The sequence below is a fragment of the Podarcis liolepis genome, assembly GCF_965112155.1.
Source record: "Podarcis liolepis genome assembly, chromosome: 6".
Classification (NCBI taxonomy): domain Eukaryota; kingdom Metazoa; phylum Chordata; class Lepidosauria; order Squamata; family Lacertidae; genus Podarcis; species Podarcis liolepis.
The window spans coordinates 7843912-8117490 of NC_139559.1; the positions used below are offsets into that span (position 1 = coordinate 7843912).

At 47.1% G+C, this 273579-nt stretch overlaps 6 protein-coding genes and 4 long non-coding RNA genes across 14 annotated transcripts; 8 read left to right on the plus strand and 2 right to left on the minus strand.

The window, feature by feature from the left end:
• The first annotated feature begins 532 nt into the window (after nt 1-532).
• PCMTD2 (protein-L-isoaspartate (D-aspartate) O-methyltransferase domain containing 2) lies at nt 533-22242 on the plus strand. Of its 2 annotated transcripts, none has more exons than XM_083507677.1 (6): nt 533-727; nt 10500-10836; nt 14822-14924; nt 16752-16923; nt 17118-17241; nt 18928-22242. In XM_083507677.1, exons 2-6 carry the CDS (start codon nt 10530-10532, stop codon nt 19311-19313), a joined length of 1092 nt encoding a protein of 363 aa, XP_083363803.1. In that variant the 5' UTR covers nt 533-727; nt 10500-10529; the 3' UTR covers nt 19314-22242. The 2 variants fall into 2 exon arrangements, with proteins under 2 accessions (XP_083363803.1, XP_083363804.1); XM_083507678.1 differs by lacking the exon at nt 533-727 and adding an exon at nt 1394-1533.
• A 3173-nt stretch (nt 22243-25415) lies between these two features.
• On the plus strand, nt 25416-113332 carry LOC310708691 (peroxidasin homolog). 4 transcript variants are annotated; one of them, XM_083507333.1, is made up of 25 exons: nt 25416-25714; nt 28204-28437; nt 44011-44082; nt 52422-52493; nt 55220-55291; nt 59718-59789; nt 60950-61021; nt 61899-62068; nt 64321-64438; nt 65736-65905; nt 67962-68234; nt 69614-69730; nt 71140-71298; nt 77574-77686; nt 80538-80694; nt 81750-81858; nt 83371-83528; nt 84523-86026; nt 88028-88162; nt 90405-90613; nt 101223-101337; nt 102895-102988; nt 103687-103806; nt 104967-107921; nt 111581-113332. In XM_083507333.1, exons 2-23 carry the CDS (start codon nt 28271-28273, stop codon nt 103783-103785), a joined length of 4227 nt encoding a protein of 1408 aa, XP_083363459.1. In that variant the 5' UTR covers nt 25416-25714; nt 28204-28270; the 3' UTR covers nt 103786-103806; nt 104967-107921; nt 111581-113332. The 4 variants fall into 4 exon arrangements, with proteins under 4 accessions (XP_083363459.1, XP_083363458.1, XP_083363460.1 ...); XM_083507332.1 differs by lacking the exons at nt 25416-25714; nt 111581-113332 and having other exon boundaries at nt 28104-28437; nt 104967-107956; XM_083507334.1 differs by lacking the exons at nt 25416-25714; nt 28204-28437; nt 44011-44082 and adding an exon at nt 49910-50112.
• Nucleotides 62650-165287, minus strand: LOC310708962. The gene is made up of 3 exons (XR_014527263.1): nt 165148-165287; nt 63352-63828; nt 62650-63205 (listed from the first exon to the last, which is right to left on the minus strand). It is a non-coding gene; the product is annotated as an uncharacterized lncRNA (long non-coding RNA).
• LOC310709847 lies at nt 108561-110268 on the plus strand. The gene is made up of 2 exons (XR_014527688.1): nt 108561-109227; nt 109758-110268. It is a non-coding gene; the product is annotated as an uncharacterized lncRNA (long non-coding RNA).
• Nucleotides 115974-161222, plus strand: SRMS (src-related kinase lacking C-terminal regulatory tyrosine and N-terminal myristylation sites). Its single transcript, XM_083507561.1, has 8 exons — nt 115974-116549; nt 133295-133416; nt 139754-139920; nt 143554-143695; nt 144819-144974; nt 152422-152603; nt 155333-155489; nt 160660-161222. The coding sequence occupies exons 1-8, from the start codon at nt 116194-116196 to the stop codon at nt 160851-160853; spliced, it is 1476 nt and encodes a 491-aa protein (XP_083363687.1). The 5' UTR covers nt 115974-116193; the 3' UTR covers nt 160854-161222.
• A 5072-nt stretch (nt 165288-170359) lies between the features above and the next one.
• On the plus strand, nt 170360-187797 carry PTK6 (protein tyrosine kinase 6). The gene is made up of 9 exons (XM_083507560.1): nt 170360-170784; nt 172246-172509; nt 176097-176218; nt 177934-178097; nt 179714-179867; nt 180872-181033; nt 182420-182601; nt 183802-183955; nt 185005-187797. Exons 1-9 carry the CDS (start codon nt 170693-170695, stop codon nt 185190-185192), a joined length of 1482 nt encoding a protein of 493 aa, XP_083363686.1. The 5' UTR covers nt 170360-170692; the 3' UTR covers nt 185193-187797.
• Nucleotides 187798-221516: 33719 nt separating this feature from the next.
• LOC310709794 (uncharacterized protein) lies at nt 221517-226920 on the plus strand (the record flags this gene model as incomplete). The annotated part of the gene is made up of 4 exons (XM_083509834.1): nt 221517-223392; nt 225717-225834; nt 226001-226080; nt 226674-226920. Exons 1-4 carry the CDS (start codon nt 223382-223384, stop codon nt 226918-226920), a joined length of 456 nt encoding a protein of 151 aa, XP_083365960.1. The 5' UTR covers nt 221517-223381.
• A 366-nt stretch (nt 226921-227286) lies between these two features.
• Nucleotides 227287-228262, plus strand: LOC310709873. Its single transcript, XR_014527696.1, has 3 exons — nt 227287-227341; nt 227524-227596; nt 227881-228262. It is a non-coding gene; the product is annotated as an uncharacterized lncRNA (long non-coding RNA).
• Nucleotides 228263-229901: 1639 nt separating this feature from the next.
• LOC310708960 lies at nt 229902-231230 on the plus strand. Its single transcript, XR_014527261.1, has 2 exons — nt 229902-230835; nt 230883-231230. It is a non-coding gene; the product is annotated as an uncharacterized lncRNA (long non-coding RNA).
• On the minus strand, nt 230983-243930 carry PPDPF (pancreatic progenitor cell differentiation and proliferation factor). The gene is made up of 5 exons (XM_083507818.1): nt 243557-243930; nt 237706-237796; nt 234813-234887; nt 233240-233336; nt 230983-231431 (listed from the first exon to the last, which is right to left on the minus strand). The coding sequence occupies exons 2-5, from the start codon at nt 237758-237760 to the stop codon at nt 231317-231319; spliced, it is 342 nt and encodes a 113-aa protein (XP_083363944.1). The 5' UTR covers nt 237761-237796; nt 243557-243930; the 3' UTR covers nt 230983-231316.
• Between the last annotated feature and the right edge of the window lie 29649 nt (nt 243931-273579).

A 273579-nucleotide genomic window follows, 5' to 3' on the forward strand; every position in this document is an offset into this window, starting at 1 on the left:
CAGCCACAACTGGACCTAACGATCAGGGGTCCCTTTACCTTTTACTTTTTAAAAAAATCAAATAATATTTTAAAACACCTAATAATAATTTTTTTAACCCAATGATAAATTATATATTTTTTAAAAAGACACACCAAATAAATATTTTTTAAAAACCTAATAATAAAATAAGTATTTTAAAAAACCTAGTAATGCAGTTTTTTTTAAAAAAACAACAACACCTTAATAATAGCTAATAACACACAATTTTAAAGACCTACAAACAAACGAACAAAAACCAATTAAATACATGGTAAGTAATATAAGGGCAGATAACATTTTAGAAAGGCGGGTGGCCTAAAAGTCCTCCCCACCCCCATTAACCCTTCCATGGGAGCCTAGGCCGCCGTCCTTCGTCATCACCAGCCGCCTTCCGTCGCCCGCGCCGCCCCCCTCTCCCCCGCACCCAGTGGTACTTCCCTCCCCTTTCCCAAAGGCCGCGGCGGGCGTCCCCTCCATCCACAAATGGACCCTTCCCCTCCCACCTCCCCGTCCGCCGCGTCGCGCGTCGCTCCGTCTGCCCGCCCCGTGCCGTTGGCGCCTGCGCAGTGGTGCCGCTGCCCTGAGGGGGGCTGTATCTCCAGCTGGGCGACTGTTTACAGCTGCGGGGGGGCGGGAGACTCGGCGTGCGGAGGAAGCGAGCGGAGGCCTGAAGGGGCGGCGGCGGTAGCTGGCGCTGGAGGAGCAGGTAATCTTGAGGGGGCAATGAGACCCCTCCCCCCTTCCTTCCTTTCTGTCAGTCAGTCTTGGGGGGGGCTCCAGGTCATAATAGGACCCCCCCCCAATCCCGTGACAATGGCCGCCTCACCCCGCCTGGCAGAAAAGGCCCCGGTCCTTTCTCTCCCCCCCCCCCAGATTGTTTACCACAACAGCCAATGGGGTGCTTGCCCCGCCCCCCGCCCATGTTGGGGGGTCTCCTCCTCTCCTGTCTCCATGGTGGTGCAGGGCCCAGAAAGGGCTTCCTTCTTAGGGGGGGGAGAGAGGCACTTTGTTATGGGGTGACACACGTCCTCCTCCCCCCACCCCCACCCCCAGTCACACACCCCCACCCCAGACTCCAAGGTCATGGTAGGGGGCTTTGGGGTGACCTAAGGGGGTGTGCTGGGCTGGGGTGGGGGGGTCTCCTCCTCTGGAAGTGTCAAGAAAGACTATCAGGCTTTGAAAGGGCTGGTACCTCTGGGTCAAGTACAGCTGCCTCACCCAAATTAAACTTAAGTGGTTTTAATTGGGTTTTGAATCAGCGTGCAATTAACTGTTGCCGTTTCTTTCCCCCGGTTTTGTCGTGCTCGCTTGACTTAGCGGGTCCTGCAAAGTGCTGTTCTGCATAATGCTTTATCTTTCTTTTTTTTAATAGGGTAGGGTTAGGTTTCATGGCACCGAGAAGAGGGAGGGCAGCCTGAAGAAAGTTTGGGAAGCCACTGGTATAAACCAAGGCTGCGATGCCTATGCCTGCTAACCTTAAGTGTAATCACAACTGGACACAGTGGGGTTTATGTAAGGCTGCCGCTCAGTATGTCTCCTTCCCCACCTGCCCCACGGAGCTGGAGCTAGCTGGTGGTTTGGCCTCTTTACTTTGAATGGTCCCTATTCTGCCATTGCCTAGAATCATAGAATCATAGAGTTGGAAGAGACCACAAGGGCCATCGAGTCCAACCCCCTGCCAAGCAGGAAATACCATCAGAGCACTACTGACATATGGTTGTCAAGCCTCTGCTTAAAGACCTCCAAAGTAGGAGACTCCACCACACTCCTTGGCAGCAAATTCCACTGTCGAACAGCTCTTACTGTCAGGAAGTTCTTCGTAATCTTTAGGTGGAATCTTCTTTCTTGTAGTTTGGATCCATTGCTCCGTGTCCGCTTCTCTGGAGCAGCAGAAAACAAGCTTTCTCCCTCCTCTATGTGACATCCTTTTATATATTTGAACATGGCTATCATATCACCCCTTAACCTCCTCTTCTCCAGGCTAAACATGCCCAGCTCCCTTAGCCGTTCCTCATAAGGCATCGTTTCCAGACCTTTGACCATTTTGGTTGCCCTCCTCTGGACACGTTCCAGTTTGTCAGTGTCCTTCTTGAACTGTGGTGCCCAGAACTGGACACAGTACTCCAGGTGAGGTCTGACCAGAGCAGAATACAGTGGCACTATTACTTCCCTTGATCTAGATGCTATACTCCTATTGATGCAGCCCAGACTTGCATTGGCTTTTTTAGCTGCCACGTCACACTGTTGGCTACACTGTTGGAGCCTACAGCTCCTCACATATCCACTTTTACTCCAGCTTGCTTCTGGTGTTGCTGTAATCAGTTTTTTAAAATTTATTTTAAGGCACCTTGTGAGGACTTGCCGTAAAAGACAGGGTGCTATTAAGACAGCAACAGCACAATCCTAACCATGTCTACTCAGAAGTAAGTTCTACTGAATTTAGTAGGGCTTACTCATTACTCCCTGATAAGTGAGGTGAGTGTTCCAGCCAAAATGACAGCACTTGAGAATTTCTCTGCTTTGGTTCACTTTCTCCCTTCTCCAAGTAATTAGAATAAAGGCTATAAAATCCCACCCCACACATCTTGCTTACCCGCCATGGGACTGGGGTCTTTCTACTCCTTCTCTCTCTCCCCCCCCCCCCCCACCTTGAGGCTAGAACTCCATAACTTCTTTCCCTCTCACTATACTTTTAAAAATCTCTCTTCCCCCATACACTGGGCCTGGCAGCCCTTTTTCCCTCTTTCCCCACTTTTCTTACAATAAAAATACCCCATAACTTCCTTTCCTCCCTTATCAACCCCACCTCCACCATAAAGTACCTGATTCTTCCCAGCTTGGTAATGGGACAAGCCAGCTCTTTATCTCTCTCTTATAATGAGACCCCATAATGTGTATCTTTCTAGCCCAACTTCCAAGATAATGGGCATAAGCCAGCAGTTCTTTTTCACTACTGTCTACACAAACTTGTGGGTCACCCTCTCATAGTTTTCACTCTGCCACTGCAGTGCCTGGAGACAGGCAGTCAAGTCATGTATCAGTAGCGATGACCAGAGGAGAAATGACTACTGGGAAGAACAGAGAAAAGAAAAGGCGTGGTGCAGTTGCTGCAGCACAACTAGATGCGTTCATCTGCCCCAGCTGCAACAAAACATGTCTCTCTTATATTGGTCTCTGCAGTTACAGCAGGCACTGCAACCTTCCAATAGCCTCAGAGGAATATGCCTGTCTCTCAAGACAGAAGGATACCAACCAAATTACTTTCTCCAGAGTAATGGGTACATTTTTAAAATTTTGCTGTTGTCATCCATGGCTTTGTGATAATTCTCCTCCCAACCCCAAGCCTCTCCAATCTCTAATGGAAGCTAAGCATTAATATTAATAATAGCAATTAAATTTATAAGCCACCCTTCATTCAAAGATTACAAGGCAGTATACAGCATAAAAATACAAAATGAAATCACAAAATGCATATAACAACAACCAATAACCCCCACCCACAACATTTAAAAGACCATAGATTGCTTAATCAGCCAAAGGCCTAGTTATAGAGTTGCTACATAACACAAATTAGAGCTCAATACACTCTGCAGCCACCTGGCTCCTGGCACTTTTCTGATCTCTGCTGCAGAAGGGGAAAAGCCTACAGGTAAGGACAACCAATGGAAGGTGTGAAAGCCAGTGGATCTTATTCACCTTCCCCAAGTCTCTCACTAGTGCCTGCAAACTCCTCCTCTCCTGGGCATCCTGCCAAGGACAAGCTATGCTGGTTCAAAATGTATTGCTCTGGGGAGTCCATTGGGGTGAGTGTTCTGCTGAGAGGCAGTTTTCTCCTGGGACTGTGACCCAAAGTCACCCCCTGGACCACAACAACTGTTTGCATTCAGGCAAATTCTCCTATCTGTGTTTTTCAATGCTGAGTAAGGTTACCACTCCCACAAAAGTTCCTCTGAAACTCTATACATTTAAATGGTTTCTCCCCTATGTAGGTTCTTTGCTTATGAAGCTCTTTCCACATACAGCACACTTAAATGGTTTCCTCCTGAATGTGTCCTTGGTAAACCCTCTCTTGTGAGAATGGGTTACCATAATATTAGTTCTTTGTATTTCCAGCCCAAGCCTCCAGAGCAATGGGTGCAGTCCCTCAATCTTTCTCACTACTTCTCCCTAGCCTTATGACAGTGGGATGATGCAGCCAGCCCCCCTACTCCTTTTGATAATAAGACCACCTAATGTTACCACACCATCTCAGGGGCATTCGGGTCGAAAACAGGGATGGCCCTCTAGCTATTATTACTCTCCCATTTCTCATCAGCACAACCCAGTATAACCACTGTTCAGAGACAATGGGAGTTGTAGTGCAGCTCATCTTGAAAGCCATAGGTTTCCCACCCCGCTCTAAAATTTCACTCCTCCTCCCCCCCCCACCTGCTTCTGACACTGCAGATGAAGTTCTTTTACAATAAAGGACTGATTGAACCTGCCCCGAAGATACTTGATAGAGAAATGCTTACTATGGCATTGAAATCTGGGGCTCTGATTTGAACTCCATTAAAGTTTTGGAAACTGCAGAATAATGTTTTTCAAAAGCTATACTCAGGAATTTCAGCAGTGCTTCCTCGTACATAATAATAATAATAATAATTTATTTATTTATACCCCGCCTATCTGGCTGGGTTTCCCCAGCCACTCTGGGCGGCTTCCAACAAAATATTAAAATACAGTAGTCCGTCAAACATTAAAAGCTTCCCTAAACAGAGCTGCCTTCAGAATCCAGGTGGTCAACAATTAAAGGCAAGAGCAGATTACACTCAGTTAAAGCATATTTTTAAAATTGCTATTATGTCTATTGAGCTTTTCCCTGCACTGTGCTTTATTGAGTTGGGTGATAACAAACCCTAGAAAGCAGCTTGTCAACATGTTTTAGACTGTTATTATTTACCAGAGCTGAGCTCTGCTTTGACCTTGAATAAGTGTCAGCTAAGGGATTTGCTCTCCTGGATAGAATCTAGAAGGGACTTGCAACTATTTAGAGACACCATATTTCCTCCTTTGTATCTGTTCCTGAGAACAGAGCATTTTGAGCTAATTATCTAACCAAACTTTCACCAGTTTCCTTAAGAAATGCTTATATTGGGCTGCGTTTCCAAGTGATGCCCTCTGCAGTCTCGGATAGTCTCTACAACAAGGTCCCATAGGCAGACAGACTTTGTATTTATAGTCAGTCTTAGGTGGAAGACATCACTCATTATCTTTTAGCCTGTCCCTTATATAGTGATCCAAGAGATTTCTTTCTAAAACCTTTGGTCCCACAAGCAAGCAGTCACACACCTTGACAGAAATGGTTTGGTTTCTTTTGAGTGACAGTAATAGCTTCCTAACAAATAGTGATCCTCTATGCTCTAGCTGCAGGGGAAAAAATAATTCAGCAAAAAGGGGTCACTATAAATTTATGTGATGATTTGCAGGTTTGATCAGAAATCAAGCTGGGTTTCAGTTTGTTGGTGTCTCTGGTAACTTCTCCCCCTTACATAATGGATGCTGGCAAACTGGATTTTAAAAAGGCAAAATAATACTAGAATTGGAGTTGTCAGAGGTGCACAAGGGAAAATGTGTTTTAATGATCAGGAACTTGGCAGAGTGTTGCAGATTTTTATATTATGAATGTATTCTGTTTATTATTACTATTGATTAATACAAGTTTGTCATGGCCTTTGGCTAGAGCCATAAACTTACGAAGTGAAACAGTATTCACCCGCAGTTTACCTCCAATATCACTGATGGTATAAGCATTGTGTCCTCCTTTAGTCCTCGGGACTCTTAGTTAACTGTTGCAATGAGAGCTGCTGTAGAAGTTTATCAGTAAATGCAAATTTCCCTCTTTCACCCATTATGATATGGCCTTATCCGTCACCATTTCTAGAATAAACTATGAAGGTTCGTCCTGGTCTACTGAAAATGTTACTACAGTGGTGCCTCGCAAGACGAAAAGAATCCGTTCTGTGATTCTCTTCGTCTAGCGTTTTTTTCGTCTTGCGAAGCAAGCCCATTGACAGATTAGCGGATTAGCGGATTAGCGCTATTAGCGGCTTTTAGCGGCTTATCTGCTGATTGGATCAGCTGATAAGCGGCTTAGCGGCTTAGAAAAAGGGGCGAGAAAGGGAAAAAAAACCGCAGGAACTCGCAAGACATTGTCGTCTTGCGAAGCAAGCCCATAGGAAATTCGTCTAGCGAAGCACCTCCAAAACGGAAAACTCTTTCGTCTAGCGAGTTTTCCGTCTTGCGAGGCATTCGTCTTGCGGGGCACCACTGTATTGGCTTTGAGATCTGAACTTTGATCATTAAAAGTATTTCATTTTTCCAGGTGGCATCCAGTGAGTATCCAGACACACGTGCAAAGTTCTGTAACTCCACCTAATTATTTGTACCATTCAGCATCCTGGCCTTTAGTCCACATAACAGTGTTTTGGTTCCGTATCTACGCACGAGGCACGGGGCACGGGGCAGCTGCCAGCGGCTATAATTCTAGTGCCAGAAAACAAATGGAATGCACAAATCATTCAGTGTCTCTAATGCATTTTGAATCCAGGCTGTCTGAAGCAGGTCTTGGCTGCAAAAGGAGCATTGCTCTGTGTTGTGGGAAGACTATTCCTTACCACCCGCCACCCTCTCTCCCTGTGCTACACAGTTCCTCTGTGTTAGGGCAACGTGGACAGGAGACTCTGTTTTCAGCAAGTGTGCCCTGGGTTGGCCGCAAACCAATTCTCTCTTGTAGTGGCAGAACAGAGCATGCAGAGGCATGCTAATAGCCCTGTGACTGGACTGCAGCCAGGTCAGATGGCAGCTGCCTTGTGTTGGGGTGCTTTTTGACTTTGTGATCATGTTGCTTTGAGAAGAATGGAAAGCAAATGGGGGGGGGGGAGAGGTTAAGCCTCTTCTGTTGTGGGTGTATGTAAAGTAAGGCCTAAGTTGTATTAAAGGTCAGAAGGAGAAAGCTGGAAGGAGGTGCATTCAAACTTAAATCACCCTCGGGATGCTGTTGGGAGGTTAGCTCTCCATGCCTGGAATATTTTCTGCAGCCAGATACTTCACACTGAATAGGAATTCCTAGACTCTCCATTAGGTTTCTCTTTTCTAGAAAGCAACAGTTAGTCCTCTCACAGCTGGAGGTACACATTTTGATAATGTGAGGATTGTATGTTACCACCTTAATTTATACAGTCATACCTCGGGATGAATACGCTTCAGGTTAATCATTTTTGGGTTGCGCTCCGCGGCGACCCGGAAGTAACGGAACGTGTTACTTCCGGGTTTCACTGCATGCACAGATGCTCAAAATGACATCATGCGCGGAAGCAGCAAAACGCGACACGCACAGACGCGCACTCGCGTGTTATGTTCGCTTCAGGATGCAAACGGGGCTCTGGAACGGATCCTGTTCACATCCAGAAGAACCACTATACTGCACAGTTATTGTGCCTGGTGCTTTACAGAGCAACACAGGTCAACGCCAGAAAGAACAAGACAGGCCCTTGCCCCAAAGAGCTTACAAATTAATTTCAACAGGGAGACAAATGAAGGTAAGGGAGCTCTACCGAAATATAAGCAAAATCTTTGGGCTTTGTTTCTGTTGAGGGAAAAATAAGTTTTTCGATTGATTTGACTGCCACCAATACGCTGACTAATGCCTGTAGGGTTCATATGTCATATAATAATAATAATAATAATAATAATAATAATAATAATAATAATAAATTTATTTATACCCCGCCCATATGGCTGAGTTTCCCCAGCCACTCTGGGCGGCTTCCAATCAAGTGTTAAAAACAATATGAATTGAATACCAGTTACTGGGGGTAAAGGAGAGAGTTAATATCTCCATGCCCTGCTTTTGGGCTTCCCAGCAACATCCGTCTGGCTGGCCACTGGAAAATACAATTCTGGACTAGATGCGGCAGAGGCTTCTTGTGCTGGATGCCCTCTTGGTTCTTCAGGTATCTGCTGATAGGACCAGTTAATCAACAACTAGATTGCTCAGAAGGCCAGTCTGGGGGAGAATGCAGAAGCAAATGGCCAAATTATCATCCCTTTTGCCTCTTTGTCAACATATACATAGTTAGCAGAGGCTGAAATCTCATCCTGGCACTGAGCCTTTCCAGAAAGTAGGAGAAAGACATCAGGCCCTGGGCACTTACACCTCTAAAGGCAACCCGGAGGAGTTTGTATGGGGCTTAAAGTTACAAATTTAGCTACTACAGGGGCATAGGTGGGGGTGGGCCACTTGATGGTCATTCCTGAATCAAATAGGTCTCATGAATACTTCTATTCTGTTGCTGCCTTAGCTCCTCTATTGCCCAAAGGGTATCTGTGCTAAAGAGATTACACTGTCTCGGTGTCAAATTCTGAGCACAGTCAAATATGCAGTTTATAGTCAAAACATGCAGATAAGCAGGCATATACAAACGGAGGAATGCATTGTGCATAAATTTTAAACTCAATGTGTGCAAAGTCTGGTTTACTTTTGTGGTAATGAGTCTGAGCATTGCTGATGAGAATTGTTTCAAAGATGCTCGAGATTTCTGCAAGGATGATCATAATCTCCTGTGCCTTGGTTACATTTTGCAGTACCTTCTGGTGCTGTTCCTAAGTTTTTGATGTGCACGGTTGAAACGTTGTTTCTGCTGAATACATGCAACAATGACGCTGAGGCAGAACCTTCTAAAGCAGGAACAAACACTGAATTTGCCGCTTCTGCAGTTCTTGCCAGAAAAAACACTGTAAATAAAAATTCATGTTGTGCTCTTCCAGTATGAAATGTTAGCTGTCTGTAGAGAAAAATGAGACAGCTTTGGCATTGCAAATTAAGTTATTTCCCATTAGAACTGGTTCTTTTAAAAAGGGCTGGTATTGCTCGAAGATTGTTGCATATTATATTGTGGTACAGATCACTGCAATGATCTCCGAATTGCTCTCTAACCCCACTACCATTCACCTCTGGGTGTTGGTGTGGTGTTTGTACATTTGCCTTAACAGTAAGGTTTTGGTTTGAGTCTGTTTGCCATCCCTCTGGTATATTTTGTTTATAACTAGAGCTACAGCCTCAGTTGATTATAAGGCTGGGAGCCAAGGTACTACTTTAAGGGCATGCCAGGTTCACCTAGGAGGATTTTTGACTATTTCTATTTTAGCTTTTAGGTCAAATTGCTATTTTCTAATTGGCCAGCTGGCCACACTGGGGCAGACATTTGCCCTTCCATCTTCTTCTTCTTCCCTTATGCATATTATTACAAAAGGCTGTATTTTCTCTGTAAAGCAGGCATTTGTGTAGGTCTACATGGAGTCTTATGCATATTTTTCTTACCAACACAGTCTGCCTTGTGCATGTGTTCAGGCATGCACACGTGGCTCAGTTTGGAGTCTGATTTTCTCGGGGTGTTGGCTGGGGTATAAATTATTAAAGAATGTCTCTTTAAGAGCCAAGTGAGGCTTACATGGGAGATCTGAAGGGGTTCTGTTTGACAGTCCATCTCATTTGCAAAGTTCTCCTTCCAGCAAACTGCAGTGAACTAGCACAAAGGAGACCTGTGTTTTCTTCCACATGCAAGCAAGCACCTCCTAGTTTGGAGCAAGTTGCTTCATCAGGTAATCTCCAGCAACAGGAGTGGTCATTTGGGATGTTTTTGGAGTCATGCCCACCCAGCCATTCCTGGTTTAGGCTGCAATCCTAACTCTACTGGCCTGAATTCAATAAGGCTTCAATAAGACATGCTTTAAGTTTGCACTGTTTGCGTTCATCCCAAGAACCCTCCTTGATCCATTGTCCAGTGGTGGCACTTAGAAAACCAATATGGTAGGGATAAGGAATCTGACCCGCCAGATGTTCTTGGACTCATCAGCATGGTCAGTAGTCCAACAACCTCTGGAGGGCCACAGATTCCCCATCCGTGCAGCATGGGGTTAAGAAGTAGGCTCAAGAAGCCTCAAGAAATGTGAGACCAGACCTGTTGTGATACATAGGCTTGAGGCCTCGCCAATCCTCCTCTTCTAAGAAATGTTCAAAGTTCCTCCATGCAGTATTAGTGCTTTTCTGCTCCGAATGTTGGCAAAAGGCAGAATATGCTTCGGTGTGGGGAATGCAATATAGAACTATCCAGAATCCATGATGTTTCCATAACCAGAAGCAACTTCACAGAACAGCTGACAACACAATAAAAAGTGTCCAGAAGGGTCACTGGTATATCATATCAAAGGGTTTTTCTGCTCTAATAAATATGCATATGTATTTGAAATCCCCCAGAGCAAAAAAGGAGAGCAGTAACTGGTGATGTTTGTATATGTGAAAGTGATTTTGGTTCTGTGTCTTTTGACATGCAGGATATGCTCTACAGTGCACTTAGCATCACCTGGACTTTTGTACTTGAGCAGTTTTCTTTGACTGGTTCAGTGACTTTCTCCTTTTTCCCTCCTCTGCTCTCCAGAATTGGTTTTTGAATTTGTTAGCGTGGACAATGGGAGGTGCTGTGAGCGCAGGAGAGGACAATGACGAGCTAATTGATAACCTGAAAGAGGCTCAGTACATCCGGACAGAGCTCGTGGAGCAGGCCTTCAGAGCTGTCGACCGGGCAGACTACTACCTGGAGGAGTTTAAGGACAATGCGTACAAAGACTTGGCATGGAAGCACGGGAACATCCACCTTTCTGCTCCCTGCATTTATTCGGAGGTCATGGAAGCCCTGGATCTGCAGCCTGGGCTTTCCTTCTTGAACCTGGGAAGTGGCACTGGCTATCTGAGCTCCATGGTTGGGCTCATCTTGGGTAAGTGACTCTTTTGAATCAGCTAAATGATCCCTGCAACTCTATAGTTTCTTAGGGTGTGGGGTCAACACATATTCTTATCACTGACAGTACGGTGGGCGCGTTTAACCTGTGGGCATGTTTTGAGGAGAAGATTAAGAACAAACATAATACAGTGGACCCTCTGGATACGAATTTAATTCATTCCGGGGGTCCGTGCACACCCCGAAAAATCCATATGCAGAGGTGCCGCTTCTGTGTGTGGCGTGATAGAGTGCTTCTGCGCATGCGTTTCTGCATATGTGCGTGACGTGCAGAGCGCTTCTGTGTGAGTGGCGAAACCTGGAAAAATACTTTCGGGTTTGCCGCTTTCGCAACCCGAAGTTTCGGGTTTGCCGCTTTCGCAACCCAAAGTTTACGTTACTCAAGAGTAATTTAACCCGAGGGTCTACTGTAGTGGTCTTCAAATATCTGAAAGGCTGCCCTGTCTTGCAGAAGGCAGAGCAGGCTTGTCCTCTGTTGCTCTAAGAGGACAGGACAACCTACGGAGTGGAGATTGCAAGGTGGCAAGTTTCAGTAGAGCTATTTGACAGTGGGACAGGGTGCTTCAGGACAGGCTCGACTCTCGGCCAAGACCGGACAGCCATCTATCTGAGATGCTGTAGTTGCTTCCAGCATTGAGCAAGGGGTTTGGATCATAGCTGTCAACTTTTCCCCCTTTTTAAAGGGAAATTCCCTTATTCCGAATAGGATTCCTCGCAAGAAAAGGCAAAAGTTGACAGCTATGGTTTGGATAGTTGTTGTTGTTAGTTAGTTAGTTAGTTAGTTAGTTAGTTAGTTAGTTAGTTAGAAGAAGAAGAGTTTGGATTTGATATCCCGCTTTATCACTACCCGAAGGAGTCTCAAAGCGGCTAACAATCTCCCCCACAACAAACACTCTGTGAGGTGAGTGAGGCTGAGAGACTTCAGAGAAATGTGACTGGCCCAAGGTCACCCAGCAGCTGCATGTGGAGGAGCGGGGACGTGAACCCGGTTCACCAGATTACGGATCCACCGCTCTTAACCACTACACCACACTGGCTCTCACCTCAACTAACTGGTTGGTTAGTTAGTTAGTTAGTTAGTTAGTTAGTTTATGTACTGCCCTATACTCAGGGCGGTTCACAGAATAAAATGAAGATATAAAACCACAAAGTACATAAAAAAACAAAAAAAAAAACCAACCCAATAGCCCCTCCCCACAAAACAAAAACACACTTTAAAGGGGCATAGGATGCAAATCAGATCAACCCAAGACCTGGTTTAAAAGAAATGTTTTTGCCTGGCGCCTAAAGGGGTATAATGAAGGTGCCAGGCGAACGTCCCTAGGGAGAGTATTCCACAGACAGGGAGCCACTGCAGAGAAGGCCCTGTTCTCGTGTTGCCACCCTCCAGACCTCTCGAGGAAGGGACACACGAAGGAGGGCCTCAGAAGATGTTCTCAGGGTCCGGGTAGGTACATTTGGAAAGAGGCAGTCCTTGAGGTATGGTGGTCCCGAGCCATTTAAGGCTTTATAGGTCAAAACCAACACTTTGAATTGGGCCCAGTAACTAATGGGTAGCCAGTGCAGTCGGACCAGGATCAGTGTAATATGCTCAAACCTCTTAAGATCTCTCCCATCTTCATGACTCCATATTCTGCTCTTCTGTGGGGTCACTTCAGACAGAAGATGGTCAGTAAATCATCTTGCACATCAAATGAAAAGCACAGCACAGGTGGTTGCCTGGCTTTCCAAATTACGTGTGTATGCGTGTGTTCAGGAACAGCCTGAGCACCTTGCTGCACATTTATTATTTATTTAGAGCATCTTTACCCAGCCTTTCAGCTTTAAAAAATGCCAGGGTGGCTTACAACACACTTTGAAATCATTAAAAATTGAACAGTTAACAAGTAATGAAAGAATAAACAGCCTTTTATCTGGCAGCTGAGTTTTTGAGAGCACCCTTCTACTCTCCCTTTCCCAATAAAAATAACCTGCGTTCAACAAGTTCCTTTTTTTAATTACAACATTTTATTTATTTTCATTTTTAATGCATCCTTCCTCCAAGAAGCCAAGCGTTGCACACATGCTGCCTCCCCTATAACTTCACAACAACCCTGTGGGGTAGATTATGCTGAGAGTGTTTAACTATCCTGTGAGTTTTATGACTGAGCAGCTATTTGAATCCAGGTGGTCTCACTCGTTAAGCCCAACACTAATTGCTACACTGCATTTTCTGTTGAAGTTTGTTCCTAAATACGACTGTGTGTGCTCTCTTCCTCTCGCCACCCCATCCCACCCACCCTTTCATTTTTCAGCAGCAATAATAGCTTATAGAAGGGAGTCATCAGCAATAAACAATTGGGGCAAGCTGCAACTGTGCCAGTTATTTTCTGGAGTTCAAAATTAGTGCTTGTTTTTGTTTTTTAGCTTTCAGTATAACTGCTGAATGGCAGGGATGTATCTAGAAGGGCTTAAGCACCATTCTTTTAGATTCCGAAGATGGACCCTGGAGCAGTTCCCAGGGTGCATAGATGTGAAAATGTTTGCCTAACCGGATCATCCATGCAGCGTGCCTCATTGCTGGCCCCGTACTCTGCTTCCAGGGTCATCAGTTAGGGTGGTGCACTTGGGCAAAACGTTTTCACACACATATGCCATGGAAACTGCTCCAGAGCGATCCTGCAGATGCAAAATATTGTGAAATTTCAACGAGCAGAGAAAAATCTGGATTTTGCATTGTTGAGCTGACTCTCCTAAACTTGATGCTTTACTCCCTTGCTTAGAGAAAAACAGCTGTGGTCCCCTGCCCTTGAAATCCCCATCAACTGTTGCTGTGCTTCACTCATTTTTCATGCTCCACTTCATATTGTAGCACAGCATAAATAAAACCAGGAATGGGTGGTTGGCAGCTTGTCATTCGCCTCCCTCCCACCCTTCGAGAAACAGCCTTCTCTAATGGTGTTATGAAGCTCTAAGAATGGAAGTAAATGCAAAACCCACTGGAGGAGATTCTTGCTTAGTTGGGTCAAAATATGTTGGTGTAAATGGCCTTCTGGTCTAGAGAAATGGGAGAGATTTGTTTCCTCTGGAGAAATGGAGGGCAGGTAAACAGAAGCTCTTGGGAGGACTACTTTTGAGCCCATTAATTGTATGGAAAGGTAACTTGCACTAAATATACCATCCGTAAGCATCTTAACAGAAGTCTCTGAATGCATTTCCCCAAGTTTTTAAGTGCTTTGCTAATAACTTGAAAATAAAGTAAGCTTACAAAAAAAAAAGCCATGTAAGAGCCAGGTGTTGGATTGTTGTTGTTGTTGTTGTTGTTGTTGTTGTTGTTGTTGTTGTTTAGTCATTTAGTTGTGTCCAACTCTTCATGACCCCATGGACCAGAGCACGCCAGGTGTTGGATTGGCCAAACCCAAACTTGCACATCTTTCAGATGTACTTTCCTCATGCTCCCTTGGTGATTTTCCTCTCACTGGCATCCTCTCCTGTTCTTCCCTGCCTGTTACAGTGGTACCTCGGGTTACATACGCTTCAGGTTACAGATGCTTCAGGTTACAGACTCCGCTAACCCAGAAATAGTGCTTTAGGTTAAGAACTTTGCTTCAGGATGAGAACAGAAATTGTGCTCCGGCGGCGCGGCAGCAGCAGGAGGCCCCAGTAGCTAAAGTGGTGCTTCAGGTTAAGAACAGTTTCAGGTTAATAACGGACCTCCGGAACGAATTAAGTACTTAACCCAAGGTACCACTGTACTTTTACTGAGATGTGGGACTCATTTTGTAGCCATTCAGTTCTGCAGGTTGGGTGGTTTATGCTAGTAACCAGCTCTCATGTTTTGAGGAATTTGCCTTGTATCTGTGCCTTAAGAGAAGATCAAAACCAGCTCAGAGTTTGAGCAAAGCTTTTTGGATTCATTTCTGGTTCTCCATCCAGTTGTTTTTCAAATGTTTTTTCCCCTTGCATTCCCTCAACATATGCAGGCCCTTTCGGCGTTAACCATGGCGTAGAGCTTCACTCTGACGTTATAGAATATGCAAAGCAGAAGCTGGACTTCTTCATCAGAACCAGTGACAGCTTTGACAAGTAAGATTGGACATGCCTAATTTGCATTTAAACTGACTTCCAGAACAGATTGTAGCAATCTAGGTGGTAACTCCTAGTTAGCAGCATACGGTGAGTTCAAGATGCATATGGGTGTCTTGCATATGCGATATTAGGTGCTAGGACGCAGAAAGAAATCAAGAACAGTTCTGTCTTCCACTCTTGTGGATTTTACATACCTGATACATGCCTGAGCTTAGAAACTAAAGCAATTAGTTGGGTTCACTCCAGAAATTTTATTCAGGTTCTTTATGGTACATTACAAAAGAATGCAGTTTTTAAAAAGGCTTCTGAGATAAAGCAGTGCAGTGGGTGAAGTTTTTATTTATTTATCAATATTAAAATTAAGATTTTAATCAAATCTCTAAGTGGTTTACATAACGTAGTATAAAATATTGATTAAAAATAGCTTTAAAAACAGATTTTAAAACAGTAGACATAATTAAATTATCAAAATATAGATAAATCCAGCATTTTCAAAAAACAAATAGACAGAATAAAAATTACGTGTCAGGGTAAGCTTGCCTAAAGAAATGAGTTGTTTTTCATACAACCCAAAACTTGCTTTTCCATCGGGAAATTGACATTGTGGTTTCACTGGGCAAGAAGGAGGGATATACACCACGCTGCAAACCAAACATGCTTTTACTGCCGGACCCCCATCCCCAAGGAAAGTGTACTTCTGGGAGAAGGCAGGAAGGAGCCATAACCCAGTGGCAGACCACTTGCTTTGTACACAAGAGGTGTAGGTTCTGTCTCTGGCATCTCCAGTTAAAATTAACTTATATGGCTGGGAAAGAGTTCAACCTGATACTCTGGAGAGGTGCTGCCAATAGTAGACAATGACGGCTCACAGTCGCGTTGGTGGGTGGTTTTTGCAACCCAGCACGGGCTCCCTGGCCTCCGGAGCCATGCCATAAAAGCCTGCCATTGCTCCATCCCTGGGCTGGCTGCAGAGGCTGCAGTGCTCCTGCCTGGCCTTGGTTTAAATCAGCCAATCGACGGTGGCCTGGGGGCGGAGCAAAGACCAGGTAAGGAGGCTACTGCCTGCACTGGCCATTCAGTCATCTCAGAGCATCGTGGAGAGAGATCCATCGTCAGGACGTTCTGGAGGTAGTTGATTGGGAGCAAGGGAGCTGGGAAGGGACCGGGGACAGTGGTGGAAGGCATGGGGGGCTGGCTTGTAGCCCACATAGAGGATGCAGCACAGTGGCTCTGGGTGGCAAGGTTGGACGTTTTTGTTTGGGTTAGGTCCATAAGTTATCTCGTAGCCTTGGTATCTTGCCCTTTTTTGTTTTACGATGCAGTGTTGGGGGTTTTTTTAATACTGGTTTTGATAGACCAACTGTATAAGAAGGTCAAAATAAAAAAATTCCTTCCAGTAGCACCTTAAAGACCAACTAAGTTAGTTCTTGGTATGAGCTTTCGTGTGCATGCGCACTTCTTCAGAAGTGTGAAGAAGAAGAAGAAGTGTGCATGCACACGAAAGCTCATACCAAGAACTAACTGAGTTGGTCTTTAAGGTGCTACTGGAAGGAATTTTTTTATTTTGACTATGGCAGACCAACACGGCTACCTATCTGTATAAGAAGGTAAATTTCTCATTTCGGCCCCAGCTACCTTAGAAAACTGTGTTTGCCAAGTTTCCATAACAGTATTCCAAAATGGCAAAGTTTGCAGTTCTGGAATGTATTGGCCATATACTTTGCTTGCCTCGATATTAAAGGATTGATATTTTAATTTGTGGGGGCTTAGAAGCTCCAACCTGTGAAATACTTGTGCCATCTACAAGCGTCACTCACTTCTCAGGTTTGAATTCTGCGAGCCTTCCTTTGTCACCGGCAACTGCTTGGAGATCTCTCCAGACTGCTCTCAATATGACCGTGTCTACTGTGGTGCGGGAGTCCAGAAGGAGCATGAAGATTACATGAAGAACTTACTGAAAGTTGGTGGGATCCTCGTGATGCCATTGGAAGAAAAGGTTTGCTTGTGGGACGGCAGGTCCTCTCATTCCTATGTACCATTTACCCCTTGCTTTTTGCAGTGAGCTCAATTCACCAAATTACCAGCTGTGTGGCAGAAAGGGGAGAGGGTTCATTTTCAAGGCTGAGAAATAGGCCATCTATTCTTGCTATCAAGAGGTGATTCATCTTATGTTTTTGTTCTCAAACGCAGCTGACAAAGATAACACGAACTGGCCCTTTGGCCTGGGAGACGAAGAAGATCTTAGCTGTTTCCTTTGCTCCTCTGATCCAGCCCAACCACGCAGATTCGGGGAAGTCAAAACTTGTTCACTTGCGTAAGTGTGCCACTTATCTATGCACCTTCTCTATTTGTCTGTTTATTTGTTGGGTTGGGCAGTGCAAGGCTCAGAGAGACATTCCTCAGAGGTGGGCACTCTTTGCCATAGCTTGCAGTCTGACTTGCCCTAGGCTGTGCACTTTCTCACCATGGAAACAGGACTCACCCAGCATTCAGTTCTGCCTGTGTGTGCTCATGCTGGTGATATCATCACTGCATTGGCTAGCATGGAGGCACCAGTTACACAGCAACTTGTGTGGTGACCTGCCCCACTTTGAGAATGGCACAGATTAGTCAGCTGCCGGCTTTGCTGGCAAAATCTGTGGCAAAGCTGCTGTGCTCTCCTGACTAACTGTCAGTTTCTTCCAGCCATCATCATTATTATTATTATTATTATTATTATTATTATTATTATTATTTGAATTTATATACAGTGGTACCTCAGGTTACATACGCTTCAGGTTACATACGCTTCAGGTTACACACTCCGCTAACCCAGAAATAGTGCTTCAGGTTAAGAACTTTGCTTCAGGATAAGAACAAAAATCATGCTCCAGCGGCACGGCGGCAGCAGGAGGCCCCATTAGCTAAAGTGGTGCTTCAGGTTAAGAACAGTTTCAGGTTAAGAATGGACCTCCGGAACGAATTAAGTACTTAACCCGAGGTACCACTGTACCACCCTATACCCGGTGGTCTCAGGGTGGTTCACAGAATAAAATCAAGATATTAAACCACAAAATACCTAATAAAAATAGAAACAACAAGCCAATAGCCCCTCTGCCACATAAAAAAACACCACATTTTAAAAGGGCATAGGATGTAAATCGGATCAACCAAACGCCTGGTTTTTGCCTGGTGCCTAATGGTGTATAATGAAGGCGCCAGGCGAACTTCCTGGGGAGAGCATTCCACAAAAGGGGAGTCTCTGCAGAGAAGGCCCCGTTCTCGTGTTGCCATCCTCTGAACCTTTCAAGGAGGAGGCACACAAAGAAGGGCCTCAAATGGTGATCTCAGGGTCCAGGTAGGTTCATATGGAAAGAGCCATGATCGGAGGAAGTGTGCCTGCTCTTTAGTCCATGCCAGCCAAGGTCCTACGCCTGGACTACTGCAATGTGCTCTACGTGGGACTACCTTTGAAGGTGACCTGGAAACTACAACTAATCCAGAATGCAGCTGCCAGACTGGTGACTGGGAGCGGCCGCCGAGACCATATAACACCGGTCTTTAAAGACCTACATTGGTTCCCAGTACGTTTCCGAACACAATTCAAAGTGTTGGTGCTGACCTTTAAAGCCCTAAACGGCCTCTGTCCAGTATACCTGAAGGAGCGTCTCCACCCCCATCGTTCTACTGAGGTCCAGCACCGAGGGCCTTCTGGCGGTTCCTTCACTGCGAGAAGCCAAGTTACAGGGAACCAGGCAGAGGGCCTTCTCGGTAGTGGCGCCCTCCCTGTGGAACACCCTCCCACCAGATGTCAAAGAGAACAACAACTACCAGACTTTTAGAAGACATCTGAAGGCAGCCCTGTTTAGGGAAGCTTTTAATGTTTGATGTATCACAGTATTTTAATATTCTTTTGGAAGCCGCCCAGAGTGGCTGGGGAAACCCAGCCAGATGGGCGGGGTATAAATAATAAATTATTATTATTATATTATTATTACTCTTCCCTCTCTCACATTTCCAGCACCAGTGATGGTCCGCACGCTTCAGGACCTTGCACGCATTGCTATCCGCAGCACCATTAAGAAGCTGATTCACCAGGAAACGGCGGGCAGAAACGGCAACGGCCTCAGGAACCCGCCGAGGTTTAAGCGAAGGCGCATCCGCCGCCGCCGCATGGAAACCATCGTCTTCTTGGACAAAGAGGTCTTTGCCAGCCGGATCTCCAACCCCTCCGACGATAACAATTGCGAGGAGTTGGAGGAGGAGGAGAGCAAGTTGGACGAGGTGGAAAAAGCTGTCCCTGAACTGAAGCCCGAGCCTCCTATAAATGTCCTGAGAGAGAAGGTCTTGAGCCTGCCTCTGCCTGACCCTTTGAAATATTACCTGCTTTATTACAGAGAGAAATAAAGGTCACTGTCAGCATCAAGCAGAGAGGTAGGCAGGACAATAAAACAACTCAGTAGGGCTTGACAGATGTATGCCACTTGCTTGCCTGTTAATGTGACCACGCATGGTGGTAAGCTGGCCGGGGGAACGTGGCTGCCGTGTACTTAAAATGTGATAGCATTTTTCAGATTCCTTCCCTTGGTTAGTGTGCTCCAGTTTTGTCCTACAGCAGAGCTTCCTCGGTTGGGGGTGGGGGGGTGGGGGCAGGCTGGCAGCAAAGCGTTCAGCTGCTTACTGAAATGAGGGTCTCATTCAGTAGCGGAGGGAAACCAACTTTGCCGAGACATCTCTGGATTTCTCAACTATTGTTTTTTGCCAGGTGGCGGTTTCAGAATCATTTTGGGCAGCACCCAAACAAGTTGCTTCACCCTAAAAGTGGAAATCAGGAAGAAGACAGACTCACACCCACAAAGTCTGGTCTCCTCCAAAAGCCCACAAAAAAAGCACAATTTTACAAAAAAAAAGTACAAAATTGTGGGTTTGGTGTATGTGCGATGCCCAGTTAAAGCTGTTGTTTTTAAATCAGCAGGGGCTTGGTTTAGGCAAACACTTTTTACAAGGGAGGTTACCCTCTAAGAGTATCAATGTGGCCTCCTAAAAACTCATTAACAGAATTCCTATTTGATAGGAGAGAGAGAAATGGGCATTGTGAGGTTGAAACAGAAATAATTAAGATGCAGTGCTTTATACTGCAAAACTCACTTTCTCTCTCTTTTTTTTCTTTTTCTTTTTTTGCTTTTGACTTGATGGCATGAACAACTTGCTGGGCTCATCCAGTTTGTGGTTACATTCTCTGAAAGGATATTAAGTGGTTAGGGAGAGCAGTAGAGGGGGGAGGAAGTGCAGAGACTGATTAGTATTTAAAAAGCCATCAGACCTGTCTGAAGGTCTGTTGCAGGAGTGCAGAATCGGGTATGTAATGTTGACAGCTGTGAAGTTCTTTTTTTAATTGGGGTAAGCACCTCATCACTTGGAAGGTGGTTCTTTTTTTTTTCAGAGAGTGCCCAGAATCTGGAATCAGTGTTTGTTTGTTTGTTTGTTTAAAGAAAACCTAAAAGGCTAGGTGCATAGTGTTGTCATTGACCCAGCAGAGACCTCCGCTGCAGCAAAGGGGCTAGGTGACTCTTTGTGTAGGTTTTTCTAGGCGAAAGGCATATAATTATACAGCCTCATTCATCTTAGTTTGATTTTGTCCCTTTTCACCAGTTACACAGCTATACTTTAGTTTGACAGTGTACAAAGATGTGTTAGACTGCTCCATGTCACATCTACTTAAATTACTTCTCTAGCGTTGGTAGTTAATCTTTAGCCTAGGAATTTGGAGTGAGAAAAGAAGGAAGAGTGGATCTTGTTGAACGTCTAGGATTTTCCTGGAAGTTGAAATGCTGGGGACTAAATGCAATTTTTTCCCAAAGAAATTTAATGCAATTCTTTTGGTCCATTTTATAGTCTTTGGAGTTTCCTGTTCATCTTGTAAAATGGTCATCTCATTGGCATTTTCATCTCAACTTGCAAATAGACAAATAAAAATTGTCCCATGTAGGAGTCGATCATCTCCCACATGCATATGTGAATCCATACTTAAGGATGCAAGTGTCTTTCTTATCCAGCCCATAGTATTCAGAGGCGTCCCCAAGCTGTACTCATGAAAGCAGGGATCTGCTATGATCTGCAGCCCAGACACTGCATGTCCAGTGTTCTATTATTTCATTTTGTGTCAACTGAGAGGTTTTAAGGCAACAAAAACTAATCCTTTGTAGAACTCTGGTCCCCATTTTGCACCTGCAAGTTCAAAATGCATCTTATAAAGTAAAATCTGAAAAGTAACACACCACAGCTGTCTGTCAAACTCCTTATGTACTTCTTAGTTCTCCTGTGCTTCAACCATTCAGCATTTTAAATTTATATGAAGCTGCCTTATACCGAGCCAGACTAATGATCCATTTAGCCTGGCGTTATCTTTTGTGGACGGCAATGGCTCTTGTATGGCATGTGCCTCCCCAGTGAGCAAGACCAGTTTTCATCTTCCAAAGAGCAGCTTGCCAGAGAAGCTATGAAGTTGCCCCCCGTAACGTCGACTTAATTTTCAAATGATCTGGTGAACAAGCCTCTTTGAGTTGTCAGCGAAAGCTGCCCCAGAGGGAGGCAATCTTTCCATTAACCATGTTTGACTTCTTTCCCCCTGCAGCGTTATCAAAGACATTGTGTAAGGGATTTCCCCCCCCCCCCATCATCTTGTCCAGTTTAAAATCTTCTAGGACTCTCTTTTTTTAATAGAAAGATAGGCTCTTGTAGGGCTTTCCCCTCATTTTGGTTGAAAATGCATTCATGGGTAATTATGCTCTGTCCACTTGCTGTGTTATCAAAATGCAAAAGTAGCAAATGTTCGCTTGCGTGTGTACGTGTGCACACACAACATAATTGTGAAATAACATAGGCTGTAGCATTGTAACAGGAGGGAAATTGTCAGTGGTATTCCTACACACCAGCATTTACACAATGTTTAATCCAGTTCAGTGGTTGTTCTTAGTAATCTAACTGTAGCTGCTGTCATTGTTATTATGATGATTATTTTGTGAAATCTGTTCATCTTTTATTTTGCCCTCGGACATCAACCGTCTGCAGTTTCACATACCTGCGTTTAAGCCTCACGTGGTTGTTTCGTAGCTTTCGATAGGGTCGCCAAGTTGTCCGCACGCAGAAGGAAGCTCTCCTCCATAGGTTTCGTTCTCATATGGTAGCTGAAGATGTACATAGCTGTAGAAATGAAGGTTTGCAGGGGTGGGGAGTACTTTCTGAGGCATGGAGAAATGTTGGAAGCAAATGATTTAAAAAACAAATTTTTATCAAAATAAAACGTCTTGTGTCAATAAATATGTTCCCATTGTAAGCCTCCTTCAGTTGCTTTTGCTTGGTGTTCTGAAATCCTGTACTGGAAAAATTTTCCAAACTGCTGTGGCTGGAGAGACATGTTTTGTTGCAGCTGGGGCAGAGGAAGGCGTCCAGTTGTGCTGCTGTAGATGCACCAGGGCCTCTGCACTCCTCCCAGCAGTCATTTCTCATCACACTAGAGTGATATTTAGCTGCATTGATCTGCTGCTTGATTTCGGTGGAGTTGAGGGTGGATGGCAAGCTCAGAAAGAAACTAATAGCAGAACATTATGTTTCTACTGCCTGAAAACCAGCAATGAAATGCCAGAATAATAAATGGGGTATTGTGAAAGACCTCCATATTATTATTATTATTATTATTATTATTATTATTGAAGTCTGATGTTATGCACTGTTAATACAGTCTATGAGGTTTACCTGGAGAAAGAGTGACTTCAGCACAAAGCAATAGATGGAAATGGGATTGGAATTTGGGGCAGGGGAACAGCTGGCTCCTACCCCAAAAAATGTGCTAATGAGCTTCCTTGCTAGCAGCGACTTTGGATGCATAATGGGTTGTTTTTACTTACTGGGAAATCATCATTAAATGGCTAAAAAGTGCAGGCTGGCATTTTGAGGACAACATCGGGTCAACTCTGCAAAAAGCTTGCATGCGCAGGCAGCCCTTGATGTCTGGGAGCACTCACCGTAGTCACATAACTCGGCCCATCGGTCGATGCATCAAGCTTTTGAGAGAGAGAGAGAGAGAGAGAGAGAGAGAGAAAGTACTTTTGTTTGCCACTAGGGGGTGCGCTCTTCCCAAGTTGTAGGAATCCTCCAAGGGGGATGGCTTCCAGCAAAGTTTGTCCTTGGTTGTTGAGTTAGAGCCAAGGAAAACAAATAGCAGATTGTTTGGAGGCTTGAAACATGGAACTGCAAGCAACAAAGTCTTCAGTGTCGTGCTAGAAAGCTGCTGTTGTTTTTTTACCACTATGTGGCTTTCCTTTCAAACCATGCCAGGTAATCGGGGTAGGGAAACGAAAAGTGCCGGAAGAAGAAGACCCTTCCTCTTCAGTGCTGCCATCGTGGAATGTGCAAGCTTCCAATTCCCTCTCATCAAATTCCCTTTTAGGCACAGCTGAAATAGCTTGGCGTTCTGTCCTTTTGCAGAGTCCTAAAATGTACCACCTTCAACCCTCTGCCGAGATGGAAAGCTTTACAGCGGAAGTGTATAATCATGCTCTTAGAGTGCAGTGTTGGGAACTGCCGGGTGGGGTGCGGGCTTACCAAGAAGTAAAACGGGAGCAATTCAAAGTGCCGTGCATGAGTGCGCATGCTCACATGTGCATGCACAGGAGAGGAGGAGAAAAAGGGTCGCTGGAATCAGCCAGTGCAACCCTAGTCAGCCTGCGCTGCAGACCCTGCTATCATACCACCCATGCACAGAATGAGCAGGTGCAACCCCGGTTAAAGACCTCGGAGCAATAGTTCCATCTCACTCACGCGTGAGAGCCAAGCCACCCACCACAAAGAAAAACAAATAATCCTTAGTTATTGGTACACACACACCCCGATTGGCCTGGGGAAAGATTCTTTCCTTCCTTAGTCCCCAGCGGAGCAATGAGTCAATCCCCAAGCATGAGCAAACCCATCCACTGAGTCATCCAGGGAGGTGGAGATGGGGAATGTTTCTTTGCAGTGATTGGTTGTGTTTGCGTGAATGTATAAGTGCATATAAATTTTGATGGTGGCAGGGGGCTGCCTGTGGTTTTTAAAGACCCATGTTAGGGAACTCTGGGGTTGTTTTACTTTGCATGGTGCTTTGTGTTTTAATTATTTCATGTTGTTTTTCATATTTTTTTACTGTATTTCGTATTTTGCTTTGAGGTGCTTGTGTAAAGTGGTCATTGAGCTTAATTGATGGTGCTGATCATCTTATTGGACCCCATGCACCACGCAGGTCCTCTGTGCTCTTGGGCTGAAGAGCAAGGGCAGCCCTTCCTGACCTCTGTGGGCCATAACTGAAGGCTCTCAGAAAAGAAAATCGCTTTCTTTGCCACTGAAGAAAAAAGCTATTCTGTGAAATATTTGGTTTTGACTCCTTAATCCTCAATTGAAATGATGTCTTAAGTATCGTAACTGCATTTGCTAGCAGAATCACGCACCGATGACATTAATCACCCAAACACTTGTTGAAGGGCTTCCAAAGAGCTTTCTCCAGATCAGTTGCAAGTTAGCTAGGTTGCTGTTTTTGGCATCCGTCTGTTTCGGGAGACAATGGAGAAGTGCCCCTTTGTGGGTGAAGTCAAATGGTTGGATGGTTACAGCTGTGGCTGTAGAGACTGATATGGGCGAGACATGATTTGTTGCAGCTGGGGCAGAGGAAGGCATCCAGTTGTGCTGCAACAGCTGCACCGTGGCGTTTCTTCTCTCTGTGCTCTTCCCAGCACTCATTCCTCCTCTGGTCACTGCTGTGGATGCACAACCTGACCGTCTGTCTCGAGGCACTGCAGTCGTCTGCAAGGGATTCCCACAGGTCAGGGCTAATCCTGCCAGCCTTCATGCCATGTCTGCAGACATCTTTGTAGCACAGAGTGGGTCTGCCAACAGGCCTAGTTCCTGAAGCCAGCTCCTCGGAGAGCTAGGTGGCCCATTGATGTCACAGGTAAGTACTCAAAGTCTAGAAGGTAGATCTCTACGTTGATCGACCCAGCAACACCTGGGCAGCGCCAAGTTGCTCTACAGGTCAGGTATGGGGAATCTGTTGCCTTCCAAGTGTTGTTGGACTACAACAGTGGTCAGCAACCTTTTTCAGCCATGGGGCAGTCCACCGTCCCTCAGACCATGTGGTGGGCCGGACTATATCTTGGGGGGGGGGGGGGAAATGAACGAATTCCTATGCCCCACAAATAACCCTGAGATGCATTTTAAATAAAAGCACACGTTCTACTCATGTAAAAACGCCAGGCAGGCCCCACAAATAACCCCGAGATGCATTTTAAATAAAAGGACACATTCTACTCATGTAAAAACACGCTGATTCCCGGACCGTCCGCAGGCTGGATTTAGAAGGTGATTGGGCCACATCCAGCCCCCGGGCCTTAGGTTGCCTACCCCTGGACTACAACTCCCATCATATCTGGTCATCTGCAGGACCACAGCTTCCTCATCCTTACTATAGGGGCAGCTAGGCTTCTTTGGCTTGATGGTTGCATTCACCCTTTGTCAACCTCCTGGGACCCTTATATGCTAACTCATGCACACTCCTCAGATGCAACGGCTCCCCTCTCGGCAGATTATCACTCCCTCGCCACTACTAGAGATGGGGCAGAAGTTTGATCCAATTCACATTGAAAGCCGAAGCAATCACATTTGCGCTTTTTGAAACTTTATGAGAACTGAAGAACAGCCAACCTTCGATAATTCGTAGCTCTCCGAATTTTGTGATGCCATTCGCCAGACAAAGGATGCTTACAAAAATGCATATACAGGTGAAGACAACACAGAAAAAATAGCATGTTGAGGGAAAAAACTTGCAAAAATCCAAGCTGCATACAAAACGTGCTTAGGAGAAATTTGCACTAAAATACTGAAGATTTTCCACGAGGATTAAAAATAAATAAATCACAAATTGAACATTGACGGTGATATATAAATGATGGAAAATTATAATGAATGGTGTGATGCTCTTCATGAATGCGTCCAACTCTGCCAGGAACCCAGTGAGGTTCTTTGCTCCGACAAACACAATTAATTAATGTTAGTTAATGCCCAGAGGCCGACCAAGTGTGAATAATCCCCAAAACTCATGACGGCTGCTCTATTTGGCACTGGTACAGCCTTAACTGGAGTAATTTGTCTGGTCTGGGTCACCGCATTCTAAGGAAATTTGGGGACGGGGGAGTAGGGGAGACCAAGTGGAGGCAACTGAGGGCTTAGAACAGGCATCCCCAAATTCAGCCCTCCAGATGTTTTGGAACTACAACTCCCATCATCCCTAGCTAACAGGACGCCAGTGGTCAGGGATGATGGGAATTGTAGTCCCAAAAGATCTGGAGGGCTGAGTTTCGGGATGCCTGGCTTAGCCTTAGAACATTTAGAGCCCAAAGCTCACCATGGAACCAGGGCAGGGCCTGGTCAGTCAGTGTGGAGCCAAGGTGGAATCTGGGCAGAGCCTGATGGTTCTGGCATGGAGAAACATCTAGGAGCACCTTCCTCCCCACCTTCCAACCAAGGACATGGGGCTTCGATCCCCACAGCAAAGCAGCACACACACCCCCATACTGGGTGAAGAAATTCTCTCTCCCACTTCAGAATAAGAGCAGGGGAGTTGAATCCTGTAGGAGCTGTCAAGAGCCTTCATCTGCCACCCTCAGATGATGATGATGATGATGCCCCGCCCATCTGGTTGGATTGCCCCAGCCACTCTTGGCGGCTTCCAACATATATAAAATAATGAAATCAAATCATGTATCAAATCTGCAGGCTGTTCCTCTGTGGGTAGCTATTATCTTTTCACTGGTGCATGTTTTACTGCTGGTTAAGGGCCAAAGGTGCTTGAGTTGACATGCCCGGCGTGCTAAGAAGAATAAGAAAGAAAGAAAGAGAGAGAGAGAGAGAGAGAGAGAGAGAAAGAAAGAAAGAAAGAAAGAAAGAAAGAAAGAAAGAAAGAAAGAAAGAAAGAAAGAAAGAGAGAACAGTGCACTTGAGTCTTCAAAAACCAATGGCTCAAATGGGAGCATTAGGCAGCTTGAATAGAGCAGGATTTATCCCCTGCCAACAGCTGATGAGTGGATATTAAATCCTTGGCTATGGGAGCCCCTTTCCTGCAGGGAACACATGTGTTCAGCCAGTGCAGGATTTAATCCTGTCCTCCCAACCAGCTGAAGGTCAGGTGGATGTGGTTTGAGTAAAATGGCCTCAAGATCCAAATTGAAGTCCCTAGTGGACCAAGATTGGTCCATGAACCAGAGTTTCCTAGTCTTGCTTGCTCTAGAGCAGTGGTTCTCAACCTGTGAGTCCCCAGATGTTGTTGGACTACAACTCCCATCATCCCTGAGCTCTGGCCTTGCTAGTTAGGGGTGATGGGAGTTGTAGTTCAACAACACCTGGGGACCCACAGGTTGAGAAAGGCTGCTCTAGAGTTTTCAGAGTTCATCGCTGCTTATCAGACTGAACACGGCAGTTTCAGTGGTTGGGCATAATGAACTCCAACCCAGGTTTGAGAAACCCATAGCACTCTCGATGCTGCTGGTCTGGTGTTCCCATCAACCCTGACCATTGGTTGTGCTAGTTGGGGCTTATGGGAGGTGGCTTCAAACAACATCTGGAGGACCAGAGGTTCCTCACCATGCCTACAGCACCCGGCACTCCCAGGAGGTCTCCCCTCCAAGTACTAACCTGTCTGGACCCTGCTTAACCTCCAAGATCAGGGCGGTTTGCTTAGAGACAGGTATGCCCCCCGTGTCATAGCAGTTTGGTGCACCTGCAGCATGCAAGCCCTTGTGAAAAGTGCTTGTTGGTGATGCTCTGGTGAAAGAGTACACCAGCTATTAGCAGTGTCTCTTAGAGTCTGCTACATCTGTGCTCCAAGGGTGATGGTGCCTTTGCCCTTCCACCATTACATCTCTTTAGAAACAACGACTGGGTCTCCAAGATCCCTCTGCAAAGCAGGCTTCTCTATCCCACCCCCCTTGCTGATCTTTGGGTCCTGAGACACCCCCCCCCCCCCGCCACCCAGGGAAAACGAAGAGTTCCTGCTAATCAGGCTGGGAGCCAAGGCAGAATTAACGAGGAATCTGCTGTGGAGAGCAGAGCCCAACTGGGGTCGCAGTTTGATTTTCGGATGTTGTATGTGCATCGTAAGCTGGGAGGGTGGGAGTTGGCCTGTCAGACTGCCTTAACTTAATTGGAAACATATGTCCGTGTGTGTACCCACCTCCTCCTTCCTCCCCCCTTCTCCTCCTCCCCGTCCCTCAAGGCTGGGAGATTTCGGTCTGCTTCTTTGCAGCTCAGAATCTGGGGAACTTAACATCCCTGCAAACACCATGCTGGGCAGAGCCGCAGGCCTCCTCCCCAGCATCTACCTGGTGCTTCTCTTACCTGTCTCAGCCAGCTCCTGTCCCAGCCGGTGCTTATGCTTCAGGACCACAGTCAGATGCATGCATTTGATGCTAGAAACCATCCCTGAAGTCCCACCACAGACCAATGTCCTGTAAGTACCACTTTCCTTGGGGGATTCTCCTCTGGGTGTTAAACTGTATGTGCCAGTTTAGCGGAGTGCCGCTAGAGCCGGGTTTGGGATCCGGAAGGAGGGAGGGTCAAGTTCCACCTCTGCCACAGACCCGCGGTGTGGCCTTGGGCAAATTACTGTCTCGTGGTTGCAGTTCCTTGCCTCTACATGGGAGAGTGGACCTACCTCGGGGAGTTGTTGTGGCAGCAAAAACATTCACATTTCTGGAGAAACTATTGGAAATTATAAGTTCCCCAAGGTTGGGGGGGGGGAGTGTTATTGGTTACAAAGCACTGGAAGTTGCTTTGCAGAAAAGAATTCTGCAAACAGGGGAAATGAGCAAAAGCAATATTATTCCTACGCCACCGTTCATGCACTTGAGAGCAGAAGCAGGAAAAGGTCTCTGTCTCCAAGGAGTTTACAGTCCGCCGCTTCACATGGAAAGGAGGAAAGTCAGAGCTTAACAAGGGAAGAATGTGCAGAAATGCACTCACCATGTTTAGGTTTTGCTGCGGTTGGCGGGGAGTTAAGCAAAGGATTTGCAGAAATGAGATATTTGGAGCATGTTATAAAATAGCATGTACTTTTAGTGTGGAAGTGGATCTTTATGTGACTTGAAAGGTGGTTTGGGATTCGTTTGTTCAGAGCATCTATTTCCTTCCAAGTGCTTATTCCATGTCCTGGTCACAGTCCCTTGCTCATCTGCTTTCAAATGTGGGGATTTAAAAGTGGAGGCTCCAAGCAGGTGGCCTCATCTAAGCAACCTGAAATGGGATGTCAGCTGGGGGAGTCCTTCCTCTGCCTTGTTCCTTGGAGAGTGTTTGTGTGTTTGTCTGCATTTGCGTGAGTCGAAGGTAGACATTTTCACGTGAAAACGACACAGCTGCGATTCCTTCATTGCTGGATGTTGGACTTAGATGAGCCTTTGGGGCCATTCCAACTCTGCAATTCTGTGACAGATGCCCTTGTGCATCTCCCACACATTTAAATGCATCTCCTTGTAAAGAACTTCTGGGAAGATTGTGCCCAAAGTTTTGATGCCGCTGTGCTGGTGTTGGGTAAAATCCTATCGTCAGAATAGCCCATCCCTCTTGTGGAAAGTGGAAAATTCTGCTGTGTGTGTGTGTGTGTGTGTGTTCATTCGTTCAACATAACGCCAGTCTTGCATTTCTAAAAGCAAACACAAGTGCTTTCTAAACTTCTTTGCACTTTCAATGTTCCAGTTTCCTTTATCTTTAAGCCGCAGCTTAACGTTCAGAGGGTGGGGTGCAGACAGAGCAAATGAACACAGTCCTCATTGAACCAACTCCAGCAGAAATATACAGGGGTACCTGTGTGTAAATCTGCAAAATTCCCAAACGTCCACTGGATCGGGTGTGATGTACGTGTGTGTGTGTGTGTGTGTGTGTGTGTGTGTGTGTGTGTGTAGCTGAGGAAGTCCATGCAAAGTGGAGGAATGGGTGAAACTGACACGGCTGCAGAGGAAGGAAGTTGCCGTAGCAAGTCTGGGTCTGAGTCTCAAACTCCCGGGATGAAAGCAGAGGGTAGGGGGGAGTGCGTTTCTATTGCCGACCAACATCTGACAGAAGGAAAATAGGTACGCTTGTTTTCAGCTAAATGAACATAAAGGTCCATAGTATAGTATCAAGGAAGCCAAATGGGGAAGCCACATCCAGAGCGTCTGCCAGCCCTTTTTCAGAAACATTAGCTGTAAAGCGCACGTTTCAAGCTACCAAGTGTTCTTCCACATGCTCCTGGCATAGATGTGACTGTGGAGTTTCTTGTTTTGCATTTTTTGGTTCAAGGTTCGTGTAGCATCTCAGTCCTCTCTTTAAACACAGGAAACTGCCTGATGCAGTCTCAGCCCATTGGTCAATCTAGCCCTGTACTGTCTACACGGGCTGGCAGCAGCTCCCTAGAATTTTCTGGCAGAGGGTCTTTTCCAGCTCTGTCTGGAGACGCCGGGGACCGAACTTGGGATGTTCTGCATGCAGGTCAGATGCCCTACCACTGAGCTACAGCCCTGCTGTAAGTTGGGAAAAGCAACAGCCCTGAACAGGAGGGGAGGCGAACTTGACCCCAATGCCTACCGCAGATTTTGCTGATCTATCGAATCAGCATTAAACACTGTTTACAAAAGGCTGTCATAGGGACGCAGATGGCGCTGTGGGTTAAACCACAGAGCCTAGGGCTTGCCGATCAGAAGGTTGGCGGTTCGAATCCCCATGACAGGGTGAGCTCCCGTTGCTCGGTCCCTGATCCTGCCAACCTAGCAGTTTGAAAGCACGTCAAAGTGCAAGTAGATAAATAGGTACCACTCCGGCGGGAAGGTAAACGGTGTTTCCATGCGCTGCTCTGGTTCGCCAGAAGCGGCTTAGTCATGCTGGCCACATGACCCAGAAGCTGTACACCGGCTCCCTCGGCCAGTACAGCGAGATGAGCACTGCAATAACCCCAAGTCGGCCACTACTGTACCTAACGGTCAGGGGTCCCTTTACCTTTACCTTCTACAAAAGGCTGTCAGGGGTAAGTCCTCTGTTTGAAGATTTCCATTTGTCTGTTTCATTTATATACCACCTTTATCTTCCGAGGATCTCAAGGGGGGTGTACACGGTTCTCCCCATTTCACCCTCGCAACAACCCTGTGAGGTAGGTTAGGGTAAAAGATGGTGACTAGCCTAAGGTCACCCAGTGAGCCTCATGGCTGAGTGTGGATTCGAACCCTGGTCTCCTGGGCCCTAGCCCAACACTCTAACCATTATGCCACACTGGCTCTCATTATTATCATTTATTTACAAAGTGCTGTCCAGACCAGGTCTGATTTAAAAGCACTCCAAGAAGGCCTTGTAGTTGCCCATCATTCCTAAGCACCTGGGCAGCAGACAGAGCAGGTACGCTTAGTTATTTATTTCATACAATGAATACACCGATTGATTGTAAAAAAAAGAAGAGAAAAACCTCAAAATGTTTACCCAAAAAAAGCATTTTTCACTTGGCATGTGGACCCCACTGTAGTGAGATACCCTACATCATATTCCTCTTCAAATCATTATTTTATTTCTTTATATACTGCTGTGTCATTAAAAACAACAACGCCAAAGTGGTTTACAGCAGTAAAGTAAAGGTAAAGGGACACCAATCATTAGGTCCAGTCGTGACCAACTTTGGGGTTGTGGCGCTCATCTCGCTTTACTGGCCGAGGGAGCCGGCGTACATCTTCCAGGTCATGTGGCCAGCATGTCTAAGCCGCTTCTGGCGAACCAGAGCAGCGCACGGAAACGCCGTTTACCTTCCTGCCAGAGTGGTACCTATTTTTCTACTTGCACTTTTACATGCTTTCAAACTGCTAGGTTGGCAGGAGAAGGGTCCGAGCAACAGGAGCTCACCCTGTCGTGGGAATTTGAACTGCCAACCTTCTGATCAGCTAGTCCTAGGCTCTGTGGTTTAACCCACAGTGCCACCCGCGTCCCTACAGTAGTAAAACCGTGCAATAAAAACTATATTAAAAAGTCAGATATCAATTAGCCATTACAGACAGTGGCTTAGCATGAGTGACATTTCCTCATCAGTTCTCCAAGGGATTGCTGTAACTTGGATTGTGTACATTTTTGTTCCAGGGATCCTGAAGTTCCTTAAAAGCCTACCAGAAGTTTCTCAATAGAGAGGGAGGGATAATTGAGAAGGTGTTTCCTGGAACCGATAGGTTTGCTTTGCAGAACATCTCCTATGGGTCCCTTTTTTTGGAAATTCGAACTGCAGGTGCAAGAGGGAGAGCAAGCCAGATTGAGATGCAACAGCTGTGGAGGAAATGGTTAAAGCCCCTCTAACCCCACGCCAGGATTAGGTCCCAGTCCGGATTAGACCCCCACCCCCCGCCTGCAATCCCCTCCCGCTTTAGTCAGCATGGGGCAGAGCTTATTATCAAACCACAGAGCCTAGGAGTTGCCGATTAGAAGGTTGGCGGTTCGAATCCCCGTGACGGGGTGAGCTCCCGTTGCTCGGTCCCTGCTCCTGCCAACCTAGCAGTTTGAAAGCACCTCAAAGTGCAAGTAGATAAATAGGTACCACTCTGGCGGGAAGGGAAACGGCATTTCCATGCACTGCTCTGGTTTGCCAGAAGCGGCTTAGTCAAGATGGCCACATGACCCGGAAGCTGTGTGCTGGCTCCCTCGGCCAATAAAGCGAGATGAGCCCCGCAACCCCAGAGTCGGTCACGACTGGACCTAACGGTCAGGGGTCCCTTTACCTTTACCTTTTCACCCCACGCCAGGACTCTAGTCCGGTTAGGTCCCCCACACCTGCAATCCCCTCCCACTTTTGTCAGCATGGGGCGGAGCTTATTATCAACAGCGCCTCCATGAGTCAAACACTGGAATGACCTGCAAACCAGGACAAATACTGCGAAATGGTACAAACACATGTAAGTTTCAGTGGTACTTTGGGTTAAGAACTTAATTCGTTCCGGAGGTCCGTTCTTAACCTGAAACTGTTCTTAACCTGAGTTACCACTTTAGCTAATGGGTCCTCCTGCTGCTGCCGGGCCACCAGAGCACAATTTCTGTTCTCATCCTGAAGCAAAGTTCTTAACCCGAGGTAATATTTCTGGGTTAGCGGAGTCTGTAACCTGAAGCGTATGTAACCTGAGGTACCACTGTACTACAATTCGCACGTGCTCAGCGCCTGAATAAGGAGCAGGAGAAAAGCCTGTTGTTGTTACAGGACTGACCCTGCATATGTACTGTATACATTTAGGGCACACCCACCCACCCGAAGAATCTTGGGAACTCTAGTTCACCCCTTACAGAGCTAGAATTCCCAGCGCCCTTAACAAACTACAATTCCCTGGGTTCTTTTTTTCCTGGAGGGGTGCTTTAAATGTATGCTGATCAAACGTGAATCATCCAGATACCCACCAGCGCACAGCTGTCCTGAGATACAGCCTCCGTTCACACAGAACGTTACAGCATGGTCCAACAGACTTGTGTGACTCCTCAAATATCCCCCTTTACACCACACAACCATTCTGTGGCTGATGCCTGGGGCAGTTCCTTGCCAGAAAAGTCAATGTGGGAAGCAATCCCTGATCAGAGAAAGTCTGAACACCACTGTCCCCAGTTCTCATAACACACACACACCCTCTGCTGCTGCCAATTTTTAAACGTCTTCCTTGGAGAAGCAGTCCGCTCAGAGTTTGTATGCAAAGCCGGGTCAGGATCCTCAATTCTTATTATTCTGGCTTCCATGCATGTCCTGCCCCTTGCAGCTGGAACAGGCAGAGGTTCTGGCTCCCATTGCAGACTGAAGCCAGCAACCCGCTTAATGAGAAATCCCTCTTCATCCCAAAACAGAAAGGGCAAATGGACAGAGAGGTCAGCGCTGAAAGTATGTGATGGATATGTGTTGGCCTGTTCCTCTGGAGCAACAGCAGCCCAGATGTGATCTGGCAGGACGGAGCCAACAGCTTGCAGAAAAGCAACAGCTGTGGACCGTTTGTGCAGACAGTAAGCTTTCGAACCAAGTAGGTCTTTGGCCATTTGTCTCGTAGGGTCACATTTGGGTGGGTTGTTTTTTTTAAAAAAGTCCAGGTTAAAGGATATATGGAAAAGAGAGGAATATCCGGATGGAAAGGTGGTGGCAACTCAAAGATCCTACGCTGGTGAGATGTAGAAATTAGCCCAGGCATGGAGAAATTGAGAAAAGCACCAGCACTAGAACCCATGGACATTCATTGAAGCTGAATGTTGGACGGTTCTTTTTTTAAAAAAATTATTTCTTTTTCTTTTTTTGAATTTGCATTTTATTTATTTGTTAGCATTCTTATATTACATCGGTAAACGTTGTCATATTACATTACAGGACTTACTATAATTCCCAACATGTATGCAAAAATTATATACAAATTCTATATACCTAGAAAAAAATGAAACAAAAAAAAGAAAGAAAGAACAAAGAGAAAAAACAAAAACCAATTCCCCCCCAAAAATCATATACCGTATTTTTTGCTCTATAAGACTCACTTTTTCACTCCTAAAAAGTAAGGGGAAATGTGTGTGCGTCTTGTGGAGCGAATGCAGGCTGCACAGCTATCACAGAAGCCAGAACAGCAAGAGGGATTGTTGCTTTCACTGCGCAGCGATCCCTCTTGCTGTTCTGGCTTCTGAGATTCAGAATATTTTTTTTCCTTGTTTTCCGCCTCCAAAAACTAGGTGCGTCCTGTGGTCTGGTGCGTCTTATAGAGTGAAAAATACAGTACATGCCAACACACTAGATTTCCTGTCTTTCCCGTTGTATATTCCTTTTTTACAAATGAGTGTACTCTTATTATTGTATATTTCTTTACATTTTATCCAATACATTCCTATATCAATATGTGCTCTTAGTCTTATTTCTCAACTCAGTCTCAATCCAACACCAATCAAATGCTAGCATAGATAGCGAACCTTTACTGTATTTTTGAACATATGTTTTATATCTATCCCACTTTTCCATAAATTTTTGATTTGAATTGCCTCTCAGGGTATTTGTCAACTGCGCCATTTCAGCAAATTCTTGTAGCTTGTTATACCAGTCCATTACTGTTGGGGTTTCTTGTTCCTTCCACCCCTTTGCCACCAAAGTCCGAGCTGCGGCCGTCGCATATAAGAATATCTCCCTAAAGGCCTTCGGGATGTCCCTGCCAACAATGCTGAACAGAAATGTTAGAAGATTCAGGACAGATGAAAGAAGATTCAGGAAAGATAAACTATGGAACTCACTGCCACAAGAAGTTGTGATGGCTACCAACCTGCATGGCTTTAAAAGATTGGATAAATTCATGGAGGAGGAGGAGGAGGAGGAGAGGGCTCTCGATGGCTTTGTTCTGCCTCCACGATTGGAGGCTGCAATGATCCTGAACGCCAGTTGCTGGAAGCCACAGGCGGAGAGTGGGCTCTTGTGTTCGAATCCTGCTTGAGGGTTTCCCACAGGCATCTGGTTGGCCACTGTGAGAACTGACCCGATCCAGCAGTCTCTTTTGTGTCCCTATGGTTTTATTCCCTCACCTCCTGGAAAATAGAAGGGGAAGAAATGGGGGCAGTGAGAGATTTTACTTTCTTGGGCTCCATGATCACTGCAGATGGTGACAGTAATCATGAAATTAAAAGACGCCTGCTTCTTGGGAGAAAAGCAATGACAAACCTAGACAGCATCTTAAAAAGCAGAGACATCACCTTGCCAACAAAGGTCCGTATAGTTCAAGCTATGGTTTTCCCAGTAGTGATGTATGGAAGTGAGAGCTGGACCATAAAGAAGGCTGATCGTCGAAGAATTGATGCTATTTAAATTATGGTGCTGGAGGAGACTCTTGAGAGTCCCATGGACTGCAAGAAGATCAAACCTCTCCATTCTGAAGGAAATCAGCCCTGAGTGCTGACTGGAAGGACAGATCCTGAAGATGAGGCTCCAATACCTTAGTTACCTCATGAGAAGAGAAGACTCCCTGGAAAAGACCCTGATGGTGGGAAAGATTGAGGGTACAAGGAGAAGGGGACGACAGATGGTTGGATAGTGCTTTTGAGGTTACCAGCATGAGTTTGACCAAACTGCGGGAGGCAGTGGAAGACAGGAGTGCCTGGCGTGCTCTGGTCCATGGGGTCACGAAGAGTCAGACACGACTAAACGACTAAACAACAACAACAATGTTACATGCAGAAGTAGACTAAGGTCTGGTTTGTACATGCCCCTCCACACAGAGCCCATTTGCAGAAATGTCTGAATTACTGCTATTCATGCACATCCAGAAAGGGACGCGGGTGGCGCTGTGGGTTAAACCACAGAGCCTAGGACTTGCCGATCAGAAGGTTGGCAGTTCGAATCCCCATGACGGGGTGAGCTCCCATTGCTCGGTCCCTGTTCCTGCCCACCTAGCAGTTCGAAAGCACGTCAAAGTGCAAGTAGATAAATAGGTACCACTCCGGCAGGAAGGTAAACGGCGTTTCTGTGCGCTGCTCTGGTTTGCCAGAAGCAGCTTAGTCATGCTGGCCACATGACCCAGAAGCTGTACGCCGGCTTCCTTGGCCAGTAAAGCGAGATGAGCGCCGCAACCCCAGAGTCCCTTTACCTTTACCTTTTAGACACATCCAGAATTTCCATTAAAGCCCTCAGAATAATGTACACCAGCCTTTGACAACCTGGCACTCCCCAGATATTTTGGACTATGAGCCCCTGTCAGTGTGGTCAGTGTTCAGGGATGATAGTATTTGTAGTCCACAACACTGTGCTAGGCAGATCCTTACTAGTCCCTAGGGAATAGGGAAACCCAGGTGGGCAGAGTAATAATAATAATAATAATAATAATAATAATAATTCCCATTTTACAGATAGGGAACTGAACCTGCAATAGGATGTCTCCTGCCTATAATCACCCATCACTCTCCCTTGGCTCATTCTACATCCAAAGGTCTCTTCCATTTAAATACATCCCTTTTTTGGCCTTGCTGTTACCACAAAGTACAGAAAATGTTTTACTTAGAAATAATTCATTTGCAGTTGTGGAGTTCAAGAGCCTGAAGCTGGAACGCAGCCACCTCCTGTATTCTGGCCCCTTCTTTGGCTCCGCTAAACCTTCTAATTAAAATCAGGCTCTTCTCCTGCTGTTCAACCTGTGCATTAAACTAACCAGATAAAAATAAAGACAAGGTATGTGTGTGTGCAATGCGGGGGGAGAACGTGGAGATGGGAATTCACTTAACATTACTTAGGAAGTTTCTCTCATTATTCATTTATTTGCCTTCAGTTTTGGCCGCGCCAGTCTGCAAGAGGTTCAGGGTTGCAATGACTGCAGTAAAACTAAGTCCAGACTGTTGCTGATTCACAGGTGGGATTCACTCGCATACCGGTGAATTAAGCTTGTGCGATTAAAGAGGATTTGGCACTCTTGCAAAAAACAAGCCTGCTTCCAAAAACACACCACTCAAGTTATTTCCAGACTACCTGTTAATTGAGCATGGCCCGTTTTGCACAATTTTTTGCCAGGAGGCAAACACAAGTATTGAGTGGGCATATAAATTCTGATTTGATTGCAGGGAGGTTAGACAATGTGCATGGGAAAAAAATGTTTATTCATTTTTGTTTTTGTTCTTATTTTCATTTTCATTACATTTATATTCCCCTTTCATCCCAGGAACTCAAGGTAGCATATATACCGTATTTTTCGCTCTATAGCATGCACACACATTTCCCCTTCATTTTTGGAGGGGAAATGGTGCGTCCTATAGAGCGAAAAATACGGTGCTTCTCTTCCTCCCCATATTATCCTCACAACAACAACAACCCTGTGAGGTGGGTTAGGCTGAGAGTGAGTAAGTAGCCCAAGGCCACCCAGTGAGCGTGATGGCTGAATGGGGATTCGAACCCCAATCTCCAAGGTCTGACACTTGTTGCAGGAACCCACCCACCCCCCATCATTCAGTTTGTACAAACTTGGCACACACACACACGACATACGCGATGCTTCTGTTATAAATTCATAGAAAATCACCCGTACATCGGATCTGTACCGTTCCACTTTTATTTTGCTCTATGAAGGAAGGACTATCAAAGGGGGAAGGTTTGATACAGGGCAGCCATAATCCCTTGAGTGTACCAACACGTCCGCAGGAGCCCTACCCAGTTGGCATGCCAACCTTGATGGTCCTAGACAGGAGACCATCACACTCACCAAGAACCTGCATATGCGAGTGGATTCAGAACGGATTGGAACAAAGGGCAGTGATCAGCTCTTCCCTCTGGGGACAGGAAACTGCAAACTCCCCTTTGTCCTCTGGAAAGTACTCATGGGGAGGGGGAAAGGTGGAATCGGCCAGGTGAGAAGACACTCAGGTTACCACCACAACTCCTCCCTCAACCCCTCCTTTTTGTGATGTGTCAGTGATGTAGTCATGATGTAGTTGTGATGTAGTTCTAGGGGTGTAACATGGGGATTAGTAGCTAATAAAAGTTGGGGTCTCCTTTTGTTCAGGGCTTCCATCTTGTTCCACCTGGTGGCAGGTGGGAGTCCTGTCACGACAGTCTTCAATAAAGACCAAGCCTACTGGCTGCTGTTTTGCTCTGGTATTCCTGGCTGGTGTCCTTGTTTTTTATCCAAGGGAGCCCTCAGATTTCTCCGTTAACACACTCTAACCACTACACCACACTGGCTGCCTTCGTTATCCCACACATTGTGCTGCATGTCCCCCTTCAGTTTCCTACTACAAAAAAGGCAGGTTTTAGGTGCATCGGAACACCAGATCAACTTTGATTTGGGTCCCACCTGGAAAGAGCACCGATCTGCGAAGTGCACTCAGACTTTTGGCAGAACGAAAAGCGACAGGGGAAACGCACACTGGAAAAACCGGTGTTGCCTAGCCTCCCGGCAAACTTTGTGCCAACAAGGCAGAGTGAAGGCTCAATAAATCTGTCGCCTGGAAGGGAGCGGAGATACTGCAACCTGAACACAGAGCAGAGAGGGGTCAATTCCAGATATCCAGGACTTTTGCTGTGATGCCTAAGGTCACATCCCAGCCCCAACAATAACTTTAAAGTGCTCTTGTATACCACTTTAAACAGGTACGGCTTCCCCTAAAGAATGCTGGGAACTGTAGTTTGTTAAAGGGTGCTGTAACCCTCCAATGTTTTGATTTTGCCCACCTCCCATGGTGCACTATTCCATTGTCTCTCAAGGTAGACGGGTGCCAACAATATTAAACAATGATATTGTTAAATAGTGGGTAGACATAGCAGACGACACATCGATTTCTCCAAAGCAGCTCTTTATTTGTAAGCTGGAACAGAACTGAACAGCAAACAGCTCAGCCGGCCTGCTTTTATAGGCAGCCAGCTGTCAACATTGTAGCAACAACAACCCAGGGTTTCCTGCCTAAAGTAACTGACGTGGACCTGAGTGAAAACTATATACATGATAATCCTGGTGGCCAGGGTGAGAACTTCAATACATAACAGATATAGCTACAATTCCCAGCATCCTTAACAAACTACAGTTCACAGGATTCTTTGTGGGTAAAGGTAAAGGGACCCCTGACCGTTAGGTCCAGTCGTGGCCGACTCTGGGGTTGCAGCGCTCATCTCGCTCTACTGGCCGAGGGAGCCGGCGTACAGCTTCCGGGTCCTGTGGCCAGCATGACTAAGCCGCTTCTGGCGAACCAGAGCAGCGCACGGAAACGCCGTTTACCTTCCCGCCGGAGCGGTACCTATTTATCTACTTGCACTTTGACGTGCTTTCGAACGGCTAGGTTGGCAGAAGCAGGGACCGAACAACGGGAGCTCACCCAGTCGTGGGAATTCGAACCACTGACCTTCTGATCGGCAAGTCCTAGGCTTTATGGTTTAACCCACAGTGCCAGCCACGTTCCGCGTCTTTGTGGGTAGTGACTGTTAAAGACATATATGAGTTCTTTACAAATCAGGGCAGGAGATGTGACTTAAGGACCGTACACTTTCTCCCACTTTCTCCTGCCCTTTTCCAGGAAAGTTGGGCGGTGGGGGTTGATAGTACAGAATATCTGGAAGGTACTAGCATGGGGAAATTGCCCCTAGGGCAGTGGTGGCCAAACTTGGCCCTCCAGCTGTTTTGGGACTACAATTCCCATCATCCCTGATCACTGGTCCTGTTAGCTAGGGATGATGGGAGTTGTAGTCCTAAAACAGCTGGAGGGCCAGGTTTGGCCACCACTGTCTTAGGGAGTACAACAGGTCCACTGCCCCCCCAATCAATAAAAATAAATAAAAATACATAGCTGAGGTTTTGCCCCCCCCCTTAACAAAGGCCAGCCTCCCCTAAAATCCTGGCCACGCACATTTAACAAGCCGCTGTCAAGCGAAAAAATCAGCATTTCCCTATGTGTAAGTTTATGTGCGTGTATCTATCCTTTCTTATCTCTATGGTTGCTCAATACCAGCTTTGCGCGGGCGGGGCCGAGAGCCGGGAAGCCCTCATTAGCATTCGTGGGAACCATGATGCATTGCGCGCAAGGGAGCCGGTTTTCCCTCCGTGGTTTTCGCCGTTAACGCGAACGGCTTCTACTACCGCAGGAGAAACATTGGAGCCATCTTTATTTTTTCCTTTTTCACCTATAAAAAGTGTTTTTCGGGGCGGGGGAAAGAGGAAATATTGGATCACCGTAATCTCAATGGCAGGCGCCCGCGCAGTGGTGGGGCTCGTCTGCTAGCGAAGAGCATACTCTGGTTTCACCTCAGATCGTATAAATCTTTCGCCTTTTACTAAAGATTTCCGTGGGGAGGAACATTTATGAGTTTTCAACTAATTTTTTGAGGCCTTGCTTCGGCAGGGCTGCCTTTATGTGTCAAAAGAAAGAAAATATTTTTCTAACTTCTTATTTAGGTGCACAGTTCTTGGTGCACTTTTCTAACACTTCCAAGAATGGAAAGTGTCAATATTTTCATTTCTTTGCTATGCATTTTCTTGCACCTTTTTCTATCCATGTTTCCTGCTGTCCCATAATGCAAGCAATCGTGGTTTGGGTTTCTCAGCCACCATGTGAGCAGTGCATTTGACCATGTGCAGAGTGTCGACACCGTGTTTGTTTTAACTGGGTTTCATAAACAAGAATAATGTTATACAAATAAGTTTCCCCATGTCATTTGTATAGCACAAAAATAGCATAATAAATGTGGGAAAATATCTGCAACATACGTTTCGTTCCTAGTGGTCAATGTATAATTTCTTGGTTTATGAATTGAAACAATTAGGAAAGGGGAAACTTGTATTTCCTTGGTTGTAAGAGAGGCTGGGTGTGGCTGTAGTGAGAATTTGTTTTTGTGGGTGAGCAGGGTGTGAGTGTGTATTTTTGAATCCGGTTAGCCAGATTGTCCTCACCATGTTGAACAACTGAATGCAACAACCCAGGCTTCTCACTCTTTTACGTTTCTCTATAAATCCTCCCTTTCCCTGCCTCCAATTATTTTTACTATTACCTTGAGTCCCTGTCAGGGGAAATAAATAAATAAATAAATTTATACCCCTCCTTTTTCCCTGACAGGGATTCAAGGCGGGTTACAGATAAAAATAAGAACAGAGGAGGGGAAAAACAACCATTAAAAACCATTGACAGAATTAAATCTCTCCCATCTATTAAAAGCATACAGTTAATTATGGTAAAAACAGCACGGCGTCAGCCCTTCCATCATATTTATTTTTTATTAAAATCATTTCTGCAACTGCCTTTCTTTTCAATGAACTACCAGGGTGGTTTGCAGAACAATAAAGCAGCAGCAATACCTAGCGATATAGCAATAAGATCCAGATCGGTGATTCGCAATAAATCAATTAGCATTGATCACTGCAGTATAAGAAACCAGGAGGCCGTATGAAAAAGCAGGGAAAGGGTTTGGAGAAGAGGTTTGCCTCACCTCCACTGTAGACGTTATACCTGGATAATCTGGAAATTAGACCTTTGGAGTCTTCGGGGCTGAAATCAAAGGTCGATTCTCAAGATTCCTACACGAATATAATTCTGTGATTCGATGTGGTTTAACCATCACTTGTGAAAGGGCATTATCACGCTGCTCAGCAACTGTTGTGCATTTTTAGCTTTCAGTGTCACTGAAAAACCCTACACATTTTGTCAAGAGGTTCAGGAAAGGAGGCCTACACACACACACACACACACACACACACACTGCTCTGCTGCGGCCTGGAGACCTCCAGATGTTTTGGACTCCAATTGACATCAGCTGCCCAAAAAGCATGGCCAGTAGTCAATGGTAATGGTCACAGGTTCACCATCCCTGCTCCCATGGGCTGTGCAGGGCAGTAGAGCATCGCCACTTAAGGGCTGTCACATGGAAGAGGGGACAAGCTTGTTTTCCCCTGCTCTGGAGGGTAGGACTCAAACCAAGGGCCTCAAGTTACAAGAAAGGAGATTCCAACTAAACGTTTGGAAAAACCTTTCTGACAGTAAAGGTAAAGGTAATGGGACCCCTGACCATTAGGTCCAGTTGTGACCGACTCTGGGGTTGCAGCGATCATCTCGCTTTATTGGCCGAGGGAGCTGACGTATAGCTTCTGGGTCATGTGGCCAGCATGACTAAGCCGCTTCTGGCGAACCAGAGCAGCTCACGGAAACGGCGTTTACCTTCCCGCCAGAGCGGTACCTATTTATCTACTTGCACTTTGTCGTGCTTTCGAACTGCTAGGTTGGCATGAGCAGGGACCGAGCAACAGGAGCTCACCCCGTCACGGGGATTCGAACCGCCGACCTTCTGATTGGCAAGTCCTAGGCTCTGTGGTTTAACCCACAGCGCCACCTGCGTCCCATTCTGACAGTAAGAGCTCTTCTAAAGTGGAATGGATTTTTAAGCAGAGGGTGGGTGGCCACCTGTCATGGATGCTTTAGCTGAGATTCCTGTATTGCAGGGGGTTGGACTAGATGACCCTTGGTTCTCTTCCAGCTCTGGGGTTCTATGATTCTAGAGTGGCTAGAGCTGGTGCAGGCCAGGGCCCTGTCGCCTTTCTCAGCAGAAGGCCATACAACACCAAGAATAAGGTGTGAATAAGCTTCTAGGGCAGTGGTGGCCAAACTTTGCCCTCCAGCAGTTTTGGGACTACAATTCCCATCATCCCTGGTCACTGGTCCTGTTAGCTAGGGATGATGGGAGTTGTAGTCCCAAAACAGCTGGAGGGCCAAGTTTGGCCATGCCTGTTTTAGGGGAAGCTCAGCGCAAGAGAATACCTGGCTCTGTTTGACTGCTTCTGCATAAGTGAAATCGCGTAAAATGGGGAGCACCCGCTAAACACCCTTTAAACGCCCTCTCTGGCACCCACTCTTCAATCTGTAGCAAAAATATTGTATCCGAAAATATCCACAGCTAGATCTGAAGCTTTTTCAGGAGGCTGGAGGACCTAAGGGGAAGTGGCTGCTGCTTCTGCGCTACCTCCTGTGCCAGCTGTTAAGCGGGGAGGCTGAGCAGCCTAAATTAGGCGTCAGCAAACTTTTTCAGCAGGGGGCTGGTCCACTGTCCCTCAGACCTTGTGGGGAGCCAGACTATATTTTTTGGGGGGGGATGAAAGAATTCCTATGCCCCACAAATAACCCAGAGATGCATTTTAAATAAAAGCACACATTCTACTCATGTAAAAACACACTGATTCCCAGACCGTCTAAGGGCCGGATTTAGAAGGCAATTGGGCCAGATCCAGCCCCCAGGCCTTAGTTTGCCTACCCATGCCTAAACAAAGCCCCGCTGGGCCTCCAGTCTTTTCGGAGCTTCGTCTGCCCTCACTGACATCCTCTTTGGGTTCCGGGGAGGGTCAACTCGCAAGCCACAAGGACTCTCCAGTTTTGGATTTCCAGCTTTGGATTGAATTATTTATTTCCCAGTGCCGTGCACAAGTCGGTCGCACGTAAGGGGTGTGTGGACACCTGTACCAGGATTTCTGCAGAGAGTATTTTGGAGGTGCATTTGGATTTCACGTGTGGACCTGATGTCCGCCACCTCCTGCTCTCTTACTTAGAGTCCACGTGTGACTGATGGATTGAGAGAGTCTCCTTTGCTTTCCAGAGATTTGCGCTTCAACCGCATCAAAGCCATCCAGCCTGGAGCCTTCAGGAATCTGAAGAACCTCAACACCCTGTAAGTGCTCAATCTTCTTGTACCTAAAATGGGAATCCAAAACCCAGAGGCGCAGCTTAGCTTTTGCTCTGTGGGCCGTCCGATCCAAATCTGACAGAAATAACCCCGCTGGCACGCGCACACAGAGGCGAAGTTCAGAAATGGTATGCTGGGCGGCTTTCAAGCCAACTTTATTTTTGGCTCTGGCCTCCGTAAGCAGTATCACCTGCTCCGTTGTTTTTGGACAGGTTCGAGTTTGTGTCGGATCTCAGATTTTAAACAGCTGAGGTGCTTGGCTCCAGAAATCGCTTGATCCTCGGAGCACTCTTGGCGAGCCGAGGTCCTTTCAGGATAACAGCACATCTGCAAGCACCCGGGACGAGTTTGCTTCAAGCAACTTCCATGCTGCGTTCAATTAGGAGGCGGGGAATGAATTAGCACTTGGTCCAATCCTACATATGGGTCTGTCGCAGCAGAACCCTCCAGCTACAACCACGCTTCTGCTCGCTGGCTCAGTCCCTGGTCTCTTCCCAAAGGACCACCCTAAAGGGCCATCGCCTTTTGGCACCGATCCTTTGGCAATCACCCCGGCACTTTTTCTGGCTCCAGCCGAAATGCCCCAACCCAGATGTTCTTACTGGGTGGCTGCAGTTTCTGGCAGTGGTGCTCCAAGCAGGCTGCTTTGGGCCGATGGTCCTCACTGCAGAATGCAAGAAAGTTTGGAGGGGGTGACGATTTAAAAACACAATCCTGTGTGAGTGCCTGGAGGCAGTTGGAGGATGGATAGTGGATAACAGATTGAGGCTGAATCCTGACGAGACAGAAGTACTGTTTTGGGGGGAACAGGGGGCGGGCGGGTGTGGGGGAATCCCTGGTCCTGAATGGCGTAACTGTGCCCCTGAAGGACCAGGTGCGCAGCCTGGGGTTCATTTTGGACTCAAAGCTGTGGACTGTCTCGCCAGAGTGGTGCATGCTCTAGTTATCTCCCACTTGGACTACTGCAATGCACTCTATGTGGGGCTACCTTTGAAGGTGACTCGGAAACTGCAATTAATCCAGAATGCGGCAGCTAGACTGGGGACTGGGAGCGGCCGCCGAGACCACATAACACCTACATTGAAAGACCTACATTGGCTCGCAGTACGTTTCTGAGCACAATTCAAATTGTTGGTGCTGACCTTTAAAACCCTAAACAGCCTCAGTCCAGTATACCTGAAGGAGCAACTCCACCCCCCATCGTTCTACCCGGACACCGAGGGCCTTCTGGCGGTTCCCTCATTGCGAGAAGTTACAGGGAACCAAACAGAGGGCCTTCTCAGTAGTGGTGCCTGCCCTGTGGAACACCCTCCTATCAGATGTCAAGGAAATAAGCAAATCTTATTTTTAAAAGACATCTGAGGGCAGCCCTGTTTAGGGAAGTTTTTAATATTTAATGCTGTATTGTTTTTAACACTTGATTGGGAGCCACCCAGAGTGGCTGGGGAAACTCAGCCAGATGGGCGGGGTATAAATAATAAATTATTATTATTATTATTATTATTATTATTATTATTATTATTATTATCATTATCATTATTATTATTATTATCATCATCATCATCATCCCTTAGCTCCCTTTCAGCAGCAGCTCTCTCCTTTTGAGGTTGAGCAATAGTAGTTGAATTGCTAGGAGGGGTGCAAACTGTAGTCCAGGCACGTCCAACCGGTTGATCGTGATCTACCAGTCGATCTTGGGGTGCCTGTGGTCGATCATTGTGATTGCAGGATCCTGATCGATCCCTCCCCAAAAAAGCTCAAGAACTGTGGCTCTTCCACCACAAACAAAGGTCAACAGCTTTGGTATATCCAATGGGTATAAAAAGGTAAAGGGACCCCTGACCATTAGGTCCAGTTGTGGATTACTCTGGGGTTGCGGCGTTCATCTCGCTTTATTGGCAGGGGCGCCGACTTATAAAAAATATTGGGGGAGCCCATGAATAATAAATAATGAATAATAAATGAAAGCTCATGAATAATAAATAAGCTCATGAATATGCAAATAAAGTGGCGCCGCCTCCTCGTGAGCGAATAGGGGAGAGCGTGCTGCGCCTATTAATCAGCTCCGAAGGAAATTGGGTGGAGCTTTTGCTCAGGAGGGAGGGCAGGAGGCATGCAGCCCGACCCTGTGCATTTTGGGCTGGGGGAGGGGCGGCGATGGCGCTCTGCTGGAGGGGCGCCTGAGATTATTGGGGGGCATAGCCCCCCCAAACGAATTTTTGAGGGGGCTCGGGCCCCCTCAGGCCCCATGGAGTCGGCGCCTATGTTTATTGGCCAAGGTAGCCAGTGTACAGTGTACAGCTGGTCATGTGGCCAGCATGACTAAGCCGCTTCTGGCGAACCAGAGCAGCGCACGGAAACGCTGTTTACCTTCCCGCCTGAGTGGTACCTATTTATCTACTTGCACTTTGACATGCTTTCGAACTGCTAGGTGGGCAGGAGCAGAGACGAGCAACGGGAGCTCACCCCGTCGCGGGGATTCGAACCGCCGACCTTCTGATTGGCAAGTCCTAGGCTCTGTGTTTTAACCCACAGCGCCACCCATGTCCCTTATCCAATGGGTATACTGCCAGCTTATCTATAGTGGGAATAGATCGCAGTCTCTTGGCAGTTGGATGTGCCTGCTGTAGTCAATTAAATACCCTGATCCTTTAAACAGCACCTTTTTTTAGAAAGGGTTGATTATTTCAATGGAAAAACATGTAGTTTCAAGTGCCATCTTGGAACGTTTTAGTAACAATAATAGTAATTTTATGATTTGCACCCTGCCTATCTAACTGGGTTGCCCCAGCCACTTTGGCCGGCTTTCAACATATATAAAAACGTAATAAAACGTTGAACATCAAATAACTTCCCTATAAAGGGCTGCCTTCTAAAAGTCGTAGTTTTGCATGTTTTGCATGCTTGAAATGTCTCACTTCTATATTGCTCTTTCATTGATTTTTGGTTATGCTTTTGCGTTCATGATATATCGCTTGCTTTTTGGACTGTACACCTCGTAGAGGTTTTTGAAATACTGTAGTAAGCAATTCATAAATTCCTTTAAATAAAATAAAATAAATTGAAGAGTGGTTAGGTGCCGCAGTGGTTAGAGGGTTCGTCGTCACAATCCATTTATTTGTATGTCAGTTCTCCAGAGAATTCTGCCCATAGTGGTTCACAGCCTATCAAATGAACAACAATAAATATAACATTTTTAATAAAAAAAATGTATTAGGAACAATAGGAAATAATCTGAATGTCGGTAACGCAAAAGGAAAATTGATTCTACACAGTACTAAAAACAATAGGGCTTTGCAAGGGAGTGGGCAGGGATCCACTGGATTTTGTGTCAGGTCTGCTGCCGTTGTGTGACAGCACAAGGCCTGATTTGATCTGGTTAGAATAATAGAGGCATAAGAGATGCCTGCCTCTCTGCCTTCCATCCCAGCGGATGGAAAATGTTTTTATTTTTCAAAAAAAAAATTCATTTTATAACTATAAATAAAGAACACAAACAGAAAAACAAACAATACAAACAAATTCTTGTCATATCCTTATTTTTTCTAAACATTGTTAAGTGGGCTTCCCCAAGTCCCACCTATCTGATTTTCATTTTACTTCATCTTTAGCAGTTTACATATATCATAATTTCTAACCATCTTTTTTTGTAATCACACTTAAAATAACTTCACATTTTATCACTTACAAATAATACTATTTTAAAATACACTATCTTCTACTTCTAACCCTACATCCTATATCCACTTCCAAAGCTATTCTAAGATTTAAATATTAACATTTCCCCCCCCCCCAAATATTCCTTAAACTTCTTCCAGTCTTCTTCCACCGTCTCTTCTCTCTGGTCTCAGAGTCTCCCGGTCAGTTCTGCAAGTTCCATATAGTCCATCATCTTCATCTGCCATTCTTTGATAGTTGGTAAATCTTGTTTCATGGATGGGAAGATGTAAAGCCCCACCAGGCTAGGGGGCATTTATCATCATCATCATCATCATCATCATCATCATCATTCTTACCCCACATTTTACCCAGATTTGGCAACTCAACTAAACAGCTGCAAATATGTTTTAAGTGCATTATATAAATGTGACACTAGATGGTGATGGTGAGCTTATGGCAAATTCATTATATTTTTCAAAATGCTTCTTAAAAAAAGCATTTTCACAGTATGTTTTTTTAATGTGTCCAGATTCCACTCCAGACTTGCACAAATTAAAACGACGCAGATAAAATACAAAAAGCTATTTTTTTTCATAAAAGGTCCTTAAAAAACAACAATCTATAATAAAATTAAAACAATATTAAAAAAACAAAATACAGATGATGAAAACAACACAGCACTGTTAAAACCCCTTTCCTTAAAAACAAAACAAAAAAACCAGTCAGCTGCCAATGATCTGTTTCGAACTGGGTGAGGATGATTTAAAAGTCTGGGTAATTTTTTTAAAAAAAGGATTGGATCAAGGGATCTCTGGCCAAGAAGACTCGTAGCCAAGAATGTTATCACCCTCTTCTCTTGCCCAGTGCCACAACACAAATGCGGAGGGACGTTAGTGGAGGAGAGCAATTTCCCCCGGATATTAAATCCTCCCTGTGGGAACAGATGGCTAATTGTTTCTTGCCACAGCCTAATTGCATATAATCTAAAATACTGGCTGGTCCCGTTTGGCTTCACCGGGCTGCTTTGTTTGCGGTTGCCATGGCAACCCAGGGATGATGCCTCCACTCCAAGCGAAGAACTGGAACGCCACACTATGGTGGAGATGATGATAGTAAGGCATCAGGGCAGTCGGTCAGATTCCTCCCCCTTTGAGTTTTACTGTGAGTCAGTGGGACAGGAATGAACTTAATTCAGGCTGCAGTTCCCTCAGGAAGCTGCTTGTGTGGGATATATCCAGCCCCATAGAACCAACATGCTGAACTCTGATTAAGGTTTGCCCTGTCTCGCCAGAGTGGTGCGTGCTCTGGTTATCTCCCGCTTGGATTACTGCAACGAGCTCTACGTGGGGCTACCTTTGAAGGTGACCCGGAAACTACAACTGTTATGTACTCAGCTGAATAGGATCCAAAATGCAGCAGTCTGATTGGTCCACAGGACCCACCCAATCCAGCTCCAGGTGGAAGTGAATCCGCAACCTGATTGGCCTACAGGTGAATCCCGGAATTAGCCAATCATGTGGGGCCCATTGTGTAAATAATGTATATAAAGCAGACATTCTGGGGGAACTTCCATTCCTCCTCACCACTATGAGCTGAATAAAGAGCATGAAATCCACTCTCGACTCAGAGTATATTTCAACAACTAATCCAGAATACGGCAGCTAGACTGGTGACTGGGTGCCGCCACCGAGACTACGTAACACCAGTCCTGAAAGACCTACATTGGCTCCCAGTAGGTTTCCGAGCACAATTCAAAGTGTTGGTGCTGACCTTGAAAGCCCTAAACAGCCTCGGTCCAGTATACCTGAAGGAGTGTCTCCACCCCCATCATTCTGCCTGGACACTGAGGTCCAGTTCCGACGGCCTTCTGGCGGTTCCCTCACTGCGAGAAGCCAAGTTACAGGGAACCAGGCAGAGGGCCTTCTCGGTGGTGGTGCCTGCCCTGTGGAACGCCCTCCCACCAGATGTCAAGGAAATAAGCAACTATCTGGCTTTAGGAAGACATCTGAAGGCAGCCCTGTATTAGGAAGTTTTTAATGTTTGATGTTCTGTTGTGTTTTTATATGTGTTGGAAGCCACCCAGAGTGGCTGGGACAACCCAGTAGATGATGATGATGATGATCATGATGATGATGATGATGGGAGAGTGAAGAACCAGCCTAGGTGAGCCACAGCAGAGGTCTCCTCTGGAATGGTAGAGAACCTTCCTGTTCCACAGCAGACTTTTCCTTTGCCAAAGAGAGAAGTGCAGTGCCAAAAAGATTAGCTTGGAATCCACAACCGAAAGGGTTTTCTCATGTGCTTCGGGGCTGGAAAGGAATGTTATGACAACGATGGCGAAAACAGTGCTGAAAGGTAAACAAGAGTCCAGACCGTGGACAGGATCCTATTGTATCTGTCCTCCTGACCTTGCCTGCAGAGCTCGATTTGCCTTCCTTTGGACCACGGAGCTTGCTGGTCTTCCAGCTCTGACCCAGTTAGAGAGGCAGACAAATTCCAAATGGCACCACAGGAGAATTCTGAAGCAGATAAGACATTTCTCTCCCTCCCTCCCCACCCCCCTCTTTGGCAGGATGCAAAACAAGCACATTAATTTAAGGGCCTGGCTACATGAGGTGGCAGGATTTGGCCTGGTCCAGTCATTTTTCAGTGGATCTTTTGCAAAAATGCAGGACATAGCCCCCTGATCCAGAACAGGGTCATGGTGCTCTGGCGGTGAGGGTTTAAGTTCAATCCAAATTTATCCTTTATTTATTTAATGTCATTTGTATCCTGCCTTCCTCCCAGCACAGGACTGGAGGTGGCTCGCAGCATAAATTAAGCCAGGTGCAAACTAATAATAATAATAATAATAATAATAATAATAATAATAATTTATTATTTTTACCCCGCCCATCTGGCTGGGTTTCCCCAGCCACTCTGGGCAGCTTCCAACAAAGATTAAAAATACATCAAAATGTCACACATTAAAAACTTCCCTGAACAGGGCTGCCTTCAGATGTTTTCTAAATGTCAGGTAGTTGATAATCTCTTTGACATCTGATGGGAGGGCATTCCACAGGGTGGGTGCCACTACTGAGAAGGCCCTCTGCCTGGTTCCCTGTAGTTTTGCTTCTCGCAGTGAGGGAACTGCCAGAAGGCCCTCAGAACTGGACCTCAGTGTCCGGGCAGAACGATGGGGGTGGAGACGCTCCTTCAGGTATACTGGGCCGAGGCTGTTTAGGGCTTTAAAGGTCAACACCAACTCTGTGAATTGTGCTCGGAAACGTACTGGGAGCCAATGTAGGTCTTTCAAGACCGGTGTTATGTGGTCTTGGCGGCCGCCCCCAGTCACCAGTCTAGCTGCCGCATTCTGGATTAGTTGTAGTTTCTGGGTCAGCTTCAAAGGTAGCCCCACGTAGAGTGCATTGCAGTAGTCCAAGATAACCAGAGCATGTACCACTCTGGCGAGACAGTCCGTGGGCAGGTAGGGTCTCAGCCTGCGTACCAGATGGAGTTGGTAGACAGCTGCCCTGGATACAGAATTAACCTGCACCTCCATGGACAGCTGGGAGTCCAAAATGACTCCCAGGCTGCGCACCTGGTCCTTCAGGGGCACAGTTACCCCATTCAGGACCAGGGAGTCCTCCACACCAGCCCGCTCCTTGTCTCCCAGGAACAGTACTTCTGTCTTGTCAGGATTCAGCCTCAAACAAAAACACACAATGAGCTTAAATATTAGAAAACAATTAAATAAGAAACTGTATTGAAAACATTGGTGAGAACACTTAAAAGCACACACACACAAAAGCCTAAGACCCAGCCTAAGAAGACGCTGTCACAACAGCCAGCTGTTGGCCAAAGGCCAGTCAAGATATATATAAAAAAATTGTCTCCTAGCAAAAGGAAAACAGAGAAGGAGCTGGGCTGTCCTCTTGTGGAAGGGAGTTCCACAGTCTGGGAGCAGCCCCTGAGGAGGCCCTCTCTCATGGCCTCACCAATCACATACCCTCCAACATTTCTCTGATGAAAATAGGGACGTCCCATTCCATAATGATAACTTTGCTTTTCATAGCCCACACATCTTAATGGGTTGCCCCAGCCACTCTGGGCAGCTTCCAACATATATGAAAAAACATAACAAAACATTAAACATTTAAAAAAAAAACCCTACCCTGTACAGGATTCCCTTCAGATGACTCGGGAGTCGGATAACTTAAGGCTGCCATATGTCTAGATTTTCCCAGACATTATCAGGATTTCAAAGGCAGAATTGACGTCCGGGCTGAATTGTCCTGAATCTTAAGCAAGTCAAATTTTTTTGCATTTTTGTAGAAACCCACCAAAATTGTTGAGTTTTTTTTAAGGAAAAATTGCCCCCTGACACCATTTTTACACCCCAGGGTGCAAGCCTAGGGTGTGCTGGTTTTTACTTTTTGAAATATGGCAACCCTAGGATATATCTCCATACCCTCCAACATTTATTCAGTGAAAATAGGGGCATCCTTAGGAAATGTGGGACATTCTGGGATCAAATCAGAAAACTGGGATGGCTTCTCTAAAGCAGGGACGTCCCTGGAGAACAGGACGCTTGGAGTGTCTGCAGTCGTAATACGGAGGCCACAGCCTGCCGCCTTCAAAGTAATCCATTAATGTGTGCCTTCCTTTCCCGTATTTTCTCACAGGCTTTTGAACAACAACCTGATAAAGCAAATTGCACGAAGATCCTTCGAAGGACTTGACAACTTGAAGTACCTGTAAGTGTCTGTAAGGAGGCCCAGTGTGACAACAGCCTCTAAACATTAGTAGCAGGAAAGTGGAAACACTCCTAAGACTTGTCAGATAACAGTTGCTTTATTGTATCTACGTCCTGCTACACACATGTGCATAGTAAATACTGAGCAGGAAAATAAATTGTAGCTGCATATTTTTTTTCTTAATTATTCATATACCATTAGACAGGGCCTTCTTGGTGGTGGCTCCCAGTTTGTGGAATGCCCTCCCTCCTTATTAGCTTTCAGAAGGAGCTTGTAAACATTCCTGTTCACCCAGGCATTTGATGGCTGAAAATTCCTGCTTCTGGCAACCACACAATTATTAGCTGTGAGGGTATGCAACCATTTTACCCGTTATTAGATTTTTTTGGTGGTTTTTAGGTCTTACACGTTTCAAGATATTTTAAATTACTTTTAAATGATTTAGTCATGTTTTTATGTTATTTTGACCTGTGTTGTTGTACAACGTTTCTCTGCTCTGGGCTCCTTTGGGAGGAAAGCATGGATATAAATTTAATTATTCAATTCATTAAGTCATTGATCAGCAGAACACAATTAGATAAACTGGCTTTTTCATGTCGCTAAGCCAGAAAAGAGGTTTGGATCATCCACTGCCTGCCCTGTGTTTTTGCATTTGCTTTGCCAAACTTCATACCCATCTCTTTTTCCCCTTGAGGGGACAGAAAAGCAGCTTGAAGTATGTCTGATTTTTATTTTTTGAAAAATCTTGGGCAGGAAAAGGATTAGCTATGCACATAACCTCCACTCCCCTTCTCAGCAGGACTGGCGTCAGCAGCAGACATCCTCATTCAGCTGCCAAGGGGTCCTGCCCAGCGCTTTTGGCACCATTGCCCTGGGCCTCCCCTCCTCCAGGGCTCCTTCGTTAAATGAGCACCAGGTGGTCTTCATTGCAATTGCACCCTGGAGTGACATCACGGCACAGCGGGGCATGATGGGAAATTGCAACGGCAGCTGGCCTTTTGCTCATCCTCCTCTTCCAGCAAATATTCACTTGTGTCGGGTGGTGGTGGGGAGTTTATTGTCACCAAGCGCTGCAAACACGGCCCACAAAGATCTGGGCATTCTAGTGAAGCCCGCCAGATTGTTGTGGACTACTGCTGCCTTGAAGGGACGCGGGTGGCGCTGTGGGTTAAACCACAGAGCCTAGGACTTGCTGATCAGAAGGTTGGCGGTTCGAATCCCCGCAACGGGGTGAGCTCCCGTTGCTCGGTCCCTGCTCCTGCCCACCTAGCAGTTCGAAAGCGCGTCAAAGTGCAAGTAGATAATTAGGTACCGCTCTGGTGGGAAGGTAAACGGCGTTTCCGTGCGCTGCTCTAGTTCGCCAGAAGTGGCTGAGTCATGCTGGCCACATGACCCAGAAGCTGTACGCCGGCTCCCTCGGCCAATAAAGCAAGATGAGTGCCGCAACCCCAGAGTCGGCCACGACTGGACCTAATGGTCAGGGGTCCCTTTACCTTTACCTTACTGCTGCCTTGAGCCCCAAGCCAGCACCACTGAGAGAGAGAGATAAAAGTTTATTCGCATTAGCCAATGGCCATAGCAACAGTAAAGTATTACAGTATATGCAGAAAAGGAAATTTGATATAAAAGCACAATTTAAAGTCCTGAAGCAGCAGTCAGTTAGTGGGCCTTATTCTGATTGCCCCTGCTATGAACCTATGAGCTGTTATCTGCTCATTTTGATCTGAGAGAAGAAAGAATATTGTGGCAGTGGTTGAGCACCCTGGAATGGTTAGTACGAGTTTGGTGCTGATCTCGTTCCTCAGGTCTTTGTAGAGCCAGCACCACTGAAGTTCAAAACATCTGGAGAGAACTAGGTTTGAGGAAGGCTGCCTAGTGCCTCCTAAACCATGACGGGGAGGTCATTTAAGTCCAAGCCCCTGCAATGCAGGGATACTGTACGCTGCTGACCCATGCAGGGATCGAACCTTGGCATCGTCAGCACTACACTCTCACCGACTGAGCTATCCAGGCTAGCCGATAGTTACCTCTGTTTTGTTATTTATTTACCTATTGCCTGCCATTCACCCTACAGTCCCAGGGCGGGTTGCAGCATTGAAACACGACAATTAAAACCATTCAAAACAACTTACCACCATAAAACTAAGGGAGGTTCTCAAAACATACGCCCCGAGTGTCAAAAGCCAGGTTAAAGAGGTGCATCTCTGGAATTATCCAAAAGCTGTATAATGATGGTGCAAAACGCACCTCTGTGGGTAGGGGCTTTCAAATTTTGGAGCCACCACCGAAAAGGCCCTCTCCCAGGCAACGCCGATACACAGTGCCCCGAGCCTTTGAGGGCAGAGGAACTACCAAGTGGGCATCCTCTGTTGATCTCATGACTCAGTAGGGTCTCTCAGGTATTTGGGGCTTGAGTCATTTAGGGCTTTAAGCACTAGTGTGAGCAGATTTAATTGGGTCCTGAAACAAACTGGCAACCAGAGCAGTTGTTTTAAAACATGGGTTACGTGTGGCCTCAATGGGATGCCAGCCAGCAGTCTGGCTGCTGCATTTTGGACCAACTGGAGTTTTTGAGTCGTCTCCAAGGGCCACCCCACATAGAGTGCATTGTAATAATACGATTTTAGGATGTTGCGTCCAATGCAGTCCTCCTGTTCTCCAGCCAGAAAGCTTTTCTCAACCAATGTAATTTTATTCTCCTTTTCCGCTCTCCCTCTCTTTGCAAGCTACCTTTACAAGAATGAAATACAGAGCATCCAGCAGCATGCCTTCAAGGGCCTTTCTTCCCTGGAACAGCTGTAAGTTGGCCGAGGTTTGTGTTGGAAATTGCATGGAGACGAGGGATGGAATTTCACCTCTGGATTCCTGCCAGCCCCCTGAGACACCATCTGCAAGCGCTCCTTAGAGTCCCAAGAAACTGAGCTTTGATTGAGAAATGAAATAAAAGTAATATGTTTTTATTTATTTACTCTTAGGTATTCCTAGGCTGCTTTTCTGGGCAGCGCCGACTCAAGGCAGCTTGCAAACGTTTCTAGTTATCGTGGTGATAGAGCTACGTTTAAACATCTCCTGCTTTTTCAGCTTTGATGTTGAGATTTCCGTCACTCATGTTGATCCACGTAACTTGAGGATGATGATTTCAGAAGCAGATTGCTGCAGAGCACTGGTTGGGCAACTCCTAAAGATGATCTCCTTATCACGAAAAGCATTGCTTGCTAATTTCTGCTTTGCAAATGGCCATTCAGAGCACAACTGCAATAGAGGTCTGAACCATTTGTTATAACATTCTGGTCAGTTGACAACCCAGTTGCCACCTGTCTGTGAGGATCTTCTGGGGAAGATCTAGAATAATATAATTGTAGAGTTGTAAGGGACCCTATGGGACACGGGTGGCGCTGTGGGTTAAACCACAAAGCCTAGGACTTGCCGATCAGAAGGTTGGCGGTTCGAATCCCCGCAATGAGGTGAGCTCCCATTGCTTGGTCCCTGCTCCTGCCAACCTAGCAGTTCGAAAGCACGTCAAAGTGCAAGTAGATAAATAGGTACCGCTCTGGCGGGAAGGTAAACGGCGTTTCCATGCGCTGCTCTGGTTCACCAGAAGCGGCTTAGTCATGCTGGCCACATGACCTGGAAGCTGTACGCCGGCTCCCTCCGCCAAAAAAGCAAGATGAGCACCGCAACAACCCCAGAGTCAGCCATGACTGGACCTAATGGTCAGGGTCCCCTTTACCTTTACTTTAAGGGGCCCTAAGGGTCATCTATCCAACCCCCTGCAATGCAGGAATCTCAGCTAAAGAGGCCTCTACTTGATGCCCAAGAGAACTGCTGCCAGTCAATATTGAGCTGGACCAGAGGTTTTCGACCTTTTTGAGTCCACGGCTCCCTTGACCAACTATATTCTTTCCGCGGCTCCCCTGTGGAGCTCAGGAGCCCAGTTATGTCACCCCTTGCCTGCAGAGCTGGAAGCCTCTCACCCTTTTTCAAACACCGTCCCTTGTGGAGTGATCCCTCAACCTCCTTCCCCCTTTCCTTGGGAGTCTTCCAGGCAGCCGCTGCTGCCACCCCAGTCTCTGAGCTGCCCTCACCCCCAAGAGAGATGCCCCCCAGAGGCACCATTCACCTGCGGAGCTTATAGTCAGGGCTGCTGCAATAAACAGCTGTGCAAGCCTTTGGGAGACAGAGACGCAAGATGGCATCAGAAGAGGGAGGGAAGGAAAGAGGGACAGAGGCCAGTGTTGCCCACGGCACCCCTGACCATCATTCAAGGTACCCCAGGGTGCCACAGCACACAGGTTGAAAACCACTGAGCTAGACATACCACCAATGGCCGGACATAGTATAAGGTAGCCTCTTACGTTTCTCTTACACCAGGGGTCAGCAGACTTTTTCAGCAGGGGGCTGGTTCACTGTCCCTCAGACCTTGTGGGGGGCCGGACTATATTTTTTTTGGGGGGGGGGAATGAACAAATTCCTTTGCCCCACAAATAACCCAGAGATGCATTTTAAATAAAAACACACATTCTACTCATGTAAAAACACCAGGCAGGCCCCACAAATAACCCAGAGATGCAGTTTAAATAAAAGGACCCATTCTACTCATGTAAAAACACGCTGATTCCTGTACCGTCCACGGGCTGGATTGAGAAAGCAGTTGGGCCGGATCTGGCCCCTGGGCCTTAGTTTGCCTACCCATGTCTCCTCAGCCAGCCATGTTTTGTGTCAGAGTTGGAGCCAAACACAGGTCAACGATAAAAGAAGCTCATCTCCGTTGTCAGTGAAGTTCACTCTTTATTCAAGGTAACATACAGCTCAGTGGTCTTGCTCTTAAGGGGCAAATTCCAGGTCTGAAGGTCCTTGCCTTCCACATTTTCTAAGGCTCCTCCTCTGCCAGATGTTTCCCAAGCAAATTGCATCTGCACACCTCTGCTATTCTCATTACTCTGTGCATTCTTGGAGACCAGTGAGAAGGGCACCGGCAGAGGAATAGGTGGCGGGGGGAGCATACTGCCCCCGGCACCACAATCCTGGTGGGGTGCCATTGCAGCTGCCCCCCCCCCCACGTTGGGTGCCACGCCCCTGGGATGCATATCATGAAGCTCCACCACTGGAGAAGGGGAGCTTGTCGCAGCAGGAGAGGCAGACTCCTTAGATCAGTGGTTCTCAACCTGTGGGTCCCCAGATGTTGCTACAACTCCCATCATCCCTGAGCTCTGGCATTGCTAGCTAAGGGTGATGGGAGCTGTAGTTCAACAACATCTGAGGACCCACAGGTTGAGAAAGGCTGCCTTAGATTCTTCTTACAGATAGGTAGCCGTGTTGGTCTGCCATAGTCAAAATAAAAAAAACTAACTTAGTTGGTCTTTAAGGTGCCGCTGGAAGGAATTTTTTTATTTAGATTCTTCTGCAATCTCTTGACCTCCTTCCTCTGCTTCAGCCTCTGTGTCTGCACTGCTTCCTGTCACAGGCTCTTCCTGCTCACAAAACCCTGTTGCCCCTTTGGGATCCATCACCTCCTCCCACCCATCTTTCCCCTCTGACCTCTCCCCAATGCCCCACCACCAATCCCCTGGCTCTGAGCCTTCCTCCTCTGGGGGTTCCCTTGGGGGGGGGTCCCTGGCTTGTGCCTCCCACCTCTCCTCTGCATCCAACCCCCAGTCCCTGACACTTTGCTGAGCTCACACATCACAGTGGAGAGATGAATCCTTCGCCTCGGGCTTTCTGACTTATTTTAAGCACAGATGCCTTTGCCTGCAATGTGGGAGAAGTTCACTGGTATTCAGGAAGTCAGAGCCCTAGCTGTCTCCAACCTAGTGTCTTCCACATCTGGTGGGACTACAATCCCCATCCTCTCTGGGCTGCTGGGATTTGTAGTCCAAAACATCTGGAGGGCACCAGGTTGAGGGCAGATGGGGTGATCTCTGGATAATAATTCTTTGAGTTAGAAAAACCCCAACAACTCTGAGACACAACAGCTCCAAAAATATTTGCTTTGTAAAAAAAACAACAACCCAGTCCTGTTGAGATGACGTAGTCCCTGACCAGAAATGTCTCGCAAGGCACACTAGATAGACAAAATAAAGAGTCGTGGGGGAGATGTAGGAAAGTATGTGCTCCTTCACAAATGATCTCATGTGCAGCACTGTGGCCAAGATCTAATCTCTCGCTAGCAAATATAATCAACGGCTTTGTAGATGATGTATTAGGAAGGAACGGTCCAGCACTTCTGCGCCCTCAACGAGCCGCTTGTGGTTTTCTTGAGAATAATCTCAAGAGTCTGCAGAATCAGCCTTTGCCGCAAGGAGTGGCTCTTTATGTTTTCATAAAACTTTCTAAATATACCATTTTTTAGAGAGTCGCGCTTCTGGCTCTACACGTGTCACAGCAGTTGTCGATTATAGATAGAACAGTTCAAAGGAACGAGGAGCCCCTCAGCTTTGAGCCTTTGAAACAGGTTGTTGTTCAAATGTTATGGCCCTTTCCCCATCCTTTCCGTCAAAATTCAAAATTGTCTTGTAAAGCATTGAGCAGATGGATGGATTGGCGGTCCATTTGAGGTCAGGTCTGCTGCAGGATCATCATGCAGGAATATTTTGCATTCCTGGTCCCCTTTCGCCAGAGAGGAACCCATTTACCCATACCATTGAACGTCATTTATACAATTATTTTTACACCATCATTGCGTTGTTTTTCACACCAGCCTCAAACATTCATTTTCTGCCAGGCCTTTGGCTCTTAATTATCGAGTTAGTGGCATGTTTTAATCCTGCCTTTTTAAAAATAGAATGTCTTTTATATTTTCCTTTTTAGCCCCCCCTTTTATGTCAGTTCCTTTGTATGTATTTGCTTATATATTTTAAGTCGCTTTGAGTTACTTTGTTTAAAAAGCGACCAATAAATGTAATTCATAATAATATATTCTTAGTTGCTCGTTTAAGTCGCAGCTTCCCAGATGTTTGCATGAAAGCATTCCTCATCCACAGTTGCATGGCATAATGGGTTTTGTAGTTTTTCAGGCTGCATAAACAGTCAGTTGCATGCAGGCATAATGCACTCGGTGCATTGCATGGAATTGCAATGCAGCAAATGTGTTGAGTGAATCTGGGGCTCCTCTGTTCTATCCTGGCTCACAACCCCTGCTTTACTTGTGGCAAGCTAGGATGATCCCGCATGCACTTTGGGAATTAATGATCTGTTCCATATGTTCTGTTTTCTTCTTCACCCCAGTTATCTGCATTTTAACAACCTTGAAACCTTGGAGCCAGAGACGTTTAGCGACCTGCCCAAACTGGAAAGGCTGTAAGTCGTCAGAAAATCACCAAGCGGTTTGTATGTGTGACATTCATGCTAGTCAATTTGTGGTTTGTGCAATTAGAGGTTACTGACCATAACAGCTTCCCAAAGGGTCTAGCAGAGTTTCCCTGGCGGCAGACAACAAAAACTGTAGTCATACTCAAATGCACAGTCAAGAATTACAGTGGCACCTCAGGTTACAGACGCTTCAGGTTACAGACTCCGCTAACCCAGAAATAGTACTTTGGGTTAAGAACTTTGCTTCAGGATGAGAACAGAAATTGTGCTCTGGTGGGGCGGCAGCAGCAGGAGGCCCCATTAGCTAAAGTGGTGCTTCAGGTTAAGAACAGTTTCAGGTTAAGAACGGACCTCTGCAATGAATTAAGTTCTTAACCCGAGGTACCACTGTACTTTGTGCAAGCATTTGGCATTTCAGTTACTACTATCTACAAACTATACAGTCCTTCTTCCTCTCTTTGGCACGGTATACAGTGGTACCTCGGGTTACATACGCTTCAGGTTACAGACACTTCAGGTTACAGACTCCACTTACCCAGAAATAGTACCTCGGGTTAAGAACTTTGCTTCAGGATGAGAACAGAAATCGTGCTCCAGCGGCGCGGCAGCAGCAGGAGGCCCCATTAGCTAAAGTGGTGCTTCAAGTTAAGAACAGTTTCAGGTTAAGAACGGACCTTTGGAACAAATTAAGTACTTAACCCGAGGTACAACTGTACTTTCAGTCTAGTAATAAACAGTCCTGATATCGCAAACTCATAGTATCAGCAGCACACTTTACCATACATCCAAACTAGCTGTAAGCATGCGTACTAACAGCGTATGTGTGCTCGCCTCAAATTGCAAACTCATCTTCCTCCTTTTAATTGCATCTCCAGATGACACCAATTAAGCATGGAGTGCCGCTCCCACACATTGAAGGAACTTCTGGAATGCTTTTTAAACTTAAAGGAACCTTATCTGTTTTGTGAAGAATGTATTCCTAACATTAACATCATGCCTAGCTTGGTCCAGTGAGAGGGGTACTTGAAAAGAGCACACCTAGGTGTGTTAAAACTTCACCCAGGGACAGTCTCTGCCTGTCACTTGGGAGATGGCCTCAAAGAATACCCGGCTAATGTTCTGACTCTCTTCACTCCCCCCCCGTACAGCTTCTTGCACAATAACCGGATTTCCAGAATCCAGCCGGGCGCTGTCACCCAACCGGAATCGCTTAAACGCCTGTAAGTGGATAATCGCTGCAGCAAAGAACAATTCATCATTCTGGGTAGAGGCAAAAAGCTGGTCCCAACTGGACGCAGCTGTGTGGCTTTGCTAAATGTGGGAGACCCATGGTCAGTCCCACATAAACTTAACCTCTCAAGAAGCCATGTTGGTGGGTGGGCAAGATGCTAATTTGTTCAGCCAGTCCTTTGGTGGGGGCCTCTAATCCCCCTGGGCACCTGCTACTGCCCCCAACCAATTTCAAGATGGGGTCACAAATCGCAGAAGGTTCAAGTTTCCATCCCTAGCTGTTATGTACTGAGTTGAATAGGATCCAAAATGTAGCAGTCTGATTGGTCCTAGAACAATAGGATTCAGGATGCAGCAGTCTGATTGGTCCTAGAACAATAGGGTCCAGAATGCAGCAGTCTGATTGGTCCACAGGAGCCACCCAATCCAGCTCCAGGTGGAAGTGAATCCGCAACCTGATTGGCCTACAGGTGAATCCCGGAATTAGCCAGTCACGTGGGGCCCATTGTTTAAATAATGTATATAAAGCAGACGTTATGGGGGAACTTCCATTCCTCCTCACCACTATGAGCTGAATAAAGAGCATGAGATCCACTCTCGACTCTGAGTATATTTCACTAGCGTATCTCGTTTAAAAGATCCTGGCCCACCAAGCTAGAAAAGCGCTGCCTGAGATGGTGGGAGAATGTCTGCCCATGGAGAGGGGAATATAGAGAAGGGCCTCAGTTGATGATCGCAGGGTCTGGGTCGGTTCATCTGGGGAGAGTTTTGGGGTCTTGAGTGCAAAGTCACCATTCCTGTGAGGCTACCGGGAAGTCTCTGGCAATTATAATCACCACTTCTTGTTCCTTCACCTCTTTGCCTCAGGCGGCTGGACTCCAATGCCTTGCTGTGCGATTGTGACCTGATGTGGCTGGCAGAATTGCTGAGGAAATTCACCGTGCAGGGCAACACCCAGACGGCAGCTACCTGCGAGAACCCAAGGGAGCTTCAGGGGCGCTCCATCGTCACCCTGACCACCCAAGAATTCAACTGTGGTGAGCCCCCTGCCAAAGACACCGCAATATTGGTTTTGTTTATTTCGTTGGCATCCAGTGCCTTGCCATAACTTGAAACTGCACCTTCCCCTTTGAAGAATCATTAACCGCTGCATCAAACCACCTTGGTGCTGTAGGAGCATTTCATGGCCATCCTACCTGTTATGTACTGAGTTGAATAGGAACCAAAAGGCAGCAGTCTGATTGGTCCTAGAACAATAGGATTCAGAATACAGCAGTCTGATTGGTCCTAGAACAATAGGGTCCAGAATGCAGCAGTCTGATTGGTCCACAGGAGCCACCCAATCCAGCTCCAGGTGGAAGTGAATCCGCAACCTGATTGGCCTACAGGTGAATCCCGGAATTAGCCAATCAGGTGGGGCCCATTGTGTAAATAATGTACAGTGGTCCCTCGCAAGACGAAAAGAATCCGTTTCGCGAGTCTCTTCGTCTTGCGATTTCTTCGTCTTGTGAAGCAAGCCCATTAGCGTCTTAGTGGATTAGTGCTATTAGCGGCTTAGCGGCTTAGCGGATCAGCTGATAAGCGGCTTAGAGGCTTGGGGAAAAGGGGGGGAGGGGAAAAAACCCGCAGGAACTCGCAAGACATTTTCGTCTTGCGAAGCAAGCCCATAGGAAATTCGTTTTGCAAAGCACCTCCAAAACGGAAAACCCTTTCGTCTAGCGGGTTTTCCGTCTTGCGAGGCATTCGTCTTGCGGGGCACCACTGTATATAAAGCAGACATTCTGGGGGAACTTCCATTCCTCCTCACCACTATGAGTTGAATAAAGAGCATGAAATCCACTCTTGACTCCGAGTATATTTCACTACCCAGAATGCCTCACTCTGAAGAAAGACACACACACACCGGTCCTTCCTAAAGCAAGGCAGGGAGAGAGATGTTGGCAGATCATTTGATTTAATACATAACGTGGCCCGAGGGCGCTGCTGCCAGTTTACCCATACAGCCCAGCAGAGGCGCTAGCTTGCAAGGGCGACTGGAGGGAACAATGTCCCATGTGTGACTTCACGCATGACATTTACCTCCCGATGTTCTGACATCCGGACACTGGGAGGAGCCAGGGGCGGAGCCAAATGCGGCCATCGCAAGGCTTCAGGAGCAGACAGCTCCTTTGCCTCTTCCTGGCACCATCACCAGAAGGTGGCTGCTTCCGCGCTCCTTCGTCTCCATGGAGGAGGAGAAGGAGCCAGCCTCTGGAGCCATGCTTCAGTTGGCTCCACGCTTCGCCTCTGTGCTTTTTGGACATAGGGGCCGCTAGCCCACAAATATTTGGGCCCCCCGAAAGAGCTCGGCCCCCAGGAGCTGGCACACTGCAGTACCACCTTGCCTTTGCACCATCCTGGTAAAGAGCAGTGATGGAACCGGTGGTATCATATCATCACCTAACTGCTAGGTCCGTTCCTTGCTAAAGAGGGGGGATAGGAAAGGAAATGGGAGCTGCGGGGATGAGAAGATATGCCACCATCTTGAAGAGCCCAAAACCATCAAGGGGATGGAGTAATTACCTTGTGGCTTAGGGCCCTCGTATTTACGGGACCTCCTCTCCTGCTATGCCCCGCAGAGGACCTTAAGGTCCATGAATAATCATAGTTTAGAGGTCCCGGGCCCTAAGGAAGTCAGATTATCCTCCACTAGGGCCAGGGCCTTCTCAGTGATGGCTCCGACCTGGTGGAATGCTCTGACCCATGAGACCAGGGCCTTGCAGGATTTAACTTCCTTCCGCAGGGCCTGTAGACAGAGCTATTCTGCCTGGCTTTCAATTTGAACTTAGCCTGATCTTTTATTCCCCCTCCTTCCCTCCCTCTTCCCTTTTTATGAAGATTACCCGCTCTGGGATCCCACGGCTAATTCTCCCCTGGTCTCCTTTCTAACCCAAATAGGACTAACTTAGCCAACTTGCTCTGGTGATCATCTAATGTTTATTGGATGGATTTCCCCCCTAAATTGATTTTTGAATTCTGAATTTATTGTTATTCACGTTTTATACTGTATTTCATGCTGTTTTTGTTGCATCAATTAAGTGTTTTAAATTTGTTGTTAGCCACCCTGAGCCTGGTTTTCTGAACCGGGAAGGGCGGGGTATAAATAAAAATTTGTGATTATTATTTATTATTACGCTGAAAGGCTGCAGTATCTGGGGCTTTTGAATTCAGAGAAAAGGCGAGTAAGTTGACCTGCTAGAACAAGGCAGTCCAACTTCTCAAGTGGGGTACCCTTCGCGGTCTTTTTCAGAGAGGCCTCGCATCACAACCGAGCCACAAGACGCAGATGTCACCCTGGGCAACACCGTCTATTTCATCTGCAGAGCAGAAGGTAACCCAAAGCCCAAGATCATCTGGCTCCACAACAAGTAAGTCTTGCACGATTTTCACCCAGCTGAGCCAGAACACAAGAGTGACCCTCCCCTCAGAGAATCTTGGGGATTTTGCCTTTGGGCTCACCATCTGAAAAGATCTGACACACGAGGAAGAAGGGCTGTGGAGGGAGGAGGGGAAAGCAAGGCTCAAGCACAAGTTATCCAAGTTAAAATTAATAATAATAATTTATACCCCGCCCTCCCCGGCCAGAGCCAGGCTCGGGGCGGCTAACACCAGAAAAATTACAATAAAAACATAATGGGGAGGGGGGGGAGAAAAGCAATTTAAAATACGGGTTAAAATATAATTTAAAATGCAGCCTCATTTTAATAGTAGCCCATAGATCAAAACCATAAGGGGAGGGAAACTTAAGGGTCAGACTGAGTCCAAACCAAAGGCCAGGCGGAACAGCTCTGTCTTGCAGGCCCTGCGAAAAGATGTCATGTCCCGCAGGGCCCTAGTCTCTTGGGACAGAGCGTTCCACCAAGTAGGGGCCAGTACTGAAAAGGCTCTGGCCCTAGTTGAGACCAATCTAACCACCTTGCGACTTGGGACCTCCAAAGTGTTGTCATTTGTGGACCTTAAGGTCCTCCACGGGGCATACCGGGAGAGGCGGTCCCGTAGGTACGTGGGTCCTGACATTACAGCCAATGTCAGTGGCAGTTCTGGATGTCTTGCCCTTGGTAAAGGGCAGTCGTCCCCCCCACTTTGCACTCTTCTCTCCCCACATTTCCACATCAAATGCAGGAACAGAGCAGGTGGCAATATTCAGGACAGGAGCGCAAGGCAGCTGCTGTCACTATAGGACTACTTCGAAGACTCCATCAGAGTCCAAATATCAAGGAGTTCTGATTTCTGAGCAACTCCTGTCCCTAGCTTTACAGACAATTACCATATTTTTTGCTCTATAAGACGCACTTTTTCCCTCCTAAAAAGTAAGGGGAAATGTGTGTGCGTCTTATGGAGCGAATGCAGGCTGCACAGCTATCCCAGAAGCCAGAACAGCAAGAGGGATCGTTACTTTTGCTGCGCAGCAATCCCTCTTGCTGTTCTGGCTTCTGGGATTCAGAATATTTTTTTTCTTGTTTTCCTCCTCCAAAAACTAGGTGCATCTTATGGTCTGGTGCATCTTATAGAGCGAAAAATACGGTATGTGCATATCTGTCTCTTGAGTTAGCGTATCTAGGGATGCCCCTGGCTGACTCTTGGTTAGGCTGAGCTAACATGACAGTTTCCTGCTCCCAGGAGTTCCCAGATTCGGAGCGTTTAATCTTCCTTTCTGTTTCTCAGCAACGAGATTGACATGCAAGATGATGGGCGTCTGAACCTCCTGCAAGACGGAACATTAATGATCCAAGATACCAGGGAGTCGGACAAAGGCGTCTACCAGTGCATGGCCAAGAATGTCGCCGGAGAAGCGAAGACCCAGGAAGTTGTGCTACGCTACTACGGCCACCCATGTAATGGCTTTTAAAGATCCTCTGAAATTTAAGAATTGCCGCTGCATCCGTTAGAGAGCAAGCAGCCTTATGCTAAGTTGGACGCATTGGTCCATCAAGCTTAGTACTGACTACACTGGCTGGCAGCAGCTCGCTAGGGTTTCAGGCAGGGGATGTTTCCAGCCCCACCTGGAGATAAAGGTAAAGGGACCCCTGACCATTAGGTCCAGTCGTGACCGACTCTGGGGTTGCGGCGCTCATCTCGCTTTATTGGCCGAGGGAGCCGGCATACAGCTTCCGGGTCATGTGGCCGGCATGACTAAGCCACTTCTGGTGAACCAGAGCAGCGCACGGAAATGCCGTTTACCTTCCCGCCAGAATGGTACCTATTTATCTACTTGCACTTCGACGTGCTTTCGAACTGCTAGGTTGGCAGGAGCAGGGACCGAGCAACGGGAGCTCAACCCGTCACGGGGATTCGAACCGCCGACCTTCTGATCAGCAAGTCCTAGACTCTGGGGTTTAACCCACAGCGACCAAGGGATTAACTCCAGAACCTTCTGCATGCAGAGAAATCTACTGCTGTCCCTTTCCATTTTAAGAGATGAATGGTGGAAAAATTTGGTTCAGTATCCTTCTAGTATAAACCAAGCACTCTCATTAATTGTGATTCTCGACGGGTGCAGAGTGGATCAGCAATAAGTCAGGTGTAGAGAACCTGTGGCCCTTTAGGTGTCATAGAATCATAAAGTTGGAAGGGACCCAGGGGTCATCTAGTCCAACCCCTGCAATGCAGGAATTAGACTCCAACTCCCATCAGTGGGCAGCCAGTGTGCTCAACGTTCAGGGTTGATGGGAGCTGGAGATCGGGAGAGTCACAGTTTTCCCACTACTGCTCAAGGCTTAATTCCTTTGTGGTGAAAGCCCTGCATACTTTGTATTGGAAAGTAAAATGGGAATCTGTCGGTTTTAATAGTGGAAGTGCTGGTAAGGAGACTCTTAAAACTCAGGGTCGTGGGTTTGAGCCCCATATGGGGTGAAAGTTTCCTGCATTGCAGGGAGTTGGACTAAATGACCTTTGGGATACCTTCCAACTCTGCAATTCTATGATTATGTGACTGCATTGGGCCTGTACCTCTTTGTCACTAAGACCACAAGACAAGCCTGCTGCTTCAGACCCAAGCCTACCTATCTAGTCCAGAAATCTGTCACTCCCCTATCAATCTTCATGCACTCTCATTCCCTTCTTTAACAGAGGGTGAATAATGACTGTCCTACCTTATAAGGTGGGAGATGCGGGTGGCACTGTGGGTTAAACCACAGAGCCTAGGGCTTGCTGATCAGCAGGTTGGCGGTTCGAATCCCCGCAACAGGGTGAGCTCCCGTTGCTCGGTCTCTGCTCCTGCCAACCTGGCAATTCAAAAGCACGACAAAGTGCAAGTAGATAAATAGGTACCACTCTGGTGGGAAGGTAAATGGCATTTCCATGCGCTGCTCTGGTTAGCCAGAAGCGGTTTAGTCATGCTGGCCACATGACCCGGAAGCTGTACGCCGGCTCCCTCTGTCACTAAAGCGAGATGAGCGCCGCAACCCCAGAGTCGTCCGTGACTGGACCTAATGGTTAGGGCTCCCTTTACCTTATAGGGCTGTTGTGAGAACATGCATTCTGAGCACTAGATACAGTGGTGCCCCGCAAGACGAATGCCTGGCAAGACGGAAAACCCACTAGATGAAAGGGTTTTCCGTTTTGGAGGTGCTTCGCAAAACGAATTTCCTATGGGCTTGCTTCGCAAGACGACAATGTCTTGCGAGTTCCTGCTGGTTTTTTTCCCTTCCCCCCCTTTTTCTAAGCCGCTAAGCCGCCTATTAGCTGATCCGATCAGCAGATAAGCTGCTAAAAGCCGCTAATAGCGCTAATCCGCTAATTCGTCAATGGGCTTGCTTCGCAAGACGAAAAAACCGCTAGACGAAGAGAATCACAGAACGGATTCTTTTCGTCTTGCGAGGCACCACTGTAAATGCTAAGCACCAGCAACCAACTGCCAGCACCCAGCCCTCGTTTCTCTTTTGCTTTCAGCCAAACCCAGCTTTGTCATCCAGCCCCAAAACACAGAAGTGCTGATAGGGGAGAGCGTCACTCTGGAATGCGGGGTCTCCGGGCACCCTCTGCCGCGCGTCACCTGGGTGCTGAGCTCAGGGTCTCCACTGCCACAGGACCCTCGCTTCACCATCACCAGCTCCGGGGGGCTGTACATCCAAAACGTCACCTTCTCGGACCAAGGGCAGTACAGCTGCAACGCGAGTAACAGCGAGGGCTCCATCCAAGCCACGGCCAACGTCATCGTGCAAGGTGACCGAGACACACGTAGTAACCGCCGGGCACCGGTGGGCGGGAGGTTGTGCCAAAGTCGGGGAGATCTACCTCGGAACAAAAAGTATCATATGTGAGAAGGGCCTCCTTTTTGAAATCCATGCCGTTCTGAAACTTTCGCCCCACTGTCTTGATTCAAAATGGCATTGATTTGTAGCCAAACGAAAACCTGCCCCTGTTCTCAGGGAACGCCATGCAAAATTTGGTTATGATGTGTTAAGAAGTGTCCAAGTGCAAGTAAGTTTCCAAAATAGACAGGCACCCCCCAGCTTGGGCGGAGGATATGCTCTGGGCCTTTGCGCATATAAGAAAAAATTGTATAAATGGGGAGCCTAAAAAGCATCTAACTCATGGGTAGGCAAACTAAGGCCTGGGGGCCGGATCCGGCCCAATCGCCTTCTAAATCCGGCCCGCAGATGGTCTGGGAATCAGCGTGGTTTTACATGAGTGGAATGTGTCCTTTTATTTAAAATGCATCTTTGGGTTATTTGTGGGGCATAGGAATTCCTTAATAAAAAAAAATTCAATATATAGTCCATCCCCCCCCCACAAGGTCTGAGGGACAGTGGACCGGCCCCCTACTGAAAAAGTTTGCTGACCCCTGATCTAAATGCTCACTTTTTCTGCTCTTCAGCAATCTCTCCCATTCACTCTCCACACAATTCTCTCTTCAACTAGATGCCTGTATAGCAGTTTTGCCCTGATTTGCCTGAACAATGCTTTTGCAGAGGTTAAACCAGGGGTAAAGGTAAAGGGACCCCCTAACCATTAGGTCCAGTCGTGGCCGACTCTGGGGTTGCGGTGCTCATCTCGCTTTATTGGCCGAGGGAGCCAGCGTACAGCTTCCGGGTCATGTGGCCAGCATGACTACACTGCTTCTGGCGAACCAGAGCAGCCCACGGAAACGCTGTTTACCTTCCCGCCGGAGCGGTACCTATTTATCTACTTGCACTTTGACATGCTTTCGAACTGCTAGGTGGGCAGGAGCAGGGACCGAGCAACCGGAGCTCACCCTGTCGCAGGGATTCGAACTGCTGACCTTCTGATCGGCAAGTCCTAGGCTCTGTGGTTTAGACCACAGCGCCACCCGCGTCCCAGGGGTAGTCAACCCTTTTATACCTACCGCCCACTAGTGCATCTTTCTTGATGGTAAAATTTCCTTCCCGCCCACCAGTGCTCGATGGAAGGCGCATTCAGCTTGTGCCGTAGAACCCCCTTACAGCCCACCTAGAATCCTGAAACGCAGTAGGGACCAGGTTGACAACTCCCAAGTTAGACAATGTCCAGTTCTGGGTGGAAAGGGATCTTTTTGCCATTCTCGAAAGGCCTGATTTCTGTTCTCTCCCCCCCCCCCTCAGATACTCCTAAGTTTCTGATCATCCCCACCGACCAGACCGTAACAGAGGGTCAAAGCGTTGACTTTCCCTGCTCTGCTGAAGGCCGTCCGCTGCCAGTCATCGCCTGGACGAGAGCAGGTATTCTTTGTTCTCCCTGTACTTCTGTAATGATTTGCAGACTCCAGAAGCTGTAAGCATGCAGCATGCTTGCAGGGCACCAGCCTTCCCCGGTTTGGTGCCCTCAGGACGTTTTGGATTACAACTTCTCTCAGCCCCGGACAGCACAGAGCTCATGAGGAGTCGCTATCCAAAACCTCTGGAGGTCCAGGTTGGGTCGGTCGGGTCTATCACTCTCCCTCAGAGGTTGAAAGACCGAGAGGCCACAAAGGCTCTTTGCTTGCCTGCTTTTAGCCTTTAGCTTTTAATAATCTGGGCCAACAGTGTATTCACATAGATGACCTAACTGCAGCTATCACTGGGCAACTGCTCTCCCGCGGATCAACAGGAAGTGGGTTCTTTCAGCACTGTATGGAGTAACCTCACCGCATAGGTAATTGTGCCCATCATAATGCTCACCTGCCAAGGCAGTGCCCCACTCAGCCTTTCCAAAGATCTGCTCAGGCCAGTGTGCTTTGAATTGGTACATTTCTGAGTGACTGGGAGTGGCCGCCGAGACCATATAACGCCAGTCCTGAAAGACCTATATTGGCTCCCAGTACGTTTCTGAGCACAATTCAAAGTGTTGGTGCTGACCTTCAAAGCCCTAAGCAGCCTCAACCCAGTATACCTGAAGGAGTGTCTACATCCCCATCACTCAGCCCAGACACTGAGGTCCAGCTCTGAGGGCCTTCTGGCACTTCCCTTCCTGCAAGAAGTGAAGTTACAGGGAACCAGGCAGAGGGCCTTCTCGGTAGTGGCGCCCGCCCTGTGGAACGCCCTCCCACCAGATGTCAAGGAAATAAACTAATCTCTGAATTTTAGAAGACACCTGAAGGCAAGCCTGTTCAGGGAAGTTTTTCATGTTTGATGTTTTATCGCTTTTTAATGAATATTCTGTTGGGAACTGCCCAGAGTGGCTGGGGAAACCCAGCCAGATGGGTGGGGTATAAATTATTATTATTATTATTATTATTATTATTATTATTATTATTATTAATTAACATCTTAAGGGGTCATAAATAACCAGATCCACACCATCATTCAAAGCACATCCAATGCACATTTAAAGCATGTGACGTCCCCCAGGCAATCCTGCAAACTGTAATGGCCCACTTGCAGAGCTGCAATTCCCAACCTCTGTGACGAACTACTGTTCCCAGGGAACCACTGCCTTAAAACAGTCCCAGTGCTCCTCAGAACCAGCACCAAGCCTTTGGCAGCTGCCAGCTCCTCACCTAGATGCATTGTGGGAAATAAAAAATGTGGCTTGGCCCATCTTCCCAGGGCTGCCACCACACCTCATCAAGAACGCCCAACTGGAGCCAGCCTTGCCCACAAGAACTCAGTCCAAACTTGGCCTCTGCCTTACGGCATGTCGTTGTTGTTAGGTGGTCCGTTGCCGAGCGACCGGAGACACAGCATCCTCTCCACGGGCACCCTGAGGGTGGTCCGAGTGGCTCTTCACGACCAAGGCCAGTATGAATGCCACGCCATCAGCGCCATTGGGGTCCGAAGCTCCCCTGTGCAACTCTGGGTGACTCCGCGAGGTATGTTTGTGTTCAGTTTCTGTTAATTGGTTCTCGTGGGAAACTTGCAGATTCTAGCTTAGCACAATTAACTCAAGCTGGTGTCAATTTACTCTTGGCAGAAAGCCCAGGTCTGCTTGACCTAGAAACTACTCACTCTGATTGGTTAACGACCAGCACTCAACTCTGTTATCAAGGGATTGTTAGCTCAGTTTGGTGTGAGGTGTGTTAGGAGTTAGAAGTGCTGTGTATGGTTATGAGAGAGAGAGAGAAAGAAAGGATTTATTTTGCTTTTATTTGTATGCAGAAACTCTGCTGGTTTTATTTTTCCTTTTAATAAATCCTGTAAATAGTTATTCTGAGTCTAGCTGACTAGTCATTACCATCTCAACTAGCTTCTTCGCTGTGCAGGAAAACTCTGCTACGTTTGGGCTAAAGCCAGTAGGGCTATGCCTGACACTTCAAAGTTCCATGAGGTTATGGGCATTGTGCTGCCAGCCTGAGTTGTGGTGGTGTCAGCATCAACGGTGTTGGTTCCAGTAGTCCCAGAAGTTGTTGTTCCTGTCGGTGCAGCAGATGGACACTGGCTGGTTCCTGACTGTTGTGAGCTGGTGACGCAGTGGACACAAGGACAGCAGCTGCAGCGTGTGAGTGCTGGGTGCTGTGGTTCCTGTTTTCTCTCTCGGTGGTCGTGAGTAGCTGGTTCCGGGTTCCAGGGACATCGCTCTCAAGATGGCCTCACAACCAGGTCAGATGGCTTTTGAGCGTCTGAATGACTCCAATTACTTGCTGTGGTCGGAACGCATGCAGGCAGTGCTGCAGAGGGATCATCTCTGGCAAGTGGTGAGTAAGTTTCCTACGAAGCCTGATGATGAAGACCTCGATAAAGACCAAAGAGCAAGGGCCACAATTGTCTTGGGGCTGGAAGATTCCCAGTTGCCGTATGTGAGGGGAATCAAGACAGCTAGAGGTGTGTGGCAAGCACTTAAAGAACTCCATGTGCGTGAGACAGCGGTTTCCAAGCTGTTCATTCGCAAGGCATTGTACAAGGCAATGTTACAGCCTGGGGTTACAATGCAGGAACACCTACACAGTTTACAGTTAAAGTTTTCTGCGCTACAGGAAAGAGACTGTGCGTTAGACCAGCAGGAGAAGGTGGCTATTATTTTGAGTTCTCTCCCGGAAAGCTGGGATAATTTAGTTTTGTCTCTAGAAGGCATACAGGAGCGTGATTTATCAGTCAGTTACGTTACTGGGCGTTTGATTGAAGAATGGCAGAAGAGGCAAGAAAGGTCGTTGGCTGCAGAGGCTTCTGCAGGTGGGCGGTTTGGAAGGAGTTCTCATGCCGTGCCAGAGGTGAAGCAAAAGCAGCGTACTGGTGAGGAGTCAGCGTTTGCTGTTAGGCGTTGTTTCCGATGTGGGTCTTCAGCGCATCTAAAACGACAATGTCCGGAGTTGGTCAAGTCTCAGTTGCCGGTGCAGGAGCAGAGACGAGATCAGCAGCAGCAGCAGCGTAAAAAGAAATTCTTCAAACAAAAACAGTCAGCTCAGCTGGTGACCGGCGAGGTCAAGAGTGCTGATGAGAAACAAGCGGTCTGGGTGGTCGATTCGGGAGCATCTCGCCACATCGTGAATTCAGATGAATTGTTTGTTTCCAAGAACTCAGCACAGCGCAGCCAGGTGGCTCTAGCAGACGGAAGTACTTCCGAAGTGATTTCGGGGGGTGCAGTTTTTGTTCCTTGTCTTCGTGAATGCCTGCAAAATGTACTTTGTGTGCCGTCATTAAGGAGCAATCTGATGTCTGTAGATTGTTTGCTGAAAGCTGGGTTTAAAGTGTATTTTGAAGGAGACAGTTGCATTATTAAGAAGGCTGGTGAGATTTTAGGCACTGCTAAGTCAGAGGGAGGCTTGTTTTGGCTTAAAGCAGGATCTCAAGTTGCAGCAGTAGTCAGTAAATCTCAGCCTGCAGTGAATAACAAAGCTATACATGACAACTGTGTGCACTTATTGCATAGGAAAATGGGGCATGCTTGCTGGAAAAGTGTACTAAAAATGTCTGAATTGGCTGATGGGGGTAATTTAAAGAGTTGTAACAAGTACCTTGATTGTAATGTGTGTAAAAAGGTTAAAACCCACAGAGTCTCTTACCCCAGAAGTGACAGAGTTAGTGAGTCACCGCTACAGCTGGTTCACATGGACGTAATTGGTCCATTTGCTGTAAGCAGGGGTGGATCGCGTTTTTCACTAACAATTGTGGATGACGCCACGCGTTATTCTTGGGTTTTTCCCATGAAGAATAAGGGTGATGTGTTCACTAAGTTTAAAGGCTGGGTGGCATCTGTGGAAAGATTTCTATCCACTAAACTTAAAAGGATTCAGACGGACAGAGGTGGCGAATTTATGTCAAATGCTTTTAGAGATTGGTTACAAAAGCGTGGCATTGGGCATAGAAAAACGAACGTTTTTTCCCCAGAGGAGAATGGCGTTGCAGAGCGAAAAAACAGATCTTTACAAGATATGATGTTTGCCATGCTTGCTGATGCTGATTTGCCCATGTCTTATTGGGGGGAGAGCATGCTCACCGCGTGTTATCTCCAAAATAGGCTCTTTCACCAAACAATAGGTACAACCCCGTACTTTAAATTGTTTCAGAAAAAACCTAAAATTGACCATTTGCATGTGTTTGGATCAAAAGCCTGGGTATTAATTCCGAAACAAATGAGAAAGAAGGGAGATCCTAAGACCAAACAGCTAGTGCTTGTGGGTTACCAGGAGCTGGGAAAAGGTTTCCGCTTTGCTGAAGGGACAAATGGCATTGTGATCTCCAGGAATGCCAGTTTTTGTGAACATAGTGGCTGGGAGAGACTACATGCCAATACTGAGGTTTGGTTTGAACCTTCCCAGGAGCTTCATGACTCTGAAAGTAGACACAGAGAATCAGAGTCTGAGGGGGAGGAAAGTTCAGATAAGAGCTCTCAAGAAAGTGGAGTTAGCCAAAGACCAGTTGCTAAGCAACAAAAGAGAGGTCGTAGTTCTGAGGAGGAAAGTGGGTCAGAAGAAAAATTTTCTCCCAGAAGATCTAAAAGACAAAACAAAGGAGTGCCTCCGGTGCGTTTTTCCCCAGATACTGCAAATGTGTTTAGTGTAAGTGCAGAACCCAAGAGTTTTCAGGAGGTGTTAAAGTTACCAAAAGAGGAGGCAGAGCTCTGGAAACAGGCAATGGAGGAAGAGATGTCCTCTCTGAATGAGCACAAGGTTTTTACACCAGTAGCAGCGCCTGAGGGGGCAAAGATTGTAGGCTGCAGGTGGGTGTACAAACTTAAACCTCTGGTGACAGGAGAGTACAAATACAAAGCTCGTTTAGTCGCTCAAGGACACTCTCAGAGGCCTGGAAAAGATTATGACGAGACTTTTTCCCCTACTGCTAAGGGGGACAGTGTAAGGCTAATTTTAACGCTTGGAGCAAAGAGAAAACTCCTGTTAAACCATTTTGATATCCAGACTGCATATTTACATGCACCAATATCAGAAGACCTGTATCTAGCCGAACCGCCTGGTTATGAGACAGGTTCTAATAGAGTGTTAAAATTAAACAAAGCTCTATATGGTCTCAAACAGGCTGCAAGATCTTGGAACAGATGTTTCCATGAGGCCTTAGTGTCATTTGGTTTCAAACAGAGTACAGCTGACAATTGTGTTTATGTACGTGGTACAGGCAGTGATCAAGAGTTTTGTCTGATTTATGTAGATGATGTATTGTATGCTTGTAAAACAGATAAACAAACTAAAAGGTTTGCCAAGCAATTGTCCAGTAAGTTCAAAGTGAAGGACTTAGGCCCGGTTAGGACATATCTAGGGTTGGAAGTGTGCTGGGCCCAAGATGGCAGCTGCCTAATTAGTCAGCAGAACAAAGTTAAACAACTACTGACTACATACAGGATGCAGGATTGCAAAGGGGCAGCAGTGCCTATGGATCCAGGTTTCATAAAAACACTTCATATAGATGAGAGTCCTGAATTTGAACATCCTGATGTATATCACTCTGTAATTGGAAGTTTATTGTATATAGCACAGTGGTGCAGACCTGATATTAGCTACGCAGTAGGCATATTAAGTAGATTGGTCTCAAAACCCACACTAAATGCCTGGAAAGGGGTAAAACAAGTTCTGAGGTACCTCAAACAGACAATTGGCTATATGTTACAATTAAATTCTTCAGAGGATGAAATGTTGAGTTGCTACTGTGATAGTGACTGGGGAAATTTGCCAGATAGAAAATCTGTCACAGGACTAGTCATAATGGTCGGTGGAGCTTTAATCAGCTGGCGGTCACGCAAGCAAGACGTTGTAAGTGTGTCATCAACAGAATCAGAGTACGCCGCATTGAGTGAATTGTGCAACGAGGTGATTTATTTCAAGCATTTGTTAGCAGATTTAAATGTAAATTGTGGAGAACCAGTACAAGTTTACATTGATAATCAAGCTTGTATAACCTTAAGTAAAACAGAGGGTTTCAAATCGCGTTCCAAACATATCTCTGTAAAATACCAAAATGTACGTTGCTGTGTACAAGACAATGTAATCACCTGTACTTATGTATCAAGTGAAGAAAATGTAGCAGATGTATTAACTAAACCATTGGCAAAGATAAAGAACAAGCGAATGTGCAAGGGTTTAGGTTTGCTGGAAAAATAATCTCCTACATAGGTGTATTTGGTGTTAATTGTTCAGCAGAATCTGTGAGGGGGTGTTCAGTTTCTGTTAATTGGTTCTCGTGGGAAACTTGCAGATTCTAGCTTAGCACAATTAACTCAAGCTGGTGTCAATTTACTCTTGGCAGAAAGCCCAGGTCTGCTTGACCTAGAAACTACTCACTCTGATTGGTTAACGACCAGCACTCAACTCTGTTATCAAGGGATTGTTAGCTCAGTTTGGTGTGAGGTGTGTTAGGAGTTAGAAGTGCTGTGTATGGTTATGAGAGAGAGAGAGAAAGAAAGGATTTATTTTGCTTTTATTTGTATGCAGAAACTCTGCTGGTTTTATTTTTCCTTTTAATAAATCCTGTAAATAGTTATTCTGAGTCTAGCTGACTAGTCATTACCATCTCAACTAGCTTCTTCGCTGTGCAGGAAAACTCTGCTACGTTTGGGCTAAAGCCAGTAGGGCTATGCCTGACACTTCAAAGTTCCATGAGTTTGGTCGTACATCTTCTGCTCCTCAAATCGCTTTTGCCTCCTGTGGACCTTTGAGTTTCTTCCCCAGTCGTTCCTGTTATAAGAAAAAACTGCTCCTTTTCCCTTATGGGGTATCCAAGAGCCCATAAACCAAACCAAACAAAACAAACCTTCCCTGTTTAGGGAAGTTTCTAATGTCTGGTGCTGTATTGTTTTTAATATTCAGTTGGAAGCCGCCCAGAGTGGCTGGGGAAACCCAGCCAGATGGGTGGGGTATAAATAAATTATTATTATTATTATTATTATTATTATTATTATTATTATTATCTGTATAGAGTCCTTAAAGTGGGTCCCCCTATCCATAGGAGAAAATAACAGAGGCAAAGCAGAGTATATTGAGAAGCAAAGCGGTTAGTAAGCCTGATCTTTTTAAACTGTTGCAACAGGGTCCCCACAACCTGGAGGGAGAGAACTCCAAACAACGGTGCGCAAGTCCTTATATAAACTTTTGAAATTGCCCACCCTGTAGCCCAAGACCCCCCCCCCAAAAAAAAAACATCATACAAGCATCACAGAAGGAGGCGGTCTACAGCAGAAATACTGTCTGTTGGATACCTGATAATGGTCACTGATTGCTTTACCTGGGCAGCCTGGCCATTCTTTTGTGATGGTAAATACTTTAATTCCTGAATCCAGGTCACAGGCTCACCCAATTCATACACAAATCTGCCCTTAAGACAGGTAAGCAAAAGACAATGGAGAGGCTTTCCCATTTCCTTCCTCCTTGCGGAGAAATATTTGAAGTCAATTTGGGAGAGTCCTGTACTATTTCGGACACGTGGTTTATATACTTATGTGTGTATTTTATATTTGAGACCTTGGAATTCCTCCTTTGGTAATCCTCACAGAACTCTAGCTCAATGGTTGCCATTAATTTGATTTGATCTGATTTTATAATGAATTGATTTTTAGAATGCTTTATTATTTTTCTGTTGTTAGCCACTCTGAGCCCGGCTTTGACTGGGGAGGGTGGGATATAAATAAAAATTTATTATTATTATAACATTCCTGACCGAGAAGTTTGGGGTGTCTGCCTGACTCTTTCCTCTTCGCCCTAAACAGTGATTCCGGTCTTCCTTCACCCCCCGCAAGATATGGTGGCGGAGACTGGACAAGACATCGAGATCACCTGTGCTGCCCAAGGGGATCCACAGCCCACCATCACATGGGCCAAGGTACCTGAGTGCTGATCTTTATTTCTTCTTCTTTTTTTAATTTGCATTTTATTTATTCGTTAACATTCTTACATTACATCGGTAAACATTGTCATATTACATTACAGGGCTTGCTATAATATAATTTCCAACATGTATACAAAAATTATATACAAATTTCATATACCTAGAAAGAAAATGAAACAAAAAAAAGAAAAAGAGAAAAAAGAAAAACCATTTCCCCCAAAATCATATACATACCAACACACTAGACTTCCTGTCTATCCCGTTGTATATTCCTTTTTTACAAATGAATGTACTCTTATTATTGTACATTTCTTTACATTTTATCTAATACATTCCTATATCAATATGTGCTCTTATTTCTCAACTCAGTCTCACTCCAACGTCAATCAAATGCTAGCATAGATAGCGAACCTTTACTGTATTTTTGAACATATGTTTTATATCTATCCCACTTTTCCATAAATTTTTGTTTTGAGTTGCCTCTCATGCTGTTTGTTAACTGCGCCATTTCAGCAAATTCTTGTAGCTTGTAATGCCAGTCCGTTACTGTCGGGGCTTCTTGTTCCTTCCACCCCTTTGCCACCAAAGTCCGAGCTGCGGCCGTCGCATATAAGAATACCTCCCTAAAGGCCTTCGGGATGTCCCAACAATGCTGAACAGAAATGCCTCTGGTCTTTTTAAAAAGGTTATTCCAAACATTTTTTTCAACTCCTCGTAAATTAAGCCCCAGAACACTTTGATCTTCCTACATGTCCACCACATATGATACATATGGTACCTGAGTGTTGATCGATGCACTTTGAACACCTGTTGCCTTGAGGTCTGCCTGCCTTGGATGGGGAACCCACCGCTGCTTCTGCAAACGCACAATATATTTTAAACACATTTCAAGCACACACACACACAGCCAGAGGATCCCGGGAACTGTAGTTTGTTGAGGGTGCTGAGAATTTTAGGCCTGTAAGGGGTAAAATACAGCTCCCAGTTGGGCTACCAAAACTTTGTGGACAGAGAGAATGGTGGACTGAATGTGCAAAGCCTTTTCCATACCACCTCCAGTATCCAGGGGGGAGCAAGGGTTATTTTGGGTCTCCAAAAAGAGTTCAGGCAGCGCAGACATCCCTAATTTGAAGCCCGGCCCTCTGTCCCAAATCTCAAAGAGAACTTTAAAGAGTGCATGCGAAGGAACACAGCCCAATGGGCCATGCGACCGTAGCCTGAGATGACTTGTCTTTTGCTGCCAATCGAATTTTTGCAATGCCTTTGCTGACATCTGGTGGACAGCTGGGTGAGACGCCGTAGCCTGCAAGCCCTAGTTTGCACTTGCGAGTACAGTGGCACCTCAGGTTAAGTACTCAATATGTTCCGGAGGTCCGTTCTTAACCTGAAACTATTCTTAACCTGAAGCACCACTTTAGCTAATGGGGCCTCCTGCTGCCGCCGCCGCACTGCCAGAGCATGATTTCTGTTCTCATCCTGAAGCAAAGGTCTTAACCCGAGGTACTATTTCTGGGTTAGTGGAGTCTGTAACCTGAAGCGTATGTAACCTGAAGCATCTGTAACCCGAGTTACCACTGTATTCTGGTGGCTGTCAAAGTGTATCAGTTCACACAACCGTTTCTTCCTGGATCAAAGTCAGCATGAATTGGGTTTTTTCAGGAGACTTGCACGTGCCAAACAAGCAGCCCACGCACAGTTTGGGGATCAAGGTGTCCAATTTCGTCTCATTTTTTTCTGGGGAGGTACAATTTGTTCCAGGACGCGGGTGGTGCTGTGGCCTAAACCACTGAGCCTCTTGGGCTTGCCGATCGAAAGCATGCCAAAAAGTGCAAGTAGATAAATAGGTACCGCTTCGGCAGGAAGGTAAACGGTGTTTCCGTGCGCTGCTCTGGTTTCACCAGAAGCGGCTTAGTCATGCTGGCCACATGACCCTGAAAAACTGTCTTCGGACAAATGCCGGCTCCCTTGGCCTATGGAGCGAGATGAGCGCCGCAACCCCAGAGTCATCTGTGACTGGACATTGGTCCTTTACCTTTACCTTTATCTTTACAATTTGTTCCAAAACGCAAGTTTTGCACATGCAGATATCCATTGGAGGAAAGCAAGTGCCTGCACACTAATATCAACCCAGGCAATAATAATAATAATAATAATAATAATAATAATAATAATAATCACTTTGTTTTGGCTTTCTGACTCAGTCAACACATAAAAGAAGACTGGAAGGGATAAGTTCAAGTTTTGAATGCACTTCCACGTTAGTAAAAGTCTTCTTTAAAAAAAATCAACCTTTGAAATAGAAAAATAGCTCACCTACTGATTTTCTATTTGCATTGTGGTTTGCTTGTCTTAGCACAGAGGAACATTCACACATGTGATGCACCCCTCCCCCCATGCATTCCCACCCCATTCTCCTGTGTGCATAAAAAGGTAAAGGGACCCCTGACCATTAGGTCCAGTCGCGGACGACTCTGGGCTTGCGGCACTCATCTCGCATTACTGGCCGAGGGAGCCAGCGTACAGCTTCCGGGTCATGTGGCCAGCATGACTAAGCGGCTTCTGGCGAACCAGAGCAGCGCACGGAAACGCCGTTTACCTCCCCGCTGGAGCGGTACCTATTTATCTACTTGCACGTTGACGTGCTTTCGAACTGTTAGGTTGGCAGGAGCAGGGACCGAGCAAGAGGAGCTCACCCCGTCGTGGGGATTTGAACCGTCGACCTTCTGATCGGCAAGTCCTAGTCTCTGTGGACTGTGCCACCCGTGTCCCATCCTGTGTGCATAGCATGGGCCAAAGCTGAACCTAGTCTATCCAAGCTCCAAAACCTCTTTTCCTTGCATATCAGGAAGGAATTCAAATCACAGAGAGCGGCAAGTTCCACATCAACAGAGAAGGGACCCTCTCCATCCGAGACCTAGGGATGGCTGACCAAGGGAGGTACGAGTGCGTAGCCAGGAACACATTTGGGTTTACTTCCAGCACCATGCAACTGACAATCACAGGTGAGAGCAACCTTCCTTTGCATCTGCAGTGTTAGCCTGGTCATGCAACCCTCCCGAAGTTGGCGCCCTCCAGCTGTTTCAGACTACAACTCCCACTGGCTCCAGTTGTAGCTGGAGGGCACCAGATTGGCAGAGGCTGGTCTAGTTGGAGCCAGTTTGCCTGGCTGGCTTTTCTGCACCCCTGTACCCATATACAATCCATACCAACATGCAATCCTAGGTCTACGTTTTCTTTTATTTTTAAAAAATAAAATAATTTTTATTTTATTTTAAAAAGAAATAAATGTACAACAAATTCAATTGCAAATCCATGCTCTGAATCTCGAGATTTTTCCCTCTTCCCTTCCATGGGTCCTAATATGAACATTTACATCTGCAAATCAATCTGTTATCCACGTTTTTTATCCATCTGAGTTGTCCATAGTTTTTGTTACCTTACAGGTGAGATTAAAATCCTCTAGATCTACATTTTCTAAGCAGGATTGTCACCCAGTTACAGAAGCCCTAGTTGATTAAGCATGTATATTTTTCTTGATGATTGATTAGCTGGTTGATTAAACCTGCATACGTTTGCAAAATATCCCCCCCCCCATAAAATGAAAAGGATTCTTTGCAGATCCCTGCCTGTAGCCCCTTCTCCGGGTGACACAATGCAGCAGGGAGCATAGTAAGCTTTCTTATGAGTCACACCATGGCTCTATAGCTCTATATTGTCTACACGGACAGGCAGCAGCTGCTGGGGTTTCAGGTGGGAGTCTTTTCCAGCCCAACCTGGAGAAACCTTCTATGTGAAACGCAAATCTCTGCCACCAATGTGTGCAGCACAGAAGGTTATGCTAAAAAGCAAGGGAAAGGCATTTATGGGTGCAAGAAAAAGCAAAACTATTCTTATTGTTCTGACATTTTCACATTCCAAGCAAACTCAAAATATGTGCTAGGAGTGGTGTATTGGGCGGTAAGGTTACTGTTTTCAAGGCAGATGATTCTAAAATGGAAGTGGTTTAAATTTTGAATCTCTTTCCCCACCACCGCCACCTTTGTGGTTTTTAAAAAAGCTACAAACGTTGGCAGAAGCGGCGACACCTTCGTAGCTACCTCGATCCAAGAAGCCATCAGCAGTGTGGACCACGCCATCAATTCTACGCGCACCGAGCTGTTTAGCAAGTAAGACCGTTTGGAGAATAAATTCACATTTACAGGGGCAGATGGGAAGGCCGCACAGATGCAGAAGCCATTTTGTGTGGGGAGGGCAGTTTTGCGGTCATTTCCCACCCGGGCTGGGTCTAGACACATCAAAGAAGCGATTCGGTTAAACACGTTGCAAATTTCATACAGAGAAATCCCGTTAGCGGAAAACGGGACTTCACAGCGCCATCTGGTGTCTCAGTGTTATAAAGCATATAAAGCACTTTATCTCCACAAATGTAGCAGAGTCCCCAATTGTCACTCGGCCAGGGACTTCACGGGAAGTAGGAATTCCCACGCAAATGGAAAAGGAAGCAGGAATCGCTGCATTCCACCTGTCTGTCTGTGGTCAGGAGTGGAAATGAGCCAAGCAAATTCAATCTTTCACATCATTGTTTTCTTAAGTCTGCAAACGACACATACCGTATTTTTCCGTGTATAACACGCCCCCATGTATAAGACGCTACCTATTTGGGGGGGTTCAAACTTAAGAAAATGGGGGGAGATTGCCCAGAGTTGTTGAGCTTTTTTTGGAGGGGGGTGGACCAGAGCTGTTGAGCTTTTTTAGGGGCAATATTGCTGAAAATTGCTCACCCGTCTGACCTGCGCTGCCGCAACCGCAAATCACCCACACGTCTTGCTGCAGCAACAGCAAATAAACACCAGCCCTTTTCGCAGACACCAAGAACCCTGTGGCAATCTCCAGCTAGCAGAACCAAACAATCCCATGTCACCAATATGCACTGACTATGTATAAAGCGCATCCCCCCCCCATTTTTTAGCATTCTTTTTTGGGGGGGGGTTGAACCTCATCTAATACACAGAAAAGTACAGTAGTTTTCATGTTTCCTCAGCATGGAAATGAACATAAACAGTTGTGTAACACACAGTGAATAGCAGACAGCAAGACAAGGAATGCAGTATTTGTCAGAAACCAAACTGCAGCAGAACAGAATCGGCGCTGATTGTGACGGATGCAAGTGGAAGCGGAAACTGCCGTTTTCTTGCTTCCCTAACTGAAAGTAAAAGTAACAAGTGGGAGCTGTGACAAACTGTTCCATTGTGGCCTGCTCTTTTTCAGGATACTCCATTCCACTCTCCTCCCCTAGTTTTCTGTCTCCTGCCCCAATAGTCAGCCAGCATTGTGTGACCACTGAGCATTCTTAGTCATCCCTGGGTAGCTTTGGGGGTCGTCGTCCCCCCACCTCCAAGGCTATAATCCTATACCCACTCAATTGGAAGGAAGCCCCATTGAACTGAATGGGACTTTCTTTGGAGTAGAAAGGTTGTTTATCCCCCTGCATAGCTTGGGGTTCCCCCAAGCCTGCTGATATCGCCCTCTTGTGGACAGGAGGAACAGAGCCATTTTGGCTGCAATAAGGACCAGCACGTTTGAGAACTCGGATTGCTATTAGTATCTCAGCCGATAATGAAGAGGCTTTTGGAAAATGCGATGGCGCTTAAAAATGGTTTTCTGTCCTCTCCGGACAGGCGACCGAAAACTCCTAATGAATTGCTGGCTCTTTTCCGTTACCCGCGGGATCCGTACACCATCGAGACAGCTCGGGCCGGAGAGATCTTCGAACGGACCTTGCAGCTCATCCAGGAACATGTGCAACAAGGCTTGGTTGTGGACATGAACGGAACAGGTAATAAAGCCACCACTGAGCAGCAGCAACAAACCATGAAAGCATGTTATGTATTATGTCTCTGTTATGGCGCCCTAGGTATGGAAAACCCTCCCACGAGAGGACTGCTTGTCCCCCATGTTAGCAGCTTTTCAGTGTTAAATTGTGTGTCGTCGTCCCCTTCAGATGTACAGGAGACTAAGTTAAGGAACTGGTGTGTCTGCTGCTAAGATTCCATCCTAGAATTGCTTTTCTGGTTTTTATTCGGACGTATACTGCATTCTAATAAAATGCTGAGAATGGGTTGCATTTGAACAAAATGTTCATTGGCCTAGAAACCTTTGGGTTAAAGGGAAGGCTATAAGGACCTCTCGGTGGTCATTCCTTTGCCTTAAGAAGGCATACCGTATTGGCCTGAATATAAGCCACATTTCCCCCCTCCCCCAAATTCCGATCGTGAAAAGTTAAAGTGTGGCTTATATTTGCGGCCGTACACCGTCGACAAAGCGTCATGGCTCTCCGCCCCCCCCCCCGGAAGCAGCCCAGGAGTGCAGGGCAACAGCGCCCAGCCCACCCACCGCTCCCAAGCTTCCCCCCAAGCTGTTGGAACAAAGGGGGGGACAGGGGAGGCCCCCGGCAAAGCGGTATGGCTCTCCCCCCCAAGAGCAGCCCGGGAGCGCAGGGCAAGGGTGTCTGTCCCATCCACGGCTCCCAAGCCTCCCCCAAGCTGCAAAATTTGGAAGGTGTGGCTTATTTGCAGGTGCAGGTTATATTCGGCCCAGTACGGTAGCTCATATGTAATTAGAGTTTCCCTCTGAAGGACTAGGCATTTGCTAGAAACTTTAAAAATAAATATAAACCTGCGACGGTTTAGGGAAGGTTCCAGATATCCTGGAATTATTAGCCTCACAATCCGGTTGTGAGATTTGCAATGTTAGAAAAAGGAATTCATTTTGTAGCGAATACTTGTTCTGATTCTAATCCATTGGGTAACGCTCTGGGAGTGGTCTTTCAGGGTACCGCTACAACGACCTGGTCTCCCCGCACTACCTGAACATGATCGCCAACCTGTCTGGCTGCTCTGCCCACCGCCGCACCCCCAACTGCTCCGACATCTGCTTCCACAGGAAGTACCGGACCCACGACGGCTCATGCAACAACCTCCAGCACCCCATGTGGGGAGCTTCCCTCACCGCCTTTGAGCGCCTGCTCAAGCCGGCCTACCAGAACGGGTTCAACCTGCCCAGAGGCTTCTCTCTGGCCGACGACTCCCGGGAGCTCCCCCTGCCGCTCCCTCGTTTGGTCTCGACCGCCATGATTGGCACGGAGACCATCACGCCCGACGACCAGTTCACTCACATGCTGATGCAATGGGGACAGTTCCTGGACCACGACATGGACCAGACCGTGGCGGCCATTAGTATGGCGCGCTTCTCCGATGGAGCGTCGTGCAGCCAGGTATGCACCAATGACCCTCCCTGCTTCTCCGTCATGATCCCAGAGAACGACCCGCGGGTCAGGAATGGGCACTGCATGTTCTTCGTCCGCTCCAGCCCCGTGTGTGGTAGCGGGATGACCTCTCTGCTGATGAACTCTGTGTACGCCCGGGAGCAAATCAACCACCTCACCTCGTTCATCGACGCATCCAACGTCTACGGGAGCACGGAGCACGAGTCTCTGGAGCTAAGGGACCTCAGCAACCAGAGGGGGCTCCTGAAGCAAGGGCAGGTGGTCCCCAGCTCCGGGAAGCACCTCCTCCCCTTCGCCGTGGGGCCTCCCACCGAATGCATGCGGGACGAGAGCGAGAGTCCCGTCCCGTGTTTCTTGGCCGGCGACCACCGAGCCAACGAGCAGCTGGCCTTGACTTCCATGCACACCCTGTGGTTCCGGGAGCATAACCGTGTGGCCGCCAAGCTCCTGGCCCTGAACCCTCACTGGGACGGGGATACCATCTACCACGAGGCTCGGAAGATCGTGGGGGCCGAGATGCAGCACATCACGTACTCGCACTGGTTGCCCAAGATCTTCGGGGAAGCCGGGATGAAGGTCTTGGGGGAGTACAAAGGCTATGAGCCCAACACCAACGCCGGTATCCTGAATGCCTTCGCCACGGCCGCCTTCCGCTTCGGCCACACCCTCATCAACCCTCTCCTCTACCGGCTCAACGAAACTTTCCAGCCCATCCAGCAGGGCCACCTCCCTCTTCACAAGGCCTTCTTCTCACCATTCAGGATCACCCAGGAAGGCGGCATCGACCCGCTTCTCCGCGGACTCTTCGGGGTCCCCGGGAAAATGCGAGTGCCTTCCGAACTCTTGAACATGGAGCTGACCGAGAAGCTCTTCTCCATGGCCCATTCCGTCTCTCTGGACCTGGCAGCCATCAACATCCAGAGGGGGCGCGACCACGGCATCCCCCCTTACAACGATTTCCGGGTCTTCTGCAACCTCACGTCCGCACAGGAGTTTGACGACCTCAAGAACGAGATTAGGAACCTCGAGATCAGGGAGAAGCTCAGGAGGTAGGTGGCCCGGCCAAAGGGCACCAGAGAGGTCAGCGACAATTGTAACCAACCCTCCTTTAGGTGTCTCCTTTGTGCAACAACCAAACTCCAGCCCTACTGTTTCTCTCCCTGACCCCAGCACATGAGACCATTTACTTCTGTTGCTCTAGGTCAGGCGCAGAGAACCTGTGGCTCCAAATCTTGCTGGGCAACAACTCACATCTTCCCTGATCGTAGGCCCCACTAGGAGAGGCTAATAGGAGTCAAAGTCCTCTAGCCTCTTGAGGCTCACAAATTATATTGCCTTTAGCAACGGAAGTGAATAACTCAACACACAAAGGGATTGTAGTGTTTACATTCCTCCGTTCCATATCAGGCTGCAGTCCATAGCAAGCGTTGACTCAGCTGCTGCAAGTATCTTGAAGATTGCCCAAGGTATATCTGCACTGCAAACCTATCCTGGTTTTATGCTGCTTTAAGAGTCAAATCAAGGGACGCGGGTGGCGCTGTGGCCTAAACCACAGAGCCTAGGGCTTGCCGATCAGAAGGTCGGCGGTTCAAATCCCCGCAATGGGGTGAGCTCCCATTGGTCGGTCCCAGTTCCTGCCAACCTAGCAGTTCGAAAGCATGTCAAAATGCAAGTAGATAAATAGGTACCACTCCGGTGGGAAGGTAAATGGTGTTTCCGTGCACTGCTCTGGTTTCACCAGAAGCGGCTTAGTCATGCTGGCCACATGACCTGGAAAAACTGTCTGCGGACAAACTTCGGCTCCCTCGGCCAGTAAAACGAGATGAGCACCGCAACCCCAGAGTTGTTCACGGCCACGACTTAAGTGTCAGGGGTCCTTTACTTTTTTTAGAGTCAAATCAGATGTGACAGGAGAGACTGGTGATTAGATATCCTAACTTTTTTAAACCTTTTTTTTTCTAGGAGGGAGACTATTTTTTATCAGAGCATCTATGGCTGTGGAGGGGACTATTTAATCCCCCCAACACACCATTTCCACATAGTGAGCAAGTACCTGTATGGACACTCCAGAGTTTCAGACTGTTCTTCTGGGACCCTATGCATGCAAAACAGATGCCCTATCACTGAGCCACAGTTGTTCCCAATTTGTATTAGAGAAACAACATGGGGGAGGGCTGAATACCTCCTACCCGGGCATTGCCCCTCTGATCAAACATGGATCCCCACACACTGGCTTCAAAGCAGCAGCAGCAGCAACCACAACAATAAGGCCGAATGATCTTAACACAGATCTGCCATGTGTGTAATGCCTCTGTTGGCCCTGACCTGTCATGGCTTCTCTCAAAGAATCATGGGAACTGCAGTTTGGTATGGGTACTTCAGATTCTCCACCAGAGGCACCCTGGCCCTTCACAGAATTACGATCTCCCCTCAGGTCTTTTAAAGCCATACCGCAGATACCCTCCTAGGTCAGTATGGGGAAGGGACTGTGACCCTCCAAATGCTATTGAACTACAACTCCCATCATTCCAGACATGGGCCGTGGTAGTTGGGGGCTGATGGGAGTTAGGTAAAGGGTAAAGGGACCCCTGACCATTAGGTCCAGTCGTGACCGACTCTGGGGTTGTGGTGCTCATCTCGCTTTATTGGCCAAGGGAGCCGGCGTACAGCTTCCGGGTCATGTGGCCAGCATGACTAAGCTGCTTCTGTGGAACCAGAGCAGCACACGGAAACGCCATTTACCTTCCCGCTGGAGTGGTACCTATTTATCTACTTACACTTTGACGTGCTTTCGAACTGCTAGGTTGGCAGGAGCAGGGACCGAGCAACGGGAGCTCACCCCGTCGCGGGGATTCGAACCGCCGAGCTTCTGATCGGCAAGTCCTAGGCTCTGTGGTTTAAGCCACAGCGCTACCCGCATCCCAGCTGATGGGAGATGGGGTTCAGCAAAATCTGCAGGGCCACAACATTCTCTCTCACACACACACAAACACAAACACCAGGCAAACATTTGCTCCTCCAGCTGATCTCTTTCCCCTCTCCCTCTGCAGTTTATATGGAATTACAAAGAACATCGACTTGTTTCCTGCCCTGATGGTGGAGGACCTTGTCCCGGGCACCAGAGTGGGGCCAACACTCATGTGCTTATTAGCGACTCAGTTTCGAAGACTCCGAGATGGAGACAGGTAAGCCAAGCCAAGTCCATTTGCCATTCCATCTGAGGGAGTTGTTCTTTTGATTTGGAGGACCCTCAGGGTTTAGACGTCTCCCCGTTGGATCCTTGAGGGCTTGCCTTTTGGGGTTGGGTGAGGTTGCAGTTGTGATCTACTCCTACAACAGCTGTTCCCTGCCAGCGGAGAGCAGCACACAGTCACAGCCCTCAGTCGCCAGGGCTCAGGATGGGAATGGCAACCAGTCATAGAATCATAGAATCATAGAGTTGGAAGAGACCACAAGGGCCATCGAGTCCAACCCCCTGCCAAGCAGGAAACACCATCAGAGCACTCCTGACATATGGTTGTCAAGCCTCTGCTTAAAGACCTCCAAAGTAGGAGACTCCACCACACTCCTTGGCAGCAAATTCCACTGTCGAACAGCTCTTACTGTCAGGAAGCTCTTCCTAATGTTTAGGTGGAATCTTCTTTCTTGTAGTTTGGATCCATTGCTCCGTGTCTGCTTCTCTGGAGCAGCAGAAAACAACCTTTCTCCCTCCTCTATGTGACATCCTTTTATATATTTGAATAAATATTATATATATATATATATATATATATATATATATATATATATATGCTTTCGTAGATTTTCACGGGTACAGGAATGCAGGTTTTGGTGTCTTCGGGTGTCTTCCCGTGTAAGAGTTGGGGTGTCTAGGCGACGTTTCGACGAGGTCTCACTCGTCATCTTCAGGCTGGTGCTTTCGGCTTCTTGTTACTGGAACACTGAGATCCTGCTCTGTTCCAGTAACAAGAAGCCGAAAGCACCAGCCTGAAGATGACGAGTGAGACCTCGTCGAAACGTCGCCTAGACACCCCAACTCTTACACGGGAAGACACCCGAAGACACCAAAACCTGCATATATATATATATATATATATATATATATATATATATAGTCCACCAGCACAAATCAGCTGGATAGCTTGGTTGGTTCGAGCAAGGTGCTGATAATGCCAAGGTTGTAGGTTCAATTCCCCATATGGGGCAGCTGCATATTCCTGCGTTACAGGGGGTTGGACGAGATGGTCTTCCGGGTCCCTTCCAACTCCTAGGAATCATTCTGGTCTCACAGCTGTCCATGGAGGTGCAGGTTAATTCTGTGTCCAGGGCAGCTGTTTACCAGCTCCATCTGGTACACAGACTGGGAGCCTACCTGCCCGCAGAGTGTCTCTCCAGAGTGGTGCATGCTCTGGTTATCTCCCGCTTGGACTACTGCAGTGCGCTTTACATGGGGCTACCTTTGAAGGTGACCCGGAAACTGCAATTAATCCAGAATGCGGCAGCTAGACTGGTGACCGGGAGCGGCCGCCAGGACCACATAACACTGGTGCCAAATCATAATACAATCATTAATACCAATCATTCAGATGCCAAATTATGCAATTTAGGTGGCACCCTGCATGCTAGTATTGATGGTTTGATGATTTACTTTATTTCTGAGTTCCAAAATCTTATTAATTCCAATTACACTCCAGTCAAAATAACAATCCTTTATACAACAACTGCAATTTTAACGACTTCCACAAAGAAGTCACACTTCTTTGAAGCCTCACTCACTTCACAGAGTGTTTGTTGTGGGGGAGGAAGGGAAAGGAGATTGTTAGCCATTTTGAGACTCCTTAGGGTAGTGATAAAGCAGGATATCAAATCCAAACTCTTCTTCTTCTTGAAGACCAAAGGCTCCCTTATCAGCCTTATCTGGAGAAACTGGCCACTCTCCAGGCACCCGGCTTGATCTCCTTGTTGACCTCCCTGTCTGCGTTTCCCAGCAGGACACAGGCTAGGTCACGATCGGCGATCCTCCTCAAGCGTGAGAAGAACACACCACTCTTCCCTGCTCCCTGCCTCCCCCAGGGAGGGGAAAGAGATAGACAGAAATGTATTTACATGCCTTTATTTCTGTCTTTGCAGCATTACAGAGAAATGCGTCTGCTCTCTTCAGACACCAACAGCAGAGAGACAAACTCCACCTCCTGTACTTTCTGTACAGGTCAAATGACACTCTGAGCTAACATTCGGTGCTCAGCACAGTGAATAGACTGCCCCTTTTTTCTCACGGTACAGTCCTAAACATTCACATCCTGTTTTGCTTTCCAGCCAGCTGCAGCTCGCTGCTGCATTGCTCCTTTTCCGTAACAGTCCTCGCATCCCTTGCTTGCTGTTTACAGGTCCATCGCTGATGCTCTTGTGTGCAATTTCCCCCATCAGGTTTTGGTACGAGAACCCAGGTGTGCTCAGCCCTGCCCAGCTCACGCAGATAAGGCAGGTGTCTCTCGCCCGCATCATCTGCGACAACAGCGACCACATCAGGCAGCTGCAGAAGGATGTTTTCCGGGTCGCAGCCTACCCACAGGGCATGGTCAGCTGCGATGAGATCCCGGAAATGGATCTGCGCCTCTGGCAGGACTGCTGTGAAGGTAATGTGATGAGGATGGGAGGGGGAATTGTGGGTTTTGTTTTTGTTATGTTTTTTAAATAATTGTATTAATTAATTTATTTTTTTAAAGTAATATTTATTGAAGTTTTAAAGACAGTAAAAAGTTTCAAAGTTTAAACATAAAAAAATAAGAACAAAGAATAACTAATAGAAGAAAAAAAAGAACTACAAAGGTACAAAAACAAAACACATAAAAAATACAAAATACAAAATAGAGAACAATTAACAAAAAAGAAGAAGAAGAAAACCCAATATTTTCATATCTTATACTTCATTTACTAGTTTCCTGACCTCCTCACACCTCCCTTTTTGTATTCCAGTTCAGATATTAAATTCAGCAAGTCCTTACCCTCTATCATTTATCCTTCCTCAACATCTTAACCTATTATAAATATGTATTTTCCACCATTATCAATCCATATTTACATATTCTTATTAATCTTTTTACCAATGCCACTTATTTTCAATCCAACATCCCTGTAACATTCAATAATTTTACAGTATTTCTGTATTAATTTAAATTACACACATATACAAAGAATTGACAATCTCATACTACAAAAAGAAAATTTAAGAAAAAACAATTAAGAAAAAATAAGAAAATACAGGAAAAAGAAAGAAGAAAAAGCAGATTTATGTTCATAAAAAAAACTTATTCTTCCTAATTAATACTTACATAAACACTTAAATAAAAAAGACTTCTGAAAAAACGAGTCTTCCAATCATTCGCATTGTACTGTTTATACTGTTGTTGTTTTTCCCTCACAGGGAAATATTCTTTAATATTGTTCCCATCTACTCCACAAACGGTATTTGTTGTGTTTATAAGTATCACTCAAGTTCTGCTAATATGGTGTGGTTGGTACAATATGATCTTATATAATCCTTAAATAGTCTCCATTCTCCAAATATTTTCTGGTTCAATACTCCTCTAACTCTTCCCGTCAGTTTTGCTAGTTGTAAATATTCTAACATGAGTGTGATGGGATGATTAGCTGCTTGTGCGTAAAATCGTGCTCCCTCAGAGTTTGTGCCACTTCACAAACCTCTGTGTGTGACAGAGCTCCACAAACATGTCTGCCCTAGTCACTTGTAGATTCCGACAGTGGTTGTTTTCGGAATCGTCTCCAACATAAGAGCTCCTTAACGGAAACCCGCCTTCTGGACTCACGGCGTGACAGTTTCCAGCGAGGTGTGGGTCTCCCTATGGGAGCTTCAGATACCTCCCCACTGTTCTCGCTGGAAGCGTCTCTGAGCCCTCCCTCCTGCTCGCATTCCCTCAGAGATCCACTCCTCCCCCTGCTGGTTCCTGCTTCAGCTGTTGAGTCTCTTCCTTCCTCCCTGAGCCCCTCCACCACCTGTCCCTCCGATGGCAGTTCCCTGACATCCACCTCCCCTCCAGGGCCCCCCTCACCCCCTCCCATTTCCTCTCCTCTGGGAGGTGAAGAGGTAAAACCCCGAAAAGAATCTTCTTCATCTTCAGACGTCTCGAACAATTCCCTCCATCGATCGCCGTCCTGGCTCGCTGACTCCTCCTCCTCCTCGGAATCTGTGAACCCCTCCAACTCCTCTTCTTCGTCGGTGGTGGCAAAGTATTCCCTCCGGAACCTCGCTACAGGCTGAGGTTTACGTGGGAACCTCTGATGAAAAGTTTCTATTAAAACTTCGTCATTGACATCCTCTGCCCTAACCCAGGTGTTTTCCGACTCCGGTTCCCCTTCCCACATTACCAAATACTCTACTTGATCTCCCTTCCACCTGGAATCGAGGATCTCCGCTACATTGTAGCTTTGTTCCCTTTCCTCCATTGCTGGTCCCCGAGTGACCCTCCCTTCTCTGTCCCCTTTATACAGTGACAGCAATGACCTGTGGAAAACTGGGTGCAGCTTCATGTGGTTCGGTAACCGGAGTCTGAAAGCCACTGGATTGACCTGTTGTGTGATTTCAAATGGTCCCAGTCTTTTGGGTCTTAACTTCTTACAACCCCCTTTGAAGGGTAACCCTTGGGTTGACAGCCACACTTGGTCCCCCACCCTAATGGTTTCACCTTCTCTCCTGTGTTTGTCTGCCTGCCTCTTATATTCCTCCTTGGCCCTGTCTAAGTTAAGTTGGAGCTGGCGATGGATAGCTTCCATTTCTTCTACAAACTGTTCGGCAGCTGGAACGCTCCATCTCTCCCCTTCCCCCCCTGGGAAAGCCCTGGGATGGCACCCGTAATTTGCCAAAAAGGGGCTCATCCCCGTGGACACGTTCTCCGCATTGTTGTAGGCAAATTCCGCCAATGCCAACTTCTCCACCCAATCATTCTCTCTGTCATTGACGTAACACCTCAAATATTGTTGGAGGATGCCATTGGCTCTTTCCGCCTGCCCATTGGTTTCAGGATGCCGGGCCGTCGAGAAATTTACCTCTACATGCAGTAAGCTCATGAGCTTCCTCCAGAACCTGGAAGTAAATTGTTTCCCCCGGTCTGAAACCACCCTCAAGGGGGCGCCATGCAACCTAAACACATTTTCTACAAACAATTTAGCGGTTTCTTCTGCCGTGACCGCATGCGAGCAGGCTATAAAGTGTGCCATTTTGGTTAACAGGTCTACCACAACCATGATGGCTGTTTTCCCTCTGGACCTTGGCAGATCAGTCATGAAATCTATAGCTACTGCTTCCCATGGTCTTTCTGGTGTGGGTAGCGGTTCTAATAACCCTGCCGGCGCCCGCCTTTCCCCTTTGGCTCGCTGGCATTGTTCACAACTCCTCACATACTCCCGCACGTCTTCCCTGACCTTAGGCCACCAAAATTCCCTGGTCACCAGCCACATGGTTCTGTGTTGCCCAAAATGCCCCGCTGTGGGGCTATCGTGCAGCTGCTTGAGTACCTTCCCCCTCAACTCTCCTTCAGGTATATATAACGCTCCCTTGTAGTACAACGCCCCGTTTCTCTCCTCAAAACCTCCGGGTTTATCTCCCTCCCTCCTGAGTCCCCTGAGTTTGTCCTGTGCGTATTCATCGTTCTCCGTTCCCTCTACCAGTTCTCTTTGCCCCACCAATGCCGCCCCACACACCCAGCGGTCCTCTGGAATGACATGTCTCTCTTCGGGTGCTCCCTCCCCCTCCAAATATTCAGGTTTACGTGAGAGAGCGTCCGCCCTAACGTTCTCTGGGCCTGGCACATAACAAATCTCAAAGTTAAATCTGGAGAACTCCTGTGCCCATCTCAACTGCCGTTGGTTGAGCACTCGTGCCGTTCTCCAATACTCTAGGTTCTTGTGGTCAGTGCACACTTGCACCTTATGTTGTGCGCCAATTAGCAGGTGCCTCCATCTCCGAAAAGCCTCATGGATAGCAAGAAGTTCTCGATCGTACACCGTGTAGTTCCTCTCGGATTTGTTCAGTTTTCGCGAAAAAAAGGCACACGGTCTCCACTCTGACTCCTCCCCCCCTGGCTGCAGGAGAAGCACCGCCCCAATGGCTCTGTCTGATGCGTCTGTTTCGACTCTCATCTTTTTTTGTAAATCCACATGCAGAAGTTGTTCTTCAGAGGCGAAGGCCCTTTTTAGCTCCTCAAAAGCTCGCTCCGCCTCCTCAGTCCAAACAAATTTCTTCTTACTGCTGAGACAGTCCGTTATGGGCGCCGTCAAGTGGGCAAAGTTTCGGATGAACTTACGGTAAAAGTTCCCAAACCCTAGGAACCTCTGCACATCCTTCTTTGTTTTGGGAGTTTTCCATTCCAGCACTGCCTGGACCTTGCCGGGATCCATAGCCAATCCCTTGTCTGACAGGCGGTACCCCAGGAACTCCACCTCCTTGGTATGAAACTGACACTTCTCCAGTTTCACCCACAGCCGGTTGTCTAGCAGCCTGCGCAACACTTCTCTGACGTCTCTCACATGCTGCTCCTCATTCTCAGAATACACCAACACGTCATCCAGGAAGGCCACACAATTCTTGTAAAGCAAAGGCCCTAGTACGTGGTTCATCAGCGATTGAAAGCACGCTGAGCCTGCTTGTAATCCAAATGGCATAACGAGATATTCAAATGCCCCCAAAGGGGTGAACATGGTGGTTTTCCATTCATCCCCTTTCCTTATACGTATCAGATTGTACGCCCCCCTTAGGTCCAGCTTGGTAAAAATCTTTCCCTTCCGCACCCTGTTCAAAATGTCATCAATTCTAGGCATGGGAAAGGCCAATGGTTCTGACACTGCGTTTAAGGCCCTGAAATCACACACAAGCCTCGGCTTGTTCGTGTTTTTTTTTATCCACAAAAAACACTGGACTCCCCCCCACTGCCCTTGACTCTCTGATGAAACCCCTCTTCAGGTTCTTGTCGATGAATTCTCGTAACTCCTGCATTTCTCTGTCCGACATGGCATACAACTTGCCTACAGGGAGCTGTGCCCCAGGGAGTAAATTGATTTGACAATCAAAGGGTCTATGCGGGGGTAGTTGGTCAGCTTCCCTTTCGCTGAACACGTCGCTGAGATCTGCGTATTGTTGTGGCACCTTCACTTTCTCCGTTACTTCCGTCCCTGCTAGGGTGGCTTGGGCCCCTGCTGAACCCTTTCCCTCCCTGCAGTGTTCTAAGCAATGTGCGGAACCAAAGGAAACCACTCTCTGATGCCAGCCTACCAGTGGATCATGTAACGCCAGCCAGCTCATCCCCAAAATAATGGGAGCCCCTCCCAAGGTAGCCACATTAAACGCTATCAGTTCCGTGTGCCTTGCCACCTTCATTGTCATTGGGACGGTCTGCAAGCTGACTTCCCCTCCCAACAGCTCCCTGCCATTGATCGTGGTCACCTGCAGGGGGTTGCTTAAAGGGATCGTCTGTATCTGGTGTTCAGCTGCAAACTCCTTGCTCATGAAATTGCAGGAGCTGCCTGAGTCCAACAGCGCCTTAATCTTCAGAGGGTATCCGTTTTGCAACTCTAGTGACACCTCTATCACTAGGGCAGGTTTGGGGGGTTCTGGCGTGGGCACTTTCACTGCTCTTTGGCCTGGCTGCTGTGCCCTGACGGTGGCAGCCAGGCGTTGGCTTTTACTTGCTCCCATATCTCTTCCACTCCTCCCTCAACAGCTCCCACCATTCCTTGCCATTCCTTCCTCTGGGGGCAGACTCTGGCAAAGTGACCTGGCTGTTGGCAGAGATAGCATTTCCGGGCGCCTTTTCCCTCCTTCCTACCCCCTTCGCTGGGCTTTGAAACTGCGCGCGCGCACGCTGTTCCGATTTCCATCGGCTCTGCCGGCGGGAAAGCTGGCTCAGGAATGTCTGGAATGCGGAACTCCTTCCAACGTTCCCCTTTACCTTCCCGCCTCTCCAAGGCTCTTGCCTCCTGGCGCGCTCCTATGGTCAGCGCAGATTTGGTCAGCTGATCCATAGACACCGCCCTGGGGCTCCGGGACAATTCGTCTTTCACAGCCGAAGAAAGACCTTCTTCAAATAGCATCTGAATGGGTGCCGCCGATAAATCCCACCCCAATCGGTGAACCAGCATGGTAAACTCAGTCCAGTACTCACGGACAGATCTGCTTCCCTGCTTGCAAGCCATTAGCTGTCTGCACACCACTCCCTCCTCAATATCGCTGGAAAACATGATATCCATTGCACGAAAGAACTTCATGGTGTCCTTTAGGACGTCATTGTGCGTTGCCATCAGGGGTCGAACCCAGTCCCTTGCCCCCCTCTCAAGATGCCCAATCACGAAAGCAACTCGCGATTCCTCATCAGGGAATTCATCAAACTGCACATTAAGGGCATATTGCATCTCTGTCCTAAAGGCATGGTAGTCCTTGGGGTCCCCCCCAAACTTCTGCACCAATCCTGGTACCTTTCTGGGGAACTGGGTGGCTCTCCCCTTCTTGTCTGCATCCTGAGCCCTTCTCTCCTCAAGCCTCGCCGTCTGCAGCGCAAGTTGGATTTCCAACGCTCGGTACCTTTCTTCCAAGCTTGGACCAGCTCCAACCCCTGCTCCTTCGGTTCCGGCTGGGTCGCTCATGATGCCTGCTCCTGCACAAACAGCTTACAAAGACTGTCGGAATGCTGTGATGGGATGATTAGCTGCTTGTGCATAAAATCGTGCTCCCTCAGAGTTTGTGCCACTTCACAAACCTCTGTGTGTGACAGAGCTCCACAAACATGTCTGCCCTAGTCACTTGTAGATTCCGACAGTGGTTGTTTTCGGAATCGTCTCCAACATAAGAGCTCCTTAACGGAAACCCGCCTTCTAGACTCACGGCGTTACAGTTTCCGGCGAGGTGTGGGTCTCCCTATGGGAGCTTCAGATACCTCCCCACTGTTCTCGCTGGAAGCGTCTCTGAGCCCTCCCTCCTGCTCGCATTCCCTCAGAGATCCACTCCTCCCCCTGCTGGTTCCTGCTTCAGCTGTTGAGTCTCTTCCTTCCTCCCTGAGCCCCTCCACCACCTGTCCCTCCGATGGCAGTTCCCTGACAATGAGTATCTGCCAATCTGAGATTGTCGGTTTTGTTTCGTTTTTCCACTTCCTTGCCACAATAATTCTTGCTGCTGTGGTGGCATACATGAACAGTGGTCTTATGTCTTTTTTAATTTCTAATGGTAAAATGCCTACTGTTTTGAAAAGTTGAAATTGGAGAGATTTGCTTCCAAACGTGAAATGAATCAGATTTCTCCTTGCGTTCCTAGTTGTGGCAAGCGCCACCTGCCTAAAGGCTTATTTCTGGGGGGCCACCAGGTGGCGCATTGGAAGATGGCCGACAATAACATCTCTCCGACCCACACAAGGTAATTAAGAGGCTGCTATGGGAAGTATGCAGCCTTCCCGCCCCCCCCCCCCAAGGAGATGGGGGGACTGCCTTGCCAGCGGTGTCCATAATGCACCCCTGAATTTGAAAGAGGGGGTGCCCGGTCACTTGGCACAAGCCCTTGGTGAAGTCGGCTCTTCCTGATGCTGTCTCCAATCAGAGCCCGGGTTCGCTTTAGCTCGAAAATATAATTGGAACCATATAATTGGAAAGAAGCTAAAGCACATACATCAAGCGAAGTTCGGGAGATAAGACTGCTGATTAATGGATCTCTGTGACCGGAGCGACAGATGGGACAAATAAATCAAGTGATGAATCACCATTAAGAGACTGGTATGTTTGGAGTGAAACGGAAGGGGGGTGGAGGAAAAAACTTTTCTTTTCTTTGCCTTATGTGAGTATTAATAACCCTCCACCCCAGAAAGAAGATCGTTGCATTTTATTAATCACAAGCAGGAATTCAAGAACTGTGTGGAGTGAATTACTGATCAAAGAGGGGACTGGTAAACATTGGAGAACATAGGAAAGTTTTTATGACGCAGTTTTAAATGGCGTCTCGCTAAGACAGGCTTGTCTAAGAAAGACGGGGGGCGGAGGATCAGGATCATTGGAATGTGAATGATGATTGGAATGTGATCTAAACCTGGCAGAGCCCTTTGTGATATACTTGGCAAGCCTGGGAAAATTAAAGGACAGACCGAGGATAAATTCTTTACGGAAGTGTGGAATGGCGTCTGTCCCTATGTGATATGATTTTTGGGAGAGTCTAAAACCCACACAGAAGATGTTTGTTTCCAACCCGCTTGTGAAGATGATCAGAGATCGCAAAGAAAGGAATATATGAAAGCAACAAGAAGATGAAGAAAGTAATAAAGAGACTATCTGGACAGAACTGGATAGAATTGTCTAATTAAAGCAGCAATATAAGTGATGCTTGGACCCCCGTTCGGAGCTTGAAGTATGGGTACCCCCAACAAAATTTAAAAATCTGGCTGTATAATTTGGAACTAATGTGATTTGGAAATAATGTGATTTGATTGGCCTGTTAATAAAAATTATTTTTTTTTTAAAAAAAAGGCTTATTTCTGTACACACAAACATACACTTCTGCCGTACCTGGATTTTTGTAAGCAAATTATTAGAGAGGTGTGTCTCCCCATAGGAAGCAGCCCAGACCCTGCGATCATCATTTAAGGCCCTTCTTTGTGTGGCTCCTCCAAAAGAGGTCAGCGGGGTGGCAACACGAAAACAGGGCCTTTTCTGTAGTGGCTCCCATTTGTGGAATGCTCTCCTCAGGCGCAATCATTATACAACTTTAGGTGCCAGGTGAAAACAGTCCTCTTCAACCCAGCCTTGGCCTGCATCCTAGATCCTTTTAAGTATGTTTGTGGGAGGAGGTGGGGTGAGCGAGGTTATTGGTGTGTTATGTTCTTGTTTTTATTATGTATTTTGTGTTATCTTGCATTTTATTCTGAGAACCACCCTGAGATTTACAGATGGTGGTATAAAATTTAATAATAATAATAATAATAATAATAATAATAATAATAATAAGGCTTCCTTTTCAAGATGAAATGAAGCCTGAAAACCTCACCCTCCACCTCCCTCTGCCCAGAAGCCACTAAACATGGAACACTGCTGTGATGGGATGATGGCTGCTTGTGCGTAAAATCGTAGTCCCTCAGAGTTTGTTCAAGCCCACAAACCTCTGTCTGTGACAGAGCCCCTCAGACATGGCTGCTCTAGTCACTGGCAGATTCCGACAGTGGTTGCTTTCGGAATCACTTCCAGCATAAAAGCTCCTTAACGGAAACACGTCTTCTGGACTCGCGGCGTGACAGTTTCCGGCGAGGAGTGGGTCTCCCTATGGGAGGTTCAGAAACCTCCCCACTGTTCTCGCTGGACGTATCCCTGAGCCCTCCCTCTTGCTCGCTTTCCCTCAGAGACCCACCTCTCCCCCTGCTGGTTCCTGCTTCAGCTGCTGGGTCTCTCCCAGCCTCCGTGAGCTCTTCCACCACCTGTTCCTCCGATGGCAGTTCCCTGACAACTAATATGATAAATATTTGGGGGATGGGCATGTGTTTCGGAGCTTTTCATTTTTTTAGTTTTTTAAAAAGTTTTTATTTATACTTTCCAAGTTTATACATTTCATTAATTTTACAATCAATTTAACATTTCAAAATTTGACTTCCTTCCTCCTCTTTCTGCAGTTCCTTAATATATGTATATATTTAAAAAAAACAAAAAAAACTTCTGCATATCCAAATTCCTTTCACTTGCTCATTTCATTATCTGTTGTGCATATATACCCTTGCAAAACTGCAGGTTATTGCAATAATCCTGCTTGTGTTTTTATCTGTTTACAATTTATCTGTAAATATTCAGTAAACCATTTCCATTCTTTTATAAAAAAGAGTTTGTTATCTTGATTTCCTTTTCTTCCAGTAAGTTTCGCCATTTCTGCATATTCCATGAGGGGTTTTTTTGGCAAAAGCCCAACCTGGTCATAATGAATTGCCTCTTTTAATACCAATTTCAACCTATTTGCTAATACAGTGGATGCTTGGGTTGCGAACGTGATCCATGGGGATGCACATTCACAACCTGCAGCGTTCGTAACCCGCAGCGGCACGTCTGCGCACGCGCGGGTTGCTATTTCGTCTTCTGCTCATGCGCAAAGCGATTTAGCGCTTCTGTGCACGCTCGACCGCCGAAACCCGGAAGTAACCCGTTCCGGTACTTCCAGGTTTTGGCAGTCTGTAACCTGAAAAACGCAACCTGAAGCGTCTGTAACCTGAGGTATGACTGTATATTTGCAAAAAGTTTATAATCATCATTCAACAGAGATATGGGTTGATAATTTTTTAGCTGCTCAGGCTCTCTGTCTTGTTTTGGAATAGGAGTTATACAGTGGTACCTCGGGTTAAGTACTTAATTCGTTCCGGAGGTCCGTTCTTAACCTGAAACTGTTCCTAACCTGAAGCACCACTTTAGCTAATGGGGCCTCCTGCTGCCACCACGCCACTAGAGCACGATTTCTGTTCTCATCCTGAAGCAAAGTGCTTAACCTGAAGCACTATTTCTGGGTTAACGGAGTCTGTAACCTGAAGCGTCTGTAACCTGAAGCGTATGTAACCCGATGTACTACTGTATAAGCATTCTTCCAGTGTTTCTGAGCTTTTCAAACCCTGCTGCCTCAAACTTGTGGGATGTAAACACAGGGGCAGTCAATGACAACATTCCTAGAGTGTACATGTTACAACATGGGGAGGGATGTCTGTCCAGCAAGCAGGTAAACTTCCTGGGGACGGACTTCCTCCGCATGTGACCAGAGGTGGGTGTGGCCTCACCTGTGCAGGTAATGACAAAAGCACAGGGCAGGCAGCCATCTCTCTCTCTCTGCCATTTTCCTTCGATGAGGAAGCATGTAAAGATGCCCTCTTGGCTCTCAGCCAAGAGAGGAGATAAGGTCTATCTTGCAACAAGATAGATTCTAAGTGTATGTAACTTTTTAAGCTGTCTGCCTTCTGGGATCATGTTGTGAACAGAACGTGAGTAAACTCTTTTATACTTTTATAAAGACTGTGTTGTGTCTTGTATTTTAAGAGGGAACAAAGGGGAAATTACCAGAGTAATTATTATAGAGGTTCTAGCGAACCTGTGCACACGTTACCGTTGCGAACTTAAAGGGGAATGTCTGTAAACTCTGCTGATATTTTGGGAACTTGGATAAGGATATAATTAGTCAATATATCCTCTCTTGCACCCCAGAACATTCCCACAAAACTCACCCCTTCCTCTTCCCCCCAGATTGCAGGACCCGGGGCCAGTTTAGAGCCCTCTCCCAACAGTTCCGAAGCAAAAGATCTTCTGGCTTCAGCTACCCAGAAGAAAACCCTTCCAAGGCCAAGCCTGGGGATCTAAGGTAAGCTGCAGACTGGTCACTTTTTCTTCACAAATCATTTTTATTTGAGTTTAGAAATATGAATTTATAGCCATACCAAATACACATCCATGTAGAGAGATTACTCTGAATCTCAGCACACACCCCCCCAATTCTCTCCATGGTTCCTGTTGCCAACATTTTCAACTGCATATTATTTCGCAATCTATATTTTATGTCTATCCATATTGTCCATAGTATTTGTTACATTACAAGTGAGATTAAAATCCTGCTAATGTTTTCATCTGCTTACAGTGGTCTCCTAAATAAATTATAAACTTTCCCCATTCTTTCTTGAATTTTTTGTCTTCCTGATCTCTGAGTTTTCTGGTCGGTTTTGCCATTTCAGCATAGCCTAACAGTTTAGTTTGCCATTCCTCTCTGGTAGGGGACTCTTTCTTCTTTCCATCTCTGGGCTAATAGCATCCGTGCTGCTGTTGTTGCATACATACATAGTCTTTTCTGTTCCTTTGGAATGTCGGTACCTATAATTTCTAATAGAAAGGCTTCTGGTTGTTGTTTTTACAAAAGTTATTTGAAACATTTTTTCAGTTCATTATATATCATTTCCCAGAAAGCCTTTATTACCATACATGAGCACCACATATGATAAAAGGTACCTTTTTTTTCTTTACATTTCCAGCAGTTATTTGTACTTGCTTTATATATTTTTGCTAGTTTAAGGTAAAGGTAAAGGGACCCCTGACCATTAGGTCCAATCGCGGATGACTCTGGGGTTGCAGCGCTCATCTCGCTTTATTGGCCGAGGGAGCCGGCGTACAGCTTCCAGGTCATATGGCCAGCATGACTAAGCCACTTCTGGTGAAACCAGAGCAGCACACAGAAACGCCGTTTACCTTCCCGCCAGAGCGGTACCTATTTATCTACTTGCACTTTGATGTGCTTTCGAACTGCTAGGTTGGCAGGAGCAGGGACCAAGCAACGGGAGCTCACCCCGTCGCAGGGATTCGAACCGCCGACCTTCTGATCGGCAGGTCCTAAGCTCAGTGGTTTAGACCACAGCGCCACCCGCGTCCCCCCCTTTTTTGCTAGTTTACTAGGAGTTAAATACCAGCAGTACAACTTTTCTTTCAGCGTACAATATGTCACAAATTTCAAATCCGTTTTCCATAACCTTTCCCAATCTGAAATCTGAATATTATGCCCCAAATCCCTTTTTCTTGCTGCTGCCTAAAATGCCAAATTTGTGCCTGCTCTGATAACTCTGTGCCTGATTGTTTGGAAAGCATTTTCAAAGCAGGCAGGTGTTCAAGGATTTTGGACCTTGTATGTTGGACCCAACCAATACCTTATCGTGGACCCAACCAATACCTTATCGTGCTTCCTGGGACAATGGGCGGCAGGTTGGGGGATAGGCAAGGGAAGAGAAGACCGTTGAGGTTCAAAATTTGAAGAAGGTCAATTGCACATCCTACCCAACCTCAGCATCCCTTTGCCTTGCTCATAGCAGGAGAGAGCAGTCACCTGGACACGCCCCTCAAATGAACCCCTGCCTCTTTTTCCTACCTTTCCTTGCAGGCCGGAGGAACCTTCTCAGAACCCGCCCTCAGAGGAGGACCTCGAGGCATTAGTAAAAGAACTGGAAAAAACCATCTCCTCGCTTCAGAGAAAGGTAGACTTTGGCTGCGTACCCACCAAACATTTAAAGTGCATTCTTTTCTTCGAGAGTATGGGGTGTTAGGGAAGGGGTGGTACATATTATGCACTGAGTTGAATAGGATCCAAAAGGCAGCAGTCTGATTGGTCCTAGAACAATAGGGTCCAGAATGCAGCAGTCTGATTGGTCCTAGAACAATAGGGTCCAGAATGCAGCAGTCTGATTGGTCCACAGGAGCCACCCAATACAGCTCCAGGTGGAAGTGAATCCGCAACCTGATTGGCCTACAGGAGAATCCCAGAATTAGCCAATCACGTGGGCCCATTGTGTAAATAATGTATATAAAGCAGACATTCTGGGGGAACTTCCATTCCTCCTCACCACTATGAGCTGAATAAAGAGCATGAAATCCACTCTCGACTCCGAGAATGCCTTTTGGATCCTATTCAACTCAGTATATAACAGTAGGAGAAGGGAAATTCTGGTCCTAAACCTCCGCCACCTGGTGGGAGATTTTTGGTTGGAGAAAAGGCTGAGGAGTAAACCCTACACAAATCCCTAAGGCAGTTGGATGGTGCCTTGCATGCCTCCTTCCAGCAACTCCTGCAGCCAGGCTGGCGCCAAACGTAGACCAAGAATCTCTGGATTGCATCCCCACCTTTGAATGCAGTTGCTGACCCGTTAATGAGGCCTCTTGTTTCCTCCGCTTTCAGGTTAACGGCTTGGAAAGTCAACTGAGGCAGCATCAAAGAAGCACCACATCCAGATATGGCTGGCAGCAGAAGAGTGGAGCCGCCTTGAGGAAAAGATGACCCACTCTGCACGGTGCTAATGTGAGAAGAAAATCCATGTTGAAAGTGTGTGTGTGTTGTGTGTGTGTGTTATGGGGCAGTTGCTGAAGGCAGCTGGAGTTTCAAGAGCACCTTCTGTGGTAGCAAACCTGTATTCTTGTGTGCTTGTCACCCCTTTCTGCCTTGCTTATGGGTTCTGGCATCTGACTGGCCACTGGAGAAGGAATGATGGCCTAGACAGGCATTTCATAGAATCCTAGAACTGTAGAGTTAGAAGGGACCCCGAGGGTCATCTAGTCTAACCCCGTGCAATGCAGGAATCTTTTGCCCAACTTGGGGCTCAAACCCACAACCCTGAGATTAAGAGCCTTATGCTCTACTGACTGAGCTATTTGGTCTGGTGCAGTAGGACGCTTCTCGGGCTCAGCCACCTTCCCCTGAATTTTCAGCTTTTCTTAAATGGGGAATGTGGGGGAAATAAAGAAAAATTTCCAGGGCTGCAAGCAAAAATCTCCAGGCAGAATTATTTGCGGTTGATCAGTGAGATGTACCCCTGCCAATGGGCTTGGTATTTCTTGAAATACAATTACGTTTACTTAACATGATTTAATATTTTGGAGGGACATGGGTGGCGCTGTGGGTTAAACCACTGAGCCTATGGCTTGCCGATCAGAAGGTTGGCGGTTCGAATCCCCGTGATGGGGTGAGCTCCCGTTGCTCGGTCCCTGCTCCTGCTAATGTAGCAGTTCGAAAGCACGTCAAAGTGCAAGTAGATAAATAGGTACCGCTCCGGCGGGAAGGTAAACGGCGTTTCCGTGCGCTGCTCTGGTTCACCAGAAGCGGCTTAGTCATGCTGGCCACATGACCCGGAACCTGTACACTGGCTCCCTCAGCCAATAAAGCGAGATGAGCACCACAACCCCAGTGTCGGTCACGACTGGACCTAATGGTCAGGGGTCCCTTTACCTATACTAATATTTTGGAACTCACCCAAATTAACTGCAGCATCATATTTAGGTGTCCTGTGGGTCTCGCCAGGGCCAAAGGTTCTGGCTGTCAGCTTCAGCAGAGCGGCAAACGCAGGTTTTCCTAGCCTGCACGGAACCAGCTCTTTGCTCCACAACCAGGACTTAATGTGCCACCTTGAAAAAACTCCCTGCCTTCAGTTTTAATGCGCCTCTGCCCTGTTTTGTCCTCCTCAGGCTGTTTTGCGAACTGTCGTCAAGATGCACTAGCTGTTCCCCCCAAGAAAAGCCCGTTTTCCTTCAATTGAGACCCTCAGTGTCAACATCATTACGACCAAGGGTTCGTCGAAATCTGGTCATGCCTCTCCGAACTACTGCGCTTCTCTGAACCCCTCGCCCACTGCACTGATAAGCCACAGACCCCCCAGATCTCCATTACTTCCCCTTGCCTCATCAAGGAATGACTTATTCTTGGCTTCTATACGCTGTCCAGAGCAGTTTCCTCCTGGAATCTCCGAGGGCATCGCTTCCTCTCTTTAAAGCACTTGGCTAAGAATGGTGAACGCTGCTTTAGAATAAATCCCGTCACCCCAGGGAAGCTCTCCTTCCCATTTTTTTGCAAGCCATCCTGCCCAATTCGATCTTTCGCAGAGGCGCAGTCACAAAGAGCAGTCTTCAAAGACCCACCTGGGGCCCGAGCAAAGCCAACGTTTGCTGAGCACACGTGCTGGTGGCGGGGGAAAAATCCGAATCGCTGAGCAACTGATGAACCGAGAAGAGCTTTCGACAGCAGGCCGCGGAATCCAACAAGAAGGGACACGTCTGTCAGAAACGGCCCCCTGCCATGCCAGGTGCAAAGCCAGTCGTGTTGAAAAGCATAGCTGGGAAGAGGTGGGCTGAACTCTCCCTTAGGCTCCTTCTTCTCAACAATCGCTCCGAAGCTACGGGTGAAATTTTGAAAGAAACGCCCCAACCGAATGGAGACCCGCTTGGATACTTGAGCCGACGCTGAATTTGCTTCTCCTTGGGCTACATTCCAACAGCTGCTTCTGCCCTTTTTGACAAAAGACACTTCCACCCGCCCCAAAACTTCCGGGAGGCTTTTAGTCGGCTGGCACATGGAAAGCACATTGCCAATGGTGTGGTGAGCAGGATTCTCATTAGCAAAGCACCTCCGCAGACTGTTCTTTGATGCAGATCTGGTTTCCATCCAGGTGCCCAGTAACCTGCCCAAACAATCTCAGGGCGCTTCCAGACTGTTGCTGTTTCATTCACAAACTGGCAAGTTCAGGTTGAGTAATCAAAGTTGATTGAGAGCTCTGGCACAACACAGGAAGCTGCCATAGACCATTGGTCCCTGTAGATCTGTGCTGACTGGCAGTGGCTCCCCAGTTTTTGGGTAGGAGTCTCTCTCAGCCCTGCCTGGAGATGTCCTTTCCAACTCTACAGTTCTATGATTCTATGTACCGGAAGGTGAGGGATAACGCTGGCTTTGCATCGACGCCATCTAACCTCCCCACAAGCAAACTGGAGCAAATGCGCATTAAGCAGCCAACATTGTCTCATCTCCCCGGAGTGAAAGAGCATTAAATAGCCAACATCAGACAGACAGGTGTCAACACACAACATCTGAGCTGTGAACACAGTTCTGCCCTCTCTGCAATCAGTGCGGTCCTGCCACTGGTTTGGGAAGTAGCGTACACATGACGCTGGCAGAAATCCCCTTCCACCATTCCTTATGAAATACTGCATTTTGCTGACTTTAGAGTTGAGATATTTTGTCGAGCAAAAAAGAGGATGCTAGGACCACCCTTGTTTTAAATAACCCTACTATAACAGAGCCTAGGGCTTGCCGATCAGAAGGTCGGCGGTTCAAATCCCCGCGACGGGGTGAGCTCCTGTTGTTCAGTCCCAGCTCCTGCCCACCTAGCAGTTCAAAAGCACGTCAAAGTGTAAGTAGATAAATAGGTACCACTCTGGCGGGAAGGTAAATGGCATTTCCGTGTGCTGCTCTGATTCACCAGAAGCAGCTTAGTCATGCTGGCCACATGAGTCGGAAGCTGTCTGCGGACAAATGTCGGCTCCCTCAGCCTACAGAGTGAGATGAGCACCACAACCCCAGAGTCATCCGCGACTGGACCTAATGGTCAGGGGTACCTTTACCTTTACTTTTACTATATGTAGGCTCTAGAAGCTGTGATATGTTGCTGAGGGGGCAGGAGAAGGGAAGAGGAAAGCAAGTCTTCAACCACCAGTTATGTCTATGTCTCATCCAGAAAGTATAGCCAGAGACATTTTCACAAATTTAAAAAAATCTACCCGGACAGAAATTTTGCCCCTGAAAAAGAGGATGTGTCCTGGAAAAAGAGGACACATGGCAACCCTAGACTCCCCCACCACCTTTGATCCAAATTGAGATAAAGAAGCAACCCAGCTGCATTTAATCCAATAATGTGCACAGAGGCTTGGTCTAATTTCTCTGCAAACAAGTCAGGATGAATGCTCAATAAACTGGTCGCCTGGAAGAGCCCTCAGCCTGCCCTGGCCTGCTGCAGACGGGTGATGATTAGGAAACCTGAGTCGAAAGCACATGGAAGCAGGGACCGCTTTCCCCCTACCCCGGCTGCTGCATCATTCCCCATCCTATAGGAACATGAGCAAGTTGCCTTCTTCTCTCTTAGCACCTGCAGCCAATGCGCAAATGTAGGGATTCCCTGGGTCAACATCCTAAGCCCATGCTGAAGCTACAGAGTTAAACCATGAAGCTGTCGTGGTTTTCCAGAAATAATCCTGGGCATTGCAGGTCTGCCTGGAAGCTAGGGCTCTCTAGGCACCATCTCAGCAATACTCTGGGTAGGCAAACTAAGGCCCAGGTGCCGGATCTGGCCCAATCACCTTCTAAACCTGGCCTGCAGATGATCAGCATGTTTTTACATGAGTAGAATGTTGTGGAGTTTGGAGGTTATAGGGTTATTTAAAATGCATCTCTGGGTTATTTGTGGGGCATAGGAATTCATTCATTTCTTTTTTTCAAAATATAGTCCTGCCCCCCACAAGGTCTGAGGGGCAGTGGACCGGCCCCCTGCTGAAAAAGTTTGCTGTCCCCTGCTCTCCACGGTGGCTGGGGAGAAGCCATAACTGTGGCATTGTGCCATGGAAGCTATCTAAGAGGCAGGATTTGCATCCTGCTAGGTGGCCCAGAGGCAAAGCAGAGCCCCTGCCCGCAGCCATCCAAACCAATGCAATTCTGGGCTGCATCAATGGGAGTATAGCATCTAGATCAAGGGAAGTAATAGTGCCACTGTATTCTGCTCTGGTCAGACCTCACCTGGAGTACTGTGTCCAGTTCTGGGCACCACAGTTCAAGAAGGACACTGACAAACTGGAACGTGTCCAGAGGAGGGCAACCAAAATGGTCAAAGGCCTGGAAACGATGCCTTATGAGGAACAGCTAAGGGAGCTGGGCATGTTTAGCCTGGAGAAGAGGAGGTTAAGGAGTGATATGATAGCCATGTTCAAATATATAAAAGGATGTCACATAGAGGAGGGAGAAAGGTTGTTTTCTGCTGCTCCAGAGAAGCGGACACGGAGCAATGGATCCAAACTACAAGAAAGAAGATTCCACCTAAACATTAGGAAGAACTTCCTGACAGTAAGAGCTGTTCGACAGTGGAATTTGCTGCCAAGGAGTGTGGTGGAGTCTCCTACTTTGGAGGTCTTTAAGCAGAGGCTTGACAACCATATGTCAGGAGTGCTCTGATGGTGTTTCCTGCTGGGGTTGGACTCGATGGCCCTTGTGGTCTATTCCAACTCTATGATTCTATGATCCCTGGTTGGGCTCGAACCACCAACCTTCTGGTTAGCTACAATACACACTAACCTAAGGTTACCAGACATCCCTGTTTCCCAGGGACAGTCCCCGGATTTACAAATCAGTCCCCTGACAAAATCCTGCCATTCTTATTGAAGTTGAAAAGTGTCCCCGGATTCACTGAAAAAAATCTGGTAAACTTACACCAACCCCTTGTGCCACTTTGCTGCTGAAGCTCCAGCCAGTGTGACGTCTCCTCTGTATTTATTGCAACTGCGAGTTTACTCTGAAGCTTATCCTGGAAATACAAAACCAGGGTTTGACCTGGACTTGTGGTGCTCTGTCTATTTTGAGGTGCTATTTTAAAAAATGGTGCTATGCTCCATCCACTGTGTTAGTTTATGATGCTCATTGTAATTCTTGGGTCCAGGTTGCCTTTGACTCTTCAGCTAAAAGGGATTGCAAGCGGTGGTGCTAAAAGCATTGAGCTTATTGATTACTGATTTGTCCCTTCCCGGTTACCTTAAGGTGTTCCTACTGTGTTCATTCCCCTACAATTCGAGACTTATGAGAGGAACAAGGGAGGCGTTCGCGGTGAGTTCCGGCACCTCTTTTCCAAGAAAAATAGCCCTTGTGTTAAGTATTCCTCGATTATTGCACATGGGCACAAATTCTGGCATTTCTGAGGCATAGCTGTCAACCGTCCCTTATTTGGCGGGAAAGTCCCTTATCCCAGCGCCGTGTCCTACTGCTGTCCCTTATTGATGATGTCCCTTAAATTTCCCAGGTTTCAAAGGAAGCAGCTCCTCTCCCTCCCTCCCTGCCGGCCAGGGAGGAGGGAGGCTCCAACTGTGTTGCTTGGCTGCATTGCTCACCCAATAAGGAATCTAAGAATGACTGGGGGGTGGAGCTTGCAGGCCTTGTGCCGATCAAATCGGCTGCGTTGCCTGGGGACTTGTCTTTGCTCAGCGCTTCCCAGTGGAGAGGTGACGGTAGTTTTCCTTGCTGCGTCCCCTTTGCTGGGTTGCTGCACTGTGGGAACCACTGCTTGAGGCTTCGTTTGGCTGCTGGCTGGGCTTTCTGCCTTTGGCTCGGAGGGGCTCAGAAGTTGAACCTCCCTGTGCTCTGAAAATCCCTTATTTTGGCTGCTGATCCCTTATTTTCGAGGCTGCTGGTCCCTTATTTTCAAATCTGTAAGTTGACAGCTATGTTCTGAGGACACTGCCAGCAGGGGGTGCTAGGGAGATGGATCCTATTCACAAATTCTAGTTTCTTCTGAGTGGCTGGACGGTGTCAAGAGGAACTCGGTGATCTTAGAACCACAGTCCATTTCCTGTTGCATCCCTGATACTGCTGCTTCTAGTATGTGATCACTTCCTGCTAGGGAGCAGGAAGAATAGGATTGTGCCAGGCAAAATACCAGGTGTACCTTCCTCCCAGGAGAGAGATGGCCCAAGCCGTGGAGATATCTCACTACTCTGCACATAATTATTTGTTAGATGCAACACGTGCATGGGGTTTTTTTGCTTGTGCCAAGGTTTCAAACCAAGAAACCCGTAGGTGTAATTTGTTTAGCTTAGCAATGCAGCGCCTCTCTGATTCCGCCCTCCAGTTTCCTTCAGCCAGAAACCCAAAGTTGGACCGCGGGAAGGTGATTGACAAGAAAAGCTTTTTAAAAATTCTGGATTTCTACATTATTGGAAATAAAACTATATGTGGAGAAAAATAGATTTCTGTGTGTGGTGTCACTGTGTGTGCTTCGAGCAAATTTCTCGCAGTCTTCACCTTAAAAGGATCTAAAATTTAAAAAATTCCTTCCAATAGCACCTTAGAGACCACCTAAGTTTGTTATTGGTATGAGCTTTTGTGTGCATGCTCAGTTCTATCTGAAGAAGTGCGCATGCACACGAAAGCTCGTACCAATGACAAACCTAGTTGGTCTCTAAGGTGCTACTGGAAAGAATTTTTTTATTTTTGAAATATACTCAGAGTCGCAAAGTGATTTCATGCTCTTTATTCAGCTCATAGTGGTGAGGAGGAATGAATGAGAGTCCCCTCAAAGTATCTGCTTTATATACATTATTTACACAATGGGCTGCACATGATTGGTTAATTCTGGAATTCTACTGTAAGCCAATCAGGTTGTGGATTCACTTATATCTGGAGCATGATTGGGTGGTTCCTGCCAACCAATCATACTGCTGCATTGTTCTTGGACCAATCAGACTGCTGCATTCTGAATCCTATTGTTCTAGGACCAATCAGACTGCTGCAATTTGGATCCTATTGTTCTAGGACCAATCAGACTGCTGCAGTTTGGATCCTATTCAACTCAGTACATAACAATTTTGTTTCAACTACGGCAGCCCAACACGGCTACCTACCTGTAACTTAAAAGGATCCGCTACCGTTTTACAGAGCAAAGCTGTGAAATGCAAGCTCAGGTAGCTCGGTGGTTTACGCACACACCCAGTCCTCAGATTATAAACAGACGTCCCACAACAGGCATGGGCAAGGTCTGCAAAAACTCTCTCCCACTATTAAATCGTGTTCTCTAATAGGTGAACATCAGAACATAAGATGCCGTCTCCCCTTTATCACATACACAGCCCAGCAAGACAATGACAATAATCCACCAACAGCATACAAATCGATATGGCTAACCTGATCCAAAACACACACACACCCCACTCACACACGAAAACAAAGACCACCACAGCCAACCACAAATGAACAGCCAGACCCTAGGCCAACCCCAACCTCTCTCACCACCAAAGGAACACAAGTGAACACCAGAGAACCTGTACAAGGAATGCTGATGCAAAACCCCACATATATTAAGCAAAACAGAAGCATCGCCACCCGACCCCCCCATCTTCCCCCCTCCACCCCTTCCCCCCCCCCCAATGCCTCAACAAATGAAACTGATTTGTAAAAATGTTACATGGAAAAAATACGAGAGATATTACACATACTTCTGTAAAACAAGAAAATCTTTAATAAAAAAAAACTAAAAGAGGCAGGATCCGCATCCTGCTAGGTGGCCCAGAGGCAAAGCAGAGCCCCTGCCCGCAGCCATCCCTGGTTGGGCTCGAACCACCAACCTTCTGGTTAGCTGCAATACACGCTAACCTAAGGTTACCAGACATCCCTGTTTCCCAGGGACAGTCCCCGGATTTACAAATCAGTCCCCTGACAAAATCCTGCCATTCCTATTGAAGTTGAAAGTGTCCCCGGATTCACTGAAAAAAATCTGGTAAACTTACACCAACCCCTTGTGCCACTTTGCCGCTGAAGCTCCAACCAGTGTGACGTCTCCTCTGTATTTATTGCAACTGCGAGTTTACTCGGAAGCTTATCCTGGAAATACAAAACCAGTGTTTGACCTGGACTTGTGGTGCTCTGTCTATTTTGAGGTGCTATTTTAAAAAATGGTGCTATGCTCCATCCACTGTGTTAGTTTATGATGCTCATTGTAATTCTTGGGTACAAGTTGCCTTGGACTCTTCAGCTAAAAGGAATTGCAAGCGGTGGTGCTAAAAGCATTGAGCTTATTGATTACTGATTTGTCCTTTGCCGGTTACCTTAACGTGTTCCTACTGTGTTCATTCCCCTACAATTCGAGACTTATGAGAGGAACAAGGGAGGCGTTCGTGGTGAGTTCCGGCACCTCTTTTCCAAGAAAAATAGCCCTTGTGTTAAGTATTCCTCGATTATTGCACATGGGCACAAATTCTGGCATTTCTGGGGCATAGCTGTCAACCGTCCCTTATTTGGCAGGAAAGTCCCTTATCCCAGCGCCGTGTCCCACTGCTGTCCCTTATTGATGATGTCCCTTAAATTTCCCAGGTTTCAAAGGAAGCAGCTCCTCTCCCTCCCTCCCTGCCGGCCAGGGAGGAGGGAGGCTCCAACTGTGTTGCTTGGCTGCGTTGCTCACCCAATAAGGAGTCTAAGAATGACTGGGGGGGTGGAGTTTGCATGCCTTGTGCCGATCAAATCGGCTGCGTTGCCTGGGGACTCGCCTTTGCTCAGCGCTTCCCAGTGGAGAGGTGATGGTAGTTTTCCTTGCTGCATCCCTGCACTGTGGGTTGCTGCACTGTGGGAACCACTGCTTGAGGCTTCGTTTGGCTGCTGGCTGGGCTTTCTGCCTTTGGCTCGGAGGGGCTCAGAAGTTGAACCTCCCTGTGCTCTGAAAATCCCTTATTTTGGCTGCTGATCCCTTATTTTCGAGGCTGCTGGTCCCTTATTTTCAAATCTGTAAGTTGACAGCTATGTTCTGAGGACATTGCCAGCAGGGGGTGCTAGGGAGGTGGATCCTATCCACAAATTCTAGTTTCTTCTGAGTAGCTGGACGGTGTCAAGAGGAACTCGGTGATCTTAGAACCACAGTCCATTTCCTGTTGCATCCCTGATACTGCTGCTTCTAGTATGCGATCACTTCCTGCTAGGGAGCAGGAAGAATAGGATTGTGCCAGGCAAAATACCAGGTGTACCTTCCTCCCAGGAGAGAGATGGCCCAAGCCGTGGAGATATCTCACTACTCTGCACATAATTATTTGTTAGATGCAACACGTGCATGGGGTTTTTTTGCTTGTGCCAAGGTTTCAAACCAAGAAACCCGTAGGTGTAATTTGTTTAGCTTAGCAATGCAGCGCCTCTCTGATTCCGCCCTCCAGTTTCCTTCAGCCAGAAACCCAAAGTTGGACCGCGGGAAGGTGATCGACAAGAAAAGCTTTTTAAAAATTCTGGATTTCTACATTATTGGAAATAAAACTATATGTGGAGAAAAATAGATTTCTGTGTGTGGTGTCTCTGTGTGTCCTTCGAGCAAATTTCTCGCAGTCTTCACCTTAAAAGGATCTAAAATTTAAAAAATTCCTTCCAATAGCACCTTAGAGACCACCTACGTTTGTTATTGGTATGAGCTTTTGTGTGCATGCTCAGTTCTATCTGAAGAAGTGCGCATGCACACGAAAGCTCGTACCAATGACAAACCTAGTTGGTCTCTAAGGTGCTACTGGAAAGAATTTTTTTATTTTTGAAATATACTCAGAGTCGCAAAGTGATTTCATGCTCTTTATTCAGCTCATTTCAGCTTTATTCAGGAGGAATGAATGAGAGTCCCCTCAAAGTATCTGCTTTATATACATTATTTACACAATGGGCTGCACATGATTGGTTAATTCTGGAATTCTACTGTAAGCCAATCAGGTTGTGGATTCACTTATATCTGGAGCATGATTGGATGGTTCCTGCCAACCAATCATACTGCTGCATTGTTCTTGGACCAATCAGACTGCTGCATTCTGAATCCTATTGTTCTAGGACCAATCAGACTGCTGCAATTTGGATCCTATTGTTCTAGGACCAATCAGACTGCTGCAGTTTGGATCCTATTCAACTCAGTACATAACAATTTTGTTTCAACTACGGCAGCCCAACACGGCTACCTACCTGTAACTTAAAAGGATCCGCTACCGTTTTACAGAGCAAAGCTGTGAAATGTACGCTCAGGTAGCTCGGTGGTTTACGCACACATCCAATCCTCAGATTATAAACAGACGTCCCACAACAGGCATGGGCAAGGTCTGCAAAAACTCTCTCCCACTATTAAATCGTGTTCTCTAATAGGTGAACATCAGAACATAAGACGCCATCTCCCCTTTATCACATACACAGCCCAGCAAGACAATGACAATAATCCACCAACAGCATACAAATCAATCTGGCTAACCTGATCCAAAACACCCACCCACCCCCCACACACATGAAAACAAAGACCACCACAGCCAACCACAAATGAACAGCCACACCCTAGGCCAACCCCAACCTCTCTCACCACCAAAGGAACACAAGTGAACACCAGAGAACCTGCACAAGCAACGCTGACACAAAACCCCACATATATTAAGCAAAACAGAAGCATCGCCAACCGACACACCCCCCATCTTCCCCCTCCACCCCTTTCCCCCCCCCCAATGTCTCAACAAATGAAACTGATTTGTAAAAATGTTACATGGAAAAAATACGAGAGATATTACACATACTTCTGTAAAACAAGAAAATCTTTAATAAAAAAAAACTAAAAACAGAAAGAAAAAAAAGAACATAAGACGAGCCTTACTGAATCGTGCCTTTGGCCCATCTAGTCCAGTATCCTGTTCTCACAGTGGCCAATAAGCAAGCAGGATTCGACCATAAGAACCCTCTCCCCTCCTGTAGTTTCCAGAAACTGGTGTTGCTGCCTCTGAGCTGGAGGCAGGAGCATAGACCAGTTGCCCTCTTCTCCATGAATTTGTCCAATCTTCTTCTAAAGCCAACCAAGTTGATGACCTGTGGCAGTGAGTTCCATAGGTTTAACTATGCCCCGTGTAAAGAAGTTCTTTCTTTTATCCATCCTGATATTCTAGGTGGTATCGGGGGGTAGTTAGAAGCCATAGTCAACAAAAATGGACCATTGGCAGTAGAACCATGGTTCATTTTTGTTGGCTTAGGCCAGGCTTCCTCAACCTCGGCCCTCCAGATGTTTTTGGCCTACAGCTCCCATAATCCCTAGCTAGCAGGACCAGTGGTCAGGGGTGATGGGAACTGCAGTTTCAAAACATCTGGAGGGCCAAGGTTGAGGAAGCCTGGCTTAGGCCAACTTCCCTCGTAGAAAGCCCCTGTGGCACAATTGCTTCTGAGTGGGCATCTATAGGATGGCACTATCAGCTTATTAGGGAGTAAATCCCATTGAACGCAATGTAACTTCTGCGTAATGCAAAGCTCACATGACATTTGGAAGTGTGACCTAAGTACACAGTGGGGGGCAGGAATGCATATTGCTCAGATCTTATATGTTCCAATGTGTGTACGCTCACACTGCATCATGGGCTTTACAGTCTCCGGTGGACTCCGAAGCCCATGACGCAGTGTGACAGGAGCCAAAGCACGCAAGCGAAAAGCACCTAGAATTTGTATAACAGAATATTCTGCACACTTCATCCACGGCCCTGCTCATAGTTCTTTTGAGATGCTGTCCATTTGTGCACAGGTACGCATACCTGGAGACTATGTTTAGGGCGTGTAGTATAATACCATCACATTGACAAAAATTAGAGCGGATGGGATGTGTGATAACACTTAAGATACTGTTTATGTCTCTTCCGGCCAAGGTCCTTAGAATTTGCAGAATTCGAGTTTGCCCTCAAATTCTGCTTTGAAAATGACACAGCTGGCGCCATGCCAGAGAGAAGTGAATTTAAACACATTCTGTGCAACACTGTGGAAATGAGTGCTAATTTGAGTGGCGCTCAGAGCATGAGCAGAGCCGGTAATTAAGTGAGTTCCAGCTGCAACTGCCCTCAGCGGATGTGCTGGCAGGCCTGAACCCATGACTGTGGCTTGCAGCGAACAAGTTACACCAGATTCTCAGGTCTCTCACTTTTGGGCGTTCCCAAGAGCCTAGAAGCGCACTCAGATGTTCCAGCGCCAAGCCGGCATCTCATATTGCTTCTTATCGGTTTGGGGAGCAGGGGAGCTCACGGCGTCCCTGGATACAGGCAGCCGATGAAGAAGAGAGCAGCGATGAAGGCTGTGCTACCTTCTTTGAGAAGCTCTTTGGAATAGCAAAGCTAAACCCTCCTTGAGCAATTCTGCAAAAAAAGGAAGGGGATGGACCAGTTCATCAGGAAACACTTTGCTTTCCTCACTACCTTCTGGAACAAATTTTTGCCCCACAGGGTTTCCAACAGCTGTCCTTTGGAGTTCTGGGAGCCGGTCGACGGATCCCTACACCCCACACTGGATCCCGACCCCGAAGAACCCGCTTTCTCCCTCTTTGGGGTGCTCTACGACTTCACGGCCAGGAGTGCAGATGAGCTGAGCGTCAACAGAGGGGAGAAGCTTTGCGTCCTCAAAGAAGAGGGAGGGTATGTCTTAGCAAGGCGGCTTTCGGGGGACCCAGTAATGGGCTACGTGCCGGCCAACTACATCAGCAAGCTCAGCCAGGAACCGTCTGTGCAGCAGCCGTGAGTATCTGAGTCTTTTGCGGGTTGCCAGCTATCGCGCCAGCACCGTTCAGATGTTTCCGAAAGCTTCCAGGATGATGTGGGTTCTGTGCAACGTGGTTTTGGGGAGTGTGGGCTTTTTTGGAGGGGTGAGGAAGAAGCAACAAGAACAGGAGAAAGTATCTTACCCAAACATCTCCAGAAGCGAACCTTCCCTAGTATAAATGGCACAGTGGGTCAGTTCATCTGGCTGTTAACCTGAAGGTTGGTGGTTCGAGCCCACCCAAGGGTGGTAGTGGGCAGGATTGAGGTTGAATCCTGACAAGACAGAAGTACTGTTTTGGGGGGACAGGGGGTGGGTTGGTGTGGCGGACTCCCTGGTCCTGAATGGGGTCACTGTGCCCCTGAAGGACCAGGTGCGCAACCTGGGAGTCATTTTGGACTCACAGCTGTCCATGGAGGCGCAGATCAATTCTGTATCCAGGGCAGCTGTCTACCAGCTCCACCTGGTACGCAGTCTGAGACCCTACCTGCCCGCGGACTGTCTCGCCAGAGTGGTGCATGCTCTAGTTATATCCCGCTTGGACTGCTGCAATGCGCTCTACGTGGGGCTACCTTAGAAGGTGACCCGGAAACTACAACTAATCCAGAATGTGGCAGCTAGACTGGTGTCTGGGAGCGGCCACCGAGACCACATAACACCAGTCTTGAAAGACCTACATTGGCTCCCAGTACATTTCTGAGCACAATTCAAAGTGTTGGTGTTGACCTTTAAAGCCCTAAACGGCCTCGGTCCAGTATACCTGAAGGAGCGTCTCCACCCCCATCATTCTGCCCGGACGCTGAGGTCCAACTCCGAGGGTCTTCTGGCGGTTCCCTCATTGCGAGAAGCAAAGCTACAGGAAACCAGGCAGAGGGCCTTCTCGGTACTGGTGCCCACCCTGTGCAATGTGAAGGAAATAAGCAGCTATCCTATCTTTAAAAGACATCTGAAGGCAGCCCTGTTCAGGGAAGTTTTTAATGTATGACATATTAGTGTATTTTTGGTCTTTCTGGAAGCTGCCCAGAGTGGCAGATGGGCGGGGTACAAATAAATTATTATTATTATTATTATTATTATTATTATTCCTGCGTTGCGGGAATGGGCTACATGACACAGCTGTATGTGTGATTCTAAGATTTTGTGAGCTGTTGGGTGTGAAAAGAGTTAACAGATCAAGCAACATTTCTAAGAATTTGCCACTTTCCCCCTAAAATAAATAATGTATCTAGGTATACTAGTTTTGCTGATTTGCATCTGTGTGTTCTTAATTGTTTTAAGCACATCACTTTGATTTTTTAAAAAGCTGTTTATTCTTATTTTCCGATTTAAAGATAAGGAATAGATCTATACCAACCAAATTTAATAAACACATCACGGTCGACATGTGTCTAATGTGGAAGACAGACAGGAGACCCTCTTTTTATTCTTGATTGAAGGGTCGGCCTCAAAGCATCTTGGTTATGATTGGTCTGATTTCTAAATAATAACTATGGTTAGCCAAATGACTACCAAAGGATGGGATATGTCTAGGGAAAGAATTGCTGACTGGTTGTTGCTCCCCTTTGTATGTCCACATTCAGTCTCGTCTCTTTGCTTCGCAGTCTGCCAAATAGGAAAATGTTTGCCCCTAGCGTGAGGTGGTTTGGTTGCTGCTTATGCAAATAGGTCTGAGATGAGAGGGGGGACTGGCCGGTGCTGCTGCTGTCACAAAGCCTCCAATGTCCTCATAAACCAGAGGAAGCCAGTGCTATTCTCCAATGCAGTTCCTGGGCAGAAGGAAGTTCGGGAAGCGAAGGCAGATGGACTTGTGGGACCCTATTTAGACATGATTTTCTGTTACCTCACGTCTTCCAAGGCTGGGACATTTACACTGAAAGCAAGCGTAAGCCACAGTGAAACCCGGTTCAAATAATGCTCCATCTCTCTTTTTTTATTGACATTTTTATTCAATTCCAGAAATTTTAACAAATTAACTTCAAATTTCATACAATGGTTTGACTTTCCACTCTATGATGTTTCTATTCACACCCTTTTTCCTGCTGCATTATGCACCATATTTATATCTCATACTTATTTCCTTTCTTACAATTGCTGTCAGTTGCCTTCCACTACTTAAATTTCAACTTAATCTGGCTATAATACTCCCTCAGATAACCCAAAGGGGCTCTCCACTCTTCAATAAAAAGTTCATAATTTTGATCTCTTACCCTTGCTGTCAATTTCATCATTTCTGCATCGTCCATTAGTTTTAAGAGCCAAATTCCTCCTTGGATGGAACTTCTCCTTCTTTCCATTTTCTGTTGTTGTTGAGCACATAAATAGTTTAATCATCCTCTTTGTGCGACACCCGTCCCTATTACCACTAGAAGGAAAGCTTCACGTTTTTTGATAGCAACCAATTTTAACATTTTCTTCATTTCATTGCGTGCCATTTGCCCCAAACCCTTCGCTTTTCCACACATCCACCACATATTTTTAAAAAAGACCCTTAGGTATGTTTACATTTCCAACATTTACCGGACATGGTTTTATAGATCTTGGCATTTTATGTGGCGTTAAGTACCACCTGCATATCATTTTCACATCGTTTTAACATGTAGCAGGCAGTCAATAATGCTCCACCTCTGAGCATAACATCAGAAGGGTTCGGAAGCCGCGCCGTCGATCCCGCACACATACTAGAAAGTGCTGTGCAAATTATCCTGTAGATCAAAGCTGTGTTGTTGTGGCTCCTAGATTTGACACACCTGTTTCCAGTCCTGCCTTTCCTCTCACCCGGCAAGTGAAATTAGGGCTTTTGCACAGAGGGACAGAATTTGGGTTCCAGGGTTGGTGGGCTGGTGGGTCGCTAGATGAAGCCAACAGGAGGCGGCAAGAACTCATCCTGACTCATAGGTGGCATTTGCCAGAGAGACCATCCCTAGAACCATTGAGTTCCTTGGGTTGTGAGAGGGCGCATGGAAAGTAATCATAGAATCATAGAATCATAGAGTTGGAAGAGACCACAAGGGCCATCGAGTCCAACCCCCTGCCAAGCAGGAAACGCCATCAGAGCACTCCTGACATATGGTTGTCAAGCCTCTGCTTAAAGACCTCCAAAGTAGGAGACTCCACCACACTCCTTGGCAGCAAATTCCACTGTCAAACAGCTCTTACTGTCAGGAAGTTCTTCCTAATGTTTAGGTGGAATCTTCTTTCTTGTAGTTTGGATCCATTGCTCCGTGTCCGCTTCTCTGGAGCAGCAGAAAACAACCTTTCTCCCTCCTCTATATGACATCCTTTTATATATTTGAACATGGCTATCATATCACCCCTTAACCTCCTCTTCTCCAGGCTAAACATGCCCAGCTCCCTCAGCCGTTCCTCATAAGGCATCGTTTCCAGGCCTTTGACCATTTTGGTTGCCCTCCTCTGGACACGTTCCAGTTTGTCAGTGTCCTCCTTGAACTGTGGTGCCCAGAACTGGACACAGTACTCACAGTACGCCAAGGACACAGCGCCCCTGAGCATGTGCAGTGTGCTTTTCTCTCGTCGCTCAGTAAACTAAGGTTGCCAGATTTTTTTCCAAAGAATCCAGGGACACTTTTTTTAAAGAGAAAAAAAGTTATTTTTTTAAAAAAATCAAGAAGTAATATCTTCTCTTCTGTGGTCTCCTCTGTTGCGCAGCCTTAATCTGGGCACCAGCCTGCTCTCTTGGAGCACTAGCCGCTATGGAGTGGGCTCGTGTTGGGCCTGGGTTTGGCCACACGTACTTGCCCTCTCGCTGCTCTCCTACCTCTCCTTTCCAGAGGCGGCAGCGGCAGCGGCGGCAGCGGCGCAGCAAGTTCAGGGCTCCCCTCTTTTTTCTCCTTCCTCTTTCTCTCTCTTCTTTCTCCTCTCCTCCTTCTCCCTGTGTCGGCTCTGAGGTTTTCCTGGCCCTGGAGCACCGCTCCTGGCTCAGTTTGGGTCATGGGGGGTCAGTGGTTCCCCCAATTGACACACCGGGTGGCCCCGGTTCCCCCTTGGCAGCAGCAGTCTCAGCAGCCCGGAGCCAGCCTGGTAGCGCAGTTGGCTCTGGCTGGCTTCAGGAACTGCTTGCTGCCATGGCACCCGCCATTTTGCCTTGCCAGAAGTCCCTATATGATGTGTCTTGTGCCGTTGAACCAATCACACAACATTCATCCCCTACTAATAAATCTACAACACTTGAAATATAAATCCGGGGACATTCCGGGGATGGATTTTGTCCAGAGAAAGATTTGTAAATCCGGGGGATATCCCCGGGAAACGGGGACGTCTGGTAACCATAGAGTAAACACACCTGGTGTTAAAGAGTTAGGCCAGAGGGTGTCACATTCTGAGCAAACAGCACATGGAAACTGCTCTGAGCATGGACAGATCGCCTGACTAGAGAATTGTGTGTCGGGAGCAACTCAGCCCCCCATTTTTGGCACGTTCCCATTGAGGGGGACACAGGGGGCGAAAGGCAGTGCTGCCTTGTTCCTGAGTCCTGGCCCCTCTCCCCCCAGCAGCACTCCGTGTGGGGTGGAGGGAAGGAGACCAGAGGTCAAAGCCAGTGTGGTGCAGTGGTTAGAGTGTCGGACTAAGTCCTGGGTTCAAATCGCCACTTGGTCACACAGCTCACTGGGTGACCTTGGGCCAGTCATTGCCTCTCAACCTGACCTACCTCCCAGGGTTGTTGTGAGGATAAAATGGGCAGGACAAGAAGCTGGTCCTGAGTTGCATATCGACTTATATACCAACAACTGGTATACAAACTACAACTAATCCAGAATATGGCAGCTAGACTGGTGACTGGGAGCAGCCGCCGAGACCACATAGCACCGGTCTTGAAAGACCTACACTGGCTCCCAGTACATTTCCGAGCACAATTCAAAGTGTTGGTGCTGACCTTTAAAGTCCTAAATGGCCTCGGTCCAGTATACCTGAAGGAGCATCTCCACCCGCATTGTTCTGCCCGGACACTGAGGTCCAGCGCCGAGGGCCTTCTGGCGGTTCCCTCACTGCGAGAAGCCAAGTTACAGGGAACCAGGCAGAGGGCCTTCTCGGTAGTGGCACCCGCCCTGTGGAACACCCTCCCACCAGATGTCAAAGAGAAAAATAATTACCAAACTTTTAGAAGACATCTGAAGGCAGCCCTGCTTAGGGAAGCTTTTAATGTTTAATAGGTTATTGTATTTTAGTGTTTTGTTGGAAGCCGCCCCGAGTGGCTGGGGAAACCCAGCCAGATGGGAAGGGTATAAATAATTTATTATTATTATTATTATTATTATTATTATTATTATTATTATTATTACTGCAAGAAGAGCCAAAATGAGTCAGTGGTCTGACTCTGCATAAGGCAGTTTAAGATGCTCTTAGCTTGGCCTGAGCCAAATGCAATTCCCTCAGCAAAGTTGTTACATGACGGCAGTGGGATCTCCTCCACATAGTGACGTAGATGTTGCCTGCCTGAACCCCCCAAATCAAGTAAATAAATAAAAATACTTAACTCACTGACCATTGCAGATAACATACATCCTGGCTAGGCCCATACCCCAATATGTTGAGCCTCAAAACCAGGATGCAAGTTTTCCCAGCCTTGCACAAGTCACATGATCATAGAATCATAGAATCATAGAGTTGGAAGAGACCACAAGGGCCATCGAGTCCAACCCCCTGCCAAGCAGGAAACACCATCAGAGCACTCCTGACATATGGTTGTCAAGCCTCTGCTTAAAGACCTCCAAAGTAGGAGACTCCACCACACTCCTTGGCAGCAAATTCCACTGTCGAACAGCTCTTACTGTCAGGAAGTTCTTCCTAATGTTTAGGTGGAATCTTCTTTCTTGTAGTTTGGATCCATTGCTCCGTGTCCGCTTCTCTGGAGCAGCAGAAAACAACCTTTCTCCCTCCTCTATATGACATCCTTTTATATATTTGAACATGGCTATCATATCACCCCTTAACCTCCTCTTCTCCAGGCTAAACATGCCCAGCTCCCTTAGCCGTTCCTCATAAGGCATCGTTTCCAGGCCTTTGATCACAGAGCCTAAAATATTTGGGGAGGTTTTTTTTGGGGGGGGGGGAGATCTCAGCCCAAAATCATGGCGCCCACAATGGCCACCATGCTCTTGCCAGAAAGAAACAGGATGTCCCATTTTTTCCAGGGCAGTTGTGGGGCATTTAGTGCATGCACGCTGCATTATCCCTGTCCAGGAATTGTCATGGCTGGTGTGGCAGCCAGAATAGGTCGAAGGCAGCCACTGAGGTCCCCTGGGCCTCTAGTGACAAAGACGGATTTAAAACTAACCCCCAAGCTACAAACCTGTGCCTTCAACCCCATCCAGAACTGGCAACTGATCTGGCTCCTGGACATGCCCACAGGGCTTGTGTCTTGCCAGGACTCTGCCTCAGTTTGTTGGCTCTCATCCATCCGGTTGCCAGTTCAGAAGCTGCACAGCCACGCCTGGTTCAGATGATGCAGAGAAACAGAGCTGCGTGTCCTCAGCACATGGACCCTCGTGGACACGGGTGGCACTGTGGTCTAAACCACGGAGCCTCTTGGGCTTGCCGATCACAAGGTCAGCAGTCCAAATCCCCGCAATGGAATGAGCTCCCATTGCTCTGTCCCAGCTCCTGCCAACCTAGCAGTTTGAAAGCACACCAGTGCAAGTAGATAAATAGGTACCACTGTGGTGGGAAGGTAAGCGGCATTTCCGTGCGCTCTGGTTTCTGTCAAGGTGTTCTGTTGCACCAGAAGCAGATTAGACCTTTTGGCCACATGACCCAGAAAGCTGTCTGTGGACAAACGCCGACTCCCTCGGCCTGAAAACAAGATAAGCGCTGCAACCCCACAGTCGCCTTTGACTGGACTTAACCGTCCAGGGGTCCTTTACCTTCCAACTCTACAATTCTATGAGTCTATGATTTCTTAGGCTGCAGTACTACACACAGATATGAGAAGCAAGTCTCACTGATCTCAACAAAGGTTATTTCTGAGTAAGGATGTAAGGCAGGGCTTAGTGAACTGTGGCTCTCCAGATGTTGGTAGACTACAAGAGCCATCATCCCTGATCATTGGCCATGCTGGTTGCAACCTGATGGGAGTTGGAGTCCAAAAACATCTGGGTGGCCAGGTGTACAGGATCGTATGGTGCATCACATTCCCAAAGCTATTGGTAGTAGCTTATTATAACAAAAGCAAATTGACAGTGAAATCCTATAGTAGCTCACTCAGTAGAGCATGAGACTGCTGATCTCGGGGTTGTGGGTTCGAGCCCCACGTGGGGCAAAAGATGCCTGCATTGCAGGGGATTGGACTCATGTGGTCTCTTCCAACTCTACAACTCTATGATTCTATGATCTCATATTGGAAGGAAGTTGCACTGAGTTCGATGCGGCTTATTTCCAGGAAGATGCTTTCGGGACTGCAATTTTTGGCAGCAATCCTAAACTAGGGACGAGAGTAAGTCCCAATGAGCAGGGTGGGATTCATTTCCAAGTGTCTTTTTGCTACTTCTTTGCTTTAAAATAGTTACATATTGCCTTCTGGTAATGATTCCAAGTCAGTTTAAACAAATAGAAAAAGCAATAAATCCAAACAAAGCAAATCACAGATAAAAATGCCATTTGAGGTTGCAATTTTGCAGTCCCTGGAAGCATGCCACAGTGGGGGGAAAGGGACATGGGATTCTTTGGATCTCCCTCTCTGAGACAGGAGGGACAGATCTGTCTTCCGAGAGAGAGATCTGACCTCATACGACTCCTCCGTGAAGCTGCAGAAAGGTCTGCAGTTGGTGCCCCGATGACATCAGAGAGGACGAAAAGGAAGCGGGGTGGGGGACATTGTGCCAAGAGTCCTCTGGGAGGGCCAAATCACATTTGTGATTTCAAACACCGCAAGGCTGTGTTTACAAGTCTCATTTTTACAATGCTGTACACACCAAAGGGATGTCTTCGCCTGATGTGCATTACCTGATTTGTCTTCCCGGGGCCTGCAACACACACTGCATTCCATGAATCTGACATGTGCGCATGCGCTTCTATCCGCACATGCGCAGCGGCTGTCTTGAGTGCACATGCCTCAGCCTAACTGCATCTTACATCTTCAAATTAGATGGAAGCTGGCGCTGTGGGTTAAACCAAAGAGCCTAGGACTTGACGATCAGAAGGTCGGTGGTTCGAATCCCCATGACGGGGTGAGCTCCTGTTGTTCAGTCCCTGCTCCTGCCAACCTAGCAGTTTGAAAGCACGTCAAAGTGCAAGTAGATAAATAGGTACCACTCCGGCGGGAAGGTAAACGGCATTTCCATGCACTGCTCTGGTTCGCAAGAAGCGGCTTAGTCATGCTGCCCACATGACCCGGAAGCTGTACACCAGCTCCCTCGGCCAGTAAAGCGAGATGAGCGCCACAACCCCAGAGTCAGTCACGACTGGACCTAATGGTCAGGGGTCCCTTTACCTTTACCTAGTTTGAATGAAAGCCCATCAAACAGCAGCATTTTTATTGAGACACTACAGGAGATGTATGGATTGTGGACTTGGCTTCCAACACTATTATTATTATTATTATTATTATTATTATTATTATTATTATTAACAACAACAACAACAACAACAACAACAACAACAATAATACACCACCCTATATCCCCAGGTCTCAATAGCAGTGAGAGCGCACTGAAGCCAGAGTAAACAGCACATAGCCCATGCTCTTCACTTCCTCAGGCACGCTCCTGGGACACGGATCAAACTGCACCATTCTTACAGCTGGTGTGGTTTATTTTGGGAGGGGAACCATTTTAGAGGGGGGGAGTGTTGATATTTTCACCCCATCCCATTGCAAGAATCTCCTGATCTTCTACTCTTCCACTCCTGGCTGACTGCCTGACTGTGTGTGGAGAGAGTCTTATCTGTGTAGTGACTAGATGGCTGAGTGGGAGCCATAACACTCCTGCAAGCCAGTAGTTCTTTAGTTTGTAGTAGCTATTAGAAATAAAAGAAGTTATGCTTCACAGCTTTCTTCCGCGTTGTTCATACTCTGCTGAGTCTGGTGTTCACAATGCAGTTATGAGTCCAGTGCACTGAGACCTGTTTTCCAGGATTGGAAGGTCTCTGAAAGTGCTCCAGTCGCCTAGCCCAGTCGGGGCAGAACCAGTTATTGAGCCCAGCTGCTGACATCGGTTGAAAGGCGTACTGACAGGGAGAAAAAGAAAGAAAAGCACAGCACACATTTTGTTCTGCTGACACTAGCAGAACATAGGAAAAGGCACTTTGGTTCTCCTTCCCTTCCTCTCCCTTTTGGGTTGCTCTGCAAAAGTCAGAGGGAGGCATTCAGCTAACTTTACTCATGTTGTTGTTTAGTCGTTTAGTCGTGTCCGACTCTTCGTGACCCCCTGGACCAGAGCGCGCCAGGCACTCCTGTCTTCCATTGCTTCCCGCAGTTTGGTCAAACTCATGCTGGTAGCTTCGAGAACACTGTCCCACCATCTCGTCCTCTGTCGTCCCCTTCTCCTTGTAGAATCATAGAATCATAGAGTTGGAAGAGACCACAAGGGCCATCGAGTCCAACCCCCTGCCAAGCAGGAAACACCATCAGAGCACTCCTGACATATGGTTGTCAAGCCTCTGCTTAAAGACCTCCAAAGTAGGAGACTCCACCACACTCCTTGGCAGCAAATTCCACTGTCAAACAGCTCTTACTGTCAGGAAGTTCTTCCTAATATTTAGGTGGAATCTTCTTTCTTGTAGTTTGGATCCATTGCTCCGTGTCCGCTTCTCTGGAGCAGCAGAAAACAACCTTTCTCCCTCCTCTATGTGACATCCTTTTATATATTTGAACATGGCTATCATATCACCCCTCCATCTTTCCCAACATCAGGGTCTTTTCCAGGGAGTCTTCTCTTCTCAGGAGGTGGCCAAAGTATTGGAGCCTCAGCTTCAGGATCTGTCCTTCCAGTGGGCACTCAGGGCTGATTTCCTTAAGAACGGATAGGTTTGATCTTCTTGCAGTCCATGGGACTCTCAAGAGTCTCCTCCAGCACCAGAATTCAAATCTTTACTCATAGCAGACCCGTTTAAAAGTAATCATAGAATCATAGATTTGGCTGGGACATCGAGGGTCCCCTTGCAATTCAGGAATCTCAGCTAAATCATCCATGACAGATGGCCACCCAACCTCTGCTAAAAATCTCCAAGGTATGAGACCCAACGTTGATTATTAGCCCTTAATTTTAAATGGGTCAACTCTGAGTAAAAATTAGTTGCGTACCACCCAGGGAGTTTAAAACATTTCAGATAGTGATTATGTGTTTCAAAGTCTACATGAACACAACAATAAAATGTTTAGCACTAACAGGCAGACCTCCCTAGGTCTGCAGCTGGAGCAGTACTGCCAGAAGGGAGTAAACAAACAGGCATTGGATTATGCTGTAAAATATAGTAAAAACACACATATTAAAAAGGAGAATCACCGAACTGGCCAGCAGCTCTAAAAGCCAGACAAAATAAACATCGCTTGCGAAATTGAGTAAATTGCCTACTTATAATCAACCCTCTGTTGCAACTTACTCTAAACGTTTTCATGAGTTCCATTAGTTTTAATGGACTTGCAGCAAATGTTCCCTGGATTGCACCTCAAAACCTGCTGAATTTTCAAAGTCTGAAATAGAATCATGGGATTGTAGAGTTGGAAGGGACCGCGAGGGTCATCTAGTCCAGCCCCCAGGAAACTCAGCTAAAAAAAATTATGAGAGGAGCACTCGCGTGTGACAATTCAACCGTAATTTCTCCAGCTCCCTTCTCCGTTAATTTCTGCTCTGGTTTGATGAGAACATCATGACAAAAATCAGAATACAGTGGTACCTCGGGTTAAGTACTTAATTCGTTCCGGAGGTCTGTTCTCAACCTGAAGCACCACTTTAGCTAATGGGGCCTCCTGCTGCTGCCGCGCTGCCGGAGCACGATTTCTGTTCTCATCCTGAAGCAAAGTTCTTAACCCAAGGTAATATTTCTGGGTTAGCGGAGTCTGTAACCTGGAGCGTATGTAACCTGGAGCGTATGTAACCCGAGGCACCACTGTATTCTGATAACAGTGGTTATTCAGTCTCAACTTGAACCTTTTTCTTTTTAATTGCTAAAATGTGTCCAGTGAAGCCTATGCACAAGCACACACACACACATCAAAAGTTGCTGTCACAAACAAAACGAACAGCTGCCCCCACTGAACTCAAACATGAAAGCCTGGCATGCATTCAGAAGCTAGCATCTGGTGTCCACATTTGGAATCTTAAAAATTCAGAATTTGGAACCGGAGGTGTAGAAAGCCACCACGCTGCTTCAGAACAGGAGGACTTGGGTGGCTACGGTTCCCACAAACACAAGGGAATTTATGGGGTGAGAAGTGGCCTCCCAAAAGTAATTTCACAGCTAATAACTTCTCTTTACATGCGAGTCCCTTCCCTCTTGCTAATTATAGGTTTCGACAGGGAAGGAGGAAATGTATACTGTATAAACAAACAAAAAATATGCTAAGTAATCACATTTCCATTTTCAATCCAAACCCACTCAGGGCCACAAGTTCAGTGGCTTGTCTTTTTTTATATAATGTTTTTTTATTAATTTTAACATATAAATTATAAAATGTACCACAAAACTTATCACTTATACAATCTTTTTGGACTTCCATCAGCACCTCTGATGATCCACCGTTTTAACCACTTCTTATGCATTTCTTAACTTTATATTGCCTTTACATCTCTTAACAAATCATCCTCCCCCTTGTCCATTTTTACAATACTTCTAATAATACTCCTCACAAAACTTCTTGCAATCCTACAAACGTCGTCTGTTCTTCACAATTACTTTTCAAATAGTCCGTAAATTTACTCCAGTCTTCTGTGAATTTCTGGTCTCACCGGTTTCGAATCCTTCCTGTTAGTTTATCTAATTCTGCATAGTCCATTAACTTCATCCTCCATTCTTCAATCGACGGTAACTCTTCTTGCTTCCATTTTTGGGCCAATAATATTCTTGCTGCTGTTATTGCAAGTTCAGTGGCTTGATGTGGTTGAGGAATGCCCATTTTATACCCTCCAAGGGCCCCTGTTTTCCAGGGACAGTACTGGAATTGTGAAAGCCATCCCAGCTTCTGATTTGATCCAGGAATGTCCCTATTTCCCCTGCCAGCACAAAATGCTACAGAGCTCGGGGGGATAGGATGAGCTGGCGCTAGGCTCTCCAGGGCCTCTCCAGGGCTACTGCTGAAAGCCTCCTTCCTGGGGCAGCTCATAGCAGCTGCTGGTGGGGGGGCAAGGAGGAGGAGAGACTGGTACCTCTGAGGTCCAGCCCCACATGACGTGCTCGTTCCGAGGGGCAGACAGAGGGCAGCGCCCCCCGGGTGGGAAGTAAGGGGGAGCAGAGCAGAGAGCAATGAGTCTTGATTTTTTTTTATAAAAAAAAATGCTTTGTGCATTTGCCCTTCTTCTGATAGGAAATGCTCTGCCGGGGGGGGGCAGGGGAGACACAAAAATGTGGGGTCAAGGAGGGTCAGTTGGTAGGGACTGAAAAATGCCCCGATTTTCATTTGAGGAAGAATAATAATAATAATAATAAATTTTATTTATATCCCGCCCTCCCTGGCTAGAGCCAGGCTCAGGGCGGCTAACACTAATAGAACCACAGTAAAAACATAATAGGGGAAAAGGAGCGGGAGGGGGGAACCAATTTAAAATACAAGTTAAAATACAATTTAAAATGCAGCCTCATTTTAAAATTGCCGATAAATCAAGACCACAAGGGGAGGGAAACATAAGGGTCAGACCGAGTCCAAACCAAAGGCCAGGCGGAACAGCTCTGTCTTGCAGGCCCTGCGGAAAGATGTCAAGTCCCGCAGGGCCCTTGTCTTTTGGTACAGAGCATTCCACCACGTCGGGGCCAGTGCTGAAAAGGCCCTGGCCCTAGTTGAGACCAATCTAACCTCCTTGAGGCTCGGGACCTCCAAAGTGTTGTTATTTGTGGACCTTAAGGTCCTCCGTGAGGCATACTAGGAGAGGCGGTCCCGTAGGTACGTGAATGTTGGAAGGTATGCCGTTTCATTTGCTAACGGTGCTTGTGAGGGTGTCGTTCGACCTGTCCTGTGCTTGGACACTGTGCACATGTTTGCAAACCCACAAGATAAGGAAGTGGTTTGTTCGTGGGTGGATTTCTGTTGGTTGGTCAGCATGAGAGACTGGCTTATTTTTTATTAATCATTTTATACACATCGATGAGCCAAGTGGGGGGGGGGTGTCTTGTCCTCTGTGCAGCCCAGGACCTCCAGACACTCTGCCCAGCCTTGCACCCCGGTGAGGTCGCTTCAGTGCTGCTGATGCAGCAAAAACAACACGAGCCGCAGCTCTTAGGGGTTACTGGCCTCTGCAGCCACAGCAGGCGCCGCGATTCTCCCGCGGTTTGACTTCACCCCCGGAGGCGCCTTCCATTGTCTCTGGAGACAGATGGATGCCAGCAACGATGATTATTTATTAAATTTCTATGGCGCCCTTGACCCAACAGTCGCAGGGTGATTTGCAAGATAAAAACACAAAAATACACAGCGTAGAAGCAAGCAAAGACAATTTCAAGTAAGCTGGCCCCAAACCGTTCGCACACTATGTCTTTAAAGCACATTGCACGCACATTGCACGCAGAGGAGGTATGAGAAATGCCACAAACACCTCACCCAATTCCCTTGCAGATGAAAGACAATAACAAATAACTAGCAATATACTGTCCTTTCATGAAACCTCAAATCAGCAGTCTGAAGCAGACACCTCTCTCTGCCTGAGGGAGAGCCAGCCAGGGTGAACTCGCAAACAAAAGAAAACACCTATTTTGACACACACCCTTTATGAGTGTCAGCCTTTTCCTTTCTTCCTGTCAAGTTTCTGAACTGTTTTTCAGGAATTACTCTCTGAGTTTGCGGCCAGTTGGTCAGATCTGAGCACCCTGCCTCTCCAAACCAGATCTTCTCAGGGCCAGCTAGACCTAGCCTTCAAATCCCTGGCTCTTTTTTCCTGGATGGTTTTGCTTTCTACGTAGTGATAAGAAACCTCAGAGTGGGGAGGGTTGCTTTACAGAATCGCAAACAGCTGTTGTTGTTTTTTTAAAAAGGCCACCACGTAAAAAAATAGCTGTATTAAATCCCCAACATACTTTGAAGTCTCTTGATCAAAGAAAAACACTTCTATTTACTCCCTGGTGAGGTCTGCTTCCAAGCCTTTCAAGCTGCAGTTAACTAAAGCAGGATCAAAAATTCGCAATAAGCTCTAATTCTGCTTTATATGAAATCAGAGCTTTGGTTCATCTTGCTCAGTACTGTTGACAAACTGGGCAAGGAGCCTTTTTGACCAGATCTTTATTTTGCCTCCCCACCCCGTGGGCTAATTTTGAGAGGTGGGGGGGGCAACCCCTGCCTGTCAATCACCTCACAGGTGATGGATGGAGAGGCAGCCCTGCTTGCCCATCAAAGTTGGCATGCAGGGTGTCCAGAGGGAGGAGTCTACTTCTACTGCTACGAAGCAGCCCCCAACAGGACTGGACTCTCTGCTCACCAGCCTTGATCTCTGCACAGACTGCCAGCGACTGTCTAAGCTTTCAGAGAGTGGCCTCTCCCAGCTTTAACTGGAAAAAATTGAAGTTGAAACCTTCTGCATGTTGTTGTTGTTGTTTAGTCATTTAGTCGTGTCCAACTCTTCGTGACCCCATGGACCAGAGCATGCCAGGCACTCCTGTCTTCCACTGCCTCCTGCAGTTTGGTCTAACTCATGCTGGTAGCTTCGAGAACACTGTCCAACCATCTCATCCTCTGTCATCCCCTTCTCCTTGTGCCCTCCATCTTTCCCAACATCAGGGTCTTTTTCAGGGAGTCTTCTCTTCTCATGAGGTGGCCAAAGGATTGGAGCCTCAGCTTCAGGATCTGTCCTTCCAGTGAGCACTCAGGGCTGATTTCCTTCAGAATGGAGAGGTTTGATCTTCTTGCAGTCCGTGGGACTCTCAAGAGTCTCCTCCAGCACCAGAATTCAAAAGCATCAATTTTTCGGCGATCAGCCTTCTTTATGGTCCAGCTCTCACTTCCATACATCACTACTGGGAAAACCATGGCTTTGACTACACAGACCTTTCTTGGCAAGGTGATCTCTCTGCTTTTTAAGATGCTGTCTACCTTCTGCATACAATGAAAATTCTCAGCCACCGAGCTAGCCCCTGGGGCTAGTTTAGGAGAAATACGACAGGCCTGCGGCAAACATAGCTCTGGTTCCCAACAGAGGGGAATGGCTGAGGAGCTCACTGCTGCCCCGCGCCCTGAGACAATTGCCCCAGTCTGTCTAATGGCAGGGCTGGCAGTGCAAGCAAAGACTTGTCTCTGTGCCCAAGCAATTGTAAGATTACCTGTTGAGAGTGAGTAGCCTGCCCTAGAAGTGGGGCTTTTTTGCTTAGGTGATTTGTAATTTTGATTTTTTTTTTAGCTAAGTTTCATGTAATTCAAAGGTTCTGACTTGTGAGTTGAAGGCTGCGTGCCTCTGAATGCCCATTGCTGGGATCCACAAGTTGGAGGGACTGCTGTTGTGATCAGGTCTTTCCCAAAGGGATCTGGTCGGTCACTGTGAGAACAGGATGCTGGACTAAGATAGACCTTTGGCTTGATCCAGCTGCAAGGCTCTTTTTATATTCTTGTGTTCTTATCATGCCCCACTTGTAGGAATGGATTTAGACACCAGAAGAGGATATATTGTTTAGCTTTTCTCCTGTTAGTGAGCTCAGCAGAGTGCTATCCTTTGCAGCTTAAACTTGGAAGCTAAGACAAGATTGATTTAACCTTCTAGAAACAACGATCTAGGATGCTTTAAGGCAGACTGGATTTTCCTGGCATTGCCCCCTTTTCTCCCCTTTAAAAACAACAATCACACACACATTGTTTTGTGAAGAAATAAAAGTAGCATTTACTTACATACTCTATGTAGCAATTACAGTAGCAAAATGAAGGCAGGTTTAGACAAAAGTCCAAAATGTAAGTTCATGTAAGGTTTCTGAGCTGCACAATGAAGAAAGAAGAGGGTGCCCAGGCGGGCAGGAAGTTTGTAGTGTTATAGTTTCCTGCCAAGGGACAAAAGAAGTGATCTCACAGAGTTTTCTCTAGAAAAATTTACAAAAAGGCTCTGTGAGCCTCAGCCCCTTCATGTGCCTAGCTGGATAACCCAGTCAGATGGGTGGGGTACTACTACTACTACTACTACTACTACTACTACTACTACTACAACAACAACAACAACAACAACAACAAAATAATAATAATAATAATAATAATAATAATAATAATAATAATAATAATAATAATATTGTTGATTTCCTATATAATGTCCCACACCACTGTGGGGTCAAACTGGCTCTCCCAGCTGGATAAATGGGTCTTTGCCATGATGTGTATCTGCTTTGGAAGACTTTAGTTTTGTTTAGAGTGGGGTGGTGTTCTTAATTGTTTTAAACTGTTCTTTGTTGTTTTATTGTACATTGCCTTGAAATGATTCCATAGAAATCAGCTCAAAGAACCACAGAGTTGGAAGGGTCCTGAGGATCATTTACTCCAAGCCCCCTGCAATGTATAAATTGGTGGTGATAATCATCGATTATGATGAGTGCCAGGCTAAAAGTATATTGAGAGAGGAAGCAAGCAAGAAAAAGATATATATGTCACTTTCTTTTCCAGCTGGTACATAAGTGGGATTAGCAGAACCAATGCCAACCATCTCCTCCTCTCTCCTCCGAATCGCCATGGCTCGTTCCTTATCCGGGACAGTGAGAGTAACAGAGGGGAATACTCTCTATCAGGTAACCAAATCTCTCCTTATGCCTTCATGAGTGCTTTGAGCCAGTTGAACTGCCAATACCTGCCCCAAGGGAGTGTGTTCAATGAGGTTCCACGGTGGAAGAATTCTCCATGCCTTCCTCAAACTGCATCTCCCATGGTTCCTTGGGGAAAGGAAGTCAGCCTTGGCAGATACTAAAAATGGGGTCAGAATCTGTATGGCATAGATTGACGTCTCAATTTTTTCTGTCCATTTGCCACAGTTGAAGTTCAACGCTGGTGGGTTTAAAAAAACAATAATAATTCACAGACTAGGTAAAGGTAAAGGGACCCCTGACCCTTAGGTCCAGTCGTGACCGACTCTGGGGTTGCGGCACTCATCTTGCTTTATTGGCTGAGGGAGCCAGCGTACAGCTTCCAGGTCATGTGGCCAGCATGACTAAGCCGCTTCTGGCGAACCAGAGCAGCGCACGGAAACGCCGTTTACCTTCCCGCCGGAGTGGTACCTATTTATCTACTTGCACTTTTTGGGTATGCTTTCGAACTGCTAGGTTGGCAGGAACAGGGACCGAGCAACGGGAGCTCACCCTGTCGCAGGGATTCGAACTGCCGACCTTCTGATCGGCAAGTCCTAGGCTCTGTGGTTTAACCCACAGCGCCACCCGCGTCCCTCAATTCACAGACTACAAAGCAATTATTAATTATAATTTTTATTTGTTGGATTATTTACGCATTATTCACTGTAAGATCTCAGGGTTGTTGTTTTCGGCATCCATCTGTCTCAAGAGACAACGGAGTGCACATTCTCTGAGGGGTGCACTGCTTGGGCAACGTGTCTGGAGGTCCTGGGCTGCTCAGACAACAAGACTCCCTTCTTGGCCTCACCAATGTGGTCCAAAGGAGAGCAGAGCAATACATTTGCACCAGCTTGGCTGCAGGACTTGCCGGAAGGAGGCATAAAACACTATGCCATCCAACCATCTTAGGGACTCCACTCCTAATTTGTGTAGGATTTACTCCTTAGCCTTTTCTTCTTCCCAAGATGTCCTGCAAGGAAGCAGGGACAGGTTTTCCTCGGGGTTTCATCCCGAAGCCTTACACACAAATGACTACAGCTGCAAGCCAGTGGAGGTTTAGGACCAAAGTTTTCCTTCTCCTAGAGGGGCCACCTAGCAGTTCGAAAGCACATCAAAGTGCAAGTAGGGTTCAAAAGCACGTCAAAGCGCAGCCCTGTTTAGGGAAGATTTTAACGTTTAATAGGTTATTGTATTTTAGTGTTTTGTTGGAAGCCGCCCAGAGTGGCTGGGGAAACCCAGCCAGATGGGCGTGGTATAAATAATAAATAATAATAATAATAATATTAATAATATTAATTATTATTATTATTATTATTATTATTATTATTATTATTATTATAGCGTGCTGTACGCTGAACGAAAAGTTGCACTGCTGGTATTTAACTCCTAGTAAACTAGCAAAAAAGGGACACGGGTGGCGCTGTGGTCTAAACCACTGAGCCTAGGGCTTGCCAATCAGAAGGTCGGCGATTCAAATCCCCGCGACGGGGTGAGCTCCTGTTGCTCGGTCCCTGCTCCTGCCAACCTAGCAGTTCGAAAGCACATCAAAGTGCAAGTAGATAAATAGGTACCACTCCAGCGGGAAGGTAAACAGCGTTTCCATGCGCTGCTCTGGTTCGCCAGAAGCGGCTTAGTCATGCTGGCCACATGACCCGGAAGCTGTACGCCGGCTCCCTTGGCCAATAAAGCGAGATGAGCATCACAACCCCAGAGTCAGTCATGATTGGACCTAATGGTCCCTTTACCTTTTAGATGGACCACCTTGCCAGGTTGGTGAGCCCCATCTGCCCCTCACTTCCATCTACAGCACGTGCAGAAACCTCCTTCTTGACCGCTATCAGTTAAAGCAATTTACAATCAGACCAATGGGGTGTGTCCTGAAGTGTATATAAATATATCTCAGGTGCCAACGGGCAGGAGAAATAGGTGAGTCTTCAGTATACCTGCCCATCCAGTTTCAGCATGCAACCAGCAGCCGTTGGTGGAACCAGACAGGGGGGCAGGCATTGCTCTCCTTCCTTCCCAGCATCAAATGTTAGCATGATGGGCATAAGGTAGGCAAGGCAATGGAGCCTGTCCAATGCTCCTGTTGCTGTACTTTGCTCCTAGCGCCTCTTAGGTAGGTGAGCAAGGCTGAGCTATCTGTGCCGCCCACCAACTGCCTCTACACAGACTTTATTCCTGCAGAGCTCCACATGGCTCACTGTTTTAAGAGGCTCCTAACCCATGTGCCATGGGACAGGGGTGGCGCTGTGGGTTAAACCACTGAGCCTCTTGGGCTTGCTGATCAGAAGGTCGGTGGTTCGAATCCCTGCGACAGAGTGAGCTCCTGTTGCTCTGTCCCAGCTCCTGCCAACCTAGCAGTTCGAAAGCACGCCAGTGCAAGTAGATAAATAGGTACCACTGCAGCGGAAAGGTAAATGGCGTTACCGTGCGCTCTGGCTTCTGTCACAGTGTCCCGTTGTGCCATAAGTGGTTTAGTCCTGCTAGCCACATGACCCAGAAAGCTGTCTGTGGACAAACGCCAGCTCCCTTGACCTGAAAGCAAGATGGGCGCTGAAACCCCATAGTCTCCCTTGTCTGGACTCAACCTTTACTTTTACCTATACAGTGGTACCTCAGGTTAAGAACTTAATTCATTCTGGAGGTCCGTTCTTAACCTGAAACTGTTCTAAACCTGAGGTACCACTTTAGCTAATGGGGCCTCCCGCTGCTGCCGTGCTGCCACACCGCAATTTCTGTTCTCATCCTGAAGCAAAGTTCTTAACCCGAGGTACTATTTCTGGGTTAGCGGAGTCTGTAACCTGAAGCGTCTGTAACCTGAAGCATCTGTAACCTGATGTACCACTGTATCACAGTATTGAAAAGGAGACATTGCCCAGCATGTAAGGGAGTTGTGCTTGAACGTAGGCACTCGCCTTGGTGAGCGGAGGCCCCTGGGAACAATCTCCTTGATGCAAGATCGCTGCTGCCCTTTCGCATGTGTGTGAAAGGACAGATAAGAAGCGTTTCGCAATTGCTCTTGAGGTTGTTCCCAGCAAATGTGGGGCGGCAGATTGGGCCACCGCTTTGCAGAGGCAAGAGAAACTCTCAGGCTTACTGTACAAGGGAGTGGCAGGGAAGGTCAGAGAACTGGTGCGTTCAAGTACCTATTCTCACAGTCGGTGGGGGAAGAGGGTGGGGGTGAGTTTCAAGCACTTTGAGCTTCTCTTTCAAAGGAAGGAAAGCAATCTGCAGAAGCGAAAGAGTCTGCACCTGTAAAATAAGAAACAAAAACTTTAAAAGTCTACATAACTTGGGGGGGGGGGTTGCTATTGGACCTCCAGTGCTGCTGACCTCAGCATTCAAAGATAGCAGCAGCCAGCTTGTTGTTAGGATGTTAATCAACACCGTTTCCAGAGGATGTTTCCAGCTTGGTTAATTATAGGCGTGTTAAAGTTGCCACCTTTTTCTGGAAATAGCAACCCTCCAAGAACACTGTGGGTTAAACCACAGAGCCTAGGACTTGCCGATCGGAAGGTCGGCGGTTCGAATCCCCGCGACGGGGTGAGCTCCATTTGCTCGGTCCCAGCTCCTGCCAACCTAGCAGTTCGAAAGCACGTCAAAGTGCAAGTAGATAAATAGGTACCACTGTGGCGGGAAGGTAAATGGCGTTTCCGGGCGCTGCTCTGGTTCGCCAGAAGCGGCTTAGTCCTGCTGGCCACATGACACGGAAGCTGTATGCTGGCTCCCTCGGCCAGTAAAGAGAGATGAGCGCCGCAACCCCAGAGTCGGTCACGAGTGGACCTAATGGTCAGGGGTCCCTTTACCTTTACCTAAGAACGAATCAGGCTCCAACATTCTGCAGCCACTGAGTGTGCCCAGAGTTTTGGGCAATGCTTTTTTTGATGCACCAACATGAAATGGCATGTGTGGGTGCACTGAAGCCCATTGCATGGGCCAGTGTGTGTGTGTGTGTGTGTGTGTGTGTTTAGATGCATGATGGCATTTTGCTGGGTGCCATCCATCACACCAAAGCACAACCAAGCCTTTTTGTTTCCATTGTCCCAAAGGGATGGAAGCAGCATGCCAAAGCCCTTTCCAATGTGTTGTGGGCGAGGGGATTATCGATTTGGTTTTGTTCTTATTTTTATTATGTATTTTGTTTTGTTCTTTATTGTATTTTTATGTTGTGAATCTCCCTGAGGCGGTATAGAAATTTAATAAATAAGAACATAAGAATTTTTTTTTTTTAAAAAAAAAAGCTGCTTTGTGCAAATCTGCCCTTGCACAAAACACCTGTATTAAAAATAAAAATTAACAAAAATTTGCCCATGCAGGTACAGGAAAGGGAAAAGGGGGGAAATAACAACTCTGCATCCAAATTCCTCAGGAATTAGAAAGGAAGTTCAGGAACCCCACAAGCTTGGATCAGCTGAGCTATTTTTCCAGAAAAAGAGGTGTCACCACGAACACCTCCCTTGTTCTCTTATAATGGCAATGGCGCTCACCTGAGAGGGGCCGGAACTGGGTTCCAGTGAGTTCCAACTGAAAAAAAGCCCTCAGTGACAGTATTATGGGATGTAACCAGCTTACAGCCCCCCCCAAAAAAAACACCCACACCCACAAGTGGCTTTTTAATATTGAGCCATTCGCAAAGCTGTCTTCATACTGATGACGATGATCTCACTCCAGAAACTTTCTTGTGCGGAATATCTTCTCGGATCTACAAATGCTAATTACTACACCACACATACAAACATTCCCTCTCTCCCATGTAATTATACTAAATTGTGAAACAAACAATGGTGTCCTTCCCACACAAGTCATTTGGTGCAAAGGATGAGACGGCCGCAGGCTAAGCGGTGACAGGGCACTAGCAAAAGTCTTCAGACTAACTCTAGAAGCTTGGCTAGTCCATTCCCAGCATCAAATTTGGAGCCCACCTTCGAAGCATGCCGATGACGGTCTTTGGGTTTCCTTCCAGAAATGTTGTGGATGGCAAGGACGGTTTCCACCCCTTTTCTTTCTGCTTTTCCAACCCCATGTCAGAACCATCATGCAGGAAGCCAAAATCTGGATTTGGGGGTCTCTCTAAGAGGGGAAAGCCACGCTTGGAAGGCTAAGCAAATCAGTCTCTTAAGCTTAAGGCAAGAAATAGGTACAGTGGTGCCCCGCAAAACAAATGCCTCGCAAGATGGAAAACTCGCTAGACGAAAGAGTTTTCCGTTTTGGAGGTGCTTCGCAAAACGAATCTCCTATGGGCTTGCTTCGCAAGACGAAAATGTCTTGCGAGTTCCTGCAGGGTTTTTTTCCTCCCCCCCCTTTTTCTAAGCCGCTAAGCCGCTTATCAGCTGATCCGATAAGCCGATAAGCCGCTAAAAGCCACTAATAGCGCTAATCCGCTAATCCGTCAATTGGCTTGCTTCGCAAGACGAAAAACCGCTAGACGAAGAGAATCACAGAACAGATTCTTTTCATCTTGCGAGGCACCACTGTAGGATTCTCTATGAAATTGAATATCAATATACGTATTAAGGCTTTGAGAGTAGACCACTGAAGAAGCCCAGAAAACTACCTTGGGAGTGTGCTACCTGCAAGCCCCAGTAAAAGGGCCTCTTGATTACTTGGACTGCCAGGACGAAACAGGTGCAAAACGCAGGCACCATGTCATCTACAACTTCATTAACATCCATCTACAACTTCACTAGCATCTCTTGGTATTGTGAACAACACCAAACTTACCTTTTGCTGGTACCTTCATGAACTTATCCTATCTTTAAAAGACATCTGAAGGCAGCCCTGTTTAGGGAAGTTTTTAATATTTAATGCTGTATTGTTTTTAACACTTGATTGGGAGCCGCCCAGAGTGGCTGGGGAAACTCAGCCAGATGGGCAGGGTATAAATGTATTATTATTATTATTATTATTATTATTATTATTATTATTATTATTATTAACTAAAAAGATAAAGAAAACAAAAGACTGAGTTAAGAACTTGAAAAATCCATTGAAATCAGATATTGTAAGTTCATCTTAGGTTGGGCAGTTCGCAAGTCTCTGTGGCTTTGCATAAGGTTTTGTATTTTTCTCAGAAGATTGATAAAGAATGTAGAATCACTTTGGTAATTATTGTGTGTATATTAGTCGCCAACGTGTTGCAGGAGTCATACTACTACTATCAGCAGCACAAGTTGTATTTTTCTAGCATGCTTGGAAACCAGGGCTAGCTCAAGACATACCGTATTTCTGGGGGCAAAGCAATCACACGTTGTGTCGTCTTCTCCTTCCCTTCAACCTTCAGTTCGGAACCATACCAAAGTGCGACATTTCAGAATCTACAAAGAGCCTGGAGGGAGTTTTTACTTGGAAAAGGGACACATGTTTCCAAATTTGGAGCAGCTCCTTGCCTACTACACAGCCAACTGGAATGTCATACATAGTCCCTTGCTTCATCCCTGCATCCAAAAGGTATGTTTTCCTGTATCATCACTTCCTTCTGATCTTATGCATTACTTCTGTCTTCCGCTTGTCTTCTGTATTACTTTTGTCCTCCTCTTATGCATTACTTCTGTCTTCTGCTTGTCCTCTGTATTACTTCTGTCCTCTTCTATCCATTCAGTATCTCCATGTAAGCCTTCCCTACCCTGGTACTCTCCAGATGTTTTCGACTGGAACTCCCATCAGCTCTGGCTAGCATGGGGCTGCTCTGTGTCTGTACACTCTGGAAACCAAACATGACTCTCTCCATTACATCTGATTGTCCCTCCCTCCATCTATTCATTTTTATTCGTGGTTCAGCCTGCACAATTGCAAATTCACATGCCACATCTTTGAAATTTGGGGGACTTTTGGGGATAGGAACGCTGACACCCAGAACCCAATGCATATTTTTCTGTGACTGACTTCTGTAGCCAAACGTCAAGACTCCGTGGCCATCTTGGAAGTGGAAGTCTGAATTGTGACGCTTGTGGGTTTCATGCACACACATATAGTTTCGAAATTTATTATTAAGTTCGGATTACATCGCAGGAGGAGGGACTTCTAATTGACGCAAAATTACAATTCAGCAGTGAGAAATGTCACTGTCAGGAAACTGCCATCGGAGCTAGAGGCGGAGAGAAGGCTCCAGAGGGATGCCGGAGAGGGTCCCAGTAGAGAGAGGGGCAGCCCATTTGCTGGGGAAGGAAATCAGCGTAACACCAGTGGAGAAGGGGGGCAGATGGGGGAATCGGAGAAGAGGCTCCAAGACTCCTTGCCGGAGACCAGCGGAGAGAGTACGGGTCCTCCGCTGCCCACACCCTCCCTGCGCAGAAGGCTTCCGCGCAGGGAGACTAGGCGGAGACTAGGCGTCAAAGAATTTTTGTGCTGGAAGAAGTTCAAGAAACGCCCACTGACGGATTCTGCCAGTGACTGAGACAGTCACGATGCTGGAGGCTGTTCAGTCAGAAAGGGTTCAACCAGGTAACCTAGCCAGGAGTGGCGGCAACTTACGCACGAGCAACCCCTAAACCCATTACAGTTGCCCTTGTACCTTTTCCCCGTATAAAATGGGATCCTCCTCCAGATTTTGCTGCCTTAGAAACATCACCCAGTTAGACACTTCTGAAGTTTCCTGGGAGGGGCTGAAAGATCGGGCTAAAAAAAGAGGGCTAGCACTCTGCCTGCCTTCACATTCATCTACCCAGTTTCCTTGCTATAGATTCCACACCTCCTAGTCACCTGCGCACACTTGCCAAATTTTCCTGGCCTCAAGCCAGGCCCCACCTAGAAACCTCAGCCTGTCTCCTTAATTCATACCTCCCACCATCTTTTCCTACCTCTGATCAAGCAACACAAAACAGCAGGGTTGGGTTTGTCTGTCCGTCTGGTTTTTTCTCTCTCTCTTTAGTTCTTGTCATCCAGATTTTCTTTTCAAAATTTATTTATATCATTTCCCTGTTTACAGTTACATTTCTTTCCCAGGAGTCTGGATGCTAACCAGAACCAAGCCCTTCAAACCAAACAGCAACCTGATCTTGTGCAGAGTTAGAAATACTTAATCCAGGGTCTCCAACATGGTGCCCGTGGGCACAATGGCACCCTTACGTTATTCCTGTAGTGCCCACAAAACACCTGAGCCCTCCTTTCAATGTCTCCTGGTTACCTTCTTGTCCCTTGAAAAGAGCTGAAGGAGGAAATTGCAAGAATGACACTCTTCTCCACTTCCTTCTTCAGTTCTATGTTCTTTTCAAGGCTCATATTAATTGTAATGGATCAGACATTTACTCATATCCTCTGGAAGAACACAGTGTGTGTTGGCACGCTTCCTTTCTGTCCGCCTCTCAGCGGGACTGATCCGCCGGAGGGAGAGAGAAGTCAGGGGGCGACACCCATGGTGCCCTTGGACCTAAAACCATTGTTGACCCCTGACCCAAGTCTATTGAAATCAGTGGACCTGAGATCATCTAACTCCGCAAAGATCAGAGTCCACATTCTTGTACTGGCAGAGACCATTTTCCATGGGGGTTTTATTCCTGACCCCTGCGCGCATCGGTAGAGCACACATAATCCTGCTCTGCCCAGTTGCGCCCTGTCCCAACCCCCCATTCCACCCCATTCTGCCCTCCTCCAGATCCAAAACTACCCATGTATCGGGGGTCATGCATCAACTGGACGCATGCAAAATGGTCACTGAATGTACTGCATTTCGGATTTTCTTGGTTAAAAGCGAGAATGCAATTCCCCACGTACAATTCCAAGTTGCAAATCTGCATTCTTTATTATATGGCTCAAGAAGTAACCATTTCCTGTGGTGTGTGACCTGTCAATCACCTTATCCACAGAATCATAGAGTTGGGACCCACAAGGCCATTCCTTCAATGTAGGGAGGCATCACAGCGAATAAATCCCTAAAAGATGGCCATCCTACCTTCGTTTTTTTTTTATAAAAAAAAACCCTGATGGAGAGCCCAGCAGCCTTCAGGTAGGCCCTTCTGCCTGGGCAGGTTTACAGTGTCAGTATTGTTGGAGATTTATTCCCCGTGTCTGCAGTCATGGGATTGTTGTCTATCACATGACAGTGTATGTTTTCATTCCACAGTGTGGGAAGTGACGGAGACAGGATGTTTTGGTATTACAGTGGTACCTCTGGTTGCGAACAGGATCCGTCCCGGAGGCCCGTTCGCAACATGAGCAGAACGCAACCCGCATCTGTGCATGTGCGGGTCACGATTTGCCGCTTCTGTGCATGCACATGACATCATTTTGCGCGTCTGCACATGTGCGAGCGGCGAAACACGGAAGTAACCCTTTCCAGTACTTTCGGGTCGCCGCAGGACTCAACCTGAAAACGCTCAGCGTGAAGCAAACGTAGCATGAGATATGACTGTACTGTGTTCCATGAAGTGGGACTATTGTCCTTTGTTCTTTCTCTCTTTACTTTCTGATAAGAAAGAGGATGGAGCTAAAGCAGAATGCTCTGAGTATATTATATGTAAATAAACGTAGATTAGCCAAAATGCTGTGCTACTGAGTTCTGTTACGCAAACTGCAAATACTCTGTGGATCCCTAAGTGTACTAATGCCTTTTGGCATCAGTCGCTGTGATGTTCGGGCAGAAGAAAGCTTTTGAAGCTCCCAAACGATCGACCAGGAGGAAGAGAACATGCCAGGTGGGCACGCGTCTATGCCAGGGTCCTACCCGAGAGTAGGGCGCTCCTTGGATAGAATGACAGGAAGGATCCGGAATCGACGAGACCAAAGATTTATAGAAGATTGGGGAAAATTTATTCAATATTTGCAAAAACTGAGTGATAATCAGATTACGTTTGTAAGTTTTAAGGAAGCTCTGTGATGGGAAAATGTGAAAATAAGTTTAAAAAAGGAACTGAAGTTAACAGTATTAATAACAATGGGTAGAAATGTGGAAACCGTAATAAAGCGAAGGAATTGCAGAGAGATTGAGAGAAGTCAAAAAAGAGAAGCAAGATGTAATCAAGATGTGTGGAATGTCTAATTTTGTTTTTGTATTGGAAAACCAATAAAAATATAATATAAAAAGAGAGAGTAGGACGCTCCTAACAAGTATTTCCCCCCCCCCCCCATGTGCCTGCCCTTTTTCAGAGGCCTACTGAGACGGACCAATGGGAACGTCCCCGCTCAGAGTTCCAGCTCTGGAGGAAGATGGGCGAAGGATGCTTTGGAGAGGTGTGGGAAGGAACGTGGAAGAACACGGTGCCGGTGGCCATCAAAATCATGAAGCAAGGTTTGTGGGGTGCAGAACATGTCATTGGTTGTGGAATCCTTCTTTCAGGGATGGGGGTACAGCAGAAGGTTCCTGGCTCAACCTTCAGCATCGTCAGGTAGGGCTGGGGACATCCCATCATCTCTGGCCATTGCTCACGTCGGCTGGGGCTCATGGGAATGGGAGTCCAACACAGGCTGTGGACACACCAGTGCCGGATTTACATATAAGCTAAATAAGCTATAGGTTAGGGCCCCGCTCTCTTGGGGGCCCCAAAAAAATTAAAGGAGAAAAAACTGGATGTACATTTCCAAAATATAATAAAAATAAAAATAAAACCTACATACAGTGGTACCTTGGGTTAAGTACATGTGACCTTTTTGGTTTCCGTGTTCCTGCAGCCCCATCTTCGATAAACTCCTATTCATGAAGTTGTCAGCTGTGCATGCGTGCTCATCTGCGCATGTGCGATGGCTGTCTCAAGCGTTCACATTACAGTGCTACCTCTGGTTACGTACTTAATTCGTTCCGGATGTCCGTTCTTAACCTGAAACTGTTCTTAACCTGAAGCACCACTTTAGCTAATGGGGCCTCCTGCTGCTGCCGCCGCCGGAGCACGATTTCTGTTCTCATCCTGAAGCAAAGTTCTTAACCTGAAGCACTATTTCTGGGTTAGCAGAGTGTGTCACCTGAAGCGTCTGTAACCCGAGGTACCACTGTACAGCAACAGTGTTTCGTGTTGTGGGCCCTCCCTAAAATATCCCTGGTTTGCTCATTTCTAGATATAGGATGCCTACATTCTGCATGGACTGGTTGCACGGCAACATGTGCAAATCGCTTTAGATACCTATTACCATATAGCATATATTCAACACAAAAAACAGTGGCAATTTGTTGTTGACAAAGGGCAGCTGGATATATAAAGGGCCCCGTTACCTTCAGTAGCTTAGGGCCTCATCAAACCTAAACCCAGCCCTGGGACACACCATACGTGTAAAGCACACATCCCCAAGAACTGAAGTTTGTGAAGGGTGCTGGGAATTGTAGCTCTGTGAGGGGTAAGCTACTTTCCTGGAGGACCCCAGCCATAGAATTTCCTTGAGAAACCCTACATCCCTACAGCGTTTTGGTCTTTCTTCCACAGCTGACATGAGGGATGATTTTGCCAAAGAGATTCAGAACTTGAAATGTCTGAAGCACACGAGGCTCATCAAACTCCTGGCCATTTGCTCTGTCGGAGAACCTGTCTACATTGTCACCGAGTTGATGAGGAAGGGGAACCTACATAGCTACCTCAACAGTGAGTATCGCTCCAGCAGTTGCCCTGAACTTGATTCCCCATCAAAGTGCTGGGATGTCAGAGAATCCCAGCAAACGAAATGGAAATGAGAGCTAAAATTCCTGGTATTCACTTCCTCGCCCCATGTCCAGAATGAAAATTAATCCAGCAAATACAACCATATTGCAAATGTTCTCGCCACAAATGGTAAGGTAAAGTAAAGGTAAAGGGACCCCTGACCATTAGGTCCAGTCCTGGACGACTCTGGGGTTGTGGTGCTCATATCGCTTTATTGGCCAAAGGAGCCGGCGTACAGCTTCCGGGTCATGTGGCCAGCATGACTAAGCTGCTTCTGGCGAACCAGAGCAGTGCACGGAAACACCGTTTACCTTCCCGTCGGGGCGGTACCTATTTATCTACTTGCACTTTGACGTGTTTTCGAACTGTTAGGTTGGCAGGAGCAGGGACCGAGCAACAGGAGCTCACCCTATCGCAGGGATTTGAACCGCCAACCTTCTGATCGGCAAGTCCTAGGCTCTGTGGTTTAACCCACAGCGCCACCCTCGTCCCTGCCACAAACGGTACATAACCCATTACATCTTTCCCTATGTGCAACACGTTTCTTTTGCACTGAAACAAACTTGGCACAATAGCACGACAACATAGCTTACGTAGCCTGCAGAAGTTACGTAATTTGTTGCGTAAATTACACAAGTTTTACTGCAGCGAACAGCAAAACGAAGAGTCGTTTGGCGAAAGACGAACTGCAGCAGAACGTAAACAGAGCTGCGTGAGATAGGTACAGGGAAATATGGGAGATGGTTAGGGTTGCCATACGTCTAAAATTCCCCAGACATAACTGGTATTCGGGCCTCGGAAACAGTGACCAGGCAGAAATTGCTGGAAGTGTAGATTTTGGCGAATTTCATTTAAAATAGCTCAAAAACTCTCTCTCTATCTATCTATCTTTTTTATTTTGCAATAGCAGGAGTCCTTGTGTTGACTTCTGCTGGCGGCAGGTTAGTTAAATCTGGCCCTTAGTTTTAAGTTGCATTCTTGCCTATGTGCCAGTATATATGCACATATAAAACTTTATTATTTCCATTTTCATTGTCCTTTCTGTTAGAATCATTCACATTTTGGTCACGCTGTGAAACCTGACTTAGCTTAGGCGCTCAGCATGCCTTCGCCTGTCCCTGCCAGATGACTTATTTGTGACTTCGTTGGGCCACACAGCCCTCTTCCTCTGAGCCACATTTTGACAAGGCAGAAAAAAGAGTCCAAACATGCTCATAGCTGACCAATAAGGCCCCACCCACAACACATGCGCCCCTCCCCAAATCATGCTTAAAGCGAAGCCTGTCTAATAGATACTATAAAAAAGTGCGCATCAGGACCCCAAAGTCTATGCATAAAATAAAAGTAGTTTTGAAGAGAATTTTGTGGGTGCAAGTCACAGTGCTTCAACAACCCACACCAGTGTTGTAAACAAAAATCTGTCCTTTTTTCCCTTATGGGGTATCCAAGAGCCCATATAGAGTCCTTACGTAGGTTCCCTATTGGTAGGAGAAAATAACAGAGGCCAACCAGAGAATATTGAGAAGCAAAGCAGCTAGTAAGCCTGATCTTTATTGATCTGTTGCAACAGGGTCCTCACTCACCACACGCAGGAGGGAGGAGGAACCCAGAACAATGATGTGCAAGGCCTTATATAGACATTTTAAATTCCCTGCCCTGGAGCTCAAGACCACCCTCAGATACATCATACCTACATCACAGAAAGGGTGGTCTACAGCAGAAATCTGAGTGCTTTATTTACCTCCTGTCTGCCAGGTTACCAGTTTAATGGTCACTTGATTGGATTGCCTGGGGAGCCTGGCCAGTCTTTTGTAATGATAAATATTTAGTTCCTGAGCCAGGTCACAGCCTCACACCCTATTAACATCTTAAATGTGCCCTTAAGACAGGATTTGTGAAGGAAAAGACAACGGGGAGGCTTTTCCATTTTCTTTTGACCTTGCAGAGAAAACATTTGGTCTGTTTGGGAATCAAAAATGGTTTCAGGTCGGTCTTCCTGTGCTGATCTATGTACGTGCTTGGTTGGTGCACTTGTGAACATTTAACATGTATCTAAGACCTCAAAACTCCTATCACACCACGTTCCATATCAATCAATGGGTGCGTTGTGAAGTGAGCACACCTTGAGAAATCATTGTAGCTGCCGCCTACGTCTAAGTAGAAGGATTGCACATTGCAACAAATGTTCGAGCAATGAGGAAGCCTATTTGGCTCTCTGGAATGCCCGTGTGCATGTGTGTATAAGCATTACATGCGCAGGCCTTTATTTTCTCTCCTGGCGCACGATGCATCACCTTTCAAAAGCACACAGTGCTGGCTCCTTGAGCTTTGTTGCGCAACGTTTATAACTCACGGGTTCACTGGAGAAAATTGATGCTTAGGACGAGCACAACACCCCCCCAAATCTCCTCCCTCCTGGGCAACCAGGATGTTTCAATTTGTCTGTACAGATCTCGTGAAAGGGCACCTCCCCTTTCAGCACCCAGGTGGAAACCACAACAAAAGAACACCCCTGTGGTGCAAATATTCTCTCTCGCCTCTTCCTCCCAGCTGAGAAAGGTTTGGCCCAGGAAGCCGGTTGAACAGCTTGCAAAGTAGGGCGTTCGTTCGCGAAAGACAATCTGCGGTGAACGACTTGACCTCCTTCTCAGTTCTTCTTTGTTACCCAAGGAGGGACAACTCCCAAGGAGAACAGGTCTAGGAACCCCACTGATGAGGGAGAGCAGTCGTCCTTCTTGGCTAACAACTCCCCAACACTAGCTTTGTCTAATAACGAACTTCCTTATTGCACCCTGATATCACCCGGAGGTTGGGAATTAAAATTGCATTGGTTTCTTATTTCACTGTTGTTTTTTAATGAAGCACCCGATCCGCAGAAAATCCGATTCAGCGGTAAAGAGCAGGTTTCTCTGGGAAACAGGGGAGCAAGTGGAAGTGGGGATGAGACTTTACACCATGGGTAGGCAAACTAAGGCCTGGAGGCCGGATCCGGCCCAATCGCCTTCTAAATCCAGCCCATGGACGGTCCAGGAATCACAGTGTTTTTACATGTGCCCTTTTATTTAAAATGCATCTCTGGGTTATTTGTGGGGCCTGCCTGGTGTTTTTACATGAGTAGAATGCAGTGGCGTAGCGTGGGGGGTGCCAGGGGTGCCAGCCGCACCGGGCGCAACTTCTGGGGGGGCGCGCTCGCTGCCTCCGGAGTCGCCGAAGAGCCTCGGGCGCAGGCTGTAGCTGGCAGCGGCTCTCAGCGCTGCCGCGGTCCCCGCGCGTCAGGGCCACGGAGGGCGCGCCAGGCAGCCCCTCCTCACCGACGGGCAGCGTTCGCCTGCGGGGCTCGGCCAGCGCGCTGGGCTGGCCGCGTGGAGTCGCCGAGGAGCCGCCGCCGCCTGCCATGCCGCCCTGGCTGCTTCAACCGCGTCCGACAGCCGGCTCGAGGCTCCTTCCGGCCAGGTCTCCCGACGGGGCGCTGCGGGTGGAGGCTCCGGCACCAAGCGCCATGCCGCCCAGGCTCGGGTCGCTGTCTGGACGCGCGCAGCCCGCCAAACGCGCCATCGGCGGCGCTCTAGTGCCTGCGCGCCAAGACCGCCCACCCGCCCCAACGGGGCCCCCCCCACCCGCGCCGGAGGCCGGCCGACGCACTGGCCCCAGAGCCGCCCCCTCCCCGCGCCAGAAAGAAGCCGCGTCGGGACTAGCCGGGCCGGGGAGGGAGACCGAGAAGGCTGCGCCGCGACGCCCAAAGACGCGCGTCTTGGCGTATTAATGACCATGGTTAGGTGTTAGGGGGCGCAAATTACTTGCCTTGCTCCGGGTTAGGGGGCGCAAATTACTTGCCTTGCCCCGGGTGCTGATAACCCACGCTACGCCGCTGGTAGAATGTGCCCTTTTATTTAAAATGCATCTCTGGGTTATTTGTGGGGCATAGGAATTTGTTCATTTTTTTCACCAAAATCTAGTCTGGCCCCCCACAAGGTCTGAGGGACAGCGGACTAGCCCCCTGCTGAAAAAAATTGCTGACCCCTGCTTTACACGCAGCGGGGTTTGAGCCAATGTTAGTCTGACTCAGAGTAAACCCACTGAAATTAATAAGTGTGACTATTTAGGTCCATTAATTTCAATTTGTCCACTGCAAATAAAAGCTTAGCTGGGTTCAACCTAGTGCCAGACTGCTGACAGACTGATCATCGGCTTGCAACTGCAAAAAAAAAAATTATGTGGGGCAGAAAACTTTTTTACGGCAAACAAGTGGGGCAGGAGAATTCAAGGCTGTGAGACAATGCAATTGTCTGTTTTTTGTTCCTGGTTATTTCTTACCCGCCCTTCGCCCTAAAGTCAGGTTATGTAAACTGAAATTGAAATTGCAAAATAATGAGTAATCAACAAACCACAAAACAACCACAATGGAAGCAAAAAAATGATGCATTTTGATAACACCATTCACAGGGAGGAGAACTGCAAATTAGCACTTTAATCTGGGGCCTTTTAGAAATGAGTGGGATATTTTTTAATGTATTTTTTTCCCTCTTGGCTTTAATGTATCCATATGGGGCGTTATTGTCTGTCTGTCTGGTTGGTTGTAAGTTGCATTGGGTTGCCCTGGGCAAGAGAAAGCAACTGACAAATTAAATCAATAAATAAGCTGCAAAGTCCCAGCCCAGATAGACCTTAACGGGGAAGGAGTTCCACAGTTCGGGGGCCACCGCAGAGAAGTCTCCACCACAAACCACTGCACACCAGACCTATGAAGGTGGAAGCATCAAGGCCTTCTCCACTCGTCTCAATAGCAAAGAAGCCACTACCCTGAGAAATTGCAGGGTGTTCTTTTTTACACAACCTGGAATGAGAATTTCATCTTTGCCTAATACCCTTTAGGGCTGTCATACGTCCGGACATTTTCCCAGACGTTAATGGGATTTCAAAGGCAGAATAGACAATTGAAAAATCACAGTTTCTTTGTGTTTTGTGTTTTGTTTTGTTTTTTTTAAAAAAAAGCTTTCAGGATGTCCTGAAATATGACAACATTATAAGACAAAGGCCTGAGGCAGAGCACTGACTAAGCCACAAATCAGGATGTCAACTCCTTGTTTAATTGTGCACCTGCCGAAACCCGGGAATATTCTTTTAAGAAAATTGACTCTATCTAGAATGGATTTGATTCTCCAAAGCATCGGAGCTGGAGCTCCCCCAAAGTCTAGAGAGGCTTCAAAGCAGATGAGATGATTTTTTGGAAGAAGGGGTTCCCAGTGGGTAGCTACCAACCACGGTCCCCCCCCCCCACTGCCAGAGGCAAGATGTCTCTGAATGACACTCGCATGGGATCATTAGCAAAGGGAGGGTTGTTGCGCTCAGGTCCCATAGGCATCTCACAGGCCACTGAAGACATACTGAAAAATAATCACAGCTGTCAACTTTTCCCATTTTTTAAGGGAAATTCCCTTATTCCAAATAGGATTCCTCACAAGAAAAGGGAAAAGTTGACAGCTATGAAAATAATGCCTTTATGGACAGAGGTACTGAACATTATGCACACAAGTAAGTACAGGTTATGATCTCCCAAGAAACCCTAAAATAACTCTCTTTTTCATCATTCTGAAGTCATTAATAGTGATTTACAACTCATTGCTATGCGGCTAACAACAGCAAAACAGCGCATTGCAAAAAATTGGAAAACAATAACCCATAACCCATTGGTTATGGAAAACCCCTTGGGACATGGGTGGCGCTGTGGTCTAAACCACTGAGCCTCTTGGGCTTGCCGATCAGAAGGTCAGCGGTTCAAATCCCTGCAATGGGGTGTGCTCCTGTTGCTCATTCCCAGCTCCTGTCAACCTAGCAGTTCGAAAGCATGTCAAAGTGCAAGTAGATAAATAGGTACCACTCTGGCGGGAAGGTAAACGGTGTTTCTGTGCGCAGCTCTGGTTTCGCCAGAAGCGGCTTAGTCATGTTGGCCACATGACCTGGAAAAACTGCCTGCAAAAGCGGACAAACGCTGGCTCCCTCGGCCTGTACAGCAAGATGGGCGCCGCAACCCCAGAGTCGTCTGTGACTGGACTTAACTGTCAGGGGTCCTTTACCTTTTTTAATGGAAAACCTATCTTAATGATAAAACTTACATATAAGAAAAACGCAGTACATAAAAATCAAGAAAACAAATTTATTGAGGAGTGGGCCTTATTCTTACATTTCTGGAATGACAATGTAAATATATTTTTTCTTTAAATTTATTCATGGCACCAGTGATTTTTTTTCTGGGGGGACGCAGAAGTATGCATACCCCTAAATATTTTGTGAATCTTTGTACTTTTGTCCATTTACTGTATTTATTTTCCCTGATTTGAACTATAAAATAGTGATTTTCTTGAGTCAAAATGAGAGAACCCCTAAATATATTTTTTTTGGGGGGGAGCACTGCATGGCACTATAGAATTGCTTTATTATCCCTTCTCCCCTCCACATGCCTTTTGGCAACAGATTGCAATAATATAATATGAATAAATTTATTTAAAAGAACAAAAAAAACCAAGGTGCAGAACTAGATGAGACGACGCTTCTTATGCTCATATGCCTGTGTTGAAGACAAGACAGCAAAGAGAATGTCACCTCTTTCCTGATTGCACCAGGAAGTATAAAAAACAGCAAGTGAGGTTTGAACCAGTTTTGGCTATTGTTGTTGTTGTTTAGTCGTTTTGTCATGTCCGACTCTTTGTGACCCCATGGACCAGAGCACGCCAGGCACTTCCATCTTCCACTGCCCCCACAGTTTGGTCAAACTCATGCTGGTAGCTTCGAGAACACTATCCAACCATCTCATCCTCTGTCGTCCCCTTCTCTTTGTGCCCTCCATCTTTCCCAACATCAAGGTCTTTTCCAGGGAGTCTTCTCTTCTCATGAGGTGGCCAAAGTATTGGAGCCTCAGCTTCAGGATCTGTCCTTCCTGTGAGCACTCAGGGCTGATTTCCTTAAAAACGGATAGGTTTGATCTTCTTGCAGTCCATGGGATTCTCAAGAGTCTCCTCCAGCACCATAATTCAAAAGCACCAATTCTTCGGCAGTCAGCCTTCTTTATGGTCCAGCTCTCACTTCCATACATCACTACTGGGAAAACCATAGCTTTGACTACCATAGTTGGCTGGGAAAACCATAGCTTTGACTTGCTTTGTTGGCAAGGTGGTGTCTCTGCTTTTTAAGATGCTGTCTAGGTTTGTCTTTGCTTTTCTCCCAAGAAGCAGGCGTCTTTTAATTTTGTGGCTGCTGTCACCATCTGCAGTGATCATGGAGCCCAAGAAAGTAAAATCTCTCACTGCCTCCATTTCTTCCCCATTTGGCAATTAGTGGAGGTTAACTCACTCCTTTTGTTTGTTTGTTTGTTTGTTTGTTTGTTTGTTTGTAGGTGCAGCAGGGAAGGAACTGACCACACACCACTTTCTCAGCATCTCTTGCCAAGTAGCCGATGGCATGACCTACTTGGAAGAACAACATGTTGTCCATCGAGACTTAGCAGCCAGGAACATTCTGGTGGGCGAAGATCTCGCTTGCAAAATCGCAGACTTTGGTCTTGCCAGGCTCCTCAAGGTTTGTTCAAGGAAGCCTTGGAGACTTGGCTTACTCCTGCCTATCTAACTCCTTTCACTGAAGGGCCTCGCATGCGCATATAGGAAAGAATCCACAATGTGCTTTTTTGAAACTTTTTATACTGCAAATGTTCAGGAGTGGGGGCGGGAAGAGGTATTGTCCCACTTTTATTGCAGTGATGCAAACAAAATCTGCTCCTTTTCCCTTTTGGGGTATCCAAGAGCCCATATAGAGTCCTTACGTAGGTCCCCTATCAGTTGGAGAAAATAATAATAATAATAATAATAATAATAATAATAATTTATTATTTATACTCCACCCATCTGGCTGGGTTTCCCCAGCCACTCTGGGCGGCTTCCAACAAAACACTAAAATACAAAAACCTATTAAACATTAAAATAACAGAGGCTAACTAGAGAATATTGAGAGACAAAGCAGCTAGTAAGCCTGATCTTTATTCAACTGTTGCAACTCACCACATGCAGGAGGGAGAAGGAACCCAGAACAATGGTGTGCAAGCCCTTATACAGTGGTACCTCGCAAGACGAATGCCTCGCAAGACGGAAAACTCGCAAAACGAAAGGGTTTTGGGTTTTTTGAGTTGCTTCGCAAGACGATTTTCCCTATGGGCTTGCTTCGCAAGACGGAAATGTTTTGCAAGCTTGTTTCCTTTTTCTCAAAACCGTTAATACAGTTACGTCTTGACTTCGAGGAGCAACTCATAGCACGCGGTGTGGGAGCCGTTTTTGAGGTTTTTGAAGACTTTGGTGATTTTTGAAGCTTTTCCAAAACTTTTCCGACACCGTGCTTCGCAAGACGAAAAAACCGCAAGACGAAAAAACTCGCGGAACGAATTAATTTCGTCTTGCGAGGCACCACTGTATAGACTTTTGAAATGGCCCACCCTCCAGCTCAAGGCCACCCCCAAAAAACATCATACATACATCACAGAAGGAGGCGGTCTACAACAGAAATCCTGTCTGCCAGGATACCTGACAATGGCCAGTGATTGCTTTACCTGGGCAGCCTGGCCATTCTTTTGTGATGGTAAATACTTTAATTCCTGAATCCAGGTCACAGGCTCACCCTATTCATACACAAATACACCTTTAAGACAGGTAAGCAAAAGACAATGGAGAGACTTTCCCATTTCCTTCCCCATTTGAGGTCAATTTGGGAGAGTCAAAATGGCTTCAGGGTTGCTCTCCTGTACTATTTCAGACACATGGTTTACATACTTATGTATGTGTTTGCCTTGTAAATTTATGAACATTTAATTTATATATTTGAGATCTTTAATTCTTATAACAGCAGTGTAGAGCCAGTATGCCCTTCCTGAAGGCAAAAATGTGGCAGCTAAATCTGATGTGTGAGATCATAGAATCATAGAATCATAGAGTTGGAAGAGACCACAAGGGCCATCGAGTCCAACCCCCTGCCAAGCAGGAAACACCATCAGAGCACTCCTGACATATGGTTGTCAAGCCTCTGCTTAAAGACCTCCAAAGGAGGAGACTCCACCACACTCCTTGGCAGCAAATTCCACTGTCAAACAGCTCTTACTGTCAGGAAGTTCTTCCTAATGTTTAGGTGGAATCTTCTTTCTTGTAGTTTGGATCCATTGCTCCGTGTCCACTTCTCTGGAGCAGCAGAAAACAACCTTTCTCCCTCCTCTATGTGACATCCTTTTATATATTTGAACATGGCTATCATATCACCCCTTAACCTCCTCTTCTCCAGGCTAAACATGCCCAGCTCCCTTAGCCGTTCCTCATAAGGCATCGTTTCCAGGCCTTTGACCATTTTGGTTGCCCTCCTCTGGACACGTTCCAGTTTGTCAGTGTCCTTCTTGAACTGTGGTGCCCAGAACTGGACACAGTACTCCAGGTGAGGTCTGACCAGAGCAGAATACAGTGGCACTATTACTTCCCTTGATCTAGATGCTATACTCCTACTGATGCAGCCCAGAATTGCATTGGCTTTTTTAGCTGCCGCATTATGGCATTTCCTTAAGTCTTCTTTTTTTGCTAAATCAGCTATGGGAAGGACAATTAGATTGAACCTGCTTTCTATGGGGAAGGGGTCCTAATTCCCCAACATCAACTCACAACCTCAATCCAATTTCCCTCACCAAAGAAGCTACTCTAGCCATGGAACTGAAATAATTTTGGCACTTACAAATTTGTGGTGGCATAACACGAAAGGAAGAAGGTGGAAGGGGCTTCTTTACATGCGTGCTCAAATTCTGCTTACAGCTGTCCCCGGGTATCAAATATTTGGCCAAGGACACAAGATGTAGTTGCTAGAACAGGCCTTTGATCATTCGACAGATTTAGCTTCTGAGGTCTCTTCCAGAGTACCAGCTTCTTATGCCTCCTGATTTCTCGGCGCAAAGTTTGCAGGCAGGATAGACAACATCAGTCTATTTATTCAGATTTGTTTGCAGGGAGGTTAGACTATATGGCGCCTAGCAAGTGTTATCACACACTTTCCAGAGAATTTCTCTTTCGCTTTTCTTATTGCAAAAAAGTTCGTTGTTTGGGGAAAGCGGCTTTGTTGAGCAAGCCCTCTCAAATGACTGAAACTGTGTGACTGTGAATTCACTGGTACATGACTGAATCCCACCCAAAAATAGCAGAAGTCTGGAAACACCCTCAGGTGTAGAAGCAGCTTTCAGGTGAATAATTTTGATGGCTCTTGTTAAGAACCCAATCTTGGCTTCCTTCCAGGATGATGTTTATTCCACCACGGGCAACGCCATGATCCCTGTGAAATGGACGGCGCCAGAAGCAGCTATCTACCAGACCTACTCTCCCAAATCGGATGTTTGGTCCTATGGGATTTTTCTCTATGAGGTGTTTACGTATGGACAGTGCCCATATGAAGGTAAAGTATTCAAGAAACAGTCGTTGCCCTGCTGTAATCTTAGGGCAGGCTTCCTCAACCTCGGCCCTCCAGATGTTTTGAGACTACAATTCCCATCATCCCTGACCACTGGTCCTGCTTGCTAGGGATCATGGGAGTTGTAGGCCAAAAACATCTGGAGGGCCAAGTTTGAGGAAGCCTGTCTTAGGGTATGTTCAGATTAGTTGCTTAAAATCAAGTAGTAGTAGTAGTAGTAGTAGTAGTAGTAATAATAATAATAATAATAATAATTTATTTATTTATTTATTTATTTATTTATTATTATTATTTATTGTTTATTATTTATTATTTATTATTTATTATTTATTATTTATTATTTATACCCTACCCATCTGGCTGGGTTTCCCCAGCCACTCAGGGCAGCTCCCTGCAGAAAATTAAAAACACGATAAAACATCCAACATTAAAAACTTCCCTAAACAGGGCTGCCTTCAGATGTCTTCTAAAAGTCAGATAGTTGTTTATTTCCTTGACATCCAATGGAAGGGCGTTCAACAGGGTGGGCGCCACCACCAAGAAGGCCCTCTGCCTGCTTCCCTGCAACCTCACTTCTCGCAAGGAGGGAACCGCCGGAAGGCCCTCAGCGCTGGACCTCAGTGTCCGGGCTGAACGATGGGAGTGGAGACGCCCCTTCAGGTATACAGGGCTGAGGCCATTTAGGGCTTTAAAGGTCAGCACCAAGCAAGGTCCCCCCACACAGTTGCATTTCAAACCACATTTGCAGTGTTGTTCACATCAGAAAAGGAGCAGGGATGTCTTCACCCAACACATGTGACCTTTTTGGTTTCCGTATCCCTGCAGCCCCATCTTCCATAAACTCCTATTCATGAAGTTGTCAACTGTGCATGCGTGCTCACCTGCGCATGTGCGATGGCTGTCTCAAACGTTCACATTACAGTGGTACCTCTGGTTACGTACTTAATTCGTTCCGGAGGTCCGTTCTTAACCTGAAACTGTTCTTAACCTGAAGCACCACTTTAGCTAATGGGGCCTCCCGCTGTTGCTGCACCGCTGGAGCACGATTTCTGTTCTCATCCTGAAGCAAAGTTCTTAACCTGAGGTACTATTTCTGGGTTAGCAGAGTCTGTAACCTGAAGCATCTGTAACCTGAAGCGTCTGTACCACTGTACTGCTTACTCCGCATCGAGGTTTCTGGCCAGATTGAAGCTGGTTTGAAAGGAAAGAAACAGATCTAATGGCAGGATTTGCCAAGAGACTAACCGGAGTGATATGGATTGTGGGAAATGTTCCGTGAATGTGACTCAGAGCTCAAGTTCCACCACTTCAGCAGCAAATACTGGGTGATAAGCAACTTTAGGTTTGCAGCCTGAACATGTGTAAAATGGCATTCCACACTAAGGTGGGAACTCAGTTTTTAGTGATTAGAAATCAAAGCCGTGCAGGCCTTGGAAATGTTATAGGGGGGAAAACTCCTTTTCCCTTATGGCAGGGGTCAGCAAACTTTTTCAGCAGGGGGCCAGTCCGCTGTCCCTCAGACCTTGTTGGGGCCAGACTATATTTTGAAAAGGGGGAAAAAAGGAACAAATTCCTATGCCCCACAAATAACCCAGAGATGCATTTTAAATAAAAGCACACATTCTACTCATGTAAAAACATGCTGATTCCTGGATCATCCGCGGGCCGGATTGAGAAGGCAATTGGGCCAGATCTGGCCCCCGGACCTTAGTTTCCCTACCCATGCCTTGTGGGGTATGCAAGAGCCCATACAGAGGCCTTAAGTAGGTCCCCTATCGGTAGGAAATAATACAGAGGCCAACCAGAGTATATTGAGAAGCAAAGCGGCTAGTAAGCCTGATCTTTATTAAACTGTTGCAACAGGGTCTCCACTCACCACACGCAGAAGGGAGAAGGAACCCAGAACAATGGTGTGCAAGCCCTTATATAGACTTTTGTAGCCCAAGACCACCCCCCTAAACATCATATATACATCACAGAAGGAGGAGGTCTACAGCAGAAATCCTGTCTGCCAGGATACCTGATAACGGTCACTGATTGCTTTACCTGGGAAGTCTAGCTATTCTTTTGTGATGGTTAATACTTTAGTTCCTGAATCCAGGCCACAGGCTCACCCTATTCATATACAAATATGCCCTTAAGACAGGATTTGCAAGCAAAAATACAATGGGAAGGCTTTCCCCATTTTCCTCCCTTACTCCAGAGGAATATTTGAGGTCATTTGGAGAGTCAAAATGGCTTCAGGATTGCTTTCCTGCACTATTTCAGACACGTGGTTTATATATTTAGGTATGTGTTTGTCTCGTACATTTATGAACATTTAATTTATATTTGAGACCTTCAAGTTCTTATAACAGAAACTTTGAAAGGAATTTCAGGCGTGGGTAATAATATCTAAATTGCTTCACGTTATCTCAGAACTCAAAGGACACAAACTATGTGAGATCCAATTAACCCAAAGTCCACCGCTGGGCAATACCTTTATCAGGATCAATCAATAACTCAGGAAAACGTGACTCACTTTCAAGTTCTCCAAAACTCTTCATCAGGCAAGACGTTACACAAATTAAGAAGGCGGCTGGAGGAGGGAAAAATTAGGCTGAATTTTACAGCCATGGGATCTACTTAAACTGAAGATTGCAGACTAATTACCTCCCAGGTGCTAAGATAATCAGACAATGGGATCCTGGGCTCCCTTGCAGACAACCTGTTTATGGAGCATTCATTCTGAATTGTTTTCTGGGGGGATTATATAGCATTGCATCAAGCAATGTCACCCCACCGTTTCTAGTGAATTTTCACATCACAGAAAGCCCAATATTTCGGAAGGAAACCACATTTGTTGCCAAGGGATCTTAACAGAGCAACCTGCATTTGGCAGTGTGTGACAGGGGCAGTCTGGAAGCACCCTAAGATGAAGAATTGAAAAATGTCTCCTTACCCCCACTAGCTAGGAGAAAACCTACCAGACGACCCAGTTCTGCCCCACATCTTAAACCAGGGTGGGCAAACACTTTCAGCCTAAGGCAGTGATGGCCAAACTTGGCCCTCCAGCTGCTTTGGGACTAAACTCCCATCATCCCTAGTTAACGGGACCAGTGGTCAGGGATGATGGGAATTGTAGTCCTGAAACAGCTGGAGGGCCAAGTTTGGCCATCACTGGCCTAAGGGCTTTTGTATTTGCTTCTATGCAACTTCACCCTTGGAGGCGTGGCCAGAGTCAAAAGTGGGTGGGGCAGCAACAAGAGGGCGGAGCAAATTTTTACATTTGCGCAGTAAGCCGATAGGATCTACGCACACACACAGCCTCTTTTTTTAAAAATTATCTTATTTAGAATATTTATTGAGATTATGCAAAAAATTACACATAGAGAAATAACAAACAAAAACTAACAAACACAAGCTAACAAGAAAGTTAACAATAAAGCAACCTAAAAAAAGAAAAGAAAATGATACAAAATACAAAAAACAGATAACTAAGAAATAGGAAAAAGAAGGAAAAAATATTTTAAAAAAGAATAAATCCATTTTTCAGCATCTTTGAGCTCATTTGCTTATTTCCTTGACCTCCTCACACCTCCCCTTTTGTATTCCCGTTTTCCAAGTCTTTTCAGCAAATCCTTACCCTCTTTCATTTATCTTTGCTCTATAACTTAACCTATTATAACTATATATTTTCATCCATATAACTATCTATATTTACCTATTCTTATTAACCTTATTACCAAAACCACTTCTTTTCAGTCCAACACCATTTTAACATTCATTAATTTTACAGCCTCTGTCCTCCATCCAGCAAGAGGGGTTATCAGAGTTCCAGGACCCAAGATGAGAAGCAGAATTGCTGAGGGGTCTGGCCTGTAGGGCTGCATTTGGTCCTTGGATGCAAGGCTATCATAGACTAATATCAAAGGCACGTAGAGTTGGAAGGGACCCTGAGGGTCATCCAATCCAACCCCCTGCAGGAATCTGCAGCTGTCCCATACAGGGCCCGAACCTGCAACCTTTGTGTTATCAGCACCATGCTCTAACCAACTGAGCTATCCGTGCCTGACTATTGCCTTCAACAAAACACCCCAGGTTTCTGGGCAGGCGTAGAGCAGAAATGAAGAGGAACGCAGCAGTCTGTTTAATGTATATTGCCACTGTGGTCTAAACCACTGAGTCTCTTGGGCTTGCCGATCAGAAGGTCAGTGGTTCAAATCCCCGCAACGGAGTGAGCTCCCATTGTTCTGTCCCAGCTCCTGCCAACCTAGCAGTTTGAAAGCACACCAGTGCAAGTAGATAAATAGGTACCGCTCCGGTGGGAAGGTAAACCGCATTTCTGTGCACTCTGGTTTCTGTCATGTGTCCTGTTGCGCCAGAAGCGGTTTTGTCATGCTGGCCACACGACCCGGAAAGCTGTCTGTGGACAAACGCCGGCTCCCTCGGCCTGAAAGTCATAGTCGCCTTTGATTGGACTTAACCATCCAGGGGTCCTTTAAAAGTAAAGGGGACCCCTGACCATTAGGTCCAGTCGCGAACGACTCTGGGATTGCGGCACTCATCTCGCTTTATTGGCCGAGGGAGCCAGCGTACAGCTTCCGGGTCATGTGGCCAGCATGACTAAACCGCTTCTGGCGAACCAGAGCAGCGCATGGAAACGTCCATTTACCTTCCCGCCGGAGCGGTACCTATTTATCTACTTGCACTTTGACGTGCTTTTGAACTGCTAGGTTAGCAGAAGCTGGGACTGAGAAGTGGGAGCTCACCCCGTCGCTGGGATTCGAACCGCCGACCTTCTAATTGCCAAGTCCTAGGCTCTGTGATTTAACGCATAGCGCCACCCGCATCTCTAGGGGTCCTTTGCCTTTACCTTTTTATGTATATATTAATGTAATAAATAATATCTATCTAATACCTGGATACAGTGGACGCTCGGGTTGCGAATGTGATCCGTGTGGGATGCACATTCACAACCCGCAGTGTTCGCAACCCGCAGCGCTGCGTCTGTGCATGCACGGGTTGCGATTTGGTGCTATGCGCATGCGCAACCTCCAAAACCCAGAAATAACCCGTTCCGGTACTTCCAGGTTTCGGCGCATCCATAACCCAAAAAAACGCAACCTGAAGTGTCTGTAACACGAGGTCTGACTGTATATGTTATTGCTTCCAGGGATGACCAACCAAGAAACTATCCAGCAGATCACCCGGGGCTACCGCCTCCCCCGTCCCAACAGCTGCCCCGCTGAGGTTTACGGCGTCATGCTGGAGTGTTGGAAGAGCCACCCAGAGGACCGGCCGCCTTTCCACAGCCTGAGGGAGATGCTCTTCTGCATCTACAAATGGGGCCACTACCCATTCTCTTGAAGGAGGGGAGAGATAGCCACCAACGGCATTTAGAAATGGACAGCAGATCCTATATCCCCTACAGGACTGGCAGAACTGCTAGAAGCCAGTTCATGGCAGCCTTGTTGCAGGAAGAAGCTTGGGGTTATGTGAAGGCCTTGTTTTCGTGGAGCTACATCACGAGATACCCTGATTATGGCTGGGGTGGCAGCCCCTTTTGGGTTTGCTGCCCGCACCTGCCGGAAGATAATTCGCTATAGATCCTGCACAGCCAAGACACCATTGCAAAGTCGTTTCAGCACCCTTCCCATGCAAACCGCGGACTAAGATTGGATTCCTTGCCATGCGTGCCAGTTGACTTTCATTACTCAATAAATGTGTGCCAAGAAACGGGAGGTGATGTTATCCTTTGGGCGCAGCCTGTTAAATGCACGACGAATGGCCTCTGTTTCGTTAGCAGTGCCGTGAGACAGATCACTGTTGCCCCCATTTTACAGATGATAGTAGGCAAATAGTTGCCCAAAGTAAAAAACCCCAAACACCATTGTGTCCATACGTAGCCATCCAAAAACGTCACCGCTGCTGTCGACTCACTGCCGTTCAGCTGAGCGCTGTTTGAACTGCCTCGTCTTTTGAGTAGGATGTGTGCATTCACGGCTAAGGTGTGATTATATTTGGATTTGGGTCTCTCGCAACCGGAGTCAGTGCACAACACATTAGCTAACCACCTCCTACAAAATAAGGTCAACGTGTTGATTAAGGATTTAAGCACTGGGAGGAAGAAGACGTTTCTACTGCACGGAAGCCACTTCTCCCTCCTTGGGCAAGGAACACGTCAACCACCCATCGGGAAGCTTCGTTAACGTGTGACCCCGAAATTTTGTATCCCCTCCAAACGAGAGGCCAGAGTTTTGTGCTAGTTTTGAACCGTTTTGCACCACGAACCCTGGGTTTTGTGCTATCCCCCAAACTGAATTATTGGCATCAGTTTGGAGGGGATCCAAAATTTTGGGTCACGTGAAGCTCCCATCAGCTGCTCCAGCAAAGGAACAATGGAGAGCTCCCTTTAGGCTCCCAATTGTTCCTTTGAAGCCTCACAGCATGCAAGACATCAGGTGTAATGGAAGTCGTCATGGCTTCCCCCATAAGAGCCCAGGAGGACAAATGGGGAGGCTTGACAGGCCAAGTTCACCCCTGGATTAAGAACATGGGTTTCCCTGAACTTGGAGAATTTACTTTCACTGCCAGATCAGTCCATATAAATCAAGTTGACTGGTCCCAACTTTGATGAAACGTATGTTTCTTTTCCATCGAATAATAAGAAAGCTGAAAGCTCTTCATGGTTTTTTTTTTAAAAAAAAACCAAACCACTTCATGTTATACACTCCCCCCAGTTTGGTGAGTTTTAATGTGAGATGCATTTGACCGCAGAGTCGCATGGATGAATTTTCACACCCCTTTTGGACATGTCTCTTCCACCTTGTCTTAATGCCTATGTCTATATAAAACTGTTCAAAGTCCATCTATCCCATGAATTTATTTACAGTGGTGCCTCGCAAGACGAAATTAATTCGTTCCGCAAGTTTTTTCTTCTTGCGAGTTTTTCGTCTTGCGAAGCACGGTTTCCCATAGGTATGCACTGAAAATCAATCAATGCGTTCCTATGGAGACCGTCCGGGGACAGAGGGGAAGCGCCGCGCGCCTTCCCCTCTGTCCCCGGACCTGTTTTAAAGCAAGGGAAGGGGCAGCGGGGAGAATCGCTTCTCCCCGTTGCCACCCCTTGGTTCAAAAGGGGTCCAGGGAGAGAGGGGAAGGCACGCGCGCCTTCCCCTCTGTCCCCGGAGATTGCGGGGCTGGCAACGGGGAGAAGCGATCTTCTCCCCGCCGCCCCTTGCTTCAAAAGAGGTCCGGGGACAGCGGGGAAGACACGCTGCGCTTCCCCGCTATCCCCGGAGCTTGGGGGGCAAGCTTCGTTTTGCGAAGCAAGCCCATAGGGAAATGCGTCTTGCAAAGCGGCTTAGAAAACGAAAAACTCCTTCGTCTAGCGAGTTTTTCATCTTCCGAGGCGTTCGTCTTGCGGGGCACCACTGTACCATATTTTTCCACCTGTAAGACAGCCATGTATAAGACGGCCCCTATTTTTACAGACTCAGATTTAAGAAAATGGGGGGAGATGTATTTGTGTATAAGACGCCCCTAATTTTTCACATCATTTTTTATGGGAAAAACCTAGTCTTACACACAGAAAAATACGGTGTTTTTTAATATAGATTTAGCAAGGAGAAATGGAGGTGTTTAGTGACTATAACCTTTTGGAAGAGAGTTGTTAAATTAATTGGATTAATATAATTAGAGAAACAACCTGTGTATGTGGTGCTTTTTTAAAAAATATTTGTATCCATCTCTCCTTTTGCTGAAATTTTGTGTGTGTGTGTGTGTGTGTGTAGATAAGCAGGGAGATATACAAATCATGCAGCAAATTAATGGGCAAAGCTATCAGTGACCATTTCCTGGGCTCAGGCCCTGCTTGCAGGATTCCCACAGTCATACAGAATCATAGAATAATAGATCTGCAAGGTACCCAAAGGTCATCTAGCTCAACCCGCTGCAAAGCAGGAATCTCAGCTATGTTTAGCTACAATGAGAACAGGGTGCTGGACGGGATAGGCCATTGACGTGACCCAGCAGGCTCGTCTTACGCTCATGCAAAAATACAGTGGTGCCTCGCAAGACGAAATTAATCCGTTCCGCGAGTCTCTTTGTCTAGCGGTTTTTTCGTCTTGCGAAGCGACCCTATTAGCGGATTAGCGGATTAGCGCTATTAGCGGTTTAGCGGCTATTAAAGGCTTAGCGGCTATTAAAGGATTAGCGGATTAGCAGCTAAAAGGCTATTAGCGGCTTAGCGGCTTAGGAAAAGGGGGGAGCGGGGGGAAATCGGAACACTTGCAAGACGTTTTCGTCTTGCAAAGCAAGCCCATAGGGGAAATCGTCTTGCGAAGCAGCTCAAAAACGGAAAACCCTTTCGTCTAGCGGGTTTTCCGTCTTGCGAGGCATTCGTCTTGCGGGGCACCACTGTATTAATACCGTGTTAAATGAAACATATTGTCAAATATTGTCCTGGAGCTCATTCCAATGCAATGCCAAGAGCAATCGCCCTGCAATGAACACGCTTTTCTTGTCAAGCTCTCTTAGGCCTGAACGCAATACGTCCATTTCGTTACTACGGTATTTTAGGGCAACCTCCCAGGTCCTATAAAAGCAATTCACAACAGGTGGGGCAATGGAAAAATCAACTTTTAATTACAAAGCAGAAAGGCAGGCACAGAGGTCAAGAGAAAGATATGCAGATGGCATATTACTTTACTGCTGCCCTTTTGAGACTATTATAGAGATCATGGAATCTGATTTTACAGCAATTCAGGCTGCAAATCCCATGCACACATAACTTGCAAGTTAAGTCCCACTGAACTGACTGGGACTGACTTCTCAGTCAAGCTCTTTAGAATTACAACATGTCACACTTTTTCGGATAAGCTTGGTTTAGTAACGATTATATGAGACAGGCAACTGTCACTTGCGTTTGTAGCTGTATCTAAAATAACAGCGATAATAAAAAAGGCGATTTAAGAAGGCAAAAAGCAGTGGAATGCAGATCCTTGAAAAAAACGGTACTTACAAGTGAGAGCAAAGATGCAAGTGTGTAAGGAACGGAGCTTTCATAGACCAGGTGTCCTCCAAAAGTTTTGGACTACAGTTCCCATAAGCTTGAAACAGGGAGGGCACCATGTGGTGAATGCTGTAAAGAAGAGAATTTCAGCTAAGCCTGGGGGGCCGGTGCAGTTTATTTCCCTTTTATTTCCAGCTCCGGGTTCTGATCTCTCCTAAGCTTAGTCGCAGCAGGAGCATAGCTGTCAACTTCTCCCTTTTCTTGCAGGGAATCCTATTCGGAATGAGGGAATTTCACTTTAAAAAAGGAAAACGTTGACAGCTGTGAGCAGGAGTGTTTCTGAGCGCATGCAGAGCGCCTACCCCTCGCTTCTGAGCCACAGCGGCAGCAGCAGATCCTGAATAACTTGCCTGGGACGGCAAGGTGCCTAGGACCCTTGTACCTACGGGACCCCAGTATGCCCCACAGGGGACCTTAAGGTCCATAAATAGCAACACCCTAGAGGTCCCGGGCCCTAAGGAAGTTAGATTAGCTTCAACCAGAGCCAGGGCCTTTTCAACACTGGCCCCGGCCTGGTGGAACGCTCTGCCTCATGAGACCAGGGCCCTGCAGGATCTGATTTCTTTCCGCAGAGCCTGTAAGACAGACTTGTTCCGCCTGGCCTTTGGCTTGGAGCCAATTTGATTCCCTCCCCCTCTTTCTTTTTCCTTTCTCCTCCTGTGATGAGGCTGTATTTTAATATTTTAACGTTTCAATATTTTAATATTGTATTTTAATCTTGTTTTTAAGTTGCATTCATTCAACTTGTTTTTATTATTGCTTGTTAGCCACCCTGAGCACGGCATTGGGTGGGGAGGGTGGGGTATAAATAAAAAATATTATTATTATGGAAGGAAGGAAGGAAGGAAGGAAGGAAGGAAGGAAGGAAGGAAGGAAGGGCAACTTCAGCTTTCCCTTCTATTTCCCACTTATTTTCAGCTACGGATTCTGATCCCTTTGAGTTCCGGCGCAGCAGGAGTACTTCTGAGCGTGTGCAGAGCGCCTTCCCGTCGCTACTGAGCCACAGAGGAGCAGCAAATCCTGATTAAATTGCCTGGGACGGCAGGCTGCATGCCAGGAGGGAAGGGAGAATACCGCCAGGCAGGGAATGCGGGCGATGCTTTCTGCCCTGCTCTTTCTCCCCGCTAAAGGGCAGAGTGCTTCTGGGCGCGTGCAGAGCGCCTTGCCGTCGATCCTGAGCCCCGGCGGCAGCAGGAGCAGAACATCACGAGACAGCTGGCCGACATGAGCGGGTGCAGGCAAAGAAGGGAGGGCGGGAGGGGAAACGCCAGCGATGCTCTCCGCCCCGCTCCACGTTTCTCCGCAAATGACCCGAGACTAGAAGAGGAGCTACGGAGCCGCAATACCGCACTTCGCCGCCAGAGGGCGCAGCACGGACCGCGCTCCCGCCCGCGCTTGCCCGCTGCACACACGTCACTGTCGGCCTCGCGAGGGAGGGGCTGAGACCCGGGACGAGCCGGAGAGTGCTTATTTGCATCCCGCCGCGACCGGCATGCCTTGCGGCCACCACCACGCGGTTCTCGCGGGCTCCGCCGGTTCGGGGCCGGTTCCGGCTGTGGCGGGGACGCCGCTTGCAGGGAGAGCGAAAGGCGTGTTCCGGGGCGCCCGGGCATCTCGAGTTTGGCCCGCAAGCGAGGGCACCGTAACCTCAGGGGCAGGCGCGCGTGCGGTGGCTGCTGCCGTGCGGGCGCAGAAGGCATACTCTGGTTTCTCTTCAGATCGTATAAATCTTTCGCCTTTTACTAAAGATTTCCGTGGAGAGGAACATTTATGAGTTTTCAACTAATTTTTTGAGGCCTTGCTTCGGCAGGGCTGTCCTTTCGTGGTGCAAAAATAGAATTATTCTTTGTGCAGTTGATATGATATGCTAATATTGCTCCTATTTCCTCATTCTTTGGGACAGAAAGTGGGCATGTGTGTGGTCCTGAATGGGGTTACTGTGCCCCTGAAGGACCACGTGTGCTGCCTGGCAGTCATTCTGGACTCACAGCTGTCCATGGAGGCGCAGGTCAATTCTGTATCCAGCGCAGATGTCTACCAGCTCCATCTGGCACAAGCCTGAGACCCTACCTGCCCACAGACTGTCTGGCCAGAGTGCTGCATGCTGTAGTTATCTCTTGCTTGGACTACTGCAATGTGCTCTACGTGGGGCTACCTTTGAGGGTGACTCGGAAACTACAACTAATCCAGAATGCGGCAGCTAGACTGGTGACTGGGAGCAGCCACCGAGACCACATAACACCGGTCTTGAAAGACCTACACTGGCTCCCAGTGCGTTTCCGAGCACAATTCAAAGTGTTGGTGCTGACCTTTAAAGCCCTAAACAGCCTTGGTCCAGTATACCTGAAGGAGCGTCTCCACCCCCATCGTTCAGCCCGGACACTGAGGTCCAGCTCCGAGGGCCTTCTGGCGGTTCCCTCGCTGCAAGAAGCCAAGTTACAGGAAACCTTCCCTCTTTAGGGAAGCTTTTAATGTTTGACAGACTATTGTATTTTAATATTTTGTTGGAAGCCGCCCAGAGTGGCTGGGGAAACCCAGCCAGATGGGTGGAGTATAAATAAATTATTATTATTATTATTATTATTAGTCGAGTAAGATTGTTTTCCTTGAATATGGTCTTAACAGTAAGTGACTGGAGGCCAGTTCTGGAACCACAAGTCCTTCCACAGTGGGGACATAGGTTTCCGACAAAGTCCACGATGCCTTTGGTAAAGACTATCTTACAATTGGAGCACTCACAGGCCAGTGTTTCCCAACTGTTGGTGATTATACTACATTTTTTTAGATTTGCTTTTAGAGAGTCTGTAAACCTTTTTTGTTGACCACCAGCATTACGCTTTCCTTTTTTAAGTTCGGAATAGAGTAGTTGCTTTGGAAGATGATAATCGGGCATGACCATTCCAAGGAAGTTGATGTTGAAGAATCATTGCTTCAACACTGGTGATCTTTGCTTCTTCCAGTAAACTGGCATTAGTTTGCCTGTCTTCCCAAGTGATGTGTAAAAATTTTTGGACACTCCACTATTGGAATCTTTCGAGGGGTTGGAGATGGCGTTTGTAAGTGGTCCATGTTTCACAAGCATACAGTAAGGTTGGTAGTACAATAGCTTTCTAAACAAGCATGTCCCAGTCCTCAAACACTCTGCACTTCAATCGGGAGAAAGCTGCACTCGCAGAGCTCAGGCGATGCTGGATTTCGGCATTGATGTTGGCCGTTGTGGAAAGTTGAATTTGTGACACTGTAGAGGGGTTATTTTGTATTTGTTGGTGCAGCACATTTTTGGGGGGGGGGGGAATGTTGAGTGATGGGCCAAGCTTTTGTGAAGATATTTAGGATGGTTTTGAGGTCATCCTCTGAGTGTGCGCACACCACGTGTTTAGGGAATTTTTAAATATTTAATGCTGTACTGTTTTTAACATTTGATTGGGAGCCGCCCAGAGTGGCTGGGGAAACTCAGCCAGATGGGTGGGGTATGTATAAATAAATAAATAAATAAATAAATAAATAAATAGCATACTGAAGCTCTATGGCGGAAGTTATGGTATCCTTACTCTTTGCTTTCATCCTGCTCAGATTGAAGAGCTTTCCATCTGTTTGATAAATGATTTCTACTCAGGTGGGGAGTTTCCCTTCGACAAAGTGTAGGATCATGGCAATGAAAATAATGAATAGAGTTGGGGCAGTAACACAACCCTGTTTAACACCGGATCACACTGGCTGCAGCTAATAAAGAGATGCTTGATAGTTTCCACTATCCATTCTGTCACCTTTTTTAAAAAAGAGATTGATAATTTTGGCATCCCTATAGTCTGCTGGGATTTTCTCTTTCACTTACCTTCTCCAGCATATAGTCTCTTGCTTCTGATTTTGCAGCCCTCCATCAAACAAGGCAAAGGGAAGTATACCAAATTAATAAATAAAATAAAATAAATATCCAGGTAGGACTAGGAGACATTACGTCTGGCAACATGCGGATGACACAAAGTTCTACTTCTCCACCATTGCTATATTGTTGTTGTTGTTTAGTTGTGTCCTCCTCTTCGTGACCCCATTGTCCCACCCCCTCCCTGTGGTTGCCATAGGATGGAGAGATGTGATATAAGGCTGAACAAGCTCCAAGTACCGCTTTTCTTTTGGTGTTGGGGGTGGGGGAGAGCATAGTACGGATCTACAAGCTCAGATTTGATATTTGGCGTTGTTGAGCCTCACCCAGACTGACTCATTACTAGCTGAACGCACAGCTTAATCGAGCAAGAACTAGATCTGTTTTTACACCGAGTCACCCTCAAAGGTAGTTTCCGAGTCACCCTCAAAGGTAGCCCCACGTAGAGGGCATTGCATTAGTCCAAGCAAGAGATAACTACAGCATGCAGCACTCTGGCCAGACAGTCTGTGGGCAGGTAGGGTCTCAGGCTTGTGCCAGATGGAGCTGGTAAACAGCTGCGCTGGATACAGAATTGACCTGCGCCTCCATGGACAGCTGTGAGTCCAGAATGACTCCCAGGCTGCGCACCTGGTCCTTCAGGGGCACAGTTACCCCATTCAGGACCACACACAGGACCACTTTCTGTCCCAAAGAATGAGGAAACAGGAGCAATATTAGCATATCATATCAACTACGCAAAGAATAATTCTATTTTTGCACCACGAAAGGACAGCCCTGCCGAAGCAAGGCCTCAAAAAATTAGTTGAAAACTCATAAATGTTCCTCTCCACGGAAATCTTTAGTAAAAGGCGAAAGATTTATACGATCTGAAGAGAAACCAGAGTATGCCTTCTGCACCCACACGGCAGCAGCCACCGCACGCGCGCCTGCCCCTGAGGTTACGGTGCCCTCGCCTGCGGGCCAAACTCGAGATGCCCGGGCGCCCCGGAACACGCCTTTCGCTCTCCCTGCAAGCGGCGTCCCCGCCACAGCCGGAACCGGCCCCGAACCGGCGGAGCCCGCGAAAACCGCGTCGTGGTGGCCGCAAGGCATGCCGGTCGCGGCGGGATGCAAATAAGCACTCTCCGGCTAGTCCCGGGCCTCAGCCCCTCCCTCGCGAGGCCGACAGTGACGCGTGTGCAGCCGGCAGGAGCGAGAGGGAGCGCGGTCCGTGCTGCGCCCTCTGGCGGCGAAGTGCGGTATTGCGGCTCCGTAGCCCCTCTTCTAATCTCGGGTCATTTGCGGAGAAAAGTGGAGCGGGGCGGAGACCATCGCTGGCGTTTCCCCTCCCGCCCTCACTTCTTTGCCTGCACCCGCTCATGTCGGCCAGCTGTCTCGTGATCTGCTGCTGCTCCTGCTGCCGCCGGGGCTCAGGATCGACGGCAAGGCGCTCTGCACGCGCCCAGAAGCACTCTGCCCTTTAGCGGGGAGAAAGAGCAGGGCAGAAAGCATCGCCCGCATTCCCTGTCTGGCGGTACTCTCCCTTCCCTCCTGGCATGCACCCTGCCGTCCCAGGCAATTTAATCAGGATTTGCTGCTCCTCTGTGGCTCAGTAGCGACAGGAAGGCCCTCTGCACGCTCTCAGATGCACTCCTGCTGCGCCGAAGCTCAAAGGGATCAGAATCCGGAGCTGGAAATAAGTGGGAAATAGAAGGGAAATAAACTGCACCAGCTCTCAGGGTTAGCTGAAATTTGGGTCGGTGCGTTGGCGTGTTGGATTGGGAAATACCTGGATCCCAACTTTCTCCTGGTCTTCCCCAGTCTCGTCTCCGGCACACGCCCCCTTTTCAGGCCTGGAGCGCTGACGTCATCAGGCCATGGGAGTTTCCACAGCACGTGGAGGGGAAATCCAACATGAGATCCTCTCTCTGCCCTTGAAGAGGAAAATCCCATGCATCTTCCTTTAGCCTCCAGGAGAACCTCGTGTTGGGGTACTTTTGGGAAGAAAGAATTCACATCAAAACAATAGAAGTGATGAAGGAGACTTCTGAAGTTGTTATTATTATTTCCTATTAGGATGTGCATACATACCCTTCACCCGAAGATTCCAGGGCAGATCGCAACAGAAAAATACAAAATGTGAATAGAAACAAAAACAAACAAACCACCCCCTTACCACAAACACATTTTTGAAAACCATAAAATTTTAATCAGACCAATGCTTGGTTTTTTCCAGGCACGGAGCCACCGCAGAAATTGCCTATTTGGATGCATGGTGTGAAACCAGGTATGGCAGGAGACATTTTGGCACCTGAGGCTAACCACAAAACGGGGTCCTTCTCCCTGCCAGGGAAGAAGGGGTAAGTGAAGATCTACAATCAGAAATGGGGGACAGATCTGCATTGAGATCTGCTGTCCTGTGGATCCCGCCAACTGAGGCAGTCGCCTCACTTTGCCTCATGGGTGGGCCGGCCCTGGTGTGGGTGTGTCACACACCTATGGGATGCTCTCCCCTGGGAGACTCGCTTGGCACCATTGTTGTAGATTTTCAGGAGCCAGGCAAAAACATTCCTCTTTCACCAGGCCTTTGGCTGTTAACTTTCTGTGTGTCTCGCAGGTGTCCACTCTCCCCTGCCATTGCTGTCGGGGTCGTATAGCAGCGGCTTCTGGCGAGAGCTCGCAAGAATCCCCAGAGATCTTGCTAGATCTCACACAATAGTGCCACTCTATTCTGCTCTGGTCAGACCTCACCTGGAGTACTGTGTCCAGTTCTGGGCACCACAGTTCAAGAAGGACACTGACAAACTGGAACGTGTCCAGAGGAGGGCAACCAAAATGGTCCAAGGCCTGGAAACGATGCCTTATGAGGAACGGCTAAGGGAGCTGGGCATGTTTAGCCTGGAGAAGAGGAGGTTAAGGGGTGATATGATAGCCATGTTCAAATACATAAAAGGATGTCACATAGAGGAGGGAGAAAGGTTGTTTTCTGCTGCTCCAGAAAAGCGGACACGGAGCAATGGATCCAAACTACAAGAAAGAAGATTCCACCTAAACATTAGGAAGAACTTCCTGACAGTAAGAGCTGTTTGACAGTGGAATTTGCTGCCAAGGAGTGTGGTGGAGTCTCCTCCTTTGGAGGTCTTTAAGCAGAGGCTTGACAACCATATGTCAGGAGTGCTCTGATGGTGTTTCCTGCTTGGCAGGGGGTTGGACTCGATGGCCCTTGTGGTCTCTTCCAACTCTATGATTCTATGATTCTATGATTCTATGATTCTAACCGTCTGAGCAAGGCTTTGGCAGCACTGGCACGGTCCCATGTCGCCTTGGGCAGCGAAACGGGGTTGGCCTCCCCGCTTAGCCCATCTCCCAAAGGCTGACTCAGACGCCGAGAAGCCACGAGGCGTCGGGATTTGCATCCGGAGCCCCAGTCTCGGAGAAGGGAATCCGAACGTTCTCTTTCTCTTTCACCGCCTCCTCCTTCCTCTTCTGTTGAAGGAACAACAACAGGGCAGGGCAAGGGACAGGTTATTGCTCTCTCTCTCTCTCTCTTTCTCTCGTTCTTCCTTATAAAGAGGAAGTGGGGAAGGTTTTTCTCGCAAAGCCTTCCTTGGCAGCCTCCACCTGATCTGGTGCAGATAAAAGGCAACTCCCCAAGATTTGCAAAGGCTTTCCCAAGGTTCACCCGCGGAGGTTTGTAGCAGGCGATGGGCCTTTGAAAAGGATCTGTGGCCAGAACGAACCTGGATTTCTGCAGTGTGTGGTGGGGGTGATTTTCTCAGAGGCATAAGATTTCACCCACACAGGCCATTAATCTGCTCTAGCCTTCAGCTTGCCTGCCTTGACACCATGAGTTCCAAGCCTGCGCCGCCATGGAGAGCCAGGAACTGCCTTTACACCAGCCTGTGGGACTTCAAAGCCATGACGGAGACAGAACTGAGCTTCCGGGCTGGAGATCTCTTCCAAGTGATCGAGAAGAAAGGAGAGTGGTGGTGGGCCAAGAAGCTGGATCCGTCCCGGACGGGTTACGAAGAAGGCTATGTGCCTTACAACTACTTGGCCAAGCAGGAGACTATGGAGGCAGAGCCGTAAGTACACGTCTGCAAATATCCCCAGCCAGTTTTAAAAGTGTTAAAAATGCAGCATAGAGATGAAATCTGGGCATTGAGTGTTTTGGAATTAGGGTCCCCACAATCCCTTGACTTAATGTGGATCGGGAACCTCTTTCTCACCCTACAATTTCCCCTTGCTTTCTCCTCCAGCAAGCGCTGCACAACACTTTCTGCTCCCTAAACCCAGAGGTTCCCCATGCTTTGAAAATCTGATTTGGGGAGATACATCAGTGGCCCAGGGAATTTGGAAAGAGTGTTGGGCAGCAGTAGTTGGGGGTCTGGGAGCTACATGGATGAGGGGAAATTAAAAAGACGCACACGAGAGGTTTACAACCTGCATTAAACCGAGATGTGGACAGGCACTTAACCCACATCCCGATTCTGGGACCGCAAAAGCCAGATTGATTTGATATGCAGATTTGATGGATTCATTTGATTTCACATGCAAAACAAAAACCCAAAACATGCATTCCCTCTTCCTGCTTTGGCAGAGCCTTGTGAGGAGACGGTGAAGCACAGGAGGAGACTGCAATTTCACCCATACATTATCTCCTGTCTTCATTCCAGCCTTGTAAGATTGCTTTGTTGTTGTTTAGTCGTTTAGTCGTGTCTGACTCTTTGTGACCCCATGGACCAGAGCACGCCAGGCACTCCTGTCTTCCACTGCCTCCTGCAGTTTGGTCAAACTCATGCTGGTAGCTTCCAGAACACTGTCCCACCATCTCGTCCTCTGTCGTCCCCTTCTCCTTGTGCCCTCCATCTTTCCCAACATCAGGGTCTTTTCCAGGGAGTCTTCTCATGAGGTGGCCAAAGTATTGGAGCTTCAGGATCTGTCCTTCCAGTGAGCACTCAGGGCTGATTTCCTTAAGAATGGAGAGGTTTGATCTTCTTGCAGTCCATGGGACTCTCTTTTTTAAAAAAAATTTTTTTTTATTAATTTAATACAAAATAAAACAAACAATAAATTTCACATCAAATTTTCACAAATTACTTCTTTTCTGGACTTCCTTCAGCTTCCTCCAAAATCACCCATAGTTATTACTCTTAATACGCATTTCATATACAGATAGGTAGCCGTGTTGGTCTGCCATAGTCAAAATAAAAAAATTCCTTCCAGTAGCACCTTAAAGACCAACTAAGTTAGTTCTTGGTATGAGCTTTCGTGTGCATTATTTTACGCATTTCATAGTATGTATTGACATTAGTAAAATCCTTAATTTCTTTCTCTTTAGACAATACTTCTTAGTTTTTCATAGAACTTTCTTAAACCCCTCTAGCGTTATCTGTCCCTTGCTTATATTTTCCAGATATTCCACAAATTTCCCCCAGTCTTCGATGAACCTTTGGTCTCTTTGGTATCTAATTTTCCCAGTGAATTTGTCCAACTCAGCGTAGTCTAACAGTTTCATTCTCCATTCTTCCACCGTCGGTATTTCCTGCTGTTTCCATTTCTGTGCCAGCAACACTCTTGCTGCAGTCATTGCATATTGAAAAAATTTACAGTCTTTTCTCCTTATCAGTCCATGGGACTCTCAAGAGTCTCCTCCAGCACCATAATTCGAAAGCATCAATTCTTCGGCGATCAACCTTCTTTATGGTCCAGCTCTCACTTCCACACATCACTACTGGGAAAACCATGGCTTTAACTATACGGTCCTTTGTTGGCAAGGTGATGTCTCTGCTTTTGTAAGAAATGTAGGATTGCTTACTATAACTTTAAGGCTTGCCTTTTCAGGCAAAGGGGGGAAAAGCTTGCTCTAAACGCGGGGTTGGAAATAAAGCTGCGGCCGCTCCCAGGGATGTGGGTTCTGCACCTGCTTTTGTGCTGGCGGTTGCAGAATTTGCTGCATGCTGTGCATAGAGGAAAACTATGGAGCGCACTTTCTTAAGAAGAGAGGGCTATTGAAGGCTGCTAGCCATGATGGTGACTCCGTAGTAGGAGGAAGTAATATTTCTGAATGCCAGTTCCTGGCAACCGCAGGAGGAGAGAGAGGGCATTTGTGCTCAGTTCCTGTATCTGGCATCTGGGTGGCTGCTGTGAGCGCAGGATGGTGGAATAAATGGGACCATTAGCCTGTCCAGCAGACTCTTCTCATCTTTCTGCATGTCCCCAGTCCTGGATTTGCCTTTTTGGACCACACCTGCACATTGAACCACAGAGCTGGGAAGGAGGAAAAAGCTCTCCAGTGCAACTGCCTGTGGTTCAGGTTTCTCGTTTTTAAAATGTCTGTGCCCCTCAATCATACTGTTATCTCTTTTTTTGTAAATAAAAAATTCCTTCCAGTAGCACCTTAGAGACCAACCAAGTTAGTTACAGTCATATCTCAGGTTACAGACGCTTCAGGCTGTGTTTTTTCGGGTTATGGACCCACCGAAACCCAGAAGTACCGGAAAGGGTTATTTCTGGGTTTCGGGGGTTGCGCATGCGCAGAAGCACCAAATCGCAACTGGCGCATGCGCAGACGCACCGCTGTGGGTTGCAAAGGCTGCAGGTTGCAAACGTGCATCCCGCACGGATCACGTTTACAACCCAAGCATCTACTGGATTGGTATGAGCTTTCATGTACATACACACTTCTTCAGATACACTGAAACAGAAGTCACCAGACCCTTATATATAGTGAGAGGGTGGGGAGGGGTATTACTGAGAAGGGTGGTGGGAATGGGAGATTGGCTGATAGGTGTGGTAAACGTGTTGGACTGTTATATAATAATAATAATAATAATAATAATAATAATAATAATAATAATAATAATAATATTTATCCCCACCAATCTGGCTGAGTTCCCCCAGCCACTCTGGGCGGCTCCCAATTGAGTGTTAAAAACAGTACAGCATTAAATATTAAAAACTTCCCTAAACAGACGTCTTTTAAAGATAGGATAGCTGCTTATTTCCTTCACATCTGCTGGGAGGGCGTTCCACAGGGTGGGCGCCACTACCAAGAAGGCCCTGTGTCTGGTTCCCTGTAACCTTACTTCTCGCAACGAGAGAGCCACCAGAAGGCCCTTGGCGCTGGATCTCAGGGTCCGGGCTGAACGATGGGGGTGGAGATGCTCCTTCAGGTATACAGGACCGAGGCCGTTGTTAATGACTGCAATTGGCCTTACAGGAAAAATCAAGGGGTGAGATGGCTAAAAATAGCTTTATTGTGTATAATGAGATAAGAATCCAATGGCCCTATTCAGACCAGGTCTCTCCATGGTTTTAAGTTTGGTCATAAGTTGCAATTCAGCAACTTCTCTTTCCAGTCTATTTCTGAAATTCTTTGGTAATAAGACAGTTACTTTGAGATCTTGTATAGAATGCCCTGGGAGACTGAAGTGTTCTCCTACTAGTTTCTCTGTCTTGTGGTTCCTGATATCAGGTTTATGTCTATTTCTCCTTTGGTGTAGGGTTTGGCAGAGCTATGCCCTATCCTAACAAGCAGTTACCTTTCGATGCATTGCCATAAAATTACTGTTTCTCGTTTCTATGACCTCGTTGGGAGTTGCTCTACCGCTGAACTGCAACCCTTCTTCCTTGAAAGGAAAGCAATTTATAAAAATTGTTCCTTCTGTAGGTGGTTCTTTGGGCAGATTTCCCGTTCTGAAACAGTCCACCGGCTGATGTCAGAAGAGAATATGGTTGGAGCCTTCCTAATCCGTATCAGCGAGAAAAAGGGGGCCGAGTATGTTTTGTCAGGTAAGTGTTTTTCACTTCCTACCTTTCCAACTTGAGTGACCAGCTGCAAAGGAGAAAAAGCTCCTACTAATTTTCTTATAGAGCTGGGTTTTCATTTTGTTAAACGTATATATCGCTCGCCACTGCAAGAAGCCCTGCAGCGATTTACGCCAGAGACATCGGCAATAAGATTTCTGCCAACCGTTCATTACTACCATTTCTTGGTGATTCTTCTGCCACGGCAGCTTACAAGTTTTAATATAGAATGGAACAGAATAGGAATCCTCATAAACAGGCCAGACTAGGCTGTCGAAAATCCAGCATAAAACAAAGGCAAAACGGAAATGAAAAACGAAACAAAGACCTGGTCATTTTTAAAAGAAAAGTTGTCATCCAAATGTTGCCCAAAAGAAACTAACAATGGTGTCGGGGGGGGGGACTCCTTGTGCGAGGAGTTCCAAAGATCAGATTCCATGGTGGAATAGACAACCTTTTTCAACCCTTTTTAGCCGTGGGCTGGTCCACCGTCCACCGATCATGTGGTGGGCCGGACTATATTGGTGGTGGTGGTGGGGAGAATGAACAAATTCCTTTGCCCCACAAATACAGCGGTACCTCGGGTTAAGTACTTAATTCGTTCTGGAGGTCTGTTCTTAACCTGAAACTGTTCTTAACCTGAAGCACCACTTTAGCTAATGGGGCTTCCCGCTGCCGCCGTGCCGCTGCTGCGCGATTTCTGTTCTCATCCTGAAGCAAAGTTCTTAACCCAAGGTAATATTTCTGGGTTAGCGGAGTCTGTAACCTGAAGCGTATGTAACCTGAGGTGTATGTAACCTGAGGTACCACTGTAACCCAGAGGTGCATTTTAAATAAAAGCACACATTCTACCAGTCAGGTTGTTTAATCCTAGAAATGTAGAGTTGGAAAGGACCCTGAGGGTCATTTAGTCCAACCCCGTGCAATGCAGGGTTTAATAATAATAATAATAATAATAATAATAATAATAATAATAATAATAATTTATTATTTGTACCCCGCCCATCTGGCTGGGTTTCCCCAGCCACTCTGGGCAGCTTCCAACAAAGATTAAAAATACATTAGAATGTCACACATTAAAAACTTCCTTGAACAGGGCTGCCTTCAGATGTCTTCTAAATGTCAGGTAGTTGTTTATCTCTTTGACATCTGATGGGAGGGCATTCCACAGGGCAGGTGCCACCACCGAGAAGGCCCTCTGCCTGGTTCCCTGTAACATGGCTTCTCACAGTCAGGGAACCGCCAGAAGGCCCTCGGTGCTGGATCTCAGTGTCCGGGTAGAACAATGGGGGCGGAGACGCTCCTTCAGGTATACTGGGCCGAGGCAGTTTAGGGCTTTAAACGTCAGCACCAACACTTTGAATTGTGCTCGGAAATGTACTGGGAGCCAATGTAGGTCTTTCAAGACCGGTGTTCTGTGGTCTCGGCAGCCGCTCCCAGTCACCAGTCTACCTGCTGCGTTAAAATGTCAGATGTGGAGGAACATTTGCCCAAAGCCTCTCCCACACTCGGGTATGAAACACAGCAGATCCTGTACTGAACAGAACCGTGGGGGAGCTGGCAGCCTGCCCAGTTTTCAGCAGGGCACTTACGGGAACAGGAAGATAACAGCCTGTAATGATTTGGGTGTTCCCCCGCTTCCCCTCCCCCTTTCTGCATTGTTCCCTCTTTCTCTGACTCTCCTTTCCGCGATTTCACAGTCCGAGATGAGTCACTGGTGAGGCACTACAAGATCTTGCGCAACGACCAGGGAGCTTACTACATGAACGCCACACGCTCCTTCCCAGACCTGCACTCCCTGGTCGAGTATTACAAAGAGAAAGCGCTCACCCACGGGCTGAGGCTCTTGACCCCGTGCTACAAGGTAAGTCCAAATTTGCAACTGCAGACGCATTTGGCCGGCCCCGGTTAGCAAACGGAAGTGAGGACGAGAAGGTTAAATGTCCTTTAATGACCTGACACCTTGTTCTTCATGTCTTCTGAATGGCATCTCCCGAAAAGAAATTCAACCTGTATTTTAAAGGCGTCTGGCATCTTCCCATATGAACCTACCCGAACCCAGAGATCATCACCCAAGGCCCTTCTGCATGTGCCTCCTCCTCAAGAGGTCCAGAGGGTGGCAACACGAGAACGGGGCCTTCTTTGCAGTGGCTCCCCATCTATAGAATGCTCTCCCCAGGGACGTTTGCCTGGCGCCTTCATTATACAGCGGTACCTCGGGTTACAGATGCTTCAGGTTACAGATGCTTCAGGTTACAGTCTCCGCTAATCCAGAAATAGTACCTCGGGTTAAGAACTTTACCTCAGGATGTGAACAGAAATCGCACAGTGGCGGCACAGCGGCAGCGGGAGGCCCCATTAGCTAAAGTGGTGTCTCAGGTTAAGAACAGTTTCAGGTTAAGAGCAGACCTCCAGAACGAATTAAGTTCTTAACCCGAGGTACCACTGTACACCTTTAGACACCAGGCAAAAACGTTCCTTTTTAACCAGGCCTTTGGTTGATCTCATTGACATCCAACACTCTTTTAGAATGTGGCTTGGGGGGGCATTATTGAGTTACAGTGGTACCTCGGGTTAAGTACTTAATTGGTTCCGGAGGTCCGTTCTTAACCTGAAACTGTTCTTAACCTGAAGCACCACTTTAGCTAATGGGGCCTCCTGCTGCCGCCGCGCCGCTGGAGCGCGATTTCTGTTCTCAATCTGAAGCAAAGTTCTTAACCCGAGGTACTATTTCTGGGTTAGTGGAGTCTGTAACCTGAAGCCTCTGTAACCCGAGGTACCACTGTACTGTTTTTGGTTTGATTTTATATGTTGTGGTCTTGTTGTGATCCACCCTGAGACCTCCAGGTATAGGGTGGTGTATAAGTTGAATTAATAATAATAATAATAATAATAATACTCAAAATATTATCTAAATTCTACAATTTATCAATTTCTAACATTCACTAGCTATAGCGGCTATGGGTTCCCGTGCACCCCAAAGCTCTGTCACCCTGGGCCTGTAACCATAAGGTGAAACTGACAGAGTTCACAGAAAGATGGCCATCAGTCAGGGATGCTTTAGCTGAAATTCCTCCATGCAGGAGGTAGGATGAGATGATTCTTGGAATAACTTCCAACTCAATCGTTCTAAGAACTTGAGCAGGAAAGTTTTGGAAGTCTTTAGGGTTACTGTTACATACTGAAGTTCTCACCCTGGGCCAGCATACTGTAGATAGTTATGCAAATAAGGGATCAAAAGTGACGTTCAGTGATTGGATAGTTTTAGAAAACTGTTACAGTTACGTTGTACTGGAGCTCTATTTAAGCAGGCTGGCTGAACCCTTCAGTTCAGTTCTGTTCTGGCCTGTGAATAAACAAGAGCTGTTTGAAGAATCGCTGTGTTGTCTGATATGCTCACCCACAACTTAACAGTTTCATTGGTCCTCGGGGTGAACCTTAGGTAACAAAGTCTTGCCGTTTCTTTTCTTTTGACTCCAGCAAGAGCCCACGGCGATGCCGCACTGGGACGACTGGGAGAGGCCAAAGGAAGAGTTCCGCCTTGCCCGGAAACTGGGCGCAGGTTACTTTGGAGAAGTCTATGAAGGATACTGGAAGGACAGAGTCAGAGTTGCGATCAAAGTGCTCCCCAGAGGTGAGAGCTCGGCTTCGCACAAGAGCAAGGGAAGCTGCCTTTATCATGCCAGGTCGATGTTGAAGAGGCCTTGGAAACAGCTGGTCCAAAGAGAAGCATCCAGATTAGTGATTTGGGTTCCTTGTTGTTGTTAATATGCCGCCCATCTGACTGTGTTGCACCCAATCTGGGTGGCTCCCAACAAAATATGGTTGTTGTTTAGTCATTTAGTCGTGTCCGACTCTTCGTGACCCCCTGGACCAGAGCTCGCCAGGCACTCCTGTCTTCCACTGCCTCCCGCAGTTTGGCCAAACTCATGTTTGTAGCTTCGAAGACACTATCCAACCATCTCGTCCTCTGTCGTCCCCTTCTCTTTGTGCCCTCCATCTTTCCCACCATGAGGGTCTTTTCCAGGGAGTCTTCTCTTCTCATGAGGGGGCCAGAGTATTGGAGCCTCAGCTTCAGGATCTGTCCTTCCAGTGAGCACTCAGGGCTGATTTCCTTCAGAATGGAGAGGTTTGATCTTCTTGCAGTCCATGGGACTCTCAAGAGTCTCCTCCAGCACCAGAATTCAAAAGCATCAATTCTTTGGCGATCAGCCTTCTTTATGGTCCAGCTCTCACTTCCATACATCACTACTGGGAAAACCATAGCTTGAACTATACGGACCTTTGTTGGCAAATGAACCTTTGTTGGTGATGAACAAAATATTATAAACACAATAAAACCTCAAACATGAAAAAACTCCCATTCAGCCAGGGAAGTAAGACAAAAAATATATCCCGAAGTTGCCTCTTGACAGTGCAAGGTTTTCAGAACTTGAAAAGGCTCACTACGCTTTCCTTTACAAGTGCGACAATAGTCAGTGTAATAGGTTGATGAGAAGGTTGGTGGTTCGAGCCTACTCAGGGACGACTGTGGGCAGGATTCCTGAATTGCGGGGTTGGTCTAGATGACCCTCAGGGTCCCTTCCAACTCTACAGTTCTGTGATTCTATGTGCTTGCTTCCCTCTCACTCCCTACAGCTGATCTGACGTACCAGGACATGTTCAAGAACGAAATTGAGGCGATGAAGAAGCTGAGGCACAAGCACATCCTCTCCCTCTACGCCATCTCGACTCGTGGGGACCCCGTGTACATCATCACGGAGATCATGAGCAAAGGGAACCTCTTAGAATTCCTCCGAGGTGAGACCTTTGCACAAGGTGCTTCCTTCACCGTAACCCGCTTCCTGCATTCCTCGCAGGTAGGGCTCTCACAGTTTCCTGAGTGGGACAGTAATTCTCTCTCCACTTCTGACACCGTGTTGCCACCTTCTGATGCTCACGTGTTGAGGGTGCTTGTCTGCTGGGGAAACTCCCCACAGGCGTTTCCACACAGGGGATCCACAGGGCTGGGAACCCAGTACAACCGAGGGCCCTGCTTGCGTGAAGACCCTGCTCACGAGAAGCCCAATGCTTTGTCATCGGAGGGCAGAGCTAGAGCAGCCACAGGGGGTAAACAGGAAGTAAAGCCCTGCTTCTGCCTGAAATCACGAGTGCTGACCACAAGTCACATGTGAATGTTAGCTTTTGAGCTATTGTGGTCTTTTCCAGCTGTGCAGTGGATACTGGGCAAATGGGGCACTGCCACACCCACTTCAGTTTTCCCGTTACCCACCCACCTTCCTGCTTGCAACCCATCCAAAGTGTGGTGTTGTCTACCAGCTTCCTCCTCCTGAGGCCTCAGTGTTGCCCTTGTAAAACTCAGCAGAGAGGATGACGGAGGAGGCAAATCCACAATTAGTTGGCTCCATAGGCGCCGACTCCATGGGGCCTGAGGGGGCCCGAGCCCCCTCAAAAAATCGTTTGGGGGAGCTCCGCCCCCCCAATAATTTAAGAAAATTATTAGGCACCTTGCCAAAAACCCGTGCAGGGGACTCCGGCACGCGCCTCCCAAAGTGACCGGGAGCTCCTGAGAAGGGGCGGGCAGGTCGGTCAGTCAGAGGAAGACCCCCAGCGGCGGGACTTCAGAAAGGAATGGAGCCGCGGGGCCGAGGAACGGCGTATTCGTCGCCGGCGAGGGACCGGGGTGAGGGGAGAATGGAGGGGACGGGAGTTCCCGCCGCCGGAGCGGGGCTTTTTTTCTGGGTTCGTCTAAGGTGACGTTGGTAGGAGGGGGTGGCCGCCTCCCGGCGCGAAGCCTGGGGAGGGCAGGCCGGTTCTTGCATGCAAAAGCACCACTGCCATCCTGCCGCCAGTATGGACCCCGGTATGGGCCCCCCCAATATTTTTTATAAGTCGGCGCCCCTGGTTGGCTCTGCCTGTCCTTGGCTCTCTGGCGAGTGACAAGGTGGCTTGGGCGCCTGCAGGCTCCGCATTGCCCCAAACAGTCCGCCCACTGACTGCCCCCCAGCTGTGGGGCGGCTGAGTGGGAAGAGGCAGGCAGAGTCCTCAGAGGCCCCACGGAGCAGCCTGACTGCAAGGGGCCATTGCCATGATCCAGCAGGCTTTCCTTATGGAAACGATAAGCAAAACTTTCAGAAGAAACGCAGACAGGTCCTAACTGGAATGCGCCTCTATGTTTACTTCCAGGTTCCGAAGGGGAGCACCTGCATATAGCAGAGCTGGTGGACATGGCGTCCCAGGTAGCAGATGGCATGTGCTACCTGGAGATGCAGAAATTCATCCACCGAGACCTCGCTGCCAGGAACATCCTGGTCGGAGAGAACAACATCTGCAAAGTGGGAGATTTTGGGATGGCCAGGCTGATCAAGGTATTCTCTTGAGGCGGTGGACTTAGAATCATAGAATCATAGAATCATAGAGTTGGAAGAGACCACAAGGGCCATCAAGTCCAACCCCCTGCCAAGCAGGAAACACCATCAGAGCACTCCTGACATATGGTTGTCAAGCCTCTGCTTAAAGACCTCCAAAAAAGGAGACTCCACCACACTCCTTGGCAGCAAATTCCACTGTCAAACACCTCTTACTGTCAGGAAGTTCTTCCTAATGTTTAGGTGGAATCTTCTTTCTTGTAGTTTGGATCCATTGCTCCGTGTCCGCTTCTCTGGAGCAGCAGAAAACAACCTTTCTCCCTCCTCTATGTGACATCCTTTTATATATTTGAACATGGCTATCATATCACCCCTTAACCTCCTCTTCTCCAGACTTGTAAAAGGGTAAAAGAGAACTCGGAAATGATCCATAATGAATTGAAAAAAATGTTCAAAAGTACTTCCCCCCCCCCAAAAAAAACCCTGAATCCTTTCTGTTGGGGATGATTCAGACTGAAATCCCCAGGTGTCAAAAAAGGTTGTTTATGTATGCCACTACTGCGGCCTGTGTTTTGTTAGCCCTAAAATGGAAAACAAGTCCCAACAAAAGAAGAATGGCAACTCAAGCTGGCAGAATATGCACAGCTTGCAGACTTAACATATAGAATAAGAGAACAAGAAGAACATACGTTTAGAGAAGATTGGGAAACGTTTATTGAATATATGGGAAATACCTTTGTGCAGCTGAAAACTCCGGCAGCATTAAGATAAATTTAACAGTGTAAATAGGTTTTGATGGATGTAGTAATGGAATACTGAATGGTATAGTTTTCGTAAAATATGCAGGGATTTATGATATGTAAAATGAACCACGGAAAGAGAAGAAGGGAAGACCTTGATATCTTAAGGATGTAAAAATGAGTACTTTAAATTGTAAAACAGAAACTTTAATAACAATTATATACAAAAACAAAAAGGAATTTTCTTGAGGCTTGGGGAGTGTTGACAGTAAATAAAAATAGGTTGTGCCCCGGCTGGAGTTTGCTGTGTGCTTTAAAAAAAAAAAAAAGAATTCTGCACCAATATGACACCAAGTTTTGCTGAATTCTGTGGCTCATGCAGTTAATAATAAAAGTGCACAACTGTAAAGTGTTCAGTGGGTTGTTGTTATACATACATGTTGTTCTTCTGTTCTCGCAGGACAACGTTTACGAATCTTACTCCCACAACGTCCCCTACAAATGGACGGCACCGGAAGCCCTTTCCCACGGCCGCTACTCCGTCAAATCCGACGTTTGGTCCTTTGGAATTCTCCTGTATGAAATCATGACCCTTGGCCAGAACCCGTATCCAGGTGCGTTTGAGATCCGGGGCATTGTAGGAACCGAGGAAACTGCTTTATACTGAGCCAGACCACGGGTCCTCCCAGCTCAGTGCTGCCAGCACTGACTGGCAGAGGCTCTTGATGTTTCCTGGCAGGGCACATTCCCAGCCTTACAGAGGCGAAACCAGGGTAGCTTCTCTATCCCTGAGCTTCGGCCCTTCTGGAAGTCATTTTGGCAGCGGAGACAGCACAGGACCTGCCCCAGCCGGAGGCTTTTAAGCAGAGATTGGATGGTCATCTGTCATGGATGCTTTAATTGAGATTCCTGGGTTGGACTAGATGAGCTTTGGGGTCTCTTCTATGATTCTGTGATGAATGCATAGCCGTGCTAGTCTTAGGCTACAAGATTTATAGTGTTAATTCAGCCCTTCTAGCTGGAAGTATTGCACGCATGAAATAAATGGATATTTATATGCTTGGCAAACAACAAAGGCGCTGGTTGCAAGGAAACAAGAAATATTTAAAGAATATTTTTTTTCTTGCATTCCCCCTCTATAAACTAAGTGCGTCTTATGGTCAGGTGCTTCTTATGGAGCGAAAAATACGGTAATTTGATAAACACAGGATTTGAATTTGTTAATTTGTAACTGGGTGATTTTGCAACTGTAATTTTTAATTCTTGAGCAATAATAAAAATAAAAATAAATTGATGATCATTTAAAAAATATAATGTTAATTCAGCAGCACCTGCTGCATTTTAAATGCAGCTACACTTAATATTACTATTATTATTATTATTATTATTATTATTATTATTATTATTATTACTGCAGTGGTACCTTGGGTTACAAACAGGATCCGTTCTGGAGGCCTGCTCGCAACATGAAAAGAGTGCAACCTGAAGCACCATATCTGCACAGGTGTGCAGCACAATTTGGCCCTTGTGCGCATACGCGAAGCGCGATTTAGCTCTTCTGCGCATGCGCAAGCGGGACTGCAGGGCATAACCTGAAAGACCGTAACATGAAGCAAACGTAACATGACTGTATTAACATTATCATTTTCCTCGCTCTTTGCAGGTATGACCAACAGTGAAGTTTTCAAGCACGTCCAGACCGGTTTCCGGATGCACTGCCCTCTCAACTGCCCTGCCACAATGTACAACATCATGTGCGCATGCTGGGACCTGAACCCGAAAGAGAGGCCGGACTTCAAGCAGCTCAGAGGGCAGCTCCAGAGTTTCACAAACTATGAGAACCCGGAATGAAAGGAGCAGCTTCCTCTTTCCTCCTCCTCCTCCCTTTAAACCTCGCAAATTTCGTACGGAGAAAGCGACCTCTATTGAACCGAAACATGCACACACCTTGGGAGGGTAGAGGAGCAGGCTTTGGGCTTCTGTGATAACAACAGACTCCGACTCCCGACATGTGATCTCCATGCCATATTTGTTCAATTGGCATTGCACTATAAGAGACTAAGAAGAGCTGGATCAGGCCAAACTCCTCTCAGGGCCGACATCTTGTTCTCACAGTGGCCAGCCAGACGCCCAAGGAAAGCCTGCAAACAGGACATGAGTGCAAGAGCTGTCCAAGCTGGTGCCCATTACTACATCTCATGGGAAGAGAGGAAGGGCAGGATCTGGGGACAGGCCCATTTAACTGTCGCTCATGAAGAGCGGGTGGCGCTGTGGTCTAAACCACTGAGCCTCTTGGGCTTGCCGATCGGAAGGTCGGCGGTTCGAATCCCCGCGACGGGGTGAGCTCCCGTTGCTCTGTCCCAGCTCCTGCCAACCTAGCAGTTCAAAAGCACCTCAAAGTGCAAGTAGATAAATAGGCACCGCTCCGGCGGGAAAGTAAACGGCGTTTCCGTGCACTCTGGCTTCTGTCACAGTGTCCCGTTGCGCCAGAAGCAGTTTAGCCATGCTGGCCACATGACCCAGAAAGCTGCCTGTGGACCAACGCCGGCTCCCTCGGCCTGAAAAGTGAGATGAGCGCTGCAACGCCATAGTCACCTTTGACTGGATATAACCGTCTAGGCTTCCTTTAGCCGTTTTTTGTTTTTTTTTACCATGAAGCACCACCGGGAATGTTCATCAGGCTATAAAAGCTATCATGCACAAGAAAGGAGAATCAACGCACAAGGCATCTGGGCGTCCCCTGTTTGGAAGGAGTCAGGAAGGCAAAAGAGCAGATAACCTCTTGAAGATGAAGGCTTCATTTGCAGAACAAACCTCGGCGGACTCGTGTGTTTTCTGCGGCTCAGATCGGCAATATTTGAGTTCAAATCTGAACTTTTCCACCTTGGTTTTACCGTTCCAGAGAGGCCATACCCCCCTCAGGAAGGGACTCTGAATCCTGCAGGGCTTGCCGATTTTGGGGGGCCAGTGGGTGTATTTGGAATTTTGTAAATGTGCAGTGAGCGCCGGGCACAAAATGCAGAACATGGCAGCACAAAATTGCGGCCGTATCTGAAGGAACAGGAAAAGAGACAGGGCCGCAAAATGGTACCAGCGTGTTTTATTGGTGTTTTGCAACTTTGACCTGCTGCAGGAGCATAGCCAGACCTTAGCAGAGCATACTCAGAGTTCCAGAAAGCAATCAGTTGCAGGCAGGATGGACGAAGCAGGAACAAGACGCTGCTACTAGTAACTTGATTACTTATAGGTGTTTATTATTTACAGCAGACTCTACAAGTTACTAAGGACGTGGGTGGCGCTGTGGGTTAAACCACAGAGCCTAGGACTTGCTGATCAGAAGGTCGCCGGTTCAAATCCCTGCGACAGGGTGAGCTCCCGTTGCTCGGTCCCTGCTCCTGCCAACCTAGCAGTTCGAAAGCACGTCAAAGTGCAAGTAGATAAATAGGTACTACTCTGGTGGTAAGGTAAACAGCGTTTCCGTGCTCTGCTCTGGTTCTCCAGAAGCGGGTTAGTCATGCTGGCCACATGACCCGGAAGCTGTACGCCGGCTCCCTCGGCCAATAAAGTGAGATGAGCGCCGCAACCCCAGAGTCAGTCACGACTGGACCTAATGGTCAGGCGTCCCTTTACCTTTACCTACAAGTTACTATATACAAGAACAGAAACAGATCTTTACTACCTCTCTCTTAAACTCCAAACGACTCTCAGAACTCAGAACACCACACTGACCAACACACACTCCAGTCAGTAAGGTCATAAGTCATCATGCCTGTGTGAGAACTCAACCAATGGTAGAGCTATATCCAAGGTCTCCTATCTCTAGGCAGAATAACTCCTCCCTGCCCAGTCATCCTTGGCCTTTGGCCAACTCTTCATTGACTCGGTGTGAAGCTGCACAGAATGGCACGTAGTCAAAAAAAACCCAACATGTTTCCCTACCAGACCCCCACCTGTGGGGGGAAAACACACACACATCTACATCAGCCACTGGTGCTCAGTCATAAGGAGAAGGTTTTTGCGCCTCTCCTCTCTTCAGAACAGGAGGAGGGGTAGGGTCTAATCCTGGCATAAAATGGAACACAGGTGTGTTTAATGCAGGAGAGACGGAGGCAATACGAGGAGGAACTGAGCAGGAAGAGCAAGAAGTCTTCCAAATATCGTGGATTTTAAAGGGGGTGTACTGAGACCTTTTGCAGCAGTAGGCAAACTGGCAGGTATGGTTGCTGCTTGGCGACCCCTTCTCTGTGGCAGCAAACCTGATGGTCTTCCATTGATGCTGATGTGATTGTTTGGGAGTTCAGCTGTTTAGAATAAAAGGGCATCTGCCTGGTAGATTCCACTGGCTTGTTCAGATCAAGTCACCAAACCTCAAGGGACTGTCGTTGGAATTAACTCATTGCAACCTGATTGCTGCATTAATCAGCTGTACATTAAAAGTGTGTTAACCACAAAAGAAGTTTCTCTCTCTCTAAATATCACGTCTGAAAGGGGCCAAAGAAAATGAATACAGTGAGAGCCTAATTTTATCACTGCATCAACTTACTGTATTGTTGCATGCCCCCCCAAAAAAAATCTCTTGAGTGGTGCAAGATTCCAGGAGGTTCCAGGTGTCCTATCCAGGGTTCGTGTTTCCTTTTGGAAATGAGACACAGGACTCAGCTACATTAGTCAAAAAACAACAGCATTTTAAATGTGTTATAAACATACAACACCAGGTGGCGCTATAGAGCACACAACTTTTATATGCGATTTTACATACAGTATTTTATCTTTTAAAACAATTTAATTTATGACTTGTTTATAGCGTTCCCCACCCCCCACCCCGTGTGTGTAGATTCACCCCCAGTGGAGACTGCAGTGTCTTTATGATATATGGTTTATTTACGCATATATACAACCTGAGCCTGTCATGCCGGGGTCCACAGCCACAGCTATGAATTTCTGCAGGGAAATTCAAGGAAATAAAGGCTCAGCATTTGAGCTGAATGCTTCCTGTTTCCCAAGGGGTGGGAGGGGTGGGGAATGTTGCAATCCCTGGAGCCAAAAGGCCGTCAAAAGGGTTAACAGCAGTAGGCTGTGGCATTTGTGTATAGAGCCCAGGTGAGATAAGAGAGTATAAACAGTGGCCGGGAGTTAAAGGACAGCACACCTAGTTCTACTCAACCCATTGGGTCTTAGTACTTCTGTCTCTTGCAAACACACACAGCGCTTCATATTATCAAGCTGCTTTTGAAATTGAGAGGGCTTTCAAAGGCAGGTTTTGATAGGCCGAGTGAGGATGGCGGCTGATACAATTCAGTACAGTGGTACCTTGGTTCTCAAACTTAATCCGTTCCGGGAGTCCGTTCCAAAACCAAAGCGTTCCAAAACCAAGGCACGCTTTCCCATAGAAAGTAATGCAAAACAGATTAATCCGTTCCAGACTTTTAAAAACAATCCCTAAAACAGCAATTTAACATGAATTTTACTACCTAACGAGACCATTGATCCATAAAACGAAAGCAATAAGCAATGTACTGCAGTCACACAATCCATCCACCAGTAGCTGGACTGGGTTCCACACAGTCACAAAAACAAAACAAAAAAGAGCCGCAAAAAAAAAACACACAACGCAAAATAAATAGCAAAAACAGATAGACCTCAAGGAAGAATGGCACTCAAATCAAAAGTGTAACACTCAAAACGGAGCACATTTGGCTTCCGAAAAACGTTCACAAACTGGAATACACACTTCCGGGTTTGAAGTGTTTGGGTTCCAAGTTGTTTGAGTACCAAGGCGTTTGAGAACCAAGGTACCACTGTATGCACTTAAAGGCAAGCATACCTAATTCACACTTTCAGCATCAAAAGGTGAACCGAAACACAGCTGCCAATTGGGACTTAGACTGCTCTGTATTTTGCAGCACGGTTTCCCCAGCCAAACAATGCGTACAGAAATGCGTATATCAGGGGAACATGTGCATACGAATGCACACATTCTTGAAAATAGCATACGAAGGTGCATTATAATAGGGGAAACTGCTTTGCCAAAATGTGCCCTGAACTGTGGAAAACTGAGTCTAAGAGTGGAAGAATGAGAAACTGACAGATTTGACCATCCTTTGCCAGGAGGGTCTGAAGTTGTTGTTTTTTAAATCTCCACCTAAAAATCCCCGCTGGGCACATCCAGCTGTAATAAACGAAAATTTGTTCTTATTCCCTTATGGGGGACACAAGAGCCCTTATAGAGTCCTTTGCAGGTTCTCCATCGGTCGGAGAAAATAACAGAAGCCAACCAGAGAATATTGAGAAGCAAAGCAGCTCGTAAGCCTGATCTTTATTGAACTGCTGCAACAGGGTACTCCCCTTCACACGCAGGAAAAGGAGGAGGACCCCAAACCAAGGTGTGCCCACCCTAATATAGACATTTTAATTTGCCTGCCCTGGAGTCCAAGGCCACCCCTAGACACGTCATACGTACATCACAGAAAGGGCGGTCTACAACAGAAATCTGAGCACATTGTTTATCTCCTGTCTGGCAGGTTACCTGTTAATGCTTACTTGATTGGCTACCCTGGGGAGCCTGGCCAGTCTTTTGTAATGACAAATACTTAGTTCTTGAGCCAGGTCACAGGCTCACCCTATTCATACACAGACATACCCTTGAGACAGGATTTCTGAAGGAAAAGACAATAGGGAGGCTTTTCCATTTTCCTTGACCTTGCAGAGAAATCATTTGGTCAGGTTGGGAGTCAAAATGGTTTCAGGGCTGTTTTCCTGTGCTGCTTCAGACATGTGGTTTATATATTTACGTACATGTTTGCTTGGTACATTTATGAACATTTATTATATATATAATACCTTATTTATTTTTATTTCACAGCAATTTGGACCAGGCATTTTGCACAGTCTGTCACAGGCTTCCTATGCCTGTTGCACTTCATGGTATTTTCGTCTCATTGTTGACAATTCCCTCATTCCTCTCCCCTTACGCACACACCAACTTGTGTTTCCGGGTGCACAACGGGTTCACCAGAAGGTAACATGCCCTGCGTCTGACAATGTGGACTTTCACCTTGCAAAGCCCACATCACCGTTTGTTTTTATAAAGTGCCACAAGACATTGCTGCCCTTCTGGAATTTGAACTTTACTGTAAACGCCTTTCCTGTACAAGAGGAGAGGACTTGAAGGGACTGAGCGATATCTAAATATTTGTGCCGCTCTTTATCAAAAGCCACCAGGAAATGGCTCACCGGGCAAATTCCCCTGTAAGAAGTAGTGAGAATAAACAGCAGAGTTCTGTTTTAATATGGTACAGCAGATCAGATACCAGTAAAAACCTGGATACAGGAGTGCTTTGGGTTCCTTGACATGTAGGAGCAGTTAACGGAGAAATCCGAGGGCTCCCTTGGACAAAAAAACAAGGACACCAGCCAGGAATACCAGAGCAAAACAGCAGCCAGTAGGCTTGTTCTTTATTGAAACCTGTCATGACAGGACTCCCACCTGCCACCAGGTGAAACAAAATGGAAGCCCAGAACAAAGAAGACTCCAACTTTTATTAGTTACTAATCCCCCAAACTACACCCCTAGAACTACATCATGACTACATCATTGACACATCACAAAAAGGAGGGGTTGAGGGAGGAGTTGTGGAAGCAACCTGAGTGTCTTGTCACCTGGCTGGTTCCTCCTTTCCCCCTCCCCATGAGTCACTTTCAGGAGACAAAGGGGAGCTTGCAGTTTCCTACCCCCAGAGGGAAGGTCTGATCATTGTCCTTTGTTCCACTCCATGCTGAATCCACTCCCATATGCAAGTCCTTTGTGACCTTGATGGACTTCTGTCTGGGACCATCAAGGTTGTCATGCCAACTGAGTAGGGCTCCTGTGTATGTGCTGCTACAGTTAAGGGATTATGGCCGTCCTGTATCAAACCTTCCCCCTTTGATAGTTCTTCCTTCATGGAGTAAAATAAATGTAGACCGGTGTAAATCCGATGTATGGTTGATTTACTATGAATTTATAACAGAAACGTTGCGCATGTCGCATGTGAGTGTGTGTCGTGTTTGTACAAACTGAATGATTGGGGGGGGGGAGTTTCCTGCAACAGAGCTGAAGCTTGCCATGACAGTTAGCAACAGGAACATAGGAAGCTGTCCTGTACTGAGTTAGGAACTGATACGGAAGGGGGGGGGGCATGTCTTCTTCACCTCCTTCTTCACTACAATATATCCATTTATTTCCAATTGTCAATGTCAAAAGGGACTAAAATCTATAAAATTCATAGAAAATCAACGTGCCAATTTGCTCCATATCTCTAGGACCCCATGACACCTCCCCTGTCCTCCATAATCCCTCAAGCAAGGTGTCAAGACCCTAATCCGGTCAAATCGCTCTGCCAAGCCCTTCCTCCGGGCGATGCCAGGTGACAGACTATGCATACATGGACCATTGTCTTCTCAGGATGTGCTTATCTGCACATATCTCCAGCTCTGCATATTCCCCCTCCCTCCTCCATATGTTTATCCGGTGTAACCCAACCTCTTCCTAATGTATTCGTGATGTAATCTGTGTAACCCAACCTCTTCTTAATATATTCATGATGTAACTGGGATGTATTTTGCACTGTATTCTGGGATATGGAGGGAAATTTCAAAAGTTCATGTCACCCCTTTCTCACTGTTCAATCTCGCCTTGAACCTGTTGTGCAATAAACTTGGATCTTCTGTAGTTTACTCCTGTCCAGCTGAGCTCAGTTTCTTCCGCAGGGACCAGTGGACCTAGTCCGACGAGCTGGGTGGCAGAGTAGCCCCGCACCCAGATTTTTCCGTAACAGGAACCTTTGTCAATCTAGCTCATGCTGTCTACACTGATTGGCAGTGCCAGATTTATGTATAAGCTAAACAAGCTATAGCTTAGGGCACCACTCTCTTGGGAGGGGGCAAAAAAATAAAGGAAAAAACACACCTGGATGTCCTGTTGTAAACAAAATCTGCCCTTTTCCCCTTATGGAGTATCCAAAAGCCCGTATAGAGTCCTTACGTGGGTTCCCTATTGGTAGGAGAAAATAACAGAGGCCAACCAGAGAATATTGAGAAGCAAAGCAGCTCGTAAGCCTGATCTTTAACTGTTGCAACAGGGTGCTCCCCTCACATACAGGAAAGAAGGAGGACCCAGAACCAAGGTGTGCCCACCCTTAAATAGACATTTTAAATTCCCTGCCCTGGAGCTCAAGACCACCCCTCCATACATCATACATACATCACAGAAGGGGTGTAACCCAAGACCACCACCCCCCCACAAACATCATACCTACATCACAGAAAAGGTGGTCTACAACAGAAATTTGAATGTTGTTGTTTTTCCTGTCTGCCAGGTTGTCTGATAATGCCTTATCTGATTTCCTTTCCTGGTAGTCTGGCCATTCCTTTGAAATGGTGATTACCCACTTACTGTAACAAGGAAGGTTTTTTTCACCTCCTCCCTCCCTGCAGAGAAACATTTGGTCGGCTTGGGAGTCAAAATGGTTTCAGGACTGTCTTCCGATGCTGATCTATGTACGTGCTTGGTTGGTACATTTATGAACATTTATTATATATATAAGACCTTAAATTTTATTATTACATTTCTAAGATATAAGATAAAAAACAAATAAAATAAAGCCTACATACAGCAACAGTGTTTTGTGTTGTGTGGGCTCCTACGATGTAAGTAATGGTCCCCGCCTGCTAGCCTGCTCCCTAAAATATCACTGGTTTGCTCATTTCTCTATATAGGGTGCCTACATTCTGCATGGACTGGTTGCACGGCAACATATGCAAATGACTTGAGATACCTATTAGGTACATAAATTGCCATATAGCATATATTCAACAACAAAAATAGCGACAATTTGTTGTTGACAAAGGACAGCTGGACATATAAAGGGCCCCATTACCTTCAGTAGCTTAGGGCCTCATCAAACCTAAATCCAGCCCTGTCTACAGGACTTTAGAGTTTTTCCCCACCCTGCCTGGAAATTTGTTGTTGTTTAGTCATTTAGTCATGTCCGACTCTTCGTGACCCCATGGACCAGAGCACGCCAGGCACTCCTGACTTCCACTGCCTCCCGCAGTTTGGTCAGACTCATGCTGGTAGCTTCGAGAACACCATCCAACCATCTCATCCTCTGTCGTCCCCTTCTCCTTGTGCCCTCCATCTTTCCCAACATCAGGGTCTTTTCCAGGGAGTCTTCTCCTCTCATGAGGTGGCCAAAGTATTGAAGCCTTCACGATCTGTCCTTCCAGTGAGCACTCAGGGCTGATTTCCTTCAGAATGGATAGGTTTGATCTTCTTGCAGTCCATGGGACTCTCAAGAGTCTCCTCCAGCACCAGAATTCAAAAGCATCAATTCTTCGGCGATCAGCCTTCTTTATGGTCCAGCTTTCACTTCCACACATCACTACTGGGAAAACCATAGCTTGAACTATACGGACCTTTATTGGCAAGGTGATGTCTCTGCTTTTTAAGATGCTGTCTAGGTTTGTCATTGCTTTTCTCCCAAGAAGCAGGTGTCTTTTAATATCAGGGATTAAAACTGGGACCTTTTGATGCGGAGCAGCACTGAGCTATGATTCTTCCCGTACTTATAGCATCTGCCGCAGGGTTTTGTCCTGGGTCCACTGAGTGGGCCAGAAAGTGCAATGACTTTGTTCGATATGGCCCCTTCATGTTTATTGCTGTTTCTGTGTTATATTATATTATAACAATAGTTATTATTTTTGCTAAGTTTCGTGGATATTTTCTTTTTTAATTGCTTATGTAAGTCACCTGGAGATGTTTTGCATTAGCTGCTGCTGGTAATTGAAATCGCCGTCTTCGTGCATTTTAAAAAATAGAGTGTCCTTGGTAAACTGGCGCCTTCCCCCCATCAAATTCTGGAAGCACCATTGGGGGAGATGAATGCAATCTGCTGCTGAACAGTTCGGTTAATGATTCTGTCAATGCTAGCCTAGCAGACAGCTGGAAGAATTGTCGATCTCTACTCCACCGTTAAAGCAAACATTATAAACCCCATACAGACACTAGCGAGCTCCATCCAAAATGTTTGCACTGAGGACTGGGCCAGGGAACCCTTCTCAGGCTTAAGTACCTGCCTCTCTCCTCTGAGCAAACATCGCTGGATAATGGGGTCTGTCTGAAGGATCCAGACAGTTAATGAGCATCTATAATTCCTGATGAGTACACCTGGAGTTGTGTGTCATCGTCCCCCCCCCCCCGGACTATACACCAGAGCTCCGCATGTGAAACTAGTATTTCAGTGCCATTAGGTTGACTCAGTCCCTCTCCCTGGAGATCTGATGTGAAGCTGGGAACTTTTGAAGTCTGCTTGGGGTGTTTAATGCAATATCACCATCTATGCTCAACACGTCTAAGTGTAAATAAACTGAAATATTATGAACTCCCTAAGGCTCCAGGGATATCCTTCCAAATAAAACCAAACCTGGTTAATTGCCACACTCCTGGAACTTCTTGCTGCAAGGAGGACGAGTGAGAGTATCATAATACTGTTGGTTTTAAAAGTAAGAGTCTTTGCCAGGGGTCAGCAAACTTTTTCAGCAGGGGGCCAGTCCACTGTCCCTCAGACCTTGTGGGGGGCCGGACTATATTTTGGAAAAAATAATAATGAATTCCTATACCCCACAAATAACCCAGAGATGCATTTTACATAAAAGGACACATTCTACTTATGTAAAAACACCAGGCAGGCCCCACAAATAACCCAGTGATGCATTTTAAATAAAAGGACACATTCTACTCATGTAAAAACACGCTGATTCCAGGACCATCCACGGACCGGATTTAGAAGGCAAATTGGGCCGGATCCGGGGCCCGGGCCTTAGTTTGCCTACCCATGGTCTTTGCCTTGTTTTGCACCCTCCCTTCAACAGCTGCTCCTCAGATTGTAAGCGGCTTGGGGCAGGTTTCTCCTCCCGCTTCTCAAATTTGACTTTTTCCTCACCAGATGGCGCTAAAAGGGCGGCAGCTCAGTTCCCACACACAGCAAACCAAGTACATAGGCTAGATTGCATCTGAGCGTTATTTAGTATGCATTCTGGTTTGTTTGCAGGTGTGGTGCAGAGAGAGAGGTTATACAACAGTGAACAATCATTCTGATCTGCTTGCGGGTTGTTTACATGTTCTCTCATTCGTTTGTTCGTTCTGCCCTTTCCAATGCGCTTCCCCAAAGCACAAAAATGTTAATTATTATTTTTTTAATAGGGGGTTTCTTGCACTAGGGCGACCGAGAGCTTTAATCCACTTTAAGGTCACAAACTATTGACCAAAGAGTGGAATTGGTTTGTTGAATATTTACAGATAAATGGAAAGCAGATAAGAACACTGGCAGGATTAGTGTAATAACCTGCAGTTACATTAGAGTATATATTTAAAGTAGATAAACAAATGAGTAAGTTAAGTGAATTTGGCTAGGCAGAAGATATTAGAAATAAATGTATTATATGTTGAATATTATTCTAAGAAAGATATGCTAATATGCCTAGAATAAAAATGTAAAGTATATCTATGAATTGGAAAAGAGAAGAGATAAAAGAAATATAAAGAATGATACATTTGGAGAATGCAAAGATAAAGATTTATAGAAGTCGAATTGTGGTGGAGGAAAGCTGCGGGTGGGGAAGGGAGTATTATATAAGTATGTAATATTTGTTTTCAATGTTTTTGGATTGTTTTCAATCTATTTTAATTTCTTTTTAGTTGTTGTTTTGTTTTTTTCTATATTATTTAAACTGAAAATAAACAAACATGCAAATAAAAATAATTGTAAGGAACCGCAGAAGGTGGGGGAAGGACATCAAGTTTTAAAATGTCAAAATGATGGTAAAATCAGTGAAATGTATATACAGTGGTGCCTCGGTTTAAGTACTTAATTCGTTCTGGAGGTCCGTTCTTAACCTGAAACTGTTCTTAACCTGAAGCACCACTTTAGCTAATGGGGCCTTCTGCTGCTGCCGCTGTGCCATCGCTGCACAATTTCTGTTCTCATCCTGAAGCAAAGTGTGGTGTAGTGGTTAAGAGCGGTAGTCTCGTAATCTGGTGAACTGGGTTCGTGTCTCCGCTCCTCCACATGCAGCTGCTGGGTGACCTTGGGCCAGTCACACTTCTCTGCAGTCTCTCAGCCTCACTCACCTCACAGAGTGTTTGTTGTAGGGGAGGAAGGGAAAGGAGAATGTTAGCCACTTTGAGACTCCTTCGGGTAGTGATAAAGTGGGATATCAAATCCAAACTCTTCTTCTTCTTAACCTGAGGTACTATTTCTGGGTTAGCGGAGTCTGTAACCTGAAGCGTATGGACCCCGAGGTACCACTGTATCTGAAAAGTATAAATATTTTAATAATAATAATAATAATAAATTCCCTGGCATGTGCTTGAATGTTGTTGTTGTTGTTTAGTCGTTTAGTCGTGTCCGACTCTTTCTGACCCCATGGACCAGAGCATGCCAGGCACTCCTGTCTTCCACTGCCTCCCACAATTTGGTCAAGAGGCTTGAATACCTCTTGCAAAAACAGAAACAAAAAACCTGCCTGTTTGGCCGATAAAAACAAGAAGACTTAGAGAGACTAGCAAATTTAATAGCACTGTAAGCTTGAAGTCTCTTTTTCCGCCTCTAGTTCAGCAGCAGGCAAACAGGCCAGCATAATTCGAGTGGCGTTGGGAGAAGCAGCAAAGGGACCTCTGCCCTTGTGAAAGGAGAAGCCCAGGTGTTCGGAAGCAGCTTTGGCCCAGTTGCCAGGCAGATCTGAACCCCTCCCTTCTTAATGCAAGCTTTAGCAGCTTGCCAGGCAGGCTTTGTGAGTTTCATGTCTGCTGCCTGGCATCAGGTAAACAGAATGGCTGAAAGACTTCTGTGGCATTCATCCCTGGAAGGAGGAGGAGAGAGGGAGGGACTTGGATGAATTCTCCCATCCTGCAATTAAGCCTAAGCAGAGACATATAGGTTTTGGATTTTACAAAGAAGTCGTTCTGGTCTGCTGTAGTTTCCTTGCTCATTTCCAAAATAGATAGATGATAGATAGAGAGATAGATACGGTAGGTAGGTAGGTAGGTAGGTAGGTAGGTAGATAGATAGATGACAGATGATAGATAGATGTTATTTATTTATTTATTTATTTGATTTTCAAAAAGAGAGAAAGAAAAAGAAAATAAGAAAACAAACATACATTAAAAAAGTACAAATTCAAAATATAGAGATTACTCTGAATTTCCTGACTTCCCTCCATCCCTTTCATGGGTCCTTTTGTTTCTATTTTCAACTGCATATCAATACAGTGGTGTAGCACCCTGCTTGTGGTTAACGCTTAGCTGGAATGAAATATTCAACGCAGCAATAGAGAATTTAAAATAATTATTTATTTGTCAGACAAATAAATGAGAGGCACAGTGGTATATGGTTACCAAGCTCTGGCCTGGCCTCCTGCCATTATGGCCAGCACTTATATTCCCTTAATCCAGCCCCCTTTGCTCCTCCTTGGGCTGCCTCTGTCCAATCAGCCTGGTTGGATTTCCTATTGGCTGATTGCTATAACCAATCACAAAAAGATACACCCATATCCTTCTGTCCTTATAAGGAACACAAACAGCTATATATTGTTACATCTATAAATGACAAATAAGTAGTAATATATCTTACATGTGTCTCAACAAGGAATCTTAATTACCAGCTCACCTCTTGCCCTCCCTGCCCTATTGCCTTCTAAAACAAATGGTTAATCTTAAATTTTTATCTTAAACATATGTCAAGGATCTTGAGTTTCACATCAACATTGAAAGATATCCTTCATTTGAAGGTTTCTAAACAAATGTCTGGCAGCTAATATATCAGGACAGCATTTGATGGCGTCTTCTTGTCTGGCAAGAGGCTGGACTGGTGGCTGACTTAATTTCAAGATAAATACAACTCTTCTAGCATTTGTTAAATCCTTTGCATAATTACATTTAAGCCAACATATTTAATACACAACACAGATAGCCTCTTAAAAGGAATAAGGCCTTTTTAAAGTAGAGAGAGAAAGAAAGAAAAGGACTCAGTTTAAAACAGTTTCAAAAGAAGGCTCTTCAGTTCACATCCCCCCCCCTTTAGCAAGCTGCTTTTCCCATTATCTGTTTAAGGAAGAAACAGCTTTAAAAAGACTTCCCAGCTAGATGCTTTAAAAAGACTTCCCAGCTAGATGTTTTAAAAAGACTTCCCAGCTAGATGTTTTTTCTCCCATTTACCTCTAGCCTTAGAAAATACAGCTCAAGGTTTTAAGAGAGGCCCATGGTATCATTTTACTATTTGCCCATTCCTAATTATATTTATCTCTGCCTTTGTTATCTTCTGTAACATGTAGGGTCAATGTCCTGCTTTTAGTCTGTAATTTCAGCTTTTATGACTTTGAGAATTGTTTTCTGCTATCAATCAAAAAGGGGGCCCCTTGTCTTAGGAGAATGGCCAAGGTTTTCTCTGCCTGGCATTGAAACATTTGAAAATCTTTTAGGCTCTCTCTAATATACAAGTCCTGATCAAACATTAATAAAATGCAGGCTTATGCCTGATGCCTCATTCCCCCCTTTCAAGCTCAAGGACCTTCGTCCCAAGTGTCCTTGATAGCTTGACCTTCATCATATTCCTGAGGTAAAGCTCTGTATAGGGCCATGATATGAGGTAGAGTTTCATTTGAAACCATCTTGCTAATTGTACTTCTAAAACATGAAATGATACATGGCATCATACATAAAACCATTACCACTACTGTCAAGAAAAACAAGCAAGACAATAGTATCCCTTTGAGTCCTGTGACATTAGGTAACCAATTGGTGAGCCATCCCATATCCCATCCTTCCCATGTTTGTACTGGGACATGTGCTATATTCTCCATCTTTGTGGCCAACACACGGATTGCCTCACCATTATCTGAAATGTTAAAGCAACAGGCATTCCCTGTCAAGTTCAAGACTCCACATAGGCCTCCCTGCTTGGCAAGTACATAATCCATTCCCATTTTCAGCTGCAAAATGGCGGCTCTACTTTCATCCAATTGTTGTGCAATAAGTCTCAAACTCCGGGCCGTTGCATTGGTTACAAGTTCCACTACTGCTTGCAATCGAATTATTCTGTTTAGATTATAAATAGGATCCCGTGCCCCTTGTATGAGCTCACCAGGATTCCAGGAGGCAGGATCATAATAGGCTATAATGCACTCTGGTGGCCAATCATCAGTACCGCTCCAACTTTGGGTACTTCCTCCTGCTATATGAGAAATATCAGCGTTTCTTCGTGTACGCTTGGGCAAATTAGTAGGCATAATCCACATTGGTGGTAATACCCATCCCAGGAAACAAGTCCCACTCCATTTGGAGGGGAGTTTCTTGTATGCCCATTCTCCACATATCCACCACAACCATCGTGTCTGAGGTCTTTGGTACGTGGAGTACAGAAGGCGAAATAGCAAAAGAGGTAGAGAGTTCACAGTGCAGTATGTTAGATTGCCTTTTTCTGTCACAGTTATGTTCCATACCACTTTCCATGCATGAATAAAAGGAGGTGCACAGGGCAAGGCATCCCGAGTTCGATAGGTAGTATCGTGTGCCCAGGTATTCTTAATATTATCCCAAGTATAGTGACAATGAGAAGAGCCTATCATGGTAGAATCAGCTGCATCTGATGATTTATGTACACAGAATTCCCCTTGTACAGGTATAACTCGTAATGGTTTAGTTGAGTTCCATCCGGGGAAATTCTGTACTTCTGTCTGGTGTGGTATTTCGCTTACCATACCAATGGCATCTAATGGTATCGGTAATAAGGGCATACCTCCCTCTGAATCATCTGGCCCGAGAGAGCAAACAAGGCAATTGGTCCTATTTGCAACATTGGCTACCATTTCAGCTAAACCTACCCACATATTGTGGTCATGGTGGAATCCATATTTAGTCAATTTGGCCAGATTCAAGGACCCTTCCCCTTCCCAAGGGATCAGGATTAATAATAGAATCATGTTGATATCTAGCATATGCATTCCTTCCACAAAAGATTACCTTATAGTGATAGCAAATAAATATTAGTCCCAATATAATTCCCCCAGTGACAGAAATGGGGAACCACCAAGACCAAAACATATATCCCGAGGATCCCCAATGAGTAATATCTCTGATAATTGTTCCACAAGGGGGTGGGCAGTCAATTAATTGTATAAGAGAATCTTTCCTTTCACAATCGCTGGTTCAGATGCTCCTCAAGCTTCAGGCGTGCGCAGGTCAGCCAGCTTCCAGGTTGTGGCTGCAGCAGGCCGGTCGTCTAATGTTGCCCGTGACCTAGCCCGTTCCCGGTAGGGCTAGATACAGGGGTTTTTGGAGAGAGTCAGTTTAAGAGGATTAGAGGGGTCACCTTTGCACGTCCAACTGCCTTCGGACTTCTTCAAACGGGAGTGATGAATCCAGGGGGTCACCTCAGCTACCTTCACCGCTGTTGGAGTAGAGAGCAAGACGGTGTAAGGTCCACGCCACTTAGGTGCAAGTGGATCACGTTTCCACTCTTTCACCCATACGCTATCGCCAGCCTGGAACTGATGAATCGGCTCGGCAATGCTGCACGGCGTGCGCTCGAGGACCCACCTGTTAAGAGAAACAAAAACACGGGAGAGAGATTGCACTTGTCCCTGTGTCACATGGTCTCCTATTTGTTTAAGATCAGCTGGAATATCCTGAACAAAGGAGGGCGGTCTCCCATACAGGAGCTCAAAAGGTGACAACTTAAGTCTTTTTGTGGGTGCACACCGAACACGAAACAGTGTTATGGGTAACACATCTACCCATCCCAATCCCGTTTCCTGGGTTAATTTTGCCAATTGGGTTTTCAGAGTCCGATTCATTCTTTCAGTTTTCCCTGAACTCTGAGGCCTATAGGCTGCATGCAGTCTCCATTTCACTTGTAGGACTCGACATACTTCTTGTACTACTTGATCAATGAACGCTGGCCCATTGTCACTTCCAATGCATCTAGGTAATCCAAACCTCGGGATCAATTCAGTGAGGAGTCTCTTAGTTACCTCTCGTGCCTTTTCAGTTCGGGTGGGAAAAGCTTCAACCCATCCGGTAAGAGTATCTACAAACACAAGGAGATACTTGAATCCCTTAGAAGGGACCAGCTCTGTGAAGTCCACAATTAGGCTTTCCATGGGGACATATCCCACATGTTGGATTCCAGGAGGTTGTACCGGTCCCTGCCTGGGATTGTTTTTAGCACAAAGAACACATTTCTGTGAAATGCAAGTTGCTAATTGTGATAGGTTAATAATATACAACTTCCGACTGAGACTTTCTCTGGTTGCAGTACCGCCAAGGTGAGTAGATTCATGATAATTTCTTACAATTGTGCCTGCTAGATGATGAGGTACATAAATCCTATTGTCTGGCAGGATCATCCAACCGTCCTTCACAACTGCTCCTTCCTGTTCAGCCCACTTCCTCTCTTCTGGGGTATAGTGAGGTTTAACTTCTTCTGGAGCTACCTCTGGTATGAGGGCTGCTATAAATCCTCCCACAGGCTTTTGGGCTGCCTCTCGGGCTGCTTTGTCAGCAGCATGATTTCCTCTGGTTATTGGATCCCTTCCTCGTCCATGACCTTTGCAGTGCATTACAGCAATCTGTTCTGGAGCCCATACTGCTTCTAACAGGATTTCTACTTCAGGTCCATATTTCAAGGCCTTCCCGTGGGCTCCTATTAGACCTCTTTCTTTCCATAGAGCACCATGTGCATGCAGGGTTAAGAAGGCATATTTAGAATCAGTATAGATGTTTGCCTTACATCCGGCTGCCAATTGCAGAGCTCTAGTTAAACCTATAAGTTCAGCTTTTTGTGCTGAGGTGCCAGCAGGCAAAGCTTCAGCTTCCACAACTTCCTCATTGGTGACCACAGCATATCCTGCTCGTCTGGCACCTTCATGCAGGTAACTGCTACCATCAGTATAATATACAACATCTGGATTTTTCAATGGTTCATCTTTCAGATCGGGTCTACTGGAATAAACTTCATCCATTATTTGGAGACAATCATGTGATTCTTCATCATCTACCTCTGGTAGGGGCAGCAAAGTCGCTGGATTGAGCATATTCACTACTCGTAGATGAATCCTGGGATTTTCACACAATAGGCCTTGGTACCTAGCCATCCTTGGGTTCGTTAGCCAATAACTACCCTTATATTCCATGAGTGTCAGAACAGCATGAGGTACATTCACATACATCGTCTGGCCGAAGGTAAATTTATCAGCTTCTTTGACAAGGCTTGCAGTGGCCGCTACTGCCCTTAGGCATGGAGGCCATCCTTTTGCTACTGAGTCCAATTGTTTTGACAAATAAGCTACTGGACGGTTCCAACTTCCTAATCTCTGGGTCAGGACTGCCGCTGCAATCCCATTCTGTTCATGTACATACAGCTGAAAGGGTTTTTCCGAATTAGGCAGTCCAAGGGCTGGGGCCTCCATAAGTCGTTGTTTGATAACTAAAAAGGCTTGTTGCTGCTCAGGTCCCCATACGAATGGGTCCTTTTCTGCACCTCGAGTGCTTTCATGTAAGGGCTTGGCCAGACTGCTGAAATCAGGTATCCATAGTCTACAAAACCCTGCTGTTCCCAGGAATCCTCTGAGTTGTTTCCTTGTGGTAGGTTCCTTGATAAGGCAAATAGCTTCTTTCCTCTCTGGCCTCAATGCTCGTTGTTGGTGTGAGATGTCAAAGCCCAAATATTTGACCTTTTCTAAACATAACTGTGCCTTTTTCTGGGAAACTCGGTAGCCAGCTTGCCAGAGCAAGTGGAGCAGTTCCTCTGTACCTTCTTTACAGGTATCAAAATCCTTTGCTGCTAGTATAAGGTCATCTACATATTGCAGAACCACCTTTTCTCCAGGTATTGAGGGGTAACTTGTTAGATCCTTCGCCAAGGCAGTGCCAAATAAAGTTGGGGAATTTTTGAATCCCTGGGGCAATCTCGTCCAAGTTAGCTGGCCTTTTGTTCCTGTTAAAGGGTCTTCCCACTGGAAGGCAAATATAGGTTGGCTCTGTGGTGCCAGCCGGCAACAGAAGAATGCATCTTTCAAGTCCAATACAGTAAAAAATGTTGCTTCTGGTGGGATCAAACTCAGCAGGGTGTATGGGTTTGGTACATTTGGGTGCAAGGTCTCGATAGCCTGGTTTACGAGCCTCAAGTCCTGCACTGGCCTGTATTCATCTGTCCCAGGTTTTCGAACAGGCAAAAGGGGTGTGTTCCATTCTGATTGGCAGGGCTTAAGCAGACCATATTTTAATAGGCGGTCCAAATGTTTCTGGATGCCCTCTGCTGCTCGCCGGGGTAAAGGATATTGCTTTACAGATACAGGGGTAGCCATAGGTTTTAAGGTTACTACAATTGGAGCTATATTCTTGGCCATTCCTGGTGGGCTATTTTCGGCCCATACTCCTGGTGGCACCTGTAGAGTTCGGAGGAGCTTGTTTAACTCTGTATCCAATGTGGGTTGGACTTGCAGGGCTGACATTAGGCGCCATGATTGTTCCTTAGGTACTGAGAGGGAAATTATTCCTGCTGCCTTTGATGGCAGTTTCATTTCTGGACCTCGAGGAGTGAAGGTGATTTGGGCCTGCAATTTGGACAGCATATCTCTACCTAAGAGAGGTATTGGACACTCAGGTATATACAAAAACTGATGGGTTAAACGATGTCCCCCAATCTGGCATTCCAAAGGTTGGAGGAAAGACCTCTTAGCTGACTGACCAGTGGCACTTTTAATGACTACACTTTTGGATGCCTTTTTCTGCAATAGTTCTGGGAGTACTGAGTATTCAGCCCCAGTATCAATCATAAAGTCTATTAAATGGCTTCCTAATTGGATCGTGACCGTGGGCTCCTGGAAGCCTAACTTTATGGAGTCCGGTCTTTCCTAGTCTTGGGTAAAATCCTCCTCTGCCAGTCCAATGACATTGTCCCTACTCCGTCCTTGTCCAGGTCTCTGATATCTTCCATCTCGAATCATTCCCCGTCCCCGTCCCTGGTTTCTTGGGCCGGAGCCTGGGCCTGGGCCTGGGCCTGGGCCTGGGCGTACTTCTTCCAACCTCAGGGGTTCAGGACACTCCCGCTTCCAATGACCCTCCTTCTTGCAATTTGCACATTGATTCCTTCCCAGTGGTGGATTCCTTCCCCGCCCTCTTCCTCCATTTAAGGGGCGGTAGTCTTGCTTCACTGCTGTGGCTAGCATTACCATCTTTTCCTTCTGCCACTTCTTCTTCTCTTGTTTCTCAGCCTCATCCCTATTCCGATAAACTCGGCGTGCAATGGCCATAATTTGGCTCATCAGCATCCCTTCCCATCCTTCTGATTTCTGAATTTTCTTACGAATGTCAGAAGCGCACTGGGCCACAAATGTAGCAGTAATCATTCTGCTGTTTTCAGGGGCTTCAGGGTCAAAAGGAGTCCATATACGATAGGCTTCTTGCAGCCTCTCTAAAAAGTCTCCTGGACTCTCATTTGGTTTCTGTTCTACTTCTGAGACTTTAGACATATTAGTGGGCTTCTGGCATGCCCTGCGGATACCTTGCACAAGCGTCTGGCGGTAGGTGGTAAGTCTGGCCAGGTGAATTACATTGTTTGGATCCCAATTAGGATCTTCCAAGGGAAAGTTGTCTTGGAGATGACGGTCAATATTAAAAATATTTCCCACTCTGGCCTGCTCACGCAAATATATCTGTGCCTTTTCAATTATGTCTCTCCTTTCCTCAGTGGTGAACAGAGTATTCAGGAGCTGGCGGCAATCTGTCCAAGTAGGACTATGAGTATTTATTATTGAAGTCACCAAGTCCATCATAGCCTGAGGTTTTTCTGCAAAAGATGGGGTGTGTGTTTTCCAATTCATCAGATCCGTAGTTGTGAATGGAATATATTGCAGAGTCGACGTTCGAGGTGGCCTTGGTCCAGGTAGCCCGTTAACCAGCACAGGCTCCTCAAGTGCATCAAATACTCTTCTGAGAGGGGCTACTACGTGATCTTTCTCTTCGCTTTGCTCTAGGGGCCTCAAATCATAGGGGATGGTATTTGTCCCAAGGCGTTCTTTTAGCAGCTTTATACGCCTGGCTGTATTGCTTGCTGACCGATTAAGGTCTCCCTGTAACTTCTGTAATAATTCTCTAGGACTTGGATGTACAGGAGTTTGGGGTAGGCAATCAGTTGTTTCACTAAAAGAGACTGTAGATGGAGTTCTACTGGGACTCACAGATGGAATAACCACTTCTGCTTGGGCTTTATTATAGGCCTCCAATGCCTCCTGAAGATATTTATCATAATCTATCAAGGAATCAAGTTCTGTGACTCCAGCCCCATTATTCATTCCACTTTCTTGCCTTGGGGTTACAACTGGTGGAGTGTTTGGATTAGGCTCCCTTCGATGTGGAGCATAGGGTGGAGGTGGAAGCAGCTCTTCCTCTGGTCCCTCAAAAATGGGTTTGAGTTTATTTGGCAAAATTCCTTTCCTGGCTTCGGCTTTTACAGCCAATAATTTGCATCGTTGGACTTTGCATTCCCTTATCCATGGAGGATTTTTATTTAATGTGCTCAGCCAGGAATCTATATATGAAAATTGTTCTGGGCACCCTCCAATTTCTTTGGCGATGTTAGACCAAAGTTTGCTTACTAAATTTATATCAAAAGTTCCCTGAGATGGCCATCCAGTATTTTGCTTCGGCCACTCTAATTCACATAACGTTCTCAGGCGCTCTGGCGTCATTTTGACTCCATATGCCCCTGAGAAGGCTTTCTTAAAATTATTTAACATACATTCAAGAGGTGTATTTTCCCCTTTTGAACCCCCAACTCCCATTGTATGGCCCTGTGAAGTATCCACTCAGTCACTCACACACACGCTTCGTGGGGTTTCTTGCCCAGATGGAGTCGCCTCACTGGGAACCGAAGTACTACCCACTCCACACTCAGGTCAGCTACAGATTGCTCTGTACTTTCTCACACATACAATGCGCTGGATACTTCACCACACACTACCTCCCAACTTTCCCTTTTCCCCCACCAGACCACCATCTGATATACCCAACCACCTAGCGTACTCAGTTCCCACTTACTGAGACGCAGAAGTTTGATCAAGACTTCTCTTCCTCCCAATTAATTGGAGGGCCAAAAATCCCTTTGTGCACTTACCCCTGGTTGGTTCCGTTTCCCCCCGGTCCGTCGCCGCCAGTGAGCAGGGTATCAGACAGACGAGACTTCTGCGTTCCCCCTGGAAAAATTTACCAGTGCGCGCTTGGGTAAGCAGTTTAGAGATCCTCTCTCTTGTACCCTGCTCAGTAGAGCGAAGGGGCTGCGTTCCAGCAGACCACTTATCCGAGTCACAGGGCACCATAAAATGTAGCACCCTGCTTGTGGTTAACGCTTAGCTGGAATGAAATATTCAACGCAGCAATAGAGAATTTAAAATAATTATTTATTTGTCAGACAAATAAATGAGAGGCACAGTGGTATATGGTTACCAAGCTCTGGCCTGGCCTCCTGCCATTATGGCCAGCACTTATATTCCCTTAATCCAGCCCCCTTTGCTCCTCCTTGGGCTGCCTCTGTCCAATCAGCCTGGTTGGATTTCCTATTGGCTGATTGCTATAACCAATCACAAAAAGATACACCCATATCCTTCTGTCCTTATAAGGAACACAAACAGCTATATATTGTTACATCTATAAATGACAAATAAGTAGTAATATATCTTACATGTGTCTCAACAAGGAATCTTAATTACCAGCTCACCTCTTGCCCTCCCTGCCCTATTGCCTTCTAAAACAAATGGTTAATCTTAAATTTTTATCTTAAACATATGTCAAGGATCTTGAGTTTCACATCAACATTGAAAGATATCCTTCATTTGAAGGTTTCTAAACAAATGTCTGGCAGCTAATATATCAGGACAGCATTTGATGGCGTCTTCTTGTCTGGCAAGAGGCTGGACTGGTGGCTGACTTAATTTCAAGATAAATACAACTCTTCTAGCATTTGTTAAATCCTTTGCATAATTACATTTAAGCCAACATATTTAATACACAACACAGATAGCCTCTTAAAAGGAATAAGGCCTTTTTAAAGTAGAGAGAGAAAGAAAGAAAAGGACTCAGTTTAAAACAGTTTCAAAAGAAGGCTCTTCAGTTCACATCCCCCCCCTTTAGCAAGCTGCTTTTCCCATTATCTGTTTAAGGAAGAAACAGCTTTAAAAAGACTTCCCAGCTAGATGCTTTAAAAAGACTTCCCAGCTAGATGTTTTAAAAAGACTTCCCAGCTAGATGTTTTTTCTCCCATTTACCTCTAGCCTTAGAAAATACAGCTCAAGGTTTTAAGAGAGGCCCATGGTATCATTTTACTATTTGCCCATTCCTAATTATATTTATCTCTGCCTTTGTTATCTTCTGTAACATGTAGGGTCAATGTCCTGCTTTTAGTCTGTAATTTCAGCTTTTATGACTTTGAGAATTGTTTTCTGCTATCAATCAAAAAGGGGGCCCCTTGTCTTAGGAGAATGGCCAAGGTTTTCTCTGCCTGGCATTGAAACATTTGAAAATCTTTTAGGCTCTCTCTAATATACAAGTCCTGATCAAACATTAATAAAATGCAGGCTTATGCCTGATGCCTCAGTGGTACCTTGGGTTACATACGCTTCAGGTTACAGACTCTGCTAACCCAGAAATAGTACCTCAGGTTAAGAACTTTGCTTCAGGATGAGAACAGAAATCGTGCTCCGGCGGCATGGCAGCAGCGGGAGGCCCCATTAGCTAAAGTGGTGCTTCAGGTTACGAACAGTTTCAGGTTAAGAACGGACCTCCAGAACGAATTAAGGACTTAACCCGAGGTACCACTGTACTTCTCCAATTTTTCATCTTCCTAAGTTATCTATACGTTCTGTTACACTTACGGTTTAAGTACTTAATTCGTTCTGGAGGTCCGTTCTTAACCTGAAACTGTTCTTAACCTGAAGCACCACTTTAGCTAATGGGGCCTTCTGCTGCTGCCGCTGTGCCATCGCTGCACAATTTCTGTTCTCATCCTGAAGCAAAGTGTGGTGTAGTGATTAAGAGCGGTAGTCTTGCAATCTGGTGAACCGGGTTCGCGTCTCCGCTCCTCCACATGCAGCTGCTGGGTGACCTTGGGCTAGTCACACTCCTTTGAAGTCTCTCAGCCTCACTCACCTCACAGAGTGTTTGTTGTAGGGGAGGAAGGGAAAGGAGAATGTTAGCCACTTTGAGACTCCTTCGGGTTATGATAAAGCGGGATATCAAATCCAAACTCTTCTTCTTCTTAACCCGAGGTACTATTTCTGGGTTAGCGGAGTCTGTAACCTGAAGCGTATATAACCTGAAGCGTATGTACCCCGAGGTACCACTGTATCTGAAAAGTATAAATATTTTAATAATAATAATAATAATAAATTCCCTGGCATGTGCTTGAATGTTGTTGTTGTTGTTTAGTCGTTTATGAGGAGATTTCACCCCTCCCATACCCAAGAATCTCCTGATGATCTCCTGATGGTCTCTGCTGACTCTCCAGAGAGGAGGAGGCGTGTCCTGCCTATCTACTTATTCTGCCCAGCAACATATCAGTGTGTGTGTGTGAGTGAGAGACAGTCAGTCAGTGTATCGGAGAGAGTGAGAGTGTTAGAGATTCTAGAGATAAGATTGCTGCTAAGTGCAGCTGCAGACTCTCAGTGTAGCATTGATTTATGCTTAGAATATTCAGCTCTGTATATAGTTTTGTATCATAGCTGTAGTTACAGAATAAAAGGAAGATATTCTACAGAGCTGCTCTCCGAGTGGTTTATACTCTGCAAGACTCTGCAAAACTCTGTTGCGCAACGACTGTATTATTGAGACAGTGAATCCGGTGCTCTCAGCTCTAAGCTGCGAGTCCACAGCACTGTGACCTGTTCCTGTGAGAAAGGAGGTCTCTGGCGGTGCTTCCCAGCTCGCCTAGCCCAGTCGGGGTTGAGGTGCATGAGTCCAGTTGGTGCACTGGCTCTAGGGCGATGCTGACAGTTTAGTCGTGTCCGACTCTTTGTGACCCCAGGGACCAGAGCACGCCAGGCACTCCTGTCTTCCACTGCCTCCCACAATTTGGTCAAGAGGCTTGAATACCTCTTGCAAAAACAAAAACAAAAAACCTGCCTGTTTGGCCGATAAAAACAACAAGACTTAGAGAGACTAGCAAATTTAATAGCACTGTAAGCTTGAAGTCTCTTTTTCCGCCTCTAGTTCAGCAGCAGGCAAACAGGCCAGCATAATTCGAGTGGCGTTGGGAGAAGGTGCAAAGGGACCTCTGCCCTTGTGAAAGGAGAAGCCCAGGTGTTCGGAAGCAGCTTTGCCCCAGTTGCCAGGCAGATCTGAACCCCTCCCTTCTTAATGCAAGCTTTAGCAGCTTGCCAGGCAGGCTTTGTGAGTTTCATGTCTGCTGCCTGGCATCAGGTAAACAGAAAGGCTGAAAGACTTCTGTGGCATTCATCCCTGGAAGAAGGAGGAGAGAGGGAGGGACTTGGATGAATTCTCCCATCCTGCAATTAAGCCTAAGCCGAGGCATATAGGTTTTGGATTTTACAAAGAAGTCGTTCTGGTCTGCTGTAGTTTCCTTGCTCATTTCAAAGATAGATAGATAGATGATAGACAGTTATTTATTTATTTATTTATTTATTTATTTATTTATTTGATTTTCAGAAAGAGAGAAAGAAAAAGAAAGAAAATAAGAAAACAAACATACATAAAAAAGTACAAATTCAAAATATCGAGATTACTCTGAATCTCCTGACTTCCCTCCATCCCTTCCATGGGTCCTTTTGTTTCTATTTTCAACTGCATATCAATACAGTGGTACCTTGGGTTACATACGCTTCAGGTTACAGACTCCGCTAACCCAGAAATAGTACCTCAGGTTAAGAACTTTGCTTCAGGATGAGAACAGAAATCGTGCTCCGGCGGCGTGGCGCCAGCGGGAGGCCCCATTAGCTAAAGTGGTGCTTCAGGTTAAGAACAGTTTCAGGTTAAGAACGGACCTCCAGAATGAATTAAGGACTTAACCCGAGGTACCACTGTACTTCTCCAATTTTTCATCTTCCAAAGTTATCTATACGTTCTGTTACATTACAAGTGTATTTAAAATCCTGCTAATGCTTTGACCTGTTTGCAGTGATTTAGTTTCAAAGATTTTATACCCTCCCTTTCCTAAAATAAAAAATATATATTGTGAGGCAGCCGGCAACATCACTGTTAAAACGGTTAAAAATCCAGATCAACAAAACCCAAGCAGCATAAATGGTGAAATAAAGGCATATTTTATGGAAGGAGCAGCAGAAAGCAACCACAATCATGGGTGAGGGGGCCGGCACCTTCCCCATATAGCCATGCAATTCCATTCCTCAAATGGGGCACTGCTAAGAGGACTGTGCTTAGCTTAGCTTTTAGAAAACCAGGCTTTTAGTGTTCCTGCACCTCCAGCCCTCTGGAATGACACATAGAATCATAGAATTGTAGAGCTGCAAGGGATATCCAGGGTCATCTAGTCCAACCCCCCCCCCTCAGTGCAAGAGAGGTACGTTTCCAGGGCTCTCCCTGTTCCTGTGATTGCAGCTTCTTTCACACTGCTTTCAATACTGAAGTTCCAATTGTTGCAACCTAACCCAGGCATCTTAGGGTTAAGAAGGGCAGGTATGAAATAAATAAATCCTCATCCTCATCATCTAGAGTGGGGTGGGGGCACGGCCACGCGTAAGACAATAGTCTAAATCCAGTGATGGGATGGGTGATCAGTTTGAGAATTTAGTTTTCATTGGTTTATTTATTTATTTATTTAAAAATGCAGTGATGCTGCAAATTTATTTATTTATTTCCTAAAATTTGTATGCGCCACTTGATTGTGTGTTTTTTTTAAACCCACACCCTCAAAGCGCTTTAGAAAAGAATGAACAGGAGTAATAATAATAATAATAATAATAATAATAATAATAATAATAGCAACTGGCCAAGTGATCCATGCGATGGTCACCTCCAGGCTTGACTACTGTAATTCGCTCTACGCGGGGCTGCTCTTGAAGCTGACCCAGAAACTCCAGCGGGTGCAGAATGCCGCTGCGAGACTCCTTACGGGGTCCTTGCCGTGGGATCACATTCATCCAGTGCTTTTCCAGCTGCACTTGCTCCCGGTGGAGTACAGGGTCAGGTTTAAGGTGCTGGTTTTGACCTTTAAAGCCTTTAAAGCCTAGGACCCCAAGTACCTACGGGATCGCCTCTCCTAGTGTGCCCCGCGGTGGAACTTAAGGTCCACAAACATTTTGGAGGTGGTTAGATTGGTCTCAACTAGGGCCAGGGCCTTCTCAGTCCTGGCCCCGACTTGGTGGAATGCTCTGTCACAAGAGACTAGGGTCCAGCGGGACTTGGCATCTTTCTGCAGGGCCTGTAAGACAGAGCTGTTCCGCCTGGCCTTTGGTTTGGACTCAGTCTGACCCTTATGTTTCCCTCCCCTTATGGTCTTGATCTATGGGCTACTTTTAAAATGAGGCTGCATTTTAAATTGCATTTTAACCTGTATTTTGAATTGGGGGGGGGTTGTCCCCCCACCCTTCTTTTTCCCCTATTATGCTTTTACTGTGATTTTATTGGTGTTAGCTGCCCTGATTATTTGATGCGGCACAACCTTATCCAGAAGCAACAATATTTTGGGGATCTGCTTTGCTTTGCTTTGCCTGGATTCAGCAGCAAATAAGTGCTGCGGGGGCAAAAAGAAAAGGAACGGGAGATCCATTTTCAAAGAGGCGTTTTAAGGGCAAATTTCAGCTTGCGTAATTGCATTGTCTGTCAGCCAAGCCAATAGTTCATTTCAGGCAACACTTTCCTGGGAGGCTCAGAGGGACAGTTTTCATAACAATCGCTATGGCAGCCTCCCCTGCTGCCGTAGCAACCAAGGTGAATGAGCCACAGCCTGAAACTCCATCACTTATCAGTGTCCAAAACTTGTTCGCAGAATCGTAAGAGTTCGAAGGGTCCTCTAGTCCAATGCCCTGCAATACAGGAATCTCGGCTAAATCAAAATCAAAACAAGTTCAATACCTTGCTACACAAATACAGTTGTCACAATACACAAGATACAAATTTTACTGGTTATTTCCTATTGTAAAGGTCTAGTCCAGTCTGTTCAACGTATACAGTTCATATGTACGGTGTATAACCTATGGGGCTCATTCCAATGTTATTGCATTTCATCTTTTCTTAACTTTTCTTAATAATAATAATAATAATAATAATAATAATTTATTTATTTATATCCTCCCCAGCCGAAGCCGGGCTCAGAGCGATTAACAACAGTAAAAGTAACACAGTTTACATAAAATCACAATCAATTAATTAAAATACATTCTAAAATCAATTCATTCTAAAATCAATTCAGAATCAAATTAATGGCAACCATTGGGCTAGAGTTCTATGGGGATTACCAAAAGAGGGGGTCAGACTGTGCCTTGGCCAAAGGCCTGGTGGAACAGCTCTGTCTTGCAGGCCCTGCGGAAAGATATCAAGTCCCGCAGGGCCCTAGTCTCTTGTGGCAGAGCGTTCCACCAGATCGGGGCCACAGCCAAAAAAGCCCTGGCTCTGGTTGAGGCCAGCCTAACCTCCCTGTGGCCTGGGATCTCCAAGATGTTCTTGTTTGCAGACCGTAAGGTTCTCCGTGGGGCATACCAGGAGAGGCGGTCCCATAGGTACGAAGGTCCTAGGCCAATTAGGGCTTTAAAGGTTAAAACCAGCACCTTAAACCTGATCCTGTACTCCACTGGGAGCCAGTGCAGCTGGTATAGCACCAGGTGAATGTGATCCTGTGGCGAGGACCCCATAAGGAGTCTTGCCGCGGCATTCTGCACCCGCTGGAGTTTCTGGGTCAGTCTCAAGGGCAGCCCCACGTAGAGCGAGTTACAATAATCCAGTCTGGAGGTGACCATCGCGTGGCTAGGTCTTACTGCTTCTTGTTATAAGTTCCTGTATAACACAATCCTTAGGTAAGAATAGAAAAGTCCCCAAGGTATCGAGAACAACACAGGTGATGTAGACTGCTGGCACAAGTTAGCTCTTGTCGCAAAATATTTTTAAAAGGTTGATTTTAAAAGACGATTCGCTCAAGTTCCCTCGGGGATTTGAGGAGCAGTGGGCAGGATTGAGCTGCCTAGATCTTAGTTAGTTACTGATAATGTTTTGCACCGATGGCATGGAAGGCTCTGAAAATGACTGAGGAACCTGGTGAACTGGCACGCTGGATGCCAACAGGTTTTAAATACCAGTTTGATGCTTTCCAGATGTTTTGACCTACAGTCTCCATCACTGTCAGCCAATAGTTCAAGGAGTTAGAGGCAGAGGCACAGACCAGACTACTTATTGGACAGTTGGCACCCATATTTTGGAAAGTTTCTGTTTTTTCAAACTGCATCAAATATTTAACTTTTTAATATTGTTATTATTATTATTAAAGAAGACTCTTGAAAGCTTTCCCCCTAAAAATTCCTGTTATCGCCCTTGTTATGTGGTCTGTCGTGTCAGTTTACGCCTCCTTTCCTTCCCTATGCCTTTTAACAGTGGCATGCAGTTATTCAACCGGTGCAGCTTTCCCCACTGTGGCATATTCATAACCTCAGATGTGGCAGAAAGTATGAATTTGGCAGGAGTAACTTCTCGGTCTGGGCAGACAGCGACGAAAACCAGATTCCTCTTCCCTCCCACTTGTTTTTATGAACTTTGGAGAAGTTCTCTAGAGCTCTGCATTTCCCTGTTCTTGGCTCCTGACGGCGCTTGCGAAAACATTAGAACTAAAAATAACTTCAGTTTAGGTTCAGGCCGGGAGAGAGAAAAGAACCACAGAGTTCCCTGCTCAGTGTTGGAAAAACAGGCGATAAGGAATGTTCAGTCACTGTGATCCATGCGACGGTCACCTCCAGACTGGATTATTGTAACTCGCTCTACGTGGGGCTGCCCTTGAGACTGACCCAGAAACTCCAGCAGATGCAGAATGCCGCGGCGAGGCTCCTTACGGGGTCTTTGCCACGGGATCACATTCACCTGGTGCTATACCAGCTGCACTGGCACCCGGTGGAGTAAAGGATCAGGTTTAAGGTGCTGGTTTTAACCTTTAAAGCCCTTGGCGGCCTAGGACCCTCGTACCTATGGGACCGCGTCTCCTGGTATGCCCCACGGAGGACCTTACGGTCTTCAAACAAAAACATCTTGGAGATCCCGGGCCACAGAGAGGTTAGGCTGGCCTCAACTGGAGCCAGGGCTTTTTTGGCTGTGGCCCCGATCTGGTGGAACGCTCTGTCACAAGAGACCAGGGCCCTGAGGGACTTGACATCTTTCCGCAGGGCCTGCAAGACATAGCTGTTCCCCCAGGCCTTTGGTCAGGGCACAGCCTGACTCCCTCCTTTGGCAATCTTCACAGAACTTTAGCCTAATGGTTGCCAGCAATTTGAGTTGAATTAATTTTATAATGAAATGATTTTAGAATGTTGTACTATTTTATTGTTGTTAGCCGCCCTGAGCCCGGCTTCGACTGGGGAGGGCGGGATATAAATACCGTATTTTGCGCCCCATAGGACGCTCCGGCCCATAGGACGCACCTAGTTTTTTGGGGGGGAAATAAAGAAAAAAAATTTTATTTCCCCCCCAGGTGCGGGGCTGGAAGAACCAGGTCGGGGAACAGTGGGAAGGCACGCTCTGCCTCCCCGCTGTCCCCCGAGCTTGTGGGGCTGGCGATGGGGAGAAGTGCGCAGTCCCGGCACGGCAGGCAGCTCTGCGCCGCCATCCCCAGCGGGGCGGGACTTAGCGCCCCGCTTGGGATGGCGGCGCACATCTGCCTGCAGTCCCGGCACGGCAGGCAGCTCTGCGCCGCCATTCCCAGCGGGGCGGGACTTAGCGCCCCGCTCCCGATGGCCGCGCACATCTGCCTGCAGTCCCAGCACGGCAGGCAGCTCTGCGCCGCCATTCCCAGCGGGGCGGGACTTAGCGCCCCGCTCCCGATGGCCGCGCAGAGCTGTGCTGAGCCGGGGACTGCAGGCAGCTCTGCGCAACCCTCAGAGCAGATCTCCCGAGGGTTGCGCAGAGCTTCCTGAAGCCTGGAGAGCGAGAGGGGTCGGTGCGCACCGACCCCTCTCACTCTCCAGGCTTCAGCGAAAGCCTGCATTCGCCCCATAGGACGCACCCAGATTTCCCCTTCATTTTTGGAGGGGAAAAAGTGCGTCCTATAGGGCGAAAAATACAGTACAATTTATTATTATTATACATCTTAACCAGCATTCAACTGGTTAAAGATAGCACACTCGCACCCAGGTCTCATTCTTATTGTGTCTGGGCTGGTACCTCTTCAGAAGGGATTCAAGAGTTCCTGTTGAAGGTCGTGGCCCAGGAAGAGTGTTGCCATTTTTTAAAAAGTGGATTTGTTCTGCTAGGGGCGCCAGAGTGCTTTCACCCACGTCAGCTACGCCAACCTAAATTTCCTGGTACCCGCTTGAATTCCTCGCACAAAATAGCGACACCCTGAAGGCACGTCAGCCAATGCCCTGCAGCTAAAACAAGACCAATGCTATGCATCTACCAGGAGATGGTTCCGCCTTTGAGCAACCTGTTTGCAAAAATAGTTCGGAGATGTCTAAATGGACGGGAGGCAGCCAAGTCAGCTTGGGTAAAATTCAGTTACGCAACACATCAAACAAATACCTGATAGCACCTTGGAAACTGCTGATGGGAGTTACAGCTTTGGTAAATAATGGTTTGGAGTGCTTTGTTCTTTAAAAACAAACACCAAGGCTGTTGATGTGTCAGTTTCCCCTAGAGACTGTTCCGAGTTATGCTTAACCCAATATGATTGGGTACAGATTGTGGTTCTGCTCATTCCAAGAACTGAAGACACTCTCCATCGCCCAGGGATGTCTACCTAAGATTAATAAAAATAAAAATATTATAATTTGTACTCAACCCATCTGACTGGGGCTGGATCTAAACACATCTTTTTAAAAAAAACGTTTCAGGAAAACACATTGCCGAAAGTCGGAACTCCACAAAGCCATCGGGGTAGAATCTACACAAATACAAAAAAAACATTCTGAAAATGCTTTTTAAAAAGCATTTTAAAAAATACATTGAATTTTCCATTAATCTCACTATTGCCATCTAGTGCCACGTTGTATATTGCACTTAAAACACTCTTAAAATATTTTATTTGCAGCTATATAGCTGAGTCCCTGGTGTTATAACACATTTAAAACGCTTTTTCTTTACTAATTGTAGCTGATTCCTGGGTTGCCCCAACCATTCTGAGCAGCTTCCAATGAACTGAAACATCAAACACAGGAAAACATCAAACGTTAAAAACGTCCCAAAACAGGGCTGCCTTCAGATGTCTTCTAAAAGTCAGATAGTTGTTTGTTTCCTTGACATCTGATGGGAGGACATTCCACAGGACAGGCGCCACCACCGAGAAGGCCCTCTGCCTGGTTCCCTGTAACCTCACTTCTCACAGGGAGGGAACCTCCAGAAGGCCCTCAGAGCTGGATCTCAGTGTCCGGGCAGAACGATGGGGGTGGAGATGCTCCTTCACAGTAGTTACAAAATGTGCCAGGGCATATCTCCGTCAGAGTTGCGAACTACTATTCACTGAGGTCTGGACTGTACCTGCAGGCTCACCTGAACACAGAACAAGTTTCTTAGCTAGGATTCCTGCATTGCAGACGGTTGGACTAGATGACCACTGGGACCCTTCCAACTCTGCAATTCTAAGTTCCTTGCAAGGTAGAAAACCCTATCAATTTACCAGTCATAGCCTCCCCCAAAGGATCTTGATAACTGTAGTTTGTGTGCCCAACTGAGCTCCAGTTCTAAGCTCCTGCACCAAACTACAGTCCCAGGGTTTTGGGGGGGGGGGGGGAAGCCATGTGTTTTAACTGTTACGTGATGGTGGAATTCATCCTGGGATCTGAGCATGGAAAAATCTGCCACCACACACACACACAATGGAACCCAACCCTAAACTCTACAGATACACCAATTCAAAGTGTTGGTGCTGGCCTTTAAAGCCCTAAACGGCCTCGGTCCAGTATACCTGAAGGAGCGTCTCCACCCCCATTGTTCAGCCTAGACACTGAGGTCCAGCTCTGAGGGCCTTCTGGCGGTTCCCTCCCTGCGAGAAGCAAAGCTACAGGGAACCAGACAGAGGGCCTTCTCAGTAGTGGCGCCCACCCTGTGGAACGCCCTCCCACCAGATGTCAAAGAGATAAACAACTACCAGACATCTGAAGACTCAGGGAAGTTTTTAATGTGTGACGTTTTAATGTATTTTTAATCTTTGTTGGAAGCCGCCCAGAGTCTTTAAACCTCTTTTGGGCGGGGTACAAATAATAAATTATTATTATTATTATTATTATTATTATTATTATTATTATTATTATTATAATACAGATAGGTCTTACTATCTTCCTTGGCCCAGTCGTGGCTCATTTATTGACGCTCATCTTCTCTCCTGCTTTCCAAGGTGGACCTGCCTCTGTGTTCGTGGGCTTGTGTAACATTCCCTTGGGGCTTATCAAGTGTTGTTTGCCAGCCCTTCCCTATCTGAACTGCTGTTGTCCTGAAGATTAGTGAGCGAGGTTACAAAAATGCATTAAGGGTTTAAACCAAGGTCGGACGGTTGGTACCAACATCCTGCTGGTATCATAATGCATAAGGCACCCTGCGCTGTTCAAACAAGACCAGCCCTATAATTGCAGGACCCGCTGCTCTTCCCAAAGGCTAGCCTTGTGACTTTGTTCAGAACATATTTTCTCTTGACGGTTGTGGCTTCTTTCCTGGTCTTCTGGCTTATTGTAGTTCCTCTACTACCCTTTTCCGAACAGAAAGTGTAATGCTGGTGGTCAACAAAAGAGGTTTTAAGACTCTCTCAAGGCAAATCTTAAAAAAAAAATGTAGTATAAACACTGGGAAACACTGGCCTGCGAGCGCTCCAACTGGAGAACAGCCTTTACCAAAGGTTTCATGGGCTTTGAAGACACTCAAACTCAGGACACAAGGGGGAAACGTGCTAAGAGGAAGGCACGCTTGGCAAACCCTCACTGTGATCAACTCCCATCCAGAAACCCATGCCCCCACTGTGGAAGGACGTGTGGATCCAGAATTGGCCTCCACAGTCACTTACAGACTCATTGTTAAAACCGTGTTTATGGAAGACAATCTTACTCGGCTACGAGGGATCGCCAAAGAAGAAGAAGACTCTACTTTGGAGGACAAATACGTTCAAATTGAAATCCTGGTTTGATTTTAGTGACAATAAAGGGACATTTAAAAACTATTCAAACTTTTCTATAAACAAAACAAAACAAAAAAAGATTTCTGAAATATAAAATTTCAACTTTATGCAGTTTCCTCTCACTTGTATAAAAGGTAAAGGGACCCCTGACCATTAGGTCCAGTCGTGGCCGACTCTGGGGTTGCGGCGCTCATCTCGCTTGATACGGAAAGGGGGGGGTGCCTTCCTTCACCCTTCCGCCAGAGGGTCCGAGGCGATGACCTCAGGGGCACCCAGCCCTACATTCACCCCTTAACCCCACACCGTTGCACAAGCACCACACCCTACCCAAGCCCCAAAATTAAAGTGCCTTTCCCTTTTCCACAGGGGCGAAATAAGCCCAAACTCTTAAGCCTCTTTCCCTTAAGCCTCTCTCTCGCTCCATCTTTATCGTGGGTTGACCGTATCAAACTGTATTCCCCATTCGTTTCAATGGCTGCGTTCTACCCAATCAGAACCATGCATTCGCCTTGCAGAGCTAGCTCAGCGAGCTCCTGCACGCCTCATTTAACCTCTTGACAAGCTGCTGATGGCTCTCTGCTGGGAGAACAATGGAATCGAAACTCGTGAACCCATAAAAGTGTCAAATCTTGCAACAATGTATCTATTTTGTTTATGACTTCAATTATTAATATAAGAATGGACTGAAACGGACTAAAACTTCTAAAATTTGTATAAAATCAACCGCAGCTCCGATTTCCTTGGTTTTGGTGTCGATCGACTCAGTTTCTTCAGGACTCCATGACACCTCCTCTGCCTCCATAATCCCTCGAGCGAGGAGTCACATACTCAGGAAGACCCTAATCCAGTCAAATCACTCTGCCCAACCTTTCCTCCGGGCAATGCCAGGTGGCAGACTTTACATACTTGGACTATTGTCTTCTCATCACCGGTACTCAGGAAGCGCTTATCCACGCATATCTCCATCTCTGCATATTCCCCCTCCCTCCTCCATATGTTAATCTGTGTAACCCAACCTCTCCTTAAAATATTCATGATGTAATCTGTGTAACCCAACCTCTCTCTAATGTATTCATGATGTAACTATGATGTATTTTGCACTGTATTCTGGGACATGGAGGGAAGTTTCAAAAACTCATGTCGCCCCTTTCTCGGGGTTCAATCTCATCTTGAACCTGTTGCGCTATAAACTTGGATCTTCTGCAGTTTGCTCCTGTCTCCAGCTGAGCTCATTTTCTTCCGCAGGGACCCGCGGACCTCATCCGACGAGCTGGGTGGCAGAGTAGCCCCGCACCCAGATTTTACCGTAACACGCTTTATTGGCCGAGGGAGCCGGCGAACAGCTTCTGGGTCACGTGGCCAGCATGAATAAGCCGCTTCTGGCAAACCAGAGCAGCGCATGGAAATGCCGTTTACCTTCCCGCCAGAGCGGTACCTATTTATCTACTTGCACTTTGATGTGCTTTTGAAGTGCTAGGTTGGCAGGAGCAGGGACCAAGCAACGGGAGCTCACCCTGTCGCAGGGATTCGAACCGCCGACCTTCTGATCGGCAAGTCCTAGGCTTTGTGGTTTAAGTCCCTCTCACTTGTATAGGTTGGGTTTATTTTTACCTCCCTTGTTTTAGCTTTTCTTTACACCAAGCTAGGTCACACCCATTCCATACATTTAAAACACATGGCTTCCCGCAGAGAAACCTGGGAACTGCAGTTGTCTCCCCCCAGTGCTATAATTTCCAGCACCCTTAACTACTCTCCAATTAACAGATGAATGGGGCCAGGCTGAAAGGAAGCAAATCTCCATCTGAACTGGAGTCCTTAAGGTCACCCCAAGTATCCTTCAACACTCACTTATAGTGTGCTTTGAAACATCTTCGGTGTACACTGAAAAATATAACGGGAAGCAATCCCTATGTGTTTGCATCCCGAAACAGCATGGATTAGTTCCTTCCAGCTAACGGAATCAGGAATCCCAGTTGACAAAACCTGATTCTGTTCCCGGTAACTTGAGCTCAAGGACAGGATTGTAGGAAAAACCCGACTCGCACTCTCCTCTCTAAATCACTATTTATGATTTGAGCCAGCTGCCTATACTCGTTGCTGCTTTGACTGCCAAGAGTTTCGCTTGGCTCAGAAATGACTAAGGATGCAATTTTTAAACTTCTGCCTGGAATATATTTTAAAAAAACACAACCCAGTTGCAGTGGCATCTGAAGCTTATTACAGCCCAGTGAACTGATGTTATTTTTGGTCGTCCTCGTGGAAAACTTGGGTCTTGGATCCGATTGCACTCTCCTGCAGGGATAATGGAGAGTCATTTCCTGTTCTGATGCAACTTCCAAGATGTGAAATCTCCCCACGGCCCATCCATATCGAGAGTTAACCATGTGAAGGGTAAAAAGCTCATGCACACAGGACGGGGCCATAGCTGTCAACTTACAGATTTGAAAATAAGGGACCAGCAGCCTCGAAAATAAGGGATTTTGCTATTGTAAAGAGTTACATACATTGGTAGGATTGACAATCTGGCATGAGGCGGTTGCGGTGCCACGACAGCCACTAAAGCGCTGCCCTTCTGCGTCCCTCCCCATCCCCTCCTCTTCCTCCTCCCTCAGGCCGCCTCCTCAGCTGCCACCACCGCTGCCGCCTCCGGGCTCGCGGGCGGTGTGGGCGAAAGTCTCTCTCCCTCCCCCCCTCGGGCGGGGAAGGGCCGATGGAATTCCTCGCGACAGGACGACAGTGCCAGCGTGTGCGCTCTCTCGCAGCGGAGGGCCCCGAGCCTCTGCTTTCCTCCTGAACTGGGCAAGCATGAAACCTGGGAAATTTAAGGGACACCATCAATAAGGGACAGCAGCAGGACACGGTGCTGGGATAAGGGAGTTTCCCGCCGAATAAGGGACAGTTGACAGCTATGGACGGGGCACGTTGAAGGAGCATTTCTAGTTACCAGGACAAACATCCAAGCCCCAAATCAAACCGCAGAGAAAGATTATTCTTCTACAAGTGCAGTCTTCAATGTCATTATGATCAATTCTATAACAATAATGTATGAATTGCCTTCTACCTGTGCCCCAAGCAGGGCTGGCCCAACACATTTTGGTACCTGAGGTGAACCACAAAATGCCCCCCAGTCAGGGAAGAAGGGGTGGTTGAGGAGGAACAGGGCGGGGGAAAAGATCGACTTTGGGATTTTCTGCCCTTGTGGATTCTGCCTCCTGAGGCAGTCACCTCACCTTAACTCATGGATGTGCCGGCCCTGGCACCAAGGCAATGTCATATATTTTTGCATTTTTGTGTTTTTATATTGCAAACCGCCTTGTGATATTCAAATGAAGGGAGGTATGTAAAATTAACAAATATAAATAAAACAAATGTGCACAACATAAAAAAGCAGTTACAAAAATAACAGAAAAGAATTTGACAACAATCTAAAATGGGACACGTTTTGCCTCCCTTACTGCAGAGGAATATTTGAGGTCATTGGGAGAATCAGAATGGCTTCAGGATTGCTCTCCTGTACTATTTCAGACGCGTGGTTTATATGGACTTCTGTACAGTGGTACCTCCGATGATGAACAGGATCCGTTCCGGGGGCCCGGCCATATCCCGAAAATTTCGTAACTGGAGGACTGCTTGGAAATCTGAAGTTGACCCCCTAGAATGGAAGATCTGGAAGGGACCCTGGGAGTCATCTAGTCCACTGGGGGGGGATCCCCTTGGCCTATGGCTTCCTTGCAGAGGGAAGAATTCTGCTTCCTCTCACATTCAGAACTTTTGCACTGGCATTGTTGTATATTAAACAGGGACTTTCCCAGATTGCCTCTTAACGAAAGGAATTGATGGTTGATCCGGGGCAGAAGTTAGCCTGCTCCTCTTCAGCTAAAGAACTTCAGAGGAATATTCCTAGGAAGCTGCCGTGGACAGAGTCAGTCCTGTCAGCCACTGACTTCAGCATCGCCTTCACTGACCGGCAGCAGTTCTCCAGGGGTTCGGACAGGCCCCCCCCCCCCGAGATGCAGCCCACGACAGAAGACCTGCACGCCAAGCAGATGGTCCAATCCTGCGCTATGGAGACCCCTAGCCTGCCTGGAAGGATGTGGGGATGGTCTCCCTTTGGGAAGAAGGAGATGAAAGGAAGATTCTGAGTTCTGAGAGAGGGGCCTCCCCTCTTGGGAGGGGCCAGGTGGGCTCAGGTGTGTGGGGGGGGGGTTGCCACGGTGACCAGGACCCGCCCTCCTTTATGACCTCTCTTGCTTCTCCTTTAAAAGCCACCCACTTGCAGGCAGCTACTGTGGGTTAGTAGTGAGGCAAGCAGAGAAAGAGGAGTTAGTGGCAGTTGGTGGCGGTTGGTGGCGATTAGGAGAGGAGTTTGGTTTGCTGTTATTTTTCCAGTTGCTTATTTTGATTTTGATTGATTTATTACTTTGATTTATTTTGATTTGGTTTATTTTAACAGTTTTATTTTACTTCTTGTTCTTTATTTTTTATTTTACATTTCTGTTTAGTGCACATTTGGGCCTATTCTGTATAGATTCTGTATATATTTATTTTGTTTATAGAGGAGTAGTTAGGGTTAGGTGTAGGGTTAGGGCTGGGGGTTGGGGCTAGGGTGACAGTTAGGCTTGGGTGGGCATTTTAGATAGTTAACTAGTTTAGAGAGGAGTTTGGGAACTTTTCGTGGCAGAAATGGGCAAGCTGTAAGTAGCATTCCTTCCTTTCTCTTCGTCTCCTGGGGGGGGGGGGTGAGTCCTGGGGTCCCCTGCAGAGTCTTGGCTCCTTATTCAATGAACTGTTGCAACAGGACTTTCAACTGCCAACTGGAAGAAGCAGAAAAAGGTCAATTTTACCCGCACCTTTTAATAAAACGGCATACACGCATCACATCTGTGTCACAAACTGGGTGGGTTTTTCTGGTGGAAACCTGAGTCTCAGATTTGCCCCTGTCCCTCCCTTGACCTCCACCTTACACCCATTGAGTAAAACAAAGGAAAAGATAAGACATGTTCCTGTTTCCCAGCCCAGTTGAGTCCCGTGAAATAAAAAAATTAAGGTCTCATATATATATGTGTGTGTGTGTGTGTGTGTGTGTCCCGGAGCCATTTTGGCTCCCAAACTGATCAAATGTTTTCTCTACAAGGTCAAAGGAAAATGGAAAAGCCTCCCCATTGTCTTTTCATTCACAATACCTGTCTTAAGGGTATGTATGTGTATGAATAGGGTGAGCCTGTGACTTGGCTCAGGAACTATTTGTCACTACAAAAGACTGGCCAGGCTCCCCAGGGTATCCAATCAAGTAAGGATTAACAGGTAACCTGCCAGACAGGAGGTAAACAACACACTCAGATTTCTGTTGTAGACCGCCCTTTCTGTGTTGTAGGTATGATGTGTCTGGGGGGTGGTCTTGAGCTACACCACTTCTGTGATATATGTATGATGTTTCTGGGGGTGGTCTTGGACTCCAGGGTGGGCAATTTAAAATGTCTATACAAGGGCGGGCACACCTGGGTTCTGGGTCCTCCTCCTTTCCTGCGTGTGAGGGGAGCACCCTGTTGCAACAGTTCAATAAAGATCAGGCTTACGAGCTGCTTTGCTTCACAATATTCTCTGGTGGGCCTCTGTTGTTTTCTCCAATCGATGGAGAACCTACAAAGGACTCTATAAGGGCTCTTGTGTCCCCCATAAGGGAATAAGGGCAGATTTTTATTTATTACACCCCCCCCCCTCTTGTCCTGGCCAAGTCCCCAGTCCATGGAGGTTGGATCCACTCTTGTCCTTGAGATGGCGACCTGTCTGGCCCTCAGAGACCAGGATGGCCTTACGGTCTTCAAACAAAAACATCTTGGAGGTCCCAGGCCACAGGGAGGTTAGGCTGCTCTCAACCAGAGCCAGGGCTTTTTCGGCTGTGGCCCCAACTTAGTGGAACGCTCTGTCACAAGAGACCAGGGCCCTGCGGGACTTGACGTCTTTCCACAGGGCCTGCAAGACAGAGCTGTTCCACCAAGCCTTTGGCCAATGCACAGTCTGACCCCCTCCTTTGGCAATCCTCACAGAACTCTAGCCCAATGGTTGCCATTAATTGGGTTTTGAACTGATTTTAAAATGAATTGACTTTAGAATGCTGTGTTACTTTTATTGTTCTTTGCCACTCTGAGCCCGGCTTCGGCTGGGGAGGGCGGGATATAAATAAATTATTATTATTATATAATAATAATATTATTATTATATAATAATAGCTAAAAAAGCCAATGCAATTCTGGGCTGCATCAATAGGAGTATAGCATCTAGATCAAGGGAAGTAATAGTGCCACTGTATTCTGCTCTGGTCAGACCTCACCTGGAGTACTGTGTCCAGTTCTGGGCACCACAGTTCAAGAAGGACACTGACAAACTGGAACGTGTCCAGAGGAGGGCAACCAAAATGGTCAAAGGCCTGGATACGATGCCTTATGAGGAACGGCTAAGGGAGCTGGGCATGTTTAGCCTGGAGAAGAGGAGGTTAAGGGGTGATATGATAGCCATGTTCAAATATATAAAAGGATGTCATATAGAGGAGGGAGAAAGGTTGTTTTTTGCTGCTCCAGAGAAGCGGACACGGAGCAATGGATCCAAACTACAAGAAAGAAGATTCCACCTAAACATTAGGAAGAACTTCCTGACAGTAAGAGCTGTTTGACAGTGGAATCTGCTGCCAAGGAGTGTGGTGGAGTCTCCTACTTTGGAGGTCTTTAAGCAGAGGCTTGACAACCATATGTCAGGAGTGCTCTGATGCTGTTTCCTGCTTGGCAGGGGGTTGGACTCGATGGCCCTTGTGGTCTCTTCCAACTCTATGATTCTATGATTATTATTATTATTATTATTATTATTATTATTATTATTATTATTCTGCTGAGGTTCCACTTCCCTTCGCCAGGGGTGGGTATCTCCCCATTGCCTGGGCTATTTTGCCCCCCACCCTGCCCTCTCAGATGCAGAGAAGCCCCCCCCCCCATCAAGGACTGACAGCCTGACTTTTGTATTTCAGCTGCTGGAGGACGAACAGCGGTACCTCCTGGGGGGTGATCAAAGAGTGCCAGGCAGCTGAGCTCAGGGGGCTCCGAACCCTGAAGTGCTCCAAGCAGGAGACGGCCCAAGCCATTCTGGTGAGTGATGGGTGGTGTGAGGGACCCCCACAGGGAGGTGGGGGAGGGAGGGGCTTTGGGGAAGGGGTTGCCATTCCCTTGGAAAGCCAAGCTGGGTCTTGGGGGTCGGAGCCGTCCTCCGGAGGCCCCCGGAAAAAGCTGACCTCCCTCCTCTGTTTTCTTCCAGGACATCTTGGGGCCCTTGGAGAACTTCAGGGATGGCCCCCTGACCCTGGCCGTGGCCTTGGAGGCCCTCATCCAGCTGAGGTGAGTGGGGTCCTTGGGATGGATGCAGTTGTGGGGGGGGGCAGAACTCCAGGGGGAGCTCCAGGTGGTGGGGAAGAGGAGGCAGGAGGGAGAAGGGGGCAAGGGGGACTGGGAGGAGGCAGCGTCTAACTGTTAGGAAATCAAGCCTTATCAGGAGAAACTGGCCACTCTCCAGGCACCCGGCTTGAATCCCGGTTGACCTCCCTGTCTGCATTCCCGAGCAGGATTCAGGCTAGGTCACGATCGGCGAGCCTCCTCAAATGTGAGAAGAACACACCACTCTTCCCCCCCCCGGCAGGGGAAAGAGATAGACAGAAATGTATTTACATGCCTTTATTTCTGTCTTTGCAGCATTACAGAGAAACACGTCTGCTCTCTTCAGACTCCAACAGCAGAGAGACAAAGTCCACCTCCTGTACTTCCTGTCCAGGTCAAATTACACTCTGAACTAAATCCGGTGCTCAGCACTGTGAATAGACTGTCCCTTTGTTCCCACGGTACAGTCCCAACATTCTCATCATGTTTTGCTTTCCAGCCAGCTGCAGCATTGCTCCTTTTCCGTAACACTAACCTGCTCCCCTTCATCTCTGCAGTATCATGAGGCCAAAGTTCAGTGGTGATATGCTCAGTGCCATCCTTCACAGGACTCTGGAGGCTGTTCTTGGGGGTGCACGAAAGGAGGAGGACAGAGAGGTATGTCCTTTGTCCGGACTTCCCTTTGCACGGCTCTTTCTTCTTCACACACACACACACACACACACACACACACACACGCAGCACCAGAACCTGTGTGGTGTAGTGGTTAAGAGCGGTAGACTCATAATCTGGGGAACCGAGTAGTCCCAGGGAAAGTGTGTGCAGGGGCAGGGGCCCCAACAGGGCAAGGGCCCAGGCCACTGATGGTCCCTTCAGGAGCTGGTGGCATGAGGTCTTCTGCCTGGGCAGAGGTGTGGGGTGGGTGGAGCAGATACCGTGAGCATGAAAGCTACCATGTTGTGTTGTGAAACAGCTCAATTGGCTAGGGCATGGTGCTGACAAACACCAAGGTTGCAGGTTCGATCGCCGTATGGAACAGCTGCATATTCCTGCATTGCAGGCCGTTGAACTAGATGATACTCAGGGCCTCTTCCGGGGAGCTAGCATGGTAGACTGGTTCTGGTGTAGACTGGTTCTTTCTGGGAAAGGGGCATATTTTTGTTTACAACACAGATGACAGTAATTCAGCCACACCTGACATGCTTCCAGCGGAGACCCAAAGAAGGTAAGCCCCACACCTTGGAAACAGCAAACTCCCTTGTCCCTTGTTTGCTTTAAGGTCCTTGCCTCCCCAGTTTTCCTGCTGGGATTCCTGCAGGACCTGTTCCCCTGCCTGGCAGGCCTTTCCGACCTGGCCTGGGAGGGCAGCGACCGGACTGACTCTCATTTTCATTCTCTTCCATCCAGATGACATCATCATTGAAGACTTGTAGTCAGTGCAGACCTCGGGCTCCGCTGGACACCAGAGAGAGGCCACTGGGTAAGGAGGATAGTGGTTTTTCTCCATTTGGTCTCATTCGGTTGGTTTTCAAACCAATCTCTGGGTTCTTTCCATCTTTTTTGGGGGGGGACTGTTGGGGCCAAGGGTCCAGAGGAGGGGAGATGTATTTTTGCACAAGTAACATATGAAATGGGCGCAAAGGTCCAAATGCATTCAGCAGGTAAGGCTTTCTCAAAGGCCCACCTGTTGTTAGAGATGCCCTGCTTCACCTGTGAGAGAAGCTGACACTCCTGGCATCCTACTTACCTTTTTTTCTCTTGCAGGTGACAGAATGATGCCAGCAAGACCTCCTGATCTGCCTTTCCATGGGGGCAATGTTGATATTTTCACTCTCTCCCATTACGAGAATCTCCTGAAATGATGTTTTCAGAAAGGAGGGGGCAGAAACCGCTCTTCGCTTCTTCCGCTCCTGCCTGACTCTGGGTGCTGTCTGAGTCTTATCTATGTGGTGATTAGATGGCTGAGTGAGAGCTGGGCTGGATGGACCAAGGGCCTGATTCTGCATAAGGCAGCTTCCAGTGTTCCTATGGGTAACTTTAGCTCGTACCTGTCAAGCGAGCCAAAGTAGTTCCGTGTCCTGATTTTCACTGTAGCAAATTACTGCTTTTTAGCTGGCAAAGAAGTACTTTTGACAACAGATACTCCTGCAAAGAAGTACTTTTGACAACAGATACTCCTGCGAAAGAGCTAGTTGTATCACCGGTATTTTAGCTGTTAAACCACAGAGCATATCCCCGGCCCTGTTAATGTGCAAATGTGGTAGCAGGGTGGGAGCGGCTGGGCAGGATCTTTGAGGGGCGGATGTTTCCGAAAACTCAAAACAATGGCCGTCTTTCTAAAAGGGCTTATGCAGGAAAAGCGATGCAAGACTTGAAAGCACAGAAACAGGCAGAGGCCTGTTGCAGATGGCAACGCACACGGCAGCTGTAAACACACCAGAATGGATGCTGCCTCTTTTCCCTGTGGTTTTGGAATGCTCCAAATTTGCAGCGGGAGCAGCTGCTGCTCCACTTTTTCTCCAGGGAACATCCATCTGCCTCTCTCTAAAGCTCCCAGATTTTTTCAAATGAATACCGGAACACTTTTCAACTTCAGTCGAATTCAGTGGATTTTGTCAGGGGACTGGTTTGTAAATCGGGAAACGGGGACGCCTGGCAACCTTACTCTAGTGGATCACCACAATCTACATGTGCAATGAATGAGAGGTGCCAAACAGACTCCTAATGGAACAGAGGCGTGGGAAAATCAGGCTTGCGGCAGGGAGCTGAAAGTGGCCCTCCAAGCCTTCTTGTCTGGCCCTCAGAAATCTCCCCAGGCCTCACCCTTCTGGTTCTGGTTTGCAGCTCGGTAGGTGTTTCTTCCTGGCTGGAATGGACCCCTGAATTCTTGGGATAACCTCTTGCTTGTCTGATGGAAGACTGTAGTACAGGCATCAGCAAACTTTTTCAGAACCATGTGGTAGGCTGAACTATATTTTTTTTTGGGGTGGGGGGAGAACGAATTCCTATGCCCCACAAATAACCCAGAGATGCATTTTAAATAAAAGCACATTCTACTCATATAAAAACACGCTGCTTCCCGGACCGTCCGTGGGCTGGATCCGGCCCCCGGGCCTTAGTTTGCCTACCCATGCTGTAGTGTGTTTGTGTAGAAACTAACGTGCAGTAGAAAGGTAAAATTCGCATCCGTTGCTCAGCTCACTTTTGCCACTGGCCTGCGCACCCATAGCATATGGCCCCCAGAAAGTTGCCCAGTAGGAAATGTGGCCCTTGGGTGGTGTGGGGGTAAACGCTCCTTGCCTCTGTAGTAAAACAAGCGGAACTTGTAGAATTGAGGTTTGATGGAAACTTTTTGGGTCTCGGACAAGAGTGCCTCTGTCAATTTCACTGTGTTAAAATGCTTCAAGACAGCAGGATAAAAACAGGTGGAGGAAAACCTGGAGGTTTCAGGGCTGAGTAAGTTGTGCACAGAAGCCAGTGTTTGGTGAAGCTAAACCAGCAATGGAGGCCGTTAACTTTGGAAAGTTAAAAGCCGCAAATGGACCCCCTCCTCAAATGCCTCTGGGTCATGGCTGGAGCCAGATGAGAAATCTGGGCAAATGGAAGCAAAAAAGGCTTTTTGTTCCATGTATACCTGGATTGGGACACGGGCAGCGCTGTGGGCTAAACCAGAGCCTAGGACTTGCCGATCAGAAGGTCGGCGGTTCAAACCCCCGACGGGGTGAGCTCCCACTTCTCAGTCCCAGCTCCTGCCAACCTAGCAGTTCGAAAGCACGTCAAAGTAAAAGTAGATAAATAGGTACCGCTCCCGCAGGAAGGTAAACGGCGTTTCCGTGAGCTGCTCTGGTTCGCCAGAAGCAGCTTAGTCATGCTGGCCACATGACCCGGAAGCTGTACGCCGGCTCCCTCGGCCAATAAAGCGAGATGAGCACCGCAACCCCAGAGTCGGCCATGACTGGACCCAATGGTCAGGGGTCCCTTTAGCCTTTACCTTTATACCTGGATTATCTCACTATTGCCTCCAGTCGAACTGGATGATTTTATTATTTATACCCCGCCCATCTGGCGGGGTTTCCCCAGCCACTCTGGGTGGCTTACAGCACACACACATATATATATAAATACAGGGTTCATCCACACTTCCGCATGTGCTGTGCCTAGAAAGCACAAGACCTGGCAGCTTGACCCACGCTTTCTAAGTATGGGTCCAAGGAGTTTCCCCCTTGCCCCGCTCCTTTCCAAGGAAAACCCGCTCTCTAGTGACACATCAGAACAAATGGCAATCTGGGGGAAAACCCAGGTTCCTGCTAGCTCTGAATGAGCACTAAAGAATAGTTCTTTTCCGGGAGGATTTCTGGAATAGTAAGTCTGCCCATCCTAATTACTTGAAACCAAAATGGGACAAGTTTGCACTGCAAGAGTGGGGCCTTAGCTCCATGGAAGAACATCTGCTTTGCACACAGATGTTTGGGTCCTTGGTTCGCTCCCTGACTTTGGAGAGGTCGGTTGTTTCTGTGATGTAAGAAACTTGCACACAATTCCTTTGATACAGAAGCCCCTCACGGTTTCAGAGTTCACGAATAGCAGTGGGTATTTAACTCCTTGTGATGCCTCCTGTACTACAGTCCCTCTCAAATGTAGAGGTCAAACCATGTTTCCTGCACTAACACTTAATAACAAGGCAACGCTGTATAGGGAAGCTTTTAAATGTATGATGCTGTACTGTGTTTTTAATATTTTGTTGGGAACTGCCCAGAGTGGCAGAGTGACGGTATACAAATAAAATTATTCTTCTTATTAAAGTTCTTCGGGCAAGAAATAACTTGCGCCTCCCTTTCGCAAGTGTACAAAGCCACAAGGAAGCGGTTTAAAAGGCTGCTTAGGATTTATTAGTTTCCATCAGACGAGTACAAAACAAGAATGAAGTGTTAAACAAGGCTTCGTTGGGTGGGGAGGGAGGGGTTAGAAGACGTAGCTGCACCAAAAAAAGAAAAGAAAAAGAAAGTTGTAGAAAAGGATGGTACAGAAGATTTCTCTTTTTTTTTTTCTTTTTAGTTGCCGTTTCTTGCTTTTATAAAAACCTACGTCTAAGGAGTACTCGAAGCAGCCTGCCCTACTCTACGGGGAAGGGGAGTGGAAAATGGGCTCTGCCTCCTAGCGTTCAAGTCAGAAGCGTCTGGCCAGGGGGGAGCTAGCCTCCTCACGCGGTGGGACCCGCGTTCGGTTTGCTGGGCTCGCTGGCGTGGCGCTTCCTCATCACGTCCTGAGCCAGGCCACATGTGATCATGCCGTTCGCCACCTGGAAAGTGCCTGAGCTGGAAGGTCAAAGGGGAGGGAGGGGAGAGAGAGATCGGAGGGTCAGAACGGCAGTATCGTCACTCAAGAATCACAGAACTGTAGAGTCGGAACCACGAGGATCATCTGGTCCAACCGCCTGCAATGCAGGAATACTTGGGCCAATGTGAAACTCGAACCCAGGACCCTTGAGATTAAGAGTCTCACACTCTACCGATTAAGCAGTATGGTAGCCCACTTCCCCTGAAAGCGTACAGAGCAATCCTAAATGTGCTTACTCAGGAGCCCAAACCCACTAAATCTGAATTATATCTACCCAATATCCTCTCTCTCTCTCCAGAAATTGCCTATGCTGGCCTGACCAGGGATAAACTCTCCCCACTAGCTACTGCGAGTTTAATGTGCAAAGAGCGTATGCTTTTTGTTATTATTGATTTATTACTGTTACCATTTGCTTTCAGTCATTTGCTTAATTTTAGTGTGTATTACACATTTTTGTTGTTGTTGTACTCTGCTTGGGGATTTGTTTTTATAAGGCAAATAAACAAATGGCCTTGCACAGGGGACTAGAAACTTGCGCTGCACGCAATTCTTCCCTCTCGCCCAGCTATTTGGATGCAGAAAAGCAGGTGTGGATTAAATGAAGAGTTGAGATGGCCATCTCTCACGGGTGCTTTCGTTGAGGTTCTTGCATGGCAGAGGGTTGGACTAGATGACCCCTGAGGTCCCTGCCAACTCTGATTCTATAACAGATACAAATCTTTTACATTGCACACACTCCACCCATCCCCACATAGGACCATATGCCAATGTTTGGAGATATAATGTGTCAGAGCTGCTCCCCGATCCTAGCTCACAGAGGATCACGCTAGCCAGCGATCATTAAGTAAAAGTCTTTACTGAGTTACAGTTTCCATTCTCAAGCTGCTGCGTGCAACTCTACGTCTTATGGTTAGATCGGCGAAGCTCCGTCTGAGTCTCCGCCCCTTGTGCACCAACTTAATATCCTAGCCCTGCTCCACCTTTTCTGCCTGACTGTTCTCCTCTGGGTCCCTCTGCCCCCCGGGGTCTCTTCCCTCCGGGATTCCTCTGACGCCGACCCCCCGGACCCTCCTGTCTCCTTGCGCCGGGCTTTAGGACCTGGCTCCCTCTCCGGGCTGCCTACTGCGTCACTTTCCTGTGCATTTGAACTTGGCGCGCGCGCCCAACCTTCCACTTTCCGTCTGACCGTTTCTTCGCTCCCCGATGGAGGTGTGGCCACTCCTGACTCGTGCCCTCCCTCCTGTTGTGAGCTGCCAGCGCTTGATCCCTGGCGCCCTTCCTCTTCCCTGCTCTCTGGCGGTGACGCTGGTCCCGATTTCCAACTGCTCCCCTCTGACTCTATCTTCCTGGGGTGTCCCCCTAGGCTCCCCCCTTGCCCTGGCCACTGGTGCTCCTTTCTGTGAATCTTCTGATTCACTGGAAAGACTCGGAGATCTTGGGTCGTCGTCATCACTCATCTTTTCTTCTGCCTCCTCCCCCTCGCTCTCTGTTTCCTCCCTTGCCCTTGCCTCTGCTCCTGAACCCCTGACATAATGCAACACTTAAATATTTTCCAAAGTTAACCCAAACACTAATCTACCCATTTAGGAAGTATATAGACAGGAAGAACAAGGATTGAGCTAATTGCAGAATCAGTGAAGAACAGCGGGGCAGAGAAAACATTAGCTTCCCAGATCTCCCATCCCAGTGACACGTCTGTTTGCGATTTTCCAAGATCCCCACTTCAGATCCAAACACACACACACACATGATATTACATTTCCAAACTCGGCACAATTTCACTTACTTCTCTGGGGATTCCGACACAGTTGTCATGACTGGGTGGGTCGTCTTTCCAAAGAAGAAGCTGGCCCACCAGTGCCCAGGGTCAGACTTGGGGAGACCTATGAGAATGGACACAAGTGTCGCAGTCAGAAACATCTTCGATGTTCAGAAGCTCCAGCTGGTGGAGAATTTGGCAGACAGATTGCTCACCGAAACAAGACGGTGTGAGCACATTTCATCAATTCTGGCCTGACTGAACTGGCTGCCAATTAATTTCTGGGCCCAACTCAAAGTGCTGGTTTAGACTGATAAGCTTTAAACAGCTCAGGACTGCAATATCTCAAGGACTGCCTCCATATGAACAAACCTGGACCCTGTGATCATCATCTCAGACCCTTCTTTGTGTGCCTCCTCCGCAAGAGATCCAGAGGGTGGCAACATGAGAACAGGGCCTTTTAAGTGGTGGCTCCACATTTGTGGAACACTCTCCCTGGGGAGGCTTGCCTGCTGCCTTTGTTACATATCTTTAGGCACCAGGCAAAAACCATTTCTCTTCAACCAGGCATTTGGCATGGTGAACATTCTACGGTCTTTTAAATGTGTCTGTGGGAGGGAGGCTATTGGATTGTTTTATTACGTATGTTGTGTTTTCATTTTGTATTTTTATGTTGTGAACCACCCTGTAATCTTTGGATGAAAGGCAGCATACAAATTTAATAAAAGTTACAAAATAATATTTTATGGAAACACATATATTTTAATCAGGGTGTTGTAAAACAATATGCACATGACAAAATATAAAACCAGAAAAAAGCAATCGTTAAATATTACCGGCTACTCAAAAGGTTTTAAATGGCAGCATTTGCCCGTGGGCATGAAAAAGACTTCAGCAGGAGCAAAAGCAAGGATGCCTTATGAATCTCTACTAGAAGAGTGTTCTGCAGGCATGAGACCAGAGACACAAAATGCGTGGCTTGTAGTGGAAGATAGCTGAGCTTCAACTCACAGCCGTTCTTCAGATGATGTCAGAGACTGATCTGGTTGGTCCTCAAGGTATCCAGGACCCAAGTTCCACAAGAGCCCTGAACTTACCGCAAGGATGGGGAAGCCATGCCCTTCAGATGATGTTGAATTAAAACTTCCATCACCCCCGGCCACAGGACTCCCACCAAGGGCAGACCCTGTTGATATGGTGCTCCATGCGAGATCAAAATTTGCTGCCCTCTCCAGCCCTTCCCAAAGCCTAGGAAGCAGGTATGAGGCTCTGGCAGGGTCCTAGAACCCACCTTCGTCCTTCCCAAAGCCCAGCAAGAGCTTGCCTGCTTTAGGAAGGAGGGGGGAGGACTCTAGGACCTTGCCAGAACTTGCCACCCCCTTTCCCCAAAGCTGGGCAAGTGGTCCCTGGGCACCCGGTGAACTGGTGGCACTGCCCTAAAACACACTGCACACCTGTCAACAGCAGAGGCCAAAGAGCAAGGCATCGCGGTCCGAGCCAGTGCTCCAGAGGAACCAAAGACGTACCCTAAAACGAGCCTGCAGGCAGCCCAGGGACCGTCCCCCACAAAGGCGACACCCTCAAAAGCAAAGATACTGACCTGGATGGTGAGGGATGACCTCCCCATACTCTGCACTTCCACAGGAGCTGTTGCTGGAAGTGGAACCCAGACGCCCTGCAAGACAAGACATTTTTGCCCCATTAGATCACCATGCACCACAATTCCTGCTGAACGCAGGAATAACACAAACCACAGCAGAGCTCTCCCTATGGAGGAGGAGGAGTTTGGATTTGATATCCCACTTTATCACTACCCGAAGGACTCTCAAAGCGGCTTAAATTCTCCTTTCCCTTCTTCCCCCACAAGAAACACTATGTGAGGTGAGTGGGGCCGAGAGACTTCAAGAAGTGTGACTAGCCCAAGGTCACCCAGCAGCTGCATGTGGACGAGCAGGGAAGCAAACCGGGTTCACCAGATTACGAGTCTACCGCTCTTAACCATTACACCACATTGGCTCTCTTCCAACCAGGGCAGGGCCGTATCTGGGTTTCAACACTGTGCTATATCGCCAGGTATTCATGACATACCAATGTATCACGAGGTCTGAAATAAGGACAGAGCTACGTAGAAGCATCATCTGGCTTCACGGCTTTTTCCACATTTTTTCCACTTTTTATCACGATAACAACTTCAAACCCGTTTTTGGATGATATATCAATATATTGCCCAGTCCTACTCCCAACCTGCACAGCGTGAACATGTCAGAGCCGCATCGTGAGGGTGCTGGGAATTGTAGTTCTGCAAGGGGTAAATGGCAGCTCCCAGGATTCTTTGAGAGGAGCTGTGAGCTTTTAATCTGCATTTAAAGTATGGTGTGGCTCCAACCCCAGTGCTGTGTTTCGTGGGAAGACCTTCTGAAACTGGGAAGGAGAGACCGGACACTACTTTTGTCTCTAGCAAGGACTTCCACTGGAAGCAACGGTCAAAGCAACGGGAAACTCTTTTCGGAGCGCTGCCTGCCGACAAATAGAAAATTTGCAGAGCGTTTGGCTTCCACAACTAAACAGCAGCTGCTCTCAAAACTCTTGCTGGCTAAAGAACTGGCTGGCTCAGAACTGGAGCAGAGAGGGGACTCCACCTAGCCAAGGAGGCCATTTTCCCTTATGTGGTTTCTCCTGCAGCACCAGCCCCGCTACACTTTTAGAAGAGCACACTGGGCTCGGAGCCCAGAGAGAGACAAAGGATGACATTCATCCTCCCGTCCAACAAACTCAGGCTTTGTTTAGCTGCAGTACCGTTGGAGCTGACCTTTTATGGGGGCTCGGCTCCAATGCAATGCCTTTTTCCTCTGCACTAACATTTAGTAAGGTTCCCTTGAAGGGAATAAAACATTGGGGGGGGGGTATTGGAATTGAGAAGCGGCCCCCGCGAGCTCGAGGCCCCGGGCGAGGTGGGTGCTGAGCAGCGTAATTCAAGACACCCAGAGAGGTCTGGAGAAGCCGGCGAGCAGATGTCTTCTTTTCCTTTCATTTATTCCAGTGAGGGCCAAACTTGGCCCTCCAGCTGTTTGGGGACTACAACTCCCATCATCCCTAGCTAACAGGACCAGTGGTAAGGGATGATGGGAGTTGTAGTCCCAAAAGAGCTGGAGGGCCAAGTTTGGCCATCGCTGATTTGTTCCCTGCTCCAGACTCACTCCAGTGCAAGTCACAGGAACGCCTGCCCACTTCCACAAGCTATCTGTGCATGATTGTGGTGAATGCAAGGATAGTATTTTCTAGCCAGCCTCTATCCATTTCTGGGCGCTGGGGGGGCTATTAAGAAAGAGCCAGGGTGCCCACAGCATCATGGTTTTGCAATAAAATAGCCCACCAACAGGGGTCTTTTATTATTATTATTCTAACATGATAAAAAGGTCCTTTACATGATCCGATGGTGATTTACTGTTATCATCACAGTGGTACCTCGGGTTAAGAACTTAATTCGTTCCGGAGGTCCGTTCTTAACCTGAAACTGTTCTTAACCTGAGGTACCACTTTAGCTAATGGGGCCTCGCACCACCGCTGCGCGATTTCTGTTCCCATGCTGAAGCAAAGTTCTTAACCCAAGGTACTATTTCTGGGTTAGCGGAGTCTGTAACCTGAGGTACCACTGTAGTGTTATTTGTGCATATTATTTTCCCCTCTTTTTATTCCTCTTTAATTTTACTTCATTCCCCACCTTTATTATTATTATTAATTATTTAATTATTTATTATTATCATCATCATCATCATCAATTACATTGACTTATCACCTTTATCATCTAAGGAGCTCAAGGTGGCTGGCGTACATGGTTCTCCTCCTCCCCAATTTCACAACGACCCTGCGAGGTATGTTAGGCTAAGCTGCAGTGACTAGTCCAAGGTCTGCCAGGGAGCTTCATGGCTGAGTGGGGATTCGAACTCTGCTCTCCCCGGTCATAGTCCAACACCCTAACCATTATAGCATGGGTAGGCAAACTAAGGCCCGCGGGCCGGATCCGACCCAATCGCCTTCTAAATCGGCCTCCGGGCGGTCTGTTTTTACATGAGTAGAATGTGCCCTTTTATTGAAAATGCATCTCTGGGTTATTTGTGGGGCATAGGAATGCATTCACCCCCCCCCAAAAAAATATAGTCCAGCCCCCCACAAGGTCAGAGAAACAGTGGGCTGGCCCCCTGTTGAAAAAGTTTGCTGGCCCCTGCATTAGAGTAGTCCAGCTGCTTTGGGACTACAATTCCCATCATCCCTGACCACTGGGTCCTGCTAGCTAGGGATGATGGGAGTTGTAGTCAAAAAAAAAAACAGCTGGAGACTTGAGTCTGGGAAACCCTGATCTAGACCTACAGCACTGACTCTTATGAAGTATGAAGCGCAAGTCTTTCCCAGCCCCACAACCAAAGGTCCTGGAGACACCAAGGGCTCACTCTGGACCTTTCTCCGCGCAACTCGCACCCCTTCCCCGTTCTTACTTCGGTAGTAGTCGTGGGTTGCCACAAGGGAGCCGCTTGACGGGATTGCTGCCATGTTTCTTTGTCTTCGTTCTTGTGCAAGTTGTAAACCCTGGGAGACAAAACGAGAGTAGCTGTAATAGAGACTGTAACCTGGTGCAGAAAGACAAACACAGGGAGGAGAAATGCCCTGGTGCACAATCGGACGCCTTCCTCTGCCCCAGCTGCAACAAAACCTGTCTCTCTCCTATCAGTCTCTACAGCCACAGCAGGCGCTGCAACCGTCCGACAACTTGAGCTCACCCCCAAAGGCGCACTCCTCCGTTGCTTCCCGAGACAGACAGATGCCAACCAACCTGGTGCCCTCTGCCTTTTTGGGCTTACAATTCCCCTCAGTCCCAGGCCAGGCCGCTTTAAAGGGCAAGATTCACTCCCATGCTTTTCAAAAGGCATCAGTGCCTATAGGCAAAAGCGGGTGGCGCTGTGGGTTAAACCACAGAGCCTAGGACTTGCCGATGAGAAGGTCGGCGGTTCGAATCCCCGCGACGGGGTGAGATCCCGTTGCTCAGTCCCTGCTCCTGCCAATCTAGCAGTTCGAAAGCACATCAAAGTGCAAGTAGATAAATAGGTACCGCTCCAGCGGGAAGGTAAACGGCGTTTCCGTGCGCTGCTCTGGTTCGCCAGAAGTGGCTTAGTCATGCTGGCCACATGACACCTTTACCCGAAAGGGACCTCTGACCATTAGGTCCAGTCGTGGCAGACTCTGGGGTTGCGGCGCTCATCTCGCTTTATTGGCCGAGGGAGCCAGCGTACAGCTTCCGGGTCATGTGGCCAGCATGACTAACCCGCTTCTGGAGAACCAGAGCAGAGCACGGAAACGCTGTTTACCTTACCACCAGAGTAGTACCTATTTATCTATCTACTTGCACTTTGATGTGCTTTCGAACTGCTAGGTGAGCAGGAGCTGGGACTGAGCAACGGGAGCTCACCCTGTCACGGGGATTCGAACCACCGACCTTCTCATCGGCAAGTCCTAGGCTCTGTGGTTTAACCCACAACGCCACCCACCATGCAAAGACCACCTGTGTGAGCTCTCCTCAAGATGCAAGAAGCTGTCTGCCCAAACCATGTGAGCCACGTGGAGACCAAGAACCTGTGGTCCTCTGCTTGCAGCTAGACTACAACTCCCATCATCCCTGACCATGCATGCTCTAGTTATCTTTTGCTTGGACTACTGCAATGCGCTCTACGTGGGGCTACCTTTGAAGGTGATCCGGAAACTACAACTAATCCAGAATGCGGCAGCTAGACTGGTGACTGGGGGAGGCCGGCGGGACCACATAACACTGGTTCTGAGAGATCTGCATTGGCTCCCAGTACGTTTCCGAGCACAATTCAAAGTGTTGGTGCTGACCTTTAAAACCCTAAACAGCCTCAAAGGTCCAGTATACCTGAAGGAGTGTCTCCACCCCCATCGTTCAGCCCGGACACCGAGATCCAGCACCGAGGGCCTTCTGGCAGTTCCCTCATTGCGAGAAGTGAGATTACAGGGAACCAGGCAGAGGGCCTTCTTGGTAGTGGCACCCGCCCTGTAGAGCACCCTCCCTTCAGATGTGACGGAAATAAGCAGCTATCCTATCTTTAAAAGACATCTGAAGGCAGCCCTGTTCAGGGAAGTTTTTAATATTTAATGCTGTATTGTTTTTAATTCTTGATTGGGAGCCGCCCAGAGTGGCTTGGGAAACTCAGCCAGATGGGCGGGGTATAAATAATAAATTATCATTATTATTATTTTCAGGCTGCTCAGTGAGTGATCTGGTCTGTTTGCCCACCTGGCCCTGTGGCAAGTTTGCAGGGCATGGGGTAAACTAGGTCTCTACTGGTCTACAGTGCATGAGCAGAGTCCCTGCCTCCAGTTCTGCATGGCGTGGTTTTCTCAAAGTTGGTTTGTTACACAAGAACCTCTTTGAGCAGCCTTTTCAGGAGCGCTCGCCAGAGGTTTCATGCTGCGGCAGCACATTCCACAACAAAACTGCAAGCGTTGTTGGAGATGGCACGTGGGCAGAGACCGAAGCGAAACTCAGGAACACTTGGCACAGCCAAGCCTCCCGGAGCAGACAGACTCACAACAGCCAACTACTGGGGGAAGAAGGTAGCTGCCTGTAATCCAACTTCCGTGAGGGAAGAAACAGTTGTCAGTCCTCTATTGGCCTGTTGCTTTATAGTTATTAGGTATCTTGTGGTTATCTTGATTTTATTCTGTGAACCACCCTGAGACCCCCGGGTACAGGGCGGTATATAAATTCAATAAATAATAATAATTTAATTGTGAGAGGCAGGACTGAGATTTGGAGTTGCTTTGAAGTTCAGGCTATGTGAAGCCACAAAAATTAGAATTAAATTCGGAAGACAATTGGTTTTTTTATTATTTTAGTTTTTTATTGGATTACGATTTGATATGTTAATTGGATGTTTTTATTGGAAAATTAATAAACGCTCCAACAAAAAAATTAATAATTTATCCACGTTTCCTGCCTGCGCCCAGAAACAAGGAGAAGGAAGGATTAGCCGCAAGGTGCAAATAACATGGGGGAAGAGGGAACAAGACCAAGAAGCAGCAGAGATGAGTTTTACATGACATTTTGAATTTGCCAATCAATATTTTGGGTTTAGAATTAAACTGACACTTTTGTCTGTATTTAGTATTTGGCTAACTTTTATTTTTCCCCCAAAGGCAGGAGGTCCCAGTTCCTAGCAACCTTTTCATCAGGTCTGGACTATCTAACAGGAACGGTCAAAACACACTGGGCAACTCAGGAGAAAAATTAGCCGGTTTTTACAAAAGAGAAAACAGCACTCCATTTGGTAATCTTGGCTGGCTTGCATCGTATAAAAAACATTTGAACATTTCAAGCTTGGATTCAAGCTCAGGCCCTGAACCCAACTCAAGGATGTGGTGATGGTAGGATTTTTGTAGTAATACCCCATGCTGCCTCAATTTACCAGTTTGCATTTAGTGGAGAAAGTGGGGGCTCAGCCACACCACACATTTAAAACACATGGCTTCCCCCCAAGAATCCTGGGAGTTGTAGTTTGTTAAGGGTGCGGGAAATTGTAGCTCTGGGGGGAGAACTACAGTTCCCAACAATCTCTGGGGGGAAGCCATGTGCTTTATGGTGTTGATGTGACGTTATTCTTCTGGAAGCCTATAATGTAAATATGACCAGTGCTAGAATGTAATATTTCGATATAATTTCACTCATTAGAATCACTTTCCCAACCTTGTTGGACTACAACAGGGATAGGCAAACTCGGCCCTCCAGATGTTTTGGTACTACAACTCCCATCACCCCTGACTATTGGTCCTGTTAGCTAGGGGTGATGGGAGTTGTAGTCCCAAAACACCTGGAGGGTCGAGTTTGCCTATGCCTGAACTACAACTCCCAACAGCCCCAGCCAAAGTTTTTTCTACATGGAGGGCTCACACAAATCAGACTAAGATGTTCCCTGTGGACAGAGAGATAAGTTTAAAAACTTCATTTTGGGTTGTTTTGGCACCCCCTTAGCCCCCCTCCCTAAAATGCAGGGCTTTACTTTTTCCCTAGGACTAAAACAGCATTATTCCCTCACTTGTAGAGAACAATGTTTTGTTGCGTTGCGGATTTTATTAATTATATAGATGTGAGGTTTCTATTTTTTCTAAGTTAAAAAGGGGGTGCATCATTTGGGCAAGGGGTCAAGTCTCTCCTTGTGACCTTGGCCATTAAGAAGCCCCACTGGGGTCCAAGACGTTGATTTGAATAACCAAAACTTCTCTTAAGCCAACAAAAGCCATTCTCTACTCAAGAGTAGAAATCTCCTTTATTTTGACCCCCCCTTTTTTAACTTTAGGGTTTTTTGCATGTTACCACACTAAACTATCAACCAGACAAGAGACTTCAAAGCAAGAGACTAACATGGAACATTATTAGCCTATTGTTTTGGTAAAAAGCAGAGGACACATGGCATTAAATGAGTCAAAACCACCAACAGGAAATCAGAGATCTGGTTTATACCAGTTTACTTACACACACACACACACCTCTCTCTTTTGTCAGAACAGACTCGCGCATTACCAGTTCCTTTCAAGTGGAAAGAGATTCTGGGCTACAAAAATGCACTCCGAGCCAGAAGCACACGCTAAACTCTTCCCTCTACCTCAAGTAAAATAATTGAGATTTTTGCTGGGTCGAGGGACCTCAACACCAAGTTCAATTGACTCAGGAGTGTGGGTGGACAGATCCCCCGTTCCTTTGTGCCTTTCTACAGAATGTTCTCATATCTCGTGTGTGTGTGTGTGTGTGTGTGTGTGTGTGTGCGCGCGCGCGCGCGCGTTTAGCGGGTGGGGGAAGTCTTCCACAGCCAAGCAGCCAAAATCCGGACTGAACTGGCTTGCTGCAACCTACACATATAGAAACCTCCTTCCTCAACCCCCAGCCTCTGCAGTCGAAAGACACAAGCGGGGCGCGTGTCGCTTTTGCGTGCCGAAACAGCACTTCGGGGGACGGAGGAGGAAGCGAGGGTGGGGGGGGGGGGAAACAGATGTAGAAAAAATTATACAAAAGCTCGTACAATGAGCCGAATTTTGGCGTGGGGTCCCCGAGCGTTTGCTCTCAGCCAATATGGCCACAAAGCCACCACATGCAGGGGCAGGACTGCTGCACAGCTGTCAGCCAGCGAAAGGCGGCGGATTGGAAAGGAGCGAACGGATAAATATTTTAAGTCCCACCAGCGGGAGAGAAAACGCAAAGAAAACTACCGCCCGAGTGGTGGCAACTGGGTTACAGGTAATAAAATTAAAAGGTTTCCAGTCAACCTTGCCCCCCCACCCTACCCTCTGGATAAGGGGGTGGTCTGCAAGCCGCGAGAAAGGGCGGAGACCCGAATGGAACGTTGAGACCCGGGGATGGAACGTTGAAACCCGGGAATGGAATGTTCATCAAGCGAGTAGAACGTTCACTCTTTGTTCGCAGCGGATGCACCGTCAGGAAGTACGGTAAAAACAATCACGCCCTTACGGTTTACCAAAACAAATCTCCCCCTTCTCGAAGCGATTCCCTTAACTGCTTGAAAGATCGAAACCCGCACATTCCTCCCACTTTTCAGCACATCAACACATTTTAAAAGTTGGCAGGGGCTATAAAGCAAAGGTCGCCCCCCCCCCGCCCCGCAGCAGTGGAGCAAGCCGCCATAACCCGAGGCGCTGGCTTTAGCCAACACAGATCGGCGTTTTCCAATTTCACAACTTCTCCAGCGCTTTTAACAGCCTGCTCGGAACTACGTCTCGCCGCCGCCTCCAATAAGGGCTTCTTCTGTTGCAAACCTAATTAAGCGCCGCTTGCATGCGAGCAAGTCGCATTGGCCTCAGTGGGGTTTTCTGAGTCGCTGTGTAGTTCGAACCGAGCCTCCCCAGCAAAGTGTGCTTGGCGAAATTACAAACCTAAGCTTCCCCCACCCCACTCCAGCCCACCTTTTACTTGTCAGAGGTTTAAAAATCAGACGGCCCTTAAGCAGGCGTGTTACTAGGTTTCAAAAAATAAATAAATTACAAAACCCCCAAAGGTACGACAGCGAAGCTTTCCTCTGAATTGTTTTTTCCCCCAGGCTTCAGCAGATTGAATTGTCGGGAGGTGGGGGTGTGAAATAAATAAAAACAGTATGCAAGCGATTTAAATCCACACAATTACGCGCAACGTTCATGCCCCAAGATGAATATGCTTTTTTAAAAAAAATTAAACAGCAGAAGCTCACAGATCTTCGAGCCAAAAGAGCCTTGCCTACATGGCGGCCAGAAAAAGAAAAGGAAGAGAGAGGGGAAAGGGGTTTTTTTTACCTTTAAGACTTAACGCTTCGCTCAGCAAAATCCCAGCGGCTTCAGACCACAGGTGACCTGGCTCAGGGGAGTAAACGCTAGGCGACGGAGCCCATTTGCAAAGGAGATTTTGGGAGTACACTCCACGTCCACAAAAAAACACAGAGGCGTATATGGATTTAAGGGCTGGGGCTGCCGCTGCGGCGCTTTATATAGGGTCAGCCAGCCTGGCTACGTCAGCTCAGGTGACGCCTCCATCCCCAAAACGGGGCGGAGAGGAGGGTCGGGTGAGCTAATCGGGGTGAAACACACGGGCTGGGCTGCGGCGTCTGCCCTCCTCGCCTTTTCCGAGAGAACAATAGGAGAAACGCCGTTTGCGCGCAACGTTACTTGCGAAATTGGGAAGGAAACCACGACTGCAGCTTCTGTTAATAAGCACAAATGAAAAGAACTAGGCTTCCCCCCCCAAAGACTCCTGGGAAATGTAGTTCGTTAAAAGTGCTCGGAATGGTGGGGGTAAACTACAGTTCCCATGATATCTTTTTTTTTTCCGGGGATGGGGGTGGAGCACCATACACTTTAAGTCAGGCATACCCCAACTCGGCCCTCCAGCTGTTTTGGGACTACAACTCCCATCATCCCTAGCTAACAGGATCAGCGGTCAGGGATGATGGGAATTGTAGTCCCAAAGCAGCTGGAGGGCCGAGTTTGGGGATGCCTGCTTTAAGTGCATTGTGTGAACGTGGCCTTGGACTCGAAAAAAACGGTAACGTCCTCAAGCATGCTGTTGGCTTCTCCCAAGGAATCCTGGGAGTTGTAGTTTAGCCCTATCAGAGCTGTACTTCCTGGCACCCTTAAACTGCTGTTCCCAGGATTCTGGGACTATCCTCTGAAAAAAACAGAACACATGGACACCTTATTTTGAGGTGCAGTTCAAAAGGCCGGTGCTTCCTTCTCTGCGAATCATAGAATCAGAAAACAGTAGAGTTGTAAGGGACCCTAAAGGGTCATCTAGTTGAACCCCCTGCAATGCAGGAATGCCTCCTCCACATCAATCGGCCTGGGTGTCAAGTTCACCTTCGGAGGTGGAGCTGCTTCTGCAAGGCAGGTGTGAGGGCCAGTTGTGGAACATTTTCTCCTGGGACATTTGCCTGGGACTTGCTGCCCTTATCTTTTTTGCTGCCAGGCATTTTAATTAATCATTGGTAGAATTGGTTTTATGCTGTTTTTAATCTTCTGCTCTTGCTGATTTTTTATTTTATTTTAAAAAATATTACTGATACCTTTTTATTTGCTCAGGCAACACCAAGTTAAGTCCTCTTTGTTCCAGCAGGTTTTTGGAATGCTTGAGAGGAGGGAGTCACATTCAGTGACTCCCCTGTTCTGCTGTATCGCATTTGAGGCCTAATTTCACCCCAAATAACAGGCTTCTCTCGCCTGTTTATTTCCTGCTTCCTCCTGCTGCTTCACTGCGCACAGGACCACAAATGATATTTTGTACTGTATTGTGGTTTTAATGCTGCCTTTCTTTCTCTCTCTCTCTTTTGTTAGATGTCCTGGGCTCATCATCATCAACACCATAGAAGATTGTGTTCAATCTCAATCTATTGATTGAATTTCATACAGTTGCTTTTAGCAACATAGGAAGCTGCTGACTTATGCTGAGGCTGCATGCATTTAAAACACATCATTCCCCCCCCCCCAAATAAACCTGGGCTCTTAGGGGGAAATAATGTGCTATGAATATATGGTGCATGTGCAGTCAGACCATTGGCTCACCGGGCTCTGCAAAGAAACCTAGGAATTGTAGTTCACCCCTTGCACAGATATAGTCACCAGTAGTGCCCTTAACAAAATACAGTTCCCAGGGTTCTTGGGTGGAAATAATGTGCTTTAAATGCATGGTGTGTACGCATTCATGTCACTGGTCCATGCAGCTCAGTGCAGTGCACTCTGCCTAGCAGCTGCTCTCCAGGGTTTCATATAGGGGGGAGAGGTTTCTCTTCCAGGCTTACCTGGAGACCCCAGAGATTGAAACAGGGACCTCCTGCATGCATTTCAGGTGCTAAAGCCCTTCCCGGTTTTTCTGAAATGGGGGATGAAAATCTCTAAATGAATAAGGGGTGGGTGCGTGTCATAGCTGTCAACCGTCCCTTATTTGGCGGGAAAGTCCCTTATCCCAGCACTGTGTCCCGCTGCTGTCCCTTATTGATTATGTCCCTTAAACCTCCCGGGTTTCAAAGGAAGCAGCTCCTCTCCCTCCCTGCCTGCCGGCCAGGGAGGAGGGAGGCTCCAACTGTGTTGCTTGGCTGCATTGCTCACCCAATAAGAAGTCTAAGAACGACTAGGGGGTGGAGCTTGCATGCTTTGTGCCGATCAATTCGGCCGCATTGCCTGGGGACTCGCCTTTGCTCAGCGCTTCCCAGCGGAGAGGTGACGGTGGTTTTCCTTGCTGCATCCCCTTTGCCGGGTTGCTGCGCTGTGGGAACCACCACTTGAGGCTTCGTGTGGCTGCTGGTTGACTAAAATCCCTTATTTTGGCTGCTGATCCCTTATTTTTGAGGCTGCTGGTCCCTTGTTTTCAAATCTGTAAGTTGACAGCTATGGTGGGTGTTTTGAAGCCAACGTGACCTGATGCTCACCCCACCAGGGCAGATCTCGCCCACAAGCCCCAAAGTTTCTCCCCAACCTCATTAATGTCAAGTGGGATAGCTTAGTTGGCAGAACATGAGGCTCTTAATCTAAGGGCTATGGGTTCAAGCCCCACCTTGGGGCAAAAGATTCCTGTGTTGCAGTGAATTAGGCTAGAATGATGATCCTTTCAGTCCCTTTCAACTCTATGATTCTAAGACTTCTCTTGCTAAGAAGAGCTTCAGGGTTCCTCTCTTGGTTCTGCAGCTGCAGGTTTTTTTTTAATCAGTAAGTTTGGTAAACATCAAGGAAACGAAACATCTCAAGTAACACCATGTACTTGGCACATGCATGCAAACACACACAAAGAACCCTCATCGAGAGAGGGTAACAAATTGTGTCGAGCTGGAGAACTGGATAAACTCTGGGCCCTGCCAGGACATGAAAGGGTACATTAATCATCATAATATGACATGTCCGGGACTCGAAAGCAAAACAACCCAATTAGTTATCTCTTGCCTTTGCAGAGTCGCTTTCCCCGACCCTGCAAATTTCAGTCGTGCAAACAGGTCCAAACTGCAAGCAGGCAATTTGGATCCTGGTGGATAGAACAGAATAAGAGAATAGAATCATGGAAGGGACCCCAGGCCTCATCTAGTCCATATATATATATATATATATATATATATATATATATATATATATATAATGTTCATAATTGTACCAACCAAGCACGTACATAGATATGTACACCACATGTCTGGAGCAGCACAGGAAGACCGTCCTGAAACCATTTTGACTCCCAAACTGACCAAATGTTTTCTCTGCAAGGAGGGAGGGGGGTGAGGGAACCTTCCCATTATCTCAGGAATTGGGAAATCACCATCTCAAAGGAATGGCCAGACTACCAGGAAAGGCAATCAGATAAGGCATTATCAATAACCTGGCAGACAGGAAAAACAACAACATTCAAATTTCTGTTGCAGACCGCCTTTTCTGTGATGTAGGTATGATGTTTGTGGGGGGTGGTCTTGGTTTACACCCCTTCTGGGATGTATGTATGATGTATGGAGGGGTGGTCTTGAGCTCCAGGACAGAAAATTTAAAATGTCTATGCAGTGGTACTTCGGGTTACATACACTTCAGGTTACAGATGCTTCAGGTTACAGACTCCGCTAACCCAGAAATAGTACCTCGGGTTAAGAACTTTGCTTCAGGATGAGAATAGAAATCGTGCTCCGGCGGTGCGGCAGCACCAGGAGGCCCCATTAGCTAAACTGGTGCTTCAGGTTAAGAACAGTTTCAGGTTAAGAACGGATCTCCGGAACGAATTAAGTTCTTAACCCAAGGTACCACTGTATAAGGGCAGGCACACCTTGGTTCTGGGTCCTCCTCGTTTCTCCTGTGTGTGAGGGGAGTACCCTGTTTCAACAGTTCAATAAAGATCAGGCTTACGAGCTGCTTTGCTTCTCAATATTCTCTGGTTGGCCTCTGTTATTTTCTCCTACGATGGAGAACCTGCAAAGGACTCTATAAGGGCTCTTGTGTCCTCCATAAGGGAATAAGGGCAGATTTACGTTTATTACACCTGCAATGCAGGAATCAAGTTTGTTTTAAAAAGGAACCAAGCCTGAAGGACCTCAAGGCGCTGTCAATGGTTGTCCTCATTTAATCTCCCAAACAACCCTACAGGGTAGGCTAAGTGGCAGCGACTGACCCAAGCTCACCCAGCGAGCTTCATAGCCAAGTAGGGATTTGAACCCTGGTATTGCAGGTCCTTGGGACGCGGGTGGCGCTGCGGGTAAAACCTCAGTGCCTAGGACTTGCTGATCACATGGTCGGCGGTTCGAATCCCCGTGGCGGGATGTGCTCCCGTCGTTCAGTCCCAGCGCCTGCCAACCTAGCAGTTCGAAAGCACCCCTGGGTGCAAGTAGATAAATAGGGACCGCTTACCAGCGGGAAGGTAAATGGCGTTCCGTGTGCTGCGGTGGCTCGCCAGATGCAGCTTGTCACGCTGGCCACGTGACCCGGAAGTGTCTGCGGACAGCGCTGGCTCCCGGCCTATAGAGTTACAGAGCACAACCCTAGAGTCTGTCAAGACTGGCCTGTACGGGAAGGGGTACCTTTACCTTTATTGCAGGTCCTAAGGGATGCGGGTGGCACTGTGGGTTAAACCACAGAGCCTAGGACTTGCCGATCAGAAGGTTGTCGGTTTGAATCCCCGCGACAGGGTGAGCTCCCGTTGCTTGGTGCCTGCTCCTGCCAGCCTAGCAGTTCGAAAGCACGTCAAAGTGCAAGTAGGTAAATAGGTACTGCTCCTGCGAGAAGGTAAGTGGCGTTTCCGTGCACTGCTCTGGTTCGCCAGAAGCGGCTTAGTCATGCTGGCCACATGACCCGGAAGCTGTACGCCAGCTCCCTCGGCCAATAAAGCGAGATGAGCGCCGCAACCCCAGAGTCGGCCACGACTGGACCTAATGGTCAGGGGTCCCTTCTGTTATGTAGTGTAGTTTCACCCTGGGCCAACAGGGGGATACTGTATATAGTTTTCACTCAGGTCTGTAGATAGTTTTCACTCAGGTCCGCGCCAGTTATTTTAGGCGGGAACTCTGGGCTGTTGTGGTTACAATGTTGACAGCCGGCTGCCTATAAATACAGGCCGGCTGAGCTGTTCGGAGTCAGTTCTATTCCAGCTTACCATAATAAAGAGCTACTTGATGAAATCGCTGTGCCGGCTGCTATGTCAACCCACGACTTAACACTGGCGACGAGGGTGGGATGGATGGACATCAGAGCACAGCCAGATGCGGCCAGCCTCTGAACTGAGCTGAATCACTGAGCTGAATCACAGAGCGAAATCACTGAGCGAAATCACTGGGCAGAACCAATTCAGAGCTGACTGTTCTGGCTAGAGCACTGTGTTCCATCCATCGCCCTTCACGCCGGCATCGGAATCATGGCTTCACTTGTGCCTCTACCGCCGTTTGCGCCAGCCTCTGAATCATGGGACTCCTACCTCGCTCGGTTCGACTGCTACCTCCAAGCCAACGAGCTGACAGCAGTATCAAAGGATCGGAAGCGGGGCCTATTCCTCAGCCTCTGTGGGCCTGAGGTGTTTGAGACGGCCCGAGCGTTGGTTGCGCCTGAAGCAGTCCAGGCAACACCATGGGACACGATCCAAGAGAAGCTCCGCAACCACTACGCACCAAAGCCGTCCAAGATTGCTGCCCGCCATGCGTTCTACCACCGGAACCAGGCAGAGGGGGAGTCAATCAACAACTACACCACCGCCCTGCGACAGGCTGCAATGCACTGTGAGTTCCGAGACTTAGACGATGCCCTGATGGATCGAATCGTCTGCGGGGTCCGGGACATCCATCTGCAACGGCGTCTCCTAGCCAAGCCAGACCTCACGCTACAGAAAGCCATTGAGGAGGCTGTGGCCTCAGAAGCTGCTGAACGCTCCGCCCAGGAGATCCGTAAGTCCAGCAGCCCGCGTCTTGCTAGGGAGCCAGTTCCGGTGCATCATGAAGAGGCCAACAGTGAGGAGGCATCCTCCAGTGAAGACGATGACGTGCACCAGACAAAGCGGGAGCGCAGGAAGTTCCAACAGAAGTCCAAGGGCCAACCGGAATGTGCTGGCTGCGGAGGCAACCATTCCCGTGCCAAGTGTCGATTCAGAGACGCCATCTGTAGGAAGTGTTCCAGAAGGGGCCACATCGCTAAGGTCTGCTGATCGGCTCTGTCTGACACCCCCCCTTCATCGACTCGCAAGTCCAAGTCTTCACTCCAGTCTGCCAAGGAAAGTTGTTTCGCTCTCACCAACTGCCGCTGCCCGTCTGGAACCACGATTGGCCAAACCGACTCGCCTACGCGACGCAAGCTGAACGTCACGGTGCTCATTGAAGGAGCTCCATGTGACATGGAGATCGACACCGGGTCTGCCCTGTCCATCGTGTCATGGAGCACCATCAAAAGACTGGTACCCAGAGTGTCCAAAAGGCAACTCGACTCTCACCGCGTACACCTGAGAGACTACCAGGGAAACGACATTCCCGTGGTAGGCGTTGGCCGGTTCCGGATCGCCTTCAAGGATTTTTCGGGCCTGCTCCGGTTGGTGGTGGTCGAAGGTCAGCGGCCAAGCCTCCTAGGGCTAGACTGGTTTGATGCCCTCGGCCTGGAAGTCACCGGCATCAACTGCATCTCTAACGCAGAGACTGAGGGTCTGGTCAAAGACTTTGCCGAGGTTTTTGACGGCACCTTGGGCCAATATACAGGTACGCCCATCTCCTTTAGCCTTGATCCACAAGTCGCCCCCATCAAGCTAAAGCCACGCCGGGTTCCCTTTGCTCTCAAGGCTAAGGTGGACGAACAACTGGACAAACTGATCGCCCAAGGAGTTTTGGAGCCGGTTGACCACGCAAAGTGGGAAACCCCCATCGTCACGCCTGTCAAGCCAGATGGGTCGGTGAGAATCTGCGCTGACTACAAGTGCACGATCAACAAGGCACTTCAGCAGCACGCTTATCCGGTTCCTGTTGTCCAACACCTGCTGCATTCCCTGGGTGAGGGTAAGGTCTTCGCTAAGCTGGACCTTGCCCAAGCCTATCAACAACTGCCAGTCGATGATGCCACTGCTGAAGCCCAGACGATCGTCACCCACCGGGGGGCATTCCGTTGCCGCCGGTTGCAGTTCGGGGTGAGTGTGGCTCCTGGCATCTTCCAAAGCCTTATGGAGCGTCTCCTGCAAGGGCTTCCGGGCGTGGTACCATATTTTGATGACGTCTTGGTGTCTGCAGACTCACACCAGCAGCTGTTCGAGTGCCTCCGTGCCGTGCTGACCAGGTTCCAGGAGGCCGGGCTCAAGGTAAAGAGGGAGAAGTGCCAGATCGCCGTTCCACAGGTAGAGTTCCTGGGCTATCTTATCGATGCCTCCGGTCTTCATCCAACCACATCCAAGATCCGCGCTATCCAGCAGGCCCCCACTCCAAAGAACAAAACGGAGTTGCAGGCGTTCCTGGGGCTGCTGAACTTTTATAACATGTTCCTGCCCCACAAAGCCACAGTGGCTGAGCCTCTTCACCGACTCCTTAGCACTAAGACGCCTTGGGCCTGGGGTCATCGGGAGACGGCGGCCTTCAACACGGTCAAGGCTCTCCTTTCTTCAGACAGTGTGCTGGTACAGTACAGTGAATCCAGGCCGCTGGTCCTTGCCTGCGACGCCTCACCTTTTGGCATCGGTGCTGTCCTTAGTCACCGTTTTCCAGATGGAAGAGAAGCACCGCTCGCCTACTTTTCCAGGACACTATCTCCGACGGAACGGAATTACAGCCAGCTCGACAAGGAGGCATTGGCACTTGTGGCTGGAGTGAAGAGGTTCCATGAATACCTCTATGGCAGGACTTTTGACCTCATCACTGACCACAAGCCACTCCTGGGCCTCCTCGCCGGTGATCGTCCAACTCCACCGGTCCTCTCACCACGCATGCTGCGATGGACTGTTTTCCTGGCCGCCTACCACTACCGGCTCATCCATCGCCCGGGGAAATCGATGGGCCATGCCGACGCCCTCAGCCGTTGCCCTCTTCCAGCATTTGTGGAAGACCCGGCTCCAGCTTCATCGCTCCTTCTGATTGAGGATCTTCCGGCAGCGCCTGTATCGGCTGCCACTGTGGCCTCCGCATCTGCCCAGGATCGCACCATCAGCCGGGTGCTCAACTGGGTGTGGAGGGGGTGGCCACAAGGGCCCTTGGCATCGGAGTTCCAGCCCTTCGCAACCAGACAACATGAACTCTCAGCTCATCGCGGCTGCCTGCTGTGGGGAGACCGCGTCGTGATTCCCCAGGGACTCCGTCAGCGCGTCCTGGAGGCTCTGCACGTTGGCCACCCGGGAATTGTCAAAATGAAGGCGTTGGCTCGGTGTTACGTCTGGTGGCCTAATATGGACGATGCCATCACTGCCTGGGTGTCCGCCTGTCAAGCGTGCCAGGAGTCGAGGCCTGCACCACCGGCAGCTAAGGGACACACCTGGGAGACGCCAAAGACACCCTGGTCGAGGGTGCACATCGATCTGGCTGGCCCCTTTCACGGCCGGACCTTTATGGTAGTGGTGGACGCCTATTCCAAATGGCTGGAGGTCGCCCTGATGCCCTCCACCACTACCGAAGCTGTCATCCGGGTGCTGCGAGGCCTGTTTGCAACGCATGGGTGTCCTGATGTCCTTGTCTCTGACAACGGACCGCAGTTCACGTCAGGCACGTTTGAGCGGTATCTTTTGGGACTGGGCATCCGCCATGCCCTAACGGCACCCTTTCATCCATCCAGCAACGGGCAAGCGGAAAGAATGGTGCGCTCGACAAAAGAGGCACTGGCGCGCCTGGACCGGGGAGACTGGCATGAGCGGGTCGCCGAATACTTGTTCGTGCAACACATCACCCCTCATGCAGCCACAGGGAGGAGTCCTGCTGAACTGCTTATGGGCCGCCGCCTCAGGTCACCGCTCGACCGGCTACACCCAGACTTTGCCGTGGCTGAACCCCCAGGCTGTGCCAACGCACCACGGTCATTTGTCCCAGGAAACCAGGTCTTTGCCCGGAACTATGTGGGGGACATCCCTTGGGTGCCAGCCACAGTAGTGGGAGTCACTGGACCTCGCTCGTACCAGGTGGCACTCGAAGACGGACGCTTGTGGCGACGGCACATAGACCAGCTTAGGCGCAGGGTTGGGGACTTGGACACTACCGAGGTGCCCCCAACTGCGCTTGCGGCTCCAGAAGAGACACGTACAGATGGCGAGGCCCCACCTACACCTCCCTCGCAAACTGCCAGCGTGGAGCCGAACCAAGCCGTTCCAGAACAGACTCAGACCACTCCACTTGCGGAGGCTCCACTCACAGCAGCGGATCCAGGGGAGTTGGTTCCAACGCCACCTAGGGTCGCACCACAGCCTCAGCGAGAACTGTGTGGCCCTCCGGACTTGGCTACCAGTCCCCGGCGGTCTGGCAGAGTTTCCAAGCGCCCAACTCATTTAAAGGACTATGTTGTTGGACAGGTATCACTGTTGGTCTAAGTATGGGAAATGTAACCGATATGCTTTTGTGCCTAATTGAACCATTACGCGTAGTGCTGTATATAAGGAAACCATTACGATTGTAACTAATGCCTTATCTCGGTGGGGAGGGGTGTTATGTAGTGTAGTTTCACCCTGGGCCAACAGGGGGATACTGTATATAGTTTTCACTCAGGTCTGTAGATAGTTTTCACTCAGGTCCGCGCCAGTTATTTTAGGCGGGAACTCTGGGCTGTTGTGGTTACAATGTTGACAGCCGGCTGCCTATAAATACAGGCCGGCTGAGCTGTTCGGAGTCAGTTCTATTCCAGCTTACCATAATAAAGAGCTACTTGATGAAATCGCTGTGCCGGCTGCTATGTCAACCCACGACTTAACACCTTCACCCTTCACCTTCATTGCAGATCCTAGTGAGAGACTCTGACCAATCTACCGCTTTGGCTCTCAGTTATAAGAACTGCTTTCTGGCGCAATTTGGAGGTTTTTGAACTAGATCGTTCCAAGAACTGTCTGTATCTTGGTCCTACGTGAGACGTGGGGATTTGCAAAGCTCTTTCGCAAGCGTTCAAAGCGGCCTTCTGGTAAACATTGCCTTCTCGAGGGAGAGACCTTCCTGCTCTGAGCTTACGGTATTTCTTCCGGGAGTTTTATGACTCTGGCTGCATGGCCAAACCCTTTCGGCTCGTTGCATCACTGTGCAAGGGAAACCCACGTCTGATAAACACAAACAAACATCCGGCCTGCGTTTGCCAGGATCAGAGCAGGAGAACTAACTTCTGGTAAATTAATACTAGAGCGGTGTTGAAATTTTCATTTTTTTAACCATTGTGAGGGAAGGGGGAGAAGAAAAGGAAATTTCAAATGTTCTGGTGGTGGTGCAATTGCCTTAACCTTTTAAGGTGGCCTGAGGATTCCTAGAACTGGATATGGAACAACTGATTGGTTCAAAATTGGGGAAGGAGTACGACAAGGCTGTATATTGTCTCCCTGCTTATTTAACTTATATGCAGAATTCATCATGTGAAAGGCTGGGCTGGTTGAATCCCTAGCCGGAATTAAGATTGCCGGAAGAAATATCAACAACCTCAGATATGCAGATGACACAACCTTGATGGCAGAAAGTGAGGAGGAATTAAAGAACCTTTTATTGAGGGTGAAAGAGGAGAGCGCAAAATATGGTCTGAAGCTCAACATCAAAAAAACAAAGATCATGGCCACTGGTCCCATCACCTCTTGGCAAATAGAAGGGGAAGAAAGGGAGGCATTGAGAGATTTTACTTTCTTGGGCTCCATGATCACTGCAGATGGTGACAGCAGCCACGAAATTAAAAGACGCCTGCATCTTGGGAGAAAAGCAATGACAAACCTAGACAGCATCTTAAAAAGTAGAGACATCACCTTGCCAACAAAGGTCCGTATAGTTAAAGCTATGGTTCTCCCAGTAGTGATGTATGGAAATGAGAGCTGGACCATAAAGAAGGCTGATCGCCGAAGAATGGATGCTTTTGAATTATGGTGCTGGAGGAGAGTCTTGAGAGTCCCATGGACTGCAAGAAGATCAAACCTCTCCATTCTTAAGGAAATCAGCCCTGAGTGCTCACTGGAAGGACAGATCCTGAAGCTGAGGCTCCAATACTTTGGCCACCTCATGAGAAGAGAAGACTCCCTGGAAAAGACCCTGATGTTGGGAAAGATGGAGGGCCCAAGGAGAAGGGGACGACAGAGGACAAGATGGTTGGACAGTGTTCTCGAAGCTACCAGCATGAGTTTGACCAAACTGCGGGAGGCAGTGGGAGACAGGAGTGCCTGGCGTGCTCTGGTCCAGGGGGTCACGAAGAGTCGGACACGACTAAACGACTAAACAACAACAACAACAACAACGAGGATTCCTGCTCCCCCCTTTTTTTGGCTTCCTATTTTAACTTTTTAAAAAGAAAGAAAAATCCCCGCAGTGACACAAAGCTCTCTCTCCAGAGCTGCTCACCAGCTATGCTTTCTGGAATTGCTTTTGGAGCGACCCATGTCTCATCGCTTCCAAGGCATTCTGGGAAGTGGGGCGGGGGGGGGCAGTAAGACGAGCTCTCTCTACCACCATGGGGCCAGCTACACTTCCTGATAACACCCAGTAAGTAGAGAATTATTATTATTATCGAGGATTCATTAATCACTTTCTCAACCATCGTTCATTGCACATCGGCAAGACAGCTGGTACTCACCATGAAGTTGTTAACAGTAAGTGCCACGCTTTTAAAACAACCAACAGATGTGCCAGTACTGTGTACACTTGAGTACCCCCTTTTTTAAAAAGCACTGCTTTTAAAAAAACCTATCAAAAAAACCCTATCAAAACCTATCAAAAGCACTGCTTTTAAAAAACCTATCAATTCTTTATTGATTAAAAGATTTGCATGTCTCTACAAACATGATGTATTACAGTGGTACTTTGGGTTACATATGCTTCAGGTTACAGACTCCACTAACCCAGAAATAGTACCTCGGGTTAAGAACTTTGCTTCAGGATGAGAACAGAAATCGTGTGGCAGCGGGAGGTCCCATTAGCTAAAGTGGTGCTTCAGGTTAAGAACAGTTTCAGGTCAAGAACGGACCTCCGGAACGAATTAAGTACTTGTGATGGCCTGGGATTCCGATTCGGAGGATGAAACAGAGGAATCCCAGCCTGCACAGGAGTCGCTGCCTCCAGGGCCGGCTGAACTGGGGCAAGGCCTAGATGCTGAAGAGCCTGCACCTGTGGCAGTGCATCAGGAGCTGGCCCCAGGTGAAGCCCTTCTGGCCCCAGAGGGGCTTGATGACTCAGTGGCCACAGGTGAGCCTCCTCCAGGGCCCAGTAACCCTTCGGCCTCTCCTGATCTGCAGAGGCTTAGGGCAGAGAGGCGAAGGGAACTGGTTGCCCCCAGGAGGAGTGCTCGCCTTAAGGCCAGAGGAGGCGGGGCTCCTGGGGGCCGGGACCGCCCCTGGCCTTAGAAGAGGATAAAAGCCCAGTCAGCCCGGCCCCAGGTTGCGGGAGCAACGTCGTTGTTGGCTTCGGACCTTCCTGTGTTCCTGATCCCTGCTCGGCCTCCTGTTCCTGACTATCCGGTACTCCTGTTCCCTGCTCGGCTTCCTGTTCCTGACTATCCGGTACTCCTGTTCCCTGCTCGGCCTCCTGTTCCAGCGTTCCTGTTCCCCGCCCGGCTCTCTGCATCGGACCTCGCCCCTGTTCGTGTGGACTCTGCTACACTCACGGTACCTTACCCCCGGGACCAGCACAGTACTGTACTTAACCAGAGGTACCACTGTATCTCTTAACAAGTAAAAGAAAAAAGAAAAAATAATATGAAATAGAAAATTTATTAAAAAGAAAAAAGAAATAAAGAAGTAACAAAGATAAGAAACAAAGAAATCAAATTTTTAAAAGAGAGAGACAAATTTATTTACGGTACATAGTAAAAGTACTCATCAGCAGAATCCTCCCCATCCTTCCCATTATACTGTTTGATATAACATTCTTTTTTACACAGGTTTACATTGTATAATATCATTTCTTTCTGCTTTGTATACATTCCTTTGAATGTACAACTATTTTCTTTACAAATATCACTCAATTTCTGCTAATATGGAGTTATTTGTACAATAAAGTTTTACATAATTCTTAAATAAAAAAATTCCTTCCAGTAGCACCTTAAAGACCAGCTAAGTTAGTTCTTGGTATGAGCTTTCGTGTGCATGCAGAAGTGTGCATGCACACGAAAGCTCATACCAAGAACTAACTTAGTTGGTCTTTAAGGTGCTACTGGAAGGAATTTTTTTATTTTGACTATGGCAGACCAACACGGCTACCTATCTATAATTCTTAAATATTATCCATTCTCTAGTTGTTTAAAAAAGCACTGCTAATGTAGGACATATCCCGGATATATCCAGAATATGGCATCAGTGCCCATTTCCAGTGGCGTAGCGTGGGTTGTCAGCACCTGGGGCAAGGCAAGTAATTTGCGCCCCCTAACCCGTGGATTTACGCCCCCTAACCCTAACCCCCAGATGTTGTGCCCGGTGCGGACGCCCCCCCTGCACCCCCACGCTATGCCACTGCCCATTTCTGAGCCATAAAAACCTCTCAGAAACGTCATTTTTTGAGTGATTTTGCTTTGGCAAAAAGAAAATGAAAAAACTTCCCAGCAAGCTTTCTGCCCAACAACCCTATGAAAATCTACCAGGCTTGCTTGTTAAGCATGCACACTGGTTTATGGAAGTAAGCAAGGCCGGATTTAGGTTAGATGAGGCCCTAAGCTACTGAAGGTAATGGGGCCCTTTTATGTCCAGTTGTCCTTTGTCAACAACAAATTGTCACTGTTTTTGTGTGTTGAATATAGGCTATATGGTAATTTATGGACCTAATAGGTATCTCAAGTCATTTGCACATAACTAAATATGTATTTTATCAAAGTAATTGTTGAAAAGTCTATACAGAATGTAAAGCCCATGCAGAATGTAGGCACCCTATACAGTGGTACCTCAGGTTACCTATGCTTCAGGTTACATACGCTTCAGGTTACAGACTCCGCTAACCCAGAAATAGTGCTTCAGGTTAAGAACTTTGCTTCAGGATGAGAACAGAAATCGTGCTCCGGCAGCGCGGCAGCAGCAGGAGGCCCCATTAGCTAAAGTGGTGCTTCAGATTAAGAACAGTTTCAGGTTAAGTACAGACCTCTGGAATGAATTAAGTACTTAACCCGAGGTACCACTGTATATAGAAATGAGCAAACCAGTGATATTTTAGGGAGCAGGCTAGCAGGCGGGGCCCATGACTTACATCTTAGGAGCCTACACAACACAAAACACTGCTGCTGTATGTAGGTTTTATTTTATTTGTTTTTTATCTTCTATTTTGGAAATGTACATCCAGGTTTTTTTCCCCTTTAATTTTTTGGGGGGCCCCCAAGAGAGTGGGGCCCTAAGCTATAGCTTGTTTAGCTTATACGTAAATCTGGAGTAAGTCATAGGCAACTTTCACCCTCCAGGGTGACACCCTGTCATGCCATACTCTCTTTTATATACAATGGAAATAGATATTATCCACGGCAATGTTGCTGCTTCTGCCTGGTCTGCCTTGACACTCCCACTTTAAGGTCATTTCCCTAAGCCCTCTTGCCTGGACGTAAGTCAGTCGACATGATTCAGAGATGGGTCATATCTTCAGAGGCTGGGTGTGCCTACAAACATTGACGCATAAAACATTATCCAAGCCAAGGGCCTCGCTTAACCTGACTCCTTTCTCTTGCAGAGCTCTGCCCTTCCCACAGGGACGGGGCGAAAATTGCATCTGTCTTTCGAGGAGACGTCACCCCCTGGTGGAGCACTGGCACAGCACACCGGGAGAAAGCTTTTAAAATAAGACATTACAGTGGTACCTCGGGTTACATACGCTTCAGGTTACAGACGTTTCAGTTTACAGACTCCGCTAACCCAGAAATAGTGCTTCAGGTTAAAAACTTTGCTTCAGGATGAGAACAGAAATCGTGCTCCGGCAGCACAGGAGGCCCCATTAGCTAAAGTGGTGCTTCAGGTTAAGAACAGTTTCATGTTAAGAACGGACCTCCGGAACCAATTAAGTACTTAACCCGAGGTATCACTGTATTCCATTCCTTTTCATTTCTATACCGCTTTATATTTTAAAAAAATCTCAAAGCAGTTTACAGAATATTAAAACACCAATAAAACCTCAATAAAACAATCTGAAGAAAGTCAAATATACAGCAGGCTTCCTCAAACTCATCTCTCCAGATGTTTTTTGAGACTACAATTCCCATCATCCCTGACCACTGGTCCTGCTAGCTAGGGATCATGGGAGTTGTAGGCCAAAAACTTCCGGAGGGCTGAGTTAAGCCTGGTATACAGTCAAAGCAACAAAATTAACAGAAAACTAAAATATTATCTTAAAGATTTCAAATAATAAGCATGTTGGGTCCATGTATGTATACAACCCATGATTATATATTACCCTTTGTCAAACTTCTACAGGGCAGTTTACTGCTACTTCTTATTATCATTATTAATTGGTTCCTTCCGCCAAAAAAAAAGGACTCAATGTGACCTACAGTCTATAATATTATGTGACTCAGCAATATACAATATACTTCAAATGCAAAACATAATAGTTAAAATAGTTATATGCAAATAATTCTTACTAATAAGCAATACATAATATTAGATGACTAGGAGGAATTGCCCAGAAATTTGTAAAAACAAAAATATATTGTGGTTTTTAAATGGAGAGTGCAATTTGTGGGTTTGGATCCGTCATGCCAAAAATTGAGTGAAGCCATGGCCAAGTCATATTTCGGTCCACTATCCTGAATCCAAATGTTATCCAAACATTAATGGAGACCACCATCCCAGCTTGGGAACGTTTGTGCCAACGAATCAATACTTGACCAACGAATCCCCATTAGGTTGTCCTGATGCAGCAACTAAGATCTTTGTGCTGCCTTAAAAACCACCCATCCATTCATTCTGACATTTATAACCAGCTACTCACTCAGATGTCCCAGGACAGAAAATGCAAAAACGAACAGTTCTAACAGTGGTTAGATTGGTCTCAACTAGGGCCAGGGCCTTTTCAGTACTGGCCCCGACTTGGTGGAACGCTCTGTCACAAGAGACTAGGGCCCTGTGGGACTTGACATCTTTCTGCAGGGCCTGCAAGACAGAACTGTTCCGCCTGGCCTTTGGTTTGGACTCAGTCTGACCCTTCTGTTTCCCTCCCCTTACGGTTTTGATTTACGGGCTACTTTTAAAATGAGGCTGCATTTTAAATTTCATTTTAACCTGTATTTTAAATTGAGTCCCCCCCCCCATTATGTTTTTATTGTAATTTTACTGGTGTTAGCCGCCCTGGGCCCGGTTCTGGCCGGGGAGGGCAGGATATAAATAAAATTTATTATTATTATTACTATTATTATTATTATTATTATTATTATTATTATTATTATTATTATAAATTAGAATGCAATAACTTACAGTCAATCAAATTCCCTTGGTAGCAGGATGCAAAACAGCTGCCCCAGTTTGCAATGCACCATCTAGTTATTGTGTCGTACAGTTTGCAGCATCTGATGAAGGGGGTAAAGGTAAAGGTAAAGGGACCCCTGACCATTAGGTCCAGTCGTGACCGACTCTGGGGTTGCGGTGCTCATCTCGCTTTATTGGCCGAGGGAGCCGGCACACAGCTTCCGGGTCATGTGGCCAGCATGACTAAGCCACTTCTGGTGAACCAGAGCAGCGCACCGAAACACCATTTACCTTCCTGCCAGAGCGATACCTATTTATCTACTTGCACTAGCGTGCTTTCAAACTGCTAGGTTGGCAGGAGCAGGGACTGAGCAACGGGAGCTCACCCTGTCGCAGGGATTCGAACCACCGACCTTCTGATCGGCAAGTCCTAGGCTCTGTGGTTTAACCCACAGCACCACCCGCGTCCCGATGAAGGGGTTAGTTGTCTACAAAAGCTGATGACACAGTAAAGTTGGAGGGCGCATGCCACCAGCCCTGCTATAACAATTGTACTGAATACTTAAAACTGATTTTTCAAATGTAATTTTAATTGCTGTGACCCTTCTTGGGGCGTTATGGTGAAGGATGGGTAATATATCAGCACCAGCGCTTTAATTTGTATTATGCTTTCTCTATAGTTTCCAAGGTGCTCAGAGGATGTTTGCCGCATGGGCCCAGTTCCCCTCGCCTCTTTGAGCCTTCGCCTCTTTGGGCTAAGAAGCGGTCGCTTGTGCACCTGAGTCAGCTTCCAGCACAGGATGAAAACGCTGTTTCTTCCTCTCTGATGGCTCCATTTCTGTGATGTGGCTTGACAATAACAGGTAGCAGGAATCCCAGGGAGAGTGGTTGCTCAGGGATGCAGCTGGTTGCCATGGCGATCCTGAGCAGCATCGCTGCTTTGCAAAGACGCCAAGCGAACTGATGAAGCCATTGGCGTTTTCCAACAGTTATTCATTTGTATATTTCATAGAATCATAGAATTGTGGAGTTGGAAGGGACCCCGAGGGGTCATCTAGTCCAACCCCCTGCAATGCAGGAAAAGATTTTGTGTGTGTGCAATACATTTATTTATTTTATTTTTACTTATTGCATTGATATCCCACCTTTTCCTCCCAAGGAACTCATGGTGGTGTACATGGCTGTCCCCGTCCTCATTTCATCCTCTACAACAACCCTGTGAGGTAGGTTAGGCTGAGAGGAAGTGTCTGGCGTAAGGTCACCGAGTGATATAGTTAAGCACCAAAAAGCATATATTTATTAAATCGGCTAACGAAACAGAAATACCAAGTCATTTCAGCTTCTGGCTTCTTCAGGTGCTCTGAGGTGAATCAAAGGGTAGTGTAGTGGTTGGGAGTTACTCGTGCGTAAACTTTCCCGTTTTGAAGCTTGGTTGCATAGTTTAAACCGTTTTGACTGCACAGCCCATCTCAGCGTGGCTGCCTCAGTCGCTAGCAGAATCTGTCTGTGGGCGTTTCTTAAACCTTTGCCAGCATAAAAGCTGTTTGACACCCAATCGTCTCCGCCTCTCATTGCGCGGAAGTCTCCTGCGCAGGGAGGGCGTGGGTAGTGGAGGACCAGTGCTCTCCTCACTGACTTCCAAGGAAGAATCCCGGAGCCCTTCCACCTCTTCTGCCATTTGCTCTCCTGGATCCTTGGTGTCACGCTGATTTCCTTCCCCCTCTATCAAGCTACGTCTCCCCCTTGTGCTGGCACCTTCCCCTGCAGAATCGGAGAGCCTCTCCTTCTCCTGTTGCTCTGATGTCAGTTCCCTGACAGGTAGGATGCTTTTCCAGGGAGTCTTCTCTTCTCATGAGGTGGCCAAAGTATTGGAGCCTCAGCTTCAGGATCTGTCCTTCCAGTGAGCACTCAGGGCTGATTTCCTTCAGAATGGAGAGGTTTGATCTTCTTGCAGTCCATGGGACTCTCAAGAGTCTCCTCCAGCACCAGAATTCAAAAGCATCCATTCTTCGGCGATCAGCCTTCTTTATGGTCCAGCTCTCACTTCCACACATCACTACTGGGAAAACCATCGCTTTAACTATACAAACTTCAAGTATCTCAAGGGCTGTCACATGGAAGAGAGGACAAGCTTGTTTTCTCCTGCTCCGGAGGGTAGGACTCGAAGCAATGGCTTCAAGTTACAAGAAAGGAGATTCCAACTAAACACCAGGAAGAACTTTCTGACACTAAGAGCTGTTTGACAGTGGAAAGGACTCCCTCAGGAGATGATGGGCTCTCCTTCCTTGGAGGTTTTTAAGCAGAGGTTGGATGGCCATCTGGCATGGATGCTTTAGCTGAGATTCCTGCATTGCAGGGCATTGGACCATCTGATCCCTGGGTTCTCTTCCAGCTCTGCAGTTCTTTCGCTCGTCGAGTCCAGCCTCCTGTTCTCACAGTGACCAACCAGATGCCTGCAGGAAGCCCGCAAGCGGAAACTGAGAACAACAGCACTCTCTGCTCCTGTGGTTTCCAGCAGCTGGGATTCAGAAGCGTTACTCCTCCTGAAGGAATGGGTTTCTGTGCAGTCAGTTTAAAACTGACTCAACCCCCCCCCTTTTCTTCTTTCTCCAAAAGAGCACTCTAAAGCAGTGTTTCCCAACCGGTGTTCCGCGGCACACTAGTGTGCCGTGAGACACCGGCTGGTGTGCCGTGGGAGGGAGGCGGGCGAGTCGGGCGGCGAGAGGCGGCGGCGGCGGCGAGGATCCGCGTCGAGCCGGGGGCGGCTCCGCGGTGCTGGTGCCGAGCGGCGGGGCAGCGCGCGCAAAAGGGAGGCGCGCGAGACAGCGGAGGAGGAGGAGGCCGGCATGTCCGGGCAGCAGCAGCAGCAGCAGCAACTCCCGGCGACGGCTCCTCCTCCGCCCGCTATCGCCGCCACCACCACAACAGCCGCTGCCGCCGTCCCTCAATCCCTCGCTCTGCTGCCTCCTCCCACCCCGGCAAGGGGAAGGGAAAAAACTTTAACTTTTGTGCGTCCCTCCCGGCGTGACGCTGCGCGCTGACGTCACGGGGCGGGGCTTTAATGGTGGTGTGCCGCGAGATTTTTTTCCCGGTAAACAGGTGTGCCGTTGCCCAAAAACGTTTGGGAAACACTGCTCTAAAGTGCATAAAACTTGAGCTGTTGAGCAAATGCATAACAAGGACACAGCTGCATAAACAAACTCTCTCCTTTATCAGTCACGGCAAGGGATGACCTTGACTATACCAGTAGAACAGAGAAGACACATCTGCGCCTTATCTTATGTCCTGGCCACAAAAGACGCACAGACCTAAGTCCGGGAACAACGCCAGAGTGTGTTCTCAGAGATGATGACCTCTTTCTCCAAGATAAGAGTAGGAAGATCCTTTTATGGTCAGAAGTACAGGAAGGAATACCCTTTTATGGTTAAGAATACCAGAGCAAGAACATATGTGATGTGAACCTGCATACATAGGCTGACGTGGTTGGATTCCTGGGGAAGGGTGGAGAGGGTGCCTGGAGGATATATATACTGCATGAAACTTCTCATTTCTTTGGACTTGCTGTGGACTCACCACGCAAGTGCCTTCTCCTATCCGGAGAGCGGAATAAACTTCTTTCTTTGAACCAACCTCGGTGTCATTTGACTTCATTCCTCCTGTCCCGGAGCAACGCAGACCCAATCGGTGAACTCCAATAAGGCTACACTCCTGCTGGGAAAGCAGAGCATAGCCTCCATCATGGCTAGAACCCATGAATTTCTCAAATCCTCTTCCAAAGCGATCCAAGATGTTATGTACTGAAGTTCTCACCCTGGGCCAGCAGGGGAATACTGTAGATAGTTTTCACTCAGGACCACATATGCAAATAAGGAATTGAAAGTGACATTCAGTGATTGGATAGTTACAGAAAGTTGTTACTGTTGCTTTGTAGTTGAGCTCTATATAAGCAGGTTGGCTGAATCCTTCAGTTCAGTTCTGTTCTGGCCTGTGAATAAACAAGAGCTGTTTGAAGAATCGCTGTGTCGTCTAATATGTTCACCCACAACTTAACAGCAGCCATCACTGCCTCCTGTGGGAGTGAGTTCCAAAGATTATCAAGAAGAAGGAGCTAGAGACTGCACACCATCACCAGTGGCATTATAATGCAGTGCAAAAATGAACTTGCCAGGCTAAGAGACAGGGGCAGATACTAGACAAGATCTTTAACACGACCAACCAGCAAGGCTATTAAGAATGCTGTTGACCCCATCTTGTGCCTTTGCTCTATTTTCTCAGGAATTCAAGCTGACCTCCCTTTAAAACCTTGGCTAATTCTCCTTTCAGTTGCTTCTAGACTGGTGGTAACACAGGAAAGGAAGGCTGTTTTCTGCTGTTCATGTGAGCTGTTGGTATAAGAAAGCTTTGTTCTGATGTGCCTCTGGAGAAAAAACAACCCATTGTCTTCAGGCAGAGTGGTTCTCGTGCTATTTTCCTCTGGGCCACACTTTCACAATAAAAATTTGCTTGCCCCACACCTATTCCCCCCCCCCCCATTGATAAGAAATATATTGGGAAACAAAAAGAAACGATTCCTGGCAATGTTTGATTTACAACACAGAACACAACGAAAAATAATTCTTAAAAATGTGATACTACACTGAATTTTTTCAATGGTTGTTTGATTGCACGTGAATCTTCCTGCCGTATTTGCAGCCATCCTCTGGCAAGTTTGACATCCAATGGCTTCAAGTTAAAAGAATGGAGACTCCGACTAAACATCAGGAAGAACTTTCTGACAGTAAGAGCTGTTTGACAGTGGAATGGTCTCCCTCGGGAGATGGTGAACTCTCCTTCCTTGGAGGTTTTTAAGCGGTTTTAAGAGGTTGGATGGCCATCTGCCATGGATGCTTTAGCTGAGATTCCTGCATTGCAGGAGGTTAGACTAGATGCCCCTTGGGTTCCCTTCCAATTCTATGATTCTATGACATATGACTTTGTTGGGCTGATTTATGCAGATCTAGGCTGCAACCCTACCCATTTATCTGGGAGTAAACCCCATTGAACTCAATGGGGCAGGTAGTTCTGAATACACATTTACAGTCATTTGTTGTTGTTGTTTAGTCATTTAGTCGTGTCCGACTCTTCGTGACCCCCATGGACCAGAGCGCGCCAGGCACTCCTGTCTTACACTGCCTCCCGCAGTTTGGTCAAACTCATGCTGGTCGCTTCAAGAACACTGTCCAACCATCTCGTCCTCTGTCGTCCCCTTCTCCTTGTGCCCTCCATCTTTCCCAACATCAGGGTTTTTTCCAGGGAGCCTTGTCTTCTCATGAGGTGGCAAAAGTATTGGAGCCTCAGCTTCAGGATCTGTCCTTCCAGTGAGCACTCAGGGCTGATTTCCTTCAGAATGGATAGGTTTGATCTTCTTGCAGTCCGTGGGACTCTCAAGAGTTTCCTCCAGCACCAGAATTCAAAAGCATCAATTCTTCGGCAATCAGCCTTCTTTGTGGTCCAGCTCTCACTTCCATACATCGCTACTGGGAAAACCATCGCTTTAACTATACGGACCTTGGGTTAAATATGCTTCAGGATGAATATTTTCGGGTTGTGCTCCGCAGCGACCCGGAAGTAACGGAGCGTGTTACTTCCGGCTTTCGCCGCTTGCGCATGCGCAAACACTCAAAATGACGTCATGTGCATGCGCGGAAGTGGCAAATCACGACCCGTGCACACGCGGGTTGCATTTGCTTCAGGATGCGAACAGGGCTCCGGAACGGATCCCATTCACATCCAGAGGTACCACTGTATAGGATTAGGCTGTCAACAAAGTACTTGACTAGCAGGACAATCCTAAGCATGCTTTCAATTTGTTCAAAAATATATCTGCCAGGTTTTGCAGATATTTCCCCTCTTTTTATTGTACATTAAGGGTAAAGGGACCCCGACCCTTAGGTCCAGTCGCGGACGACTCTGGGGTTGCAGTGCTCATCTCGCTTTATTGGCCGAGGGAGCCGGTGTACAGGTTCCGGGTCATGTGGTCAGCATGACTAAGCCGTTTTTGGTGAACCAGAGCAGCGCACAGAAACACCGTTTACCTTCCCGCTGGAGCGGTACCTATTTATCTACTTGCACTTTGACGTGCTTATTGTACATTGCCTTCAGCCAATTATGTAGAAGGTGATTATTAGATGATAGATTAACAGATGGGCAGGAAGACTCGATGTGTAGGTGCTGCCATAGCAAAAGATGAATGGGGCTTACTCCCGAATAAGTGAGTTGCTGCACGTCTCATGATAAATCAGCTTAGATCGCATTAATTTGGTGGCACATCTAAGAACCAATGTATGCTGCTGGATCTTGTAACTATCAAAGCCACAGTCCTCTCTAGTAAGACAAAGAGCCTTGCTGTGGAGTGTGTGCCTTGTGTGTCAGTTAAGAACTGCCAAAACAGGATCGTTTGTTTTTCTTTCTTTTGTGCCTAAATCTTGCAAGCAACAGTTTATTTTACTTTGACATGTCTCTGCTCTTCAGACACACAGATGATGTGAATCTGAGCAGAGAGAGAGAGAGAGAGAAATAGAATACTCTCCTGCCTTTTCTCCCTCCCCTTCCACCAAGTATGCTGTTGCAATCAGATGAAATTCAGGTGCTTCCTGATATGATGTAATCCCATCTTCCTCAAACAGACTCTCTCTTTCTGCACTTTAACACCTCACAGCTTGAACCTGTAGGATAAAACCCAATTACAGCATCACTCCGCTTCAGCAAACACATTTGTCCTTGCTGTAGAACTGCTACCCTTTCATAGAATCGTAGACTTGGAAGGGACCCCAGGGGTCATCTAGGCCAGCCCCCTGCAATGCAGGAATCTCAGGTAAAGCATCCATGGCAGATGGCCATCCAACCTCTGCTTCAAAACCTCCAAGGAAGGAGAGAGTCCACCACCTTAAATGGGAGTCCGTTCCACTGGTGAACAGCTCTTACTGTCAGAAAGTTCTTCCTGACATTTATTCAGAATATCCTTTCTTATAACTAGAAGCCATTGCTTCGAGTCCTACCCTCCGGAGCAGGAGAAAACAAGCTTGTTCCCTCTTCCATGTGACAGCCCTTGAGATATTTGAAGTCCGTATAGTTAAAGCTATGGTTTTCCCAGTAGTGAGGTATGGAAGTGAGAGCTGGACCATCAAGAAGGCTGATCGCCGAAGAATGGATGCTTTTGAATTCTGGTGCTGGAGGAGACTCTTGAGAGTCCCATGGACTGCAAGAAGATCAAACCTCTCCATTCTGAAGGAAATCAGCCCTGAGTGCTCACTGGAAGGACAGATACTGAAGCTGAGGCTCCAAGACTTTGGCCACCTCATGAGAAGAGAAGACTCCCTGAAAAAGACCCTGATGCTGGGAAAGATGGAGGGCACAAGGAGAAGGGGACGACAGAGGACAAGATGGTGGGACAGTGTTCTCGAAGCTACCAGCATGAGTTTGACCAAACTGTGGGAGGCAGTGGAAGACAGGAGTGCCTGGCGTGCTTTGGTCTATGGGGTCACAAAGAGTCAGACACGACTAAACGACTAAACAACAACAACCATATCTCCTCTTTTCCAGGCTAAACATACGCAGCTCCTTCAACCGTTCCTCAAAAGGCTTGGTTTCCAGACTGTTGATAATCTTGATCCTTCTCATCCACCCACATTTCCTGAGGTCCCTTTAGTGCAGTTGCCCTCGCAAAGTGGTTTCCATAAGATATTAAGATTATGAATCAAATAGTAAACAACCACAGGTCACTGCATGCTTGTGTCTTTGCACGATTGCAATCAGAAATCTCAGCACCTTACACTGGGGCTGGGCTTCATGAATGAAGCTTTTGCTGCAGTTTAAAACACCCTGCACCAGCGACAAGGTAACGTGATAGGGGAGAGGCAGCCGGCATTAAATATAGCACCCAGCTGCCTCGAGTTTTCCTGGCTGTCCCTTGCACATCAGGGTTTATTTTTAAATCCCTGACTCCAGTTTGAGGGCATCAGCAAAGCACAGAGATTTCAGCCACTCCAAATATTCCAGAATTCCCCTCTCTTCTTCCCCTCCCATAGCACTTGTGGACAATGAACTCCACCCCTAGATTTCTGGAGTCCAATGTGCCATATTGACCCGAATATAAGCTGTACCTGCAAATAAGACGCACCTTTAAAATTCAAGGGGGAAAAAGGACAATACCTGAATATAAGCCGCTCCCTTAAAATTGGGTTACAGGCTGAAAATCGCTATGGTTGGTAGAATTGTAACTCCGAGCCAATTTAAGTCTTTGATCTTGGAAGCCCGCAAAACTTACTATACAATTGCTAAAATCGCAAACCGCTCTTCAGTTGCTACAATTCCACAGGCACACAAGCTCGCAAATGGCAAATGAACAGTCCTAAGCTGGCAAATCGGCAACAAAACTTTTTTTGTGCATTCCGTTTTACTGCATGTCTGTTTCAGCAGCGGTATTGTCAAAGCTCGTTTTTGTATTTTTTGCGAATTTAAGCCGCACTTTAACTTTTGACGGTCGGAATTTGGGGGGGGGGGGAGTGAGGCTTATATTCAAGCCAATATGGTAGAAACGAGCCCACGTAATCTTCACGTATACCCTTCAGAAACTCCTGGAATTACTCAGTCACTGCCCTCTTCGCCACCTTACCCAATAAAGGGAAATTTGCGACCAGGTGGTAATTGTTATAAACCAGAGGATCTGAGGTGGCTCTCTTTGGGAGTGAGCACACTACTGCCTGTTTAAGGGCAGCCAGCACAGGAATCGTAGAATTGTAGAATTGGATGGGACCCCAAGGCCATCAAGTCCAACCCCCCCACCCACAGGAAGATGCGTTCATCATGCCCTGGACCATGGGTAGGCAAACTAAGGCCCGGGGGCCAGATCTGGCCCAATCGCCTTCTAAATCTAGCCTATGGGCGGTCCGGGAATCAGCGTGTTTTTACATGAGTAGAATGTGTCTGAAATATACTCGGAGTCGAGAGTGGATTTCATGCTCTTTATTCAGCTCATAGTGGTGAGGAGGAATGGAACTTCCCCCAGAATGTCTGCTTTATATACTTACATTATTTACACAATGGGCCCCACATGATTGGCTAATTTGGGTATTCTCCTGTAGGCCAATCAGGTTGCAGATTCACTTCCACCTGGAGCTGGATTGGGTGGCTCCTGCGGACCAATCAGACTGCTGCATTTGGATCCTATTCAACTCAGTACATAACAGTGTCCTTTACACTCATACCTCATGTTACATCCACTTCATGTTACGTTCTTTCAGGTTACGACTCGGAAGTACCAGAAAGGGTTACTTCCGGGTTTCGCCGCTTGCGCATGCGCAGACACGCACAATGACACCACGCGCATGTGCAGAAGCGGCGAATCGCAACTTGTGTGTGCGCAGATGCACCGCTGCGGGTTGCGTTCTTTTCATGTTGCCAATGGGCCTCCGGAACGGATCCTGTTTGCAACCAGAGGTACCACTGTATTTAAAATGCCTCTCTGGGTTATTTGTGGGGCCTGCCGGGTGTTTTTACATGAGTAGAATGTGTGCCTTTATTTAAAATGCACCTCTGGGTTATTTGTGGGGCAAAGGAATTTATTCATCCCCCCCCCCAATATAGTCCGGCCCCCCACAAGGTCTAAGGGACAGTGGACCGGCCCCCTGCTGAAAAAGTTTGCTGACCCCTACGGCCTGGACCCTTCTGACCAACCCCTCCCGGCTGGCTTTCACCAGTCAGGATGGGCAGGGATGAAGAGAAGAAGAAGTCAGTCCTTTCCTTCTCTCCGGCAATCTCACAGTGTGTATTTCTGTAGCAACAAAAAACGACAAGACTCCAGTGCAGACTGCACTGCAGCAGCTGCCCTGTGGAACTGCCCAGCACCAGACAGAGAAGGGCAGAGATGAGGGTATGCTAAAAATAACATTTAAGACTGACTCGACACGGGGTTGGGGTGGCCAGCCCTTGCATGAATGATCTAGAAACATTTGATTAAAAAGGAAAGAATATCACACAGCTCCGACCGGTCCAGATTAATCTGGTCTGAGGGCTGCATTTTAACTGTGTTCTCTGCTATTTATAGCGCTGTCAAGGCTGTCAGGCAGTGTTTCATTGTTAAAACAAGAGGAGCGGCCGTGTGGGTCTGATTCAGTCCTGCTAGCGATCCTGGACAATGCACGTGTTTAAACTTCTTCTTGGCAGTGCAATGTTTTCCCTTGGGCTCTTTTGTACATACGTTTAACAGGTGCGTTTGCATATATATCCAGAGGCAGAGAGTGACGATACTCACTAAGATGTGGGGTGTTTTTTTTATGTTCTCCAAATCTGAATGAAAATGTCAACATTCCTGGTTACAGATAATACTGGATTTTTGGAGGTGTTGTTGTACTCAGAGTAGCCCCACTGAAATGAGTACACCTAGCTTAGTCATGTCCACTAATTTCAGTGAGTTTGGTCTGAGTACAACTAGCTCATTTTAAAAAAAATATGTGCAAGAGTTCTGTAAGTTCTGTATGATTCAACACTGAAGGTATTAAATGTTTTCAAAAAGTGTATCACTCAAAGGTGGCATTCAAAAACACAATCCAAAAAACATGGTCTTTGGCTTTAAGGCCAGATTAGGAAATGATGTTGGATTTTCAATTTGAGAAACATTTTTGTTCCAGTTCTATTTAAATTGTGAGCTCAAAGAGGGTGAACCCCAGTCCAGCTCCCTTTCTTTTTTCTTTCTTTCTTTCTTTCTTTCTTTCTTTCTTTCTTTCTTTCTTTCTTTCTTTCTTCTTTCTTTCTTTCTTTCTTTCTTTCTTTCTTTCTTTCTTCATCTTTTTTATTTATGCTGTTCTTTAAAGCACCGGCTACAATGATGGCACTATGTAAATGATTGAATGTGCTGAATCTAGATATAAATCAATGTCATATGACTTTAAGCAGGCATGGCTCCCCCCAAAGCATCCTGGGAAGTGTAGTTTCTTCAGGGTGCTGAAAGCTCTTAGGAGGCGCCCTATTCCCTTCATAGAGCTACAATTCCCGGAGTTCCCTGGGAAGAGGGGTCGATTGCTAAACCACTTTGGAAACTGTGGTCAGTAAACATGCTTTGCTCTCTCTCTGTGTTTAATTTTAAATTCATTATTCCCTCACCCTTTTTTGTGCCTCTGCAGACTTTGAGATCCCCCGCATAGCCTGCTGTTGTTGTTGTTGTTTAGTCGTGTCCGACTCTTCGTGACCCCATGGACCAGAGAACGACAGGCACCTCTGTCCTCCACTGCCTCCCGCAGTTTGTTCAAACTCATGCTGGTAACCTCAAAAACACTATCCAACCATCTCGTCCTCTGTCGCCCCCTTCTCCTTGTGCCCTCCATCTTTCCCAACATCAGGGTCTTCTCCAGGGAGTCTTCTCTTCTCATGAGGTGGCCAAAGTACTGGAGCCTCAGCTTCACGATCTGTACTTCCAGTGAGCACTCAGGGCTGATTTCCTTCAGAATGGATAGGTCTGATCTTCTTGCACTCCATGGGACTCTCAAGAGTCTCCTCCAGCACCATAATTCCAAAGCATCAGTTCTTCGGCGATCAGCCTTCTTTATGGTCCAGCTCTCACTTCCATACATCACTACTGGGAAAACCATGGCTTTAACTATACGGACCTTTGTTGGCAAGGTGATGTCTCTACTTCTCAAGATGCTGTCTAGGCCTGTCATTGCCCTTCTCCCAAGAAGCAGGCGTCTTTTAATTTCGTGGCTGCTGTCACCATCTGCAGTGATCTGAGCCTGCTGTTAGCTCACCACAATCGCGTAGAATCCTTGAATTGTAGAGTTGGAAGGGACCTCAGGGGTCATCTAGTCCAACCCCCCACAGGAATCTCTTGCCCAACCTGGGACTCGAACCCACAACCCTGAGATTAAGAGTCTCACGCTCTACTTACTGAGCTGTTGCTGTTTGGTGAGTTCACTATTAGTACATATAAGATGGACGTATAATATGATATGGCCAAGCAATTCAGTGAAACCCAGATTTTTTGGGGGGAGGATAAATGTTATGTATGATCGTAATTACAAACCAAAACATTGTAAAAATGAATTCCACATGCCATTAAATTTATCTGAGTCAGGGATAGGTCTTATGGAGTCCTTCAGACATTGCTGGGCGGAAACTCTCGTCGGACCAAGCCAGTATGGCAAATGGTTCAGGATTACAGGAGTTGTGATCTATTTTGACTGTGCCATGTTGACCACACCGATTTAGATTCTTCATATGTGCATGTCACCTGTTCCTTATGTGAAAAATAATCTGGAAAGATCTCTACCCTTAGTCTTCCATATGTGGTTCTGCTGATTAGAAGCGGAACGTGAGTCATCGGCGTGATGGAACTGCAAAAAATAAAAATAAAAGGTTAATGCAATTTTAGGCTGAATGAATAGGACCAAAGTTTACGGTCAGATTAGTCCAACCTAATCAAGTCCTGCTCTCCCAGAAGACTATAGTTGGAATGAGTTTCAGGGGAGGGCAATGAAAGCGGTCAGGTTCTGTGGGAAACTAGCCCCATAAGGAAAGGTTGGAGAAACTGAATATGTTGGGAGAGGGCCATAGCTCAGTGGAGGTGCATCTGTCCTGCATGAAGGCCCTGGGTTCAAAGCAACGGCTGTTCAGAGGCATACCAGGCCTGCAGCAGTGAAGGAAGAAGAACACACAGCCGTCGTGGTTCGTACCTTCCTCCTCCGTGAATTGATCTCATCCTTTCTTTAAAAGCCATCTGAGTTGGTCGCCATCACGGAGTGATGCTCTATGGACTGAGCTATTCACTTTTTGCTCTTTATTTTGTCTCTCCTGAACCATCCAACATTCAGCTTCGTGGGGTGGTACCACTATAACCTCTGTTCCAGCCTGTATTTTTATTGAACATGTTTTTACACCTGAAATGGTTTTGAATTGTTTGTATGAATGGCATTGATTCTAATTGTTTGTCTCAACGTGTGTGTTTTGCATTGTTTTCCTACGCGAAATCATTTCAAATTCTTGCCAGACATGGAATTGTGATTGTTTTCAGTTTTTGCGTATGAAATCGTTTTAAACTCTCGCTACATATATACTTGGGATGCAGGTGGCGCTGTGGGTTAAATCACAGAGCCTAGGACTTGCTGGTCAGAAGGTCGGAGGTTCGAATCCCCACGACGGGGTGAGCTCCCGTTGCTCCTGCCAACCTAGCAGTTCAAAAGCACGTCAAAGTGCAAGTAGATAAATAGGTACCGCTCCGGCGGGAAGGTAAACAGCGTTTCCATGCACTGCTCTGGTTCGCCAGAAGTGGCTTAGTCATGCTGGCCACATGACCCGGAAGCTGTGTGCC

What these genes read in the sequence shown, in the direction of transcription:
- SRMS (XM_083507561.1), top strand. Translation starts at nt 116,194, where the DNA reads ATGGACCAGTTCATCAGGAAACACTTTGCTTTCCTCACTACCTTCTGG. An exon ending in CATCAAAATCATGAAGCAAG is followed by an intron (nt 143,696 to 144,818) that starts GTTTGTGGGGTG and finishes TTTCTTCCACAG; the next exon opens with CTGACATGAGGGATGATTTT. An exon ending in GTCTTGCCAGGCTCCTCAAG is followed by an intron (nt 152,604 to 155,332) that starts GTTTGTTCAAGG and finishes GCTTCCTTCCAG; the next exon opens with GATGATGTTTATTCCACCAC.
- PPDPF (XM_083507818.1), bottom strand. Translation starts at nt 237,760, where the DNA reads ATGGCAGCAATCCCGTCAAGCGGCTCCCTTGTGGCAACCCACGACTAC. An exon ending in AACCCACGACTACTACCGAA is followed by an intron (nt 234,888 to 237,705) that starts GTAAGAACGGGG and finishes CTTGTCTTGCAG; the next exon opens with GGCGTCTGGGTTCCACTTCC. An exon ending in GGTCATCCCTCACCATCCAG is followed by an intron (nt 233,337 to 234,812) that starts GTCAGTATCTTT and finishes CCATTCTCATAG; the next exon opens with GTCTCCCCAAGTCTGACCCT.
- PTK6 (XM_083507560.1), top strand. Translation starts at nt 170,693, where the DNA reads ATGCATGGTGTGAAACCAGGTATGGCAGGAGACATTTTGGCACCTGAG. An exon ending in TCCCTGCCAGGGAAGAAGGG is followed by an intron (nt 170,785 to 172,245) that starts GTAAGTGAAGAT and finishes AATCTGCTCTAG; the next exon opens with CCTTCAGCTTGCCTGCCTTG. An exon ending in GGCCGAGTATGTTTTGTCAG is followed by an intron (nt 176,219 to 177,933) that starts GTAAGTGTTTTT and finishes GCGATTTCACAG; the next exon opens with TCCGAGATGAGTCACTGGTG.
- LOC310708691 (XM_083507332.1), top strand. Translation starts at nt 28,142, where the DNA reads ATGTCCGTGTGTGTACCCACCTCCTCCTTCCTCCCCCCTTCTCCTCCT. An exon ending in CACCCAAGAATTCAACTGTG is followed by an intron (nt 62,069 to 64,320) that starts GTGAGCCCCCTG and finishes GGTCTTTTTCAG; the next exon opens with AGAGGCCTCGCATCACAACC. An exon ending in TCTCCTCGCTTCAGAGAAAG is followed by an intron (nt 102,989 to 103,686) that starts GTAGACTTTGGC and finishes CTCCGCTTTCAG; the next exon opens with GTTAACGGCTTGGAAAGTCA.
- PCMTD2 (XM_083507677.1), top strand. Translation starts at nt 10,530, where the DNA reads ATGGGAGGTGCTGTGAGCGCAGGAGAGGACAATGACGAGCTAATTGAT. An exon ending in CATGGTTGGGCTCATCTTGG is followed by an intron (nt 10,837 to 14,821) that starts GTAAGTGACTCT and finishes CAACATATGCAG; the next exon opens with GCCCTTTCGGCGTTAACCAT. An exon ending in TGATGCCATTGGAAGAAAAG is followed by an intron (nt 16,924 to 17,117) that starts GTTTGCTTGTGG and finishes TCTCAAACGCAG; the next exon opens with CTGACAAAGATAACACGAAC.